The sequence below is a fragment of the Podarcis raffonei genome, chromosome 15 (genome assembly GCF_027172205.1).
Source record: "Podarcis raffonei isolate rPodRaf1 chromosome 15, rPodRaf1.pri, whole genome shotgun sequence".
NCBI lineage: Eukaryota > Metazoa > Chordata > Lepidosauria > Squamata > Lacertidae > Podarcis > Podarcis raffonei.
Genome location: NC_070616.1, coordinates 24522939 through 24751932, shown reverse-complemented (window position 1 = coordinate 24751932; position 228994 = coordinate 24522939). Strand labels below are relative to the sequence as shown.

The window sequence follows — 228994 nt, the reverse complement described above, 5'->3', positions numbered from 1 at the left end:
ATTGTTATTTCCTCTCTTTTCCGTTCCCTCTCTGTCCCTGCTGCCTGTTTACCTTTCTAGCAATCTTACATTTGCAGAAGTTGTTTGTCTGTAGCAGGCACTACCAAAAAAATTGGCAGACTCCAGGATGCTTTTGCCTTTCTCTGAGCCTTTGGTGGCGATGGGCCACTGGGATGACAAAGAACCATTTTGGGCTCCGATTCTTCCTTCACTAGCTCTTGCACTTGGGAAGAGGGTAGTCCCTTGTCTAGCCCCAACCTGTAGCTCTCCCACCTTGTCTGCGTTCCTCGTGGGAGAGGAAGGGGCAGGGGTGCAGAGCTCATTGCCATCTGTAGTAGCAATAACATCCATTACTATGCTTTTTTTATGGGTAGCTTGGTTCATCTTTTCCATGAAGTGTATCCCCTGTGAGAAAGGCCACCAAAGTCTTTGGCTTTGAGTATAGTTACCAGGGGCTGCTGCCCTCGCTCACTCAACTCGCCAAACCCTGCTAACTTGCTTAATCAGTGTGTGAAGCTCCTCTCTCCCCTCTGTTAAACAGGTGGTCACCTTCTAACAGTGCTCGCCTGCCTGCCATTCATCACGCTGGAGTTGGTGCGGCCACCTATTAGCAGCCATGCAAACTGCAGCATGACGACAGCCTTACATTTTTATTTATATAGGAAGATAAGGTAGTGATACGTGAGCCAAAGAGTGAGGATGTCTATGTCAAGGCATCTCAATGCTGTGTTTTATTCCAGATCAGGGTGGTTAGTTGTGAGGCCTTTTAAGAGAGCCCAGTTCTTGGAAAGGGGAGAAAGAGATGGCTCAATTTTGTTTTCTCCCCATTTCTCTTTTTTCCAAGTTCAGTCCACCACATTTCTGCAGCAGTTTATGAATTTCTTTGTTTTCAAAAGTGTTCATGAAAATTTATCAGCATTTTAGTACACATTTCTCCTAATGCACACATTTTGCAAGACAATTTCTGAACTGTAATGCATTTGTTATTTTCACAAATACTGTACATGCATATCAATGCACACTTCCCTCCAATGTATGCTGGGTGGGTTATTATTATTATTATTATTATTATTATTATTATTATTATTATTATTATTTTGCATACATTATTTGGTTAGAGAACTACTTTGCAAAATTCAGAGAAGTGTAAATTTCAAAGGGCAGCTGTGTTTCGATTCACAAATTGTTTCCAGAAGTATGAATTAGGTAGGTTTCCCTTAAAATGTGGACCAAGTCGGATTTCTTCTCTGTCCCTAGTGATGAAAGAGCAGGTAGAAATCACAGTGGTTTTCATCCTGATCTTGTGCAGCCCTATCTCTTTGCACTTCCAGCTGCTAGAAATGAATAAATTCTATCTGTAAAGCAGATTTTGGAGGGGATTCTTTCTTTTTAAACAAAAAACAACAAAAAAGCAGGCAGCTAGGGTGGATGTTTTGCAATCTGCTGCAGCACTTTAATGCAATCATGTGGTGTCCTAAACACTGCCTTTCAGGAACTAAGCTGCCCACTGCATCGGCAGAGATACAGCTTTCCATTTTTAACAGAGACTTATAGCCCACCCTCTCACCCAAACGCTGAGATGGTGAGCATCATTTCCTCATCTCATTTATTATTTTAATAGCATGCCACTATTATTCCTATTTTACAGATCTTGAAAGTGAGGGCTGTATCCAGCATTCTCTGTCTACTGGTGCAAAGGCTCTTTGCACTACCCAACCAGGGAGTTTTAATGTTGCACAATGGAGGAATCCAGCGCAACAGTTGCCCTAGCAGAAACCCGTTGCGCAACAGATGGCAAAATCTGTTGTGCGAGAAAGTTGCTAGCGTCCTGCTTAAGCATTCTGCTGTGCAACAATGTTCTGCCGGCACTTAGCCAGCGAAGCAAGGAGATCGCTAGGTGACTTTAACTTTGCGCTATGTGCAATGTTGCGCTCTCCATGAGCAAATCCAGAAAAATTACCCCTTCCAGTTTCAAGCCTGCATTCCCAGCCAGTGCTAGAGACCTGGTCTAATCCAGCAAGACAAACCTTATGAATGCATGGATAGGGGGAAAGCCTGCCCTTTAACTTCCTCCTTCATTAAGTGTATGTCCTTTTATAAATATTGCTGCTGGGACAGGAGCCAAAGACAGTACACAGACAATGAGTGGAAATGTATTGTACCTAGAGCCAGCCCTGCCATTAGGCAAAGTAGGACAGTCGCCTCCAGCAGCAAATGCTGGAGGGTGGCAGTGACAGAACCCTGTTGTGCCTCTTCAGCCACCCCCTTGTCCATCGCCCTGTTGGAGATCAGAGCTGTGTATGTGCCACTTGACCAACCATGACCCCTGTAAGCTAGCCTGCTGCCCTCAGGTGCAACGGAGGATACAATCCCATTGCCAGTGTTGTAGTGAGATTTAACTGCCAGTCTAATCAGTTTATGTTCGTGGAACAGGAGGGACACCATCTTGTCCTTGGCCTTTGGCCAGCTCTGAAGTTGTGGTTCAAAGGTGCTATGGGATAGCAGTAGGGATGCGGGTGGCGCTGTGGTCTAAACCACTCTTGGGCTTGCCGATCAGAAGGTTAGCAGTTCGAATCCCCACGACGGGGTGAGTTCCTGTTGCTCAGTCCCAGCTCCTGCCAACCTAGCAGTTCTAAAGCACACCAGTGCAAGTAGATAAAATAGGTACCGCTGCGGCGGGAAGGTAAATGGCTCTGGTTTCCATCATGGTGATCCGTTGCGCCAGAAGCAGTTTAGCCATGCTGGCCACAGGACCCGGAAAGCTGTCTGTGGACAAACGCCAGCTCCCTCGGCTTGAAAGTGGGATGAGCGCCACAACCCCATAGTCGCCTTTGACTGGACTTAACCGTCTAGGGGTCCTTTACCTTTACCTTGATGTGGTAGCAGTACTCTGTTAAGGGTGTCTTGTGCCCTTATTCTGAGAGAATTGTTTGGGGGATCTATGGTTTATTGGAGACCTGCCCTCAGGCTGCCTGCAGTAGGGCTGGTCCTACCATTAGGCAGAGCAAGACAGCCATTTTGGGCAGCAGGTGCTGTGTATACCATGAGATGTGCCCCCTAAACCGGCCTGTGGCTTTCGGTTTCAGTGAAGGCCACTGTCTCATTCCCAGTGTGGAAGAAAAACCCAGCTGTCTTTCTGGTCGGCTTTCATACATGGAATTGTGAAGAGTAGGGGTGGGTGTGTCATCTTGTCCTTTGCCTCAGGTGGCAAAATATATTGGGCTTCTGAAGGCCTGTGGCTACTGGAAGAAGTTCTGGAATGGGGACAGCCTTTACAAGAAGCTTCCCTTGCACTGCGACCCTCCCCTACCCAAAGAGCAGGCAAATAAATGCAAAAGGCAGTCCCTGCATGGTGATGCAGTTTAAAGCGCACACACTTTCAGAAGAAAGCAGATTTGCAATCGAACCCGTTGGTGCTATGAGACTGAGGATGGAAGATGAGATGCAAGAGGGGAAGGAAGCCAAGTGGCCCACTCATTCCTCCCTCCTCCGAAGTCAGGCAATAATTTTTTAAAGGGGTTTTGTTCTGCATCCTGCATAGACTTGGAACAATTCTGCTACAAGCCTTGGAAGCGGTGTGCGTGTCTTCCTAGATATTTTGATCGCTGTGAGCTTCACAGTATCCTTTTCTTAACCATGGAAATCTGTGGCAGGGGAATGTGTGGTTCCCTTCCTTACTTTCCCTTCTTGTCTGTCCTTTCAGTGTGATGGTGTTTTTTGCGGGTGGAATCCTGTATGGGACTTTGTACATACAGCTTTGATGGCACTAAAGCAAAGCAACAGTGCTGTTTTTCTTGAAAAAGAGGTGCCAGAAGCCACCATAAACACCTCCCTTGTTCTCTTATAATGGCAATGACTCCCGTTTGAGAGGTGCCAGGACCGAATTCTGGCAAGTTCCGGCTGGGAAAAAAAGCCCTGCAACTGAAGGATCCACTGGACCTTGATTGCAAGAGATTTCTGCCATTAAAAAATAATAATTAAGGGAACTGAAGGAGCTCACGCCAAAACTGGAAACACCCACCATTGATGATTAAAAGATTCAAAGACAGAACAATACCTTAGGCATGTTGACTCAGAATTGAGTCCTGCTGCGTTCAATGGGTCTTATTCCTGAGTAAGGGAACATTGGGACTGTTGCTATTTTCCAGTGGGATTTGTCACCTGCTGGCAAAGACTGGGAGGTCTTACGCAACAAACCGGCTTCCCCCTTTCTGCGATAAGGAAAGGTTTTGGGGCAAAGCAATGGGAAGTGTGGGTAACGTTGGCTTTGACACAACAGCCCTCTTAGTATTGCTCAGCCACTTCCAAAAAGTGCCGGGTTTTTTTGCTGGTTTCCATTTTGAGCCTAGTTCAAGGAAGGTTGCTGAGTTCAGTCGAAGGACTCTTAAGCATCCCTCCCTTGCTACTGTGTCTGTCTTGAGGAAACTACCACACTGGGAGGAAAAGCCAGTCTCTCACAGCACCGAGAGCTCTCCATGTTCACGCAAGGTGGAGAGCCAGCTCAAAGGCCACTAAAGCAAACAGATAGGGAACTCCAGATCTCCAAAGCTGAGTCTTAAATATAGGGCCAGGGAGGCCTGCAAGAGTTGCTGACATGACTTGTTTGTTTCAAGTGTACATGTGGAGACCTCCAGTTGGATTTCACACATTAATAAAACCTATATTTATACGGTCATGTTCTCTCTCGTTTCTGGAGGATCTGTGAAAATAGCATGAGGGTAGAAGGAGGTCTGCTTCCGTGTTCCTAGAATGATGCACGGTTTTGGCATACCAATTTCTGCGCATTTCATGGGGAACAGAGAGGAACTTGTTGTTTACTGGCCCTTCACCCTAATGTTCAACAAATAAAATACAACATTAAAAACAACTTCCAATACAGAAACAAGGTGGGTTCTAAAGATATGCATTTCAAGCAGCCTCTTATAGCAATCGCGGTACCATTCTGTGTTATGTGCAGAGGCAAGATACTATTGAGGTTCCAAGGGCTACTGTGCCTTTGAGTAGAAGCTTCCTTTTTTGTAGCTTCTGCCCACCCTATTACTGCTTCCTGTTTAAGACCATCCTCTTAAATATGTAATTTGTAACCTTCCAGATAGAAGTTCTAATGGCAGTTCATCATGACAAGAGACAAACAATGTAAAAAGCTGATCGATAAGAATCAGAAATAATAAAATAGCAGGTGAAAACACAATAAGGGAGAAAGCTTAAAGCATACTGTGGCTTTAAAGGACTAAGAGAAACTGGGGACTGGGGGGTCACAATTTAGTGAATAATTGTCACTTAATTTCCTTTAATTAGTCTGATGCTGTTCCCATTATGGGATGGACAGGCTTTAATTACTGCTTTCCTTACATTCTTATGATTTTTATTTTAAAGCAGAAGAGAACCATGGGTGTTTGTGTGGTAGTGGAGATATGCATAAGAACCTTATTTATGAAAGGAGGGAGGAATGATGTATTTCTGCCCTGTTCAGTCATTCATGCAAGACCAGGAAACTGGAAAAGCTGGAAAACTCTTCTTAGTCACTTCTCAATAAGATTCCCTCCCCTCGGTCCAAGACCCAACACTGCTTAAGGGTGTTGGGCGACTGGCAGAGAGAATGTAGATGAGGAGAGCTGCTGCCAGTCAGTGTCAAGAATACTGAACTTGATGGGCCAGTGGTCTGATTCAGTATAAGTCAGCTTCCTACACTCCTGCGGGTAAAAATATATACAGTGGTACCTTGGTTCTCAAATTTAATCCATTCCTGAAGTCCATTCCTGAAGTCCCTTCCAAAACCAAAGCATTCCAAAACCCAGGCATGTTTTCTTATGGGATCTGAGGATTATGAGAGCCAGTTTAGTGTAGTGGTTAAGAGCGGTAGATTCGTAATCTGGGGAACCAGGTTCGCGTCTCTGCTCCTCCACATGCAGCTGCTGGGTGACCTTGGGCTAGTCACACTTCTCTGAGGTCTCTCAGCCCCACTCACCTCACAGAGTGTTTGTTGTGGGGGAGGAAGGGAAAGGAGAATGTTAGCCGCTTTGAGACTCCTTCGGGTAGTGATAAAGCGGGATATCAAATCCAAGTAATGCAAAATGGATCAATTCATTCCAGACTTTTAAAAAAACCCATAAAACAGCAGTTTAACATGAATTTTACTATCCAACGAGAACATTGATCCATAAAACAATGTACTGCAGTCACACAATCAATCAATCAGTAGCTGAACTGGGTTCCCCACAGACACAAAAACAAAACAAAAAGAGCTGCAAAAACAAAAACACAAAATAAATAGCAAAAACAGACAGACCTCAGCATAACACTCAAAACGGAAGTGTGGCACTCAAATTGGAAGCGTAACTCTCAAAACGGAGCACATTCAACTTCCAAAAAAAGTTCGCAAACTGGAACACTTATTTCCGGGCTTAAAGTGTTTGGGTTCCAAGTTGTTTGAGTACCAAGGCATATGCGAACCAAGGTACACTGTAAATATATTTGAAAACCTCAGGTTGTTATGGCCCTTCAGTTAGAATGTTTATTATCTGAAAATACATATCATACCTATCCCTGGATGATAATTTGGGTGTTGTTTTTTAAAAAAGTTTTTGTTGAACATTTTCCACAAAAACACAGACAACAAAGTACTACAAAATCACCATAGTGACACAAAGCATGAGGAAAGTGAGGTGGGCAGTGAGAGACATACCGGTAATACAGAGGGATTTTTATTATTCTGAAATTGCAGGACTGAGTCAAACCAAAAAGCACAGATGAGATGCTGGATTACAATTAGTCACATCCCAGGAAAAACGTTGAACCTGGATGCAATGAGTCATCAAAGGGCACACCTTGCCGATATTTACATTATCAGGTCAACACACATACAAACACACCTTTTGATGTTGGTCGTAGTAAGTGGGCTGTTTTTCTCATTTCTAAACAATATTAAAATACACAAAAAAGGTACAAACTGTATACAAACATTCTATTTCACAAAGACTGTACCTTAAATTTTAAAAAAATTAAATAAAATTTAATCCTCCAGTTCACATTGCAGGAAAAAAATGGTTATACCTGTTAATATCTAGAATGCATTGATTTTTCATGAAATAAAGTGAAGAGAGACTGATTTATTTGTTTGGTTTATATCCCACCTTTCCTCCACAGAGCTTAAGGTGGCAAATATTGTTTTCCTCCCTCCCCATTTTATCCTCACAACAACCCTGTGAGGGAGGCAACTTGCCCAAGGTCACCCAGGAGGCTTCATGGCAGAGTGGGGATTAACACTCTGGTCTCCTGGGTCACGGGTGGCGCTGTGGTTTAAACCACAGAGCCTAGGACTTGCCAATCAGAAGGTCGGTGGTTTGAATCCCCGCGACGGGATGAGCTCCCGTTGCTCCGTCCCTGCTCCTGCCAACCTAGCAGTTTGAAAGCACGTCAAAGTGAAAGTAGATAAAGGTAAACGGCGTTTCTGTGCGCTGCTCTGGTTTGCCAGAAGCAGCTTAGTCATGCTGGCCACATGACCCGGAAGCTGTACGCCGGCTCCCTCGGCCAATAAAGCAAGATGAGCGCCACAACCCCAGAGTCGGCCATGACTGGACCTAATGGTCAGGGGTCCCCTTTACCTTTACCTTTACTCCCGGGTCTTAGTCCAATACTCCACCACTACACCAGACTTGGCTTTGAGAGTTCTCAATCTTGTTTAAACTTGCTCAAAAAGTTGCATACGTTCCAAGACACCTGCCTATCAAATATTGTATTAATGGAGGAAGCAAATTACGCACCAGTCAGGTGCAATTCTCCCATCCAAGTCTATCCAACAGTTCTAAAGGAATGCGGTACTGAAACTTGAGGCTGACTAAATATATAATTCTCCCATAGACCATTCAATCTCACTGAATTTAGGTAAGGACATGAGAAGAGCCTGCTGGATCATGCCAGTGGCCCGTCTCACCCAGAATCCTGTTCTTACAGTGACCAACCAGATGCATGTGGAAAACCCACAAGCAGGACCTGAGGGCACCTGCAGTTTCCATCAACTGGCATTCAGAAACCTCCATGTGTAAGAAATGGGTCCAAGCTCAACTTATTGAAGCAGCTACAGAGGTTAGTTCAGGTTGCATACTCCCATCGAATTGCATCCATTTTATATTAGGCAAAGAAAGGATGAACTCATTTGATGCCCTGCATTTCCTTGGGGGATGAGAGACGAGACGCTTTTCACTGCCACGGATTCGGGAGGCAGCCTGAGCACCTGGAATGACTCCCTTCCTGCCAGCAGCCAACACCACCCTGCTGATGAAGGCGGCTTGACTAAGAGGCCAAACCAGAAGGGCTGGAACGCCATCATTTCTGGTTTCACAGGGAGTGGTGCTGCAGCTTAAACCAGTGTTGCAAATTCCGGCCAGGCACATGGGTGGGTGGTGAGGGATGCTGAGCTGAAACCAATGTGCTGAGCCACATCAAGGGGTAAACGCTGCCGATTAGACTGGTGGCATTTGCACATCGCAGTAGGCAAGGGTTCCTGATCGAGCAGAGCAATGCCACATTCTCCCTGCACTTCCTTTTTGTGCGGGTGGTTAAAACATGCCAGGAAGCCACCGTTCTGCTCAGCTTCCCGTGACACGTGGACCTGACATTCTGATTTCTTAGGAAGAGATGTAGCTCAGTGGATTGAATATCTGCCTTGTATGCAGAAGGGCCCAGGCTTGATCTCCGACATCTCCAGATAGGGCTGGGAGAGATTTCCCTGGTTGCAGCCCTGGAGAGCTGCTGCCAGTCAGCGTGGACAATACTGAGCTGGATGGACCCAAGTCATTCTGGACTCATAGCTGTCCATGGAGGCGCAGGTCAATTCTGTGTCCAGAGCAGCTGTTTATCAGCTCCATCTCGTCCACAGGCTGAGACCCTACCTGCCCGCAGACTGTCTCGCCAGAGTGGTGCATGCTCTAGTTATCTCTTGCTAGGACTACTGCAATGCGCTCTACGTGGGGCTACCTTTGAAGGTGACCCGGAAACTACAACTAATCCAGAATGCGGCTGCTAGACTGGTGACTGGGGGCGGCCGCCAAGACCACATAACACTGGTCTTGAAAGACCTACATTGGCTCCCAGTACGTTTCCGAGCACAATTCAAAGTGTTGGTGCTGACCTCGGTCCAGTATACCTGAAGGAGCGTCTCCACCACCATCATTCTGCCCGGACACTGAGGTCCAGCGCCGAGGGCCTTCTGGCGGTTCCATCGCTGCGAGAAGCCAAGTTACAGGGAACCAGGCAGAGGGCCTTCTCGGTAGTGGCACCCACCCTGTGGAACGCCCTCCCACCAGATGTCAAAGAGAAAAATAACTACCAAACTTTTAGAAGACATCTGAAGGCAGCCCTGTTTAGGGAAGCTTTTAATGTTTAATAGGTTATTGTATTTTAGTGTTTTGTTGGAAGCTGCCCAGAGTGGCTGGGGAAACCCAGCCAGATAAGCAGGCTATAAATAATAATAAATAATTAATAATAATAATAATAATAATAATAAGGATCTGGCTGGGGAGAAGGTAGTTTTCTATGTTCCTGTTTCAATCACCATTCCCCCCCCCAAATGCAAGTGAAATTAAAATCTGCCTTGTTGTTCTTTCCATTTTCCCAAGGCCTCTACTCTTCTCTCTAGCTGTACTAGACAGAGGTGGCTACTCAGACTGAGCAACAGCCATTTAGTATTAGCGTGCAGAGAACAGAACCTCCATATTCAGGGCAAAAACACTCTGCCCATGCTCAGAGGGCCACTCTTGTTTAGCATTCCTTCTCACATTCCAGGGTTCTTTGCAAACAGGTTTTGCAGCTGAACCTTCATGTAACACCCAGGAAATAAGAAGAGGGTTGCCACTGGCTTCCGAGACCCCAGCAGCATGTCTTGCACATCTCGAGAAGGTTTAGGACAGGCAGAAATCCCACAGGTGCTTGTTTCCAGCAAAGGAGATGCAGAGTCACAGGAGTGGATATCTCCACGTTTACGCAATTCTGCATAGAGGCGGCTGCATCTGAAGCAAATCCAGTGGGGCAGGAAGCAAGCCGTTCTGCCTGTGCCAGAAAACGCACACAAATGCACTCTGTGGTAATCCAGCTCCTCTCTTGCTCGCCTTCTCTGCTCAATCTTCCCCGCCCTGGTTTTGTGTTTTTCCCCCCTTTTGGAAGCTCTGCCAGCTGCGAGAGAGGCAGTTTGTAAGGCCAAGTGGGAAGGGCTTTCTTTGCAGGAAGTTACGGCTGCAAATAAACTGACAGAGGGCAGGAGCCTTCACAGAGACAAAAATAAACCGCCGGGGAGGCGAAGAGAAGCTTGTTCTGAATGCAACGCGAACCTCCCAGAGGCCTGTTGAAAAAGCAGATCAACACAGACAGACGACAGAAAGACCCTGATGGAACAAAGGGCACGCCTGCATCGGCCATCCGCTCGGAAGATCCTTCGCCGGAGGTAAAATTTCGCGGGTGGTCAGAGGGGTCACGTCAGCGCAGGGCCAACTCTGAGCCGTTTTCCCGCTCTTCTCTCTCGGAGGGCTCTGGTGACAAGGGAGGGTTGGTAAGGGAAGCAGTAAAGTCATCCCAGCTGCCCCGATCCCCTTCGATTTTTCCTTGGTAGGGGCTCAGGGGGGGATCATGCGTTCTGATTTGCTTCACAAAGTTTTTTTTGGGGGGTTTTCCAAAAAAATTTATTGGTTTTCCAAATTTAAAACAAATATATCAACAAACATAAAAAGAAAACATCAAAAAACAAGCAAGCAAACAAACATATCTTGTTGTTGTTTAGTCGTTTAGTCGTGTCCGACTCTTCGTGACCCCATGGACCAGAGCACGCCAGGCACTCCTGTTGTCCACTGCCTCCCGCAGTTTGGTCAAACTCATGTTTGTAGCTTCGAGAACACTGTCCAACCATCTCGTCCTCTGTGGTCCCCTTCTCCTTGTGCCCTCCATCTTTCCCAACATCAGGGTCTTTTCCAGGGTCTTCTCTTCTCATGAGGTGGCCAAAGTATTGGAGCCTCAGCTTCACGATCTGTCTTTCCAGTGAGCAAAACAAACATATATCCTAACTCTAAAAATTCCACTTTTGTTAACATTAAGTGACTTCCTCGAATCCCCCTAGCTGAGTTTCCATAGAAATCATTGTAGCAGTTTTCCAAAACTAGTTTCACGTAAAATTTACTTAGTCCAGTTAACACCTTTCTTTCTTTTCATTTTAACTTTTAATCCATGGTATTCTACAATATCACATATTTAAATCCTAGGCCAATTTGGTACTTGCAAGTAATTCTATTTAAGTTATCTTAACATATTTAACTGAATAATCTTTGAATTTCTTCCATTCCTCTTGATACTCTTCCTCCTTCTGGTCGCAGACTCTTCCGCTCAGGTTGGCTAGCTCCGAGAAATCCATCATCTGTTTCACAAAGTTTTAGGTGTCAGCTGTTCGTTCACTATTCATTCTGATTTGTTTCCTGGCAGAGGTGCCAACTTAAATAAAATATTGGGGGTAAGCCCTGCCCCACCTAACTGATCATAAGACATGGGACACACACACAATTTTAATGGCAATGCCTATCAACTATTGGGGGCAGGCCCCCTCAAATATTTTAGGGGGAAGCAAAGGGCCCTTGGCTCCTATGTTTCCTGGGATGTTGCTTTGAGCAAATGTTGTCCCACATTTTCCTTTGCATTTCTCTGTCACTTTTCTTATTGCAAAAAGTCTGGAGCAGGTTGGGGGGGGGAGCAGGTTTGTTGCACAAAAGCACCAAATTATCTTGAATTGCTCAAGCTGAATTTGCCGGTATGTAATTGAATTTCGTCAAAAGATAGCAAGAGCCTGGAAACGCCCACAGACAACAAAACAAAAATATATATGGTATAATCCTGTCAGGGTTTTTTCTCCCAAGAGTAGAGGAAAGTGCAAGGTAGCTAAAATGTTAGCTCCCTATATCCCTGCTCTATATTCCTGGAGATTTAACAAATCCCTCCCTATTGTGATATTTAATATCAGCTCAAACACCTTGGCTATAGTCTCTGAGCACCCAAGTTCTTCAGGCCATTATCATTATGGGGGAAATGTAGGGGTGGGTGACAGCCCCATGGAGACAGGGGAACCCCCAGAGTCTTGCCAAAGTGTTGCTATAACTTCTTGTTTGTGCTAGCTTTGAATGGCCAGAGTTCATTCATTTCCAAGGCTAGAGAGCAATCCCAAGTTATTAAGGATCACCGGCCCCATTTTGTGATACAAATTAAACTGTTTCCACTGTTAACGGATTACGAATTGCACAGAAAAGTTCCAAACTTTAAAATTTCAAAAGAACACAAATATGTTCTGCCTAACTGAAATTTCGAGGAAAGTGAGTTACAAATGTGTTGCATCAGTGTTTTGCTTTTAATTGCCATTCAGATGTATCACTCTTTGGTCAATCTCTCTGCTAACTTTGAGGTGGGTGGGGACTGCTGGAAGCTGGGCTGAATCTGAGCTGGGACTCAATCCAGCATGACAGAGTTCAGTGTTTGATCAGAGTTCCAGATTTTTTTATTAAAGTTCTCACAATACTATAAAATACCTAAATCTATATATCTACAACAAATGTTTGATCAGAGTTCAGGATACCCGAAGGCTCCTGAGCATGTACAGAGTTAATTTTTCTCTTCATGCATCAGAAACAAAACCTAAGCCAAGAATGTAGCTCCCAGAAGTCTGAACCCCAGTATCTCTCCTTTAGAAATGAACCAATAGCTTTAGATTAATTTCATGTTAAAGCTTTGTATATCCCGCTTTTCAAGCACTTGTAGTAAAGCAAATCTACAATAAAACAATTTTTTTGGAACAAAAAAAGGAACGTCAAAGATGAAATGAAGCAGTAGCAATATACCCCAGCATTAAAAATGAGAGGCTCCTCCAGATAACCCATTTATTCAGCATTCAGCATTTGTTTGAACAAAGTATGTGCAGTGGTCTTTATTGCACATCCATCCTGATTTGTTTGCAGAGGGGTTGTGCAACAATGAACATTCATCCCAATTTGCTTGTGTGTTGTTCAGCTGGGCTGATGAACAACAACTTATTTTCCCCTCTCCCCTTGCTGTTTGCCTTGCCTTGCTCAGCACCACTTGTTCAATTTGAAAACACACACATCTCAAGGTAACCAAAGAACAGCAGCAGATACAATTCCTTAGAGACAGGCCTGGATTTACAGGTAATGACGGGTGTGAACAGGCACACTCTCTGATGCTTTAAAGCCTCTCATCTTAACTCTTTGATGCCTGCCATGATGGATTCAGCTGCACAACTTTAGCCAAGATTCCAGACTCTGTAGCTCGACTTAAGATGCAGTGGCAGAGCCCTGCAGTCTCTAGGATTCTGTTACCAGCTAAGCCAGGGGTAGGCAAACATAAGGCCCTGGGGCTGGATGCGGCCCAATCGCCTTCTCAATCCAGCCTGCAGACAGTCCGGGAATCAGCGTGTTTTTACATAAGTAGAATGTGTCCTTTTATTTAAAATGCATCTCTGGGTTATTTGTGGGGCATAGGAATTCGTTCATTCCCCCCCCCCAAAAAAAAATATAGTCCAGCCCACCACATGGTCTGAGGGACAGTGGACTGAAAAAGGTTGCTGATCCCTGAGCTAAGCTATAGCCACAGGGCTGCCAGCATGTGCTTTTGTTTTAGCTTCTCAGGTGTCCACTGGAGTTTTCCCTTTAGCAGGAGGTGGTTGTACAGCAATGGTATTTTTTCTGCCTATCGATTTCTGCACATAAAAGCTACCGTTAAAAGCGCAAGAGAAGGCAAGGCTGATTTATTCCTGATCAGTTGCAAACCCCTGGATGCACATGGGGATGTGGCAGGTTCTGCAAAATTGAGCCCATTTTTGCATGCATTTGCTCGGAGAAAATCCATGCCTTCTCTCTCCCTCTTTTGCTTATTTGCGACTGATTTGTACCATGAATTCTGAGAGCAACGTTTAAGCTGCCTGGCCTTGGAGCTCAAATTTCATTTTGTCTATTTTCCTGCTTTCTAACGGCACAATGTTCTGAGCTGGCATCTGCACCAGGAATTGCTAAGAGCCCTTCCGTGGCCAGCCTGGCAAGTTCCAAGCCAGGCCTCTGCGGCAAAGCCGGCTGTAAATGTGTCCATCTTTGCCAGCTTGGTGAAGTCCTTTAGTGATGCCTGCTGCTTTAAGGGGAGAGGGAGGAGGAAGAGGAGGACAGCTGATTATTATTTCAGCTGGCTGTCAGTGACAGCAGAAAGGCACACAGCAGAGCCACAAACAGGCTGGCATTGTGATGATGTGCAGCCACTGGAGATGGCAGGGAATGAAGCGAGAAAGACCTGCTAATTCGCCCCCAAGGTGCATGTGTGAATTTTACAAAAAGGACCCCCTCTTCTATTCACCTTATTTCCAGGTCCTCTTCTCTCCTCTGTTTTCCCCTTCCTTCCAAAGGCCTTTCTCTCTTTCTTCTCCCCTACTTATTTACACAGCTAGTGTTGCCCCTTGTGTACTACAGCTGCATGCAACTTTTACGTACATGTAGGCAGCAGGCAGAAGTCAACAGGTGAAACTCATCAAATTGGGGGTCTCCCAGAATGACAATATGTAGCTTGGTCTGATGCATGTTTCCTGAAAAGTTCATTTTAGTGGGACTTGCGGTCAAGAAAGCGCACGTAAGGTTACTGGGACTAAATGTGTTGGCTGTTTTTCTTTAAAGTTATATTTTTCCTTACTTCGTAGTGGGAAAGTATAATGAACCATGTTTGGGGCTTGTGTTCAGAGGGCTGCGGAGAAGAGACAGTTGCATGGATTATTGTAAGGTTAAAGAAAGTGGAAGAGAGGGGTTGAAGAAAGCATGGAATGGGAGGTGGGAATTTGCTAAAATGAAATTTGGGAATAATCCAGACTGGGGTGATGTTGTTCCGTGCACAGCCATTTGCACCTCGGGCAGTGCAACCGAATTAGCCATCCTCACAAGGTGCACTTCTAAGCCCACCCAGTCTAAAATCCAATCATACTAGCCAAGGTGTGACTATGCCAAGGAAAGATAACCAAAGATAATCCTATTAAGGCGGGGACCCACCCCACCTTGCCATGGACCAAAAGGACTGGCCAGGAGCAACACGTCACTGATCCAATCAACTTTGGAATTCGCTTTGAAGCTTTTGTCCCCCAGAGTATAAAAACCAGGCTCCTGATCCCACTCTTGGCTCCTTTGCTGCTGGGCTCCGCTGGCTGCCTGAAGTCCTTCTTGCTGAATCGCTTTTCCCTGGATGAAACCCCGGTGTCTAGTGCTGCATTCTCACCCTTGCTTTGCCTCCACTGCCTCCAGTCTCCTGCTTCCCTGGGTCTCCACTTGGTGAAGCAGAAGTCCTTGCTGCAGCCCTTGCTGTTTCCAGCCTGACTTAGGACTTTCGACAAGCTCCAGGACTCCTTCTTTGCGATTGTCCACAGGGACTGAAAAGGTACCTTTGGCTTCCTCCCCTGTTTTCTGTTTCCACAACAAATGGTAGTCTCCAAACTTGCTCCTCCTTCCTGTCTCTGAGAATGTGTGACTGTGTGTTTAGATCTGTTTTTGGCTTCCTACCAGTAGTGTGCATGTGTGTTTTGGAAGCCACCCTCTTGCATCACCTCTTGGCCTCTGTGGACTTGCTCCTTCTTGGGGATGTGTAGTCAGGGAAGGGCTATGGGGTAGGTCATCTGCCTTGCATGCAGAAGGCCCCACATTCATTCCCTGGCAACATCACCAGGTAGGGCTGGAGGAAAGACTTACCTGCCTAAAATCTTAAAGAGTCCCTATCAGTCATTGTAGACCAACTTTGCCCTCACCCTCCCGACCACTGAGAGCCAGTGTGGTGTAGTGGTTAAGAGCGGTAGTCTCGTAATCTGGGGAACCGGGTTCGCGTCTCCGCTCCTCCACATGCAGCTGCTGGGTGACCTTGGGCTAGTCACACTTCTGTGAAGTCTCTCAGCCCCACTCACCTCACAGAGTGTTTGTTGTGGGGGAGGAAGGGAAAGGAGAATGTTAGCCGCTTTGAGACACCTTAAAGGGAGTGAAAGGCGGGATATCAAATCCAAACTCTTCTTCTTCTTCTTCTTCTAATCATCCTGGCAGACCACTTAATGATCTTTTCTACCTGTTGTAGCAATTGTAATGTGCTGTGCTGGATGCTGTGCAATTTCTAATTAGAATTCTATTTGTAATACAATGAATTACGGCTGGGTGATATATCGCTATAGCACCCAAAACCAGTTTGCAGTCCATATCATGATATCGGTTTCATAATATTTGACCCGGCAATATATCACAAATTGTGTGTGTGCTATGCAAAAAAAAAATCACAATGTGGGGAAAACCGTGAAGCCAGCCAATGCTTCTCTCGATTCCTGCAGCCCCTGATAACTCTGCTGGCTCAGCTCTCCCCTGCCTCATTCAGGGGGCAGAGAACCACAAGAGCAGGCGCCAGCAAAAATCACAATGCAGGAAAAACCGGAGCCAGCCAATGCTTCTATATAGCTCCATCCTTATTTCAGACATTGTGCTATATCAGTATATTGCGATGTTTAGCAGGTGATTATATCATGATGCTGAAAACCAGATATTGCCCAGCCCTGCAATGAACAGCAATATTAAAGAAGCAATAAAATTACAGTTAGAAACGAACACAAGTATTTAATGCAGGCATGCTGTGGACCACAGTTTGGGGACCTCTGGCATATAGTAGCTCGGTTGTTTGATACGGTACAAGGCAACTTCCTATGTCCCTGTGGTTTAGAATTAGCTAATTCTCCCAAACCATTCTCTTGAGTCGTTCGCCATAATAGAAATGTACTGTTTGCTGAGCTATTCCACACTGAAGGGTTAAATGTGTATATTTGATTCTTTCTGTGTGCGCCGTGAACATTCTCCCCATTCTAAGATCTGTGTGAGTGCAAGTTTCTAGATAAAACCTGCTATTGCCACTGTCTGGAGTTCTTAATTTGTGAGACTCCTAGAATGTATGCATGTAAAACCCAGGGCTACCAAGGAGGATGGGGAGGAATCTGTAATCCTTAGATGAAGGGTGGTATATAAATTTAATAAATAAACTAAATAATAAAATCAGAACTGTCTGTGAGACTTCTGGTTCCACCTGCCATTAGTTCCCCTGCCAGTCACCCCACCATTCCCAATCTGCAGGTGGGCTCTGAATCGGCAAATTCAGGTTGCTCAGTTAACGTTGATTTTGCACTATTGTGCAGCAAGCATGCTCCCCTCCCCATCCCCCAAAGGTGAGATTGTTTGCTGTAAAGAAAGTGACAGGTAATTTGCTCTAGGAGATAATGCTTGTTTGATGCAACACTGTCTAATCTCCCCATAATCAAATCAAGATGAAAGCTCATTAAAGAATAGCTCTCACTGCAATCAAATAATGCTAAATGGTCATTAAACAGCTTGTCCTGAAGTGACCCTACAGTATTGATGTGAGCTGTTTTGAGGAAGGGAATTACCTGAAAGAAGTGAGAGAAAAATATATAGTATAAATAGATATAGTGACAGAGGCAGGCTTGCTCAGGAGGCCCCTGGCCTCCAAGCTATGTCTGCCTCAGTGACGAGATTTTCGCAGATATTGATTATCAGATTCTGGGGGACAGGGTGGTGGTGGTGGTGGAAATTCCAGCTCTGCTTTCTGACCTTTTTACGTGTGTCTTCCAGTTGAAAGGCAGGTTCCTTCCACCCCCATGCCGTTCAGGAGATGGCCGTGCCAGGCGGGGAGCAGCTGGAGCAGGCTGAAGCAAATAGAGGCCAAGCAGAAGGCCGGCAGAGGCGTTGTAGCTTCCGCGATGCACCTGGACTCGGCGCTAGGTAAGGCAGAGTTCAATCTCCAGGGCTCTGCTTTCAGAGTCTGGAACTGGTTGAAGTAGTAAGAGTGCCTCTGAGCACGTTTATTCTTTGGGCAGGGTGTCTTTCCTTCCTGCTCCTTATCCTTAAAACCCCCCTCTCTCAGTGCCCAGGGGGTGCAGAGGTGATGGCTCCCCTTCTGCGGAACGCTTTCCCCAGAGAAACGCACCTGGCGCCATTGTTGTCTGGTTTTAGTTGCCAGACATTTTTTTAAAAATAATTTGCTCTCTTCTTCGAACCTTAATTTAGAGGGTAGCTGGTTATGTTTGTGATCTTTATATTCCACTCATCCTTTTAAATGGGTTGGGCAGGATTTGTTTTTGTGATAGATAGATTAGATAGATAGATAGATCTGCACTTTGGAGTCTTCTTTTATTGCTGTTTTTATATTTGGTTTTAACATTTTTTGTTGTTTCTATTTTTATTCTGTAAGACACTTTGAGACACTTAGGTTTAAAAAGCGAGGCATAACTGTAAAAAATAATTAATGTATTAGGTAATATTGCATTGAAATATGTATATTAGGAGAAAAATTTACACTAAGATGCTGATGAATTTTCATGTCACCTTTTTTTTAAAAAAAAATACAAACTGATATGGAAATATAGAGAACTGAATTTAAGACTGGAAAAATTAGAAACAGTGAAACTAAACTTGAACCTTCCCTCTCCCTACTTTTCCTTTAAGGCTTTCCTTAAAACCCACCTGTGAAACCCTTGATATGTCCCCTTCAACCTCATCTGCCACTGAAATTAAGCCCAAGTGCATGCTCCTTGGGGCAGAGACCTTCCTCCTTCCATATTCCTAAGGACTAGAAACGTGCTTTTGATTTTACACATAAGATGGGACTGAACTTGGGTCCCATTGAAATCAACAACCCACTCATTTCAGCTAAGAGAACTAAGTTCAGCTGATTTAGTCTGGATCCAGCTACCTTACGCGTGGTTCTGTGGCTTTGTTTCTCAAGTTACGTTTATAATAGGTAAATAATAAGTAGTAATGTGTAAATAATATAACATAAACCAATGCTGTAATAACTTTGTCCTGCAATCTCTCCTTGAAGGCGCTGGGAACCGCCTGGTCCTCAAGAGGATCCTGCATGTGGACCGGACCTTGTTCTTCTTAAGATCAGTATCTCCTGTCAGGTAAGGATGCCCTGCTGCGGTACTGAACTCTTAGCAACCTAGAACACAAGGGGGGAACCACAGGCCCAGGGTCCAAATGCAGCCCTCCAGCCTTCTCTACCTGGCCATTGGAACTTTAATCAGTCCACGCCCCTTATATGCCCTGCCATGTATATAAGTGTTTTTGACTGGCTGGAAGGTGTCCTTGATCTCTGAGAATGCCTCTCGCTTTTCTGGACGGAGGTTAGAGAGAGCTAGCCTGCTGTACAAAGGGGCCGTCTTTGGTTGGACTACAATGCCCAGGGTCCTTGACCATTGGCCAATCTGGCTGCTGGGGCTGATTAGAGTTAGAGTCCAACAACATCTGGTTAGCCACCCCTTCCTGGTTAGCCACCCCTAGATAAAGAAGTGGTTCCCAATTAGCAAAGTACTGTGGACGCCCTGTTTTTCAAAAGCCAACCCACGAACCCCCTACTTTTGGTAGTTTTTGTTATGTGAATGGTGTCACCATACCCTCCAACATGTCCCAGTGATGTGACCTTTCTGAGAGCACGGTGCCCAAGAAATGTGCAGTTTAGGGTGCTAGAATCTCGTTCAAGACACAGCCAACCCCCTGGATGGGTTATGTGGACCCCCTGGAGTCCACGGACCACCAATTGGGAACCACCGAGACAATGCAAGGGAAGCCTTTTTGAACATTCAAAAGTGTTCTATTACTTTTATACAGTCATACCTCGGCTCCCGAATGCCTTGGGAGTCGAACGTTCCGGCTCCTGAACGATCAAAAACCAGAACTGTGTGTTCCAGTTTTCGAACGTTCTTTCAGAAGCTGAACGTCCAGTGGGGCTTCTGATTGGCTGCAGGTGCTTCCTGCAGCCAATTAGAAGCTGCACTTTTGTTTCCGAATATTTTGGAAGTCACACGGACTTCCGGAACAGATTCTGTTTGACTTCCAAGGTATGACTGTATCTGCCTTCCTCCATATTTACTTTTATCATCTCTTGCTACTTTGCTAGCCATAAATTGATGTTGAAATTTAGACAGAGAGTCTGCCTGCCTGCCTGCCTGTCTGTCTCTCTATCCAGACATAGGAAGCTGTCCACAATCTGTTCTTTCTGGAAGCAACTGAATACATTTTTGTTTGTTTGTTTTCAAGCTCTGGAATGCATTTGTATTTGCAAAAAACAGAGCTGCCAGCCTTATAGGGGTTCTCTTTTCCTTAGCCACCTGGGGCCCAAATACCTCACATTTTCTTTTCTTTTTTTGAATAAACATTCACAAACTTTTTATTGATAATAATCAGTTAAATAATTTAAGGATTTATTTATTTATTTGTATTAAATAAATTTTATTAGTATTTTCCACACAACAACAACACGAAAAATATCGAAAAATAACAATACACAACACGCAAAAACCAACATTCGAAAAACTAAAAAAGCAACAATAACAAAAAACAAATCCATATCTTACAAGTTAATAATATAAACACTAAAAAAAAATAATACCTCACATTTTCTTTCCTCTCTCTCTTACAGGGACTTTGTCTGTCATGTGGGAGGACCCCAAGGGTTCCCATCTCAGCCAACCTCCCCCAGACCAAGCCAACCAGCACTGAAGAATGTGCCCACCTCTGGTAAATCCACTACTTTATGTTTCCAAGGAGTGATGCTGTTGCTGATCACTAATCTGGACCAGGGAACACAACTAGATTGCCTGGCGGGGGTGGAGTGGGACATGCCTACCACTGCCATTGGGGTCTGGGCGAAAACCCTTCGCGTTTTTCTCTTTTTAGCAAGAGATTTATGCAATTCTGCAATTACATTCAGACGTGCAATTTGATATCGAGGTGTAGAAATGAGCAGCTTGGGGACCTTCGCTTTGGTTATTTTTAATTTTTAAAAGCAGGTTTCTGTTTCTGATGAATAAGAAGGAATGCTTGAAAGCTGGGATGGAGAGCCTTTTCTGGCTGGGGGCGGGGGCAGATCTTAATCTCTCCAACACCTGACGGCATGGTTCCAACAAATGACTAGGGATGCCATAGTGACGTCAGGTGATGCTGTGCTTTGAAGCCCCGCTTGTCAGGACTTCAAAGCACAGCGCAGGGCTTTCAAACAGCCTTTTGTAAACATCTCATGGTGATCCTTTGGTTTGCAGATTCTTTGAAGTTAAGGGGCAACAAAGGACTTTCAGACATCCACGTGCTGCTCTTTGAACCTCCAAAAATCAGAAAAGAGCAGTGGAGGAATGTTAGCAAAGGGCTGATTGAAAGTCTTTCCCCTAACATCATTGTGCTGCTTCTTAATCCCCTGAAATTTGGAGGTTTAAAAAACAGTGCAGGGCTGTTTGGGAAATGGCTTTCAAACAGCCCTTTGAACAGTGGAAACTGCTTTTTCCTGCATGAGCAAATAGGAATGTGGTTTGCTCCAGCAAAGGAACAAACTGTGCGCTTACCCATACATTGTGTGTGGCTAACAGGGAGGATGTGTAAACATCCCGCAAGCAAGTCAGGATGAATGCAGGAGGAATGTACATTGACTTGCAACCTCTCTGCAAACAAATCAAAACAAATGCTCAATAAACCCTGGATCTAATCTAACCTCTCTATAAGTGTTGTGCTAGCAAATCGGAACCAATGTGTAATAAATAGGTCGCCCAGGAGCCCTAACTCTCACTTTTCTCCTCCGCAGAAGCCATCCAGAAACACCGCAAAAACCTCTCTGACTGGTTCCGCCAGCAGCCAAATGAGGAGCGTCAGTTTGGCCCATCGTTCTCACTAGACACCACCCACGTGGACCCCGTGATCCGGGAGAGCTCCCTGGAGGAGATCCTGAAGCCTTCTCCTGAGATGACCATCCAGAACCAGCTGCAGGCCTCCCGTAGCCACACCATTGGCCTCCAGAACCTCTTTGACGTGGACGCCTGCGGGAATCAGGTGAAGAACGTGGTCCTCTATGGCACGGTGGGCACCGGGAAGAGCACCCTTATCAAGAAGATGGTGATGGACTGGTGTCATGGCCGCCTCCCGCGCTTTGAGCTGCTTATCCCATTCTCCTGTGAGGACCTTTCCCAAGGCAGCGCACCCATCTCCTTGCGGCGCATGATCACCAAGAAATACCTTCATCTCCGGGAGCTGGTGCCCACGTTGGGCTCCAGCCACCTCAAAGTGCTCTTCATCCTCAATGGCCTGGACCGCCTCAATCTAGACTTCCGCCTGGCGCACACAGAACTCTGTTGCGACCCCAACGAGCCGATTCCTCCATCTGCCGTTGTGGTCAACCTGCTGAGGAAATACATGATGCCAGAGGTTTGTGTTCAGGGGAGATTGTTCTTTATGTATTTAGAGCCTTTGAACCCGCTGTTCCACCCAAAAGCTTCCCAGAGTGTCAATTAAACAAGACAGACCCTGCCCACGAGCTTACAATCTAAAACATACACAACACACACGGGAAAAGGGATAGGGAGGGAAGAGGGGGGAAATCGGAACTCAGGCACCAATTCTTACGTAAACAATTGTTCCTATAATGACTGGCTGGCACAGTTCAGAGGCAGGAGGCATCCGATGGGGTTTGATGCCTTCGGCAAAGCTGATGCATTGAGCTCAGCTTCCCATCTTTCAAGCTGGTGGAATGGGTGGCTCCCTGAGTGAGACGGCTCACCTCTTTCCCTTGAGATCCACAAATGGTAGATGCTTAGAGAGAGAATCAGCAGCAGAATGCAGTCACCTTCAGCAAACAAAAACCCATTTAATGGTCCATTAAATTAAAATACAGCTGAGGAGCCTATGGCCCTCCATATGTTGTCCAACTCCCTTCATCCCTGACCATTGACCATGCTGGTGGCCAAGGCAGCTGGAAGTTGAAGTCCTACACATCTGGAGTGCCAGAGGTTCCCCATTCTCTGGCATAGACAATTCTGAGCTGGATAGACCAATGGTCTGACTCAGAACCCAGGGCTAGAAAACTACCATTATGTTCTCAACTGACAGTGTCAACAATACTGAGCTAGATGGAAGAGTGTTCTGCCTTGGTATAAGGTAGCTCCTTAGGTTCTATGTCTTGTGTTCTGACCTTGGATTTCATTGACCAAGCCATGTCTCCTGTCTCTCCAGGCGAGCATCATCGTCACCACACGGCCCTCGGCGGTGCGCCGCATCCCCAGCAAGTTCGTGGGCCGCTACGTCGAGGTCTGTGGCTTCTCCGACATCAACCTCCAGAAGCTCTACTTCCACTTGCGCCTGCGTAGGCCTGAGTGCCTCGGGGCCTCTGGCCCTCCAACGGCGGAGGAAGCAAACGAGCAGGACAACTTGGTGGAGATGCTGTCCAGGAACTTGGAGCGGCACAACCAGATTGCGGCCGCCTGCTTCCTGCCATCCTACTGCTGGTTAGTGTGCACCACATTGCACTTCCTTTACTTCACCAAGTCGGTGCCCCCCACTCAAACCCTCACCGGGATCTACACCAGCTTCCTGCGGCTCAACTTCAGCGGGGAGGTGCTGGACAGCACGGACCCGTCTGACATCTCCATGATGAAATACGTGTCCAAAACTGTGGGCAAGCTGGCCTACAAGGGGGTGATGTCCCGGCAGACCTCCTTCTCGGAAGAGGACCTGCGCCGCTGCTTTGAGGTGGAGATGAAGACGGAAAGTGAGCTCAACCTCCTGAATGTTTTCCGCAGAGACGTCTTCAGCTTCTTCCTGACGCCCAGCGTGCAGTCGGGCAAGGAGCACACCTTTGTCTTCACCATCCCTGCCATGCAGGAGTACCTGGCGGCCCTCTACGTGGTCCTGGGCGAGAAGAAGACCCTGGGGCAACGGGTGGGCAAGGAGGTCTCCGAGATCATTGGCAAGGTGAGTGAAGATGTGACTGTGGTCCTCAGCATCGTCTCCAAAGTCTTGCCTCTGCGCGTTCTGCCGGTGCTCTTCAGCCTAATCAAGGTCTTACCCCGCTACTTCGGCCGGTTCACCAGCAAAGACCGCGACACCATCGCCCACACCATGGCGGTGGAGATGTTCAAGGAGGAGGACTACTTCAATGACGACGTGTTGGACCAGATCAACTTCAGCATCCTTGGGGTGGAAGGTCCCATGCGCCATCCGGACGAGGCTTCGGACGACGAGGTCTTCGAGCTCTTCCCCATCTTCATGGGAGGGCTGCTGTCACGGCGCAACCGGGCCATCCTGGACCAGCTGGGCTGCTCCATCAAGAACCTGGCAGCCTTTGAGATCGCCAAGGCCATGAAGAAGACGGTCATCCGCAACAGCCGCAAGGGCTTGCCGCCGTCCGAGCTCATGGACTACCTCTTCTTCCTGCACGAGTTCCAGAATGAACGCTTCACGGCCGAGGCTGTCCAGTCCTTGAGGACCATCAACCTCTCCTCTGTCAAGATGACCCCTCTCAAGTGCTCCGTTGTGGCATCTGTCGTGGGCACCACCAGTCATGAAGTGGAGGAGCTGAACTTGGCCTCTTGCCACCTCGACATCAACAGCCTGAAGATTCTCTTCCCCGTCTTGCTGCGGTGCAAAAAACTCCAGTGAGTGTTGGTTGGTTTATTGAATTTACATCCTGCCTTTCCTACCCAAGCAACCCAAACAGACAATTTAGAAACAAAAGCACAGCAAAAACATTCTAAAATAGTTTAAAACTTTCTAAACTAAACTTTGCTGACCTTTAAAGCCCTAAATGGCCTCAGCTCAGTATACCTGAAGGAGGGTCTTCGCCCCCATCATTCAGCCCTGACATTGAGGTCCAGCTCCAAGGGCCTTCTGGCAGTTCCCTCACTGCTAGATGTGAGGTTACAGGGAACCAGGCAGAGGGCCTTCTCGGTGGTGAAACCCATCCTGTGAAACGCCCCCCCCCAACAGATGTCAAGGAAATAAACAACTATCTTTTAGAAGACATCTGAAGGCAGCCCTGTTTAGGGAAGTTTTTAATGTTTGATGTTTTATCGTATTTTTAATATTTTGTTAGAAGCTGCCCAGGATGGCTGGGGAAACCCAGCCAGATGGGCAGGGTATAAATAATAAATAATAATTATTATTACTAAAGCAATTACAGTTAGAAACTTACTTCTCATCCAATATTATTGAGGTCCCAGGAACAGTATTCTTCAGCCAACCAAATGCCTGGGTAAGCAGGAATGTTTTCAAATTCCTCCTGATAGTTAATAACAATGGAGGCAGGTGTGTCCCAGTAGGGAGGGCATTCCACAACTGGGGAACCACTACTAAAAAGGCCCTGCCGTGAGTCAATACCAACTGGACACATGCCAGTGTTGGCACCACCAAAGAAGACCCCCTCTGCTGATCATAGGGTCCGAGATGGTTGGATTATGTATTCTCTCCAACGTTGCCCTAAGGAGAATTGTTATGTCAGGGTGAAGATTTAAGTTTGCGCAATGGAACTTGCCCTTCTCTCCCCACACATGTCCTGTATCCTCCCCTATATATGCTCTGAAGGGTTGGAGGGACCCCTAGAACTGATTTTGCAGGGCATGAGTGGGGGGGGGTGGAGGGGAAAAAACCAATGTTGCTCAAGCATAAATCCTTGCATGGATGGAGTGAGTGAGTTAGATACTGCCCAGAATGTTCCAGAGCGACTTAGCACTTTGTTCACAAGCTCACATGACCAAGCTGTTGCTCAAAGACAAGCTCAGGTTGTAGAAACCTAGGAAGCTCCTTTGTACTGTCCAGCCCAGTATCTTCTACTCTGACTTGCAGAAGCTCCCCAGGGTTTCAGGCAGAGAACAGTCTTTCCCAACCCTCACTTCTTGCCATCTTAGAAATTGGCGATGGCAGATTTTCTGCCTCTGGGCTATGGAGGACCCCTTTTGCACCCCAGATTCCACCAGGAAGAACACCCACTGGGTAGACCTAAAGAAATAAATAGCCATGGCTCCTTGCTTTCAGCGGGTCTACTCTGAGGAAGACTTAGCTGGATACAGTCCCATGTCCTAACAATTTGTCAGGTTCGTTGTAATGTGTCTTCCCGCCGCAAGGTCACCACAGGCGACCAAGAATTTCATGCAGGCGAATGCATGGAATTTCATGCAGGCTGCCAGAGGAGGAATGGACTGCTCCATTACTCCTCCATCAGCCCGCCTGGGAGAAGCCCACAAGAAAGACGTTTCTCCAAGCTTTGAATCACAGACCCTCCAAATGTCCCTATTTTCCAGGGATGTCCCTGATTTAGAGAAGCCGTCCCGGTTTCTGATTTGATCCCAAAATGTCCCACTTTTCCTTTGGATGTCTCTATTTTCATTGTAGAAATGTTGGATGGTATAGAGTTATCCAACCCCCAAGCCATCTGGTGGCAATCCTGTATACAGAATATTTTTTTAAAAATTTAATGTTTTATTATGCTTTTATATATGTTGGAAGCTGCCCAGAGTGGCTGGGGTAACCCGGAAAGATGGGTAAGGTATAAATAGTAAAATTATCATTGTGGAATGAGACGTCCCTATTTTCATTGGAGAAATGTCAGAGGGTATGCATTCTTGCCTTTCACCAGAGGGTGGCAAACTGTGATTAGGAAGGGAAAAGAGGAAGGAAAAAAGCAAACTGATTTTTCTGTGTTTGTGTCTTCCCTCAGCTTGCAGCTCAACAGCCTGGGGCCAGAAGCATGCAAGGAGATCAGGGACCTGCTGTTGCACGAGAAATGTGGTGTGAGTACCCTAAGGTGAGTGTGAACAGGGAGACTGCAAGTCCCACAGAGAGGAGAGGGTGCACTCTGTCCCTAAATCTCTCCCAGTCCCCCCCCCCCAACAGTTTGGTAGAGCAAAACGAAAGGAATTCTCATCCAAATAAAAGCTGGAGAATCAGATTATTATTATTATTATTATTATTATTATTATTATTATTATTATTATTTCCAAGCTTTAGTAAGGAAGCCCAGAGCAGCAGGAAACACACCTATAAAACAATACACTTTTTTAAAAAAGCGTTTTGTTGTCTCCAGTGCTTGTCCTGGGCCTGACTGAGGTGCATTCATTTCAGTGAGTCTACTCTTGAGTAGAACTGAATTAGATACAGTCCAACTCTGGATGTCAGCATACTACCACACCTTTCAATTTGAGGTTTTGGAGGTCTGGAGGTTTTTTTAATAACACCCCGCCCCCGCAATCAAGCCGCAAATAAAATTTATTAAATAAAATTTATTAAATAAAATAAGTAAATAAATTTCCCACAGTGCCCAGGTGGACATGGGGTCAAAGTGCATTGTGGGGCATCAGTAGAGCAGCCAGATTCTGCTGCCCCCTCACCACAGCTCTGAACCGGCTGCTCTTGCTAACTTTTAAAGAAAAGGCAGTAGGTTCTCCGTATGGTTCTCCTACAGTCAAGTGTCTAGTCAACTTTGTCTCTTTGAATCCAGGATGAAACCCCTACACCCATTTACGCAGAGTAAATGCCACTGAGTTTTCGCTGGGATTGCCTTCCCACTCAGTGTGCAGAGGAACGCAGACTTCTTTAACAGAGCTAGCTTGGTCTGACGTTCTCATCTCAAACTGCTGTTTTCTGACAGTTTCATCAGCACAGTATTGTTTTGTCAAACTGTCTACTGCCTTGCATCCATCCTTTGATTTCCCTTCCCATGAATTCCTGCGTGTCTCCCACGCAGCGAGTCCTGGGCCTTATTCCAAGGCAAGCCCACCCATTACATGCAAGAGGGATGGCAAACCTGTCAGACTTCATTGCAAACCTGCATGAACAGGGTCCCGGCCCTATCGTTGAGTAGGGGGAGGCAGTGGCTTCAGCAAGCTCTTCCTCTGTGGGCAGCTCTTCCCGCTGTCTTTTCACTGGAGCATGTTTTGCTGTTGGTTTAGGAAACTTAAGAAGAAACTATTTCCAGTCAAAGGTGCTTGAGATGAGATACCCAGAGTGCTCCTTTCAAAGTCACAAAGGTGCCCAGAGAGCCTGCACGATAAATATATGATGAATAAATTAGGGCAAAAAATAAAACTTCTGGAAAACCCACTTTGAAAAGGACTGTTTTAGACCGCGGTTAGGAAATGTGACAATTATTCATCCTCAAACAGCTGAACACTGTTGATGGACCTTATCTGTAGGGTCACAACCTTGGCTAACCCAACTTTCTTCATTTTTGCCACTTGCAGGCTGGCGGACAACCCCCTGACAGAGCAGGGTGCCCAGTACCTCGCTGAAGGCCTTGCTGGCAACACCTCTTTGACCCACCTGTCGCTGCTGCACACCTCGTTGGGGAACCGGGGCGTGGAGGTGATCACCCAGCACTTGGCGCAAAACCAGCACCTGCAGGAACTCGACGTGGCCTACAATTCGGTGTCCGACGCAACTGCCCTCGCCCTGGTGGAGGAGGCCAAGAGGCACGCCACTCTGGAAACTGTCCAGTAAGTCTCAGCATCCCTTCCTGCCACCTCCTGGCTTAATATACTTATGTACGCAGGCACAGAGGCAAGGGAATAAGCTCCTGGGTAGCTGATGACTTTCCGCAGGGGCCATACTTTGAACAGTCTGCTCAGCCAATGCCTTGGCCAAAAGATCTTAGGTTCCATTGTCCATTACTAGGGATGGGGGAGGCATCCAATTCAGTTCTCATTTAATGGTGAACTTAACTGAATTTGCACCTTCTGATGCAGTACATGAGCTGAAAGGCAGACATCCTTTATAGAATTGTAGAGTTGGAAGGGTCATGTTGTCCAACTTCCTTTGAAATCCAAAGTTCTCTGAATTTTGCAGTGTGGCTGTCTAGCAGAGCAGTATGTAGAGAAATTAATATTGTAGGGTAAAGTTTGCCTGAAAATAACATTTCTACTGATGAACATAGCATGGTGATACACTTTATATTAGGGGGAAATGCTTTGCAAAGATGTGCTTATTAGACAAAGGTGCATGCGAACATTTATATTAGGAGAAATTTGCAATAAAATGTGCCATGAATTTTCAATTTTAAAAATCCCAAACTTTTTTGGGGGGGGGACAGGATAAGTGGGTGTGGCTTTTTAAATGGTGGTGAGGATTTCCTCTCCCAAATTTGTCAGAAATTGATGCACATCTGCGTTCCAGCTAACTGCCTAAGTCTGGGTCCATGCATGTGGGTGGGAGAAGAGACTGCACCACTTTGGACTGCAGGTGAGGGGGCACACCTTTTGGATACTTCTCTGGTTTTTTGTTGTTTTTTGTATCTTTTTACCATTTTCCTGCATATAGAAAGCTAATATCTCAAAGTGAGAGGTCATAGCCCTTTGCCTGCTGAGCTGGCTTTCTATTTGCAGGGACGTTTCGACATAAATAGTTGTTCGGAAGCGTGACTCTCTCCCTCCCACCCATCTACCTCTTGTGGGCCGAAATGGTCAGCCCATTCTAAAACTCCACCCTGTTAGCACCACATTCTGCTGCCGGCGTTGGTTACTGCCTCAACATGGCGGCTCCTCCAATTGGCTGTTTCTTCTTGGGCACAGAAGCCTTTCCCGCCTGCTTCAGCTTTTCCCCTTTCCTTCTCTCCAGCTTGTACTTCAACGACATCAGCGAGGAAGGCAAGCAAGCCCTCCATGCTCTGCGCAAGGAACGCGACGGCATCAAGGTGCTCATCTTCCTGACGATGGGGGCCGACATCTCCGACTACTGGGCCGTCATCCTGAACGTAGTACAGAAGAACTTGCCCGTCTGGGACCGCGACCGGGTGCGGCAGCACCTCAGCCTGCTCCTGGAGGACTTGCGGTGCAGCCGCCGGGAGACTGCCAATCCTTGGAAGAAGGCCAAGTTCATCCGCGTGGAGAACGAAGTCAAGCGGATGCTGGGAGACCTTCAGCAGGGCACTTCCTAGTGCTCCACTCCTGCTGGAGGCTCCTGCTGGAAAAAACATGTGCTTGTGCCAGTTTGGAAAACCCCAGGGGAAAGTGTTGAGCTGCAGAGTGGGTACAAACAAGCCATTACACAGCAGATTCATCCGGGTTGAGCGACTGCCTTCATGCCTTGCCTTGTGAGCTTCCTGGAGCCGCCTGATTGGCCACTGTAGGATACAGGATGCGGGACTACATAGACCTTTGGTCTGTTGCGACAGGGATCTTCGGATGTTCTTATGAGCAACAACCAAGCAGGGCTGCTGCCTTCATGCCCTGCCTGGGAGCTTCCTGGAGCCATCTGACTGGCCACTGTGAGAAGAAGTTTCTGGGCTACATGGACCTTTGGCCTGTTCCGACAGGGATCTTCTGATATTCTTAGGAGCCTGGCTTCCTTCCACCTTCACAATGCATGTGGCAGATATAATACCACCATTCGAACTCTGATTCCATGGTCCGTCTCCCACATCTCTCTCTTTTTCGGATAAGCTGCGTGCCTTAATATGTACCGTATTTTTCTGTGTATAAGATGACGCTTTTTGCTAGAAAAAAGAGAGGCAAAAATTGGGTGTCATCTTATACATGGATAGTGAATACAGAGGGGGGACGTGCAGCAAGCAGGAGATTGACAGCGGCAATTCGGCAGGTGATTGGTGGCTGCAGCAAGGCCTGCTGGTGATTGGCTGTGGCAATTGGGCAGGCGCTTAGTGACTGTGGCGAGGCGGGCAGGTGATTGGCGGCTATGGCAAGTGGACGGGTGGGCTGCTGGTAGCGGCGAAAAGCAGACAATTGGGGGCTGCAGTGACAACATGTGAGATCAGCAATGGCTATTGTAAGCGATGAGCAGTGGTGGGCAGGCAGGTGAGCGATTGGCGGAAGTGACCTCACCCCCCCCCCAAAAAAAGCTAAACAATTTAATTTCTTAATTTTGGGTTAAAAAAATTAGGGGCCGTTTTATACATGAAGATGTCTTATATACAGAAAAATACGGTATATATGTATTTCATCTATGCATATTCATTTAAATGTTTTATTTGCCACCTTATTGGTGTTTCGTTTTTAATTCAATAATGCAAAAGAGAATTTAGAAGTCAAAACATTGCTCCCTGGTGGGTGGGGAGCTGTGTTGTTGACGTCACAGGCATACGCCAATCTGTTCTGTGCAGTGTTGCTAAAAAGCTGCAGAACTGATTTTTACCCAGAGCTTTTTACCCAGCAAAGGGAGGTGATGCTGAATGAAACCGTTCTCAGCATCCCCACCCGCTATGCATATGAGGTGCTGATTTTCAGGGAAAGGCTGGGTTGAGGACCACAGTGAGCTGTGCACTGGCAAAGCTGGCTTTTGTGTGATCAAAGTGAGGGGATGCTTCTGTGTTGCCTTAAGGAACACAGCCTTCCTAGTGACACTGCTTCTCTCCAACCTCTACCATCAATTCTAAACACAAATACCTCATGAGCCATGCTTCCTTCCCCACAGTGGAGCAGCTACTCAGCTTTTCAAAGATTCACAACTTCACACATGGAACCCGCCAGTCGTTTTTGGGGCCAAGGACTAAAATGGTTCGCTTTTATCACTGAGGGCTAGCAGCATGCAGAATCTGGTAGTTCATAGCCCTGCTGGGGCTTCTTCCCTTTGCTTGCTGCGGCTGTCCTATAGCTATGCAGCGTGTGAGTCATTCCCACCCACTGTCTCCCTAGCGATTGGATCGATTCTTTTGAAGAATCAGAAAAGGAGCAATTGCCTTGGCTCTGTTGTTCATCTCAGGCCAAGCTTCTAGGCTGGGGTTCGGATTGTGTCCTTGGGGGTGGAAGCAGCAAACATGACAAAAGGCTGAGATGGGTTTTTGTGGCGTGGGGAGCTCTTATTATGTTTGTTTCTGTAAATTGCTTTGAGTTCGCTTTCCTGTGGAGGAAGCAACTAGTATATTATTATTATTATTATTATTATTATTATTATTATTCACAGTTGTTTCGCCATTGTGCCTCCTTAAAAATAAAAGCACTTTGTTTCAACAGAACACATCTGGTTCCTGTGCCTCCTTTTGATACTGTCATCAAAAAATTCTAAAAAGGTTTTGGGGGGTTGGGGGGGTTTGCTTTATCTGCCGGTATGGAGTCCAGCTGCTATGGGGTGAGAGCTGGTTAGACGGACAAAAGGAAGTTCTATTTCTCACAACACATAATGAGCTGGCGGAACTCAATACCGCAAGACGCAGGAATGGCTAGTGGCCAGAACAGCTTTCAAGGGGGGTGAGGTTATGGCAGACAGGAACCAGCAGCTCTTCGCTATGAAAGCGACAGAGAGCCTCCAAAGCCAGAGGCAATATACCTTGGAATTGGCTGGGGATTAAAAAAAATATGTCTGTATTATGAGTTTTCAGGAAACATCTGGTTGAGCATTGAAGGAAATGGGATGCTGGATTAGGTAGTTCAGGTGTGGGGGACCAGATGTTGCTGAACTAGAACTCCCATCAGCCCGAGAAAGCATGGCCAGTGACTAGGGGTGTTGGGAGTTGTAGTTCAGCAACATCTGGAGGGCCAAAGGTTCCCCTGAGCTGGACTTCTGCAAGACTGCTCTTGTGCATACGTTCACTCAAGAAGTGCCACTTTGTTCAGTGGGGTTTACTCCCATGTAAGTATCTGTAGGAAAGTAGCCTCATTTGTTTAAACTTAAGTTCCCCACCCCAATCCTATTGGGCTCCAGGCAGTAAAAAGATCTAAAAGCTTTCTTCATTAAAATAAAATAAAATTCAAGCAATTCTTGCAATTCTTTTAATCCCCTCTTGTTAAAAGATTTGTAAAAAGTAAACAACACAATGTGAAATTATAATATTAATTTATGCTATAAAGCAACTGTAAGCTAAAGATGATGATGATAATGATGATGATTATTATTATTTTGTTATTATTATTTATACCCCGCCCAACTGGCTGGGTTTCCCCAGCCACTCTGGGTGGCTTCCAACAGAATATTAAAATACAAAACCTATTAAACATTAAAAGCTTCCCTAAACAGGGCTGCCTTCAGATGTCTTCTAAAAGTCTGGTAGTTGTTTGTCTCTTTTACATCTGATGGGAGGGCATTCCACAGGGTGGGTGCCACTACTGAGAAGGCCCTCTGCCTGGTTCCCTGTAACTTGGCTTCTCGCACTGAGGGAACCGCCAGAAGGCCCTCGGTGCTGGACCTCAGTGTCCAGGTAGAATGATGGGGGTAGAGACGTTCCTTCAGGTATACTGGACCGAGGCCGTTTAGGGCTTTAAAGGTCAGCACCAACAATTTGAATTGTGCTGGGAAACGTACTGGGAGCCAGTGTAGGTCTTTCAAGACCAGTGTTATATGGTCTTGGCGGCCACTCCCAGTCACCAGTCTAGCTGCCTCATTCTGGCTTAGTTGTAGTTTCCGGGTCACCTTCAAAGGTAGCCCCACATAGAGCGCATTGCAGTAGTCCAAGTGAGAGATAACTAGAGTATGCACCACTCTGGCTAGACAGTCCACGGGCAGGTAGGGTCTCAGCCTGCGTACCAGATGCAGCTGATAAACAGCTGCCCTGGACACAGAATTGACCTGCGCCTCCATGGACAGCTGTGAGTCCAGAATGACTCCCAGGCTGCGCACAGATCTGGAAATCTGTAAGGGAAATGAAACCCGCCTTGGAACTTGTTGATTGTTGCTTATATATTTTACTAATCACGCTTATTCACAGCCCTATCAAAAGGACAGGGTGGCACACGATCAATGTGTAATGGTAAAAACAAAGAAACAAAACCAGGTCCTCTGAGCATGTGCTGTGTGCTCATCCTTTGCTACACATATGGCTTGCAGAACCAGAGGTATTTGCTTTATTGACATCCCCCAGATAATTAAGCATCGTTGGTGGCCTATCTATCTATCATCTATCTATCTATCTATCTATCTATCTATCTATCTATCTATCTATCTATCATCTATCTATCTATCTATCATCTATCTATCATCTATCTATCATCTATCTATCTGTCTATCTGTCCGTCTATCATCTATCATCTATCTATATTGCTAGCACTTTCAAAGCATGTTCCTTCCTTCAAAGAATTCTGGGCATTATGGTTTGTTACAGGTTGCTGGGAATTGTAACTCTGTGAAGGGCGAACTATGGTGCCCAGAATTCCTTGAGGGAAAAGGATGTACTCTGGATGTGCCTTAAAGCTATAGTACACATTGCCCCAAGCAATTGTTATTCCACACTTTCCAGGCCATTCCACCATCCTTATAGCAAAAAGGCTGATTTTGGAGGGAAGTGGGTATGTTGCGTTGAAGAGCGTGAGGTCAACTTCAATTGTGCAACCTGGATTTGCCGGTGTGGCACTGAAGAACACCTGAAAATAGCAACAGCCTGGAAATGTTTGGGTGTCGTCCCCCCCGACAACTCCCCAGGAATGAAAGAATAGCTTTCCTCTCCTTGGTCAGCTCCTGAGAAGAGGTGGAAGTAAGTAAGCAACAGTTGCAGTGAAGACTCCTGCCCCGTTTAAACATTAAACTCCGGTGATCTCTTTAAAAAGGCGGGGTCCCCAGTTTCACTTGCCACTTCAGGCTGGACCTTGGACCTTCACACACTCAAGCAGTCCTAAAGCAGAAGGAAGGTGAGCTGAGAGAGGTGGCTGGCTGGGGGCACCCTTCAAGTGGTAGCTTTGGGTTCCCCAAGGAAGGGGTGTGTAGAGTTTTCATGGGCACTGGGGTGGGGGTGGTTGTCCCAACAGGGAGGTAAGCAGGCAGCATCTTAACCAATGGGACTGTTGGCCACCATGATAAACTAATGCTTTCTCCCTTGAGTGAGGCTTCCGTGTGTGAACAGCTGCTTCCACTGTACAAGAGATCAATGTCCTACTTTACACCCACATTGTGCAAATTGGGACACTCCTTTAAGACGGAGCATTTCGATGGCATTGGTGGCTACGAAGAAGCATCGGCGACGACTCAGCTCAAAAGGTAGATGGGGTTGTGACTGTGTGTGGTCCCCTGGCTTCTATTTGCAGGTTAGAGAGACCCAAAAACAAACACCGTGGTGCTGCCCTTTTGCTCTAGCAGGCTCCTATGCCTTGAGCAACTGCAGTTCCACAGGTGGAGCTTTCTCCATTGGTCATGATGCTCCTCACTTTCTTTAAGGCAAAGCACGGGTGCCTTTGCAAGGTGTTGGGGGAGAAGATGCATATATTTAAAGCACACACGCAGCCCAGAAGGAATCCTTGTAGCTGTAGCTTACCCCTCACAGAGCTACAATTCCCAGCAACCTTAACAACAAACTGCGGTTCCTGGGATTCTTGGGATGTGTGTGCTTTAAATGTGCTTTAAAAGTATGGTGTGTACACAGCCAGAGAGTGAGAGAGAAGGCAAGTCCGCTGTACAAGAGGTCAATGTCCTCCTTTATACCCACTTTCTCTTTACAGTGGTACCTCGGGTTACATACACTTTAGGTTACAGACTCTGCTAACCCAGAAATATTACCTCAGGTTAAGAACTTTGCTTCAGGATGAGAACAGAAATTGTGCGGCGGCGCGGCAGCATCAGGAGGCCCCATTAGCTAAAGTGGTGCTTCAGGTTAAGTACAGTTTCAGGTTAAGAACAGACCTCCAGAACAAATTAAGTTCTTAACCCGAGGTACCACTGTATTTGAAAAGCAGGGGACGAATGTCTTACTATATTAACTCTGAAGTGTCAAAAGTTAACTGTGGCAAATGCTCTTAAGACAACTCACTGCTTGGATTTGCCATTTGAGTTTGGAGATACGTACGTATCTCACATCTCACCTTTGGACTTTTGCTTGGAATCTTGTCTCTCTGTTTAAGGTTGCTTTAGGACAACCTATTGGTTGAGGATTCATACTTATTTGTTTGCAGTTAGATGACAGGTTAGATGACGTTGCATCGAAACAATTGCTACCCCCCACCTTCCGGTGCATTTTCCTATCACTTTCATTATCTTACTAAGTCTTACCTTTTGGAGAAGCAGAAGATTGCTTGTGCAAGAGCTTCCAATCCGCTGCAACTGTGTGGCCGGAATTGCTCCCCATGCCCTGTTAATTGAAAATTCAAATAGTTTGCCTTTGACTGTGCTTAACCACAGCTGAAGAACAGCACTCTACAAATGCTCAAAACACACACCCCCTTCCTCTTTCTTCCTCATTCTTCCACATCTTCTGAGGGATGACTCTTCCAGGACTGGGAATCAGGACTGCAAAATCAGTACTGTAGACCAGGGGTGGCCAACTCCCAAGTCTGCACTATAAAGGAAGGCACAGAATTGGTCACTGTCAAGCTGCCAGTTCTCAGCTTTACTTCTTTCCCTTCCGTCCCTCCACAAACTGGCTGAGTTTTCCCCAACCTGTTGCCCACCAGACCTCTGGGGCTGCAACCCCCATCAGTCCCCACCATCACAGCCCTATGTTTCTGCCTGGGGTTAGTGGGAGTTGCAGCCCCAATTGCCTGGTGGACTGCCAGTTGGTGAAAGGCTGAGCCAGCAGGAGAAATTTCATTTTGCTCTCATGGCAAGTCGGGGGGCAGGGTAGCAAAGAGGAACTTGCAGAAGAGAAACCAGTAAGGAGAAACTGCAACCATATCCTTTTTCACTTGTAATATGGCTTCTGGGCTCGTAGGCTTCTTCATGTGACTGCTCAGGCCAGGGGAAAAGCCACACCATCTCCCCTCCCAGGGATGTTGGAATCAAATGACATTTGGAGGCTCCAACTTCACCATCTCTAGCATGGGCCCCATCTGCACTACACATTTAAAGCAGTATCGTGTCACTTTAAACCAGTGGTCCATACCCCTCGACTGTCCTGATTTAAGCAGGACATCCCTTTTTTGGGAGGGGGGACATGCTCCTGTACGAGTCACCTGGCTCCTGCAAGATTGCATCCCCAAAAGATGTGCATTTGGGGTGGGGGGCTATGATCTCTCATGAACACATGTGCAATGGCTGTTTCAACGGTACACACGGCAGCTACAAATGTGGCTTGCAGGTTTGAGGGAAAGCACATTGAACATGGAGGACGCGGGTGGCGCTGTGGGTTAAACCACAGAGCCTAGGACTTGCCGATCAGAAGGTCGGCGGTTCGAATCCCCACGATGGGGTGAGTTCCCTTTGCTCAGTCCCAGCTCCTGCCAACCTAGCAGTTCGAAAGCACGTCAAAGTGCAAGTAGATAAATAGGTACCGCTCTGGCGGGAAGGTAAACGGCGTTTCCGTGCGCTGCTCTGGTTCGCCAGAAGCGGCTTAGTCATGCTGGCCACATGACCCAGAAGCTGTACACCGGCTCCCTCGGCCGATAAAGTCAGATGAGTGCCACAACCCCAGAGTCGGTCACGACTGGACCTAATGGTCAGGGGTCCCTTTACCTTCACCTTTACATTGAACATTAGCATTTTCCAAGATCCTACAAGGTACCTATGGGTTGTGTCCTTGGCTTCACCAATAGTTGGAACGCACTGGAGCTGGAGTAAATGGGAAGATGTAGCTACCCTGAGTTACTCCTAAAAGTAAAACATATGTATCTTCATCAAAGGGGAAGAGGATATGCAAGCCTTTGGGATGAAGGAGGGTATCTGCCTTTCAGGAGTGAGTATGATGCATTTCATTAACCCCCAAATCTTTCTTTTTTGCAGGGCCCAGGGACACTGCAGAGCCAACTATGTAAGTGCCAAGTTGAGCTACTCCACTGAAAATGAGTGGGCATCCCTGGCATCCCTTGGACAGCAGGTCGAGGGCACACACACACACACACACACACACACACGGGTACTTTACACAATCAGATTAGCCTGGTGGGTTGAAACTGGAAGCACAAAGCCAAACGCTCCTGTACTGAGGTTTGGGGCAAGCACAAACATATTTAAATTTAACCCACTCATGAAACGTATTAAAAATGCAGGCTGCGAATGGGTTGCCAAGGCTGATTGGATTGCCTTTGCCTGACATAGGTTCTCAGGAGCCTGAGAACCCTTGATTGCCTCCAAGCTGTGGCTGACACTTCCTTCTCCTTCTTGGTGTTACAGGAAATTTGAATTTAACCCCAGAGATGGGATCGATAACCCAGCCCTGTCACTGGCAGAGGATTCTGGTAACAATGGGGAGCGACATCTGGGGCTGCTGCGTGGGTGGCAGAGGAAGGACCAGCTGTTTCCCTCTTGGTGCTTGCAAAGAGGGAGGCTTGCTTCCCCTTCCACGTCAGGGACCTGATGGCTGTTTACCACCTCGCCCTGCAAATAGCACATTCAGTGGGGCACGCATTTTGATGTGAATCTACTTTATTTGCACTTAGCCAAAGTGTGTTTATTTATTTACAAAACAAAATACAAAAAACATTTAACTATCTCTGTTCAGGGGTGGGAGGAAAATGAGCATGATTTACAATAATTCTACATCATTGGCATCTTTGAGTGTGGCAACACCTGCTCTTTGGTACGTTCGACAACCAAGGGACTGTCACACACACACCACAAAATGCCTGTTCTACAGCCAAAAAACTTTTCAGAAACAGTATCACCACCCAGGGCTTGTCCACACTGAAAAAAATGTGGCTTCGCACTGCTCTGTCTCCTCATTAATGTATCCACATAATATTTTCCCTATCCATAGGAGCCACTCACAGGGGACGAAGTCTCTTCACCCTCCCCCATAAAATATTAGAGGGGACAGCCCCCTCCCCAGTTGATGGGCATTGCCATTCAAATGGTGTGTGTGTGCCGTGTCATGTGATTGATTATGTGAGGTGGGGCTTAGCTGCCCCCCCATATTTTCTTCAAATTGGCACCTCTGTCCCAGTCTTGTCCCAGGCCTTCCCTGTTTATATGTGGGTTTTATCCAAACATCCAGGATCAGTGGGTGGGGTTAGGGTGCAGGAAGGCTGCATTTAAGTGATGTAAAGGTCTGGGTCAAGGGACGCGGGTGGCGCTGTGGGTTAAACCACAGAGCCTAGGACTTGCCGATCAGAAGGTCAGTGGTTCAAATCTCCGCGACGGAGTGAGCTCCCGTTGCTCAGTCCCTGCTCCTGCCAACCTAGCAGTTTGAAAGCACGGTAAAGTGCAAGTAGATAAATAGGTACCACTCCGGTGGGAAGATAAACGGCGTTTCCATGCGCTGCTCTGGTTTGCCAGAAGTAGCTCAGTCATGCTGGCCACATGAGCTGTACGCCGGCTCCCTCGGCCAATAAAGCGAGATGAGCGCCGCAACCCCAGAGTCGGTCAGGGGTCCCTTTACCTTTTTAAAGGCCTGAGTCAACCTGGATGGGAAGGATGTCATTAGCTGGTGCACACAAGTCAAAACATCTACTTGCACCCTAAAACAGAGAGAGAGAGAGAGAGAGAGAGAGAGAGAGAGAGAGAGAGAGAGCGAGCAGCAGCAGCAGCAGCAGCAGCAGCAGCAGCAGGTGACTTTCCAGATCAACAAGCCAAAAAATCCAATTAAAATTAAAAATCGGGCAATGTCAGAAGGCTGTGTCTGAGGATATTTCAGTGCCCACAAGTGCTGCGTTGGGGACCCCGGGTCTGCAGGGTCGGCCTCTGATCTTGTTTTCCACAGAGCCAGAGGGAGGTGCTCAGGTGCGCTTCTGCTTTCTGAAGAAAGAGGACGGGGAGAGCTTTGGGTTCTGGCTACGGCAGGAGGCGGGCAGCAACGGGCACATTGTGCGACAGGTGACGCCGGGGGGCCTGGCTCACCGCAGAGGCCTGCAAGATGGAGACCGGATCTTAGAGGTGAACGGGGCTTATGTCGAAGGCCTGGAGCACTTCAGGGTGAGGTTTGGCTGGGAGTGGTGGCTCCCTGATTCCCATTTGAGGTAGGCTCCCCCCCCCATAGAATTCACATAGCAATACAACAGAATGTGATGCAAGAAATCAAAGGAGCGATAAAAATGCAAATTAAAACCATCCAGCACCTAGCACAGTGCATCGCAATTGCTGCAACAGGAAGAAAAATCATTATGCGAGCCATCAAGGCCCTTAACAATTTTCAAGTGGTCCAGGGGTAGGAGGAAATTTGGGGGTCGCTACTCATTAAGAACTTATGACCATAAGAACAGCCAATCTAGTCTAGCATCCTGTTCTCTCAGCCTATGGGAAAACCTCAAGAAGGATGAGAGCACATGAGTGCTTGTCCCATCCTGTGGTTTCCAGCAACTGGCATTCAGAAGCCTCTGACTGCATGTTCAGAGCATAGGTATTCTGGTAGTCCTCTCCTCCATGCATAGCTGTCAAGCGTCCCTTATTTGGCGGGACAGTCTCTTATCCCAGCGCCATGTCCCGCTGCTGTCCCTTATTGATGATGTCCCTTAAATAAGCTACTGAAGGTAACGAGGCCCTTTCTATGTCCAGCTGTCCTTTGTCAACAACAAATTGTTGCTGTTTTTTGTGTGTTGAATATATGCTATATGGTAATTTATGGACCTAATAGGTATCTAAAGCCATTTGCACGCAACAAAATATGTATTTTATCAAAGTAATTGTTGATCCCTTATTTTGGCTGCTGATCCCTTATTTCCGAGGCTGCTGGTCCCTTATTTTCAAATCTGTAAGTTGACAGCTATGCCTCCATGAATCTGTCCGATCCTCTTTTAAACCTTTCAAATCCCTGCCTCCTGCAGAAGTGAGTTCCATAGTTTAACTATGCGCTGTGTGGAGGACTTCCTTTTATCTGTCTTTGCAATACTCAGCTTTGTTGGATGCCCAGGAGTTCTGCTGTTGTGAGTCTCTGTTTTGAGGCTCTTGCCCTCTTTTTCGGCAGGTGGTTTGGAAGATCAAGAGCAGTGGGAAGCAAGTCTCTCTCACTGTCCTGGATGGGACAGCCTACGAGTTGGCAAAAGCCCTTGACCGGGACCTTGGCCAGCTCTTGCCCCATCACAACAGGCCACGGCTGTGCTGCATCAACAAGGACCAAAGTGGCTTCGGCTTCAGCGTCTCAGCTCCAGAAGGTAGTGAAAACCCACACTGCGGTTTGTTGCGTTTTGAACCACGAGTAACCAAATTCTGCCATGAGGAAAACCAGAATTTTACCATCAGATTACACTGTGCAAATCCAAGACAGTTTGCACACGCTGCCCCCCCCGTTGTTTATTCTGCTGCCCAGATTGAAATTTGACATTTATTGCAAGGGATATTATTTGTTATTACTTTTTATTGCAAGGGATAATAGAAGGGAGCGGAAGAACAAAGAGATTGCTGTTACTGGGTGGGGATAATAAATACCCACTGCAGGAAACTGTTCCCAAACTTGATTCTAAGGGTATGTTTACAGAACAAACTTATCATCAGAGTTTAAATCAATTTAATTAATTTAATTGGGGGGGGTTGCGGTCCCCCCCCCCAAAAAAAGATTCCTGAGAATTGTAGTTTTTGTAAAGTTCCTTTGAAATCTCTGTTTGAGATTCTTGGTCCCCCAGAACACCCTGGCTTCAAAACCAGTTTTGAGTCTCTAGGGTTGACACTTCACCAAACAGACTAATATTTAAAGACCATCAGTTGTACAAAATACAGTGGTACCTCGGGTTACATACGCTTCAGGTTACATACGCTTCAGGTTACAGACTCCGCTAACCCAGAAATAGTGCTTCAGGTTAAGAACTTTGCTTCAGGATGAGAACAGAAATCGTGCTCTGGCGGCGTGGCAGCAGTGGGAGGCCCCATTAGCTAAAGTGGTGCTTCAGGTTAAGAACAGTTTCAGGTTAAGAACAGACCTCCGGAACGAATTAAGTACTTATCCCGAGGTACCACTGTAGTAAAAAGGGGAACATCACTGAAAATACGTTTAAAACAACACACTGTTGCAATATGTATTGTTTTTCCACCACAACGGTAACTATTACTATTTTTTTATTTAAAAACCCTATAAGAATCACAAAAAGGTGGAATAATACAATTTATAATTGAACTCAGCATTTTTGACACATAATTATGCCCCCCCCAAATTTGGAATACTTCATCCCCTTTCATTGTTCTAAATCCAAGGTGGCAAACTTCTTCTTTTTGAAATAATTTTTATTTGATTTTATCAAGACAAAGTTATAAAAAAACCAAATATGTACCCATATACAGAGATTTCTCCAAATCTCAGGACTTCCACCTACCCCTTCCATGGATTCCCATTTTAAACATTTAAAACTGCATCTTCTTCCAACCTCTGAGTTTTATATCAAAACCATAAGGTCCCTGCCAGAGAGGAATGGCAAACCAAACTGATGGGGAAAATTTGTAAGTTATAATAATAATAATAATAATAATTTATTATTTATACCCCGCCCATCTGGCTGAGTTTCCCCAGCCACTCTGGGCGGCTCCCAATCAGTGTTAAAAACGGTACAGCATTACATATTAAAAACTTCCCTGAACAGGGCTGCCTTAAGATGTCTTCTGAATGTCAGGTAATTATTTATCTCTTTGACATCTGATGGGAGGGCGTTCCACAGGGCGGGCGCCACTACCGAGAAGGCCCTCTGTCTGGTTCCCTGTAACCTCACTTCTCGCAATGAGGGAACCGCCAGAAGGCCCTCGGCGCTGGATCTCAGTGTCCGGGCTGAACGATGGGGGTGGAGACGCTCCTTCAGGTATACAGGACCGAGGCCGTTTAGGGCTTTAAAGGTCAACACCAACACTTTGAATCGTGCTCGGAAACGTACTGGGAGCCAATGCAGATCTCTCAGAACCGGTGTTATGTGGTCCCGGCGGCCACTCCCAGTCACCAGTCTAGCTGCCGCATTCTGGATTAATTGCAGTTTCCGGGTCACCTTCAAAGGTAGCCCCACGTAGAGCGCGTTGCAGTAGTCCAAGCGTGAGATAACTAGAGCATGCACCACTCTGGCGAGACAGTTTGCGGGCAGGTAGGGTCTTAGCCTGCGTACCAGGTGGAGCTGGTAGACAGCTGCCCTGGACACAGAGTTAACCTGCGCCTCCATGGACAGCTGTGAGTCCAAAATGACTCCCAGGCTGCGCACCTGGTCCTTCAGGGGCAGAGTTACCCCATTCAAGACCAGGGAATCCCCCACACCAACCCGCTCCCTGTCCCCCAAAAACAGTACTTCTGTCTTGTCAGGATTCAACCTCAATCTGTTAGCCGCCATCCATCCTCCAACCGCCTCCAGGCACTCACACAGGACCTTCACTGCCTTCACTGGTTCTGATTTAAAGGAGAGGTAGAGCTGGGTGTCATCTGCATACTGATGAACACCCAGTCCAAACCCCCTGATGATCTCTCCCAGAGGCTTCATATAGATATTAAAAAGCATGGGGGAGAGGACAGAACCCTGAGGCACCCCACAAGTGAGAGCCCAGGGGTCTGAACACTCATCCCCCACCACCACTTTCTGGACACGGCCCAGGAGGAAGGAGCGGAACCACTGTATGACAGTGCCCCCAGCTCCCAGCCCCTCTAGACGGTCCAGAAGGATGTTATGGTCGATGGTGTCAAAGGCCGCTGAGAGATCCAGCAGAACTAGGATATAAGAGACCACTGTAAGCAGATGGAAACATTGGCAGGATTTTGATTTCACTAGTGAAAATCAACATGGACAACAGGGTGGCAAATGTCTTCAACTTGAGAGCTACATTCTGTCTTGGCCAACCTTCACCCCTGACCACTGGTCTTGCCAGCTAGGGATGATGGGAGTTGTAGTTCAAAAATAGCTGGGGACCCAAGTTTGGGAAACACTGGAGTAGGTGAAGGCAAAAACAGGGGTTCTGGCCGATAAATGCTAGTTTTTCCCCTCTCATGCTCCTGTTTTCGTATCCTTTGTTTTGCAGGTGTGAAGGGCACATTCCGACTATCTGTGCCAGAGGATGGGCCAGCTCACAAGGCAGGGGTGCCAGATGGTTCATGGCTCCTAGAGCTCAACGGTGCTTGTGTGGAGAGTTGGACTCTTGCACACCTTCACAAAAAGGTACCAGGGCTGTCACTCGATGACAGAAATATTGACTTTAGCCAACTGACTGAACAACTTGGGGACCAGGTCACATCTAGGAACACCTTTCTATAGAAGGTCCCTCCCTACCTGATAATTTCAATCCTTCGTTGTTGTTGTTGTTGTCGTGTCCAACTCTTCGTGACCCCATGGACCAGAGCACGCCAGGCACTCCTGTCTTCCACTGCCTCCCGCAGTTTGGTCAAACTCATGCTGGTAGCTTCGAGAACACTGTCCAACCATCTCGTCCTCTGTCGTCCCCTTCTCCTTGTGCCCTCCATCTTTCCCAACATCAGGGTCTTTTCCAGGGAGTCTTCTCTTCTCATGAGGTGGCCAAAGTTCTGGAGCCTCAGCTTCACGGTCTGTCCTTCCAGTGAGCACTCAGGGCTGATTTCCTTAAGAATGGAGAGGTTTGATCTTCTTGCAGTCCATGGGACTCTCAAGAGTCTCCTCCAGCACCATAATTCAAATCCTATTTCAATCCTAGCTAGAGGGAAAGCTCTCCAGCAGCGCACTGTATCCTCCCTGGGTTTGGCTTATGTACCCAAATTTTCGATTCCAGATCAAGCACAGCAACAACCCGATGGGGCTGCTGGTGATCGACGCCAAATCAGAGGAGTTTTACCGGCAACGCGGCGTTAAGGTCACTGCCGCCATGGCTGACGCTTCCTGGGTTCCTTTTGAGGTGAGGAAGCTGCAGATGGTGAGAGGCCAAGACGGATATGGATTCTTGCTGAAAGAAGAAAAACGTTGCTCAGGAGAAAGAGGTGAGGCCCCTTGCCTGGAAAAGAGCCAGAGTCGCTCCACGGTATTTAAATTTGAGAGCAAAGTAGGTGACTTTGAGGTAAGACAGAGGACTGCTCGAGCTTTTCCCCTTTCATCCAGACAAAACGTTTCCTCCCACCCAGCTGTGTTTCTCCCCGAGAAAAAAAAAAGAGGACCCAACATCTTCCCCCCTGTACTTTGAAGGGATGATTTGAGAGGAAACAGGCAATGTTCATTCTGCATTTGCAAGGAATCGATATTTCACCATGGCTGCACTGAGACATTGGAACTCCCTGCCCCTTGATATTTGGCAGGGCCCTTCACTGCACTGTTTTCAGTGTCCACCAATGGACTCTTTTTTCGTTTTGTTTAAGCAAGCCCACCCAGATGTGTACATCAGATGTGCATTTTAATATGCGATTTTAGTTTTAAACGGCTGGTTTTCTTGGACATATGTTAGGCTGGCTTGTCTTTAACTTCTGATTTTATTAGTAATTTTAAGGTATGTTTTATATAAACTGCTGGAAGATTTTGATGCTTCAGCAGTATATAAGCCTTGATAAATAAATATGTTTTGAATATTCAAATGTGCGGGTGGGCAGGGTTGAGCAACTCCTCTCACTGCCAGTCATCTATTTAACTTCACAGATATCATTTGGATGTTTTGCATCTTTGGGTTGTTGTTGGTTTTGGGTTTTGTTTTGTTTTGTTTTTTTTAAAAAACACCCATTCAGGACAAACTTAATGGAATTTTGCGTAAAGTTTTTTTATGCACCATCTTAATAGAGGCCAAACCAGGTCTGTGTGGCTTAGGAAAAATGTCCTCACGTGCCAAATTAGGACCAGTGCTGGAACTAAATAGGTCCCTGGCCTGGTCAGTCCCAATGCTGGTCTACACTGATAGATGGCAGCTCTCCAGGGTTTAAGACTGAGGTTTTCCCAGACCTACATGGAGATGGCAGGGATGAACCTGCGAACTTCTGCATTTTGCTCTTTCATTGAGCTGCAGCTCCTTGTTCCCTAGCAAATAGGACAGAAGAGAGCTTTGCTTATTCACCTATGGCGACTTCACTAGAGGAGCACATGTAAGACATGCACACACGTAAAATGCTCATAAACATAAAGGAAGCAAGGTGCAACCACTGGGATAATCAATGCCGCTGCTTTCGTCTTGCCCATCTATGACTTGCAGGTCAGTTTCTGAGGGAGGTCGAATCCGGGTTGCCAGCTGAGAAGGCAGGGATGAGAGATGGTGACCGCCTCCTGGCTGTGAATGGCGAGGGCACTGAGGACCTGGACCACCAGGAGGTGGTGCTGAGGATACGTGCGGACAGCAGCCGGGTGTCCATGTTGGTTATTGACGCAGAAGGAAGCAAGTTCTACGACTCGGTATGCAGCAGTTTGAGAATGAGCACCACGGAGATTAATAATAAATAATAATAATAATATTTATTTATACCCCGCCCTCCCCAGCCAAGGCCGGGCTCAGAGTGGCTTACAAGCAATAATAAAAACAAGTTGAATGATTACAACTTAAAAACAAAATTAAAATACAACATTAAAATATTGAAACATTAAAATATTAAAATGTAGCCTTATCGCAGGAGGAGAAGGAAAGGAAAAAAGAAAGAGAGGGAGGGAATTAAATTGGCTCCAAGCCAAAGGCCAGGCGGAACAACTCTGTCTTACAGGCCCTGTGGAAAGAAATCAGATCCTGCAGGGCCCTGGTCTCATGAGGCAGAGTGTTCCACCAGGCCGGAGCCAGAGTTGAAAAGGCCCTGGCTCTGGTTGAAGCCAATCTAACTTCCTTAGGGCCCGGGACCACTAGGGTGTTGCTATTTATGGACCTTGAGGCTCTCCGTGGGGCATACCGGGAGAGGCGGTCCCGTAGGTACGAGGGTCCTAGGCCGTGAAGGGCTTTAAAGGTCAAAAGCAGCACCTTAAATCTGACCCTGTACTCTACCGGGAGCCAGTGCAGTTTGAAAAGCACTGGGTGAATATGCTCCCATGGCAGAGACCCCGTGAGGAGCCTCGCTGCAGCATTCTGCACCCGCTGGAGTTTCTGGGATTGCGGTGGGATCCTATAGAAAGGTTTCCCCTCAAACTTCTTGGAGCAAAGATAACCATTTATAATGAACTTACACAATGGGCCAAAGATATCATACAATAATAAAGTTACTGAATTGGGTGAAGATGCTCTGAGGTGGGATTCCTTTCCGTATCTCTGAGCACCTGCACGCTGCAGAGAAACTAGCTGAATAGATCTCCCTTGGGGATCTACAGATTTGGAGGCCGGAAGACGGATCTCAGATAATTCTCTGCACTTGGGCTAAAAACTACATCTCCCAGGATTCTTTGGTGGAAGCCATGGCAACTGGCATAAAACTAAGACAATGGAGTAGTGTACCTACATACTTTATATCGCAGAGCACCTAGCACAGCCACTGCCAACCTGGTGCTTACTTCATAGGTAAAGGTAAAGGGACCCCTGACCATTAGGTCCAGTCGCGGACGACTCTGGGCTCTTCTCGCTTTATTGGCGAGGGAGCCGGCGTACAGCTTCCGGGTCATGTGGCCAGCATGACGTAAGCCGCTTCTGGCAAACCAGAGCAGCGCACGGAAATGCCGTTTAGCTTCCCGCCGCAGCGGTACCTATTTATCTACTTGCACTTTGACGTGCTTTCGAACTGCTAGGTTGGCAGGAGCAGGGACCGAGCAATGGGAGCTCACCCCGTCGCGGGGAATCAAACCGCCAACCTTCTGATCGGCAAGTCCTAGGCTCTGTGGTTTAACCCACAGCGCCACCCGCGTCCTCCATGTTCAATGTGCTTTCCCTCAAACCTGCAAACCACATTTGTAGCTGCCGTGTGTACCGTTGAAACAGCCATTGCACATGTGGCTGGTTTGCCAGAAGCAGCTTAGTCATGCTGGCCACATGACCTGGAAGCTGTACGCCGGCTCCCTCGGCCAATAAAGCAATAAACCCCAGGGTTGGCCATGACTGGACCTAATGGTCAGGGGTCCCTTTACCTTTACCTATGGAGTAAAAACCTTCTCCTGAGCAGCCACTCCCTGCACTTCTGTCAATAATCGAATTGGCAAGAGAGCACCCCACCCTTCTGGAGGTCTTGAGGGGGTCTGTAGGAATGGAGACAAGTGTTTCATATCATTCTTGGGTCCTAAGTCATTTTCGGGTGTCAGACGGTAATGTGAGCATCTTCCATGCATCGGAAGGGTTCTGTTGGGTTTGCTGACAAAACCCTAATTGTGATGTTTGCGTTCTCTTTTCGCTTTCCCAGGTTGGGTTATCACCTCTCCTTTTCTATGATGACCATGAGCCCCCATTGGGCTTGCACATCGTCCATGCTTCCCCCTCTCCCAGCATGCCCCAGGCAAATAGCAACGCTGGCTTCACACCCTGCCTCTGTCACCTCAGAACGGACCCCCATGAGAACAGACTGCATCTGGAGCAGTCTGGCAGCAGCTCACCAGCCTTCGCAAAAGAGGTAACGATGCCTAACTACAGGGACACTGTATGGTTGCTTACAGCCATTTTGAACACCTCGGTTAAACCTTTTCCACCTTTTGCGCTGCAGAGAGTATGGATCATGTGGTAATATTGTTTCTGGACTCTATCGCTTCAAGTGGGGGACCACATAATTAAAGATATCGTTTTGATCCTCCTCATCATCATCACAAGTGTCATGGAAAGCTCGAAGGACACACCAGTCAGGAAGCTAGAATATTGTTCTTCCTCCCTCCCAGCAGCAACTGGAAACTCCTGACTGCCCCAGATAGGACAATGTCTGGTGCTTTTTAGTGAATAAATCAGCCTTCGCCAATTGAGAGCCCTTCAGACTGGGCAGGGGCTGTGGTCAAAATCATCTAGAGGGCACCAAGTCGGCAAAAGCTAGCTAAACCATGGAATGACACTGTTCACACAACAAGCTTATCCATAGCTCAGTCAAGTAGAGCATGAGGCACTTAATCTCAGGGTCATGGGTATACGCCTCATATTGGGCAAAAAGATTCCTGCATCACAACGGTTTGGACCTCGTGATCCCTTCCAACTCTATGATTCTAAGAAAGACAGAGTGGAATTCCTCTTTTTAATATCTAGCTTTCAAAAAAAATGATCTTTGTGTTGGGAAAAGCATTTAATAATTTCCCCCAAACTTTGGTCTAACTAAAGTAATATACAGTCGTATCTTGGAAATTGAAGGGAATCTGTTCCGAAAGTCCGTTCAACTTCCAAGACGTTTGGAAACCAAGGTGCAGCTTCCGATTGGCTGCAGGAAGCTCCTGCAGCCAATCGGAAGCTGCTTGAGACATTCGGGTTCCAAAGAATGTTCGCAAACCAGAACACTCACTTCCAGGTCTGCGGCGTTTGGGAGCCGAAAGGTTCGACTTGCAAGGCGTTCAGGATCTAAGGTATGACTGTATATGCAAGCTGGTTCTGGAGTTCAGGGTTACCGGTTTTAAATATGGAACACTCCTGTGATGAAAAAAGGCCTTACGTGTCTGAGAAGCATGGCAGAGATGGGAGGTGCTGCTCGATTAATGATTAGGAATGGGGACAGAAATTCAATTCAGTTTGCATTTGATTCAATCTAATTTGCGCTTTCTGAAACAATACAGAAACTGAAAACACAGCCATCTTTTGAAACCCACGCTTCTCCAAATTTTGCAATGTCACTCTCCAGCCGAGTAATGTGTTCAAAAATGCATATACTAGGGCAAAGTGCACATGGCTGGAAATGCCTATATTAGTAAACATAATGTACAAAAACGTGTCACATTAAGGAAATTTGCTTTCAGAAATGTGTACTTTGCACACAGAATTGAGTATATTGGGATAAATTTGCACTGAAATGCTGGTGAGGACTCTTAAAAAGAGAATTTGCAAAATGATGCATACTAAACTTAAGTTTGGAGAAATGATAAATGGAAAGAAAAGGAAAACGACAGATTAGACACTCCCTAGGACTCGAGGTCTAAACCACTGAGCCTAGGGCTTGCCGATCAGAAGGTCAGCGGTTCGAATCCCTGCGACGGGGTGAGCTCCCGTTGCTCGGTCCCTGCTCCTGCCAACCTAGCAGTTCAAAAGCACGTCAAAGTGCAAGTAGATAAAGAGGCATCACTCTGGCGGGAAGGTAAACAGTGTTTCCATGTGCTGCTGTGGTTCGCCTGAAGTGGCTTAGTCATGCTGGCCGGAAGCTGTCTGCGGACAAACGCCGGCTCCCTCGGCCTATACAGCGAGATGAGCGCCCACAACCACAGAGTCATCCGCGACTGGACCTAACGGTCAGGGGTACCTTTACCTTTTAGGACTCATGATCCACCTAGGTTACAAGAATTAAGGTACATATCCATGTGCTGCTCTGGTTTGCCAGACGCGGCTTAGTCATGCCAGCCACATAACCCGGAAGCTGTACGCCGGCTCCCTCGGCCAATAAAGCGAGTTGAGCGCCACAACCCCAGAGTCGGTCACGACTGGACCTAATGGTCAGGGGTCCCTTTACCTTTACCATTCTACAGTGCTTCCTGCACAGCTCCTGCCTGTTTTGAGCTTGCAGAAGACATCTTCCTCCGTGGTACTCCATGCCTCACTCTGAGCTGCCCATCTCTCAGTGAAAAGCTGTTGCCAAAGGGGTAGCCCTCCCTGTCCCTTCTCATGGCAGACCAGTCTCTGTGCTGGCTCTCACAAATGTACATTGGCATCCTATGTCACCCCTGCAATAACCATACAAACATTTCTGGCTAGCTTGTCTTCTCACAACACAATTATGCAGGCTGTTTGGAGTGTATACTGTCAGACTGAAAATGGAATTAACTTTGTGTCTCCCCCAAGCTTTTTGTGCCTCATCACCTGGGACCAGCTATTTCTCACCACTCTTTTTAAGCACATCCCAGCCTTCAAATCATAGGTTTGGTTTGATCAGCATTCTCTTTCTTTTGTACACAGGGCCAAGATGCATTGAGCCATGCATTCTAGAAGCTGCCAGGCCATTATCACCGAGCACAACTTCAGCCCAGCTCGGCAGGGAGCTGAACTCCTGTTTGTGGCAGAAGTGAGCACAGTTGCACAAATGCTAGCACTGCAGTTTGAGCCTCTCTCCCTCATAGGCCTGGCTTTTCCCTGTCGCACCACTGCCTTGTTGAGCAATCAGTCTCTCCAACCCCTGAAAATGCTTCCTGTGGATTTGGACAAGCGGGCTGCGGTCTCGAAGCAAGGCATGCTGATTAGAGGAAGAACCCTGCAAGAATCAAACAAGAGACTGTGTTTTTTGCCTGCTTTGGGGTGTGACTTTGTGAACAGAAGATTCGTGTTAAAATTAACCTCTGTTCAGAATGACTGCTGCTAAAGGTAGACCTTCCCCTACTACATCAGAAAAGGTTAGTGACAGAAAGGCACGCTGCATGCGCTCAGACACACTCTTTATTATTCCTCCACATTTGGGGGATGATAGCAGCTTAAGTCACAATATCAAAACGAGTTGAGGATTAGGTAGGTGGTAGGTGGCCCATGCTCTGATGACCCCTCCCTTCAGATGTACAATGGATTAAGACCAAAGTCCTTCAGCTGGTGCTTATAGTCCATGTGGATGACAGTAGCCTCCTTCTCCCAGGTGAGCTTGGCACTTTGCAGTTTGGAGAGGACGCAGTCCAGGCTACCCTGCGGAAAGGGGAAGTCAGAGGCAGGGTGAGGGGTGCGTGTGGCACCAAGGGATGGCGACCAAAAGTGTGGCATCCTTCCAGTTCTGTAGCTGCACATGACTGAACAGCTGCTGCTGCTGCAGAACAGCAAGAATATGTACCCAAGAATTTCATGTTTGGACACAACGACACTCAGAATGCTGGAAGCAAGCTTCTGAGTTGCACAGAACACTTCATCGGGCATGTTTCACAGCAAACCATTATTATTTTTTACCATTTTATTTCTAAAAGGTGGCTCTGTTTCAATAGCTGGTAACAGATCAAAGAGGCACTACCCTACAGTCTCTGTGTTTGAAAGCAGGCCATGAGCCACAGAAGGGATGCATGGCACCTAGAGACTCACACCTGTGGGAATAAGACACTCCCTCTCTCTCCCTGAGCTTTAGATAATGGCCCACAAGCTGAACCCATTATCTCTTCTTTGCAATCTGTGACCCGCCACCCACCCAAACTCACATGCAGGATTTTTTCATATTCTGTCTCCATCTCGTCAACCTTGCGCTGCATCTCAGCCACGGCCTTGTCCTTCTCTTCCAGCATCCTTGCCTGGTCCAGCTGGCTTTGTAGCAGATCACCTTGGCAGGCAGCTGCAGGGCAGAAAGTGTTGGGCAAGGAGAAAGAGGAGACAAATATGTATGGGAACGAAAAGCACAGAGAGAACCTTCCAAGGCTAAGTGGTGGAGCTCCAACTTCGCACACAAAAGCCCCCATAGTCAATCCCCGGCATCTCCAGGTTTTGCTAGGAGAGAGCCCTGCCTGAAGCTCTGGAGAGCTGCTGCCAGTAAGTGTAGCAATGCTGAGCTCGATGGATCAGGGGTCTGACTTGTTATAAGGCCGTTCCTTACGTTCCTAAGGTGGAAGGCGACAAATATCTCAGAACAGAAGTTTGGGGGATGGCATGTGATGGGGCTTGAGAACATCTATTTTCTACTGCTTTTCAGTGGCCTTATACTCCAACTTCACCTGTAGCAAAATGTGCCAGAATGTATTCCCTTAACACAAGCTTATAAGGGCTTATAACGGAATTAGGCAAACTGATTTCCATCTCAAGGTTTGGAGGGTTAAGATTCATCCTCCCTCCACCCCCCTACCCCAGGTTCCAGGTGCAAAAAGAGAGAGCGTGTGTTTGCAAAAGAAGAGTATCACTTTTTAACTTGTTTCCCCTCAAAGTCCTTAACTGAAAGATGAACATGGGCAAAGAACAGTTGCTACAACCATACCATGTGTGATCATCTCCAAGACCAAGGGGGTGGGTGTGTGGGTGTGGGCGTGCGCGAAATACCAAGTTGTGCTTGCAAGTTCTGCGTCTCTGCTTCTAAGCAATGGATCCGGGTATCAGTCTGGTGCTGAAGCTGCTGGTACTTGCGGATCATCTCTGGAACGCAAGATGGGAGAAGGAAATGATCGCTCCACCCAACACCCTTGCCCTTCATTAACAGGCCTAAGATTTACAGCCAGGATGGAGGAACCTCCAGACATTGTTGGATTCCCACTTGCATCAGCCCCAGTCAATATGGCTAATGGCTAAGGATGATGGGCGGTGATGGGAAACCTCTGGGGGGGGGGGAGGCAGGTTCTCCACCCCTGATTTGTAGCATCAAGTCTATCTGGTGTAACAGAAGGTAAACAGGAAAAAAAATATCTTGCCTCTAAGTGCTTACAAGAGAAGTTTTGCCGGGCAGGGAGGAGGGGGGGGGGGGAAAGCAGATAAGAGTCGCAAAGGGTCTGTGTGCAGAATTATATACCACAGTGTTAGCTGCGGAGGGAAACGCTACCTTCATCTGAACTTTTCAAAGCCAACATCCTGTGATTGCATTTTCCTGAGGAAGTGTCTTGCGAAGACCAACTGGCTTACTGCGTCATGAACTTCTGCCCACATCCGATTAATGAAGTGGACAGAGAAAGTGATGTATACAGGCATGTACTACCTTGGTTCTCGAACGTAATCTGTTCCGGGAGTCCGTTTGACTTCCGAAACCGTTTGAAAACCAAGGTGTGGCTTCCAATTGGCTGCAGGAGCTTCCTGCACTCCAGCGGAAGCCGCAGAAGCCATGTTGGATGTTTGGCTTCCAAGAAACGTTCGCAAACTGGAACGCTCAGTTCTCCGTTTGCGGCGTTCAGGAGCTGATTTGTTCAGAAGCCAAGCTGTTTGAGTACCAAGGTACCACTGTACATCGTGAAGGTGCAACAGAGAACAAAACGAGTCATGGAGCAAGGAGTTAAGCGGGGCAGGAATATGTGCTGATAATTGGGGTACGAAAAATGAACAATCCTCTCCCTACTAATAGGAAGCATCCCTCACACCCCAAGGCCATGTGAATGTAGCATTTAGAGACTGAGTAAAGTGGCAGGTAGATGCCAGAGACCCCCTTGGAAAGGCAATACTGCTGATTTGCAGAAAATCTCAAAACTGCACCAATCAAGTGGAAAGGGAACCGCTGAGTAAAGGGTTTGATGCCCAAAGAGGAAAATCAAAATAAGGCAAAACTACTGAGCCCCTTAAGGGTCAAAATTGACCCTTGAATGCTGCTTCAAATCTTCTGTTGAAGCTCTTCTCTTCATTGCAGGGTCTGGGCACGGCACTCAACTACAGACACATTGCACTTTCAGAAAGTTACTATTTGGGGATAGAATTCAGTCACATAGCAGCATATTGCAAGTTGCACAATTCAGGTTGATTGGAAAGTCTTGCACAAGAAACCCACTTCCCCCCAAAGACCAGAGTTTTGTGATAAGGAAAGTGATAGGAGATGCACTGGGTAGTGTGGGGTAATGTTTGTTTTGACACAACGTCACCTAATCTCCCTGCAAATAAATCAGGGTGAGTACTGTTATAGGTTTAGGGGCTCAGTCTAGATGGTGCCTGTGGGTCCCTTCCAGACCTGTGACCCTGTATCTGTGAGAATACAGAGGATACAAAGGATACAGAGAATACAAAGGAACCAACTGGTTCCTTTGTTAAGGTAATGGCCTTGGCTGGCCAGTTAAGTACTGCCATTTACATGTCCAAAGAGGTTGCCCGCTGTCATAGAGATGAGTGGGTGGACCTTTTCCCACCTCACCTGGCTGGATGCCACATCATCCTAGGAGGGAGAACAAGAGCCCAAGGGGTGCTGTGTATGCATATATTTTGGCTGATGCTGGAAGCTAGAGACATAAGAGACTGGTCTTGCTGTGTGCCAGACCCAAAGTTACGGCTTGGAGAATCTCCCAGAGAACCTGAAGGGGAGGAAAGATCAAGTTGCACATATGTGTAAATAAAACAATAAGTCCTAAAGATACCAATGTTTCCATCGGCCTTCATTCCAAGGCAGCCAAACTCTGGAAAGGTGAAAGCATCCCTGGAGTGTCTTGTTGCTCAGAGATTGGGGCATGTACAACAATACTCAATGAAGAGGTCATCTGGAAGAGCCCCCCACCTTCATAAATATCTTTTTTGTCCCCTCGAGCCTCCTCCAGTTCTTTCTCCAGATCTAGCAGCATCTGCTTGAGTCCTTCACTGTCAGCCATCGCCTGCCTGGCCATATCCCTCCGGAGAACTGCAGGTCAGAAGGATAAACACAGCAGACATGCAAATGTATCCAATCGAGGCTCAATGCCTATTTTCTCATTTGGCTCCCCAGATCCTTTGTACAAATAATTATCTCCTTTTCGGAGAGGGCAAAACAGCTAAAAGGGGTACCTTTCCTGGACTGGCTTGCTTTAGAGTGGTACCTTGGGTTACATGCACTTCAGATTACATACGCTTCAGGTTACAGACTCCGCTAACCCAGAAAAAGTACCTCGGGTTAAGAACTTTGCTTCAGGATGAGAACAGAAATTGTGCGGCGGCGGCGCAGCGGGAGGCCCCATTAGCTAAAGTGGTGCTTCAGGTTGAGAACAGTTTCAGATTAAGAATGGACCTCCGGAACAAATTAAGTACATAACCAGAGGTACCACTGTATTTGTCTGTATGAATATTTATATACTGCTATTTCATAGTAACTATAGAGCGGTTTAAAATAGTACATAAAACTAAGCAATAAAAACCATTTTTTGAAAAATAAAAAAATCAGAATGAAAATCACACCTCAATTAACTATTGTGGAAAGGTGCATCCTTAGTTGCCTACATAGGCATGGCACGATAGAAAGGTTTTTAAAAGGAGGGTGCCTGTTGAAAGTACCTGTTGGCTGATTATTCCAAAATACTTGACTGGTGACACTAAAGGCTCCATTTCTTCTTGTGGACAAGTGAGCCTCTTGGACTGCTAATGATCTCAGTGTTTGAGCATGCAAGCTTTTGCATTACACAGAGCTCTTCATGCGATAGAATGGGGAAAAGGGAACTCTCACAAATAGGGAACCCCCGGGTCTATGTAAAATATAGAAAGCTGACTCCTTGGTCAGGAGTGGGCAGATGCTGAGATCCACTGACAGATATCTGGGTAATTTTCAGGATGTAGGCAAGAGTTTCTGACTCCCAGTGGTTTAGTATGTGTAGTGGTTAGAGTGCTAGACTAGGATGTGGAAGGCCTGAGTTCAAGTCCCTTACTCAGCCATGACACTCACTAGGTGACCTTGGACCAGGCACTCTCTCTCAGCCTAACCTACCTCACAGGGGTGTTGTGAGGATAAAATGAAGAGCGGAAGAACCTTGAGCTCTTTGGAGGAAAAAGTGGGATATAAATGTAATAATAAAATAATATAAATAGAGCAACAGTATCACCCCCCCCTAAAAAAACACATTTTACTAAATTAGGCTGATCAAACAAAGAGAGCCTAGGGTGGCATTCATATTTTTGTGTTACTGGATGGTGAGCTCAGTTCTGCTAATGAAAACTATTCCAAGTGCTCAGAGGGATACTGGTCCTTAACTGTAAATGTACAGAAGCCCCCAGCCCCTCCAGAAAAAGTGCCATGATTTTGCATCTGGCTCCGGTTGCTGGATCTTGAGTTTCTAGGAAAAAAACCAAAGTAGTTCTGTCAAACGTGATGTCAGACCACCCTGGCCTACCCAAACCACTGCCATCCTGCAAGCAGATTCCCCACTCCCCCAGTCTCGTATTATTATTTTTGGTGGGTATATTTGGCAACACTGACAGTGCACTGGGATGAATTTGTACTGGACTCTCCAAACATCACTCTGCTTCATTAGCTTGTCCTGCAATACTTCCCAAATGTTGCTGCATCCTTGTAATGTACTCTTGCATTATAGTGCAATGAAAAGTGGGACAAACCTCCTTCCCGTTTTGGAATATTTTGCAGTGTAACAAGCAAGAAGCTCTGGGACATGTGCCCCTTAGAAACGATGTGGTACGCCTACCCCGAAACTTTCGCAGGCGTAAACACTATTGAAAGTGTGATTGTGTACAATCGGCCTGTTAGCACCATGAACTCACAAATCATCACTGAATCTACAATAATAATAAAAAAGGATGTCTGGAGAGGCCCCCAAATCTTTTCCCAGCTTGTCACTTTCCAAGATCCTTTGACTGGATATGCTGAGGCAGTGCATTTTTTTTCTTTAAAAAATGTTCAGGGGTACTCTCATTTTCCTACTCATATTGAAATACTGCCCCTCAATAAGGCCAAACTTAGATTCACGAAATGTTTAGGGGTATGCATACCCCTGCGTACCCCCCCCCCCCAGAAAAGCACTGTGCTGAGGATTGAACCTGGGGGCTTGCCCATGTTTTGCATGTTCTCTACTTAGCTGCATCTGCTGCAATTATAATGCAAAGTATTTAAAAATTACTCCCAGCAGAGTACTCATTTTGGAGTCCATTATTAAAAGGACTGCGTGGCAATCACTTTGCTTCACAATGCACACGGAAACTATTTCCCATTTTCACTTCTCCATGAAAATGCTTGGATTGGTCAACTGAGAAGGGGGGGGGATCAGAAAGGGACAGCAGTCCTGCTACTAGTCTGGTCCAGACAGCCGTGCTGGCAAACCCTTTGTGCCTTTGTTCACGGAAGGGTCATAGCTCAGTGGAAGAGCACCTGCTTGGCATGTGGAAGGTCCCGGGTTCAATCCCTGGAATTTCCAGTTAGGGCTTGGAGAGACTCCTTGCCTGAAACCCTGGAGAGCTACTGCCAGCCAGTATACAGTGGTACCTCGGGTTAAGTACTTAATTTGTTCTTAACCTGAAACTGTTCTTAACCTGAAGCACCACTCCTGCTGCTGCCGGAGCACGATTTCTGTTCTCATCCTGAAGCAAAGTTCTTAACCCGAGGTACTATTTCTGGGTTAGCGGAGTCTGTAACCTGAAGCGTATGTAACCTGAAGCGTATGTAACCCGAGGTACCACTGTATTGTATTTGTATCCCACCATTTTTCTCCACAGAACTTGAGGTGGTGTACAGGGTTCTCCCCATCCCTGTTTTATCCTCACAGCAACCCTTTGAGGTAGGCTAGGCTGAGAGGCAGTGACTGGCTCCCAAGGTGAGCTTCAAGGCTGAGTGAGAATTTGAACCCTGGTCTCCAAGTCCTAGCATGTAGACAGTAAGATGGATCAACCTTCTGAAGTGGTATAAGGCAGCTTCCTATAAGATTAGCATAGAAAGCTTGGCAGTCCTTCTACCTGACCCTTCCAAAAATGCCGCCTCTACTGTAACCTTTTAAGGCCCTTGCGCAATATCAACAAAATCTCCTCACCAAGGTACTGCTTTAAGGTATCAACCTCCAGCACTGCTTTTCTGTACTTTTCCTCATCTGCGGAGAGAAGGAAAGAGAGAGAGAAAGAGAAATTGAAAGACTTTGGCTGGGTACTAATTGCCACTGATACCGAGACCTCCTGATCGATGCGCCATTATTATTATTCATTTAATTTATGAATTGTTTCCTATGAAGCAACCTGAAGCGCTTTCACAAAACAATAACAGATAAAAGTATTGCACATATAAAACGTCAAACAATTGCGCAGGTAAACACAAAAAGCAGTTGCATAGGTACAAAAACAGTTGAAACAATGGCGTACGTAAAGGCAGTCTCAAATCCCAAGAGATGCAAGGCACATGGAAATGGGAATTTGCAAGGCGTGGGGCTGCTGGAATCTCCTGCATGCTGCACAAAGCCTTACCTGGCCCAGTGTTTTTCTTCTGCTTTGCTGATTTTTTCCCCTTCCCTTTTTTGGTGGGGGCCATCCTTGCGCGTTCTCCACAGCCTGCAAAAGGGAGAAGATGAACAAACATTATATTTTTGGTGCATTCCAACTCCTGACGTTCAAAAAAGATCTTAAAACTGGTACTGATGGGGAGATTCCGGAGGGCCATCCTTATACATGAGGCATACATTGCTTGGCAGCAGAGTGAGGGTGGTCTCTGCTGTTTGGGTGGGCAAGTGAAGAACTGTTTGTATGGTGGAAGAGAAAGGTGGAGGCAAACATACCTGGGAGTGAAATGTTTCTTCTGCCTTTCTCCCAGGTTCTCACAAGTTAATCTGTGGGCAGTTAACTAAACACTCTTTGCAAGAGTGTCATTCCAAGCAGCCAATGCACGAGGAGGGGGAAGAGGCACTGGCTTTTCGGCCAGCCTATCCCAGCTGGCACAGGTTGGGGCTCCTTGTGTCGCTAGGCAACCGTCCTTCTTCGCTGCCATGGTGACCAAAGGAAGCTTGGCAGACACACCGGTGCTCCAGCAAAGGAGGTCTGCAAAATTGCATCCAATTGGCCTGAAAGAGAGGTTGGAGGATTTTCAGGCCCATGTTCAAAACTTCTTTTGCAGAAACAGAAAGGGGTGGGAAGGGGGTAAGAATCAAATAGGCCCCAAATTCTCTTATGCACAGAGCTTCTTAGAGCAAACCCATTTTCTGCCATAAAACATTTGGCTCAGCTTTGACACCCAGGTCCTCATCTACAACTGAAGGCTGAGTACATAGAACAAGATTTCCACATGTGCATTGCTGACTTCCCCTCTTCCGCTGCTGAAGTTTAAATTGGAGGATCTTTGGGGCAGGGATCATTTGGGGAGGGTTGTGGGTTTCTTATGATTTTGCTTCTTATGTTACTTTGAGAAATGTTGTATCCCCTCATGTTGCAATTCTACATTTTATTATTATATGTCACCCAAGTGGCCCCTGCAACTAAATGTTATTATTATTTATTATACTTAATAGCCTCCCCTTCCTCCCAAAGGAGCCCATGAAAGCAAACACATCTGTGATAAAACAGTACAATTAATGTTGCAATGTAGTTTGCTCCTGTTCAAGCAGATGCAGCCAGCCACATCTTCTTCTATGGTCATCTATTCTGTTCCCAGTTCCCTACTCTAACAGCAAGCATCCCATGCCCACTGATCATATTCAGTCTTCATTGGACTAGTTTTTTTGTGGGGAGGATCTTTCCCCTTTTACTTGCCCCATTTTTTCTGCAAACCTGCAGGTTCCTCCGAGACTTCCTTTTGTGTGTGGTTGTTGTTGATTTGGCTACATAAATATAATGAATAAATGCATGTACAAAGCTTACCACTCAGCAAATGAATTTGCTATTAGTATCTATGATACTTCTCTGCTATCTGCTTTCAGAATAGCCAACATGGTGTCCTCTGGATATTGGACTACAATTCACACTAGCAGCAGCAGCTCTCATGGCTAACGGTCTGGTAAATGAGGAGAGCCCTGCATTGCCTATCCCTGCTTTAGAAAGTTCAGGGAGGCTCAAGTAGGGTTTGCAGGCAATCCCACACTGCACACAGTTGCCAATGTCATGGCTGTATCCATCCTGTGATGCTTGAGAGCAGCTGCCAGTCAGAGCAGACAATACTGGGTTAGATGAACCGCTTGTTTGGCTCAGGAAGGACTCTGCACTCTGCAGCTATCTTCTACTCACCAAAATTCCTGATCAGACCAGGCTAGGTCCACACACTTAGCAGCTGAGATCACAGCTAGAAAGCATGACATAGCCAATGTGGACTGATGGTTATGCGAAAACAGCACATCCTACAGGAGAAAAGGAAAGTGCCTGTCTGTCTGCTCCCTTTTGAACTTGCTACATGGGAGCTGTTTTGTTGTTGTTTGCTTCCAGTGGGGTCTCAAGTTCAGATGTGGGGTGAGGACCACAAAGGCTCAGTGAGAAAGGGCATGATCCCTGCCAAAGTTGCAGGATCTAAAGTGGAGAGATGCAACACCAGCAAGGCTGCTTCACTTGGTGCTACAGCTCCAATTCATGAGGCGATTTCCAGAGTTTGTGATGTTCCAACAGCTGGGTGCTGCATTTTAGGGCTGATCTTTGACCCCTGAGGTTATGCTGGGGTTCTGCAATTTAAGTCTATGAGTCGTGGGAGTTTCCCCCCTTTGCCACAGAACAGCCTTCTTCCTCACCCTCTTCCTGTGGGGTAGTCTCTAAACAGGATCTTCTGTTGGATTGATTCCTCTTAGTTGTTGGTAACGTTAATGACTCACTTATTTCAAAAGAAAAAAGCTTCTCTCCATTTCTGCTTTCCTATTTAAAGGAGTGTATTTAGTTGCCTTATCTGCTGTGGAACAGAGCCATTTACTACTCCCCAATTCCCTCCCTTTCCTTGGCACAAATACTCTTGGTTAGGTTTTCACAACTTTGCAAAGAAATCGATTTCACATGCATGGTGTTGTAACTGCATTCATCTTTAAGGAGTTAAAAACAAAGGGGTCCCAGCAAACCACCCATTGCATCTTTTATTTGCATGCCTGTCCAAATCTCTCCTTTCCAATGCTGGGCATTCACTGCCTCACGAGGTAGTCTGCCAGCTGGCTCAGGTTCGCCCGCTAGGCTTCCTTCAAGAACCGAGGCATCAATCCTTACTTTTATGAAATTTGCATAACTTTGCATATGCCTGTATAGCATCCATGAAGTGCTTCTCCCGAGTCTCGGAACTTTTTTATGGTGCTCGCCGCGTTCCCAGGAGCCTGCTGCAGTATTCCGGCCAACGTTGCCCAAATCCATCATGACCACCCTGTTGGCCTTTTCGCACTATTGCGCATGCTCGGCCCCGCTCCATCTTTGACCATGCGCAGCAGCCGGCACACTGAACTAAACGCCTTAGTGAGAGAAAGGCCAATCAAGACGTGACTATGCTAATAAGGCGCTAGCTGGGCGGGGCCTCTTTTTCCTAAGTGGGCCGGTTTTCCTCTTCCCTTCAGCGTTGACAGTCGGGAGCGCGGGAGCGCGTCTCACTCAGCGTGTGCGCTCACGATACTAAAGAAGAAGAAGAGAACTCGCTAAGAATGAGCCAACCACTTTTAAAGCCGCCTGCTCGGTCGCGCGCCTAACTCACCGCGCGCTCACGAAACATACCGAGACCTCCGCCGCCCCGCCCCTCCCCCTTTGTTGTTTGGGAGGGGGCGCTCTGGCCAATCAAAAACGCGACTCAACCCTGCGGGCGGGCTGTTGAAAACGTGCGGCCCAATCAAAACGCGCCTCCCCTCAGGGAGCGTTTCTCCCCTCCTCCACACACACACTCTCGGCTTTCCTCCCACCCTCTCCACTGCCACAACCAATCAGAGCGCCCCGCCGGGGGAGGCTCGCGATCCTGTCACGGGGGGGCGGGAGTTTAACGCGCGCGCCTCCCCCTCCGTCGCGCGCAACCTCCTCCTGCCTTCCTGCCCGCCCGCTTCCCTTTTTCTTCGTCAGTCGGGCGCGTCCCCGGCGCTCCTGGAGCCGCCTCCCCTTCTCCTCCGCCGCCTCGACAGTCGGTGGCCAAGCCGGGGAAGGAGCGGCCTGGCGGAAGGGACACGCCTTAGCCGCCCTCCGTCCCTCCCTCAGCCGGAGCCTCCGCCGCCGCCGTTGCCCCTCTTCGCCGCCCCCGCCGCCCCCATGTCGGCCCCGCTGAAGAAGGGCCCCGGCGGGCTGATCGGGCTCATGAAGGACGCCTTCCAGCCGCACCACCACCACCTCGGCCCCCACCAGCCCGGCACCGTGGACAAGAAGATGGTCGAGAAGTGCTGGAAGCTCATGGACAAGGTGCGAGGTCGGGGGGGCTGGGGCGTGGCCGCGGAGGGGGCAGAAAGTGGGGCGAGGCTGGAAGGGGGTGCGCAGAGAGGGGTCGTGGGGGTAGGGCGGGGACATGGGGAGGGGTCGTTGCCGCTGACGACGGTAGCATTGCCATCCTCCTCCTCTCCATGTACCGTTGGATTCCAGGTTTTCTTGCGACGCGATCCTGTGCTACGCAAGAGTAGGTGTGTTTCTTCACTCTGTCCCGAGGAATTGCGAGGGCAGTCAATCGATTGCTAACAGCTCGGTCGGGGGGGGGGGGGAAAGCCGCTTTATTAGCATAATAATAATAATAATAATATTAAATAAATTCGAGTTCAGCTGCAAAAACTGGGATGGCTCAGTCAAAGTTCAGGAACAGTTAAAGGGTTAGCGTCACTGTCAGCGTCATTTATGAAGGGCCTAATATGTGCTGATCCCTATACAAAAATAATAAAGTGCAAGCCCCTTCCTGTAGGCACAATCTCTCCATTTCACCTCATCAAGGCCTTGTGGGAGGTTCATTGGCCATTTGTAATGTGGGACTGCTTTCCGGTGTGGGTTATTGCCTTGTTAAAAATTTTTTTAACAGCACTTAGTCATATTAGGCTTTTTATAAGTAATAGATGAGATGGGACAATAATTGTAAATCACTCCAGAGCAAAGAGATTTTATAGTCTATTTTGCAGCTGTCCATTGAAGAAGAAGGGTGAGGCTGGATAGATCCAGGCTGGCTGACCTGGGAAAATTAGGAGCTGAGGGGCAGAAGTGGAAGTGATGGGCCAGAATGAGAGCAGTGAGGCGGGTAGGGCTGGAGAGAGGTGCTTAGTGTTGGCTTAGTGTTGGCATCAGAAGTAAAATTAGCAGTTGCCATTTGATAAAATGTTTGAGGTGACATACAGCATACTTATTGCATATGTACAGTGGTACCTCGGGTTAAGAACTTAATTCATTCTGGAGGTTCATTCTTAACCTGAAACTGTACCACTTAACCTGAGGTACCACTTTGGCTAATGGGGCCTCCCTCTGCCACCGCTGTGCTGCCGCCGTGCGATTTCTGTTCTCATCCTGAAGCTAAGTTCTTAACCCAAGGTACTATTTCTGGGTTAGCGGAGTCTGTACCTGAAGTGTCTGTAACCTGAGGTACCACTGTATTGCTATCAGCATACTTCAGCTCATTAGAAAGTGATGCAAGCCGTGGTCCTTGAGGAGTTGAGTCTTTATTTAGTGTAAAGCAGGGGGAGAAATTGGAAAGGGGTGAGGGAGAGGCAAAACTAACATGGAATGAATGCAAGCAAGTGGGCAAATCCAGTTGGAGCAGGTGTTTTCTGCTAGCTGATGAAAAGGACTGGAGCTGGGTAGACTAAGGTAGTGCATGGCTTGACCTGTGGAGAGGGAGATGTGATGTGGAAGGGGTTGTAAGGGCCCCAGTGGTTGAATTGAGCGACAGGGAGTTGGAGGGTAGTTTTGAGATTGCATGCTGAGTTGGAGGAAGAAGTTGAAGAAGGGCCTGCTGTAGAGGGCTTAGATTGATGCTCAAGGCAAAGGATTGATGGAATAGGAAGTGGCTGAGCTTGAGCTGGGAAATGGATTTGGAAGGCTGAAGGACCATGGGGAATAGGTAGGATGGATCATTTAGGAGCATAAAATGATTGGCTCCGTTAAAGCAGCTCAAGTTCTAGCTCTCTATAGCTTTTTTCCATGTTATTTCCCCTATTTTAATGAAACCATCACAGAAGTTTTCTCAGACTTCCTGATTAAAGGTTTCAAAATAACAGTTCACATTCACAGGATAGCAACTATGTTTGCTGACCTTAGTGTCCTTTTTTAGGAGAAATGTGCCTAAAGGGTGAAGGACGGGAGCAGTAGAGGAACAGGACCTTCCTGCGTAGTTCTTGGGCAATGTGCTGTGAAAGGGTAGACTTGCCCATTTGCTTCTAGGCCTGCTCTGAACCCTCATGAAGGCATGTTTAGAGTGCTACAAAGCTCAAACCGTTTGCTAGACAGGAAGTTGTTTATTGTGATATCATGGCTCAGAGCAGTAGAGTAGCACAAAAGAAAGCTTTGCAGTCTTGAAAGCCTTCATAATCCTACTTTGGAAGCATGCACTTGTGCTAAACTATGGGAAACTAGAGCTTTAAGAGATGCTCCAGCTTTTGTAGGATTTAGACCAGTCTCTGTGTTCTTGATCTTTCCAGTATAATACATCAATTCATTTGACTGTGTTCTATTGATTTGTCAGGTAGTCATTACTGCTGGACTCTGGATTCTGGTGTAGTTTGACAAGTGTGCCATTAAGTTGTGGTAGATCGAAAATACAGATAAAAATAACGTTAAATATTTAATAATCTTTTTATCAAGTGGATGTGGTATTCCAGCTCGTGTGATCAAGATGGCTGATAAAACGGAAGTTGCATTAATAGGTTGCATTGGTTTTAACACAAAGGACATGCTCACAAGTTAGCATATTGCATGGTCCTGAGTACTCAAATAGTCAAGTTTTATGAAACCACTAGTGTCTTTTGGGGAGGATGTAAATTTATAAAATTATGCCTGGCATGGAGAAAGTGATGTTTGCTCCCTCTTTCTTAATATTAGAACCTGGGGTTATCCAGTGAAGATGAATGGCGGGAGGTCCAAGTACAAATGCAAGTATTTTTTCATAGACAAATTCCTGGAGGATATGACTGTCAATGGCTGCTGGTCATGGTGGCTTTATGCCATCAACAGAATCGGAGGCTGTTGAACACCCGCAGGAGAGGGCTTTTGACCTGCATTTTGATTATCATAAAGACATCTGGTTGGCCACTTTAGGAAATAGGATGCTAGACTTGATTAGTCTGATCTAGAAGGGCTCTTCTTATGTTCTTGCAATATGGTACTGTCTCACAGATATGCCTGAGCAAAATAAGGCTTATTTTGCTGCCAGAGTGGAAATGTTAAGTTTATATAAATTTGAGCTATAAATGAATTCAAAACTAGATACTTTTCAATACATTGTATTGGTGAGCTAAGAATAAATATATTTGGAAGCCTGTTTTAAATTACTTCAGAATATGTTGTCATTTACTCTTTCCTCCAGGAAAATGATATTCATTGCTGTGTAGATCCCATCACAACTGCTTTTGAAGCATATAGGTACCACCTCTTCTTTTCCACACAACAGTTATATGTAGCCTTGTTAATGGCTTTCTTTGGGTCTAGAAAAGGAAGTGGGCAGTGCATAGAATTCTAGAGGTGGAGGAGCTCAGGAGGACAACTAAAAAATTCTCAAACAGGAATGGGCATGTGTCAGAAGCTATCTGAATACAACCACTCAAGCATTTTTATGGTGTTATATAGGATGTATCTCAAGATGCAATCTATGCCTGCTGTACCAGTAGCAGTCCTACTGCGCTCAGTATGCCTAGAACTGCTGTCTTGATTTATTTCAGCGGCTTATGGGAAAAGAAGAGTTGCACACCCCAGTTCCTGTCCCTGTCCCCCTGCCCAAGATCTTGGCACCCAATGCAGAGAGGCAAAACTGATTTGCAAAGTCTACAATTGAGTTTTAAGGAAATTTCTTCCTTTACAGAATGTGTGACACTATCAGCTGCTTATGATTTGCCTAAGTGTTGAAATCTGGGAGTTACCGGTAACTGACCTGCACTGGTAACAGATTTTGAGCAATGAATCTCTGATGCAGGAATTCTGCCTTCTAATGAAGGTAAAGGTGAAATGAACTGGGCCAGTAACATATTGATGAAAACTTCAAATGATGCCTTTTGGTGAATGTAAACTGACTACCTAAATGTACCAGTACTTTGAACCAGTTGTATTTTAATATATATACAGTATATTGTTTTATTCATTTCTAACCATTTATATATTGCATATTATTAGTAGGAGTATTTTGGTATATATTAATGTTAATACATATTTTGGTCAACATTGTTCCTCAATACTGTGTTAGTGTGTATATTATTATTATTATTATTTGGTTGATATGATTGTCAAAACAGTAATAAATGATGACCTAGCTGCTTATAGAGAATCCTGATCACCTTGTGACAGATGCTTAAAATTAATTCCTAACAAACACTGTAATCGGGATACATGCTATCTTCATTTCTGCATAAGTAAATACAGTTTTCTGATGAAAATCTTAATGCTTACCTAGACTAAAGAAGAGGAATTTGTTCAGCAGTGCAAATGATAGTCACCACAGCTGCTTTGCATTGCTTAATAAAAAATGGGAAGTGTGACTGGCAGATTGACAATTCCCTTTTTGCTAGTTGAGTTTTTCCATCAAGCTGGGGGTGACCAAGAGATATTGTTGGTTAACCCTAAGTATGGCACAGAGCTGACATGTTTCAGAATGTTATTCATAAGCACATGCGTTGGAGAAATGTAGCTTGCAGACTCTAGGATTCCCCTAGGAAAAAAACTTCAAAAGGGGGAACAGTGAGATGAAGGCTATGTTTATGCCATAAATTAGCCGTAATCTGATTTTGATCCAGTTCAGCTGTTGCGGCTTCCTCATGGAAACTTGGGAAATGTAGTTCTGGAAGGCAGAAAGGATAATTCTGTTAGAAGTTCCTAGTCTTTTCCCATAACATCTGTTCTGAAGATTCCTTATGAGAAGTCCTGACATGTGCTGGGCTCTGACCAGCCCACATATTAAACATCAAGAGGCTAGGAGAATGCTTGAGCTTCCTACTTGTATTTCCTAGCAGTGGGTTTGTCTTCCAACCCATCACTCATTCAAGTCATTTTCAGTATGCTTGTGTTTCTCTTGTTTGAGTTTAGAGTACTGAGGACTGTTGATGTTATACTCTTTCTTTTCTCTATTGGTTTCATTGGAAGTTTAGCTCGAAGGATGTTGCAGCCCTACTTCCTGTCCTTTACTTTGATCTGCTTACCTCCAAACCTGCTGTAGATGTTGCTGGTGACAGCTGAGCTTTCAGTCTCTGTTTTGCCCTAGTTAAGCTTGAGATTAATTTGGTGGAGGGTGGGTTCTTTCCTGTAATTCGTATACAAACCCTTTTATAATTAATTTTACAATCCATTTCACAGGCTCAGTGGAATGGCAAGCTTGTTAAATTGTCTTTTTAAAAAAACCCTAAGGCTACAATGTCAATCATATGTGCTAGGGACAAAGTATCCATTGGACTTCAAGTACTGTAAATATGTTTAAGATGAGGTACAAGTATTTTAACACCATTGTATATTGTGTGATATTCTTTCTAGTACTTCAGGTTTTTTACCTTCTGAAAATGTAGATGCAGCTAGGCCAGTGGATTTCTACATTCTTAAATGAAAACATATTCATGTTACATTCCTTAAATAACATCAGAGATCTGACCAAATTATGCTGATAATTGAGACAATACTTTATAGTGCACTTTAGTTACATTGCTTCTTTATGTATTAGTCATTTTTACATGGTATTCCTTAATGTGGTCTAGCAGTTACTGATGGCAATCAACTAAAATTGTTTGCTACAGCCAGTAGTCAGTTTAAATATTAGAACATCCATGTGGAAGCAGACAAAATTTTTACCTGTATTTGTGCATCGCATGGTGGCTATAACATGTTTTAGACTGCAAAGTGAGACATTTTTCTAAAGAAACTCTGTAAAGTGTGAGATACACTGATATTAATGTGTATTAATGGGGAAAGCTCCTTAATCTCTCACTTCAGCCACTGTGCATATAGTGCCTTGCACATCTGTCCTGCATACTTCTATGTTGGTGAGCTTTCACTATGTTTGGGGGCTAGTACAAGAGGTGAAAGGTTTTTTAGATGTTTCCACTGTGTGTCATGCTGACATGGGTCAGGCCTCCATGTGAGGTGCAGATTTTCTCATAACTCTGAACCTCTTGATTAAATGCTTTGTTGTACTTTTCCTGCCTGAATAGTAAACAAGTCATTATCTTTATTCTGCCTGTAGCTATCCTATATATTTTCCTAAGATAATGTCAGGGGAACTGTTTTCCTTGGCTTGATCATGCTTGTAGTTTGCCTGCATTATGTGTGGCGATTAAAGCACATTTTTTAGAGTATAAAATGTGAACAGGAAATACATAGTTCCATATTTTGGCTGCAGGTGATATATTTTAACTTAATGATGTTTATAATTAGGAGTTGAAACATAAATTACAGAAGAATAAAGCAGAAGTGTAGCACATGTTGGTATTTGGGGGGAAAACCTGTAGAAAGTCTGGGAGGTTTTGAACTGGAAAGGAGGAAAGACTACATAATAAGCTGTTGCAGAAGAATGATCTGAGCTTAGACAATGAATACTTACGTGGGTGTGCAGCAAGCATTTCCATTGGCATGTTAAATACCTTGAAGGGGGCATAATCAGGTAGTTTATTTGCTAAGAATTCAATGAAGAATAGTTACCAACAGGGAAGCAGCAAAGTGGTGTGCCTATTGTGATAAAACCTAATGGCAGGTGCCTTTTTCCTGAGCAGGAAACATTCCAAAACTGCCTGTTTTTGGTTCTGTGGAGAGTGTTTTTTAAAAAATAATAGCCAATAACTGGGAGAAAGTGTTCTAGTTACAGGTAGGTAGCCATGTTGGTCTGCTGTAGTCGAAACAAAATAAAAACATTCCTTCCAGTAGCACCTTAGAGACCAACTAAGTTTGTTATTGGTATGACCAACTTAGTTGGTCTCTAAGGTGCTACTGGAAGGAATATTTTTATTTTGTTTGGGGGAAAGTGGTCTATTTTATTGCCCCTTAGACACTAACTAGTTCAATGTGGCATGGTCATTTATAGCAAAGAGGCTGATTCATTAGATGCATGTGATGCATTAGATGCATACGATTAGACCAAGAAGGCCATAGGTGAGAAAGGTATGTGAACTGAGGAACAAGAAGGTCCCTCTACCAGTGCATTTGATAGCATGAACCTATGAAAGCTCCTTCCAGATAAACAAAGTAGCTGTAAAATTTCTGTTACAATTTGCTGATATAAGATATAATGGTTTATTCTTTTCAAAATAGACCCCCAACTTTAAATTATGGTTTGTAAACAAGTTCTTGTAATTCATCTGTTTGTTGTGCCTTATTAAACATTAAATTAGCAACTTGAGGTTGTTTAGTCATGTAAAAATAAACTGGGGTGAGGTGGGGAACCCAGAGTGCCTTTCCGTTTTATGTATTTTTGCTCTGCACACTAGGCATAAAATTAGTTTCGCTGTTTCCCCTTTTTTGTTTGGTTTCCTTAAACCATTGGGTAAGAACTTGTGGGTATTTGTCTCTCTCCTTCTCTCTATCTTTGTTCATCAGACAAAAAGAGCTATGTTGTCAGCCTAGGAAAGGTTTTCAAAATCTGATATTGCCTAATTTTTTAAACTTATTATTTTCAGCTGGAATCTAGCCCACTATATTTGTTACTTTTCCTTCCTGCTGAACAATTAAAAGCCTTCCTTGGACATTTGGGGGAAGGTAGGATAAATTCTCACAAATAATCATGGGAAAACCCCTTGAAATGGTCACAAAGTACTTGCCTACACCATAATTGCTTCTTTTAAATATGTTCACACTTGATGTGAAGAGTTAGCAGACTATGGCCAAGGAACAAATGGCTTCAAAAGACAGCTAAGGAGCCAAAGAGGGAGAATGAATGCAGTGTGTGCTAATTTGCTGGTACGCTGCTGATTTCTCAGAGATGTGAACATTGCATCTGGCAGTAGTTGTGTTCTGCAAGGGCACACGAAGGGAGCTAAGTTGAAGACAGGTTTTTGTTTTGTTTTGTTCAAAGGAGGATCAAGTCATACATTCTGGTCTGGTTCAGACATAATGCTGAGGCTTAGTTTAGGATTGATTGATTGATTGATTGATTGAACAAGCTGCAGGGAACTTTGGGCTCCCCTTTGCTTTTGTCTATCTCTTCCAGCATGGTGATGAGCAGTTTGGATGTTTTCGCTTCCATTTTAGCAGTGCTTTAAAGCAAAAAGAAAAAGAAAAAAGGTGTTGGTTTTCAACATGAAGTTATTGTATTGCCACACTCAACATTTGGGGATGTGGGGAAGGTTCCTCACTTTAAATAACAGACTTCTATGCTGCACCATAAAGTGGTTTGAAACTCCTCAGGATTTCAGAAGCTCCTTCAGAAGAACAACTCATGAATTATAGGAGCACGGGAGTTGGGCCATGCTAAGTAGCCTCACCCCAGGATTGCACACTGTGTAGCCATGACATTCATACACATATTGAAAACATCTGCAGAGTTGAGCTTTCACACCTGCAGCTGTGTACGTAGAGCCTTACCCATAGTCTGGAAGCCCTAATTTTTTGGGCTTGCCAATCCCATGAACCCCATGAAGGACATCACTTGTACACAGCTGTACACTCAAAGGTTCTCTCCTTGCACGCATTTGTGCTGTTTACAGAAATTCTTGGGCAGGGAGCTACTTGGAGTGTGCAACATCAAGCGGGGAGCTAGTTGGTGTGGCTCTGCTCACAAGTTGATAAAATACTTGAGTTGGTTCTTCTTTGAATGCCATTTTGCGAAAGCGTGCGGCAGGATGCTGTGCAAGAAGTCCAGAGTTCCAGTGAATGCACAGAATTTGTGCAGTTGTTGAATCCTGGTTGTAATGGTTAATGAGAAAAAAGTACTGCTAGGGATTACACACATCTCATGAAGGTGAATGGTGGTTGATATGATGCACTGGTTGTGAAATAAACTGGTAGAAGATGATGTGTGCCAACATTGGGCCAAGCCCATAGTTAGAGCCTGGATAGGACCCATCCATAGTAACAGGTGAAACTCTTGTCCAGAATGGTAACTGCTGTTCTTGTAAAACATCTACAATCTGCAGAGAGGAAAAGATTTACTCTTTGGGGGTATTTGTTGCTGTTGGTTGCTTGGATTACTGATCCAGTATTTTCCAAATAAAGTCTTCTGTTTGGTTGTTCCAATATATAGTAAATTCTTTAGACTTGGGGAGCTGGGCAAGTTGCTCATTTTAATACTGTACCCACTATAAAGCTATTTGCGGTATCTCAACAAAGTACTGCATTTGGGATGTGGATCAGCATAGTGTTTGTCAGTCTTCTAGAGCTGCATTTAATATGAATAATTGATCATATATTCAGGTCCATTTCCTTTCTGATAGTTTGGGTGCCAAGTGCCATCAGTGCTTATAGGCGAATCTCACATACCTTGCAGAATTTGACATAGATGGCTACTCTATGGTTGATCATCTCAACTTTTAAAATGCTCAATCAGTATAAAAGTTTGGGTGTGTACCATATCAGCCACAAACCTTTTGCACAATAACATACATTGATTTAGATGCTCACTAGATTGAGCAAGTCTGCAGTAAGCAGGAGTATCATGTAGTTCTTTCATCACTATTTAAGAAGCAAACAAAAATGAGATGCCCATGATGGAGAGATAAAACAAAGTCTGATAGACTGCTTCAGTTTGCTCAGTAACTATTTTTATTAGGTGAGAATGAAAATGTTTATGATCAGATTGATTATTCATTTACACAGCAAAGCCTCCCTTAAGTTCCTGTGTCTGGTAGAGGATATTGATTCAATTGAGAGATTGGTCTAGGTTGCACATATTGCTGAACCATAGTTGGCCTGTGTTCCCCACTCCAGCACTGCTGCTAGGAGATCTGAATCATTTGCTTCCATTTTCAACCAACTCCTGTCTTTGGCAGAGGATGATAGTGGAGGGGAAATCCATAAATCCCAGCCTCACATTTTTCATGTGAAGTAGTTTATTAACTGTAGTTACCGTGCTTTTATTGAGATTAATAGTAACCAAGTTGTTCTTTAATGTAAAATTAGTATTTATAATGAAACAGAGAAATCTTAAATTTTAATCTGATATTTTAAGTTAACAAAGTCCATTTTTATTCACACTGAATTTCATTGTTTTGATTGTAGCTTAAACAATCTTTTTAGATTAGCAGAAAATAACATTAAAGCTAGACCTCTTAAACCTACTTCTTGCCTCATGTTTCAGGCTCAATATTTTGCATGGTTTGAATATAACCCTCTGTAGTGTTGCAACTTGCAAATAAAAATGAATCACATTGTAGGTTGCGGCTTTCATAATGAATATTGAGTTTCTGGGAATTCAGTTAAGCATGTTGACATCTTGGTTGTAAATCCATTTCTTGCATTTGCAAACATGGTGGCACTAGTTAAGCTAGAATCTTACATTTCATTATGCTTCTTCATTCTTTATTTCTAGGTTGTGCGTTTGTGTCAGAATCCCAAGTTGGCACTAAAAAACAGTCCACCCTACATTCTAGACCTGCTTCCTGACACTTATCAGCATCTGCGAACCATCCTGTCACGCTATGAGGGGAAGATGGATACTCTAGGAGAGAATGAATACTTCAGGGTGTTCATGGAAAACCTGATGAAAAAGACAAAACAGACCATCAGCCTCTTTAAAGAAGGAAAAGAGAGAATGTATGAGGAGAATTCCCAACCTAGGTAACGTTTTGTGTTCTTAATCGCTTGTAGTATTAAAATCCAAGTGGGTCGTTGGAGAGCACTCTTGAAACTCTTTTTATTTCAGTGGTTCTTGGGCTCTTGTGAATTCTTATGGTTTCTTTCAGAACATAATGTTTCTCTGGAAGTTCTTGACTGTAAGTTGGGCTTGCTATTTTGTGTGATGTCTTGTTGGTGAAATCGATGGTATAATTTCAAATAATTATTAAGAACTGTAGGTGGAAGTAGAGAAGGTCTGGAGATGCAGTTAATATTCATGACAGATGCATGTAGCTCACAAGCCTGTTAACGCGCTGGAGAATTTATGTTATATACATGGCTAATGTTTTGCTTTAGCATTCATAGTATTTTACACATAATATCAGCAAGTTTTGCAAAAACCAAGTAAAGTATGTTGGTATTATCATACGGATAATATTGAGTGAAAAAACAATTATATATACTCCAAAGATACAGGGCTGCTGTTGCCCATTAGTCAATGGATCCTGATGATGAGCCTGCAAGGAGGGACTCAGGCAGATGTTAAGACCTGGGCAGATTTGTATGGGTGTAGATGATCCTTCAAATAGCCAGGTCCCAAACCAGAATAAGAATTGTATTGCTAAGCTTAGCTATCCAACAGATTCCTCAGTGATATTTCACTGCTAATTTTGACAAGCTGGGGGAAAAGGGGATGGGGGAGAAAAGAGAAGTATTTAGCTTTGCAGTTTGAGATAAGGGTCTATTACAACTTGTTCAACATGGTGGATGAGTGCTCTGGTCTGAGTGACATGGTGGCAAACTATCTCTGTGTGACCAACCCTAAGCTGCTTCCCAACCTTGACATTGCAGCAGCAGGAGGAGACAATCTTCATGGCGTGGAGAAACCCTGGGCTTTGTTTTGGGCACCGAGTGCTCCAAGTTGCAGGCATGGAGCAAGGGCTTGTTTCCACATTGTTTGAAATCTGTTATTCCCCCAGCTCCAATCATGTAGCTAAAGAAGCAGAGAGGTGATTGTCCCTTACTTTATGCTTACTTTATGGTTTTAGCTTTAACATTTGCGTCAAGGCCAGGACAAATCATGCTCCTTTACCAATCTCTGAAAGACATAAGCAGTGTCAAAACTATAGGAGCATCTGGAATTATGTGTGGTTCTGTTCAGGTCAGCATTTTGTTTTGTTTGTCAAACTGATAGGGTTGCATTTCCCCTTGTGTATTTGCTGAGTAGTTTTGCATGTTACGGGTTGTGTAATGAACACTGACTTCAGGAGGCTGGGGGAGTGTTGGTGTGGGTGGTGTGAGCATTTACTGGACAACGTAAACCTGATTCTGTTCAAACATTATTGGCAAACGAGAGCAAACCATAGTAAAGCAAGTTTGCATAGCAAAAGTAAAATGCAGAAAATATGCACTTGAGCTCTGTGCCTATGAGGCCCATCATCTAATGTAGGTGTCTCAGGGAGGGTGTATGTGTCTTGTGTGTCATAATTGGAAGCTTTCATTTTATTCTCTCTCCCCCCCCCCCCGTATTTATATGCTGCCTTTCAGGGCAAGTTCCCCATGACATAAGTAAAAAGGATTCCCTCCTCTCCCCTCTCCTCCCCTTTTGAGGAAGAAGGGCAGTCTTAGATCTGTCTTTAAGAGTTATGGGAGGTGCAAGCTTCAAAAGGAGAAGAGGAGTTTGAGGTGTAGGAGCTGCCTGTCGAGGCAGATTGTGGCTAGAAAGTGTGTGGGAGGAGGAGAGTCTGTATATGTACAAAGCAATTTGGTAGGCCAAGCTGTGTTCTAAAAATTACCTCCTGACATTAGTGCATCATTAAAAACACCTTCCAGTTCCAAAGAGAAAGCTGGTAATTTTCTAGTGGATAACAGTGTGTCAAAACTTTGTGAATTATTTTTAAGATCTCTATTGAAGTTTTGTGTGTGAGAGGGAGGGAGAGATGATAGGTTAAACTCTGGATTCTAGACAGTAAAGTCAGCACTTAACTATTGCCACGGTGAAAGTTACACTTCTCATTTGTCTACTGCCCCAGAATTCACTGTTCAAAAAGCATCCGCTACTGTGGTTAAAACGGAAAACAGACTTGGGTGCTCTGCATGCTCCTATGCATGCAAGTTAATCATGTGTGTTTTTCTAGACTCGTAGCTCTTTCTGTTAACTTGCTGTGATAATACTGATGTCAAGACATTCAGTGGTAATGGCAGTTGACTTGTGCTGAAATTTGATATCTTACACATGTGCAACAGTGTGTTGCTTAGAGGCCTTTAGAGATGTCATACAAAACAACTCCAATTTACACATCTATTTAAAGCTCACATCATTATGAGCCAATGGCTTTTATCTGTTATGTAGGCATGTCACACTGGGCTAGGTGCTGTGGTCTTGGTTTCATTGAGTTTTTTACCACCTTGAACAGCACTGAGCAGATACAGTGGGAGGGCACTGGGGGGAATCCTTTGTTGTTGCTGTATTTGTGTGATCAAATTAATACTGTGCGACATTCACCATGTCTGCTTTCTTAAGTGGTATCCTGCAACCTCAAAGCTCCCACTTCCTTACTAAGCCAAAGACTGAAAAGTGAATGGAGGGGGGCATCTACTGTGTGTGGCTCAAGATTGACCTGGGTGTGTATGGAGCTGCCAGTTTCAGCCACAGATTATCTTCTGGAATACATTTGGATTTGTTATCTTTCATGGAAGCCGTCATATTTGAGTATTGCTTGCCTCAAAAGATGTGCTGTACATTTTAGTCCACCGTCAGCTCCAGAGGAATTGAGGTGCAAAAATTCATATATAATTATCTGACTGACTGACAAAGATGAAGTCAAGGACAACATGTTATGTGGTTTAAGTGCTGTAGCATGTTATAATATCCCTGAATTCTTAAATCAACCCTTCCCCCTTTATGGGAATTGTATGTCCTGTCCTATATAGAGAGGTTGCAGTAAAATTCTAATGGCAGCCAAGGTGTTGAGCTTGGAACATTTGTTGTCTCTGCAGCCAGACTTGTGGGGTTGCTGTCTCAGCAAGATTTTGTGTTCGTCATCAGCTCTAGGGCATAAAGGAACAAATCCATACAGGAAAAAGCTGCAGATACTTAATATCTCTTCTGTGTATAAATTGTGCACAGCCTTACCCAGGAAGGAAACTGATACTACTAAGAGGTTTGTTTTTTGAAATGTTGATTTTGAAATCAAACTGGCTATAGTTATAAACTGCTTATACAGCACCAAAGCCCCCAAAGTACTAAAACAAATTCTGTACTGATAATTTTGTCTCTTAAAGTGAGAAGCTGTGTTAGGAAAACACTAGAACACATTGTTGAGGCAGCCTATCAAAGCCTGTTGTGAAAGAGTCCCCTGTCACTTCCTTCGAATGAAACTTGCACTTCAGAATGTGGAAAACTTGTGAAGCCTACTTCTGCATTTCAATTAGAGTATCTTAGAGAAAATTCAAAAGCTGCCTATAAAAAAAAAAGAGTCTTGACTGCCAGGTTGCTACATAAGAACGTGAACTGCTTGCTGCCTAAAGAGACCCCATTGCCATGAAGAAAATGTGCTTAGATGTTGATCTTTAATTAGGTCCACTGGGATGGGCAAACACACCCAGGTTCCTGTAACAAATCCTGGGACCCCAAGCTTTCATTTCTAAACTTCTGAGTCCTAATGGTTTCATGGAAAGTTTGAAAATGTGGTAAAATAGCAATGCATGCAAGTAAAAAGGATCTCAAATTCAGCTTACCACAATTTCCAATAGTCATTAAAGGGATTATTTAAAGTATGCATTTCTGAGGGTACCACTTCTAGTCCATGGTACAGTCCTTGGTGCTGAATATGTCTCCCTTCATCTACATTAGTGCTAGTGGTGGAAGCCACTTTCCCCTTTCCATTTTTTCCCATAGGAATCCCATATCAAGGTAATTCTAATGTTGATATAACAAGTGTGAATATACTGATCCCAATCCAGAAGCTGCTTTTCCTTGCTTAACTAGGTTTGGATATGTGAGAATTTGAATAAGAGAGTCTCAAATTCTGGTTTGCATCTGTTATCAGAACTTCATCTCAATGAATTAACAATTTCAGGTTTTGCAGTGCTGTTTATTCATTAAAATATTCTCCTCATAAATCTCATTTTAGCACTTAATGCTTCATGCATTTCCAAACAGTTTCAAAAGATTAGAAAACCCATAATCTTGTTTTGCTTTGCGGGAAGTATAATTTAATATAGATTGTAGCCTTTTGTATTAAATCTTGGTGTCTGATAGAAAGGCACTAAGGAGATGTGGCGTTGAAAGATTGCACAATTGCTTTATGTCAGACCAGTGAACTTGAAACAGGATCCAAATGTAACTAGGCAAATTCCAGCATGCTTTGTGTGTTAAATAGCTGCAGCTGCCATCCAATTACAGAACTCATAATCAGTTTTACAACTAATATGATTATGATGATTAATCATTAATTGGCATTAGTGACCAGGAAACTGAGCGATAGATCAGGAAAGGTCCTGGTTTGAATTTAGTTTCTGCCATGAACTGATGTGATGGCCTTAGGGCAAGCCACTTTCTCTCAGCCTTGCTCCTCCCCACTTGTAACATAGGGGATAATAATATTGACTAACTTTACTAAGTTGTTGTACGGACTCAGTTACTGCAATATGTTGTATGTGGGCCTGCCTTTAAAAATGGTCTGGAAACTACAGTAGGTCCAAAACAGGGCCACAAGATTAATAACTGGGGCTGGGTGTTTCAACCAAATTATGCCAGTGCTTTGTCTTCTGTGCTGGCTCCCATTCTGGCACTTAGTTTTAAAACTCTAGTCTTAATCTTTCAAGTGCTTAACACACAGGTGAGGAAACTTTGACCCTCCAGGTGTTGTTGGACTACAACTCCCATCATCCCCGGCCATGGGACTTGTGGGAGTTGGAGTCAAGCAACATCAGGAGGGTTAATGGTTCCCTACCTCTGTCTTAATGGCTTGAGACCAGGTTACACAAAAAAGATACTCTTCTTCCTTTCTAACTGAACTTTAAGGTCCCGTTTAGAGGACCTGCTCCTGGTGCCCCACCCAGGGAAATGAAGTGAATGTCTACTAGGGATAGTTTTTGGTAGTGGGATCTTAGCTTTGGAATAGCTGCTCCAAAGAGGCTTACCTAGTACCTTTCTATGTTTTTTCTAGTGCCAGCTTCTTATTTCTTAAAAATTAGAAAAATAAAATAAAATATTTGCAGTTGAATCACTGAAGGGATCCACAAAGACTTTTAAGGTAAAAATGTTAGAGGCTGTGTCCAGCTCAACTGTTGATTTTTTCTGATAGTGGGTTTACAGCATCTAATTATGTCGACTTCCTGTTTCATGCTGGTTCCTTGGCGAATCAGTCCACAGAATCAATGCAATGCTAGCTGACTGGCTGCAGACTGGCATGATGGACATGTAATTTGATGGCTCTAAAATCTGTCTGGATGAGTCTCCTACTAAGCAAAAGACAGTGGGCACTTCATTTTGTGTATCAGTTTGCCCTGCAGTTCTCTGGAAGGTGACTTATGCTGCTATCAGTGAGAGTGAAGTGGAATTTCAATCACTTCCTGTGTTGAAAGTTTACTTGAAAGTAGTTCCGTTGTATATCTATTTTTAAAAACTGATTACTCTGTGAAAGGCTCTGAAGCTGCACAAATCTTATAAATGTTGACATAGGATGTTTAAGCATGACTATTCAGCACTTCTTTGCAAGGGTCAGAGTAAAAACTGATAGCAGCAGGGCAGTTGTTGCTTACATGGAATATCGTCCTGTTACAGGGACTCGGTGCAATCATTCATCGGCCTCAATGGGGTCTGACATGTTAGATCAGAGGTGGAAAACACATGGCCTACATGCAGCATTTGGGCTCTTTCGTGAGGCCAGAGATATTCTTTTAGTGCTTCCCCCCGCCCCAAAGCTCCGTACATTTGTTTGAACATGAGCTTTAATGACTTTAGAGAGAACAAAATGGCAAAGACACAGTTGCAGCAGTGGCTCAGGATAACAAGAAAATAAGAAGCTCCAACTAATTGCTTTTCATTTACATTTTTGTAAGTTAGGTCTGTAACTTAACCCATCCCACTTAGGGTTGGTATCCGAAGCACTGCCATGCCACCTCTTCCCTCAAGGGAGAATAAAATGTATGAGCTTGTAACAAGAGGACGTGGTTGCTACAGAATGTTTGGCCTAAGCCCTTCAGGGCTTTATGGGTTAGTACAAGAATCTTAAAATGCTGTTTTTAATATTCGGTTGGGAGCTGCCCAGAGTGGCTGGGGAAACCCAGCCAGATGGGCGGGGGATAAATAATACATCATCATCATCATCATCATCATCATCATTATTATTATTATTATATGTGCCCAGAGAAAAGAGAGTGAATAGAGACATCAGAGCAGTGTGCTTTGGTGGTGGTCCATTTCTTTGGGGAGATGGGTTGCTGCCTTCTGTACCAGAAGAAGCATGTGAAGTTTTTTCCAGAGCAGCCCCATATAGAGTGCATTTCCTGCACAACCCCCCATGTGCATGTGCATGCAGTCACTTTTGGCTCTGAGTTTTGATACTCATCTGCTCCTGTGTTAGAGTAGAATCAGTACAGTGATACTTCGGTTTTCGAACGTCTCCATTGATGAACATTTTGGTTTTCAAACGCCGTAAACCCAGAAGTAAATGCTTCGGTTGTCAAATACGCCTTGGAAGTTGAACATGCCATGCATCTTCCACTGAGTGCAAGATCCTGAGACCTAGCTCTAGCTGTCAGCCATTGAGTTTTCGGTTTTCGAACGTTTCAGAACTCAAACTGTCTTCCGGAACGGATTACGTTCGAAAACCGAGGTATCACTGTACTCAGAAATTACTGCAACCTTCTAGTGCAAAAACAAGCAAACACAACACCCACTAAAGGTCTGGGGACTAAGGGCGTCTCTGAAGTGAAATACTAGCCTTGTTTTACAGAACAGCTGAAACTAAGCCTATTCTGTTTCTTGATGAGTGTGTGGCATTTGTTAGGGAAGTCTCCAGTGAAGGGAGCAAAGCTCGCTGAATTGACTCTTGAAATGCTTCTTTGTCATGAGACCTAATATCCATATAATCTAATTTTTCTGCATAGACGAGTTTTCTTTCCAAAGGCAGACCTAAACCTTTGGACCATGTTTACTGTACCAGTCTGTCTTTAAGCTACTGATGCAGTGAGAGTAAGCACATGACATTGTGAGGAAACATCACATGTTAGCACTATTTACAGCACCCAGAGAAGTATAAGGGTGCTTTCTGAGTGTAACTGTTCTTACCTTGAGGTGCATGCTTCTCTTTATCCAAAGTTATAAATATGTAGCATTATTTGTGCATTGTGTTTTTTGAGTGCTTGAGAATGCAATATTTGGCTTCCATTTCTTCTCCCTGCAACTAAAGGTGTGTTTTTTGTTGTTGTTGTTAGATTCAGCCAGAAATTGTTATGATGGGAAAAACACAGAGGTGGGAATTGGGAGGACTATGATAGTTAACTTGACTGATTCTGGACAACCAATCTGCAGTTCTGGACTCCTCATTTCTATACAGCTATGGCTACACTGCCTTGTCTTAGTATAATTATCAACCTCTTTGCTTTCATTGATTCTAGTAGGCCTGAGATGTGCACTTTGAGAGACTCCAAGCCTTCCTAGTAAGATGTAAAATATGTTATTGTCCTCTTTTGGGAAAAGTTGGTTTTAGCAAAGTGGGCTGCCAGAAAGGGGGGAGGAGAGTCCAACCACCAACATTGAGAGTCCAACCAAACCAGCTCCCCCAGCCCCCCACCATCGCAGCCAGTCAGGCCTTCCCCATGAAGTTTTATAGCAGCCCTCCAGTTCCTCGTGCCTCAGAGAAGGTGTCTGGGTTGCTGCTTGCTTCTTGCCCCATCCTTGATGAAAGCCTGGCTGGCCACAGCAGAAGAGCCGGCTGTGCTCAGCTTGAGATGGTGTCCATTGCTAGATTTTCATCCCGTCTTGCTGCTGACCTCCTTCCCTAAAACCTACATTTTCCAAATGGGGAGAGAACAAATTTTACATCTTGCTAGTAAGGCTCAGGGTGTCTCAGAGTGCACATGACTTTGAGAGACCCAGAATCTTTCTAGTAAGATGTAAAATACGTTTTCTTCCTCAGTTGGACAAAGTTGGTTTTAACTTGCAAACATCTTGTATCTTCCCTTCATCAACCTGTGAAGAAAGCTTCCCTGATACAGAACATCTGAGTTACTTAAGAAAAGCAATATGCTTGTTGAAAGTTAATACAGTAATAGAGCAGGTCTCTAATGAGAATATGTATCTTCTAAGGGAGAAACATTCTGATTTTTCCACCATCAATTTTAATGTTAGACATTTTGAATAAACAGTGCTTGAAGAGAACAACTTGCTTGCACAAGGTGTCCCTAGGTACATTTTTAGTCTTCCTCACAAAATGTAAATAAGGAAGCAGGGTTGTTATTTTTATAGGGGATATTTGTATTTCCAGGTGTCTTGTGCCTTTAAATCTACTCATAAAATTAGTGTTTGTAGAAAATTAGGCATTCCCAGTATTTCTTCTTACTATGTGTGCATAGAGGAAATGGATGGTGTACTTTTTGTAACCTTTCTGCAGACTTGTCAATTGTAGGATCAATATGTCTCCAAACTGTTTTTCTGCTTAATTACATTACCATTCACATTTTTGGCTAGAATTTTCTAATTATAAGAAATTGTAAGTACATTATTTTAGGGCCAAGACTAGAACAGTAATTACATGCTTAATTCTAATGTTAGTTTGAAAATTGCTACGTGTAAAATGAGCTCCCTGCTGGAGCTTCTGCTAAATGTGCAAAGTGTATTAACTCTTCTCTGCATGCTTAAAGCAACACTGTAGGATTCTGACCATCATAAATCTAATTAATTATAGAAACCTGTATCAGGAAGTGATGCGTAGACAATAAAGAACCTTATTTTGGACTCTCTAATTATCTGTGTGGTATGTAGCTTATTTTTACATTGGAATTTATATACTTCCTGCTTAAAATAGCTATATGCCCAGAAGGGGTGGATTTTGTAGGTTGAATAAATTATGCAAATTATGCAAATTTTCACTTTTCATTTGCATACTTTTACTTCTGCCATAGAAATGAAGTGTGATATGCAGGTCATTAAAGCACAAGTTACTGATCACAAGGGATGGATGAATCTGTCAGTTTTGGTTTCTCTCAGTTCCTCATTTTTCCAACCTTCAGTTTGCTCCATTTCCTCATCAATTTGCAACTTTTAAAAGTTGCACAAAATTCATATGTGCATATCTCCTAATATATGAATTTTTGGATACAGTTTTGCCAAGCATACACATTTCTGTTAGCATCTCCTCTGATGTAGTGCAGTTTTTCCCATTGTTTTCACTGATAGGGAATTAAATGCATTCTTCTTGGCTGGAGAATTGAATCACAAAATTCTAAGAAGTGCAAATTTTGAAGAATCCTCTGTGTTTTGGTTTGGGAAGGGTGAATTGATGATACTGTGTTGGTATGAAAATGAAAACGGAATCAAGTTCTCTCCCATTTCCCAGTACTCCTGTGCTTCTAAGCCTCTTCGGATCCTTCCCCCCTAAAAATGAAACCCAAGATTCAAAGAATGCTGAATCCTGTTCCCAATGCTAAATTCCACATTTACCCTCTGCTTGCTTTTATTGTAGTTGTTGGGTTGGTGCTTAATTTTGTTTAAGGTATCAAAAGTCAGTCTTGTGCTAATGGGTAGCAGCATAAGTCAGACTTTCTAGTGAATATGAATTATACTAGTTTTGTTAGTTTGCTCTTGAAATTATTCTAGCAACCCCAGTAGGGGTTTTTCCAAGTACAGCAGGTACTGGTTGGGCATGTGGAATTGTCTGATTATCTTACTGGTGCAAAGAAAGTCATAAGGGGTTAAAATGTGGTTTGCTGTCTTCTGCAAGACAAACGCTTACTGTGGAAGAATGCTTTTATCCAGCAAACAGGAAACAGGAAAGGAACAGCCTACTGCAGGTCAGAGGGGAGCAGGTTCAGAAAGCTGAACTGGGGGAAGTGGGGGCCCATTGAGAGGCTGCTGTGAAGGTTTCGGCAGGACTGGAAGTACTTGGTTGACCTGTTGACTTCCTGCAAGACATATGGAGCCAAAACAGTAATGAAGGGGGGAAGGAAGTAGTACAACCACAGCACCAGGGGAGGGAGAGAGCCGAGGACAATATCCGTTCAGTGTCTTCAAAACTGGATCTTGCATGGCTTGTCTAATTTTTAAATCTGTTATCTGATGGAACTACTTTGGCTACAAGAGGTTGTGGACGCTTATGTTTAGTGAAACTGGAAACTGTGTAAAGCTGGAGTGGAAAGGTGATCCCATCTCCAGTTTCTAAAGTTCTGAGAAACTCACTTAATAGTAGGATTGAATTAAAAGGACTTGTCCCATCGCTAAGCAATTAATTTTTCAACAGCTATATCAGCGTTCAAAGTGATTGCCTGTTCAGGAAACATTGGTCTTGCTCTCAATTCTTTATTTGCTTTTAGCAAGGTTATCACTTAGCCAAATCTGATTGGCTGCATAGTGACATGACACGATCTCTGATTTGCTGGGGTTGCCCGTGTGACTGATCCCAGAAGAGGATGTAGTAATAACAAAATGGAGAATTGTACAGAAGCAAAAGCAGATGGGAGAAATGATATTGGTGCACAGGTTTGTAAAAAGGGAAACTAACTTACAATTAACACTTCTTTCAGGAAGGACTTCTGTTCCCTGAAAGCACTGCTTTTAACCTGACAATGGAAATGAAACAGAAAAACATTTGACACAGCCCTGTGTTACAGTAGATTTAAATACAGAGACTCTTGTTAAATGCTGGTAAACGCCAATATATGCTAAAGAACGGCTGTTTCTGGGCTACAGCTGTGGCCACAACATCCAACACACCATTAATTCTAGACAAATGTTTCTTAGTAGAATATGCATGATGATGCCTGGCATGTGCTGAGCGCTTCTTCCATATGCTGTTGCATCTGATGCCTTTGCAAGCAGGATTTTCCTTTAAAACATCTTTACAAATTAAATGCTGCCACAAACTTGTTGCTGCTGCTGCTCTCATTATGGTGGCTGATGCCAGATCAGTTGTTCTTTCTTTTCTTTTCCAGAAACTAAAGTAACAATTTTAAGTCAGACCCTCTGATTAATCAGGCCAAATTTGGTATTGTTTCAAAGTGAGGATATTCCATTAGAGTGTTGTTGTTGTTGTTGTTGGTAGTAGTAGTAGTAACAACTTTCAGGATAGAAATGTAGCATATGAACCTAAACAGTAAAATGCATTATTAAACATACAGTAAGAGCAAGTTTAGTAAATAATAACTAGTAACTAGTAAGCAGGCACATTTGTAAAGCTTCATTCATGGGATGGTGTCTAACTAAAGTGGCATGTGTGAGTCACTTGGGAGAGCTGGGAACTTCTGCTTTCAGTGGTCTTCCACACATTGTGCCAGATCTACCCAAAATTGCAAGATAAGACTTGAGGAACCAGATGCTCCTAGTGTTTACTAGCAAGTCTGTGTTCCCACCACCATGCTACCATTTTGGATGACTGTTGCTTGATCTCCTCTAAGTGAAACAGAAGTGGTTTTAGTGGGTGCTTTTCAGGAGCAGGTGCTGGCCTGAAGTTTCTGTGTCCTTCCTGTGTATCACCTGATGGCTTGAAGGAGAGCAAATGGTGTTTACCTTGTTAACCGACTTTGATGTGTAAAATTAAACGATGTGGGTTTTTGTTTTCTTTCAAGCGTACTATATTCCCAGTTAAGCCACAGCTCTTGTTCATTGCCAGCTGGATTCTGGATCTCAAGCCCTGAATGGTTCCCTTTGCAAATGTGTTCAGACCCTGCCTGCCAACCACAGGCACATAAAATAGTCATTCAGGGTTTTAGCTTTCCCTCAGGCTTGTGAACGTTGTAATTTTATGTCTTCGTTTATACTTGCAAATAGTCTTTAAATTTATGCTGCTTAAGCACCTGAGAGCAGCTGTTAAAAAGTTAGCTTGGCTAATTGTGTTGCTCAGTTATAACTTCAGTTTCCTGGAAAAACATTTTCCATCGGCAAAGTCCAGTGAGGCAAGAGATCACGTTTCCTATTCAGACTTTAAAGAAGCTGCCAGTTGGATATGTATGACTTTGCAAAGCTGTTGTGTTTGAGTATTTAAAATAAAGTTGTGGTGCTCCTGCAGCGTCTTGTTAGTTTATTACCCTGAGCCCACCTATGCAGTGCTCTTTCCTAATCCTAATGCAAGGCGGTATTTGCCTGAGATGCTGAATAATCTTTGTGTCTGTGGGTTCTTTGAGACATGTGATCCTTTGAGTAGTTTAAACATCCGTCCTCAAAAGTATCTACTCAGGAGAGTTCAAGTTAAAATCATGCTTACCTCCTTTTCATTTTAAAATGAGAGCTGTTCTAGCTATTCTAATGAAAAACTAATGGGGAGCATGTTCAACGCAGCCACAATAGTTGACTTGTCCTTGAGTGCACATTCTCACTTGAGCAAGATATGGAGGGGAGGGGGACCTGTCATTTTCCCTGTAATGACTCAAATGAGTGTCATTCTAAAGGAAGCTAAAAAGATGCTAAAAATAGGAGGGTGGCTATCCCATTCACTCCAGTATTGTATTCTTGGCCCAAGAAATGGATGGGCAGACATAGTGCACACAGCTGCCATGTTAGAGCAGATTTTGACATGGTGAGGGTTAGTGCATTGATCCAGTCAAGATGTGCACAAATGAGGCTGGTGAAGAGAGGCCTGAGTTCCAGTGGTTCATGAGCCCTTAGAAAAGGTTTCCTCCTCACTTAATTCCACACTTGAACCATGGGTCTTGACTCTGTTGTCACAAGCTTCAGTTCATCTGGAAAATCTGCCAGTGTACCTGTCTCAAGAATTCCAGTACAGCCCAATCTTTAAAATCTGGATTTGACTAGATTTTGTAAGGAAAGAAATCAGTGGGGAGCTGCCTGATGCTGCAAATGGTTGGCTTTTGTACTATTTTTAAGTGATTGCTCTTGTCTCCTTGTTTTGTTAGCCACCTGGGGTGTCTCTTTATTTAAGGTGTAATGCCAACATAGAAATGTTCAGGGCAGCATAAATTAAAGGTGAATAGTTGAGAATGAAGTACTCTTTTGTACTTTTGTTAAGAAATTGGGCTTGGCTTCGTTAACTTCTTCTAGCATGCTCAATAGATTAACTGGTCACTGCTAACATAATCAACGCATACTACCAGGATCTGCCAAGATGAACAAGTTTGGAATAGGCAGACCTCAGGCTGGGCTTAGCTGGTGCTACACTGGTGTAACTCCCTTAATCTGGCACTGCAGTGCATATTCCAGCAAAATTCCCTCAGCCGGACTGAGACAGGGCTAAGCTAGCAGAGTTTACACTGGTGTAAGTCCCTCAAAAGGGGCTTTCCTGTGGTGTGGCAGGGATGGAGCAAGGAGAGACTTGCACCTATTCCAAACTTTTTTCAGCTCAGTTACGTAATGTGGCAACCTGGCAGAACCTATGCGGGCAAAAAGAGTGTTGTAAGTGAAACTTTATTTTAAGGGCCTGTTTCCTCTTTTCTTGGTTTGGGCCATCTCAGCCGGCAGCTAGGAGCCTCCTGAACAGAATTTGGAATAGGCTTAATTTATGCCAGCTTCCTATATTTAGGATTGCTTTGTAAGGTCGCTTATGGTTGCTCTTGTTTTGTAACATTCACAAACACCTTCTTGTTTGGAGGAAGTGAGTAGTGATCGGCATTTTTAAAAATTGCAGATTTAGAGAGTGAGAACTCTCTCTTGCAAAGCTGCACATCTGGAAAATAGTCGTAAACAGCATCAGTTTTTGTGTGTGTAATCCTTGAAAGTACGTAGTAGGTGTTTTAAAAACAACCACCACCAAAAAAGTATTAGGTGAATAATGACAACGGGTGCAACTTTAGGAGTTACACAGTACAAGTTTGAGCCCTGCCCCCCCCCCTTATAAAAGAAGAATATACATTCCTAGCAGCCCATGTAGCACTAATCGGTTAAAAACACAGTGCAACTTAGTTGACCTTGTCTCACTTTTTGATACAGAAAAAGATAATGAAAGAGTTAACGGCTTTAAGAAAAAAAACTGTCTCATATGATTAGAAGTGAGCTGAAGTCTGGTGTAACAGATTAGGCATGTTGGGGAGGGAAAGACCCCTTCTGCTGCACTGAAGATCAGTGATAGACACGGGGCAGCGGCAATGTCCCTTCAGCTGCTGCTGACTCCAGTTGTCTTCCTATCGTTGTTCCATTTTAAAAAGTGGGACCTCTCCTTAAATTTGCAAGAACCAGTCTTTGCATATTGCAGTTTTCTGTGTGTTTTAAACATTGCAAAGGGAAGCAAGCCTCATGTTTCTCTGGGGCATTTTAGTTTTATTTTTCTTTAGAAAAACGGCCTGGTGTAAAAAAAAATAAAAACCTTGGCCATGAACCAAGACCTTCCCTCTTTGAGCCCTTAATTTTATTGTAAAGATTTATTTTATATATGCAGTTTCAAACTATGAAAGCCATTTTTAAAAGTGTATATGCAGAAGGGAACAGTTGCATTGTGCTCTTTGAGGGACAGATTTTTGTGTTCAGGTATCAAGGCAGGAATTTAGAACTTGGTGAGAATTTACTTGTAAAGGAGTCAGCTGGCAAAATTCTGGTCCTGGCTGCAACATGAAGGGAATACATTGTGGACCCTACGTGCCAATCCATTCATTCCCCTTGCTTCTGATTCTGCCAGCCTCTTTCTCTCACCTCAGATGCCCTTGTTTTTTCCCCCCTTTCACCACCTTCAGATTTGGGGATCACAAGGTGCTTTCTCTATTAAAACCTCCTCTTGTGAAATCTTGAACTGATCCAGGTTAACGGAAAATGGAACAGAAAGGTAACCAAAAACAACAACAATGAAGCATTGAGCAAGGGCTTGTGAATTCTAGCTTGGTAATAAACCTCCTGTGTAGCTTAAATCATTCTCACCTTTCCATTGCATATCTAAAAGTAGATAACATACTTTTCTGCAAGGGACTTGAGAGGTAAATCTAAGATTCACAACTGCTGTGCAGTGTATTGCAACAAATGTATCATTGTTGGAAGAAGCATTCCAAAATGTGACTCAGTAATCCGGCTTTCTGCTCCTTTTTCTACCCCCCATCTGGCTGTTTGTTTCACGTTTCAAGACAGATCTGTGTTTGTGATCCTGCAGGCGCAACCTTACAAAACTGTCCCTGATCTTCAGCCATATGCTAGCAGAACTGAAAGGCATTTTCCCAAGTGGACTCTTCCAGGGAGACACATTCCGGATCACAAAGGCAGATGCAGCAGAGTTCTGGAGAAAAGCTTTTGGGGAAAAGTAAGTACTCTTTCCAGTATAAGTTTCTGCTTTGGCTCCAGCAAATCTGTTGGCGATGGGGGCGTGTAAACGTGGAGCAGCTGCAGAAAACACCTTTCTGCTGGTGTTGGCATCTGTAAACAGCATAGGATGGAACTGCGAGGGGGAGCCCACACAGGAGGTTTCACGGGAGTGGCTATCAATCCTCGCCTTCAGGGATCTTTCTGCCAGAAACAGATGGAACGACCTGAACTTCTCCTAGCTCCCACTGTGGCCACCATCCACTCACAGGGTCACTACCCGAGAGTTTGTTTCAGCCTTCAGCCTTACTGTGTCATTGGTATGTTGGTCCTGGCTCTTATGCAGTGTTGCATTGATGTTAGGGTGACACTTAACGGAACAGAAGAAAAGGATGAATAGTCGCAAAATAGGCCCATCACTCAAATGAACCAGGCATTGCATGACTTCCCACTAGTTCTGTAAGACACAGTACCACTGGATTAGTCTTTTTGTATCTGCTTTAGGCAGAATGGGAATTAACATGTCCCTTGGATGCAGGGATGGAGGCTGTCATAACTCTAGATGGTTGTCTGCAGAGATTAATTTAAGTGTGGTTGGACGGGGCGGGGGGGAGGCAGGGCCATACATTCATTTCTAATAGAGTGTCTGTTTATGAAATATGCATTACCAGTCTCCTGAAAGGTACTTGGAAAGTGCTGGTTAGCAAGATGCTCGCTCATAGATTGGCTTCCCTCTTTCCTCCCCGCAGTTAACTTGCCACTAGCTTAACATCTGAAAGCCGCTAATTAAACTGGTTTACATGAGAGACCTTGTTTACACAGAGATTGTGTCGCATCTTTTTCTCTTGCAACTACACAAATATAAGTGCTTCAGACGCCACTTCCATCAGTTAACTGAACAGATTCAAAATTAGAAATGATGCTGTCCATTTGTCCTTTAGCGTGAATCATTTCTCTTACGCAAAATGTCTTGTTCTTGGCATCCTGTTGTGTGCGTTTCACATTCCTCCCTTCCGCTGTGGCTGTGAATCTATATGCATATGGAGTTAGGGAGTTTCTGAGGTCTTCTTTTTCTCCCACTTCCAGGACCATTGTTCCATGGAAGACCTTCCGTCAGGCCTTACATGAAGTGCATCCTATAAGTTCAGGGCTAGAGGCAATGGCACTGAAATCTACTATTGATTTGACCTGCAATGATTACATTTCAGTGTTTGAATTTGATATCTTTACCCGCCTCTTTCAGGTAAGTAAAACAAAAGGGAATGGCTTTCTTAAAACCAGGTGAAGCTTCACAATTCACAAGCTTCCCCTGGTCTATAGTACGCTTATGGTGTTGTTATCTCTTGTGTTAGTGGTGAGCTAGATCTGTTGACCTGCCGTCGCCATTTCTGACTTCTGGAAATAGGAGGATCATTTTTGGCACAAGGGGACTGTTCATTGCAGCAACTTTGACAGGAAAGCTCCCTTGCATCAGCCGACTTTGTTCTGTGTCAGTACAGAAGGTTGGGATTCATTGAGAATTCAAATCATAGTTTAATCACACACTTCATATTAAGCTTCATTAGCTTCCAGCCTCTGTTCTCTGATTGGAATATTAAGCAGCCCATTCTACAGGATGGTTGATCAGATAACTGAGAGCAGGATTGTAACATTCATCTTGCGGAATCCTACAAGATTGTGTGCCACAGTTTTAAATCCACTGGATGCTTACTTGGGAGTAAGTCCCATTGAACACAAGTTATACCCAGCCAGATGAGTGGTTAACAATAACAATAATAATAGTTATTATTTAATAAACCTGGGTAATCTGGCTGCCTGAGAAATAGCAGAAGAGGCCCAGTCTGATTAAGCAAAGTGTTTACATTTATCTTGGGCTGGAAGTGGGAGAGGTGGGTGGAATTGGACGGTGATTTTCCTATTGAAATGGCAAAGCTATTTTGTTGGCATTCTTCTCCTTCAGCCATGGTCATCTTTGCTCAGGAACTGGAATAGCCTTGCAGTGACTCACCCTGGTTACATGGCATTCCTGACGTATGATGAGGTCAAAGCACGGCTTCAGAAGTTCATCCACAAACCCGGCAGGTGAGTTCTTGAAGGCAGCATCCCTTTCTGAAGCCTCTTGTTATCCTACTGTCTACTGCACACTGCACTCTTGTCAAAGGAAGTTTGACATGACTCAAGGCCGCTGGAAGGCACTGTGGCATTGCTGCCGGAGATCTAAGCTTAAGGCAAGACATAAAGGGTTTTAGCATTAACCCATTGGTCTCCCTAAACTTCAGCAGTAAAAATAACAGGGCTGCAGAGCAGGTTGTTTTAAGAGGTGTGGGGAAAGCTCTTCATTTTTGAGAAATAAGGACAGGGTTTAAGGTCTGTCACTGATGGTGTGGGTAGTTTTACAAATAACAGGTTGTGTGTGTGTGTGTGTGTGTGTGTGTGTGTGTGTGTTGTGTGGAGTGCTCTCCACCTTGAGTAACAAATCCCAAAGCTCATTTAGGGCAGTGATGTACCGCCAAGTCATCACTTCTGTGTTGTGTAGTCCAAAGCAAAATCCAGCACTTGCAAGTCTCTTCAAGTCTCTACTCCACCTCTCTTGTCGGCAAGCCAGGGGTGGGTGAAGGAGTTGTGCCGGAAGTGTCTAACCTCCTGGAAGTCCGGAAAAATATTCCGAGCCCACGTGGTAGCTTTGGACCTGGCCAAGGGACTAGAAAACACTGGCTGCAAGTTTTGACGTGCTCTTCAGGCCTAAAATCCTGCAAATATATCTCTTTCTGGGAAAGAGATTATTGCTTTACATTGCCGAAGAGCTGCCTTCTAGGTATTTCCTTCAGAAATGGAAAGCTGCTATATAATGTAAAACTAATTTACTGCCTCTAGGAAGTCAGGAGCATCCTTGCAAGTAAGAAGGCTCAATTTCATGTTGAAAGAGGTCTTCAGATAATTTGAATCCTTTCTGTCTGGCTGTAGGGTTCTGCCTTTGATCTGCAGGTGAAACTGTTTCAGCCGTTCCATCTGAAAGAAAGAGCTCTGTCCAGCTAGCAAGGTTATCCTGCCCTCAAGTCTGTGTGTTCCTTTTATTTTCAGTTACATTTTCCGTCTGAGCTGCACGCGGCTTGGCCAGTGGGCCATTGGTTATGTCACTGCAGATGGAAATATTCTCCAGACAATCCCCCACAACAAACCCCTTTTTCAAGCACTGATCGATGGTTTCAGGGAAGGCTTGTAAGTAACTCATCAATGTAGTTTGTCATGACTCCTGCCCGTTTCTGTTAGTGTGTCTGTAGGATGATGCCCTTCAGATGCAGGTTTTACCTCCTTGGCTCCTGCCCCTGGAAGGCAGATGGAAACAGCTGCATTCATTATGCTGGGACCTGGCAAAGGTGTAGTACTTTTGAAACATCAAGCAGTGATAACTCCATTCTCTATGATTTTTTAAGGCATTTTTCCATTCTGTTGACCACATAACTGCACAACCTTTAGGCTTATACATTCACAGTTTTCACAAACACATGCTTAATTGTCAGATTTTGGAATGGGCTCTGAATTTGAGATTATTCTTGCAGTCCTAAAATGTGTGTCAGTTTCGCCTTTCAGTTTTAGGCTCTTCAGTTGGACATTGTGCTCAGAGCACAAAGAGCACAACTGTGATGCAGTTGTGGCCTTGCCCAGTTGTTCAGCCAAGGAGTTGTGGCAAGAGTGACTAGGCGAGGAAGTTGAAGTTAAGAGCACTTGTCATTTATCAGCACCTTTGTTTTAGCACATACGGCAACCAGAAAACAAGCTTTTAAAAAAAGCATTCTTCATTTTATAGGTGCTTGCCTTTAAAACAATTATTCATCAAAATCACCCCCCGCTGTTCAAAGCATTATATTTCCCAACTGAAGGAGTTTCCTGAATAGTGCCACATTCATCTGGTTGTACTGTAGACTTTTTATTTCTATTGAACCAAACAATGTTCTGCTCTGTAGTTACTTATATCCTGACGGACGGAATCAGAATCCTGACCTGACCGGTTTGTGTGAGCCCACACCCCAGGATCACATTAAAGTTACGCAGGTGAGCAGAGACTGCCACAACTTCATTCCTTTCTTTCGTTACATGTTGGCCAGCAGCTTTACAGTGGTCCTGTTGCAAGCAAGCTTGGAAGACTTATTTTTGGCCTTGTAAACAAAGCATAACTCAGAGCTCAGCTTTGGGAAGAAAGACCATTAAATCTCAATTGGATCCCAGGGCAGTCAGGAACATGGTTCAGCGTGCAGAGCTTGTAATGTTAATTTTTTTCTTCTTATTCAAGGGCATGACTCTGGAAACCTTTGTACTTAAGGGGTGGGGTGGTATAATCAGGCCAATTCCATTTTGGTGACCTTTGACTGCCACCTCTTTGGAGGAGAAAATAGGTGGCCATAGGTTAGGCCTTTTTTTTTTTAAGTGCATGCCTTAAATTTTTCATTGACACTGGGATTTTGAAAGCCATCTAGGTGATGCTCTTGATTATGGTAAAGAACACAAATGTTACCACCTCGTACATTTGGGTTATCTGGCAGTTATTACAAGGAGTGGCATTATTAAACCCTCTCACATGTTCTTTTCCCTCTTGCTCTTAGGAACAGTATGAATTGTACTGTGAGATGGGCTCCACCTTTCAACTCTGTAAAATTTGTGCAGAAAATGACAAGGATGTGAAGATAGAACCCTGTGGCCACCTCATGTGCACTTCCTGCCTCACTTCCTGGCAGGTAAGGAATTTGCTTCCTTTCAAAGCAGCTCTTGGCCCTCCGCAGCTTTCATGCCAGGATGACCTGCCTATGCTTATGTTATGAATTGATGAAGCAGATACTGGCAAGTCTACAAAAGATGTCTCTGTGGGGGTTGGGAGTTGTCTTTAGGCCATGTTGCACAGGAAGAGCCTGGTGGCTGGATCAGGCCAATGGCCTATCTAGTTCACGTTCCTGTTCTCACTGTGGCCAACTAAGGTACGTAGAAGAAACCTGAAAGCCAGACCTGAGCACAACCACATCACTCTCCCAGTTTGCGATTCCCAGCAACTGGTATTCAGAGCTGTACTAGGTTGTAGCCAACCCTAGTTCTACTCATTTAAGTTAATGGATTAAGTTAGGACCATTAATTTTAACACATCTACTCTGAGGAGGACTAGCACTCCCAACAGTGGAAGTAGAACATGGCCATTGTGTTTAGTAGCCACTGATAGTTTAGTAGCCATGAAGTTGTCTAATCCTCTTTGAAAACTATCCACATTGATGGCCGCCACTGCCTCTCACAAGGAATGAATTTTATCGTTTAACTTTGCACTGTGCAAAGAGGTACTTTCTTTTGTCTCTCCCGATGTTCAGTTTCCTTCAATGTCTACAAGTTCTATTCTAAAGAGAGAGAGAGAGAGAGAAACACTTTCCTTGACTCACTTTTTTATGACATTGACAAAGAATAGTTCTAGCAGAAATGCTGCAGTTGTGGGGCACCTCGATTTTCCTTTTCTTTCCTCTAGCTGGCATTAGTATGTTCTTACTGACAAGGTTTCTTCTCACCATGGGTACACCATTATCTGTAGGCTGCCTTGAGGCCTGTCAGAGAAAAAGGCAGGGTATAAATAAATATAACAACAACAACAAACTTATAGCCAATCATCTCTCCTTCTCTTTTTCCGCAGGAATCAGAAGGCCAGGGTTGTCCGTTCTGCCGATGTGAAATTAAAGGCACAGAGCCCATTGTAGTGGACCCGTTTGATCCCAGAGGAGGGGGAGGTCTCCTGCGGCAAGGGGCTGAGGGGGCTCCCTCCCCAAACTATGATGACGACGATGATGACAGGGCTGATGAATCACTCTTCCTGATGAAGGAACTGGCTGGCGCAAAGGTAATTTATTTTATTTAGATCTTTCTTGTCTTCAGCTCAAGGTGGTATCGCATGTAGCTCCCATGAGGTCTCCTATCTAGGCATTGACTCACCCCAGACCTGCTTGCTTTCAGCAAGGTCGCAGCTGCCTCTGCCTTCAGATCATGCCCTGGGACCTGACTCCCTCCCAGTATGAGCTGTGTGTGCTGATCTTGCCTAACATCTCACTTGTCCTTTTGGGTGGCTTAAGACTTCCTGGATTCAAATGCAAGTCGTAGATCCAGTGGTGGTGCTCTGGTGATGGTATGATTGCCTTAATCCTCTGGAGCAGATTTTGGAGGGGGCAGGGGGTTGCAAGGGGGAGAAGGAATCACCAAATTTGCTTCCTTCCTCATTTTGTAGAAAGAAACGACTGAGTGAGAAACCTTGGCTACAAACCGCTGCCAGGAGATCTCTCTATCACACATATATATGTGGATCTGCAACAAAATGTTACGGTGTGGAGCTTTCCTGTTCAAGATGCCTGCGTGCCAGCCATGCCCATTCTACTCCACACCATTCTGTTCTGATTGTCCCCTTTCGGCAGTCGCTTAGAGCATGCATTGCACCCAGCGTGTTTTGGTCCTCATGAGGCTGTTTTTTCATACCATCATAGAATTGTGGAGTTGGAAGAGGCCTCACGGGTCGTCTAGTCCAACTGCCTCCAATGGAGGAATCGTACCTAAAGAATCCCTGCCAAATGGCCATCCAACCTCTGCTTAAAAACTTCCAATGAAACGAGAGCCCATTGCCTTCCGAGGGAGACCATCCCACAGTTGAACAGCTCTTACTGTTGGAAAGTTCTCCCAGATGTTTAATTGGAATCTTCTTTCTTGTTATTTGCATCCATTGGTTTGGTCCTGGCCTCTGGAGCAGCAGAAAACAAGCTTGCTCCATCTCTCATGTGACAGCCCTTCAGATATTTGAAGATAGCTTATCATATCACCTCTCCAGTTTAAATATACCCAGCTCCTTCAAGTGTTCCTTATAAGGCTTGGTTTGCAGACCCTTGATCATCTTGGTCACCCTCCTCTGCATACCTTTCAGTTTGTCAGTATCCTCCTTCAACTGTGGTGCCCAGAACTAGCAGTATACTCCTGGTGGTATCTGACTCAGGCAGAATAGAGTGATACCAGTACTTCCCTTGATCTGGACACTATACTTCTGTTGCAGTACAGAACATTAGGGTTTTTTGGCTGCTGCATCACATAGTTGACTCACATTAAGTTTGGGGTTACTGAGACCCCTAGATCCTTTTCACAGGTACTGCTGCCGTCTGTTGTCCCTATCCTGCATCTGGCTTTTCTGGCCTAAGTGTAGAACCTTACATTTGTCGCTGTTGAAATTTGTTTTGTTAGTTTTGGCCCAGTTCTTCAATCTGTTAAGGTAATATTGAATCAATCTTCTGATTGATTCACCAAAGTCATTTATAAATATGTTGAACAACCCCACGCCCCCCAGTTTTCCAGGATGGCAAGGAACCATTAGTGAGCACTCTTTGGGTTTAGTCAGTCAACCTGCTACAAATCCACCTAACAGTAACATCATCTAGCCCGCATTTTACTAGCTTCTCTGCAAGAATATCATGGGGGACTTTGAAAGCCTTAGTGAATTCAAGCTATGTACATCCACAGCATTTCCCTGATCCACCAAGCTTCTAACTCTCTCTGTCAGAAAAAAAGAAAAAAAGAAGATTAATAAGATACAGTGGTACCTCAGAACTCGAACATAATCCATTCCAGAACACCGTTCAACTTCCGAAACATTCAAGTTCTAAGGCACTGCTTCCGATTGGCCGACAGCTAGGTTTTTGCACAGTGGAAGCCGCGTTGGACGTTCGTGTTCCGAGAAACATTCGAAAACCAGAGCACTTCTGGGTTTTCGGCATTCAGGAGCCGAAATGTTTGAGAACGGAGCCATTCGAGTTCTGAGGTACCACTGTAATAGGAATAGTTTGTCTTCTTCCTTTTAGCAGCCTTTTGCATTGTTCTGTTTTGTAATTCCATGGTTCTCCCAAGCCCAGTGATTCTCTCACATGTGGGTCAAGCTGCTTTTGGCTGTAAATGGATCCGTACCTGGAGAAGGTTCTTAACCTTGGCCTACCTTAAAGCAATTTTATAATTGCATATAGACTTCTGGTATTTGGTTTGACTTGTATGTGAACCATGTTGTTCTTTGTTTTGTGCACATAATCATGGCAAGAGACCATTTACACAAGTATTTCCTATTTCTGTGTCAGCTGGGCCTGTGCTCATGATGACAGAGCACGCCATCTAGTGGCTAAATAAAAAAAAATAGCCAGGTTGAAAATCCAGTGCCTGTGGGCTGGGTTGTTTGGATATTTAATTTCTATACGACTTAATATATTGAAAGCCTCTCTAAGCAGTGTACAGGAAACTGAAGCAACCACAGATGAATAAAATATTATAAAAAATGCACGGTTACAAATAAAAATGTTACGCTGATGCAACATTACCAATATATAAGAATCTGTACAAATTCATTTTCTTTCTGACACACCTCCCACTCAGCTTCCAGGTTCTCACCCAGGGTCCAAGCAAACTCTCAGCTCACCCCCCCAAAAAAAAATTCCCATAATGAGAAGAGTTCCTGGAAACAGTGGACATCACCCTTGCCTCTCACTGTACAGTAGATGTGCTTTTCATGGGCAGCCCATGGTGGGCATTCAGTGTGGTGTGCAGACTTGTTGGTGACAAGTCTATATTCAGAGCATGTTCCTTTAGAAATGAAGTATCAGGGCTGTGGGGAAAATTCGGCATATCTCTATATGCCCAGCACTGTGTTCAAGGTAAATTGCTAGCTCACAGCCTCAGGCAGTGGGAACTTTGTTATTAACACACACACCCCAACACCTTTAACCAGGGCTTCTTTTGAAATATTTGCAGGTAGAACGTCCTCCTTCTCCATTTTCAATGGCTCCTCAGGCATCGCTCCCCCCAGTACCTCCCCGATTAGACCTTCTGCAGCAACGAGTGTCCAATCCACCAGGAGCTTCTAGTCCAGGGACCACCTGTAAGGTACAAACTCCACCTGTCTTCTTTTGTAGTGGTGAAAGTAGGAATGACACCTTCCTCTTTCCGAATGGGGTAATCTTCCTATTATCCGAGGAGATCTGTGTGGAAGCTGTCTCATGTGTTTCATTATTTTGCTATCTGGACCATCTCTTCCTTGGGTGCAAACGCATTGGCTTGCCATCTTGACTGGCGTTTGACACTCCTGGCCACCGTACTGATGGATATTGTGTTACTCAGCACAGTCATTTAGTGGTGCTTGCCCTCAGGACATGCCTCAGTTTCTTATTACCCTGCAGTTGCTACCTGGATCAAGTTTTTGTGGGACACCGGGATTCTGATTGCAAGCTTGGACTTCACTTGCCAGCTTTTCCCATCTTACTTACTGGTCTTTGTTTCTCCTAGGCTGCACCCGGCTCCCTCCACAAGGACAAACCTTTGCCGATCCCTCCGACGCATCGAGATCTCCCCCCTCCGCCACCTCCGGACAGGCCACATTCCCTTGGGCCCGAGAGTCGGCCTCAGAGGCGGCCTCTGCCCTGCACTCCAGGAGATTGTCCTACCAGGGACAAGTTACCCCCTGTGCCTTGTAACCGCCAGGGGGACCTCTGGTCGTTGCGGCCGATTCCGAAAGCTCCAGCTGCAGCCCTAAGCCCCAACGAGCCTTGGGCAAGTCGGGAGTTGACGAACCGGCACTCGCTTCCATTCTCGCTGCCTTCTCAGATGGATTCCAGAGCTGACACTCACAGGCTCGGGAGCACTCTCAGCCTGGACACCCCGGCAGTAAGTGCATCTCAGGCCAGCGGCTGTGTTAGTTTTGCACACTCATACGCCCTGCGTGGAAAATTGCTGCTCTGTATTATTCAGATGCGGGTGGCGCTGTGGTTTAAACCACAGAGCCTAGGGCTTGCCAATTGGAAGGTCGGGGGTTCGAATCCCTGTGACGGGGTGAGCTCCCGTTTTTCGGTCCCTGCTCCTGCCCACCTAGCAGTTCAAAAGCACGTCAAAGTGCAAGTAGATAAATAGGTACTGCTGCAGCGGGAAGGTAAACGGTGTTTCCGTGCACTGCTCTGGTTCACCAGAAGCGGCTTTGTCATGCTGGCCTGGAAGCTGTCTGTCTGCGGACAAACGCCGGCTCCCTCGGCCTATAGAGTGAGATGAATGCACAACCCCAGAGTCGTTTGCGACTGGACCTAATGGTCAGGGGTACCTTTACCTTTATTATTCATTAAGTGTTAGATCAAAGATTTTGGAGGAGGGATTCCAGCTCCTTCCCGCCAACTCTGACTTAGTGAGATCTCACAGAACAATGTTTGCCTGTGAGTTGGTTCATACATTTAGCTGGAACTCCTCTGGAGGGTGTGTGGGGGGGTGAATCAGTATCAGTGTTATGCCTTCCCCACCATGTGTGCAGCATAACCAGCAGAGATGTAGGCTGCAGACACTGACATCTCTGGGATCTTATCTCACCTTTCTCATTCTGTGCATGAATCGAAAGGGGCAGGGTTGCACAAATGGTGCGTGCATTTGGCTTGGTATTCTCAGATCTCCTGTGTTAGGTGAATGTGTGCAAGTGTCTATGGTCTCTCACCCCACCTAGACACAGAGAAGGCCTAGAATGAACTGGACTGTAGCATTACATATTAAACAGAACAGCTTAACATGGAAAAACTCCTGTAATGCCAGTTGCAGTTGAGTTCTTGGAGTGGGCTAGGAAGCAGTGTGAAGAGTACTTGTCCACTAAAACCACAGGTACACACACCCAACAATGACTACTTGGGTCATTGGAGGCACTACACAAGAGCAATATTTTAGCCACTAAGTCAACAGCTTCTGGATTGTCACGAACATTCCTACTCGACTCAGGGAACTGTTTTTTATAATCTCACTGAACCAGCTTCCTAACACTGTATGCTTTACCCATAATAGCAAGCAGCCCATAATAGCAGGCAAGGAAAAAAAGCTTGTTTTTTCCCCCTTGCCCTGCTTGCTTGGTCATATTTTTTTCAAGCAAGTTTCCAGACAGTAGCTGTTTCGAAATTGCAAAGCAAGTCTTTCTGACATACGGCCCTTTAGATTGGGTAACAAGCAACCCCTAGGAATTCCTTCTTACCATGAAAAGGTAAACGTGGGCTTCGTGGGGATGTCTCCCTTTTCTTTCAGACCATCTGCCAGTGCTGGTATTTGATTTGTCTTGCAGAATCAACCTGGCGGGGTCCCAACTGGCTCAGACAGTGAACATTCTAAAATAAAACCTTCTTCTTCTGCCAACGCTATCTACTCTCTTGCTGTAAGGTATGCTCTGGAGCGGGGGCTTTGCCGACAGAAATTTCCTTGAATTGCAGCCAGTGTACAATTGATGTATACCAAGGGTCATCAGTGGGTGCATTTCTGAGATGGATTACTGTACAGTCATACCTTGTGTTGCGTCCGCTTCATGTTGTGTCTTTTCGCATTACGTCCCACGGCAACCCAGAAGTACCGGAATGGGTTACTTCCGGGTTTCGCTGCTCGTGCATGTGCAGAAATGCCAAATCAGACACAGCGCTTCAAGTTGCGGGCATTTCACGTTACAGACGGGCCTCCGGAACGGATCCCGTCCGTAACACGAGGTACCACTGTATTGTATATGAATGCAGACCTCCAGCCCCAAAATCAGTCAAAATGTCCTGAGGACTCCCAGAGTTGTAAATTTATAGACCTGCCTGGAGAGTAGTTAGAGCAGCGCAACCCTAAAAGGGTATAAGAAATCAGCTTATTGAAACTGACCCTCCTTCCCCATTTACCCACGAGGCTCTGAGGCCTCTGCTACCTGACAGATGCCACCATGGCACACCTTGAACCGACCCGTGTGACACACAACACAGCACAGTGTTGCATTCCTAGAATCTGATTTTTGAGCTGGAAGCCCCTTGTTTGACCCTTTGTTCTCAGAGAGCCAGTTGCTGCTATTTTGTCCTCGTTAGATGTCACCGTTGACTGTGAACCTTCTCGCTCTCTCCTCTAGACCGTTGCTTGTGCCAAAGCTACCGCCTGGAGAGCACTCGGAGAATGATGAAGACACAGAGTACATGTCACCCTCGTCCTTGCCTCTTGTGCCCCCTGGCTCTGCTGTACAAAAACCAGAGGCCAAATTGCCCTTGGAAATGAGTCAGAGCTCACGGTGAGGCGGCCCATTCAGGGCAGTACAATGGCTGGATTATTTACTTGCTTATGATTGTGTTTATTTATTTTCCCATTTCTAGATTCCAAAGGCTCTGAGTAAGTTGTGATACTTAAAAGCAACTACTGATAACTTACGGATTTATATTAACACTCCATCTGAGTCCCACTTTGAAAGTTTTGGCATAGCCTTTGAAAGACAGCCCATCATCCAAAAGTTTCTTCGTTATGTCCCTTGATTTATGTAGTATTGCCATCTGCAGTTGAGCTGCTTTGCGTCTGGGTGTGGGTTCCTTTTGAATGTGCCCAAACAGCTGCTGCAGAGTCAGATTCATAAAATATTTTGAGGCAGCTGTCAGTCAGCCCCAACTCATAAGGATGCGTCCTTTGTTTGCCTTGCTCAGAAATCTTGAGATGCACTTGGGAAGTTATAAATACAAAATGATATTAAAGATGTATTACACTCAAAAAAAAAAGAAGAAGAAAAAGCTGTGACTTAGTTTTGTATGGCAAATGTTTGAAATTCAGTTTTGAATACGACCAAAACAGAGACTTGCCCTGCTAGGGTGATCCAGATCCTTTGGGATGGGGGAAACCTCTGGTCCTCCAGAAGAACGGGACTCCCAACTATCAGGGATGGTGGGAATTGTTGTTCAGCAACAACGGCAGTCCACAGGTTCTAAAGCTTATTCTGGTGTGGCAAATGCTTGCTCTCCTCACCTCATTTTGTCACTTACTATTTTAAAGGGTGTATTGCATTTGTATCTAATGTACAGTCATACCTTGGATCCCGAACGCCTTGCGAGTTGAATGTTTCGGCTCCCAAACGCTGCAGACCTGGAAGTGAATTTTCTGGTTTGCAAACATTCTTCGGAACCCAAACGTCCGATGCAGCTTCCGATTGGCCGCAAGAAGCCACACCTTGGCTTCCAAATGTTTTGGAAGTTGAACGGACTTCTGGAATGGATTCCGTTGACTTCCGAGATACCACTGTATTGATGTTCCATTTCCCAAAAACAACTCAACACGATACACAAAGTTTCTGTGTAGTAGTAGAAAAATACAGAATGGGGCCTTGGTGTAGAAATGTATTTGAAAATATGGTGGTGAGTGATGCTTCAAGGTTTGTGCAATGTGGGGGACAAATGGAGCACAGTTTTGCAAGGTGGCTGGCAGTATGTAGCCCAGATCTGTTCTGGGTGCTGATGGCCCTGTCCTTCTGCAGGATCTAGCCGAGTTCCTGAAGCCAGTGCCCTTTCTTTTTCTTCTTCTCTGCTTAGAATGTTGGACTGTGACCAGGAAATGGACGGGTGCACCTATGAAGCAATGTTCAACATCCACTCCCAGGCAGCTCCTTCTGTCTCTGAGGCTACCAATATTCCTGGTAAGTTCCCAGAGGAGAAACATCATGATTTAACCAGGAGAAATACCACAGACGAGTCCTCTCACTTTCACTGATGGGATTTTTGCTTTACATAAGGAAATCAGGGTGTCAGTAAAAGAGAGCCTAATACAAAATAAAAAGGTGGATGGTGTTTTGCAGCCTGTGACATTGGGACAAGTTTTGCTTCCCTTCTGTTCGTTGCACTTTCTGATGTTTGTACAACATCCTCTGCTTTGGGTTTTGGCTGTGGAGTGTCTCCCTTTGAAACGTTTCCACTCGGACAAGGTCTGCCGGAACAGAGGCTGGAGCCAAAGGTGTCTTCCCTGTTTTATAGTTTCTTGCTTCTTCTTTTAAGATGGAGGGGATGTAGCCACTGCCAATGCCAGCAACGGCCCCGAGGAGTCAGAGAACGAGGAAGATGGTTATGACGTGCCCAGGCCAGCCCTCCCATTGACTCTGGCTCGCCGCACCCTCTCAGATATCTCCAATGCAACCTCTGCCTTCAGCCGGACCTCTCTGGATGGGGAAATCTTATCAGGTTCGTTGGTTTCATATAGTGTTTCTGTGCTGCCCAACAAAAAAAGTTCTTTGGGTGTTTTAAAGCATCAATCAAATAATAAAGTACAGATTTGAGACCACAATACAAAAAGAAAGCATAAAGGTTTAGAAGCAGAACATATAATCAATACAGGCAACTCCCCATTTACGCATGTTCAAGGCACATGCAACCACACACACACATCACTATGAACCCAGAAGTGGCACAAAAAGGAGCAGAAATGATGTCTAGCAATCCCACAAACTTTTGCACCAACCTCTGAGGCCTGTGAGGTATTGGAGTTTGAGCACGGAGGTTTGGAGGAAGCGTGTGTGGTGGAATTTGGTGGATGTTTGGTGGTGGTTGTTTATTATTATTATTTATTTTATTTTGTTTTGTTTTTTATTAAATATTTATTGGTATTTTCAACAAACATATAGCAATCAAAGACAAAAAATAAACAAAATAAAAACAACACAAAAATACATAAAATTCAAGACTTAACAAAAAAAGAAAAGAATAAAACACATAAAGTTTCAGATACTTATTTTCCTTAACCTTATTTCTCAGACCTCCTCACACCTCCCCTTCTTGTATTCCAATTTAAATTGTCAATTCAGCAAGTCCTTAACTTATTTCTTCACTTTAACTTGAACATTTGATCTAACATACTGTTATTTTACTTTACTTCTTTTTTCCATTCCCTCAATTTATTTTTACCAGCCTTATTTCTATTTAATTTCAAAAACCAATTTTACCTTATCAAATTTACACATCAATACTTATACCTCATTAATTATTCTTAAACCTTTTTCCTAAAGTCGACCAAAATTTCCCTTCCACGATTTTCCCAATTTCCAAACAACTAACAAAATATAAAAAACAAGGCAGATTATACTTATGTGACCCTTTGGATTCCCAACCTCCACCCACCCTTTTCCCGGTTCCAGTCCCCAACCAATATCCATCAGTCTTTATGTTATTTAGCCTGGAGATCTCACGTCCGAGGCCCTTATATCTCTCTCAGTTCCTTTCTGCCGGTCTCTTTGATAGTCCTTGATGTTAAACCCCAAGTCTCGGAGAGGCTCCGGCCCAACAGGATCCATATTGCTTCCAGCCAGACCTCCGTACTTAAAAGCAAAGCCTATGGGGTACTCCAACTCTTGTTTCATATTTCTTTCAAATCCACATGTCCCCAAAGCTCCAACTTTCATCTTCAGCAAATTTGTAATCCTCAGGTCTTCAGATCTCCTCCAAAGGAGATCTCTCCATTTTTCAGGCTCCCATTCAGGCCAGGCTTTCCGCATCAAATTTTTATTATCCTTTTTTGTCATCATGTCAGGCCTCATATTGCACCTCTCCCTTGACTCCTGCAGAATTCCAGCTCCTCCTTCATTTTCTTCAAAAGCAACATATTGCTCCATCATGTCTAAACTTTCAGTTTCATTTATTTGTTCAGTTGAATGGGCTTCCTGTTTCAAGTCCTTATCCGGCTCAAAACTGTTATCTACTGTCAAGCGTAGTACTGAAACCTCTGTAGACAAAGCATTGTACTCATTTTGTAACTTTCCCAGGAGAACAAATGCTCTGTCCAATTCTGCCTGAATTTTCCATGCTCCAGCCATTTTTGTCATGTAATGTCACTAATACCCCTCTAGGGGGATTTTAGTTCCTTAATATTCCTTTCAGCTCAAAACCAAAAGTCCAGTTATTTTGTATCAGCCCTCCTTATTTTCAGCAAGTTATAACAAATAAACCAGCAGAAACAGCAGAAACAATGTTCTCTTTTTCCAGTTGACAACTAGCTGACTAACAGCTAACTTGACAGCTGTCAAACTCTTCCATACAGCAGGCTTTCTCACAGGACGTTCCCGGGTCTAGGGGGGGGTGAAATTTCAGCTCCCAAAATTCTTTTTATCCTCCAGTAAATCTTCTTATAATGTCAGAACCGTGAAATCAAAATCTTTTATTAAACAACAAAAAACAGATTCTCTCGACCTTAGCTGCCCGATCCTTTGCTTTAGATTGTTTACAAAGAGGGGGGGTGGACTTCCTTTTTAACCCCTTCCCGCTCGTTCCAGATCCAAAATAGAATTTTTTAAAGTTCCAATCTCCGTATTACTCACGGGTTAATGTTTTAGAGTCCGATCGATCCAAAGAAGAAATTGGCGCTCTCTGTCAATGGCTTGCGGCTTCACTCCGTAGACGAGGAAGAGCTCTCAGCACCACGCCTCACCCTGTCCCCGTTCCGAAGCCTTTAAAAAGGCTCCGTCACGGATTGGGGGGGCGCAAATGGTGCCCGCCGAGCCTCTGTGTTCACAGGCATCCGCGCCTGTGATTCTAAGGGTCTCCGCTTCGCCGCAGCGGCCAGACCCAGACGCTACGAAGCCGATTCCCTCCGGAGCTCGGAGGGAATCCGCCATTAAACAATGGTGCCAACCCGGAAGTCACCTATTTATTTTATTTTGATTGATTGAATTTATATACCACCCTCTACCCTGAGGTCTCAGGGCAGGTTTTTTTTAAGGGTTTTTCAAGGGCTTACAGAGGTTTGGAGGGCATTTGCAGGCTTTTTCAAAAGTGTTCCTAGTACATGTGACTTCACTTAAATGTGTGGGTGCCTTGGAACATAACCCCTGCGTAAATGGGGAGCTTTCTATATAAGCAGTGGAAGATTTTTAACTACATTTTTTAAAATGCAAAAAGTCTCCCTCCACTCAAGATTTAAAGAGATGAATAAAATGCCTGGAGGAATAACAATAACAATAATGATGATGATTTATATTCATTTATACCCTGCCCACCTGGCTGGGTTTCCCCAGCCACAGATAGGCGCCAGGTAAGCCTTTGTGCGGAAAGCATTCCACCAGCAGGCCGGCATCAGGGCACCCTTTCCATTTTGCTGCATGGTAGGTCTTGCAGGCCAGCCCTGCACTCCCCTCTTGCGCAATTCCATGGCTCGTGCACAGTGTTGGGCAGGAGCATCCACTGTGGTTGACAAGCTGCGCTCCGCCTGTTGCCAAGGGGATCTTTTGCACTAGATTTTGATGCTGCAAACCCACCGGTCCCACATCCCAACTTGTGAGAGAGCCGATCCGTAGCCCTTTGTGCTCTGGAGTGAGCTCCGAGAGGGACTTGCGCATGCTTTTCCTCTCTTTGTTTGTAAGAGAGGCTGGGAACTTGGCAGGCAATGCGGTTCTGAGGCGTTCCTTTTTCTTGCGCTTTGTCAAGCATTTCTCAGAATGCCTGCAGCACGAAGGCTACTTCTGCTTAACATCAGCACGCCAGATATGATGCAACCTAAACCACAAAGTTTGCCATTTCTCAACCTCCCCGGGGTGATAAGAGAGGATTAATAGTCAATTTCAGCTGTTGAGGATAACTATTGCATTGATGCAAGTAGCACCAAATTTAATTGAGTTTTGATTCCAGGTAAAATATGTGGCTGCTCCTCTAAGCAATTGACTAAAGTGGTGTATCTCGCCTTGGCTGATGAAGTTAGCGTTTTGCATGTTTTTACTCTTTAGGTTGTGTGTAAATAAAATAGTGCTTTATTGTGTATTAATGCTCCTGAACAAGGGAGACCAGGTTATAAATAAATGAATTGGCTATCTGGGTGTTCAAGCTGCTGAATATCTGAAATCTGTGAATCTTTCTGCATACAAGGTTGCAATTATATTCAGGTTAACCATAGGATTTAATGGTGAAGAGTTAGGTCTTGTGAAAGAGAAGAATTTCATCCTCAGATTCCCATATGTTCAAAGAGCATGAAGCTGAGGCTGTGTGACCGTTAAAAAGTTCCTGTCCTCCTGCCCCTGTCCCCCGCTCCCCAAATCATATGCTTCTTTCTCTTCCAGGTTTGTCTGATGGCTCCCAGGTCCCAGAGCGGCCTCCGAAGCCCTTGCCCCGGAGGATAAACTCTGAACGCAAAGCAGGCAGCTGCCTGCAAGCTGGTGGAGCAGGGCCGGCCCCTGCTCCCTCCCCGCAGCTCTCCAGCGAGATCGAGAACCTCATGAGCCAAGGCTACTCATATCAGGACATCCAGAAAGCCCTCGTCATTGCCCATAACAATATCGACATGGCCAAAAATATTCTGCGGGAGTTTGTCTCCGTCTCCTCCCCCGCTCACCTAGCCACATAGCACACATCCCCTTGGCCCTGCCTGGGACACCCCTGCGCATCCAACCTGCCTGGGCAGTCTCCTGTCCAGCTTCTACCTAGAGGAGACAACGGGCTCCGCGAGAGACTTCCTGCGAAGGCAGGCTTGCCTCGACAGAGAGTAATCGGTCATCAGGGTTTCATGCGATTCCAGGTTTCCAAGCAAACGGAACGAAACGGAGCAGATAGGTGCGTCCTCTCCAGTCTGTGTGTCTTTTGGAGTCCCTCCCCTCTTGGCCCCTCCCTCCCGCACGTCCTCGTTGGAGGGGGCGTTTGTGTCGCTTTGGAAAGACCTCTTGGTTCCTGTGCTGGTGGACAAGGGGACGGGAGCGGAAGGGCATTTGCCGGGGTGTCTTGTGTCGTGCTGTGAATTAAAAGGGGATGCCAGTCTGTCGAATGGCGTCTCCACCTTTCTTGTGGCGTGCCCTTCTGTGGTTCAGGGTACTGAATCGGGGCCTCTTTGCTGCTGTATGTTTTGGCTCAGGCTTTTTAGACCACCTGCTACCGGGTACAGATTCTCGACTAAGGAAGTGGTTTTGGTAGCTTCCTTCTGCTACAACACCCTCCCTCTCTCACCCTACAACCTCCCCCAAATGTTCTCCTTGTTCCCTTTCTACATCTCCAGTCATTTCTGGCTCCTCCTTGGTCTGAGTCAGGCTTCTCCTGTTGCCAGCATTAACCTGACGCACACTGGATTTTAAGGCATTGGAGATGCAAGACTTCTTGCCTGCGCTCGGGCTGGTGCGATGATTGGATGTAGCTGTGCGCCCCCCAGCTCCAAGCATTCTGTGCTGTCCTGCTTTTACGTAATCGAGGCTGATGAGGACTGGAGCAGCTGCCCTTTAACACACCCAGAGCTGCAGCTTGGTCAACGTGGCATGCCATCTTCGTAGCATCTGCAAGTCCCGTGGCCATGGATCCATTATTTCCTTTCACTTCCTGTGGATGAGAGTTAACTGTGCTGGATTACTTATGCATTGATGTGGGCAGCTGCATCCAGCATCTGTGGAAATAATTTTTGACCAGCTCAGCAGTCAAAATGCAACAACTCCCTGCAGGGCTTTTGTGAAAGGGGGTGATTCCCCACTCCCCGCCTCCTTTGCTCTGCTTGTTGCATTTTTCTTTTTAAAGTTCAGGTTCTTTTGACAAGCAAGTCAAAAGAAACCGTAACGGGAGGGGAGGAAAAGAAGAGTGTGGCTTCTGAATGTTGCCCTTGTTTGGGCAGGCTAATGGAGGTTTAGAAAGATGAATTTGGACCTTGATGGCCACCGTCTGGCTGATGGACAGCAGGCAACCTGAATTTAGAGGACGCCTTCCCTCTTCCATCCTCTTCCTCAAGCCTTCACTACAGTCTCCCCAATCACAGCATTAGTCATGTGAAAATTTATATCTCAAAACAAGTTGCATGTTTGGTTTTCCCTGCAGTTGCCCTGTTTAAATAGGCCTGGTTCCTCTGCCCCAGATAAGGATACTAAGACTTTCTCCCCAGAAGGGGGGGCATAGAAAGAGGCTGCTTATCTTGTGTTTCTCTCTAAATGGGCAGCCTTGCTTGTCCATGAGCACTTGGATCCCTGGGGAATAACTGCAAAGGATGTCAGAGATGGCACCTGGTTGTGCAGGTGCCGTGAATGCACCTAGCTGGCACTTTGTTAATTGTCAGCAGTGCTGTTTGAATGACACACTATGAAGATTTGAAGACTGGCAGGAGTTCGCTGTTGCCTGCAGTGGTCCAAAAGCAGAATTGTTGACCTGGCAGCTGTGGCCCTTCTCTTGCTGCCCAGAGAAAGAGTTTTCAGTTGCCAACACCTCACAGAGGCTTCAGAAGCCCCCTGCATACATGGGACGGGCAGTGGCAATGTCGGTCTGATCTTGCTGCTTTCATGTGAAACACTGTGAAGATTATTACCTAGGAGGTCTCGGCTAGAGTGCATTTTGAATAACTTGATAGCATTTAGGAGCAGGTGAGCAGAGGGCCTTTGCAACAACTGCAGAGTAGAGAGTTGTGGCCAGGCAGTTTAGGAACCAAGGGGGCTGTGCAATTTCAGAGTGTGAAATGTTGGAGCAACCACTGGACGCTCCTCTTGGATATTTCTTCCCACATCCGGGCCACGAACTCCACATCAGTTTTGGAGGCTAGTTTGGTGAGGACTAGCTCTTTGCAAAGCTGATTTCCTAGTCCGCTGGAGAAGCTGTTGGCGTAGCACTGGAAACTCGGTTGCGGTCAGCCTTAATCTCCACCTTTGTGCAAAGCGGCAGCACCAACTTGCCTTTGCAGATGGGCCTCTGCAGATGCTCTCCTCGCCCTGAGCAGGGCCATCCTTGTTTCGGGAAGCCTTATGCCTGACAGGAACACTCCACGTACTATAGCTGACCGGACTTTACTGCATGTCTCCTTTTTGTCCACTTCTTGTGTCTTACATTTACATGAGAACTTTTAAAGTGGCTCTTTCTCCTTGAACCACATGAATGTCTTTGTTTGCAAGCACAAGGGAGGCAGAGCGAAAAACGCTTCCCGGGGTGTGTTCCCTGCTGCTTTTAAAATTTTTACCTTATTATGTCCCCCCCCCCCCCGTGTCTCTTAATCTTTAAAAAAAAAAGAAAAAAAGGTTGACTTATTTTACTTAAAGCCAAATGTATAGTGCCTTTTGATGGGGGAAATGCTCTATCTCCAATTTTGCATCTGAAGAAGAGACAGATTTAAAACTTGACCAGGGAAATCCATGGAGCTGCTCCTTGGAAGGAGAAAGCTGTCGCCCCAAAGCTAACATAGTGGTGTGTTTGTTTTTGTCTCTGTGTGTGTGTTGTTCAGCCTGAGCAGGTTTTCTGTACCTTAGTCCTTAGTGTTGGGGAGTTGTTCGTATTGCTGGCTGCCCTAAGCTTGGATTGAAGGCAGTAATAGCGCAACTCCGACGCAGGATTTTGACACAACCAGTGTGGGTCACCCAAAATATCCCAGTTTGTCACCCCCCGTCCCCATCCTTTTTCTTTTTAAAAACAAATGAGGCTTAAGACTGGAAGCAAAATACAGCTGCACCTCCAGGCACATGTGCCAAGTTTCCTGTCAACTCTCTGTGTGGGGGGATGGAGTGCAATCTTCTGGGATCGTCTGTTGAGGCTCCAGTCGATTCCCCCACATAGTTTTGCAAGGAGTTTCCTGTGGATTTTGCCCTGAAGTATTAAATGTCCAGTGCCTGTTCAATTTGCAGCGTCCGTTTTGCAAATGCTGCCTCCCCCATCTTAGAGCTGCATATGCATTTGGGGTATGGGTGTGCGGCTTTACGAATGTCACTTCAAGTAGCCAATTTCGGAGCAGTGCGACTTGCCATCGGCAGCCCTGTTAGCTCACTGGTGTAGAACCGCTGCTCTCGTGACTAAAACTGCAAGGCGGGGGGGCTAGGAAAGCTGAAATGCTTAATGGATAAATTACCTTTGAGTGGGGGAGAGAGGTTATTAGTAGCTTTATTTCTCCTGAAGGTTGAGAACCAATTTTAATATCAGTGTTAAAAAATAAATGAATTCAGATTTTCACTGACTATTTTAAAAGTTATAATAATGTCATTAATATAAAAAATATATTAGCAGTATTTAATCCTTTCAGACCTGTAAAGAATAAGAACAGAAGGTAAATATTCTTACAGAGTAGCTGAGCTTTAAGGTTCAAGTCCTCATTTTGTTCTGCAAAATGCATTGTTAATGTTTTTAGAGGTTATACTAATGTTATTTATTTTTTATTTTTCATTCTTGTAAGCTGCCCACGAAAGAGCTTGTGGAGGATTTAGGGTATTTCATGTGTGTCAGTAAAATAAAAAAACAAAGTTTTATTTTTAAATAAATTTCTTTGTTGTAGCATATTGCTTCTGTTGTGTCATTTGCAACTCCAGTGAAATTGGGCCTCTTATCCCAGTAAGTTTTACGTGTACTCAAACTTCACAAAAGTGTACTGTGGCTGTCTCCCTGGAACTGATCCTCTTCACTTAGGATCTCTGCTCACATTCCATCCAAGTCAGAGCTCTGCTTCTAGATGTGGGTTGTATGATTTGGTGTATTTTAAGTGCTCAAAAAAATATTATCATGTGGTTTGGAAACCTGTGATCTCCCCAGATGATGTTGGACGATGACTCCCATCCTGTTGGGAATCATAGAATTGTAGAGTTGGAAGGGACCCTGAGAGTAATCTAGTCTACCCCCTTGCAAGTTTAACAGCATATGAAGTACTGCAGAAATGAGGACTAAACTCCAGCATTCTAGTACCTTTGCCTTTTCCGTAAGCTGGCATCCTTAAGTCAATGAAAGATAAGGCTTTCATTGGGACAGTGTTTGTGGGCAGGGCCTAATGCCTTCTGCAATTTTTCCTATCTGAATTCTTGCCCCCACCAGCCTGAGAGAAGGATTACAATTCCTTCCCTTGCCCACAGAACCTGGTTTCACTTACGATTGTGACAGAACTCCCACCCACCTATACAGAAACGCCAGGCAAACATTGCTTACATTGATAGAAGTGGAGAGGGGAAGATGTATGTTTAAAATGAACTAATGTTCAGCAAGAATTTTTAGACACAATACGTCATGTTACCTGCTAATCCATGCTGTGTGAAACAGGTTTTTTAAACTTTCAAGTGCTTTACAGTGACTGATATTTTCTCCTTGCCATGCATTCCATTCATTAGGAAAGAGCCAATGCTTGAAGACTTTAGCTTTTTATTTTTCATATATATATATATATAAACCCTGCAACTCAGACACTCTTAAATTTACACACATCAACAAAAATATATAACAAAAGCATTTTTTGTTTGTTTGCTAATTTTATAGCTTACACGGAAAGCGCAACACCCCCTTCCTCCCCCCGTTTTTGGTTGATGAGTTTGCACTTTTTAACCACTCGGAGAACAAAGAGTGTCTAAAGCAAAACCTTAACTGTTTTACCCAGTTTGTGTTGAAAGCTGTTCACTTTGCTTTGAAGGGAATGGAAAACCGAACTCTGCAGGAAGTAATTTTGTATGGAAGCCGCAAGCTACAGTATTTCTGTCTGGTGTCCATTTAGAATTCTGGGGTGTGGACAGAGAAGCAGGAAGCTTTTCTTATGCACTGGACCAGCATGGTGAAGTATGGCATCCTGTAATACTTCCTGGCATGTTTAAGGACGAAGAGAGTTGTCATCAGCACCTGCTTTGAAGGCTGCATGACAATCTCATTTTGGTACAGGCACCAGCTTCCTTCACATTCTCTGTGTGTCACCTGCTGCTGCTGCTATCAGAGCAGAGCAATTCAAGATGAATTTCAATGCACTCGATCTGTTAGCACAAGAATTTATACTTCTCTCTTCCTCACCCCCTCATCTGCCCTGCTCTGGAGGGTTGAGAAAACAGATTTTTTTGGGGGGGAACCACCAGGAAGGAAGCATAAATCCTTGTGCTAACAGAGCAGGTTCCTTGGTGCTACACTGAAATAAAACCCAAAATAATTGTAGAAAACTACCTCATGTGCTTAACATCCTATTTTAGTGCCTTGTTTCTGCTCCTGTGGCCTAAGGAGAGGCAGGACTTCCAAAGACTGGCAAGTGTGTCACCTGCAGCAAGGTAACCCAGAAGCTCTGCAGAAGGGGGTTTGGGGGGGGGGACAGAAGGGACAATAACCTACGTTCTTGGGTAAAAACAAGTGTGACTATACAGTGTTTGTACAAAAAAGAGACTTTATTCCTGTCATAACATCTGAAGTGCAGAGAGAGCCTCCTCTCTGTACAGTTATCCTTTATATTAAATTGGAAGTAAGCAGCACTGACTTCAATGAAGCTGAGTCCCTAGTGAGTGTCCTTAAGACTTCTTGCCTCCATTCCCACCCCACCCTCTGCCCTTTTGAGGGCTAGGGCTTCTGAAGCGCAGCTGATTCCTTCAGCACCTTGCTGCGAAGAACAGCAACAGTTCAAAGAACAGCTGAGGCAACTCTGGCTTTCCACAAGTATTCTACATGCCAGACGGAGCCAAATCCATCACACACTCGCCATTCTCCAATCCTGTCTATAAGGTAAGATTTTAAAGTTTTCTTCTCCAATTTACAAAGTCTCAAAAAAAAAAAAATCTCCAACCAATTCAGCTCAGCAAGCGCTTCGCTGTTATATTTTTTTCTTTTACAAACTGACTGAAGCCCCATACAATTATGGTAGACTATATGTTCCTCTACCTGCCCCGCTCAAAAACCCCTCCTTAACGTGGATTCTCTAAAGGGAGTAATTTTTAAACTAAGACTCCCTTTTTTTTTGGTCTGAAAACTGCTGATTTGCTTCAGCTGCTTTGTCCTTCAAAAACCTGAGGGTGAGGTTGCAAAGTATTATTTGCTGTGGAGCCATATTGTGCCTTAATTTGCTGCTGCTGTGCCTCTGAAAGACTATGACCGGGGGAGCAAGAGGGGTGGAGGCATCGAGAAGGAACAGGAGAAATCTTCGAAGGGGCGCAGCTGTCTCTCCTTTCTCAGTTCCTCAAATCGATGTATTTCTCTCCCTTTTTAAAGCAGCAAAAGAAAAAACAGAGTTACATTGCGATTATGGCCCAGTAAAACACAAGCACACCCACTTCTGTTGTCCCGCAGTGTGAGATAGCCGAGGTAAGATGATGGCAGCCGTTTTGAATGAGATTGCGTGACTGGCTTGGAGGCACAGTAAAAAGAAAAAAAAAGCACATGCAGGACCATTTTTCTGTATTGGAATAGAGAAGCTCCTCTGGCTAGACTGCAGGAGAGAGGCAGGAAAAGCCCTCCCATAGGTGGTTGCTAGAGAAAAGCTGAGGGGAAGAGAGAATGGGGCTGCATGCACACTGTCCACATGGAGCACGAAAAGCTGCTTGATGGGAAGCTGGCAGGAGGGGCACCTGCCAAACGCAGGGAGCAGCAGGGGCTGAAGTTGCTGGATCAGGGAGACCTAAGGGGAGGGGCAGAGGGGCATCTGTTGACACTAAGAAACCCACTTTTGGCCCATGCTAAAAGGCATGGGGGGAAAGCGAGAGCTGTACCCCTTACGCAGAGAGACAGGCTCTTCCTGCTTGGATGTCTCAGCAGTGGAAAATGCTAAGCTTCCCCCGTTCAGTTCACTATTACAGTTTATGAAGCAGTGGTGGGCTTCCTAACGTAACCGCAGCACATTCAAGTGTGGGAGTGGGGGGCAGAAGGGCATAGCAGCTGGGCCAATCTACACCAGGGGTTACAAACCTCCCCCCCCCAACATCATTTTTTTCTTTAAAAGGAATGGATAGCACACGGGCCGACAGCCAAAAGTGCAACCCAAGAAGGTGGATTTGGGGAAGGATGACACATTGTATCAAAAACGTTTTTATATACACCATGTTTTTATACACCACATCTGGGTCCTCTGAACCATCGCCTCTGCTAGCCATGGCAAACTGGCGTACCTGGTCACCTGCCGATCTCTTCTCACCGTTGGCGCCCTGCAGGAGCCCCGCCTCTTCAGGAAGTTTATCTGACTTAACTTCAACTACAATCTCGTCTTTATGCGCTTCGGGCTTTGTGCTAGGGAGGAGGGAGGGTAACAGTGTTGAGACGCATCCCTGCAGAGTGGGTGGGCTGCAGGCTGGGACAGAACAGCAGTTCCCGGGGGGCTTATCATTCAGCTCCTCTGGGTCCAGCAGAGGTTTGAGCTAGGCAAATGCTTCAAGGGAGTGGAAGGGAACCCCACCTTGTTCCCGCTGGAGTCTCTGCCCAGCTTTGGAGGCGCTTAGAAAGCTTGCAAGGGACGTGGGTGGCGCTGTGGGTTAAACCACAGAGCCTAGGACTTGCCGATCAGAAGGTCGGCGGTTCGAATCCCCATGACAGGGTGAGCTCCCGTTGCTCGGTCCCTGCTCCTGCCAACCTAGCAGTTCAAAAGCATGTCAAAGTGCAAGTAGATAAATAGGTACCGCTCCTGCGGGAAGGTAAACGGCATTTCCGTGCGCTGCTCTGGTTCACCAGAAGCGGCTTAGTCATGCTGGCCACATGACTCTGAAGCTGTATGCCGGCTCCCTCGGCCAATAAAGCAAGATGAGCACCGCAACCCGAGTCGGCCATGACTGGACCTAATAGTCAGGGGTCCCTTTACCTTTCTAAAGCTTGCAAAGCACTATTTGACCAGTGGTTTGGGTGGGACAGAAGTCAGAAAGGCGTAATCTCATGGCCAAGGGCAAATGTCTTCTGCCTGCAGCCATCACCGATCAAGCTTTGTGTGTCAGAGGAGCTGCTCCCCCCTAAGGCTGCTGAGTGGGAAATGACGTTGAAAAGGGCCTAGTGGGCAACAGCAGTTCAAGGTCCACCCCACATCCTCCCTCCCATGCGATCAGAAGAAGCGCGCTGCTTGGTGCAAGGAGACTGGGAGGGGGCAGGAAGGGAAGAAGCGTGGTCTCTGGTAGATGGATGAGAGGGAAGGAGGGAGGCACCCAAAAGGCTGCAAGGAAAGGTGTGTGTGCTTACATCTCTTGTTTGCCTGAGCGGCCACAGGTGAGCTTCCCTTTCTTGTGCAGGAAGTAAAGGACGGCGCCCAGGACAGCAATCGCCAGGATGCAGATGACGACGGCCACAATGATCACACCTTTGCTCTCCTGTGCTGTCTGCTCTGCTCGGGGAGGGGGGTGGAGGAGGAAAGAAAATCCAAACAGAATCACCCTTCTTGCAGCCACAAAGCAGCTCTCAGTATTTCCCTGGCTTCCTCCCAAAGTGTAGCTTGAACCAGGACTGAGCCCTTGCAGGGTGAAATAGAGAGGGGCCTCTCTAAGCATGCGCAGAGGGCCACGAAGGCACAATTCCTGCAGGCATCACTTCACTGTTCTGTGAAGAAGATTACAGCACTGCTGCTATTTCCGCTCGCCGCTTTGGAAGAACTGCCATTGGGAGGAAGAGAGGGAAAAGGCATGTCTGGGCAGATCTAAAGCAAAGACCTGCTCAAATGCAAAGGCCACCCAAGCAGTTGCTGGAGGGTTCTGGCAGCAGATGTTTTGGGACTACAATTCCCATCGTCCCTGATCGCTGGTCAGGCTGGCTGCTGGGAATCTGCTGGGCGTCCAAAACAGTTGAAGGGCACCAAATTGGGGAAGTCTCCAATACATCTCAGAAGGAGACGGAAGGAGTGGAAAGCTCCTGGATCTTATGGCAAGACTGCCCCTCCTTCCTTGCAAAGCTATGCCCCATAATGCTTCATGGCAAGGCTCCATATGTTGCTGTTTCTGGAAACACAGAGGAACAGCACAACACGGAACTCAAATTCAGCTCGTTTCTTTTTTTAAAGGAAAAAAAAAAGCAGGTTCCTAGTCTTCTTGGCAATGGAGTTTAGCCAACACCTGCTCCAACCTCAGGAACTGACTTAGATTCCCAGAGGGGCAGGAGGGCAGCTGCCTTATAGCTCCTGAAGACTAGTAAAGAAAGAAACAAATAAGACAATCATGCACGTTGACGCAGCTTCTCTTCCCCCGCCCCCGCCGGTAGCACAAAACTTTTAATTTTTGGTTGTGTTTTTCAAAGCGCGCACAGCCCTGGCTACTGTCTCTGAGTCTGGAGTCAAGAAGACCAGCCAGCAAAATGCTAACAGGCGGCAAGAGCAAGCGTTGGTCCGATTGGCTGAGGAAGCCCCTCAGGATGAGGCCCCCCTAACCAATGGGAGAGGCGGCTAGAGCGGAAGTAGAAAGGATACCTTCCTCAGCCCTTCCAGGAGTTTGGGAAGTTGATGTCTGGTTGTACCCAAACTCGGAAGTTTCGTTCCCTGGCAAGGTGGTGTTGGAAAAGTCATCTGGGCAGCGGCGGGTGGAGAATGCAGGCAAATGTTAACATTTAGTGCTAAGGATGCTGGGAAGCTCTTGGCTTCCAAAGGAGAGGATGGCTCACATGCCCCCAACCCATCTCCCCCTGCCTGGAGCGGCAGGTGTTAAAATGAGTCCATACAAATGTTCTGTGCCAAGACCCATTTTCAGTGGGAAAAAAAAAAGAGGTATTCAGTTCCCCAGTAAGCCGATTCCTTCCCCGCCCCGCCCCCCCAAAAGTTAACAGTACGACAAGCTGATCAATGAAGTTTTAAATCTAGGAATCACCAAACTGATCTATTGACTAAAGTTATTGTATTGACTTACTCAAACACACACCCCACCTTAGATTACAGGGTAGATTACAACATCAGAAAACATAACAATGGGCAATCAGTAGAAACAAAAACCGCTAAAACATCTAAAATCTGTATCAACACTCTCCACCACAATAGGCAATGAATTCGCACATTGAGCAACATCTAGATTTCAAAAGAAAATTTATATACATATTTACATATTAAATTACACACATTTTATTTCACTATATAGAGCAAGAGTATAGTCTAAAAGAAATAAAAATGAGATATAGTACCTGGATCCATGGGAGGTCCATTTGATAAAGGACACAAACATCAGTTTTGCAAGTTTATGCCAAACATTTCCCCTCTACAGCATCCCACTTCTGTAGTGACCAGTCAGCTACAACCCACCCCAACCCCTGCCAAAGCAGGACAGGGCTGGATTCCCCAAGAAGAGAACATCAGCCAGAAACCATCACTGCCACCACGCCCTGCCCCACAGCACACCCCCTTCTTGAATCCCCAAAGCATCCCCTGACATGCTCTCCAAGTTCAGTTTCAGTAGAGGTCGAGCCCTGCAAATCGGAAGGAAAAGTTTGGCTCTGAGCACGTGCAGAGGGCTATGCAAGCAACTTCCACACCAGCCTGAGTTCTGGCTTATCTCATTTTGGAGGAGAGAGATAGAGAGAGAGAGAGAAATTTAAGCACAGCTGCCCAGCTAAACTGCTCCCAGTGTCCTCCCCTAATATTTCCTTTGCTGTCCACAGGCTGCTGTGGAAGAACTGCCACTGTTTTTGAGAGAAAGAGAGACACGGAGAGGGGGCTTTTCTCAGGGGCCCAACATAGGCCTGCTTAAATGCAAAAGCAACCTGAACGGGTGGTAGTGGAAACAACTTTCAGATGCAGACTAAGAAATAGCACAATATCACGGAAGGTGCTGGAGGGTGAGGGGCGGCTCCTAGTTGCTGTAGCAAAGCTGATTTTTCCAACCAGCCCCATCTCCCAACAGAGCTACCCCATAATGTATGACATTGGGGGGGGGGGCAGGATTGGAATGATGTGCTACACGCAGGGCTGGGCATCATCTGAGATTTCCTGGAAGCGCAGAAAAGCTGCAGGGCACAGAAATCCAATTCGGCTCCTGTTGCTTTAGAAAAGCAGCTCCCTAGCCCTTCAAGACTGTAGGCATTTTGTGAGAGAGCATCTGGTTGCTGAAACCTCAGGAGCTGAATGAGATTGCTGGGGGTGGGGGTGGAGGAGCAGAATCAAGCACATTCACAGACCAACGTTCCTCTTCCTGCAAAAAAACCACATTCCACTTTTTGTTGCTGCTTTTCAAAGTGTTCACGTAGCTCTGACGTTTCCCTGTGAGTTTGACCAGTCTGCATAAATGCTAACAGGCAGCGAGAGCATGCGTCTGTCCAATTGATGGATGGGGACCGCCCTTGGGGGTTGCCCCACACCAATGGGAGAAGCTGCCTCAGCAGAAGGAAAAAAAGATACCTTTCAGCAGGTGACTTCCCAACATACCTTCTGCAGTCTGGTTGTACCCAAACCATGAGGTTTCATTTCCTGGCATGGTGGGGATGAGAAAATCCTCTGGAGAGCAGCGTAAGGGGAAGGGAGGCAGTGTTAATGTCCAGCGCAGAGGACTGTGGGACTCCTGTCATTTGCCGGATCATGTTGGGCTTCTCACCCAGAGGACAATTTATTGTCCTACCCCCTACGGCAGGCGTGAAAGAGTCTATAGGCAATAGCACACAAACGTTCCTAGCCAAGGCTCTGCTTTTAGTATGAACCTCTTGCAGGATGTTGGAATGGAGGGTTAATAAACCCAAGAGGCTGGTGGCAGCATCTCAATTACGCCAGCGACGTTTTACCAATACAGCAATTAAAAGCCATTCTCATTGAAAAACAATTCCTCAGCTCAGTTGAAAAATCAATTAAATAGCACTGAAGCTAATGAAGCTTTCAGTCTAGGAATTGTGAGTTTTTAGCAAATCAGCAATTCATAAGCACTAGAGACCAGTGGCGTAGCGTGGGGGGTGCAGGGGGGGCCGGCCGCACCAGGCGCAACATCTGGGGGTTAGGGTTAGGGGGCGCAAATTACTTGCCTTGCCCCGGGTGCTAACAACCCACGCTACGCCACTGCTAGAGACAAATACTAAAGGCCAAAAATGCATTTAAACTGTTTTGAAGTATGGCAGTCTGACAGACATAAACGACAACAGTTTTGCGGGTAATCCCAAACATACCTCATCTATGGCAATCCATTCCCAGAGTGGTAAGCCAGACACACCTTGCCTCCTGCTTTTAAATGAAATGTGTGGAGCGCATGGGAACTGGCTGGGCTCTCCAAGCCCCAAAGACAAAAACAGCAAGCAGAAAGCATATGTACATATACCACCCCCTAGTCTCACTATATACAGTAGTACCTCAGGTTAAGTACTTAATTCATTCTGGAGGTCCGTTCTTAACCTGAAACTGTTCTTAACCTGAAGCGCCACTTTAGCTAATGGGGCCTCCTGCTGCAGCCGCACCTCTGGAGCACGATTTCTGTTCTCATCCTGAAGCAAAGTTCTTAACCTGAAGCACTATTTCTGGGTTAGCAGAGTCTGTAACCTGAAGCGTATGTAACCTGAAGCATATGTAACCTGAGGTACCACTGTAATCACCTTTCTCATATCCAGAAAACAGCTCTCAATATTTATCTGGCTTCCTCCCAAAGCTTAGCTTGAACCAGGGCTGAGCCCTGCAGGTTGAAATAAAGATAGGCCTCTGAGCGTGGGCAGAGCATCATGAATTGCCACACAGACCTTAATTCTGGTATTCTGTGTATTTTGTAAAGAAAATTACCCTACCATCATTGCATTGCTGCCTGTTTCTGCTTGCCCACAGAGACCAATTCAGAAGAAGAACTGCTGCTGCCATTGGGAGGAAGAGAGAGAGAGAAGACCTTTCTGAACAGAACTAGCAAGGATCTTCTCAAAGGGAATCCAAGCAGCAAGAGCTTTCGGGGACATCAGGGAAACAGTGCAGTATCAGAGAAGATGCTGGAGAGAGGATGGGGAGAGGCGCCTGGACTTTGTCAAAACGTGTTCTCTCTCTCCCTGGCCTACAGAAAGGCTACCCCACAAAACAATTCACTGGATATGCTCCTATCAGGATGAGGTGTTGCCTTCAATATCCTAGAAGCACAGAAAAGCAACAGAACATGGAAATCCAATCCAGCTCCTGTTTCTACTGAAAAGCAGGTTCTTAGCCCTCAAGACTGTGGGCATTCTGTGTCAGCAACTGACCAAGACCTGCTGGAACCTCAGGAGCTGAATGGGATGGCCAGGAATGCAGCCTCAAAAGGAATTATCATGCACATTCACAGGGCATTTTCTTCTCCCTGCAAAAAACCACATCCCACTTTTTGTTGCTCACATTTCAAAGAGCTCACATAGCTCTGACCGTTTGCCTTTGGGTTTGGCCGGTCTGCATAAATGCTAACAGGCAGCAAGAGCATGCGTCTGTCCAATTGGTGGATGGGGACCGCCCCTAGGGGTTGCCCCACACCAATGGGAGAAGCTGCTTCAGCAGCAGAAGAAAAATATACCTTTCAGCAGGTGACTTCCCGACATACCTTCTGCTGTCTGGTTGTACCCAAACCCTGAGGTTTCATTCCCTGGCATGGTGGGGGAGAGAAAGTCCTCTGGAGAGCAGCGTAAGGGGAAGGGAGGCAGTGTTAATGTCCAGCGCAAAGGACTGTGGGGCTCCTGTCACTTGGCGATCATTGATGGGCTTCTCACCAGGAGGATAATGGATTGCCTGCCTGCTATGGCAGGCATGAAAAAGTCTATGTGCAGAGGTATACAAATCTTCCTAGCCAAGGCTCTGCTTTCAGTATGAACCTAAACGCAGGCATTGGAATGGAAGGTTAATAAACCCAAGAGGCTGGTGGCAGCATCTCAATTAAGATGTTTTAATATGGCAATTAAAAGCCATTCCTCAGCATATTTGGAAAAATAAATTAAACAGCGCCGAAACTTGGTTAATGAAGTTTTCAGTCTAGGAATTGTGAGATTTTAGCAGATCAACAACTCGTAAGCACTTGAGACAAACACTTAAGACTAAAATGCATTTAAAATGATACAAAATACAGGAATCCAACAGACAAGAACAGCAAGTCTTTCAGGGCCATGCCAAACATACCTCATCTACTGCAGTGGTAAGCCAGATTCAACAGCCACACACCTTGCCTCCTGCTTTTAAACAAAAGAGCAGGCTGGGCTCTCCAAGTCTGAAGACGAGAACAGCAAACAGGACGCACACAAACACCCACACCCACCCCTCCCACTTACAATATATAATAGCCTTTCTAGTATCCAGAAAACAGCTCTCAATATTTCGCAGGCTTCCTCCCAAAGCTTGAACCAGGGCTCAGCCCTGCAGGCTGAAATAAAGATGGGCCTCTGAGCATGGGCAGAGCGCCATGAAGGCAATTTCCACACAGGCCTTAATTCTGGTATGTTTGAGGTATGGGTCTTGTAAAGAAAATTACGCCACCATGATAGAATTGCTGACCGGTTTCTGCTTGCCCACCGAGACCACTTCAGAAGAACTACTGCCGCCATTGGGAGGAAGACAGAGAAAGAGAAGGCCTTTCTGAACAGGACTAGCAAGGACCACCTCAAAGCGAAAAGGCACCCAAGCAGCTGCTGGAGGGATTGGGTAGCAAGAGCTTTCAGAGACATCGCAGAAAAGGTGTCATAGAAGATGCTGGAAGGAGGATGGGGAGAGGCTCCCGGACTTTGTCACAAAGTGCTCTCTCCCTTCCTGCCTTCAGAAATAGTTAACCCAAAAAACACAATTCACTGGATATGGGGGGCACTAAACATGCTGGTATCTGGACTGAGTGTCACCTGCTATTTCCTGGAAGCACAGAAAAGCCAGAGAACATGGAAATCAAATTCAAGTCCTGTTCCTTTTTTATAAAAAAAAGCAGGTGCCTAGGCCTGTTGCCCGTGATGCAAGAGAATGTGGCAAACACCTACTGAAATTTCAGGAAATGAATCAGATTGCTAGAGGGGCAGGGGAGGGAGGTAGAACTATGCACATTTCTAGCTTTTCTTTATCCTGGCACAAAATTGTGCTTGCTTTTTAAAGCACATACCTGTACATGATCTGAACTCAGAAGACCAGCCTAACAGGCAACAGCATGCATTGATCCGATTGGTTGGGGAGGATTCTCAGAGTGCCACTCTGCAACCAATGGGAGAGGCTGCCCTAGCTGAATTATAAAGAGATACCTTTTTGTGTGTCATTCCCAGCGGTACCTTGCTGCATTGCTGCAGGAGTTTGGGGAGTGGGTGTCTGGTTGTACCCAAACTCTGAAGTTTCATTTTCTGGCAAGGTGGGGGTAGAAAAACCATCTGGAGAGCAGCAGGCGGAGAATGTAGGTAATGTTAACAATTTAGCACAAAGGGATTGTGAGAAGCTCTTGGCTTCCAAAGGAGACAATGGCTTAAATGACCCATTGGAGGCTCAATCATTAAATTAGGTCTGCAGAATTTCGACGATTCATCAATTTAGAACAAATTTCACGTAACTAAAAAGGTGCCGCCCTCAATAACGCAGTCAGAAGCTTCCCCCGGTTAATCTTATTGATTGAAACTGTGCATGAAGAAGTTCTGGATTTAAAAAAGGGGGGGGGGAATGGAAACTATATATATAAATTAGGCATATTTTCTTGCTCTTCAACTATAGACAACGACGGTATGTACTAAAATGACAAAAAGTAAGTTATAGTACCTGTTTACATGGTGGTTCTATTTAATAAAAAGACGAACATTCACAATCTACAGCATCCCTTTCCCAAAGTGGTTAACCAGATTCACCTCCCGCTGCCACACACCTCTCAAAGCCCCAAGAAACAGAACGGCAGGCAGGAAGACCAAACCCCCTCCCCAAATTCTCTTCTCTCCAAGATTAGGAGAGGATACAAGACTTACTTGCTTAAGAAAAGAAAAAGTAGACCTCTTTAAAATTTTTTGCTAGAGATAAAGACAATGGATGAGTGTTATGACAGACTGCTACTATTTGCAATTTCCAGAAATGATGGAATATTTTTTCGTTTCGATACGTTTTTCCAACTGGATGGGTGGTTATTTTCATTATTCTAAAACTGATCTTTACTGGGATTTTGTGTTTTTTAAAAAACCTATTTTAGTTGTTTTTATGACTGCAAGTCATTTCGGGCTTATGTGAAAGGCAGTTCATAAATTAATAAAACAATAATAATCTTTTTAAGGAGTTCAGGGCCCTAAGGTGCAAAGGTTGGCATCCGGTACAGCATCCCTCAGGCCTTCAGGGGGTGGTGACCAAATATTATCACCCCTCTCCTGACATCCAGCATAACCTTCTGCAAGGGCAGAGGGAGCCGAGCAGATAGGCACCCCTCTTCTTCTCCTCTCACATTTGATGTATTTTACTTACTCAAAACGGATCCCACCTTTCTTCTAGGATAGAACAAATGAGATGGTGGCGGCGCTACATGGGGTTCTCAAGCAAATTGCCCAACCAGGCTCATCTTTGGTGGGTTTCAGAAAGTCACCTCTCTTGGTGCAGAAGCTTGGGGCCCCGACTGTAGAATTCAAATGGCAGTGCCCTTCCTGATAGGCGGTGAGAGCATAACCCCCTGCCGCCTACCAGGAGCCGGATCCTAGCCTGCACCCTGTATTGGCCAATGGGAATGCAGGCTGGGACGTGGGCTGTGCCAGGGGGCGGAGCCACTGCAGCCGGCGGTGGGCTTCCCTCAGATCCGCCCCCTGCCCATTTAAGCAGCCCACACTTGGGACACAGCCTGTTTGTTCCTGCGCCGGGTTTCCCCATCCCACTCACCCACGGTTTACGCTGATAGGCAATGACTTTGCTGTGACTATGGTGATCGCCATTCTTTATGGGGCCGGGTAGGAATTTGCCCACTGGGATAATTGGCTCTTACCCGGTGGTTTTGCCTACCTCATAGCAATTCGTCACAACTGGTTGGGCATTGGGACAATCCCTTGTTTTGGATGGAGGGGGGGTTGTAGTCCCTGTCTGCCCCTCCAAACCCTGGGGTATGCTGTTAAAGGGATTCGGGGGGAGTGGCCATGTCCACATGCCCAGAGGGGCCAGGGCCGAAGGCGCTGCTCCAGATGACAGTCCCTGTGGGGGTCATCCTATTGGATGTAAGTCTTAGGAACCCCCAGCCTGGACTGACCGCACGTCTCTTCCAGCAGGCGGGCCAGAAGTATTTAGATTGCCCCATGCCCAAACCAAACCTCTTTCATCTGTATTCAATAAAGTTGTGGCCTGTTTTTAGCCAAAACCCCAGTCTCATTGGTCTCTTATTTAGATGGGTTGGGGTATGGGAAGTCAGGTGCCTGGTCCTGCAAGTAGCCCTCCTTGTTCACCTTCAGGACACTCCCACCCTCCCCAGCTTCCTCCTTCCTGCAAAGCCCACGTCATCTTCTGTGGGTTCGCTCCCAGAACATTTGACAGCACATTCATGTCCCTTTGACAGTCATAAATGCTCGGTAAGGAGGGGCTTACCAGTCTTGGCATTGGGAGTTCCTCCTTCTTGCCCTGAAGAAAGAAAAGAAAGAGGAATAAATACAAGCTGGAAGTGGACTGGTTCATCACAGGCTGCCTGCTTTGCTGTGAAAGGAAGGGGCTGTCACAGCCACTGGCTTAATCTGAAACAGACGAAGAGAGAACTCAGCATGGTTTACAGTGGTACCTTGGGTTAAGTACTTAATTTGTTCCGGAGGTCCGTTCTTAACCTGAAACTGTTCTTAACCTGAAGCACCACTTTAGCTAATGGGGCTTCCTGCTGCCACCGCGCCACCAGAGCACGATTTCTGTTCTCATCCTGAAGCAAAGCTCTTAACCCAAGGTACTATTTCTGGGTTAGCAGAGTCTGTAACCCGAAGCGTATGTAACCTGAAGTGTATGTAACCCGAGGTACCACTGTATAGGAGTTTCAGGGTGTTGGTGTCGTAAGATGCAAGTCCACACCCCCTCTCAGGATTCCCCTTTACACCAGGTCATGGGAAATAACCATAGCCTCTCACTGAACAGCAATAGTCACATAAAATGACACTCAGTGTAGAGCCGTGGTTCCCAACGTGGGGCACATGCCCCACAGGGGGGCAATTTGATTTTTAAGGGGGGCAATTCGAGAATGACTTATTAACAGTTAATGGCCTTTTAGACTTTCTCCAAGTGAATAGTTCACTTTTTGAATAATAAGGGTTATATATCACCAGGGGGTGGCACCCGGATTTTAGAGATGTTTAGGTGGGGCATGGTCAAAAAAAGGTTGGGAACTGCTGGTACAGAGGAAATACTAAGCTAGATGGACCAGCAGTCTGGCTCAGCATAAGAAAGCTCCCAATGCTCATGAAAGTGGAGTGACATTTTCAGCACAGCTTTACTTCAAACCACTTTCTGGGCCTGACAGACTGATGCGCCTTGGCATACTTGCTTCTGGTGTTGGGGACAGCTGTGATGGAAGAAAAAACGTTGGAGGGTACCATTATTTTCCCAGCCCCAGCCCTTCCCAGAAGGGCAAATGTACCCGTCACCACCAACACATTCTGTGCTCATTCAGGCTTTTGCTTGGCTCGCTGCTTTCCCCTGCAGATATCTGATCTTTACTGCGGAATCAGAGCAAATGTCCATTGGGTTTCTCGTGGATTGAAGTTTGCTCCGATTCAGTCCTAAAGAGTGGGACAAGCGGGAAGTGTGGCTGAGCCCTCTTCTCAAGACAAAAGGGATGGACTTACTCTGTGCCAGCATGAAGTGGTGCTGAGTGGTGCCCATCCTATTTTTGGCGGTGCAATTGACTCCCGATTCTAGAAGGGCTTCAGTGACTTGGAACAGGACTGTGCTGTTGCGCTGATGACCCTGCATGACTGAGGTAAAGACCTGTGGAAAGAAAAGGGGGGGATTAACGCTCCTAAGGAGAATTTAAAACAAAACAACCCAAAACCGGGCAGCAAGCACTGTGTCCCTCCAGATATTGCTGCTCTGCAACTCTCATCATCTCTGACCATTGCCCATGCTGGCTGGGGCTGAAGGGAGTTGAATGGCAAAGTCAGGGATGAGAGGAGTCGCAAATCAACAATATCTGGAAGGACACAAGTTTCCCATCCCTGCAGACTAAAGCATATCAAATGGGGGAAAGACACATTATACTTTGTTGAAACACTCTTTGGACATGAAAAATATGGAACATTTGTTAAATATTATTGCCTTCTGCAGCATGTTTCATAAAGCATTCACATCCCATAAAGTCTTACAAATAACCCTGCGAGGTTGACCACTATTATCATATCATTTTATATTATTGGGGGGAGTGAGGTAGACAGCAGTGGCTTAAGCAAGTGCACCAAGTGAATTGTTGATGAGGTGAGATTTGAATCGGGGGCTCCTCGCTTCACAGTTCTCCATTTTTTTCTTTGAAATAAACCCCATGAAGAGCACATCTTACCGATCCATTGACACTCCATGAGATTAGCAAGGGGGGTGTCGAGTACCCGGTGCACGTTAAGTTCACCATCTCGCCTGATTGCACATGCACCACTTCCTTCCGTGCGACCAGAACTGGTTTTGCTGCAAGGAGAAGAGGTGGCTAATTGTTGTTGCTGCCCCAGCACCCAGGACTGGGATGGGGGAAAAGACACTTAGAGAGAGCTGTCACTGTGCGATGCCTACCATGGACGGTCACTTGAACCTGTTTGGAGCGGGAAACAGCAGGGGTGCCTGGCATCGGCATCTCTACAACACAGGTGTATTTGCCTGAGGTGTCGAAGCTGACGTTGGTCAAGTTCAGAAGATTCCCCTTCTCAATCACCCTCCCTTTCTGGAAAAGTACAATATACATCGGGCGGTTTAGTTTGGTCAGAATCAAGTAGATACTCTCAGAGTTAATGCTAAATACATTACAGTGGTACCTCGGGTTACAGATGCTTCAGGTTACAGACTCTGCTAACCCAGAAATAGTACCTCGGGTTAAGAACTTTGCTTCAGGATGAAAACAGCAATTGCTCAGCGGCAGCAGCAGGAGGCCCCATTAGCCAAAGTGGTCTTCAGGTTAAGAACAGTTTCAGGTTAAGAATGGACCTCTGGAACAAATTAAGTTCTTAACCTGAGGTACCACTGTACTTCTGGTAAATGAGCCATATAGCTGCTAGAAAATTTGTGTCCTGGGCTTTTTAGACTTGTATACCCAGGTACTATCTGCCCCTCAAGGGGTGTATTGGTTGCCAGATGTGAAATATACAGTGGAACCTTGGTTCTTGAAATGGCTTATTTGGCGAACAAATTGGCTCCCAAACACCAAAAACCCAGAAGTGTTCTGGTTTTCGAACACTTTTCAGAAGCCGAACATCCGATGTGGCTGTCAGCTATTGTTTCCAGGGCACCTGCGCCAATCGGAAGCCACTCCTTCATTTTTTAACATTTCGGGAGTCGAACAGACTTCTGGAACAGATTAAGTTCGAGAACCAAGAATCCATTGTATTGGTTTACCAACTGGTCAACAGCCAGACAGATAACCAGCTAACAGAGCAACTGTGTGCATGTTTACATTGTGTGCAGTGGGACTTCAATGTGGCTTATCACAAAGTAAGTGTTTTTGGATTGCAGTCTAATACACCATTAACTCAAGTCAACAGCCTTAAAATGAGAATACCTTTTCCCAGTGGAATGCCAAGGGCTTGGAGCCTGTTGCATTACAGGTAAGGAGCGCATCCTCTCCTTCCTGCAGCTGTCTGAGCGAGGTCACTGGAGGCACAGAGGTTATCATAGGCTCATCAAGATCTAAGGGAGAGAAATCATATACCTGAGGCAACACAGATGAGATTCCTTCACTTCACCCCATCTTTATGCACTGTGGAGCAGCACCTATTTCTCTCAGGCAGTTACATCTGCCTGGGAATCAAAACCTGAAGAGCCACGTCATTCTGATAAACAGAACAGCTCAGAACATCCATGAAGGCTTTGCTGAAGCTTTGCTGGGCAAATAGGAGTATATCCACTGCCTGTCTCTCACTGCCTCCAGTGTGTCTGCTTGGCCCTCACACATCCCTCATACTGATGAAATTCTGGGTTCTCTGACAACTATGGGTGCAAAGTTTAGTCCATGGATTGGCTGGCATGTTGTGAAAAACATCTTAATTATTTTAGCACTGTGCCTGTATTGTAAGGCAGATGTCAAAACAAAAACCACCTCTCCCAAGAAGATTCCTGTGAATGCCATATTCAAAAGCAAGGAAGCCAGCTTCCCATCCCCACATTTATGCAGTTTTAAATCAATCAATTGATGCTCCCGAGAACAGCCGGCTAAGATTTCTCAAAACCAGATGACGGCTCTAATGAAAACCCAACAGGCCACTTTGTACTGAATAAAACCCGCAGGTCCTACTCACAGTTCACCAGCAGAGTCACGTTGGCCGTCAGCTCCACAAGCATAACATCCTGCAAGTCAAGCACTTTGCACATGTAGACCCCACTGCGCTCCTTGTTGATGTTGTAAAGGTGCAGGAACCCCTGTTCAGAACCCTGTTCGGAGACTTCCTCCTTCTAGCAGAGTGCAAGACAAAGAAGGACAAAGGCTGAACCTGTACACTGATGACAAGGAGGAAATACTGCCCGGCCAAGAGACCCAGTCACCAACATCCTACCTATCTTTTCAGGGCAGGGTTACATTTTCCTGCTGCCCCTCCCAGATATTTGATGGCCTGTCTGTTCTAAGTTTCTGATTTGTTTTCACTTATTATTTTTTTACCAGTGTTGATTTTTTAACTCAGACATGCATTTGGGGTGCCATCTCTTCATCTTGTACTTTTTTACATGGTGGTAGTGCTTCTGTTGCAACCCGCCTTGAATCAGGGGATGACCCCTCAGCTGAAGACCAGCGTGGTAGACAGCACTAAGCTAGATGGACCTAGGGTCTGTGGCTTGGTATACGGCACCTTCCTCGGTGCTGCAAGCTCACCTCCATTTTATTATTATTATTATGAAATATTTTCTTGTTTTACAGAAGTATGTGTAATGTCTCTCGTATTTTATCCATGTAACATTTTTACAAATCCGTTTCATTTGTTAAGACATTGGGGGGGGGAAGGGGGGGAAGATGGGGGGTGGGTTGGGTGGCGATGTTTCTATTATGCTTAATGTATGTAGGGTTTGGTGTCAGCGTTGCTTGTGCTGTTCACTTGTGTTCCTTTGGTGGTGAGAGAGGTTGGGGGTTGGCCTAGGGTGTGGTTGTTTGTTTGTGATTGACTGTGGTGGTCTTTGGTTTCGTGTGTGAGTGGGGTGGGTGGGTGTTTTGGATCAGGTTAGCCATACTGATTTGTATGCTGTTGGTGGATTATTGTCATTGTCTTGTTGGGCTGTGTATGTGATAAAGGGGAGCCATAGCAGGGTAAAGGCTTCTTTTTCTGTTTGTCCCCGTGTCAGTTTCAGTTTATTGGTTAATTTTTCTAGTAAGGCTGTTTCCCAGACTATTTGGTACCATTGGTCCATGCTTACTCCTGACAGGTCTCTCCACAGTGTCTGGTTATGATGTTTCTGGCTGCTGAAAGTAGGTGGGTTATGAGTTCTTTGTGGTGTAAATGGGCATTGTTGTCTTGGAAGATGTTTAGTAGGGCCACAACCCCCCTAGACGCAATCAAAGCTCACCTCCATTCTGTACAAAGTATACAGAGGTGGGGGATTCCCATCTGCTTCGCAGCGCAGGGTCACATTATCTCCCTCCTTCACATCCGGGCCTGGAGCATCAACCACAAAGCGGAGACTCTCAGAGGGATCTACAGAGAAAAAAAGAACCTTCATTCACCTTCTGGTGCTTCTCCTAATAAGCGCAGGGAGAGAAACCTGGGAGACACAGCAGATCAAAGAATCCTAAGAGCTGGAAGTGGAGCTTCTCATCCAATCCCCTGCAATGCAGGAATCTCAACTAAAGAGTCTGTGGCCGATGGCCACCTAACCTCTGCTTTAGAGCTTCCCAAGGACGGAGAGTCCACCACTTTTCATGGAGATCTGTTCCACTGTCTAAAGAAGCTCATACTCCTAGAAAGTTCTTCCTGATGTTTAGTTGGGACTCTCCTTTCTTGTAACTTGAAGCTACTGGTTCAGGTCCTAGCCTCTGGAGCAGGAGAAAGCAAGCTTGCTTCCTCCTCCTTGTGACAGCCCTCTTTTCCAGGCTAAACAAGCCCAATTCCCTCAACTGTTCCTCATAAGACACTCTGTTTCCAGACCCTTGATCATCTTGGTTGCCCACCTCTGCATATGTTCTAGCTTGGCAATATCCTTCTTAATATTGTGGCACCCAGAACTGGACACAGTATTCTAGATGTGGTCTGACCAAGGCAAAAGAGAGCAGCACTATTACTTCCCTTGATTGGGATACTTTCCTTCTGTTGATGAAGCCTAGAATAACATTAGCTTTTTTTTGCTGCTGCATCACACTGCTGACTCATGTTAAGCTTGTGGTCGACCCCTAGATCCTTTTCACATGCGCTGCGCGTAAGCCAGGTGTCCCCCATCCTATATTTCTGCATCTGTTTCTTCCTGCCTAAGTTAGAATCTTACACTTGCCCCTATTGAAATTCATTTTGTTGTTCTGGCCCAGATCTCCAATCCATCAAGTTCATATTGAATCCCAATTCTGTCTTCTGTGGCATTAGCTACCCCTCCTAGTTTGGTGACATCTGCAAATTAGATGAGCATTCTCTAAATTCCTTAATCCAAATAATTTATAAAGAGATAACGAACTGCTGGGAGGGGCAAGGGGGAGGGGACTGCCACACCAAATTTTTATGATTATGATTATTAAAATTTATATACCGCCCAATACATGTCATGCGTTTCCCCCCAATAACAGCACCCATGTAGCTCCCCTTAATGTACTGGTTGGTCCTCAAGGTCCCTTGGGCTGTGGGGTCCTGGGTTTTGGCCCCAAAGTCCAGCCCTAATTGCACTTCTGCATGAGGCTCAGTCTTCTCTCAGCAGGCGAGGCAGAATCTCCTTTCTTAGACCTCCCAACAAATGTGCTCAGTGCTGCTAAAAGGAGCTCAGCCCAGCCTTACAATGAACGTCGACTTTGAAGCTGTCCGACTTGGATGTCTTGTTATTCCCCATCAGGGTGTAACTGACTTGGCAGTAGAACTCAGCACTGCGGTCTTCTTTGGTGACTTTTGCCGAAAGGGTGCTGCGGACAGTCCACAGGCCACTTGATTCCTTGATGAGCCCGGGACGGATCTCAATTTCTGATTGAAAGAGGAAGAGAGGAGAGGTTTAGGAAGAGCATTTAATTCGTGAAAAGTGTGCATGGGTGAAAACCCGCTGGAGGAAGGGTCAAGTAGAAGACTATTCTGAAGAGCAGCTACAAACCTTACATGTTACTCTGCTAAGGAGCAGTTTATGCTGCAAAGGTCACCTGGCCTTGTTTCTCCAGCTAAGATAACCCTTACTGCAAACTCAACATAGTGGCATGTGCTAATGCAGGGGTAGGCAACCTAAGGCCCGGGGACCGGATGCGGCCTAATTGCCTTCTAAATCCGGCCCATGGACAGTCCAGGAATCAGTGTGTTTTCACATGAGTAGAATGTGTCCTTTTATTTAAAATGCATCTCTGGGTTATTTGTGGGCCATAGGAATTCGTTCATTATTATTTTTTTCAAAATTTAGTCTGGTCCACCACATGGTCTGAGGGACAGTGGACCGGCCCACGGGTGAAAAATGTTGCTGACCCCTGTGCTAACAATTCACAGATATGTAGCCCTGATGTCTTGCTTTTTCCATGAGCTGTGATGCCCCATATTGTATCATTTAACATATTATAACCCACTTTACAGGCAAGATCAACTCCCATGGCAGCTTACGATTACAGTCCGCCCAATATAATTAAGGATAATTAAGCCACTTCCTCCAGAGGCCGAGGATGGAGGGAGCTGCCAATGACACCAGAGGATGGGTGATGGAGATGCCGATCCATGAAAGCAGCCCTTCCTTCCCCTGCTGAGCTGCCCCAACTTGTACTATTCACCCATCATTACTCATACTGTTCTGCAGCCAAGACTCTGCCTTTTGGGGCACCATGGCCTATTGTCACAGTTCCCTTGAAGGACTCTGATTCAGACCAGGAACTGCAGGCACTGGAGCAAGAAGATGACAATGGCAACTCCAGAAAAAAAGAGGAGGCACGTCCCTCCAAAGGCAGCAGCTTGGAGCCCCCATAGGAACAGGGCTTCTCATGAGGAGTAGCTGGCCATCTTTGCCTCTGCTTAAAAGCATGCTGGGTAGGCAGGGAAACTTGATAGAATAACATCACAGCTCCTGCGCCACATTGGAATTCTTAATATGCATCTTGGACTTGTGAACCCTGGGCCCTTGTGCCTAGACTGGGCTTAATTCCTGCTAACCCTTTGCCTTGTAATAAGCTTCTGGACTGTACCCGGCTTTTCTATGCCTCCGAGTCTGCTTTTACAGATTTAACCTGTTAATAACTCACCATTCCCATCCAACTTCAGAGGGACTCCATCCTTGTACCAAGTGAGGGTTGGTGTTGGATAGCCATTGCGGCTGGTGCAGGTTGCAATCTGAAAGACAGACAGACTCAAACACTCCATACTCTTCAGGGCTTATAGTCCACGGGTTCAAATCCCAGACTGATTTATCTTGTTTCATTCGAGATCCAGACCAGATTACATAAAAAGGCTTCAGGCTAGTGCAACAAAACATCACTTCCATAAATCAAGGCTGGGCAGTCGGCTCATAGTCTCCTTTACGATATCTTGATAGCTGTGGGCTGTGCAAAGTCTCTAACATCCCACTGTGTACCATTTCATGTTGTAAGCCTAGTGATTTTTCAGTGCTAAAATTACCTTCTTGCTGCTTCAGCAAAAAAGTAGTCTTTACTGCAACATTCCCCTTACTGCTAGCAATAGTCAAATTTGGCTCTCTTGAGAATGTTAGGCTTTTGGCCCTCCTGGCTGGAGAGAAAAACTTGGACATACAAACTGTCAGGTAAAGGGAACTCTGGCCTGGGCTTTAGGTGGTCAGTGTGTGGAGTCTCAGTGCACTGCCACTCCCTCTCCCTTTCCATTCCACTGCTAGATGAGACAAAGGATTTGCCTCTAGGTTAAGGTTACCAGATGTCCCCGTTTCCCAGGGACAGTCCCCAGATTTACAAATCAGTCCCCATACAAAATCCGTTGAAGTTGAAAAGTGTCCCTGGATTCATTGAAAAAATCTGGTAACCTTACTCTAGGTTTAGCCTGGTTTGAGTGTAATTCAAGGAGTACTTCTACTGTCTGCAGACCCCCACATAGCCAAGGCTGTCTACTTTGTGCCCAAACAAGAGCAAGGAAGCCCAAACCCTTTACTGACCACTGGTAATCCTACTCAGAACCCATATAGTATTGGAGACATCTCAACATTTACAAACTTGCCCACTGGACCAAAATAACTACAAACCTACAAAGTGTATATTTTTTAAAAAATATTAATAAGCAGAGAAGGCCAGGGATGGAGAATTCTGTGGCAGATACCAAATCCAACTTTGTGAAGTGCAATTGCCACATATAAAGCTTTAAACAACATAGGACCCAAATAGGTGAAAGACCATCTCCTTCCCTACTTGCAAGTTTTAAACTGTTTTTAAAGTTGTATATTAATTTGGGACCTTATGGTAAAGGGCAGGTAATTAATAATAATAATTGCAGGTGCACTAAACACGGCACAGTTCTTACCTCACTCAAATGAGGGTCTCCTGTGCTGATACCACGATTAGTCTTCTGAATCTCAGGTTTTTCTGGAGCTTCTAAAAGAAGAAAGTAACCAGGCAGGGCTAAGTGGTGAGGCAGAAGGGAATAAAACAACCACAGCCTAGACTCTGCTGGGCATGTCCTCTCACTGTGCAATAAGCCCCATGGGCAAAATGGACACACAATAAGCCCCCTTACCTTCAGTGCCCCATCAACTCTCTGCTCTCATATCCTAACTCACCCCCATCAATGACCTTCGTTCCTCTGGCTACACCACCATTCAAAGGTATTTTCCCTCTTCAAAAGGCTTCACTCTTCCCCCGCTTCTTGACCATAAGCCTGGAACAGACTCCAATACAACCTGCACAAGTCCACCTCTCTTACTTCAAATCTCTCCTCAAAACCAACCGGCGGACCCCATATTCTACCGTAACCAAGCTTAAGTGTGTTAACTGAAATACCCATATATTCATCCTCTGGTCACTTCTCCCTCCCCTGCCCCAGTGTTGGACTTAAGAGGTGTAAACTCCTTGAGTCCTGTTCTCCTCTTCTTGGCAGAGTGCCATGCACATGGAAGGCCCAATCTCGAGCCTTCCATTTAGTAACTCAAGAGGTAGAGGAGAGATGGGTTGTTTGTCCCCCTTCTGCTAGCCCACCCAGTTTCCATACTGGTCTGGGGGAAGAAGGGATGGCTCACTGTGTTCCTGCTAGGCGGCTTGGCAGAAGGCAATTATTTTACTAGCCTGGCTTAAGGTCTGCATTTCCATGCTAGGTGCAAAGGAAGGGTCTTTCCCCTCTTCCATGGTCACCATGAAATAAACAATAATTATGGACCAGCAACTGTTGTGGGCTTATTTACAAGGCTGACCTCTATAAATATTAGCACAAGTGGGTTAAAACCCAGCCTCCCCAGTGCAAAAGGCTGCCACCAAACTGCAGAAGAACAAAGTTTGGGTCCCAGGGTGTGTTCTGAAGCAGCCACCTTTCTAAATGTAAGGAGACCCGAGTCTGATCAGTATGTGGGAACCAAATGTGCACCACACCTTGGGTTCCCTTACGGGAGGAAGGTGGGATACAAATGTCAAACCAACCCACGACTGTGGCACGAACAAGGGCCAAGAGCGCAGAAAAAGTGTCATGGTAACAGGGGCAGAGGGGGTATTAAAAAGAAGAAGAAAAGCTTGGCACAACGACGCATCAGGCGCACAGCCATTCTGTGAGGTTCAGGGGACCACAGTGGTGAAGGATGTGCCTCCCAGTGATTAACAACAAATCTAGTTGGGATGAAGGGGGCGCTGTGTGGTTGCCTGTGGACAGTTAAGCACATACCCCACTTGCAATCCAGCAAGGTATGCAATCCGAGGAAGGTCTGGATTGCAAAAACACTGTGTATTGCACCTGTTGTAGGATAAGGGCCCCCAGTACCACTCACTGGAGACGTGCAGTTCACTCCGGTTCTCAGCGACGCCGTGCATGCCGAGCCCCACCTGGCACACGTAATTCTTGGCATCCTGCAGGACCACCTTGTTAATCTTGAGGAAGAAATCAGGTGTGATGCTTAACCGGTCATTGGGAGGCTCATCTTGGTGTTCTTTGCCCTGGACCATGTAAATGAGCTTCTTCCTTTCCATTTTGCCCTTCTCCATCTAGAACATCAGGGAGAGAGAGATAGCATGCACTACAATGCCACAGTGCAAAACCCGACCCTCCCATCCAAGGTCATGCATGCCCTACTGCCAGTGGCCAAGGCCAAGTAAGGAGAGGATGAGTGTTTGAAGAGAGAGAAAGCACCTGTGGCAACAGGACTTGACAGCTGTCCATGGGTGGAGAAGGCCAGGAAGGGTTAAGAGTCCTGACTTCCGAAAGAAGTCTAGGTGCTGTTCAGGAGCACACGGACATACAAGCTGGCAAATGGCTGGGAGAAGCATGGAAGGTTGGTAACACGCAGGAGGAGTTTGAAGCATTCCCCCCCCCCCCCCAGTTTTGGCCCTCATCTATGAATGAAGCTCAACTTCTACCGTTGCTGCTGTTTAAACAGCTGCCTGTGCTTTTACACATCTAAAAGATCATTCAGTCCATTTATGAATGGACCAGGAAGCGTGGGTTTGTTTCTGATGTCACAAGATTCCAACCAATAAGCCTAGTGCATAGATTGCTCCTGCCACAAACAGCCTCCCCTTGATCTCGATTTCCTGAATGTCTGCATGCTCTCTCTTTTGCACTGATGTTCAGAAGAGATATTCTGAATATTTTAAAGTGCCTTTAACTGTGCTTTACTGAGAATTTTAATGTTTTTATATTTTTGTAAACCACTTTGGTTTTCTTACAATCAAGTGATACATAAATTTTGTGAAATAATAAATAAGAAAGAAAGAACAAACAAAAGAGATATACTGAAGAGCAAAAAGTGCCATCTATTTAAAAAGAAAAGAATCTCACAATAAATCACTTTTGATTTTAGCTGCCAACACTCCATTGCACAAATTCATTAGGATGTGCTTTACAGCTGCCCCTATTTTTAAAAAAACCCTGGAATTTTTTAGGCCACAATCTTATGGGACTAAGTCCCATTGAGCAAGACTTACTTCCATACAGGCATTCATAGGCTTTTACTATTATTGTGTCTTCAACACGGTGGCTTTGTGCTTTGCCTTCAATTAAAGAATTTTGATAAATGCAACACACAAGTGGTGCAAATCTAGCCAATTATGAAAGTTTACTTAAAAATTCACCAGTATTTAAAATGTCTAAGTGTTAGAATGAAATGTTTCCTGGTGCCTACAGTTATAGAATGCCTTCATTCAAATAAACCCCAAATTTGGTTTACTGAATTTTCTTTGAAACAGGGTTAGGTCACGGTGGAGGAGCTTTTTCCTCCTAGAGGGACTGCCCAGTGGGTGATTTGCCACACGATGGCAGTGTGGGAAAGCCTATAAGAACTCAGTCCTCCTGGATCAGAGCAAAGGCCCACCTAGTCCAGCATTCTGTTCCCACTGTGGCCAACCAAATGTTTATGGGAAGCCCACAAGAAAGATATGAATGCAACAGTTCATTCCCACATGTATTCACCAGCAAGTGGTAGTCAAAGGGCAATCTGCCTCTGATATAGGAGTCATGATATTCTTGTCTTCTGTGAATATTCTAATCCCCTTTAAAACTGCCCAAAGTTGGCAGTAATCACTACATCCTGTCACAGCAAATTCCATAGTTTAACTATGTACAGTGTCAAGTACTTCCTTTTGTCTATCCTGAGTCTTTCCACATTCAGCTTAACACAGTAAAGACCTCAGCCCAAAGGAATTACGCTGTAAGGCTAGAGACATAGGGTTGGCAGGAGAGGTAAGAACTAATAAAAAGGCAGTGAGGGTGGGGGCAGAGGGGAACCTGGTGGAAGCAGAGAATGAGAGATTTCAGTGAGACACAACAAAAGGTTGCTGAAAAACGGGATTTAAAAGGGAGACCAGGGGAGAAGGGAATATGATTAATGCACAAGATCAAGCTTTGGACAAAGTGGACAAGCACAATGGAATGTGAAGGGGCTAACTGCAGATTGTGGGTTCAAGCACCATGTTTAGCAAAAGATTCCTGCACTGCAGGGGGTTGGGACAAGATGACCCTCGTGGTCCCTTCCAATTCTATAATCCTATGATTCCATGATTCAGAGTGTTCCTCCAGAGCGACAAATAGCTCTGCATCACTCAAAAGCTTCCATTCACTTTCATCTCTAGTTGAGCCCAATGAAAGCACAAGGACACAAGTCCTCTTTAGGTGTTCAGTTTAAAATACTCAAGAAAAAGGTGTGTAAGGAACTAGGTGCCCATGCACTGGCACCACAATGTCCCCAATACATGATGGGTCCGACAGCTGCCCTATCCCCAACCTTAACACATTGCATCAAAAGGGGCTTTCTACGCATGTTCAACTGAACGCACTTCGAAGCCTCCTCATAATTCTAAACCCTGATAGTGAAGAGTTCCAGACTGCAGGGATGGTTCTAAGCAGGTTCTCTAAGCAGAATGCACTTAGAAGCCCTCTTCAACCTTCCACACTCAACAGGAGAAGGTCAGAAGAGGAGCCCATAGGGAAGTTGGGAACAAGGGTAGAGAACATGTTCCTGGCCCACTATGCACTTCTTGCCTTCACAAGTTAAGGAGGGGACTATGGTGTTTCTCCATTCCCAACCCTCTCCCCAAAGCAACCTTTCCCAAACCCTCTTTTGACTTACCGAGTACCAGTTGACGTAAACGTAGCTGCCATTCTCTGGGAGGGCGAATTCGCATTTGATAATGGCTGTATCCCCAAGCTTTGCCTCCACCAAATCCGGCATATAGACTGCCACATTGCTATCCGCTCCTCCTGAGAGAAAGAGGGGGGGAAAACATTTGAGGTAAGAACTCCAGGCAACACCTCAGCTGCTTTCTAGGGAGAGCAATTTTTGTCCTCCCTTTCCAATCCTCTCTGGGAAAATATACAGTCGTACCTCTACTTACGTATCCCTCTGGATACGGAATCTCTGGGTTACGGTCACGGCAAACCTGGAAATGTATACTTCTGGGTTTTGCCGCACATGCATGCGCAGAAGTGCTCAGTCGCGCTGTGCGCGTGCGTAGAAGCATGCCTCTATTTACATTATTTTTGGGTTGTGAAAGAATTAAGTGAAAGAAGTGAAAGAAGGAATGCAATGCCCATGCTGTGAATTTCCTAGCAGGCAAAAGCCCATAATATTTGCAAGACTAACTTCTTCCACGGATTATTTTAGTCTCCCTTCCTTGCAAGCTCTTCACCCAATGTTAAGCATCAGCGGCTGCAACATCTAGTTGGTTAAATGGTTACATTTCTGGGAAACATTTTTTAAAAAATAAAATAAAATAAAATACAAGTATTTATAAGAATATAATAATCCGGCTGCTAGAAGCAGGACATGAGTGTAACAACATTCTCCCCTCCTGGGGTTCCCAGCAACTGCTATTCAGAAGCACCCATCCTCTTAATCATTTTGATTGCCCATTTTTGAGCCCTTTTCTTTTTAAAAAAGGGGGGAGACCCCACAGGTTCATTTTAGAAGCCTTGCCTCCTGGGACATAAAAGGGACTAACCCTTCTGAGACACCAGGTGTGACACTTCCACACATGATCTAAAAAAGAAAGTACGGCTTTTCTCTTTAGAACGGTTGACTGCTTTTCTCACACATCAATTCTAACCACTTAATGAACTGAATATCTGTACAATTAAAACCCCTACCATTAATTGTCTGAATACTAACCATATAATAAATTGGCAATAGCATTCTACCCTCCCCCCAAAAAGAGAGTACAACTCACATACCCTGCAATATTTCACATCTGTACCACACCCACTTAAAAGCAAAGGAGAAGTTGTTCTTTTCCCCATAATATGTTATCATACTTTTAACCACAGTTCACACCCATTAATCCAGGGGTGGAGATGCTGTCGTCCTGCAGTTGTGGTTGAACTCCAAATCCCATCAGTCCTAGGTACTGGCTACAATATATATTTAAAGCAACATCGTACCACTTTAAACGGTCATGTCTTCCCTCAAAGAATCCCGTTAAGGCTGCTGAGAGTTGTTAGGCAAAATCCCTTTTCCCCCTCACAAAGCTATAGTTTCTAGAGTGATTTAACAATCAATCCATCTTCCCAATGAATTCTGGGAATTGTAGCTCTCTGAGAGGAACAGCGGTTCCCTAACAACACTCAGCACTACGAACTATAGTTCCCCAATATCCTTGTGTGAAAGGTGCGACCATTTGAAGTGGTACGATACCGTTTTAAATGTATAATGCAGATACAAATGTACTTTTTTCTGACTGACGGTCGAATAAAAGGTTGATGATGATGATGATAATGCAGATAGGGCCCTAAGGAGTATGGCCAATGGTCAGAGATAATTGAACTCCACCAATATTTGGGGGTCCACAGCACCCACAGTTCTGGATTATAGCAAAAAAAACCTTTAAAAAAAAATTTAACCGCAAACAGACAGGATTAATTTTTTTTAAAAAAGAATACAAGTGCTTTTAAAAACTACAGGTAGCAAGCATCATCTTTAAAGAGGCATTTTCACATCACTAAAACAAATTAGAAAAGAACCCCCCACAGTCCCCTCCAAGTATCAATAAGTTTATGTGAATTTCCCATTGACTGTACTGGTTGCTTGGCAACAGGGAGGATGGCTGGTCCCTGGAGACTCCTGGAGAGGTCATTCCATATTTACCCCCGAAAGTCTTTAAACTGGTTCAATAGTCATTTCTGCCTCTCCAGGAAACTATTCTGGATCCTTTGCCAAATATTCAGCACCTTGACTACACAGAAAGCCTCAGGATTCTTTGAGGGAAGCCATGACAGTTGAAATTGGTATAAAACCAGCTTACAAATGTACCTATTGAGCATCAAAGAGCTGCCAGTGTGGAAAGGGAAAAAAGTGAGAGTGTATAATCATCACCATCCTAACCCTACGAGCAAAGTACCTCAGAGCATGTGCAGAGTACACTTCCTTTATGAATGTTTCCCAGTTCATGATAGTGTGTCTCTTCAGTTGGAAGAGGCTTCCATCTTATGCAAGAAACCAGTAAGACTTTCTAACTCAGCCACACACCCTGTATCCCATCCCACCCTCAAACCATCCCCATGTGAGGAATTCTATATTACACTAAAAAAACACAACTGCTTCCACTATTTTATACTGAAGACTAGTTTCCCCAGTAAAAAAAAAAAAAGTATCTTCTCCCTTGTTCTATTTCCCAGAGGCTAGGGCATTTCTTTATTTTCCCATCAAGATGCATATACCCCTTAATCAGCAAAAAAACAACAACCTTTAAGCAGTTTACATAGAACAATATAAAATATTCATAATAAAATGCCGATAAGATCAAACTCGAAAAAGAAGTAGACATAAAATTTATCAAAAATGCACAGGTGAATGGTAGGAATCCTTTCTGTGAGTCACATAATTGGCTTTTTCCCAGGCCTATCTTGGCCCGGGGCTTTTATTCTTATTTTTAAAGTCTGGAAGGACAGGGGAAAACAGCAGCTGTGTTTCCTCCAAGATGCACACACAGAGGCTGCTGTTTCTATCAAGCCCAAGAAAGGGAAATTGGCTGCACCCACTAAAGTGACTTTCCAGATGCTGTTTGCAAGGGAACAGGTGGAGGATCCGGAGATTAGGCCCCTACACAAGTAGGTTTCTATTCAACCCCAGCTGCGGGCAGACCTGCCAGGCTGCTCCAATTACCCTCTTCTCTTCTTCCTCCTCACCACCAGCCATATCCTGCCCGCCCATTCCCCACCTCCCATTTGTTCCGCGATGACATCACAGACCCCCCCAAGCAGGATGCTGGACCCGTCTGGGGGGATATGGCCCTTTTGTTGAACATCTGCTGGGGTTTGATTCATCCAGACAACAGACAAACAGAATAGGCTTGGACGTGTATATATGGCATTACATGTGCATTTAGCTGGTGGGATTAGAGTACCACCCCCACCCCACCTCCATCCTACAAGGAAATCCCAAATTACTTCTGCTGGTGTTCTTTGCTTTATCTGGACAAAGCAGATTTGGGGAGGGAGGGAGAGACGCCGGTGTTGTTTCCATGTGCTACTGAGACACTGCTTCCACAAACAGCGAGAGACCTACCCACCACCAGGTCCCAGGGCAGCTTACAGCAAAATCAGCATTAAGAACTTACAGTCACAATAGCAGGGTTGGTCCTAAAACACGTCCATTAGATGTCAAGGCCAAGGGTAAAGAGGTGCATCTGCAACACTGAATTTAAACTATATGTTGAAGATGTCAGATGGACCTCTTTAGAGAGGGAATTCCACAGCCTAGGGCCTCTCAAAGGCTTCCACCACGACCTCCAAACCTCTGAGGGTGGTTGAACTACCAATAGGGCCCCATAGCTGATCCTAATGCCCAGGATGGTCTGCAGGGAAGGAGGTGTGTTTTTTTTCAGATGCCTCTGGAAAGGCCAGAAGCAGGATATGACAGCAAGAACCCTCTGAGAAGATCTGAACCCCTAAAGGGGAAGGCTGGAGAAGACCACCATTGCCTTCAGTGACCATCTCAGCTTTCTCAACTTGCTTATCTTCCCAAGTTCCTATAGCCTCATCTTAACAAGAGTTAATCACATGCATCGTTTTTTGACAACATTATAATTCTGAATCAAGGACCCACAAGTATGGCGGTCGGAAATTTAATTCTGACAACCAGCAGGGAAAGGCTCCACCACAGAAGTAACACACACAGCCACCAACCACACAAGAGAAGCAGAAGCGGTTCTTCCAAAATGGCGCCTTGATATGTCTGAGACTGGTGTTCAGTGCCCGTATCGTGGGCTGCAAGGGACAGACTGCCACAAAAGCCCACATTCTGCCCATAGCTTTTTTCTCTTGGAATACCCCCCTCACAAGGCAGCAGAAAGAAAAAGGGACACCTATTCTCCACTTGTGAGCAAGAAATAAATAATAAGAAAAGGAAACCCATGATGGGCATCTGATTGGTCACTCAAGATTGGTGGCCATTAAGAGACTACAGTTCTATGAAGCTCAGCCATAGCTAATGTAAGAACATTGGGGAGCCTGGTTCCCAAGTCCTCTTCCCACAAGTCACTTCCAGACAACCTGTTTATTTAGCATTCACTACAACTTGCCTGCTAGGAGGCAAGACAACACTGTGTCAAGCAAATGTTATCCAGCACATCTTCCTGTCACCTCCTTACCTCTAAAAGTCCTTTTTAAAAAAGGGAAGACGTTTTGTTGTGGTGTGTAATTTAATCCCACCTGAAAATAGGTGGAAATACCCAGAGGCCAACCAAATCTCCATGGAAATCCTACAAGTACAATAGGAACAGGATAGCACCGTCTCCTTGAGTTGGAGGGTGCTTATTCTGAATACAGAGCTCCTCCTGCCTCTTAAAGTAACACTGGACACTTTTATTGCTTTTTCTAAATGTAGAGGAAGGGTCACAGATGAAAACCCTCTTGTGCAGCTTTCAAGACTGCTGGGCCCTCTTGTTTGTTCAACTCCCCTGTTTGACAGCTTGAGCAATTTTTACATTAACACCAGCCAAGATTCAAACTTCTCCTTTCACTGGTGCGTGCCGTTCACCATTTCTTAAACTTCCTCTTCCACAGACTGAGAAAGCAGCACCTATAATTTGGTTCTTCCATTTCTTTAGTTTACTGTAACAGCCACTGGGAGCCTGGTAACTTTGGGATCTGTAACTCAAAACGTCTGAGAGGTGCCAACCAGCACAGTTGTGCTGGCCAAGGCTGGTGAGAGCTGTAGTCTCAAACATCTGGAGGGCACCAGGTTGGCAAAGGTTCTACATGAAATTTCTCCACGTCCTTTAGGTCACACACAACTGCGGACATGGGTCGCCTGGTCCCATCTATCATATTTGCTTTTTACTGCTGAACCAGCAAAATGTCCATCCAAAAGGCAGGGACATTTATGAAAATCCAGTTAAAGATGGGTCATAAGCCCAGTGGATGAGCATTTGCCCTGTCATGTAATGCGTCACCAAGCTGGCCACAGAGTCACGTTCTACAGCCAGCCTTTTACTAACTAGCTGGTGATTGAGAACCATTGACACCTGGGTCCATGCCCAGCTGGAGATGAAAATTCAACCAGCTAATGGGCAGGCAGCATGGCAGAGAGAACATCAGCTCCTTAGTGTATTTGGTCCTCAGGATTTTCTCCAGGTGATACTTCCTCCTCAGCCATTCCTTGCCTGGCCAGAATGTGTCACTGAGCTGTGATAATGCCTCTCCCTTGCCAGGTTGGAGGTTAAAGATGGGTGGTTTGAGTGTGTAAAAACTAGTATCGTTCTTCTTCTAAGGTAGCGTTTACATCTTTTAATGAGGGTGGAAGAGGAGAGCGCAAAATATGGTCTGAAGCTCAACATCAAAAAAACTAAGATCATGGCCACTGGTCCTACCACCTCCTGGCAAATAGATGGGGAAGAAATGGAGGCAGTGAGAGATTTTACTTTCTTGGGCTCCATGATCACTGCAGATGGTGACTGCAGTCACAAAATTAAAAGACGCCTGCTTCTTGGGAGAAAAGCAATGACAAACCTAGACAGCATCTTAAAAAGCAGAGACATCACCTTGCCAACAAAGGTCCATATACCGTATTTTTTGCACCATAACACTCACTTTTTTCCTCCTAGAAAGTAAAGGGAAATGTCTGTGCATGTTATGGAGCGAATGCCTGCGGGTGGCAGGGGGGATCTGCTGCAGTCATGAGCAGAGGATCCATGGTTCCCCTTCCTTCCCTCCTCCATGGTTACAAAGCATGGATCCACATGGATCCTCAGGATTTTTGCATTTGGCTACTCCAAACTCACTGTCAGATCACATGTCTGTGGCCACAGCATGAACCACAAAAATCATATATCCATATTTCGTTTAGAATATTTTTTTTCTTGTTTTCCTCCTCTAAAAACTATGTGCGTGTTATGGCCTGTGCGTCTTATAGAATGAAAAATACGGTAGTTAGAGCTATGTTTTTTCCAGTAGTGATGGATGGAAGTGAGAGCTGGACCGTAAAGAAGGCTGATCGCCGAAGAATTGATGCTTTTGAATTATGGTGCTGGAGGAGACTCTTGAGAGTCCCACGGACTGCAAGAAGATCAAACCTATCCATTCTTAAGGAAATCAGCCCTGAGTGCTCACTGGAAGGATAGATCCTGAAGCTGAGGCTCCAATACTTTGGCCACCTCATAAGAAGAGAAGCCTCCCTGGAAAAGACCATGTTGGGAAAGATGGAGGGCACAAGGAGAAGGGGACGACAGAGGATGAGATGGTTGGACAGTGTTCTCAAAGCTACCAGCATGAGTTTGACCAAACTGCGGGAGGCAGTGGAAGACAGGAGTGCCTGGCGTGCTCTGGTCCATGGGGTCACGAAGAGTCGGACACGACTAAGCGACTAAACTACAACAAAGTGTTCACATTCATTGAGCCACCCCACTTTTGCCCGTGGATGTGCCCGCCACTGGAATGCGCCCCCCAGAAAGCTGCCCCAGAACAGAATGTGGCCCTCGGGCTGGAAAAGATTCCCCACTGCTGGGAAAGAGAAACCCTGAGCACATCCCTCTATCCCTTCCGACTGCCTTCCTTCCTAGCTGCATACTTCTTGTCCCCAGCCCTGGATGCAGGAACTAAGTCACTCCAAGGACAACGGGAGATGGTTTTAAGCGCTGCAGTCTTTGATGGAAGGAGATGCAGGGAGGGGTGGAGAGGGGTTGGAGCTTCAACGTGGAAGGGATGCATTGTTAGAAAGCACCCAGCCTTCAGAACAAGGCCTGACATGCTTTATGACAAGACTTTGGAGTTCTCTGACAAAAGGCAGAGAGAAATATAGAGGGAAAGGGGTGGCTCACTTAAATGGCTTGAAAGAAACTAGATATCATTACTGAACCGCACAAGAGAGAAAGCAAACATGCTGAGTTGACTCTCTCCTCAACCTGCCCCCTCTTCCTCCAGCCTCTTCTATGCACCCTCAAAGCATCTCCAAGGAGTCAGGGAGGAACAGACGGAAGCTTGCAGGTGGGCCGGTGGTTGGGCTGATTCCCGGCTCAGCACAGATAATGGAGCCTCTGGCTGGACTCCAGGGGAGAAGTAAGGAGTTCAAATCGATCTGATGCTATGGTTGGGGCTCCGGGGAGCGAAGGCAAAACAGAAGAGAGGGTAAAACAATTTGCAGTATATAAAACAGAGTGGTAACCAGACCTGTGGGAGAAGCTCCCCTCGCCCCCTCGCTGTATCCATTTCAAATGACCAAGAAAAGATCCACAGAGACTGTATCCCTCAAGGACACATGTCCCTTTCCCCCAAGATTGGATCCGGCCCATCTAGAACTCAGCCAAAAGTATGAATGGAAGACAATGCCCAGCTAGAGAACAAGATCCCTGGAAAGACAGCCTGCCTTCTGAACCAGGGTAATTAAAACCAGGGATTTGGGGGGGGGAGAGACAAGGGAAGGAAGCCCCCCCCCCCAAGAAGATAGCAAGGAACTTTTGGATCAATACAAAAGACTTTGGCGCCAGAGGCGAAAGACCCAGACTATTAAGCAAAGGAGTTGCAGGGGAGACTGGCCTCAAGTTTGTGGTGTGCAAACACAGACGTTTGCTTAGCAAACAGACAAGACTGATGGAGACAAAAATTGGGTGGAGCAATGGATATAATTTTTACCCCTTTACAGTAGGCTAGCTCTTACACACTCCCTTTCCTAGTCTGCACCCAATTAATAATAATAATAATAATAATAATAATAATAATAATAATAATAATAATATATTTATTATTTATACCCCACACACTCTGGGCAGCTTACAGCATATCTAAAAACATAACAAAACCATCAGGCATTAAAAACCTCCCAATATAGGGCTGCCTTTAGATTAAAGAATTATCAGAATTCAAGGCAGGCACAAACACCCCTAAGGAGGGCTGGTGAAAGGCTGGCCTAGGGAGGAGGCCATAAAGAGAGGCCTAAAGGGCCACATTTGGCCCCTCAGGCATCTAGTTCCCCACCCCAGTGTGATCCCATTGAGTCAGGGTGATGTAAACCACCCCCCAACTCAATTAAGCAAAAGGTTAATAAAGGCAGGAAACCATTAGTGAGCTGCAAAGGAAACTGGAGCATAAGCTTGCAGTGAGGAAGCCTTAATGGCGTAGAAACCGTGGGCAAGGAAGGATGGAGCCATCTCTCTCTGGCAGGAAAGCCCCGCTCTCCATCACGGAGGGAAATATGAAAATCTCTCTCCCTCTCTCTCTTGCAGCCCAGTTACTGTAAATTGCAATCAATATTCACTACATTTAGCCTTAAAGACTATTATAACCTCCATCACAGCAAATATATCTCTATACAACAAGGTCAAGCCCCCCTCATAAGCTTGCAGGAAGCCGGCATAAGACTGGGCAGACTTCCCCAAGACTTCTAAGAACTGATCTTTGTGGGATCTAGAAGTCTACAGCAAAAAAAAAGAGGAACCAAAATTTCAGACATGTGAGGTGGAAGACTGGACTCTGGAGGGAGAGGAAAAACAAAATAGATGGTGTAATGGAAAGAAGAGCAGATTGCAAGGTAAGCAATCAGTTCACGCCACTGGCAAGGTATCTGTACCCCTTGGCAGCTGTTGGGTGGAGAGGAAGAGAAAGAAGGGGGAGAAGGAAAGAAAGAGATGGGGGAAAGGGGTGCCGTACTTTGGGGTCTGGTTCCTCCCGCTGCTGGCTACATCGCTCCCCACCATCAACTCTGGCCCCCAAAATACCCCCCTCAAAGGGATGCACATCCTTTGACAGGGGGAATGTATCCGTGGTCCACAGGCTGCTTCTGGGTGAACTCTTGGGAGCTGGGTGCTGGTGCTTCACCCATCACCCCTTTATCCCAATATTCCAAATTTGGACTGCCCCCTCTCCAACACAGAAAGAGAATCAAGGAAAGGAAAGGAAGAATTATATTTTAAAAAATCAGCCTAAAATAGCCTGCACTGCAGAGGTCGATAAATAGATGGAAAATGTGACACAGCTGAAACATTTTGACTATACAGACTGTCAGAAGGATGGAATTTATGAAGAGAGCCAAAGTAGATAAAAGAAAAAAGAAAAGAGGTTCTTCATTATTGGGGCAATTGAGATAAAAGTGCAGGTAGGAATGGGCAAGTTTTCAAGCTTCGCAGAAATCTTCATCGCAAAACCGCCTCCATTTCTAGACTTTGCTTCCCCCTTGCCTGGAGGGCAGGAAGCTGCAAAGCCAAGTCAAGCCACGCGAGGGTTGATGTCAGAATACCAGTCCACCCATGTGCCCTCCTCATCCATCTACAACCCCCCCCCCCTTGGCACCAACCATTTCCTGCCGGTGCCATGAGCTCATGGCCCAAGAATTGCCTAGCGTGCGCCACTCAGCACAAGTCAGAAAACGTGCCTTTTGTTAGCCCGCTGTCCGAAAGCTGGCACCCGGCTCGTGGCTGGCATGTCGGATCAGCTGCTGCCAACGCTCTCAGGGAAAGGAGGGGGTCGTGCATGTGAGGGAGGGGGCGCAGGCCAGTTGGCGAAAGTGAGAGCTTGGTCCCACCAGCAGTTGAGACAGATGGAAACGGCAAGGGGGAATGAACTTGTGAAAGGTTTCTTCACTCCTGCATGCATTTCTGTTTAGGAATCACAGTCCCAACCAACTTCGCTCTTCTTCTGGACTGGGAACTCACTCACTAGGCAACCCTCCCCCCTGTCAGGCAGGCCTCAGGCCTGAGGAAAGAGTTCAGAGGGATCCACCCCTCCTCTCTCCTCCCTCTTTTTGGGAAGGCGAGTGGGAGCCCGCCAACACAATGGCTTTATTCAGGGCGCAGAAGGCCGCAAGGAGCCCTGGGGAACTTTCCAAGCCGGGGCAAAGGACACAGCAGAGACCGGCTGGAAACAGAGACCCGATTCTCCACGAAAAACGTCTCCAGTTTCCAAACGCCCACCGAGTTCTGCCTGAACGAAGGGAGGGGGTGGGGGAAGCAGAGGAGGGGGCTGCTGAGGTTTCCGAGCCAAGATCCATCTGCAGCAAAGGTCCTATGCAGGTCCCAAATGGGTAGGGGGGCAGCCCTGTCCAACTGTGTTGTCAGATAAAAGCTACTCAAATGAACCCCCCCCCAAAAAGGTCATTTGGGGGCATCTAAAGCAAGAGATACACCCACTACAGGTTCCGTGGATGTGAAAATGAAGTATAGACACTATATGCTGAAGACTCCAATTCTGGGGGGAGAAGAGGATTAATCCTTAACAGACATATAGGAACCATGACACTGTTAACAAGCGGCTTTAAGAATACACAAGATTAGAAAATTAGCATTACTCTGTCTATTTAGCCTTGTCCTTTCTTCTCCTGAAATATCCTTCCCTCTCTCCCTCTGAGAAGACAGTTGGGGCATTTCTGGCAAGGCTCGTCTGAAGTTAGGTTTCCAACCAGGCTGCCACTGGAAAACAATTCACTACACCTTTTGCCATTTACCCAGCCTTTTGAGCACTCTCAACTACCTCCATTTCATTTATTATTCCCACCCTGTCCACCAAGGAGCCCGGAGTGGGGTGCATGGTCCCTCCCCTTTCCTCCTCACAACGACCCTGTGAGGTAGGCCGAGAGCGTGGTTAGCCCAACATCACCCAGTGAACTGTAGAGCTGAGCAGGCGTCTCGCAGCCCACGGCTCCCCCTGTTACCAATTCAACACTCTACCTCAGGAACGGGGTGACCTTTCAGGTGTTGCTGGACTACAACTCCCATCACCCCCCCCCCCGATCGCTGGCTTCACTAGCTGGGAGCTGTAGTCCATTAACATCTTGAGAGCCACAGGTTCCTCAACCCTGATCAAAGTGATCATAGATTATAGTATCTAAGAGTTGGAAGGGACACCAAGGATCATCTAGCCCAACCCCCTGCGATACAGGAATCCTGCCCACAGCTATCCTTGTGCAGGTTCAAACCACCAACCTTCTGGTTAACAACCAGATATTGAGGTGCTGCCTGCTTAGGTAGACCACAAGAGGGGTTCTAGGTCATTGCTTTGCATGCAGAAGGGCCCTATATTCAATCCCTAACATCTCCAAATAGCCAGTACCAACCACCCATTGCTCAATCTGATCAGAGCCAACTGAACAGCATCTTCAGATCTGGTTTGGGTACAATTGGTACAGGCTCTGATTTAGCACCGAAGTGGAACTGAGTATAGAAAAAATGTTGGTGTAATAGTCAAGCCAAGCCTTTATGGAATTCATTTCCAGTATTAACCACACAGCCCACTATTAGAGAGATCTCTGCTTCCACGAAGTCCAGGCATCCAGACTTTTAAATTCCCAAGAAATACTCATTAACTGGCAGGTAATTGCATGAAGCCACAGCGGGGCTGAGCAGGGTAGGGAAACAGCACAGAATTACGATTAGAAGGGGAAGATGAGAAACCGGCAGATCATATTTTACTTGCTTTTAGCTAATTTTGCCAAAAAGAGCTAAGCCAATCAGGCACAGAGCAACATTATGATGGAGTGGCAACTGGCAGACCTCTGAAGGAGTGGGGGGAATCTGAGAGACAAACTTACAACTCCTACATCTATGGCAATGGAGGGGAGCCAACGTAGTGCTTTCCAGATGCAGCTGAACTATCATCCTGGGGCTGATGGGAGTTGTAGTCCGACAGCATCTGGAGAGCAGATTGGCTACTCTTAACCAAGGGGGATTTGCTTTATTCTGAAGCCAGCATTCTTCAAATTCTGGCAACTTAAAAACAAAAAATCCAAATGCTGTACGAGGTTATTCATTGAGTCCACATTTCTATCCCAAAGTGCAGGTTATAATCTAAAAGAAAACAAGAGATTAAAATGCCGCTTAATAAAACCTCAAACCCTCTAGAAGGTGCTTACATTGACATACAGAGCCCGAAGTGACTTGGGGCCCCACATTTCTGAAGTATTGACTCCTCCCATGTTCAGGTGTTGAGATCTGCAGGGAAGGCACCGACAGGGACTTCCCTGTAGTAGCCTCCCGGTTGTGAAATGCCCTCCCTTTTGAGCTGCTTCTGGTCTCATCACTGTACAGTGGTACCTCAGGTTACAGACGCTTCAGGTTACAGACGCTTCAGGTTACAGACTCTGCTAACCCAGAAATAGTACCTCGGGTTAAGAACTTTGCTTCAGGATGAGAACAGAAATTGCGCTCCAGCAGCACAGCAGCAGCAGCAGGAGGCACCATAAGCTAAAGTGGTGCTTCAGCTTAAGAACAGTTTCAGGTTAAGAACGGACCTCCGAAACGAATTAATTACTTAACCCGAGGTACCACTGTATACGTTTCAACACTGGGGTCAAGAGGACCCACCATTCTGCACAGGCTTTGGGTGAAGGAGGAGATCAGAAAACCCCTTCCATTGCAGCGCTGTTGCTCTTTCTCACTGCCACTGATTTGGTTCGATTTATGGTCTAGTAAGGTTTATGCATTGCTTGCTGCATTGAGATGTATGCAAAAATAAAAAAGGTAAAGGACCCTGGATGGTTAAGTTCAGTCAAAGGCAACTATGGGGTTGCAGCGCTCATCTCACTTTCAGGCCGAGAGAGCCAGCGCTGGTCCACAGACAGTTTTCCGGGTCATGTGGCCAGCATGACTAAACAGCTTCTGGTGCAACGGGACACCGTGAAGGAAACCAGAGTGCACGGAAATGCCGTTTACCTTCCCACCACAGCAGTACCTATTTATCTACTTGCACTGGTGTGCTTTCAAACTGCTAGATTGGCAGGAGCTGGAACAGAGCAACGGGAGCTCACTCTGTCACGGGGATTCAAACGGCCAACCTTCTGATCGGCAAGCCCAAGAGGCTCAGTGGTTTAGACCACAGCCCGTCCTGGGACAGCGTAGTGAAGGGTGAACTAAAAATGTGTATATTAAATCTCCCCTCTTGAAGAGCTTGGGCAGGAAGCTTTCACAAAAACCTACAGGAAAGTGTAGCTTGCTCCTTTTGCCTTCAACACCTCCTACAGTGAAAGCAGCACATGAAATGGCTTTGTTAGTGTGCATTTAGGTGTTTGTAAGTACACACCCCAGGCTTTAAGCTGAGAAAAAATGGCATTCTCTACGCTGGAGGAGTTCCCCCATCATCGCTGAGTGAGGTGACAGTTACTAGCATGTCCCAACCACCTTAAGTCCAGGACCCTGCCTTGGACAAATCACTATCCCTGGCTCAGTTTTCCCAGTCCATACAATGGGAACATCAGTGACCCTACTCATAGCGGAAATGAAATCAAAGTCTAAGAAGCTATTAGCAAATGAAAGAACTGGCAGAAGCGTGGGAAACAGTGGCAGAGGGCAAGCGGTCAGTTTTCTACCTGGAAAGCAACTGCAGGAAAAGAGAGAGAGAAAAGAAATGAATGTGTCAAAATAAGTCCGGGTGGAAATATAACTAGCAGAATAAAGCCCTTGTTAGAGCGAGAGCTGGGGGGGGGGTCTTTGGGGGGGGCTGTGTGCCAGATTTGGAATGGGAACAATCTGGACGTTTCAGCTTTCCAGCTTCGCTCACTTCCCCAGCCCAGGCCCCATCTGTCTGGCGTTTGCAGCTCAGCCTCCCAGGTGACAAGTCTTGCAGCCCTGACAGTACAGTCGTCAGAAGCAGGCCTTTTGTTGTTGAAATTTCTTTGGCAGGTGAACGTGGGCAAAGGATGCTTCTGGCTTGGAGCGTGTGCTTGTGTGCACACAATTACACACATATATCGTGGAAGGAAAACTCTGTCTGTGAAGGAGAGGGACCTGTCCTTGCCCACAAACACATTTTCTTTGTTTTGGGATGGATGTTTCTAAACCTTCCCCCAAAGGCAAAATAAATTAAAATATCCCAAACATCAACCTCGGCTTTAAGAATATTTATTTTTCCTTTTTTGAAGCGCAACACTCAACTGCTATCTTTCATTTTCTGCTGACCAGGCCGATCTAGTAGGAACCGAACAAGCACAGAGACAAAGCACTTGCACGCTCAAGAACCCTGTGATGTAGGTGACCTGTTTTCCTGCATTTTCTATATGACATGGAGCAGAGGTGTGTGGAGAGAGTGGTTTGACCAGAGAAAGCCAGTGTCAAGGAGAAACCAGTTTTCACTCAGAACTCCAAAGCTAAAGCATTTGAGCAAGGCTGGGGGCTTTTTTAAAAGAAAAATTGAATACTAAGGAGTGGCACAATACATTTATTCGCAGTATGGAGAAAAATTAAGTTTTTCCTCCCAGTTTCCCATACTTCTAGAACTTGGGTCCACGGCATAACTTCTTCATACCCTGTCTAGCTAATCAGCAGCATTCACTGCCCTAAGATGTGCTGATGGACACACGACCTCAAATGGCTTTTAAAGGGGGCAATTAGACAAATTTATGGAGGCGAAGAGGTCTACCGATGGCCACTAGTCATCATGAAGGCCAAGTAAAACCCAGGTTCAGGGGACAACAGGGGGAAAGCTCTTGCCTCCAAGCCCTGCGTGGTGCTGATAATGCCAAGGTTGCAGGTTTGATCCCCGTGTGGGACAGCTGCATATTCCTGCATTGCAGGGGGTTGGACTAGATGATCCACTGGGTCCCTTCCAACTCTACAATTCTATGATTCTCTCTCAGCCTAGATAGCTCCATTGGTTAGAGCTCCCTGGAGGCATGTGCTTGGCCACTACAGAAAGCAAGATGGAGGACTAGGTGGGCTTTTGCTCCAATCCAGCAGGGCTCAGCCGCACAATTCTTCAGAGGCACCAGCCTTTGGGCTGGAACTAGCTGCGAGCTACAGGTGCCTTTTTAATTTCTACTGGCATTTCAAACGCCAGAGTCACCTGTGCTACAAAATCTGTTTCCAAAGACCTGTCAGCTGCTGGAGAGAGAGGGGTGAGGGTTCTGTCAGTCTTCAGGGCGATGTGGAGGCCTGCAGAACCTGATTTTCCTGTACGGTGATGGCCAAAGGGAAATATATGGGTGAGACAGCAAAATAAAAAGGCATTTGTCACCATGCTGCTAGGAAAAGGAAGATCAACCTGGCTACTACCCCCAGGTTGACCCAACAGCCCAAATTCTTCCCCTGTGATGTCATTTATGGAGAGTTAAAAGGAAGGGGGTAGTTAACACACATGCTCACTCCTCAGAAACCCTTCTCTCTACAACAACCAAAATGAATTTGCATTCTTAGCACGCATATCAAACACACAAACATGCAGCGGGATAACTTTAGTCCCGTTAATATTATTATTTATTCAATCTATGACCTACCCTTCACTGTTAAGGTTCAAGGGTGAGTCACATCAATTTAAAATAAAATATTAAAAAAATAGTTTGAAGGAAGGATGCTGAGAAGCTTCAGCAAAGCCCTGCTGACACTCTGGCTCACGAGGAGACCCTCCCTGGAGCCTGAAGAGGTCTTCTTTGGGCTCTGGGGTAGGTCTCCTCAGGAGCCAGGAGGACTCTGCTCCCCATTTTGCGCAATTTTTTGTATGTGCAGGGGGGTTCGGAATGTAACACCCACGTAAATGTGGAATCACATGTAAAACAAAACGCACACTGCTGCACTCAGGTGCTGCTTGCGGGGTTTTCCTCTGGCCGGCCACCATGCAAAGAGGATTCCCAACTAGATGAGCCACAGGCCTGATCCAGGAGGCTCTCCTTTTCTTCTTATCTCCATGTCTTCTTACTTACAACCAGCCAGGGGTATCTCTATCCATCAATGGCTTTGACTCTACCTACTGTTGGTCTTGGGACGCGGGTGGCGCTGTGGGTTAAACCACTGAGCCTAGGGCTTGCCGATCACTAGGTTGGCGGTTCGAATCCCCGTGACAGGGTGAGCTCCCGTTGCTTGGTCCCTGCTCTTGCCAACCTAGCAGTTTGAAAGCACATCAAGTGCAAGTAGATAAATAGGTACCGCTCCTGCGGGAAGGTAAACGGCGTTTCCGTGCGCTGCTCTGGTTTGCCAGAAGCAGCTCAGTCATGCTGGCCACATGACCCAGAAGCTGTACGCCGGCTCCCTCGGCCAATAAAGCGAGATGAGTGCCGCAACCCCAGAGTCGGCCACAACTGGACCTAATGGTCTGGGGTCCCTTTACCTTTACTGTTGGTCTTCCTGCCTCCCTACAATTCCCAAATGCCCGGGCCCCAGCCAAAGCAGAACTGCACTGCTCTCCCCCACTACAGGCAACAAATGATGCTGGTGCAACAGCTTTGCCACCAGAAAGAAGCGCTTTCATTCAGCAGAAGCCAGCAAGAGAAGAAGAAACGTTGCAAGAGGATCCACTATCCCACCCAGATGATTTCCAGATTGGGCGCAGCACACAGCTTTTTCTCTCCAACATGCCCACAGAGACGGCTGGGCCAGGATGAGGATGGAGGGTCATGGGAGAAGCGTGCAGCAGCCTGACTCACAGGGAGGCAGGTTTCGGAGGGCCCTGCTTCAGTTAACCATATTTAGCTTGCCTGGGAACTATCAGGACGCAAGACTTGCAACCCGGCCAAGAATGACGGGACACCAGCCGGCCGCTTCCAAAAGACGAGGCAGATAAATAATTTTAAAAAGGGTTTGGATGGGAGTCAGCCAGGCAGAGAGAGCTCCTGTCTTGTGCGTGTCAGCCTGGAGAAGGGACAAAGGGAAAGAAACGGGATGCTCTGGCCCAGTGGGAATTTAACTCGCTTTGAGAACGGAAGAGGGGCTGGATGGGCAGGGAGAGAAGGAAGCTCCAAGCGGACAAAGCACAGAATAATAGGCATGCCAGAAGGGTGAAAATAGCATCTGGAGGGGATAAAAAAAGGAAGAGCAGGGAAGGGCACTTGGGAGGGCGGAAAACTCCATAGAAGGGAAAGCGAAGGCTGCCTCCCATTACGAAGGAGTAGCCCAGGAGGGACCTTATTTATATTCCACTATCGCTCAACACTAGGCTGCATTTTCTTTTCCTATTTACTCACTGTATTTCTACCCCACCTTTCCTTCAAGGAGCCTGAAGTACAAACCCAGTACAACCCTGGAAGGTGTGTTAGGCTGAGAGGTAGCAAGTGGCCCAATAAGCTTCAAGGTGAACTGGGGATTTGAACCCTGGTCTCCTAGGTCTCAGTCCAACATCCTAACCACTGCACTACACAGATGTTAAAAAGGTAAAGGGACCCCTGACCATTAGGTCCAGTCGCGGATGACTCTGGTGTTGCAGCGCTCATGTCGCTTTATTGGCCAAGGGAGCCGGCGTACAGCTTCGGGGTCATGTGGCCAGCATGACTAAGCCGCTTCTGGCGAACCAGAGCAGCACACGGAAACGCCGTTTACCTTCCCACCGGAGCGGTACCTATTTATCTACTTGCACTTTGTGCTTTCAAACTGCTAGGCTGGCAGGAGCAGGGACTGAGCAACGGGAGCTCACTCTGTCATGGAGATTTGAACCGCCGACCTTCTGATCGGCAAGTCCTAGGCTCTGTGGATGTTACGTGTTCTATTAAAAAAATCCATCCATGCGCACAATGCTTTACAAAGACCCCATCTGCACCCTACATTTAAAGCAGCAGCACAGCACTTTAGAATCCCCAAACTCGGCCCTCCAGCTGTTTTGGGACTACAATTCCCATCATCCCCGACCACTGGTCCTGTTAGCTAGGGATGATGGGAGTTGTAGTCCCAAAACAGCTGGAGGTTTGGGGATGCCTGCTAGACAGTTGTGAGGCTGAACTCGCTGAGGCACTGGCCTGATCCCAGCAAGCTTGTCCTTATGTTCTTAGGTCCCTGAAAGAATCCCAGGAACTGCGGTTTGTTAAGGGTGTCGAGAGTTGTCACGAGACCCCCTACTCCACCCTCAGAGCTACAATTCCTAGAGTTCCCTGGACAGAGGGGTTGATTGCTAAATTTCCCCAAACTTGGGCCTCCAGCTGTTTTTGGACTACAATGCCCATCATCCCTGACTACTGGTCCTGCTAGCTAGGGATGATAGGAATTGTAGTCAAGAAACAGAGACCCAAGTCTGGGAAACCCTGCTTTAGAGCCTACCTCAAATCCACCGTTTCCCATGAAAGTTAAGGGAGTGTTGGGAGGAGAGACCTCACTGAGAGCGAAGTACCTCTTTGTTACAAAAGCACCTGTCAAGCTTTGCATGTGATTTAGCAAGCTTTTAAAGCACAGTGTGTACCTTCGCACAGGAACCAGAAATGTCAGCCTTTGCAGGGAAGAAAACAGATCAGCTTGGAATCACTGGAGGAGAAGGATGTTCGGGGCACGACTTTGGGTCAAATGCTCCCTGGCTCCAGCCTTTTCTTGGGGGCGACAGCTCAGAGGCAAAGAGGCTGCCGTATATGCCGGGGTAGGCAACCTAAGGCCCGGGGGCCGGATGCGGCCCAATCGCCTTCTAAATCCGGCCCACGGGTGGTCCAGGAATCAGCGTGTTTTCACATGAGTAGAATGTGTCCTTTTATTTAAAATGCACCTCTGGGTTATTTGTGAGGCCTGCTTGGTGTTTTTACATGAGTGGAATGTGTGTTTTTAGTTAAAATGCATCCCTGGGTTATTTGTGGGGCATAGGAATTCATTCATCCCCCCCCCAAAAAAATATAGTCCGGCCCACCACAAGGTCTGAGGGACGGTGGACCGGCCCACAGCTGGAAAAGGTTGCTGACCCCTGGTATACGCAGTGGGCCTCAGGTCCAATCTCAGGCCCCTCCAGCTAAACGACAACAAGGTTACCTCAAATATCCCAGAAAGCTGCTAGCAGTCCAGGTGGACAGTACTGAGCTCAATGGAACAATGGCCTGTCTCACTCAGTGCAGAAGGCAGTGTTTGTGTGTTCTCAGCCCATGGAATCGGTCCCTCACTGGGAAAAGGAGTGAGAGTTTTCGGGAGGGGCTGTGAGGAGTTACTATCATACCAGAGTCACGCCTCTCCCACCCCCAAGCCTAAGCTGTTTAACATTCCTGGCCCTTGTTGTACATAGCAATCCTCCTCCAAGTTTTCGCCTTTTCTCTTCCTCACACCCTTTTTAAGCTTGACTTTGCCCATCCCCTCTGGAAGGCTGCATTTAAGGCAAGGAGGGCTCAGAATGTACCCTGCAGTGCAGATCATCATATCTCCCCCCAAAAAGTATTGGATTTCTCACTTTGTCACCAAAAACAAAGCTGTAGCCTACTCAGAGTAGACCCACTGAAGTTAACAGGTGTGATTACCTTGGTTCATTAATTTTAGTGGGTCTACTCTGAGTACAGCTTAGTTGAATACAACCCAAAGGGTGGAAATTCAGCATAGCTTAACCTGCAGAAAGGCTCTCCCTTCTCCTCCCATCCCACAGGTGTTTTGAGGGTTCATCTGATCCTCCAGAGCAGATTTCGGGAAGGTGGGGTGGGGTAGGAAGCAGGGAAATCTCACTGGACTAATGGGAATCTTTGCACTGGCTTCTGCTACCAGAACAGGGTAGCTGAATTGGGCCTTAAGTTTCTGGTCCTCATGGTTTGCTTGCCAAGCTGAAGGAGGTCACGCCAACACCGCAAATGTAGGAGTGCCTTAAAAATCACGACTAGCACCCTTGCTCCCAGAACTTCTGGACTCTCGTTATCCGCACCAAAGGACCATTTCCAGCATACCTTCAAGTTGCAGTGGTTACACCGGTTTTAAGACGCTACTTGTTCCAATAGTGTGCAGACACCCACAGACAATTCTGCTGGGTCCTTTTTAGTGGCCGCAAGGGGGCAAGTGCTAGCCAAGGTCCAGTCCGTACCTACACAATTCCGAGGCAAGGAAGTACACTCACTTAGGCTGTTGTTCATGTTACTTTTGCTCCCATGACAATCCTGTGAAGGAGGACAGTATTTTAAGTTCCCCTTCTCCAGAACCAAAGCACACCGTAGTCACTTTCTGTGCAAAGAAGCCAGAGCAGATGTGAAATGTGGAGAAAAGTTCATAGCTCCGTGGTAGATCACCTACTTTGCACAAGAAGCTCCCAGGTTCATTCTCTTGGAATGTCTGGAACTGTGGACAGCTGCTGCCAGCCAGTGTAAGCAATACTGTGCTACATGGGCCGAGGGTCTGACTCAGTTACAAGGCAGCTTCCTGTGTCCCTGTGAGATCAGGCCCTCACATCCTAAGTGAGCTCTTTGTTCATTGATCCCCACTGGCTCTGACTCAAGGAAACCAATTAAACAAGCCGTGTTAAGAGGATGATGAGCAACTATGACCTCATCCATCAGAAGAATTACAAGTTCAGTCATTAAGGTGTGAGGAAATTACACATAACTATAAACGGGAGAGGGGAAGAGTGAGCAAGAACCTGATTGACTGTGAGCATCAAGCATAAGGGGGTTCATCATTCAGATCCTCTCTCTCTCTTTTAAAAAATATATTTTTAAGTTTTCAATTTTACACCTTAAAATAAACATTTTACATACTGTTAAATATCCAGCGACTTCCCTCCTCCTCTTTCCTTGGTTTATTAGTCTTTCATTCCTGCATATTTTGCTATAACCATATTAATCTGTTCTCTGCTTTTACATCACTCAAACATTAATTACACTGTTGATGTTCTCTTCATGCTGCCAGAGCATTCAGATCCTGTCTCCTTGGGATAGACATTCTCTCTGCCCCAGCAATGTGCCCCATTTTACAAGGTCAGAGGAGCGTAGAGATGAGAGCGTTGGGACTGGAAGCTGGCAGACCAGGGTCCCAATCCCCATGCTCTCAGGCTGTTATGAGGATAGAAATTGAGAGGTTGGGGAGGAGAATAAACAAACGGTGTAGACCACCCTGAGCTCCTTGGAGTAAATGTGATACACAGACATTAAGAACCAATAATTAATAAAATAAGTATTAAAGCAAGATTAATGGGTGGTGCCACAAACACTCTGAACCAGTGGAAGCTGGTCCATTTGAGCAGATGGGGCATTGCCCCATCAACCATAGTCAATACCCCCACCTCAGTGTTCGAAATTCGCCAGGTGCATTTTGCGCCTGGCTATCGACCACTTGCGACCAAGTGAAGATGCCCAGGTGCCAGGATGGCGACTGGCAGCTCCACCATCTGGAGACGCAAGCTTGGGGATCTTTGGATCCCCACTGTTTTCACACATGAGCAGCACATCCTGTAGAATACTATCCACGATATTTTATCTGCACCATCAGAATGAATTTCAGGAACCAAAAGCTTGTGTTGAAAAATGCAACTTTCAAGCCATCTTGGCCCCCCAAAATGGCAACTGGGCATTCTGTTTTGGCGACTGTAAGCCTGGTTTAAGGAGCCATTTGGCGCCTAGCTTGTATATCTGAGTTTCTAACATTGCCCCACCTGCCTGCCTCCTTGCTTACTACCAGAGCAGGGACTGGCACTGCCTGTGAGTTTCTTCCTCTTTGGCAGGGGTCAGCAAATGTTTTCAGCAGGGGGCTGGTTCACTGTCCCTCAGACCTTGTGAGGGGGCGGACTATATTTTTTGGGGGGGTGGGGGGTTGAACGAATTCCTATACCCCACAAATAACCCAGAGGTGCATTTTAAATAAAAGCACACATTCTACTCATGTAAAAACATGCTGATTCCCAGACCGTCCGTGGGCCGGATTTAGAAGGCAATTAGGCCGGATCCAGCCCCCCCGGCCTTAGTTTGCCTACCCATGCTCTTTGGCCTCAGCGCTGTCCTTGCTGAACTCAGCAGGGAGGAGGATAGGAATAAAAGTGGAATTACTTCTGCCAATCTCTGACTGTGGCTCCGCCTTCTCTTGGTCCCTCTCTGCCCTCCCAGTCCCAAAGGACACCAGCCACCAGTTATTTAAAGCGATATCTAAAAGCTATGTTATAATGAATTAATACACCAGTTAGCCTCTCATGGGGACCAGCAAACCAGAGGCCGTTTGGTTAGCAGCGAGACTGCTCTCCTTAGTCCATAGGGACCAGGAAATTATTACCCCCCCCCACATCCCAAGGATGTATCAAATACATAGGAGAGCCCCAGGTGAGCAGCTTGTTCTGGGCTCCTAAAAATAAACCAATATGATGTTAAGAATGTGCCCAGCCCTGCAGCTACACACTGAAAGGCCGTCCTTCCCACAGCCATCACTGCAGCAGCAGACTTCACAAAGAAAGACGGCAGCCGAGCTGCGGTGGGAAGTGCTGAGCAGGCCGTTCCCATTAGCCAGGGGGCGGGGAGTGGAATTCAGGCAGGAGTCCAAACGACAGAGCCTCTTTTTGCAGATATTTTATGGCTCAGCTTCTGGGATGAGGGCTCGAGGAGATCTCACGAGCCGCATGGGACACCAACTGCAAATTCTTCCCGTTTGCTAATGTTACCCTTCCGCTTACTCTGAAGGTGCAGCGCATACCCGCTTGTTTTATGCAAGGCGGGGCAGGGAAATAAATTTAAAATGCATAGCTGGAGCTGTGCATGACCCCACACAGCAAGGTCAGAATGCTGTAAGAAGCTGCCTTATAATGAACCACACCTGCGGTTTATCTAGTTCAGTATTGTCTAAACTGACCAGCAGCGGCTCTGATGGGCACCATTATGTCTGGGAGGTCTTCCCTGCTGCCCACAAAGCCCCTAAGCCAGCAGTTCTCAACCTGTGGGTCCCCATATATTGTCGGACTACAACTCCCATCATCCCTGAACTCTGGCCTTGCTAGCTAGGGGTGATGGGAGTTGTAGTTCAACAACATCTGGGGACCCACAGGTTGAGAAAGGCTGCCCTAAGCCTTCCCCACCCCAACACATGCAAACACTCACTGCCCCCTTGAAAGGGATGGGAGTGGCTACTTTTCTTCCCTTATAAAGTACACAGAGGTGAAGGATAGGGGGCTGGGCGATATATCGCCCAAAAGCGGTTTGAAGTCCATATTGTGATATTGGTTTCATAATTTTTTGTCCTGGCAATAGATCACGAATGATGATAAGTTTGTACTCATGCTACGCAAAAATCATCAGGTGGGAAAAACTGTTAAGCCAGCCAATGCCTTTACATAGCTCCACCTTTATTTCAGACATTGTGATATATCAGTATATCATGATGTTTAACTGGTGCTATATCATGATGTTGAAAATCAGATATCGCCCAGCCCTACTCAGGTACCTCACTATTTTAAATGCAGCTGGGGTGTGTGGCTTATCCAGAGCAATGCCTTTTTTGTGTTGGCACCTTTCTCTGCCCTGCATTCCATTTTTGCTACTAGCTTTGCTGTAACAGAGTTCCTGTAGCTTTGCTGTGTTATTTCAAAGGACTCCACAAGCCCTCTGAGTCGCCAGATAAGCCTCCCGCCTCCCAATTGCCGCTGACTATATTTGTAAGCTTAAATTGCTACTTTACATAAATGTTAATGTGTTGACTATGCATCTCATTTCATTGCTGAGCACTGCCCTGGAGCGTTTGGGCAGAAAAGGCAGGTTATAAATATTTTAATGAGCAAGTAAACCAATACAAAAACAGGAGAAAACTGTATTCCCTTATCTGAAGAAGTTTGCTCGTCCTTTTACTGAAAACACACGCAGCAAGAAGAAAGCTTTGCAAACACACAACTGGAGACTTGTTTGTACAAACGAAAGGAAATTGTTGTACAAACGTTACAACCATTCGTCACATGCAGAGTCCAAATTTTGAGATCCCCATTTTTGGAAGGCAGGGGAGACTCATACTGAACAGCATCTTAGGAATGCTGGAGTTTGGGGGTGCATGCCTACAGGTTTGCTGTGACACACCAACAGGAAAACTGGTGCCACAGCAGCAGCCTTAGAACTTACACCCTGGATGATGCCGCCCTTAAAATCTCAGACAAACAGGCTCCGATGATGCAGTCTGTTCCAGACAGAAGCTGAGCTCAGAGCATGTGCCCAGAATCGCTGTGCCCTCGTTTTTGGTGGGTGGGGGTGGGGAGAAGGCAATGCCGATCCTCCTGTCATCTCAACAGGGCTTTGGCTTCACTCACTTCTCAAAATCTATAAATGCTCCCTCTGTCCGAATCCCAGTGAACACACTTAGCATTTGCCTAAACTTGTGGGTGAGACATGGGAATCTTCTCTTCAATAGATGGCCAACAGGAACTTTTGAGGAAGGGACTCAGCTCATGGGCTTTGGATGCAGGTTCAATCCCCAACAGCATCTATCTCCAAGCAGGTCCTTGCCTGAAACCCTGGAGAGCTGCTGCCAGCCTGTGTAGGCAGCACTGAATTAGATGTCCCATTGACCTGACCTGGTATAAGAGATAGCTTCCTACCACCCTACCTCTGGCTTCAACCTTCCTCTCTAGGCATCTTAGAACAAGTCTTGCAGAATCAAGGGATGGGATGTTCCGACCCACCCCAAGTCTCTGCTTCACCCAGATCCTTTCCCTGTAGAGCGGGGAGCCTGAGGCAGCCAAATTCACAATAAACAATCCCAGTGAAAACAAAGCATGATCTGGGGTGCTTAACCTGATTAAGACAGCTCAACCCCATGGGAGGGGGGCAAGGAGCGTGCTTTATTTCACAACAATAGCGTCTGCCAGATAATAAACTGTGGCCATATAGTAAGACTCAGCACCCCGCTTACAGTATGTTCAAAGCGATACACGTACAATTATCAGTCTTCATAATCTACAACTCTTGATTATCAACGCTTCCCGCTGTGCACAGCATAGGAGGTGTACAGATCCTGCCCGGAGGGGCTCAAAACGTATACGAATATGTACTATAATAGGAACGGGGGCTGATGCACACCCCCTTCCACCAACCAGCTTCTCACGTCTGTAATTAAACTCCCCCCCCCCCATTCTCAGTCCTTGGTGGTGGGCAGATTGATCATTTGGGAAATCCCCGTCCTAAACCCTTAACAGTACAAAGGACAGGCTGTTTCCCTTCTGGGACTTCTCTTCACCCCACGAGGCTCAGAGGCACTCGCAGAACGTAGAAGGTTCTGACACCCAAATATTCCGCAGTAAATCAAAGATGGGAGAAGAAATGGGTTTGCAAAAGGGGAGAACATGGAGGGGTTTCTAGACAGCGCTTTTGATTTTCAAACGGGGGTCTCAGATATCGCTGACAACAGGTTTTCCTCTCTTATTTTTTTTAGCTTATTTTCCACATAGATCTGTGATTTGGGGGGGAGCTGGTATTTTTTATGCCAACGATGTCGTGTGGACTCTGGTGGGGATTGCATGCATCAGGACCCCCCAATCCCATAGCAAAATATTTTTTAGCAAAAATATGGGGGGGAGGGGGAATCCAACCAAAATCCACCCCCCACCTGGTGGGCCGGTTTGCACACAAGCGCAACGCAACACGCCCCCTTTTCTGCCACCAGTTGCAAATCACTTACAGTAGCGGTTACACCGCGGAGGAGAGGCAGTGAGAGAAGGTGGGTGTGTTTTTGCAAAACCCATTCTGCAAACTGTGTGTGTCTCCTTCCCCACCTGTGTGTGTTTATTTATATTCATATAGATTCAGCTCTCGAAATATGCATCTCCTCGTGGCTTGGACAGAAATACATTGGAGGGGGTGGAAGCAACCCCCCCGGGGGAAAACATTCACACCTTCGGTTCTAACACCATAAGAAACTAATCGTAGCAACCCGGGGAATCCTTGCAGAATTGGAATCGGGGGTTGGGGGTTCGGCAAGAGTTAACAAGACAAAGCACGTTTCCCCGCGCCGCCTTGCTTTGCAGACGGAGGGGAGCAGCGCCGCGGTGCCCAAGGCTTACCTGGGACAGCGCTGCCCTGCAAATCTGCAGTGCAAGTTGCCCGCTCAGCCCCTCTCTCCCTCTCCCTTTGTTGCCCGCCACTCACCTCTGCTGCAGCAGCAGCCGGCCAGGAGCAGGAGGCAGGCGCGGGCGAAGCTTGCAAGCCGGCAGCGACTCATTGTTCCCGGTGCCAGAGCCGAGAGTCCAAATGCATCGGAGGGGCTTGGAGGAGAAGCCCAGAAAGCTGACGTCAGGTGCGAGGGGGAGGGAGCTGCATGCACGGGGGGAGGGGGCTGCACTGCTCCGAGGGGGGGGATACACACCCACCCACCGGGAGCCCAGCCCTCCTCGCACGCTCTCTACAGAAGACTCGCCTGCAACAGCAGAGAGGAGTCGCGCTTAACCGGAGCGCCAGGGGGCGAGGCGAACGTCTACCTTAGACCCCCTTCCTTGCTAGAGCCCTGCTCTTAATTCGCCGCGCCTTTTGCAAGACTTCGGTGCAAAAAAATCCCTGGAGGGGAGTCGAACCTTTTCAGCCCGTGGCAAAGCAAGGAAGCCTCAGTCCGTTGCAGCAAAAACAGACCAAGGGGCTTTTTCCTTCCGGACCCGGGTTTAATCCTGTACACACGTTGCTCACAAACTGGTCGTGGGCAACAGGTTCTTCTTGTAATTTCTCTGGTTCTCCCCCTCCGCCGGCTCAGAAAGGGTCGATCAGGATCAAGGCGGGGTGAGGAGAAACAGGGGTTGGCATTTGACGAAGCTGCAAAAAAACCCTGCATCTATTTCCACCTGCCGGGAAAAGATGTCTTACGTGCTATTTTTATTATATTCATTCATTTTCCTCCCTGTTGGCTGGGTCTATTGTCTTTTGCCATGCTGTTTTGCTTATGGCAAAATAAATTATGCTGTTTATTCTAAGCTGCCTTGAGGCTCCGTTTGCAACATGGTGGGATTAAAAAAACAAACAAACAATAACTCAGTAAATAAAGATGGATGGTTGTGTTACTGACCGGTGCACTGGGACAGGAACTTTGCTAGGCTCTTTCCCCAGGGAGCTGGAAAGCAGCAAATTGCTTCCAAGTGACAGGACAACCCAGAGGACTGTTAGCTGAGCATTCATCCTGGTTTATTTGCAAGGACATTAGACAACGCTGGCTGTTTGATGAACACCCTGATTTGTGTGGAGATGAGGCAATGTTACGTGAAGGCAAGTGTTATCCTACACTTTCCAGTGAGTTTTTTGGTCATTTTCCTTAGTGCATAAAGTCATATTTTGGGAAAGCAGGCTGGTTGCACAACACCACCCAAACCAATTAGTACAGGCAATTCCCAATTTACATGGGGGTTACGTTCCAAGGTACCAGGTGTTTAAGTGAAATGGGGGTGTATTTGAAACATCATTGAAAAAGCTTGCAAACACCCCGTTCCAACCCTTTTTGTCGCGTTTTCGGGTCACTTCCAGGTTCAACGTGATGCACCCTTGTAGCGTCGCATGTGCCTTGAATGCACATAAATGGGGAGTTGCCTGTAACTTGAATTTGCTGGGATGTGACTGAATCCCACTCAGAAATAACAACAGGATGGAATTGCCCAAGGTATACCAGGAAGTAAGGTCCTGGCTACAGCTCATGGTTAATGAGGAGATAGAGAGAGAGCTTAACTGTTCAAACAATTCATTAAACCAAACCTTAACTCAGCACAATAACAAAAAGGACAAAGGAAAGGGAAGGCTCCTCCCCCGGGGTCTCAGTAAACCAAGGTTTGGTGCAAACCAAGCTGATATGAACCGGTTATTGCAGCTGAAGATCAAAGCTTTGGTAAGCTCCAGTATCCTGAGCCACCTAATGCATTTCTAATATTTGTTTGTTGCTTTCAAATTGTAATTACACAATTGCAATTCCACCCCCTCCAAATATAGTCAGCAAGAACTAAAAGGGGCAGAAAACACAACCTCTAAGAGGTACGTAAAGGACAGCCAAACACAATCTCACCGTGGCTGAGTTAAGAAGTGAAGCTTCTTTTACTGTATTTACAGAAAGAAGGGATCAATCACAGCACATCTGGTATGACCAGCCAATCAGAGCACATTCTCTTCCCCGGGTTCAAATCCTTGCTGCTCCGCTTCCTCCAGTTAGTCCAGGTGTGGGACCTTTCCCATGATGTGGGCAACCTTCTGGGGGCTGCATTCGAGTGCTGGACGGGGCCAGAGGATCAATGGATGGGAGTGACTCCCAGCCTCTGTGCACTTGGCTGCATTTCAGCCAGGCGAGAGCCAGAGGTTTCTGTGCCTGCAGCTGCTGCCCACCCCCACCCCAACATCTCTCCATCATCCAAGTCAGCGAGAGGCATTCTCGTAACTGAAGGCCAACGCATTCAGAAGGGTGTGCAGAGCAGGGTGTGTAACTCTTAAGCATGTGGTCGCTGGTTCTGAGGTTCCCCACCCTGCAGCCAGTCCATTAACCACTTTGGAAAAAGGTGTGTGTGGCTGTTGCCTTGGTAAGCGCTTCGTTCTGCAACAAAGCTTTCAGATTTACATTCCAGAGGAGCTGTGCAAGTGCAGAAATCCAAAGATGTTTTAAATTATTATTTTAAATAATTTTTATTAAAGATTTTCGTTTACCAAAGCACATGCATTGTCTCTTGAAGGGCTGGCCGGTGTGACCTATCACCCGGCAAACTGCCAAATTGCTGCAGGGAACTCTGGATCGCACGAGAGACCTGGCTGACCCTTTGCCCTAGTTTACTGTCCAGCCTGCCTTGCAGATATTGCAATTCCCTTCCCCCACCGTTTGTATCTGTCATTTAGAATCCAGGTGTTGCACTCAGACGGCGTGTGCATGACATTCAAGGCACACCGGCATCTTGTTTTTTCCTACCGAGTCCACACACAATCTGGACCTGCTTCCATTTTATTTTTAATGCCCCCAAAAGCACTTTTTCACAAGCTAGTTTCATTGCCAAAATATAAAGCTCAAGTCAAATTGATTTTGCATTAGCCATTTGTGTGTGTCCATTTGCAAAAGGATGGTGGCGGTTCCAGCAATGGTGGGGGGGTGGGCTGTAGCCTCACCTGCCTAATGATTTTCTGGAGAGGGGAGCCATATATCAAGAAAGCAATTACCACTTCCTTCCTTATTCACTGGCGCATGTGCAGGGAGGAAAAGGCATGGGTAACCCAATCAAAGGGAAGGTTTTCGAGACAAATGTCTTCCAACAAAAAACGGTGGTGGGGGTGGGAGTTCCAAGTGCGGATCAAGCCACCCTTGAGGGCTGCAGAATCTAGACTCACTCTGAATTGAAAGCAGCATGTTGAAGACAAGCACACACAATTCTGTACAGAGGAAAAACTACTTTCCAGTACACCTAACACACACACACACCCCGCCTGTTTTCCAGAAAAGGTCTTTTGCAGTTTGGAAAGCGAAGAGGAAATGCATTGAAAAGTGTGAGATAAAATAAATGGTGAACAACAATGCTTCCCCCCCCCCCTAGAAAAATAGATGCCGGTACTCACCACAAGTTGTTACAGTTAGTGTCCCACTTTTTAACAACAACAGAAAGAGATGCCGGTGCTGCGTACCCCTGAGTATCCCCTAAAATCTCTGATTAACAGGAAGATGTGTAAATACCCTGCAGGTAAATGGAGATGGTTGCAGGAATGAAAGTTCATTGTCATCCAAATGCAGCGTAAACAGATCTGAGCAAATGCTCAGTAAAAAAACGGACATAGTCTAACCTCACTGTAAGCTTTCTGCAAGCAAATCAGGATGAACAAACAGATTGCCCAGAAAAGCCCAGTATTAGCCTCAGCCCCCACGCTTTGTCTGCAAAAGAAGATAAAGGCATAGCGACTTGCCAAAAGGCTCCTAAAACCCTTTCAGACACCTTTATATAAATGTGTGGAGTGGAGACTTAGCTGGATCATGCAACCCTAACCTCCACATGTTCGTAAGAAGCTTTAGAAAGAGCCCCTGTGCATGTGATTGCTTCTGTACACCTTTAAGAACGCAGGACTTGAGGTTGGCAGGAAAAGAGGGAAGTGGACACCAATGTTTGGGTTTCTGTTTTTTTTTAAAGGCCACAAATTGATTGATTGATTGATTGCAGTTATATGCCACTTTTATCCTCTCCAGGGAGCTCAAAGTGGCCTACATGGTTCTCTCCCCTCCTCACAACACCTCTGTGAGGTAGGTTAGGCAGAGAGGTGGTGACTGGCCCAAGCTCTTTTAATGACCAATGGGATCAGTGCCCATGGAGTGTGATGGAGAGGCCAGGCCTTGTCCCTCTGGTGGTGCCATGCTCAAGATGGAGACGACAGGTTTCCCACAGACCTTCCCCAAGTCTCACCTGACCATGGTTAATAGTAGAAGAGAAATTCAAGGCAAAGGCCAGGCTACCTGGTTGACAGTTTTTAGGCACGGTGCAACTTTAGCTCTCTCAAAAGCTTTGCCTGATTTGGAACTCCTGCAGCAACCGGCCCTCTTGCCACAGCCACCCTGCTGGTGCACCAGGCAATGCCTATGAGATGCCCTCAAGTTTCTTCGCTAGCATCATAAAAAAGCCCTTGTAACTCTAACCCCAGAGGAACTGCGGGGCAGGGTTTCGGAACATTCAATTTGTTTCATTGCTTAAGCTCTGCCATTGCTTTCTAATGCCCATTTAGCTGAGACAGCTTGGCGTTACAAATGCACACAGAGTATTTTTGTGTGCGTGCTGAGTGTCCCTGATGTCTTCCTTCTCCATTTCAGTCTCAAAATCAGAGTGGGTTTTTTTTTTAAAGGACCTTCCTTGCACCAAGGCAAGGGGACCTTCTCCTTCAGCGAGAAAACACTTTAACCCATAAATATTACTAAGCTGTTATCTCACGCTGGCCTGTTTACACAGTCGCCTAAGCTGACATAAACACCCATTTAACCGGCTTCAGCTCCCAATTTGTTTACACAAATGAAGAGGCAAAGCAGCGGAGGGGAAAGCAGGCAAGAACAGACATGTAGGGCAGCAAAGCATTATGCAATTGGGGGCTGCCACACTTTTCACCCCAACTCATTGCAGAGGATTAATAAATTACAGGAGCCTGTCTGGATCAGACCCAAGGTGTCTCTTGCCAGTACAGAATCCTGCTCCTTACTGAAGCCAACTGGATATCATTGCTATTTATTTATTTCACTTTATATCCCCACCATTTTCTCCAAGGAGCTCCAGGTGTTATCCTCACAACCCTGTGAGGTAGGTTAGACAGAGAGACTGCGACTGGTCCAAGGTCACTCGTTGGGCTTTATGGATGAGCAAGGATTTTAACCCTGGTTTCCTAGGTCCTAGTCCAACACTCTAAATGGTGTTCAGGCCTATACCGTCCTCTGGAAAAGGGGTTGCGACACTCATCTCACTTTCAGGCTGAGGAAGCTGGTCTTTGTCCACAGACAGCTTTCTGGGTCATGTGACCAGCACGACTAAACTGCTTCTGGCACAGCAGAGCACCATGACAGAAACCAGAGCACACGGAAATACTGTTTACCTTCCTGCCACAGTGGTACCTATTTATCTACTTGCACTAGTGTGCTTTTGAACTGCTAGGTTGGCAGGAGCTGGGACAGAGCAACGGGAGCTCACCCCATCGCGGGGATTCAAACCACCCACCCACCTTCCGATCAGCAAGCCCAAGAGGCTCAGTGGTTTAGACCACAGCGCCACCCGTATTCCCGTGGGTTCTATTATTATTATGAGAGAGGGAGAAAGGTGTGTGTGTGTATTTTCCAGCCCAGTGGTTATTTTGCTTGCCCTTTTCTGCATCTTCTCTCAGCAGTATAACATCTCTCTTGAGATGCGGCCTTGATGACCAGAACTAGGCTCAGTATCTCAAGGGTGGCCTCACCATTGATTTCTATAATTGCATTACAATACTGGCCATTCCATTTTCGACCCCTCTCCTAATAATCCCTAGTGTGGAATTCACATTATTTGCAGCAGCTGCTACATGCAGGGTCAACATCTTTATTGGACTATTCACCACAATCCCAAAATGTACAAACAAACCCCTTCGTTATTTCTGTTCAGGGGATGAATACAAGAAACAGGGGCCCTGAATAATTAGGGACTCTTAGCATACCTCCCCCCTCCCTCTGACACACAGTAAGTGATCCTTGGAAACAGTGACATTACTCAAAACACTCAGGTGAGTAGACTTTGTGAATTCAGTGCAAATATCAAGGCCTGGGAGAGTTAAGGTCAGATAGTAATCTAAAAGGCTACAGCTAAATTATCCAGAGATTCCTTCCTTGGGTAAACAAAGACCATTGGTTCAGTCTGACACCTTCAGGTATTACTGTTTGTGAGGGCAACCTTTATGTGGCACACTGATCTTCAGGTGTTGGGTCAGCAAGGTTGCAGTCTGATGATCTGAGGTGGGTTGAAACAGCAATACCCACCACCACACAAATATATGGTGAAAATGGTTGCCCAAATGCATGTTTGCAATAAAGGTGGGTCCCAGGTTTGGAAAAGCCAAAGATTGCTTATGTAGCACAATACCACTCAAGGGATCAAATCAATCCAGAATCACTTGAGTTTCAGCTTCGGGGCTTAGCTTGTAACCTCACATTGCCCAGAACAACGTGAAAAGCTACACAACGTGAAAAAAACACAAAAAAGCCAACAAACATAAATCCTAACTGTACATAATCTAATCTTAGTAACATTGTTAAGTGACTTCCTCAAATCCCCCTGACTGAGTTTCAATATGTATCATTGTAACAGTTTTCCAAAACAAATTTCTCATAAAATTAACTTAATCACTTAACAACTTTATTTCTTTTCATTTTAACTTTAAACATAATATTCTGTAACATCACATATTTAAATCCTAAGCCTATCTGGTATTTGCAAGTATTTCTATTTAAATTATCTTAGCATAGTTTGTTAGTTTGTTTATAAATTTTGGAAAATCAATAAATTTTTTGGGAAAAACACACACAAAAAAACCTTTATCCTACTTAAACAGCAATACCCACTCAATTAAATTCTGCACCGAAAAGACCTGCTAGCTGGATATGCAATGCAAAACTCATTATATTGCTATACACCTGTTTGTATGTGATTATTTTTCTTTTATGCTGCTTTTCCAGCTGTGCAGTATACCTCTGTTGGACCTCTGTGACACTTGTTCAGGCTTATTGTGGCTCCTGGGATCTGTAAGCTCAGAAAGGAACTTGCTATAAAGAAGGAGAAGAAGCTGAATGGGGCACCAGATATTTAACTCTACATTCACTTGCTTCAGTTGCAAAATGTACAGAAAACATGGGCATGGTTATGACTGCCCAGAGGACTCAGCTACACGGGCAATGGATAAAGGCAACAAATAAATGAACAAGCAAATAAATAGCTCTGCGAACGTCAAGGCTTTGCCCTTCGTTGCGGCTTCTGATCCTGGGGCAGAGAAGCTGGAGAGCAAAAATGCCACCTTGACAAGGGTCCTCTTGTCTTTCTCTCTCTCTTCCCCTGACACACAGATTCCAGATTGGAAACGGGTGGGCACAATAGCTCTGCGGGGTGGAAGGGGAGAGAAAGTTTGCCTTGCGCCTTCCTGTCCTTCCAGTGTGAAATGAGGCATAGCACAAAAGTGGCAGCCTCGGCCCTCCCCAAACTCCTTAGCCAGCCTGTGCAGCTGTCGGGTCATGCCTAGTGTGGCGGCTGTGGGAAAGCCGTTATCTGTCCCGTAAGGCAGAGGGGGAGGCCAGAAACCAGGCAGCGGCGGCGGCGGGAGCCTCTTGCGTGCGCTGAGAGGCTTAGACAAGGCTCCCACTGTCCAGGAGGAGCCCCCTCAGAGCCTGCCTCTTTAGCGAGCCCTTCAAAGCAGGCGTGGGCAGGACTGGCCTGTTTGCACTGGGCCCAGAGTAGTCCATTCAAACCTCTCAGGGGTATCACACGCTGACTATCACAACATCGGCCGGGAAAGGAGGCAGCCCTTGAGCTCAAGAAAAGAACCATAGAGAGGCTCTCCTACTAGCCTGCTGAATCTCTGCCCCTTCCATCAACACTCGCCACTTCTCTCCCCGTCACAGCCAGTGGCTGCTAAATGTGCCCAGCGTGATCTCTTGCGGCCCGTCTTTCCTTGTCGTTGCCCATCTCCCTTAGGGATGGCTACCATCCTAAAGGTAAAGGGGACCCCTGACCATTAGGTCCAGTCGTGACCGACTCTGGGGTTGCGGCGCTCATCTCGCTTTATTGGCCGAGGGAGCTGGCGTACAGCTTCCGGGTCATGTGGCCAGCATGACTAAGCCGCTTCTGGCGAACCAGAGCAGCGCACAGAAATGCCATTTACCTTCCCGCCAGAGCAGTACCTATTTATCTACTTGCACTTTGACGTGCTTTCGAACTGCTAGGTTGGCAGGAGCTGGGACCGAGCAGCGGGAGCTCACCTCGTTGCAGGGATTCGAACCGCCAACCTTCTGATTGGCAAGTCCTAGGCTCTGTGGTTTAACCCACAGCCCTGGTAGCTACCATCCTAGATGGCTTTAAAAGAGGACTGGACAAATTCACAGAGAACTGTTGATGGCTGTGCTCTGCCTCCACAGCTGGAGGCAGCAATGCTTCTGAACAACACTTGCTGCAATTCACAGGAAGGGAAGAGGACTCTTGTGCTCAAGTCCTGCTTGTGGTTTTCTCACAGGCATCTGGTTGGTCAGTGTGAGTAGAGGACGCTGGCCTAGATAGGCTTTTCCAGGCATAGGCAAACTCCGGCCCTCCAGCTGTTTGGGACTACAATTCCCATCATCCCTAGCTAACAGTGATCAGGGATGATGGGAATTGTAGTCCCAAACATCTGGGGGGCCCGGAGTTTGCCTATGCCTGGGCTATTGGTCTGACCCATCAGGGTCTTTTTAAGTTATTATGGAAAGCTTTTCCAGCTAGATGAATATGGCTGCAAACACATTACTATTTGTTCCAACTCCAGTGTGTTCCCACTGCTGGTGTTTGAAGCCAAGTAATCTTGATGTTAGCCTATCTGGTCCAGCACCCTGTTCTCACAGTGGCCAGACAGATACCTCTATGAAGCTTGCAAGATAGACATGGAAGCAGCACTTAGGATCCCCAGTAACTGGAACTCAGAGGCACAATGCCTCTGGCAGTGGAATTAGCACACAGCCATTATCGCTAGTAGGGACGCGGGTGGCGCTGTGGGTTAAACCACAGAGCCTAGGACTTGCCGATCAGAAGGTCGGCGGTTCGAATCCCCGCGACGGAGTGAGCTCCTGTTGCTCGGTCCCTGCTCCTGCCAACGTAGCAGTTTGAAAGCACGTCAAAGTGCAAGTAGATAAATAGGTAACGCTCCGGCGGGAAGGTAAACGGCGTTTCCGTGCACTGCTCTGGTTCACCAGAAGCGGCTTAGTCATGCTGGCCACATGACGCGGAAGCTGTATGCCGGCTCCCTCGGCCAATAAAGCGAGATGAGCGCTGCAACCCTAGAGTCGGTCACGACTGGACCTAATGGTCAGGGGTCCCTTTACCTTTTAGAGTTGGTGGCTGTGATTGCCTCATTTGGGAGTAAGTTCTATAGTTTTAACAATGCACTGCACGAATACTTTCTTTCATCTGTTCTGAATTTCCCAACATTCAGCTTCACTGGCGTTCTAGTGTTCTAGTTCTCCCTCTAGAGAGAGGGTAGAAAGCTTTTCTCTGTCCATGTCTTCTCCATGCTATGGATAATTGAATACACTTCTGTCATGTCCCTCTTACTTGCCTTTTCTGTAAATCAAAAAGTCCCAAATGCTGCAATCTTTCCTCAAAGTGAAATTGCTCAAAAAGTTCCCCCAACTGCCAGGTCCCTTAATCCCTGGGAGGACTGTGCTATACTTCCATATTTCATTGTGTCTTCTGTTCACCTCCCCCAACAATTAAGCCACAGTCTGATTCCTTCATCTTTTGTTTCTGTAGTGATGTACAGCTCTTTTGTCTTGGGCACAGAGGGGGGAAAGGAAAAAAAGAAACTGGAGTGGGGGGGGGAGAGATAAAGGGCTTGGCCATGGAAATGGAGTGATAGCCCAGAAGTTGCCAGAATCAGTTTCTTGATTCATCTCTTTCCCAGGGTTCATGTATGAAATAAAAACCTTGTAGCATCATACGAGTCCCCTGTTGTAAAGAGATGGCCCTCTACATATGCTTAGGACCAGTCTTGTCTTGATTGTGAGATTTAAATTGGCTGATAAATCATTCAAACCCTTGGCGAATTCATTGATGGAAACCATTTTCAGCTAGGAAAGCAAATCATAAAAAGAGCTGTAGTAGACAACTAAGTTTAAAAAGGGCGGGGGAGATTGTTTTTATTTCAAACTGGTCCTTCAATTGGGAATGAGAACAGAAAACAATAAACCTTAGAGGCCTCTCTGAAAAACGAGTGGTAGCTTTTGTTTATTAACTTGTAAGTTAATTTTGACATTGTACCCTTTTATCTACATTTTGATAGTCTGTTAAAGTGCAGACAATGAATCAAGTAAAGATTATTTCTTTGGTTGACAGTCCTTGTCTTTTATTACAATGTTGTCTGTTCCGGAGATGCAGAAGGAGATGGTTTTGCCAGTCCAAAAGGTCCACTGAGTTGGGCCTCATTAAACAAAAGGTTTGCTTTGTCCCACCCCTACCAAGCCAGCACCCAAATACTTGAGCTATAAGAGCAGATAAGCACCTCCTTGGAAGGTCGTCTGCCTGGTGCTCCTGGAGAAATGCAAAGTGTACGTGCACCTTACAATGAAACTGCGGCTTCACGTTAAACATGCAAAGGTCAGTTTAGTCACCCACACCCCTTCCCTTCCCTTGCCCTGCCCTGGGACACAGTTTCAGTGGAGCCGGCCTTTCTCTGGAAGCCCTCTCCCTTGCCCTTCTAGAGATAACATATTCTGACCCACCACCATCATTTCAGCCTTCCTTCCTGCTCCTTTCAGATTGGAATGGGTTTGGATGAATCATCAGAAATGATTAATTCCCCTTCCGAATGAGATTAGTTGCTTAAAATGGCATCATTGGGCTGAGATAAGATTGCGGGCACCAAAATGTTCCTTTCGCAGCCAGGGAGACTGACTGGTGCAGCAGCTGAAAAGCAGAATACAGGCCAGCAGCAAGTGGATTCTGCCCCCAAACAAGGAGGAAATAGGATCTTTACCACCTGAAACTTAAGAGAGAATTGGCTTCCAGCTGGCCAGCTTATTGAGCATTTATTTGTGTGATTTGGGCTGTGCAAAACACATTTGAATGCCCACTAAGCATTCCGGGCACTGCAGTTTACGCCTTACAGAACTACAATTCCCAACAACCAACTACAGTTCCCAGAGCTCTTTGAAGGAAAGAATGTGCTTTGAGTGAGTGTGCAGCGAGTTATTTGACGGCCGCTATTTATAGAGCATTCTGATTTGTCTAGCGGGATTCTACAACGTTGTGTTGAAAAAACTGCAGTTCTATGCTTTCTCATCACTTTACTTGCCACAAAAAATTATGGCTTGTTTTTGAAGTAGGCTGGTTGTGCGAGAACACATGCAATTTTTACCGCTCGCAGAATAACAACAATATGGAATAGCTGCTGAAAAGCAATAAAAGGATAGCAGCTGCAATCTTTTATTTTTTTTTTTTTAATGTAAAGTGCTCTTCTGGCCATGCAGCAGTTTTAGATCCCTTTGCCAAAGACTGGAAAATGAACGTATGAATGAATGGGCGCAGGAAAGTATTGACACTTACTACACAAATGCCTCCCTGTAGAACAGCTACACAGGTCTATCAGGCCAGGATTCAAAGTGATTTCCAACCTTTAAAATTATCTTTCCTAGAGCAAGAGTTCTGTGTTGCTCAAATGTTGGTTTGTTTACATCTTTTGGCTGCAATGCGGTTCTTGTGGTCTCTGTGCAAGGCAAGTGCTGTATGGACTCTTGCATCAGGAAAGTGTGTGTGAGTTGTGATGTTACACCAGCACAGCCAAGCACGAATCCAGGTGGTGCACCAACAGGATTGCACAACTGCACAGTGTGATGTTTTGCATCAGTCAGATGTGGCTGGAGAGGTGGGGATCTGGTGACTGGGGACCGTATATGACACAGTCAATTCTATGCATAAACTTTTCCATAACAGTATTGCATAAACTTTTCCATATCTTCAGGACCCTTTAAAAACACAAACACCTTCTTGGAAACACTTGTCAAGGCAAAAGAGGGAGCGGCCTCCATTTGGACTCTCTCTGTTGCTTTTATCACTTGTCATTTTTATTTTATTTTCTTGGTGTCGTTGGTTTAAGCTCTGCAATTTGCTGTCAAAACAAACAGCAGATTAGGGACCGAAGAAGGTCAGCCAGTTTCATTCCCATTCAAACAGCTGGAGATCAAAAGTTCAGACCAGACCCGGTGTCTGTGGATAAGGGCCAGCCCAGCCAAGGATGCAAATCAGAAAGGTGTGTGATTTTAAGGAACTGGCTGTGGGTGGTTTCTGCAGGACTGGAGGGTCTGGGACAGGGGTCAGCAACCTTTTCCAGCCATGGGCCAGTCCACCGTCCCTCAGACCATGTGGTTGGCCGGACCATTTTTTTGGGGGGGGGGAATATGAACAAATTCCTATGCCCCACAAATAACCCAGAGCTGCATTTTAAAGAAAAGGACACATTCTACTCATGTAAATGAGACGCGGATGGCGCTGTGGGTTAAACCACAGAGCCTAGGACTTGCCAGTCAGAAGGTCGGCGGTTCGAATCCCACAACAGGTTGAGCTCCCGTTGCTCGGTCCCTGCTCCTGCCAACCTAGCAGTTCGAAAGCACATCAAGTGCAAGTAGATAAATAGGTACCGTTCCGGCAGGAAGGTAAACGGCGTTTCCGTGCACTGCTCTGGTTCTCCAGAAGCGGCTTAGTCATGCTGGCCACATTACCCGGAAGCTGTACGCCGGCTCCCTCGGCCAATAAAGCGAGATGAGCGCCGCAACCCCAGAGTCAGCCACGACTGGACCTAATGGTCAGGGGTCCCTTTACCTTTACTCACGTAAAAACATGTCAATTCCCAGACCGTCGGTGGGCCAGATTGAGAAGGCCCACAGGCCACATCTGGCCCACGGGCCTTAGGTTGCCTACCCCTGGTCTGGGAGATAAGGTGCAGGTTCAATATGCGACACGTGTCATAAAAGACTTGCTATACCAAGTCAAACTAAAGTCCCATCAGTCCTTGCATTCTGATTCTCAGAGGGGCCAGTCAAATGTCCCTGGGGAAGCTCCTAAATAGGACAAGATGGCCATCACCATCCTCTGGTGCTGGGAGGGTTTTTTTGTGGGGTTTTTTGCACCTGTATCTGGTTGTTCTATCTGAACATGCATATTCCAGACCTAATTGGAAGTGAAGTAGGAAACTAACATTTGGAGCAATCGCTCTCAGGGCTCCCTGGAGAGGCACAGAGCTCTGCCAGACAGGAGTCAGCTTCCTTTGGACCCCTCCAAGTACAGGCCCCAAGTGAAGTCGAAATCAGATCGCGTGGCCAGCCAACACACTGTGAAATGTTATCGTGGTGGCCAAGTGTGACCTCTATCATTTACATATATCTTGCATGCGTCATGTTCAGAATTTCCTGAGAACACAGATTTGAACCTCCTGGCTAAAATGTTGAGATGTCAAGGCTCATAACTTATGTAGAGATATTAAATAAATATTGTCATGGTCACTACGTACTTATTCTGTTACAAAATGCACACATTGTGCAGCTGTGTGTGAAAGAAAATGAAGCTTGTGAAATCAGCCCTCGACAACCATCTGTTGGAATGCTAGAAACTCAGCCCTGGTATCTCAGTCTTTCCAAGTTATGGAAAACTTATGAATTTTCAAATTCCTCTTCAACCGTGAGTGCTAAAAGCATGCTATGTCCTGTGCCAAATTAGAAGTTATAAATTTCCTGGGGTGGTGCTATGGGTTGACAGAATACTCACACCAGTCTGATGTGATATGTATATATAAATGCAACCAATGTGAACTCAAATTATCTGAGGGTGAACACTTTGGGGAGAAAAATGCATATTTATTAGCAGGGCTTAGCAAATTCAAATCAAAGAGACAGGCCTTGATCCTTGCAGGTCTTAACTCTGGGAAAGTTTGGGTCAGAATTTTTATTACCCTGGCTCGTTTCCCATAAACACATAAGAAAATAAGCTGCAGCAAAATTCCACAAGCAGAGAGACTGGGGAGAAGCAGCTCTGGGGTGAGGCAGATTCAGTGGGCGCCCCACCCACAAATTCCTCCCACCCCCACCCACAAATAGCATTTTGACCAATATGGGGTAGCAGCAGCAGAACCGAAATGGTAGCTGGTGCAGCCCTCAGTGTTGGGTTGCTGTAATGAAAAATTATGTGGAAGCAAAACTGCTGTGTTTATAAACATTTAGGCAACGCTCCGCTCCAGACCCTTAACAGGCAGCAAAGAGTGCTCCCCCTCTGTTTCAAAGCATATTGAGTGGGGAGAAGAGGTTACAGGGCTGTTTATGATTTCAATTAAGGGGCAGATACACATTTTGTTTTGTTTCCTCTCCCTGCCCCAGCAGCTCTCCACAAAGGCTATTAAGAAAGCATCATGTGGGGATAATGGGATGGTAGATACAGGAGACATCTCACTGGGCTTCAATAGCATCTGGTTAACAGGTCTCTGAGAGATGTGGATGAAAACCTGATATTAAAATCACACTTTTCATTCCGTCCAGGTCCATCTGCACTGTGAAACCAACACCTGCTAAGCTTGGTCATTTACTGTAATTGGAGGAGGATAAAGGTGAACAGGACGTGTCTACCTTTAGTCTCACATGGACCGTTTTGAAGAAAGCTTTATTGTTATACGCTTTCTGCTCTTCCATTACATCCCCCTTTATTCAAAAAACCACTGATCTGACAGCAAGCGTAGTTCCCTGTCTGTGATAACTCTGCTGAAATCTGCACTGGTTCAATTAGAGACCGGATTATCATGCTCCCTTGCCAGTCTTTCCTCTTTCATGTTTGCTCTTTATGCAGAAAGACCGAACTATTCCAGTGTTGCACGAGTGTGAAAGTAATAACACAAAAGATCAAAACTCTGGATGTGCAGATAACATCATTAAATAGTTTAGGCGGCATGGACTGAGGCTGTGTTCACATTTCTGTTCACTGTGCACTCACTGCATTTCTAGTCCTGAGTTTTTAATCCATGTACACACAACGCAATACAAAATGCATGAGTATCCTTTACCTTGTTATAAAGTCCTACAGTTTGATGCATTGTTTCTCAAACCAGCTTCACAGTGACTGGAGTCCTTAAGTCTTGGAGTCCTTAAGTTGCTCCTTATTCATCTCTAGCCAAGGTGCAAACACTTTGGCATAGGGTAAAGACATTCCTGACATGTCAACAGCCCCAGCAGGGTGTCCAAATCTGACACTAAGGAAGCTGTGTGAGAGCTGTGAAATGCATTGGGGTGTGTGTGTGGGGGGGGACAACTTCACTGCACTCTAAGGCGGTCATGTGAACACACCCATAACTGTATCTGGGTGGAGAGGAGCGACCTATTACTGCTTTATTTATTTTTCCTTTTTTTAAAAAAAATATTTTTTATTGGTTACTATTTTACAGACCCTCCAAAGTGTCCCTATTTTCCAGGGACAGTCCCAGATTTACAGAAGCCATCCTGGTTTCTGGTTTGATCCCAGAATGCCCCGCTTCTCCTTAGGACGTCCCTATTTTCATCAGAGAAATGTTGGAGGGTATGGAGTTATCCCACCCCCTGAGCCAAGGAGACAAGAAACTATGCAACCTTTAGAAGACATCTGAAGGCAGCCCTATATGGGGAAGTTTTAAAAGGTTTTACAGTGGTACTTTGGGTTACATACGCTTCAGGTTACATACACTTCAGGTTACAGACTCCGTTAACCCAAAAATAGTACCTCGGGTTAAGAACTTTGCTTCAGGATGAGAACAGAAATCGTGCTCTGGCGGCGCAGCAGCAGCAGGAAGCCCCATTAGCTAAAGTGATGCTTCAGGTTAAGAACAGTTTCAGGTTAAGAACGGACCTCCGGAACGAATTAAGTACTTAACCTGAGGTACCACTGTATTTTTTTTTTTTACACATTGGAAGTTGTCCAGAGTAACTGTGGCAATCCAGTCAGATGGGCGGAGTAGAATTATTATTATTATTATTATTATTATTATTATTATTATTATTATTATTGACGTCCCTATTTTCATCAGAGCAATGTTGGAGGGTGTGGTTTTATTCACCTTTGTGAGATACTATAACATTCTTGCCTATCTTCGTGATGGGTGTGCCCTCTAAACCAGGGAACGGGAGCCTTTCCCTCTCTGCCCTGACTACAATTCCCATCCATCTCTGACCATTGACCATGCTGATGAGAACTTGCCTACCTCCATCCAAACCCTTCCCTGATAGTGGGTGCATGCACACTGGTAGTGAACTGCTGAATATGGTTCTGCAAGAGCTACACTCTTTGTTAAGGAATGTTGAATGATGCTGGATTGAAATTGAGTGGTTACTAGCTGTAATGGTATAAAGGAATATGAAAAAATGGTTCTTTATAAGTAAAAATTTAAGGTTATAATAACTTAAGATGTTGGATAGAAAATAAGGTGTTTTTATAAGCTGTAATGCTTTGAGTTAAGGATTTGCTGAACAAATAATTTGAATTGGAATACAAGAAGGGGAGGTATGAGGAGGTCAGAGAAATATGTTATTGAAAATTAAGTTTTATGAACTATATGTTTTTTTAAAAAAATTTATGTTTGTTTTTTGTTTGCATAAAAAATTGAAAATTTTAATAAATTTCTTTAAAAAAAAACAAAAACAAGAGCTACACTCTTTGGCACCATCATTTCAGCAGAAAGAATATCGAGATTTCAGCAGCAAGAAGATAAAGAAATCAAAATACTGCATCAGGTTGAAGGGTCGGAAAAAGCTTGATTCCATAGTCCACATATATTACGCAAATCTGCATAGATATGGCTAATTATGCATAACTTCTATTGGTTAAGGTGAAATAACATAACCCCCTCTCCCAAAACATTGGGCGTCCTGTTTAGCCTCTCCCCCTACTGACTGACCTCAGGGATTTCCCCTGGCTTTACCCACCAACATAAAGCCTGTATTCTCATGCTTAGGGACTAGAACAGGCTTCCGCAAACTCGGCCCACCAGATGTTTTTGGCCTACAACTCCCATGATCCCTAGCTGACAGGACCAGTAGTCAGGGATGATGGGAACTGTAGTCTCAAAACATCTGGCGGGCCGAGTTTGAGGAAGCCTTGACTAGAAACTTTAAAAACAACATCAATAATTATTATCAGTGTTCTAAACTGCTGGTCCAAAACTCCACACTTGAGTGTTGTGCATGTGCTTGAATAACAATAGACTAACTACTGTTCTGGTAGCAGCAAGAATATAGAAGTAGCTTATTGGATTGGATCAAGAATCCATTTGGTGCAACATTCTGGTTTATTATACTGAATAACTTCAAGCAAGTTCAGAAGCGAGGTATTCAGGGGCAAGTATGAGACACATCTATTTTTCATTATTATTAGACAAACTCGTGTAGTTCATAAACCACTGTGTGAGAGAGGTTATACTCTGCCCCCTCCTCTTCCTCTGTCTTGCTTTATTTGTGGATTATTAACCATAGCTACAAGGATCATTGTTTATACAGCATGGAAGGCTGGTGGGGAAACTGAGATGGCTGAGACTAATGAGAGAAGAGGAAGGAAAACGTAAGCTGTGGAGGAAAGGGCTGAGTTTAAAATAAAACACATCTGGATTTTCAGGTTGGGTTAGCACAAGACCACGGTCACCCCCTTCAGAGGCAAGTCACATGCAACACACAAAAGGAGCTTGAGTCACACCATCAGGACACACCCCACCTTCTCTGCTTGATGCAAGCAAGGGGAGAACAATCAACTTGTTGTCTAAACTCCTGAGACCCATCTCCAGCCCTTTCTGACAAATTAAGGGGTGGGAGCAGAGAGGGGAGGCTGTCTGAAACAAAGGACAATATGGTGCCTCTACCCCACATTCAAAGTACAAAAGTATACTAGGCTGGTCATTGAATCTCACTTTGGCAACAGGACAATTTCCTCCATTTCACCTAAGGGCAGCAGAATAGTGCCCTGTGTGTGTGTGTGTGTGTGTGTGTGTGTGTGTGGGCACAGGGTGCAGGGCAGGCCACACACAGCTCTCTCTACCCCTTGCCCCTCAATATTTGTTGCCTGAAGCAGCTGCCTCACTCTGTCTCAGAGTAGGGCCAACGTAGTGACAGGTGAGCATAGAGTGAAGTAAAATTGATGGAAGGCAAAAGAGCAACTCAAAGGTACCACGCAGGAGGAAAGCCTAATGAGGATTTCCAGATTATAAAGGGAATAAAGATCCCATGATGTCATGCACCTTTTCCAATTATTTCCTATCTTACTGCTATACTTGCGTTGAGGGTATCTCTCTAATCTCATACCCTCCAAAATTTGCCTGATGAAAATAGGGACGTCCTATTCAATAGTAGTAGTGGTGGTGGTAATAATAATAATAATAATAATAATAATAATAATAATAATAGTAGTAGTAGTAGTAGTAGTAGTAGTACAGTTTATACTCCACCCATCGGACTGAGTTGCCTCAGCCACTCTGGGCGGCTTCCAACATATATAAAAACATAACAAAACATTAAACATTAAAAACTTCCCTATACAGAGCTGCTTTCAGATGGCTCGGCGGTCCGATAACGCCATACCCGCCAACATTCTTCCGATGAAATTAGGGGCGTCCTAAGGAAAAGTGAGTCATTCTGGGATCAAATCAGAAACCAGAGCGGCCTCTGTAGATGCTGAACTGTCCCTGGAAAATAGGGACACTGGGAGGTCCGTCAAGGGTGCAACAAGGTATGTGGCAGAGGATATTTGCAATGATGAGAATCTCAAAGCCTTCCTCTGGCTGGTGACAGCAACCAGCAAAATAAGGCAAAGTAAGGCTGGGTCCCATATTTGAAGAGGCCACTGAGCGAAGATGAAACAGCAGTGCAATCCCTAATATCCCCTTCCAACGCTCTTTTAAGCACTGAGGAGACTGTTAGGGAGTGTGCATTAGGAAAGATGGAAGGGAATTTGGAAAGGTCTCTTCTCCAAAGTCGCCCACTCCTCACCCTACCCGCGAGCACCCACAAACCATGCAAACCTTGTGCTCAATAAGGACAAAATGCTTTTTAAAAATTTATTTCTGTGACTCCAGCCACCCAGGGCTTAAGGCATTTTCACCAGACAAAGTGATGAGCCAAGACAGAGACACAGCCACATTTATGATGCCTGCATGGACTCTGGCAGAGGCCAAGGAATTTGCAGAGCAGGGGGTGAGCGAAATAGGCACAGAAGTATTTTAAAATGTGTGGGGGTGAGGATGGAGGGAAAAGTGGCAGGAATGTTTGCCCAAATGACTATAGCCGGTGAAAAGGCGTACTGCAATATATTGGTGCCTCGTGGTGAGGTGTGTGGAGTTTAGCCCTACCACCACCCAAATTCTACTACCAAGTATTAATACAGTTCTTTGCCCAGGTGCTCCAAATGCCAGTCGGTCTTATTGCCCCCATATTGCAGATGTGGAGACTGAGGTTCATAAAATAGTGTCTTGTCTAAAGCCATCCGGAATGTTAATGGCTGAGGTGAGTCTTCAAAACATTGCCTTTCTGGTTCACAGCAATTCACACACTTTTTCATGTTTATTATAAACATGAATATGGAAACATGAATGGATGGAAACATGAACATAAACCATGAATGGCTCCCTCCCTTCCCCTCAGGGGTGCCAACTTGAATGAAATATTGCAGGGGCCCAGGTAAGCCCCGCCCCACATAATCACGTGGCATGGGGCACATGCACCACTTGAATGGCAATGCCCATCAACTTTGTGGGGGGCCGGCCCCCCTCAAATATTTTATTGCAGGGATCAAAGCCCCCACAACCCCTAGGAATTGGCTCCTATGCCTCCCCTTCAAGCCACTGAGGTGTGTTAAGTTCCATGTCTTACATAGTAAACAACTTACGCATAAACTGGTTTGGAAATTCTGGGGATACAGACTACAAAAAGAAAGAAAAAAGGAAAGGGGAATTCAAACAAAAGGTTTTTTTTTAAAAAAATGTGCTGATTGTGCAGAGGGCTGATTAGTGCAAGGAGAAAAATCTGCCTTCTATTCCTCAGTCTGCAAAAATGGTTCTCTCACTCTCCATTTGTCTTCACAATGTTTCTGTGCTAAACCACTAGCACCCCACTATCGACAGCCCATGAAAACCAGGTGATGTAGACATACTGTACTTAACCTGCAATCTTCAGCTTGACCCTGGTTATAAAATCGTATTGTGTTGCTTAGGTTCTGTTTCATCCCAAAATGAGTTCTAAGCAATGTGCAGGGCCTCTGGGTAAGCAATGTCCTGTTGTCGATGCCTCTTGACTACAGCACGCACCCATGCTCGTTTCCAGAGCAGCCGGCAGCATCTGTTCACACAAATGTCCCTGCCCTTCATTCATTTGCTCCTGATTAAACAGCATCCCACAAAGCCCTGGTCTCCTCTGTGTATTAGAGGAAGGATGGAAACAGAGGGAGTAAAAAAAGAGACAGAGAGAGAAAAGAATTATCACCCTTGCAAGTGATCTTGCTCAGCTAAAACTTTGTTCAGTGCTGGTATTTCTAAAAAACACACACCCCAAACCACCCAAGGGGATAGGGGAGCTATATTCTCCAGCATCTCTGAATCCTCCTTCTAGTCCCAGATAGTTTGGGGCAGGCTGTCATTACACAGCAGAGAGGGAAATGAACTGTGCACATGATGAGGCACCTACATTTTTTATTTTATGTTCACCTGTGTGGAGGCACAGAGCCCTGGCATTCAAAACTGCCCTGGTACAATTAAGCCCCAAGAATCATCTCTCTTAGGCGATGGAAAGAGCACAAGAGAGGGGCTTTGAAAGGGATGCTACAGCAGTGCCAAAACCATGCGGCTAGAAAAGCTGCGTGTGTATTGTTGCTTTCTCTGGCTCCAGCATGCTATCATCGCTTGACGTTCGAAGCCAAGTGCACATGACATTAGCCACAATCCACCTGTATCCTGTAGCTTTTTGATAAATACTCCCATTTGATGTGTTTTCCCACAAACCAGCTTCAGTCCAGTTAGACTATGGAAGCCGCGGTTAAACTGAAGTGTGTACATTTTAGGCATTGTATATGCACAGACGAATAATAATAATAATAATTTATTATTTATACCCCGCCCATCTGGCTGGGCTTCCCCAGCCACTCTGGGCGGCTTCCAAAAAAAATATTAAAATATTGTAATACATCAAACATTAAAAGCTTCCCTAAACAGGGCTGCCTTCAGATGTCTTCTAAAAGAATGCTTTAGAGGAACAGAAATTCAGCGCAAGGAAACAAATCAGGTAACGGGTGTTGTGCGAAGACATCCCCACACTCCTTCTGGTGTGAACAGCAACATAAAAAAGCAAATCAAAACACAGTGGGCGGAAATGACCTCGCTGTGTTTCAAGCTGCTAATATACACATAGCCCAAACATATAAATCCCTTTGACCATACTAGGTGTTTTGTGTATGGGCACAGGAGTGAAGCTGGTGTTATCATATAATTGGCATTTGGACTGTCAGCAATAACGTCACACTTCTCTAGCGTTTTCAGTTTTATTTTTTCTTTCTAGGCCAATGCAGACTGGAGGGGAACATTCAAAATTTGGAGGGCAGAGCAATGATTCTGCCTCCAGGAAATGGGCTGTGCATTTTTGAACAGAAGAAGCAAGAGGGAGTCCCCGGGCTTCTATTTTTAAGCTCCTTTTTTGGTTTGCATGAAGAATAAAAAACTCTTGCGTCCATGTTGCCCTTTAGCACACGCACGGGCAAAAAGCCTCCGTTGTCCTGGAGCCAAAGGGATGACGAGCAAAGCACTCGGCAGCACAAAGGCTGGGGTTATTTGGCCAGCCAAGCGAATGCTGTGGACGGCAGGAGGAAAGTGAGACCGCAGGAAAGAGAGCAGCTGCTAATCCTCCTTCCTGTTCTAATGAACTAATTAATCACGGTCAATAGGACTGGCAATCAATTCCATCCTCAAGGAGCATGCCAGGTGGGCTCCAGGCAGGAGGGAGGCTCAGGTGGCAGGCAGGCTTGCAGCGGCAATTTATCCCTGTATCTGGGAAACCCCCAAGCCGTGGATGGAGATGGGATGTCACTGTCAGTCAGCACTGTGCATGATGCGGGACTCCCGCTGGCAATTCCTGGCACACAGACATGGATCAAGTCCTGATCAAACAGTGCCTCTGAGATTTCCCTCCTCAGGAGACTGCTCAGACACTCAGATTCCTAGTAGCCATGTCAGCCCCTCAGGACACTCCTGGGTGAAGGCCTTTTGTGGGTTTCAAGCACAGCTAATAGGCCCTATTAGGTGCACTGAGGCAGTCATATAAGGCAGCTGATTTTGTTTGTTATGAAAGGGCTGCAAATTGTCCCAACATTTAATTTATTATAGTTGTATTTTTGCTGCCAGGGAGGGGGAGAGGTGTTTGTGAGGGTTTGTGCTTCAGGTGTCAAAATAACCTGGCAGGCCTTGGGTACTGTGCACCTTGATTTGGGACGGTGGGGACCTTTGTTGCTCTGCTTCAGGCAGAAAAAATGTCTAGGGGAACCCTAGTTTTGAGAACGCAGACTTAGGAGAAGCAGAAGACAAGCATCACTGGGAGAAAAAATGCACCAAGTAACAACAACAATAACAAATTTAGCCGTGGTAGAAACTGCCATATCTGGATACAGCTTCTGTAAAAAGGATGTTGGAGCAAGTGAGACAATGCTTTGTCTGGATCTTTTTCAAAAGTGCACAGGCTGCATGCCATCAGGAGATGGTGTTTTCAAAGCAAAGACTAGCCCAAGAATAATGTTCGCAGGGGAAACACCAGGACATACTTCCCCTGGAATCATTCCCAGTCTTTAATTTCTACAAGGAGAGGTTGGTCAAACCAGGCAAATTTATCTCATCTCGAATCCCTTCAAGCTTAGGGCCAAATGTTGCAGGGCTGGTTGTAGTTAAACAGTAGCAATAAAAACAGCACTCTTTGCATGGTTGGAGGCACTCTTATTATTTTGGATGATTCTGGGGCCGAGCTCTGGCACTCAGAAACACGCTTATGCAGCTGTGCTGTGGCTCACATTCAGACATACATTCTTCTTTTAAAAGCAGCTTCTGCTTTGTCATCTCTAAATTCAGGCACTGAGCAGGCCTGCATCTCCTGACCATCTCTTGCATCTGCTACTGTTGCAGCAGTGTAGGTCTTCCTGGATGCAACAGCAGCCCAGACAGACATCTTTGTGGTTCTCAGCAGCAGCAGCATCTTTCTTACACTCTGCCAGGCACTACCCAGACACTGATGGATGCTGTAATCACTGGTAGGCGGGCAAGGGCAGAATGTAGCAGTCCCTTCCTGTTTTGGGCTTTGCGCCAGTACCTATTCATAAACCACCTCACAGCAATAGAAGGGAAACAGGGAGATAGAAGCAGCCAGGGCCATGGCTCTGTGATCCGTCATCCTTCTGGACAAGGTTTTAAATTATCCTGCCTGGCACTGCCTCTCTCTCCTGCACAGCACGTCTCAGCCCAAGCAGCTTCATTGCTGTGATGCCAGTGGTTCGGACTTTTCACATCTTTCTGCAAGTGCTCAAATTATTCAGTGCTTGTTGTGCAAGAGAAAAATGGAACTGAGAGTAGCCAAGAGTGGCTTGCAACTTCTCATCTTGACACTGACCCCCCCCAGCACCCATTTCTTGTTTCTTTTTTATTTTGGCAGCATTTATATAAAGATAATTGCGCAATATTTTCGTTAGCAGGATTGAATCCTGGGATAGTTTGCAACAATATAAATTTGCTACATGTACAACCAGGGTCTATTTGATTGGTCATGCAAGAAGCAAAGAACAGTAAGCTTGAGTTCTTGTGAAGCTGAACTGAATGCACTGTCTTATTCACTTGTGGATTGTGAATGGTTGTTACAATTGTATAAAGACATGAAAATTCCTGTAAAGTGTCCAGTCCAGGTTTATCAGGACAACAAAGCATGTTTGGCTTTGTTGACTTCTGAAAGTTGTAAGCAAAGCACGAAGCACTGGCAATTGAAGCTGCAACATGCTAGGGAATGTGTTCAGAAAGGACTTGTAACAGTGTCCTACATGCCAGGTAATGAAATTCCTGCTGATTTATTGTCCAAGGTTGTTCCGAAGGATCAAAACTGTACCTATATACAGAAACTGGGTTTGTACTGAGATTGTACTGACACACTGCCCAGTGGTGTTCACAGAAAGGGGGAGGATGCTAGGTTTATGTTTGTGCCACTAGTGCAGTGCTTGGAGTCACAAGACTGTTTACATTCCAGGGATTCCAGACTGTTGGAAGTCTCACGGGAGACGGATGTTCTTGTTATTGGTTTCCTGTTCCTTTGTTCCAGTTGCTCTATGCTTTCACAGAGAGAGCATGTATATTTCTTTTCTGTCTGCGTAGTTAGAAATAAAACCTAGCAATATAGCTCAAATTTCTCGTCTCTTCTGCTGTGTTTGATACTCTGCTGAATGGACAATGTGCCTGGAGCCTTATCAAAGGCTCAGGTCGTTAATCATCATCGGAGGAGATTCCAAAGGCTCGACCGGAGGAGTAGCTCAGTCGTAGTGGAGATTCCGACAGTGAGTTCCTTCATAGATGTGGAACTTAAACTTGAGGACTTTGGCATGTTCTGACTGGCAGCTCTCTCTAGGTCCTATGGTTAGAGGCAGAGGTTTTTCACGTTGCCTGCTCCCTGATCCTATTCAACTAGAGATGCCAAGGACTGAAACTAGGGCCTTCTGCATTCAAAGCAGGTGCTGTACCATTGAGTCATGGTGCTTCTCCTGCAGGAATGTTAATAAGGAATTGGCTTGTTTGGGCTCCCAAATATTTTGAGTCTTTTGGCGCAGTGTTTTTAGTGGCACCTGCGTTTGTTCACAGAATGCTTACATTCTGTTGCTCTTTATGGGGGAAAAACAATTCTCAAAATGCTCAGCCAGTACAATCTTGAGGGCCAGCTGGCTGAGTCTTCCCCGCTTTCCAATAGCCTGATAGAAAACAAGCAACTGCTCCACTCTTGAACATTGTGAGAGTCGATTATCAGTTTTTGCAATATAAGTAGTGCATTTATCTGTGATGGTGCTCACCTGCACATGCGACCATCACCTCTTTATTTTTGCTGTCTGTGGCTGCCAGTGTGTTGTCACCCATGACCCTTCTATCAAGATACGAGTACCGGCTGCTCATTCCTGTTCCTGGAGGAAGAATTGAGAGGGGAGAGACTCAGGCAAGGCCTCCTTCCACCTACCTTGCCCCACCCTCCGGCCCTAGGAGTCCTCATAAGGGAGCTGTTCCTGGAGGAAGAACTGTGAGGGGAGAGACTCCATCAGACAAGGCCTCCTTCCACCTGCCTTGCCCCACCCTCTGCTTCTCAATGTGTATTGTATTGTTTTATGTACTATGGCTTGCCATTGTTTTATTGATTATAGTTTAGATATTATTGTAACTGTTGAGTGGATTTCTGTTTAACTTTTATATGTTGCTAATATTATTTTATACTATTCTAATGATTGTTGAATGTTACTTTTTTGATGGAGGTTGCCTATTTTAAAGTTATGTTTTATTATCACATTTTTGTATTGCATTAGATTGTTATAAGATGTACATTTTTTGTTTCTTCAGCTTGTAAACCGCCTTGAGTATTGTAAGATAGAAAGGCCGTATACAAATTAAAAATGATGATGATGATGATGATTCCCAGTCCCCAAAGCACTGAAGGTAAGTATCTGCTCTATAACCCCACCCAAGGATATATACTTACATTGAAAACCATGCTTCGTGGTCCATCTAAAGCAGCTTCAATTGGGTTTTGTACACCTAATCATTTCCTCTGGCTCATGGGTGCTCCTGTTGCTGGTGTCTGAAGCCAAGTGTACACAATGTTAGCTATAATTCATATGTATCGTGTCATTTCTTGAGAAATACTGCTGATTGATTTGTTTTCTGTCAAACCAGCTTCTATTCAGTTTGAACATGTAAGCCGGGGCTATGCTGAAGTGTGTACATTTGAAACAGTCATTGCACATTTGCAGATGATGGCTTCATAGGAGTTCTGGTGTGTGTGCGTGTTGAGGCATGGGGGAACAAACAATGTAATGTATACCCTCCAAAATTTATCCGATGAAAATAGGAATGCCCTATTCAATAATAATAATAATAATAATAATAATAATAATAATAATAATAATAATACCCCATCCATCTGACTTGGGTTGCCCCAACCACTCTGGGTGGCTTCCAACATATATAAATACATAAAACATTGAACATTAAAAAACCTCCCAATAGATGTCTTCTAAAGCTTGTATAGTTACTTATCTCCTTGGCTCACGGGGTCACTTAACTCCGTACCCTCCAACATTCCTCCGATGAAAACAGGGCCGTCCTACAGAAAAGCGAGACATTCTGGGATCAAATCGGAAGCTGGGGACAGATTCGGTAAATCTGGGACTGTCTCTGGAAGACAAGGACATTTGGAGGGTCTGTTTAATGTGTGGAGAAACAAATCAAGCAATTTAGTAATGGTGTGTATAGTAGTTTAAAACGCAACATGAGGTGCAGCAAGGAGGAACACCTCTGCTGCATTTTAAGCCGCTCATGTGTACATACTCCCTACTCTCTTGACTGGCAGCTAGATCTTGGTCCATGAACAAGAGATGCCAGAAATTAAACATAAGGCCTTATGCATGGAGCTCATGTGTTCCACCACACATGATGCCTCTAGAGGAAGTGGATGTTCAATGATACTGGAAAGCTGCTTAGCACCAGGGAATGGGACTGGGCTTCAGTTATAATAATCCTGCTGATGTACTTTGATAATAAGAGTACTGAGTGTATCCATGTGTTTTCTTGTTTGAAACCACAAATGAATCCACCAATGAATAGAGCCTGCCTCATTCTTACACTGTAGCTTCTTGCTACAGATTCCTGAGTACTTAAAAGCATCTGAGCACAAGGAACAAAAATGAAATATATTGAAGGGTGAAATATATTGAAGGGGGTGTGTGCGTTTTCTTATGTCAATATTCTACAATCTTAATCTGGTTTAATGTCATACAGATCAGAAGTCCTAATCAGTTTGGCAGGTATGGAATGAACAGAGTGAGGAACACAGCTTTTCCCATCATGGTGCTGCATCTACTAAAAAGTGCTTAATAACCTTAACCTTAATAACACAAGACATTCTGTGTATTCTATCTATCCACTTACAGTAATGGAAAATGAACTGTTTCCCCCCACAGCAGACTCAGAAAACTCAGACATCATTTGAAACGAGGCAAAAAGAATCAGCTCTGTCAATTATGATCTAAAAGGTGATGAATATCAAGAACGGAAACTTCACACTGGAAGGGAATTCCTGATAAGGATTCAGAGCTAAAAAGCAGTCCAGCACAAAGCTGATCAGTAGGGCAGAGAACAAAATTCACCTTTAGACCCTGAATAATTAGGGGAAATCCTCCAGGAAGCGACAAAGGAATGTGTCTGTGTATATACACACATATCTTTGTTCCAACAGTGTGCGTTTTTGAGCCCAAACCCATGAAAGACGGTATCTGGCTGCAATTCAGGAAGCTGCAACTGAACTTCTGTAATCATAGTTCTTCAAATGCAGAAAAACAATAATAAACTTACTTTATGAACTACCATGAGGTAGGTTTCCAAGAGCAAGACACTTAATTCATTGCAAAAAATGGGGTGGGGGAGAGAGGGGCTGGCCCACTGAGCTCTTTTTTCAATCTTGGCTACCCTGAAGTGATTTAATTCAGGGTTGCTGGCCTAAAGAAAAAGCTCATCTGCCATTCACTACTAGAGAGGAAACAGCAAGACTGAAGAGGAGAAAGGTGACTTGGCTTGGGAGTTGTCATGGCTGCCTGGGTAAAAATATGGAACATATGATGACAACATATATATGCAGAATAGGAGGGCTGGGTGGGTAGAGGGCATTGGAGAGAGTAGTGATGTGTAAAAGGAGGAGCTCAATGGGACCATGTGTGCGCCCTAAGGAGAATCAGAGCAAAAAAATGCAGGTTCTATATGGTTAACTCATTCTGTACACCTAGTTAATGGTTTGGGGAAACAATATTTGCTAGCCGCTTTTCTCAGAACATCTATACTGTATAGAACACGGGTGTCAAACACAAGGCCCGCGGGCCGAATCCGGCCCGCCAGACCTCGTCATGTGGCCCGTGTAGCGCCGGCCGTTCTACACAGGAAACCTCCACTTTACATGCATTCAGGAAACCTCCACTTGTTTTTATATTGAGCGCATGCCATCCTGTGATGTGACAGATACAACCGGCCCTTTGAGGGTGACCAAACTGCTGATGCGGCCCCCCGATGAATTTGAGTTTGACACCCCTGGTATAGAAGATGGCATTTACAGTGGGATGGGGTTCCAAGGATGGGGTTCTCACCCTGCCAAACAGGAAAAACCTCTAGTAACTTAATGGAATTACTCTCATCCTGTGGGAAAGCCTTTGCAGGAAATGCTTTCTTGTACACTACTAAGCAATGCTTTGGTGTCCTCCAAGAAACCCATTTGTCATCCACTGGGGCTCACTGAAAGTTGAAATCTCTGGCTCTTTGTTCTAGCTAATTTTCCCCATTCCTCTAACACCCACACAGCCCATTCTTAAGAGATTCTTCTGGGATCAATCCAGTCTGCTCAGAGTGAAACAGAACCTTCTTTTCTGGCTGAGGTTTGGCTTACAGTTTAACCCTTACAATGCATATTCTCCTTGTATGCTAGATAGTGGCACTGGGAGTCTGTCTTCTTTTATCCTAAGATTTGCCTCTGGGTTCAGTTTTGTCTCCCAGACTGTTTAGCAATGTACAATAGTTTGGATATTTTGGGCAACGTGCTATCAGTATGCTGACTACACCCAGCACTGCTTCTCTTCTTCATTTGATGCAAGCGAAGCAGTGATATTGCTTAACAAGTGGTTGAAAAATAGTGTTTGATTGTATGAAAGCAAGTAAACTAAAGCTTGGTTCAGATAAAACACATTTGCTCATGGTGGGTAATCCAATAAACCAGAATGCTGGTGGTTTTACCTGCTGTGCATTACATCACTCCCCTTCTTAAGGAATAGGCTTTATATATATTTTTTCTAAATACTCAGAGACTAGCTGTCACCTGAAATGAATTTTTCAACTTCATCTACCACGGCAGCTGTATACTCTCCTGGAAAAAGAGGGACTCTTCAAACTTGACACATGCTTTTTGTAACTAGATTCTAAATGAGACTACTGCACCGTATTCTACGTGTGGCTGGCCTTGAAGACAATCAATTTCAACGGACTCCAAAAGCACTTGCACTCTATGCCTGAGGTGCTGAAAAACTCAGTTCTTTTTGAAAAGGAAATTTCTACGCTAGGATTCTGGAGCACAGGACCATTCTAGATTTTTAAAAGAGTTTTATTTCTTCTTTATGCAACCACCATCTCTATGTATCCTTCACCAATCATTGCATGAAGCAGAAACACAAGCAAACTTGTTTTCTCATGCCTACTTATCAGAGTAGCTTGGAAGCCAGGTGATGCTTGCTCACAGTGTCAAAACAAAGAGACAGATCGTGAAGGGGTGATTCCTGTTGAGTTTTGTAGCCACATCCCTTTTCTGTTGCTGGGGCTGCAATCTTCCCCTTCCCCTTTCATAGCTCCATATTTTATAACAACCTCAGAGAAACCGACAGCTGAGGAAAAGCCAGCTCAGATGACAAAGCAATGAAAGAAGCGGGTGAACTGGAAATGCAGCAGGACAAATATCAGCCACCTGCCCATCAGTGACAGATTTGCAGGGTTTAGCCACCAGCTGGGCGTCCCCCCCCCCATCAACTTTCACCAGCTTTGCCTGCCTTTTTGCTCTTTCCACAGCTGGGGCCCCTCCATCCTCTCTCTGGATAACAAGGCACCTGCTCTTTTCCTTCAGCTATCCAGAGTTTCCACCACCGTTTCAAACACGTCGTAGCGGTTAGGCAAAAACAGTTAGACTTGCACGTTTCTGCTGCTCCTAAGACAAAACACAGATTAGCGCATGGCACCAAAATAATTTTCTTAGAAGCGCTATATTTTTAAAATCTTTTGCTGAATGGTTGGGCATGCTAGGGGCATGGATCCATGCTGGTACTTATCTCTTAAAAGTGTGGCTGAATGTTCAAATTGCAGTCAATATTTTGTAGGGCTCATGATCAACCACATCCTACACAGCAGTCATAACAGCAGTGGGCACACAATACTGGCTTAAAATGCAGCAAGGTCATTTTTTCTGCTGGGTTTTGAATCACATGTATACGTGATTGTGTTTGCAAGTCTCCTAGGCCAGTGGGCAGGGGGTGGGCCCAGATGCCTTCATATGGTTTACGTTTCAAATTGGATCAAAGCTGGTTGGAGGCATAACTGTCAAGTTTTCCCTTTTCTTGCGAGGAATCCTATTCGAAATAAGGGAATTTCCCTTAAAAAATGGGAAACGTTGACAGCTAAGCCAAGTTGGGGGGAAGTGCATCAAAACACAGTACGTTCTCAAAAAACTTCAGGATAGATGTGGATCGTGGCTAATGTCATGTGTTCACCGCTTCAAAAACCAGTGGTGGGAGCGAACTGGATGCAGAGGAAATGTGACTGTGTACACACCCACTGGGATGAATTGTGTAGACCCCTGTGCAAATTTTGGTGGGTTTTGTGTTATAAAAATGTAATATTCATGCAATAAAAGCATAACATTGAGCATTTAATACCCATGCAGGTCTTATGCAAAGACTACCAAATAATAGTCATTGAACAGCTGCCACTAAACCACTTTTAAATTGCCATTTTAGTGATAGTGCTGGGAGACTTCTGGCCACGCAGATATTGCCAACCATGACAAGTTTTTAAAGCACTTGGAGAGAAACTGTTTTGTCTTTGCTAGAAGACCAAGTCACACTTTCCTACAATAGATGCTGTTGCCTGGAATTCTGGTAATTCTCAGTGCCAACTGCCAGAGGCTGTTCTCTTCCAGGGCTCTGCCCGCATAAATATAAGCATAAATGACTCCTAATGAAATTAGATAATGGAGGCTGGTAATTTGAGAATGAAGCATGAGGCAGATCTGGGAAGTTCATTCAATTCTCAAAATCAAAAACAACAGTAAATCAGAGTCATCTGAGTCAAACAAGCATGTAGGAAACAGTGCACTATATTCTTGAAGCAAGGATGACACAGCTGTAAAGGGACAGCTGTTGATTTGTTTTCCAGGCAAATGAGTGTGTGCCCACCTTCAGCAACTGTCTGAAACAAGAACCAGCTTTGCAGAGGAACTTGGAGTGAGGCAATGCTTGACGGTACTTTCCAAGCAGTAGGAAGTTGAGTGTCCTTCTGTTCTGCTGTAGGCCTTCAGCAGCTGCATGTTAACTGAGTCGCCTCGTTATTTCCAGCTTATTGGCAAGAGCTGCACTCATGCTTTTGTAAGAGAGATTCCCAGATCCTGTGATGTAAGCAGTTATGACAGAGTGAAATAACAACCTCTTATCATGACTCAGGTATTGTACTGCAGCTTTGGGGATACAGCTGACACATGAGGACTCTCCTGTGTGGGTGTCTGAGGGCCCTGCTCCTTCCTGCCACTTACCGTATTTTTCGCCCTATAGGACGCACCGTCCCATAAGGCGCACCTAGTTTTTTGGGGGGAAATAAAGGGGAAAAATTATTTCCCCCCCCCCAGGCCCCCAAACAGGCAGCTCTCTGCAAGCCGTGGGAGCCCAGCGCTGGCTCCCGCTGCTTGCGGAGAGGTCCGCGAAGCCTGGGCGTGCTGATCTCAGCGCGCGCAGGCTTCGGCATGTTGGCAACTCTCCGCAAGCAGCGGGAGCGCTCCCGCTGCTTGCGGAGAGGTCCGCGAAGCCTGGAGAGCGAGAGGGGTCGGTGCCCACCGACCCCTCTCGCTCTCCAGGCTTCAGCAAAAGCCTGCATTCGCCCCATAGGACGCACACACATTTCCCCTTCATTTTTGGAGGGGAAAAAGTGCATCCTATAGGGCGAAAAATATGGTACCACCTGGCCCAGGGCGGGGCCTGAAGCCTCACAAGGACTGCTGTGCTCTGCTGCCCAGGAGGACTCTCCTGTGTGAGTGTCTGAGGGCCCTGCTCTTGCCGCTTACCATTTGGCCCAGGGCGTGGCCTGAAGCCTCACAGGGACTGCTGTGCTCTGCTGCCCAGGAGGACTCTCCTGTGTGAGTGTCTGAGGGCCCTGCTCTTGCCGCTTACCACCTACCTGGCCCAGGGCGGGACCTGAAGCCTCACAGGGACTGCTGCGCTCTGCTGCCCAGGAGGACTCTCCTGTGTGAGTGTCTGAGGGCCCTGCTCTTGCCGCTTACCACCTGGCCCAGGGCGGGACCTGAAGCCTCACAGGGACTGCTGTGCTCTGCTGCCCAGGAGGACTCTCCTGTGTGAGTGCCTGAGGGCCCTGCTCTTGCCGCTTACCACCTACCTGGCCCAGGGCGGGACCTGAAGCCTCTCAGGGACGGTTGCTGTCACTGCTGCTGTGGCCCAGGGGGATCCGGAGGGGCGCAGAGTTCTTTTAAAAATGTTTTAAAATTTTCCTTTTCCTTTTTTTTTTGTATATGCGGGGATGGGGATGGGGTGGGATGGATGTTTAGTTGGGAATTTGTTTGATTTTGATGGATTTGTAATTTTTACAGTTTTTATTTGTATTGTTTTTTGTTTTCTGGGGTTTCTTTTTTTATTGTTTTAAGGTCTTATTTTGTTCTTAAGGGGAGGGGTCAGGGCTGCCGGGGAGTGGGTCCCAGCCAACAAAATTGCTTGGGCATGTTCCACAGAGGGGGATGCGCTGGGACAACCAATCTCAGTGATCATGGGTAGGAGGAGGAGTTACGCTAAGACCAGACCATGTCATTACAGAGGAGGCAGGTTTAGTCGTTGTCTGAGGAATATCCCTGCCTCCGGGTCTGGTCCTGACCGGACGGATACTAGAATCAGCAAGGGATACCCACATGACCTGAAGGTGCTGCTGTGCAATGCCAGGTCAATGATTCATAAGACCACTGCCATCCATGACTTGATCATGGATGGAGGACTTGACCTGGCATGTGTAACAGAGACTTGGTTGTATGAAGCAGATGGGCCTGTTCTTGCCGCTGCTTGTCCACCAGGTTTCTCTTACGCACAGCAACCCAGGCCTTGTGGACGGGGAGGGGGGGGTTGCAGTGATTTTTAGGAAGTCATTAGTTTGCACCAGGCGTCCTATTGGGAAGACCCAGTTCTCTGAGTGCATGTTCTGGAAGTTGGGCAATAGGGGCAGTACAGGATTCCTTTTGGTGCACCTCCAAGACCAGGGAGAAGAGTCAGTGGAGGAAGATTGGAAGAAATTTAAAGACTATTTACAGAAACATTGTAAAATTAATGAATTTTAGAGGGATGTTGGAATGATGTTATGTGGCTTTAGCAGAAATGATACAAAGGATTTGGGAAAAATTGACTGTTAATTGGTGAAAGGAGGGAAAGTAAAGTTACATTATATTAAGATAAATTACAGGATTAAAACTTGAAAAGATGGAAAGGATTTGCTGAAATGATAATTGAACTAGAATACAAAAAAGGGAGGTGTGAGGAGGTCAAGGAAATAAGCTAATGAAAGATAAGTAATGGGAAGATTTGTTGTATTTTTCTCTGGTTTTTTTTTGTTTGTTTAATGGATTTTATTTTTCCGTTTTTTATTTTTTTTATTTCACCTTTCTTTTCTTTACTTATAGTGATGTGTTGTATTGTTTTCTGTTTAAAATGGTGTTTTTTACTCTTTCTTTTTGTAACCCTGAAAACCTTAATAAATACTATTTTTTTTAAAAAAGGATTCCTTTTGGTGTACTGACCTCCCCGCTGCACCAAGGATTCCCTGCCCGAGCTGCTTCAGGTCGTGGCGGATGTTCTCCTGGAGACACCTAGTTTGGTTGTCCTAGGGGATTTTAATATCCATGCCGACACGACCTTACAAGGAGCCGCTCGGGACTTCGTGGAAAGCATGGCCTCCATGGGGCTGTCCCTGAATAAGTTTGGCCCAACCCATAGCCGCGGACATGCCTTGGACCTGGTGTTTACCTCTATGGATGTTGGTGATCTGACACTAAGTAAAAGCGAAACGAAAGAAGTGCCATGGTCAGACCACTTTCTGGTGCAACTTGACTTCTCCGCGACCCTTCCCCTCTGCAGTGAGGTGGGACCGATTCGGATGGTCCGCCCCCGACACTTAATGGATCCAAATGGTTTCCAGAGAGTGGTAGGGGATGCTTTATCCCATGTTGATGGCCTTTCAGCTGATTCCCTGGTGGCCCGCTGGAATGTGGAGTTAACCACGGCTATTGATTGTTTGGCTCCGAAGCGCCCTCTCCAATTGCATGGAGCCCGGACAGCCCCGTGGTTTTCCACGGATCTGAGGGCAATGAAACAATCGTTGAGACGGCTAGAGCACCGGTGGTGGATGACCCATTCTGAAGCTGACCGGACACAGGTTAGAGCTCAATGTCGAGCCTACCAAGTGGCGGTAGCGACGGCGAAGAAGACTTTCTTCACCGCCTCTATTGCATCTGCAGAAAACAGCAGCAGGAGACTTTTTCAGGTGGTCCGCAATTTAGCGGAACCACCTGCTACATCGGGGCCCAGTACAGGCCACATGATCTCCTGCAATGATTTTGCAAAGTTTTTTGCAGATAAAGTCGCTCAGATTAGGGAAGAGGTAGACGCCACCGTGGAAGCAGGGCCGGGGCAGAAGAGTGCTAGAGTCCTGTCTAGTCAAATTGCGTGGGATCAATTCCAATCTGTTACCTCCGAGGATGTGGACAGGCTGCTTGGACAAGTGAAACCAACCACCTGTCTCCTTGATCCTTGCCCATTCTGGCTTATAAAAGCTAGCCGGGAAGGGCTGGGCGATGGGCTTCGTGGGGTGGTGAATGCTTCCCTCCGTGAGGGAGCCTTCCCAGACCCGCTGAAAGAGGCAGTTATTAAACCGCTTCTTAAAAAACCATCTTTAGATGCGGCCACGATGGCCAACTATCACCCAGTCTCAAATCTTCCATTCTTGGGCAAGGTGATTGAGAGAGTGGTTGCTGAACAACTCCAGGCACGCCTGGAAGAAGCGGACCATTTGGATCCCTTCCAGTCGGAATTCAGACCTCATCACGGGACTGAAACTGCCTTGGTCGCACTGGTTGATGATCTCCGGCGGGTTAGGGACAAAGGTGAGAGCTGTTTCCTAGTTCTGCTGGATCTCTCAGCGGCGTTTGATACCATCGACCATAACATCCTTCTGGACCGTCTTGAGGGGCTGGGAGCTGGGGGCACTGTCATACAGTGGTTCCGCTCCTTCCTCCTTGGCCGTGTTCAGAAAGTGGAGGTGGGGGATGAGTGTTCAGACCCCTGGGCTCTCACTTGTGGGGTGCCTCAGGGTTCTGTCCTCTCCCCTATGCTTTTCAACATCTACATGCAGCCGCTGGGAGAGATCATCAGGGGGTTTGGGCTGGGTGTTCATCAGTATGCGGATGATACCCAGCTCTACCTCTCTTTCAAATCAGAACCAGTGAAGGCGGTGACGGTCCTGTGTGAGTGTCTGGAGGCGGTTGGAGGATGGATGGCGGCTAACAGATTGAGGTTGAATCCTGACAAGACAGAAGTACTGTTTTTGGGGGATAGGAGGCGGGCAGGTGTGGAGGATTCCCTGGCCCTGAATGGGGTAACTGTGCCCCTGAAGGACCAGGTGTGCAGCCTGGGAGTCATTTTTGACTCACAGCTGTCCATGGAGGCACAGGTTAAATCCGTGTCCAGGGCAGCTGTGTACCAGCTCCATCTGGTACGCAGTCTGAGACCCTATCTGCCTGCGGACTGCCTCGCCAAAGTGGTGCATGCTCTGGTTATCTCCCGGTTGGACTACTGCAATGCGCTCTACGTGGGGCTACCTTTGAAGGTGACCCGGAAACTACAACTAATCCAGAATGCAGCAGCCAGACTGGTGACTGGGAGCGGCCACCGAGACCATATAACACCGGTCTTGAAAGACCTACATTGGCTCCCAGTACGTTTCCGAGCACAATTCAAAGTGTTGGTGCTGGCCTTTAAAGCCCTAAACGGCCTCGGTCCAGTATACCTGAAGGAGCGTCTCCACCCCCATCGTTCTACCCGGACACTGAGGTCCAGCACCAAGGGCCTTCTGGCGGTTCCATCACTGCAAGAAGCCCAGTTACAGGGAACCAGGCAGAGGGCCTTCTCGGTAGTGGCGCCCTCCCTGTGGAACGCCCTCCCATCAGATGTCAAAGACAACAACAACTACCATACTTTTAGAAGACATCTGAAGGCTGTTGGCTGTTTGCAGTTTAGTAGCGCAGAGAGCTTGCTGGGGAGACCATGCATTAAAAAATAAAGGACTCAAAAATAACTTAAACTAGGTTTTAATAAGAAAAACAAAAACTCCTTTTACACTAAGTACATTAACAACCAAACCAGACCCAACCACCAACCCATCCCCCAGGGTAATGGGAGAGCTAGGTGCTGCTCCTTATATACTACACCCAAATGCTGACACACTTTAATCAAATACAACTCAGCAGCACCTGCTATGCTTCACAGCTGTAAAGCTCTGGCCCTTGCTCTGGCCCCTTAAAGACATACACATCGGGTGGAACAATGATGAACCTTTACATTTAAAGAAACCATTCAACAAAGGCAGCCCTGTTTAGGGAAGCTTTTAATGTTTGATGTATCACGGTATTTTAATATTCTTTTGGAAGCCGCCCAGAGTGGCTGGGGAAGCCCAGCCAGATGGGCGGGGTATAAATAATAAATAATAAATTATTATTATTATTATTATTATTATTATTATTATTATTATTATTATTATTATACCTATCTCATGGTGTGCAGGGTCACCTTATAAACTGGAGTCTCCAGACTTTAAATGTCTAGGAAAAGGGGGAAGGCAGGTGAGGAGAGGAAAGCAGCAGTAATATGGGAAGGAACTTTAACCTGGGGCCGCTGAGAATGGCCCAGAGCCGTGCAAAGACTCTATTGTTGTTGTTGTTGTTGTGGCTCTTTAGGATTGGTCATCCATATTTTTAGTGGTCCAATACCTGGTGTTATCTGTTCTGTCCATTTTCAGCTGTATCGATGGCCAGGAGGGTTATGCTGATTTAATTATGTGGTTTTATTTTGTTGTAAACTGCCTTGAGCTGTGTTCCCTGCACTGGAAAGACAGGGTATAAATTCTCTCAAATTTATGACTGGAATACAGATGTACTATAGCTACAAGAAATTTCAGAGCATGATGTCTCTGTCTGTACTCAGTCCTCCAAGCTGAGTCCTGAATTCTAAAATGTCCTTTGCTCTCTTGGCTGGGAAAAGTGCCACCAATAATATTTTCTGTTTGAGACCTGCCTATCAAATACAATGTCCAGTTTGGAAGTGAAATGTTAGGTTCAGGGAGAATCCACTGCATGCAGGAGGAAGTTATGAATGGGACTGGAATGAAGAGCCAAAAAGCCCCTCCATTTAAGCAGATAGAGGTGCCATGGTACACAGAATGGCCACTTCCAGGCTGTGACTATTTTCAGGTGGACTTCAATCACATAAACACAATCCAGGTTGTACAGGCTGATTTAGCACTCCGGGTTGATTTAGTACTCTTGTTCAACAAGCCTACTTCTCCCTGCCCCCGCTCCCCGGTCTTTTTGCCATAAGGAAACTGATGGGGAAAGTATGGGATGATAGTTACTTGACATAATGTCATATAACCTCCACAAGACCAAACCAGAATGAATGCTGAATAAATAGATAGCATTGTCTATCCTCCCTGCAAACATTGTACAAACAAAATCAGCATGACTGCTCAATCAACTGGTCAACTTGAAGCGACCAGTGACAGAAAACAGTGTTAAGGAGCAGGAAAAAAACCATAAAGATTTAGAGGAGCATTTCAGAAACAAATCCTAGCTTGTCCTGGGATGCCTCTTATATGCTTCATTTCCCCCAGCTCAACAGCCTGCCACAAATAAAACTGAATGAAATGGACAGAGGCCATCTTTCTTTCTTTTTTTAGGGATCACAAATCCAAACATTACCATAAATGCCGAAAGCATCTCCAGCTCTGTTACGTTGTAAAGGGGTGTGTGAGATGAGGAGCAGGGGAGGATGGCACAAGCAGAAAGAAATGTATGAAATTAGAGGAGAAAAGACAATCAGACCAAAGAAATCCACAAAATGAAAACTGAGGGGAGTAAGTTCATATCAACATGAAAACAGAGACTGTTATGGTGAGAACTGAAGAGATTGGCTCATTGATAATTTAACAGGATTATAAATAAATGCAATCTGGTGCCTTTTTTGGTAGCTTCATTGACTGCACGACTCAGATTATTAGAATAATGATAGCGTGAGTGTTGTGTATACAGACAGTAATGATGGTATCTTTGAATGGAGAAATACAGCTATGGTTTTGTTTAAACAGCCTACAGGCTACATTTTCTCCCCCTCTCCTTGAGTACACTGTTAAGTACTAAGAGCATGTGTTGTGGATGTTGGGTAGTGTTTTCCCTTTGGCCTTTTAGTCAATAATAAACAGTATAAGAGCCAATTGCAAGCTCATGTGTAGCAATGAAGCTGTTGTGTGTAGTGTAATAATTTTAGACCAGGGGATTTCAGTATATAGCTGGCCTCTCTAAGTATAGAGGGAACAGATGTTCAACCCCTCAAGAAAACAATAAAGATCAAAATGAAGGCAACAGTTTGGCTAGTACAACTAATTCTTGTTTTATGGCCAGGAAAAGGCAGATCAAAGAAGAAAGCAGAGAGCATGGATAAAACTGTAATGACACATGAAGTGTGTATTATCAGTCTTGCCACCCACATTGAGTCAAAATACTTTCCCCTGCTCTCCCACTTCAGATCACTTGTGCATCCCAAACTTCACTAGCAAGCTTATTGGCTCTCCATGTTGGATGGTTACTGTTACAAAGTCATAGTGTACTACAGAGCTTTCCAAACCTTTCATGTTGGTGACATACTTTTTAGACATGCATCATTTCGTGACACAGTTATTCAGTTTTACTAGCAAAACAGTGGTTAAACTAACCCCTTTCCAGCCACGAGAGGAGCACAGGGAGCGTTCACGCTACACACTGCAGCCGACATACTAACGTGTCACGACACACAGTTTGGAAAGCTCTGCTGTATTACATGTCCTTGTCCAGGCACGAGCCCCCTTACTCTTTTTCTATGTTGCTGTTTGTCTTGCTACACTGCTGTAATTATTGAGAGGTATAAAAGATTAACAACAAATCTCCTTAAAATACATAAATTGAAACTGTGTGTGAACACAGTTAACATATCCATGACAAGGAGTGGTATCTGGGACCATATTTTGTCCCCTTCCCCCAAGAGAAATGGCATCCTGGAACCACCAGGAGACTATTGCTTACACTAGCAGGGCAGTGGGTCAAATCTTGCCTAGGAAGACTCTTGCTCTGTCTACAATTTCAAGAACCATGCTTTTATACTGTAATATTTAAGAAGAATTTTCCATACAACTAGCTTAAGAGGTATTCAAGAGTTGCAAAACTGCAACACACATTGTCCACAGCCACACTAAGGATATGATCAACAACCGTCCACAGTGAACTGTGGAGGATGCTCTCCTAACTGAGCAAGTGAGAGGATCTTCTGCTCTCTTTCCCATAGAACATTTTTCTCCTTCCCTTCCCTTAAAAAGCCCTCTGCTTGAGGGTCTTGCTCAAAGAGCTCTGAGCTTTTCATCACTGACTTCAGAGCTCAATGGGTGTGGAATGCTGCTCTCCAGAGACCCTAAGTGCGAACCCTGCAGTTTGCCTTACAGTTTACATACAGATTCTTAACCTGTTGCTTTCAGTATTGTGGGGAAAGGAATGCCAAGCCCTGAGCACTTGTGTTTTGGAATCAGGGAAAGGAATGTAAGCTTGATTCCTTGAAGTGAGCCTCTTGGGGTGGCACTGGAATAGTTATGGATGCTTGGAAAGCAACACAAAAATGTTAATTTCCAAGCAAGAATGGGCCCCTAATGAGGGGGTGTCTCTGTGTGTTTGTGTTGAGGAGGGTCATGCCAAAAGAGAAGAAATTTAAAGCACGACACATAATGTAATGGTTGGGATGAGAGCATAAATCTTGCTGCAGCATGGCTGTACTGAGCTATGGGCAGGTGCTGAGCTTACTGCCACCACCATGATGAAGCACTGCAACCCACAGCCCCCTACCCAATCCGCTTTTATTGCAGGCCTTCATATAATCTTATCCATATGTATTATGTTCAGATATGTCTTACGTTATGGAGCTCAGCTCTTGAAATGCTGCCAATACACCTTTGTTCTCTTTATCTGCTGTGTCCCACTCCCATCCCACTTCAGTCCTGGTACTCACTATATGTCTCAAGATATACCTTATGGAGAGGATGTCAATCTATAGTATGTGCACAAATGTTTTCCAGTAGCTAGGACAAGACCTTGCTGTGCTAAATTTCATCTGTGGCTCTGAGCAGTGTTAGAAACTGAGATATGAAAGCTAGGAGCTAAATGGCACCTTAAACCTAGCTTATGGGCCCAACAACAGAATGTCCAGGCACGATTTTTATATAACAAGAATACAAAGCTGAAAATGAATGAATATTCTGAAGAGGGTCTCTTTCCCAGTCTTCAGAGAGTAGCTGGAAGTGGAGAGGCAGGAAAAGGTCCTCCTTTCCTTCCACTCTGCAGTTTTAATCTGAAATCTTAGGTGCACTACTGTGCCCAGAGCTGAAAAACTGCTTGCACTAATGAAATTCCCTGTCACAAAATGCACCTAGAACAATGGGAGTTTCAAACACTGGCTCTGAGGTTTAAGCTGTTTTCATAAACAATGCACCAGTTTTTTTGCCTCCCCTTCCTGCATCTGCAGTTCAGATGTAAAAAACTGGATGGATGGATAACAATATATAGGCTAAATGTCCATCTGAATTTAAAGTGTCTTTCATTCACTTTCTATCCATCAGGCCTTCTGTTCCAGCACACAGTATAGAAAGGAATCAGCCTAGTCATATCTGCATGGGCCATTTCTTTAAATAATGTTCCCCGTTTTGTTTATGATTTAAACTAATAGCAAAGGAAATTGTGCTAAGAAGAACTGCTCTTATATCTTGGCTTATTCTTTCAATCTAATTGGTGTAAATACTCAGTTCAAGTTTGTTTTCTACAGCTAATGAAGAAAACAGGACAAATGTGATAATATGCAGCCCTGCCTTTAAGACCAGGGCATCTGGCTTTAAACAAGACTCAGATTCTGTTAAATCAATTAAGCTTTGACTCTCCTAGACTTTGGAGAAAGGGCACCTGCACAAATAGAGTACAAACAGCTCTTCATAATGGAAAAATACAAACACCAAAGAACACCAGGAAAGCAGAGCTTGGGGGAAGCAGCAGACAAGACGGCTTTGGGAGCAATAGGAGAATGTTGCTAGGGACGCCACTGTAGAGAACACTGCGCTGCAGGACTGAAATGAAGCCAAGATATTTTTCCATTACCTTGGCCCAAAGTCATGATTAACCCTATGACTTCCCTGTCTAAAACAATCTCTTTCAGTACAGTTGAGAGATTTTGATGCTTCAGGATAGGCACTTTTGCATCCCAGCTAAACCACAAATGTGGAAAATTATACTCATAAGAAGGCATACTGTTTCATGTGTTTTTCAATAACCACAATTTTCTGCAGAAAGGTTGTGGGGTTTTTTTGTACCAGAAGCACAACCTAGAGGGAATAAATCCACACTCTGCCCCACACTAGAGTACCGGTACATATTGGGGGGGGGGAATTGCCTGAACAAGTGATTGTCTGTACATGATACAAGGACAAAATGAATTAAGACAAGTCTGGCTGTTGAATCATCACATATCATAACGCCTAGCAACAAACAAACAGAAGGAGGGACATTTCGTATCAGGTCTTCTACTGGAGGCTTCTTGTATGCTTCTTACTGCAAATACTTTTCTGAAGAAGCTAAAACAACTCATGAATTCTGGAAGGAATGGTAAAATGTTCCATTCTGTTCCAGTCATAACACTTTCTGAAGTAATGTCAACTGCTGTCAAAATAATGTATATAAACAGTTTGAAACAAAAAAAAGATAGAAAACAAGAACTATTCTAAAATAATGTTTTGGTTGACTGCAAATAAACTGTCACATAACTTCCTTGCTTTCTTTCCACTGCCAGAGGGAAAAAGTTTATATATTCCTTGGAGCTTGTCTTGCCTATTAAATAATAAATGTGGCTACTGCATTTATTATTATTATTGTTTACATCATTTCTATACAGTGGTACCTCTGGTTGTGAACGGGATCCGTTCCGGAGGCCCGTTCACAACATGAGCAGAAGGCAACCTGCAGCAGCGTGTCTGCGCACATGTGGGTTGTGATTCGCCGCTTCTGCGGATGCGCACGATGTCATTTTGCGCGCCTGCGTGAGCGGCAAAACCTGGAAGTAACCCTTTCTGGTACTTCTGGGTCGTCGCGGGACGCAACCTGAAAAAACATATCATGAAGCAAACGTAACATGAGGTATGACTGTACTGCACAATGTATTACAAATATCTAAGTGGTGTACAGAAAACTGAAGTGACAACTTAAACAAGTTGTGGTCAGTGTGGGAAAGCAAAAGGTAGATGGACCTTTCATACGATTGAGCAGGGCTCCTCCTTACGTTCTAAAATCTCTTTTGCTAAAGCAAATGGAAGGAAATCTGTGGTGATAACCTTTTGCCAGGACAAATAGAAAGGCATCGGTTTTGATAACCTTGCTACAACTTTTGGAAGGTACAAATCTCAGCAAACAGGAAAAGAGGCTGCTTTTGTTTTGCTTTTTGCAATTTAGCCTTGAATGAATTTAATAGCAATTTAGCCTTGACTTCTTGCTCAGACAATCAGCATTTGTAGCTTTTTCTAATTTTCCCCAAGCATGCACAAGACGGATCAAATTTCCTACTAGGTTTAATTTAAAACTTGCCAGAACAGGTTTTATGACCCTAAGTACTGAACAAGCATATTTTAAAAAAGAAAGAAAAGGTGATCAGTGCAACCCCTCATGGTGGGCTAACAACCAAGCATATATGCTTGCCCTTGTAGCTAAAGCACCTCTGTCACAGGTAAACAGCACCCAGACATTGCAGGTGTGTGTGTGTGTGTAGGGCTGTTGATGTGAGAAAGGAAGCATAATATGTGGTGAACAAAGAATAGCCTTCAAACTGAATTAGGTTATCAGGTCTCCTGAGGTTCAGAGTACAGAACTTGAGTCCTCAAGGGTAGTCCTTGTGGAAAATGGAGCACTACTTGGGGAAGAAAGCTCATGCCATTCTTAATGTGGTATAGGCAATTGACAGGGATGCGGGTGGTGCTTTGGTCTAAACCACTGAGCCTCTTGGGCTTGCTGATTGGAAGGTTGGCGGTTTGAATCCCTGGAACGGGGTGAGCTCCTGTTGCTCTGTCCCAGCTCCTGTCAACCTAGCAGTTTGAAAGCATGCCAGTGCAAGTAGATAAATAGGTACCACTGCAGTGGGAAGGTAAACGGTGTTTCCGTGTGCTCTGGCACTTATCATGGTCCTCCGTGCGCCAGTAGCGGTTTAGACATGCTGGCCACATGACCTGGAAAACTGTCTGCGGACAAACACCGGCTCCCTCGGCCTGAAAGCAAGATGAGTGCCGCAACCCCATAGTCGCCTTTGACTGAACTTAACCATCCAGGGGTCCTTTACCTTTAAGGCAATTGAGTTAGCACTATGAAGGCCTGGGTTCAAATGCCCACTCATCCAGGAAGCTCACTGGATGACCTTGGTCCATTCCCTCCCTCTTAGCTTAACCTCTTAGCCACAATCTTGTTGTGGGGATAAAATGTGGGGTGTAAGATAGCAATGTAGCACCACCTTGAGCTCCTTGGAAGAACATTATATAACTAGATTAAATTTCATTTATAAAGGCTGAAAAAAGCAGGATAACTACTTTCATTCCTGCTTCCAGAGATCATTTGCTATGCTATGTGCATGTTCACATCTCAGTCAGTCTATCCCACAATGAGAGGAACAGAGAACGCCAGGGCTGGAACAAACTGGAGATATAAAAAGATGGTTTATATTTATGTGGAATTTCCAGGCTCACAGGTAGTCTACCTCAGGAAACTGGTAGGAGAGACTGGGGAGGGGGGGAGGCAGGGAGACAGCTGTTGATTCCATGTCTTGCTTGGGGGCTACTGAACTAGACAGGCCTTTGTATTAACTTTAAAAGTGCATAAGAGACAATTCTGCAGGGTGGGGATGCCATAATATATGTTTCTGCTTCCTTAACCCAATATTTAACCCTTATCTTCCAAAGTCTCTGAAGCAAGGACTTTTTAACAAAGCAAGCATTTTAAGTCAATATCTTTCCCAGAGTTCCCTTCTGCATTAGAATTGTTTTGAATATATATTTTTATTACTTGTTTGCTACCCTGGACTCCTTTGGAAGGGCAGGATATCAATGTAATAAATAAATGCATCCTGCTTCTGCCTACTCAGAAGTAAACCCCGAGTTTAAAGGGACTTACTCCCACATAAGCATAGCCAAGGGAGGGGGAGGGAGGCAACTGCACCCCAATCAGTAAAAATCAATGCAAATAAATACAAATCTTAGGTTCTACCCCCCCCCCCAACAAAAGCCCCCAGGAAAATCCTAGCTATGCCCATGTACTCCCAGGAAAATGTACAGCCTAAAACCCCAAAACTTTGGGTCAGACCTTGAGACCTCAGTAAGGACCTCCCCCCCCCAACCTTTAAACATCTGCTGAAGACTTCAATTCCATCAGGCTTATGCAGGCAATTAAAAATACGTCCGTTCACAATAGTTAGCTGTTTTTAAACATTTCCTGTGGTTTTTAATTGTATGCTTTTGTGTATCACTGGTGTCTGATGTTTTACATGGGGCAAAGAAAGGAAAACCTTTACACATTGAAAAATTACTGGTTTCCTCTGGATTTTCCGTCTATATAAAAGAAACGTGTTGTTTCTCTCACTCTATCTTGTTAATAACGTTATCAAAATAACACTTTCAATGAAACAGCAGACAGGATTCCTTCTTCACTTTTTTAAATGCTACAAAAAACATCCCTCCCCCCGAAAGTGTGTGGGGCGGGGAAATGAGCTCCTTCCTTCGGTTTGCAAGTTGAGCTCCTTTCACAAAATCGTGAAATTTCACCTCAGATTTAAAATAACAAAAGAGTCTACACTTGCCCCCCCCCCGCCTTTCAAACGAGGGGGATTATCCCCTCAAGAAAAAAGGCGGGAAAATTATACTCCTCGTCACAATAATACTCTCTCTCTTTTTAAACCTGGGACCCCGCCCACCATCGTGCAGCGTCCGTCCTCCCTCCTACGATGATCCTCCCAGTGTATTGGGGCGGGGCTTCCCCCTCTCAACGTCCTCGGCAAAAGCACGCCCCCTCGGCACTCTCCGTCAACCGCCCAGTGGCGTTTTTCAAAACTGCCCAATCGTGGCACGGAGGCGAAAAACAACAACGACGACGAGCAAATCACGCGCTGGACGGTTAAACGTCCGTCGGGTTCCCCTGGGTTGATTGGCTGCGGAGCGTTGGCCCCGCCTACCAAAATGGCGGCGCCCATCAGCGCGAAGGTAAGAGCTTCGGATGCAGCGGCGAGTGGGAGCGATTGATAGACTTAACGGGATCGAGCTCCCCACCTTCCTTTTTCCGCTGCTTGCAAGTAAGAGAGGGGGACGCAAGAAGGTGGCAGCGGTTGTCAAGGCGAGAAGTGGGTGCTGTCTCCTCCCCTTGGGGAAGGGGGGTTACGGATAGGGAGACCCACCTGGTCTGGGCTCCAGTTCCCTAAGCTGACTTCGGAGACCTTCTTCAAGGAGCCCCCTCAGGGGGAGGGGATTTCACTGGAGCCTTTCGTCCCCTCCCCCCCTACCCTGCATGCGTCCCTACTACACTAGCGGGCATGTCCGAACTTGCCTCCCCCGTCTACTGTATCCCCCGCTTTTTCGCCGCAGCGGGCTGATAAGAATCTCACCTTTCGTCTGATGGGGGTCTCCCGTATTTTCCCCATGGAAATAAAAACACACTCGCCTCTACCCCTTTTGCTGTCAGCATAATCCTTAAATAAGAAGCTCAGCAGGAAGAAAGAAGCTCTCACTTATAGCATATGGGGACATTTGCTTAGATCTCAATAAGTCTCAGTGAAGTGAGAGCATTTTTTTTCTTGTCAAGTGACTGATTTAGGAGCCAGACGTGCTCCCTTCGGAAAATGGAACTGTTGCTACCTGGTCTGAAATAAATACTGTATATTCAAATTGGGGAGAGATGTAACTAAAAGCAACTCCTCTTCCAAACTGCGCATTCCTACAAATTTTAAAAGAAGGGATTAAGCCTCAAGGACAAGGGAGCATCGATGTTTGTCTTCAGTGCATTTTCCATCTTGGTGCCGAAACAGTCCCTTATTTCATAAAACTCTGAAATAACGTAAAAATCCATTCCTAGGGACCTCTCCTTTCAGTCTTTTGGGAAGCGGTGCAGCTCCCTTCAGTGGCAATCAAACTCTTGTCAGTCCAATTATTCCTGTTTTTGCCCACTCTCCATGTGGAGCTCCGCTATGGATCTAGTGTTTCTGGTTATCAATGGTGTGGGAATGATTTTGGACCTCTTGGTTCTCTTGCTGGATGTCAACTTCTTCCTCTTTTCCACACTAGTGTCCTTCCTCGTATGGCTCATTGCATTTGTTTGTAGCCTGCCCAATAACTTGGTTGCTTGTGTGATCCACTGCTGGAATGGGATTACGTTATCCTCACTATGCATAGCCGAGGCATTGTATTACTTGACTCTGGGCTCTGTGCACACCATCGTCAACATGCTGCGGGGCTTCTTCTCCAGCATGGAGAGCTTGAAAGTAGTGGGCCACCTGTTCACCCACCTGACGCTTAAAAGCAAAGAAATTATGCACCGTGGTTTCTGGAACCTGGTTGGATCCGGCCAGTCACTTCTCAGGCAAGTATGTGAAGTGTGTGCCATCGTCATGAGCCTTGTGGCTTACTTCGTCAACAGCATCATCAACATCTGCCTCATCGGAACCCAGAACCTTTTCTCTCTGGGACTGGCCCTGTGGGAAACTGTTGTTGGCCCCTTTCTAAGGGTCACCGATATTTTTGCAGCTTTTGTTGCACGGCTGTCCAGCAGTGCCATCGCTATGGCCATCCTCCTGTGGACTCCCTGCCAGTTGGCGTTTGATCTGCTGGCCTCTGTGAGCAAGCTGCTGCTTAATGTTTTCTTCCTCAACCTCTATGGTTTGATGTTGCTGTCTGTGATTCTTGCCACCAGCATCTTAATCCTCAACCCTCAGCTGACGTGGACACTGGCAAGCCAAATGTCTGGCTATTTGAACACCATGCCTTCTTACCAGCGCCTGCTCAGAGACATGCGCCGCCTGTATCAGATTGTACTCTTGTCATTGGAGATGGTCTTGAGCTCGCAAGCTTGGCGCAGGTTAGCTGACTGGAGCCTCCAGATGGCTAGCTGGAACAGAGGTGGCAGGGGAGGAAACCACCATGTGGAACAAGAGCAACAGCTTTTGATTGAGGGCAACCAAGAAAGGTCAGGAGGACCTGCTGTAGTTCAGGGACCAGCTCTTCCTGGAGCAACTCATCCAAGAAGACAAGGACCACCTGTGACCAATCAGCAGGCTGTTCCCCGTGCCCGCCAAACATGGCAGGCAGCAGCTCGAGGCAGCAGGAACCAGCACAGAACAGAAGATGATCTGGAATCAACTACACAACGGAGTCTGCAGTCAGGGCAGCACTTGCAGCCTCATGGTGAAGGACCAAGCACATCACATGCCAAACCTGCAACAAAAGAGCAGCTTAATGCTCTGGAGGACGACGATGATCCATGGCTGCTTCTCAAAGAACAAGAAGAGCGGAAGAAATGTGTCATCTGCCAGGACCAAACAAAGACAGTTTTGCTACTTCCCTGCCGGCATCTTTGCCTCTGCCAGCAATGCACTGAAATCCTGCTTCAGCAGGCCATATACCAGCGCAACTGCCCACTCTGCCGACAGATGATCCTGCAGACTCTCAATGTCTACCTGTGACCTATGTGGAGGGGATAGCTTTTTCCACATTCCTTCAAGCTTTCCATGTGCATTGGCCAAAGCATGTGGGGCTGCTGGCATTTTGTACCTGCTGCTTTCTATGGCAGCTGGTTGACAGCAGCTTTATGCTGATCGTTGATATTGGCAATGGGTACCCTTTTTATTTCCAAAGAACTATTGCTAGTCAGTGCAACTTGGAAAATACTGTGGATGGTTTCTATGCACCTCTGTTTTCATTTTCTTGTTGCTGCCACTAGCCAATCACAGTAATCATCTAGAACTTTGCTGTTGCTAAAGATGTTGAGCCATCATGTTGAATATACAAAAGTGTGGCTTAAAAACAACAACTGGTAACATGTCAGCCAGAAGCTGACAAGTAATTAAGGTAGATTTCTGGTAAGGAGCTACCTGTTGCAAAGAGAGCAGGTGCTGAAATTGCAGATTTTTGGGGTTTCCTATAACTTAGCATGTAAACAACAACAACAACCCTTAGCAGGCTTGTTTGGTAAACACTTGGGAAAAATATGTTAATCCTTCATTCTTTTATTGGGGGTATGAAACAATATTCTCACCCCGGCATTGCTTTCTAGAGCAGGGGAATGTTCCTGGACTACAGCTCCTGTAATCCCTGACCATCAGCCATTCTGACTAGGCTGATGGGAGTTGGAGTCCAATAATGTCTGGAGAGCCACAAGTTTCCCATGTATGTTCTAATAGTGAGACTTCAGCAACCTGAAACTGACCAGTAGGCCAGTTTCATGGTTCTCTTCAGAATATTGTCTAGTTACCTTAACATGTATTTGTGCATTCTGTAGTAGGAAAGTTCATACTTCCAAGCACTGGTGTGTAGATTTCTGACAGGTGCTATACATAGAAAGCCTCACTAATTTAGCTTGCACTTTTAAAAACCATGCACCCCAGAATTCCTACTTTCAAGAAGTACTTCCCAGTACCCAGTGAGCATCTTTTTGATGTGTAATTTTGAAAGAGCTGTGGCAGCACTGTCATTTCCCACCCCCCTCCAGGTTTTCTGTGCTCATTTGTTTTAAGACTTCATATAAAAAGCAAACTGGACACCAAATGTGCAGCTGTGGAGCACAGAGACACCACACACAGTAGTTCACTAGCAAGCTGAAGTCAGGATCCTCTTGTCTCTGCTGGCATGTAACTTCCACAGGTCACCTATGCAAAACTATTACATTCCAGCTTTATTGCACAACTGATTGATTGATATATATTTTCCCTCTTTGGGGTCCAGCTGGGGAAAGCTGATGTAACCAAATATAGTCGTAACAAGTGGCAAGCCTCTTATCAACAGTGCTGGAGACTGCATGGTTTGACTCCAGGCCCTGTTAAGTCTCTGGTGTGGACTGATAATAAGATAAAGTTTTTTATGGCTACTTGTCTGGGTAAGATTTGAACAGGGTGGTGACCTCAGTAAGAAAGTCTGGCTCTGGATCTGATCGCTTAAGTCCAGAAGACGAAACCAGTCTCCCAGGTGCAAGTAACATTCGTTCTAGAAGGAAAATTACGAAAGTAGGAAGGGACATAGGCTAGAGTGGTTTGTTTTGACTGTTGCACTTGGCATAAGAGTAACCTCTGGGCTCCCTTTTCCCCCAGATCTTGTCAGAAAGCATCCATAGCTCTGCTTCTTGGAAATTGGGCACGAGAGCAAATCCAAAAGCATAGAAAACTTAGTGAATAGCTGCTGCTAATCGTCGTCTCTCCTGTGTCTAAAATGTGGAGATGAGAAAGACAGATAGTGGTTTACCCACCTCACCTGCCACCCTGACCAGAGCCACCTGGTTTCTTGAATGTTTAAACTGGGAAAAAGAAAGCTGAGAAGTAGAGTTATGAAACCCTGACAAGTTTTATATTTGTCGTGTTCTTTTGAGCTTTCTAAATTATTGAAAGCTGTTCCTCGTCATAAATGGAGCGCTGCACCTGGGCCAGAGAGATTTTTGCAGCCTTGTTGAAGCTGTGGCATAATGTGGCTTGATCCTGACTGTATAAAAGCACCAGATATCAGCATCCTTCACAGAATCGTTTTAATAGCATTAGAATGTGGCTGGCACCCTGGTCCTAAGTGTTTGCTTTGAAGTATGCCCTGTTGATTTTAATAGCGCTTACTTCCCAGTGAATATCTCTTTGTAACAGATGAGGTCCACAGCTGAAAGGTCAGGGTGTCATGAATTCCACCATCGTGACCTTACGCAGCACCCTTTGCAGCAGACTTGAGCAATGCATCCAGGAGACCTTACCTTTTGTAACACGGCTCAATGCCCTCTGGGAAGGTTGTTCAACCCTCACCCCCAAATGCTTCAGGGGCTAAACTTCACTTTGCAAAATGAGAATGAAGACTGGAATCTCAAAGCAGATTTTCCCGTCCTGAAAACTAGAGTGTCTACCTTGTTGAAACACATTGTCTGCTAAGTCAGATGCTAAGATTTGATTACACTTGGTTTGAATGTTGCAGGGGTGCACAGTGTGGGGGTTGCAAAATCAGAATTTTTCAGTTGCATTGTAAAAATGGGACTGTTTAAAACCCTCCCAAAGTGTGGAGGTTTTTTTTTTAATTGGAAAGTCTTCTGCATTATGTTTTTAATTTTCTTTTAATTCAAACCTTGCAGTTAAATCTGCACAGTGCAGCTGCATCCTAACAGAGCATTTGCCAAGTTCCTTGGTTTTGAGGGAGAGCTGCGGCACCCCTCTGAATGATATGATGTACTCTTGTGTGGAGCCAAAGGTTTGGTAGCTGAAAAATGGATTTGAGCAAATGCTAAACTGAGTGCCTTAATGATGGCAGGTCAGAAAGGAAGACAGTGCTGAAGGCAAGCTAGCTATAAAGCTAACAAACTCAAGTGAGCTTGTGATTTGTGTGTGTGTGTGTATATATACGGGATCAAAGAGAGTTTATATAATCAGTTGGATCTAGACAGTCAACATGTGTTACAAGGTAGTAGGGCAGACTGCAACTTCTGGCTGCAGATGGGTGATTCTATTTTTGTAATCCTTCTCAACATAACAAAACTTTCTACAAGTTAAAAACAAAGTAGCACATCAGAGAGGGGTTCTTGGTCATCCTGCTCCTTATTATTTACAATTAGAAAGCTAACAAATTATTATTATTTATTTATTTGGAGGGGAGCAATCAGTAATGTGAACCTGCCCACTTGCAGTCTGAATCAATATAGGCTCCTCTGCTCTATAGTTCTGCTAGCATAGACCAGAGTTTACATGCACTGATTTGTACTGAGCAACTAAAGAAAATGTGCAAGTTGGAGAACAACCTAATTTAGAATAATATGTGATTCTCTCTAACCATCCCACCCCACCCCCCCAAAAATCTGTATCTGAGGAGTTTTATTCCAGTCTTTCTAAGCAGTTAGATGTGTAGAACTGCACATTTTGCAATTTTTTGGGGGGGTGGGGTGGGGTGCATGGAGAATTGAGCAGGAGCAGAAATGTGTGGTGTTACAGCAAAGGCCTGCCTACTGTCCTGTTTAGCTAGCTGCTCACTCCTGATCTGTGCCTTGTTCAAACTGCTGCCCACTCTCACAAACCTTCTGAGTGTTATTTTATAAGAAGATGAAGATGACGTGCAATTGCCTTTTATCCAGTACCTGCTCCGTTGTCTCCTCTTGCAGTTGCCCTTCTTGCTGCCTCTGGAGGGGCCTTTTGGTTTGCTTATGTGGTAATGGCAAAGTCTATTCTTTGCACTATGTAAAATGATTGTTTGCAAATTAAAAGGAACCCTTTTCACAAAATCAGCTCTTCACACTGTTCTTTATAAATGATTTGATTAAAAAAAGGAAGGCACTCAAGGCCTCTCCTTTTTGTTTATTCCATTTACATTTTCTGGGCTGACGTGTCACCGAAAGAGCCTAGTGGCTCTGGTGGAACTGAAGAAACTGGATACAAATCCCACACAGAGCTACTGAGTGGCCTTAGGTAAGTTATTATCTCAGCTTCAGTTTCCCAGCTACATGATACAGTTGGAATGAAACCTTCGTTGCCTTCCACAGGCAATGCAACCACACTTTTATTTCCCCCAACTTTGAGGACGAATAATTTAAAACATATCACTTGGGTAGCATTTTCTACATAATATATCAGCTTATGTGCGAAAGTCTAAATGAATGAGGTCTCCTGAAAACGTCCAGAACTCATTGAGGGCAAGTCTTATCTTGGGTAACGTTCTGCAGTCGGTATTTTCCACCTCTAGATTTAATCCTTCAGTCCGATGAGGTTGGCTTCTTATCTGCATTCTGACTTGGGGCTGCTGTGAGTTAAATTCTAGCAACCACTTCTGCAAAGGAAAGTCCCTTTTGAGGCACAGCTGGAATCTTGCCAGGCCAGATCATTGTGGTCTCTCTGGCAGCCACTATGATTCCCTTCACGAAGTTCAGCCAAGAAAGCGAAACCTAAATCGAGTGACTCTCTCACCCTGGAATCCTCCACTGTAGGATGAGAGGTAGCTGGATGGGTTTCCAGAGCAAGCTGGGAAAATGCTGATTAAGAATTTAAAGAATGCACCTGGGGAGATGATAGTGGTGTTAACATATATTATGAATGAGCTGTTTTTCTGTTAATAACAGTAAAAGCAATTTGCAATCGATAATAACAATGAATACTTAAAAGAGTGTTCAAAGTGCTTTGCAGATGCGGTGGGGTGATGCAACAACCCTGTAAATCAGGCTGGTATCATTGTTCCAAAATTTCAGAGGATGGGGTGAGGGAATGGGCTGAGGCTGAAAGACAAGTGGCATACTTTTATAGCTCAGGGGCAAGTTAACTCATTTTTATTCTGTTTATTGAATTTCTACCCACTTTTCCTCCCAAAGGAGCCTGGGGTGGTGGACATTACACACAGAGACATGTAAGGAGTTCTCAGCTTTTCATAACTGAAAAGCAGCCACAGCTGGCTGTGATTTTGTCTTTTCATGCAGAGGATGTAAATAATGCTTTTCCAGCTGACTATTTTTCTCTCGTGTTACATGATTCCAGGTGAGTATTTACAAGAGAAAATGTTCACCTAGATCGGATCTAAAGGTTTAGCAGCTTGGGAGGGAAGAAATGGCTGTCGGGGAGACAAGCAAGTGGAATGGATGTACTTCAGTATCAAGAGTAGCAGCTTTGCATGCAGAAGGTCCCAGGTTCAATCTCTGGCATCTCCTGGTGGAGCTGGGAAAGACTCCTGACCCTGGAGAGCTGCTGCCGGTCAGTGTAGACAATACTGAGCCAGGTGGACCAATGCTTAACTCGGTATATGACGCCTTCCTATGTTCCTATGAAGGGACGCGGGTGGCGCTGTGGGTTAAACCACACAGCTTAGGACTAGCTGATCAGAAGTTCGAATCCCCGCCATGGAGTGAGCTCCCGTTGCTTAGTCCCTGCTCCTGCCAACCTAGCATCTCGAAAGCACGTCAAAGTGCAAGTAGATAAATAGGTACCGCTCCAGCGGGAAGGTAAACAGCGTTTCTGTGCGCTGCTCTGCTCTGGTTCGCCAGAAGCGGTTTGTCATACTGGCCACATGACCTGGAAGCTGTACGCTGGCTCTCTCGGCCAATAAAGTGAGATGAGCGCCGCAACCCCAGAGTCAGTCACGACTGGACCTATTGGTCAGGGGTCCCTTTACCTTTATGTTCCTATGATGATGTACTCCCTTCTCAGCCTTCCCCAACGCGGTGCCCTCCAGATGTTGTTGGACTCAAACTCCCATCAGCCCTAGTCAGTGATCAGGGAAGATGGGAACTGTAGTCCAAAGCATCTAGAAGGCTTGGGGGAAGACTGGCTTAAACCAATATAAAAGAGACAATAAAAACAATATACTTATGAGCAGGGCAAAAGATGGGACTAACTGCCTCTTAGGAAATGGTTTCTGAAATAGAGTGAAAACAGCCACCACCTGCTTTTGGATCTCCAGTAATGAGGGATCTAGATAGGCATCTACAAATGAGTAATTTCAAGGGGTGAATGGCACTGTGGCAAAAGCACAAAAGAATGGATTGTTTAAGGAGATTTATATTGCAACTGGTGCATAATTAGGCTTTCTTAGAACACCACCTTTAACAAAAAATATTCAAAGTTGCTATATCTTATGCTTTCAGAATTTTTTTAATGTGCAAGCTGTGGGATTTTTTTTTTTTTAATGTGCAAGCTGAGGTGGGATTTTTCCTTATTCTGGTGTGATGTGAAGAATAAATTGCAATGGCAATGCAGAGTACAGAAACCTGATGCAGACGGGCTTTCTGGTTTTACAAAAGGAATGGAAACGTTTTTACCAGTTGAAAAGTTTCTTACATAAAGACCAGTAACAGGCAAGACAGTCCCTGACCTCAGGCTCGCTTGCTATCTGAAAGACAGAACCCAAAAGGAAAAGGGGATAAGGAGGAAAGAAGAAAGAAAGAGCCCAGACCAGGCATAGGCAAACTTGGCCCTCCAGATGTTTTGGGACTACAACTCCCATCATCCCTAGCTAACAGGACCAGTGGTCAGGGATGATGGGAATTGTAGCCCCAAAACATCTGGAGGGCCGAGTTTGCCTATGCCTGGCCCAGACCTTAAAAATCTCAAAGGTTCTCAGAATAACTAGCTTGACTGGAAAGAGCTCAGGGAGAGGAGGAACTGATGGAGTGGGGTTTGCTGCCTTGTCTCATCAATTCCTCTCTCGCTGTGAGGTGATGGCTGAGGGGGTCTCTTCCCTCCTTCCTTTCCAGTTTCACCCTTCTCTCCATAGCTTCTTTGTTTTCTGTTACTCTAGTCCTTGCTGAAATAAAGACCAAGCTATATGAAAACCCAAATATTGCAACCACAGGAATTTTTTTTTAAAAAAACACAACTTCAGATATGTGCAGAATATTTTTTTAAAAATACTGAGGTCAAAGTTGTTGCTTTAAAAAAATAGAACTGAGCACCATTAAAAAAAACCCTTCATGATATATCTTGTTCACACATCAAGAGATAATTCATTAGCTGTTTGTGATGGGACAAAGGTTTGCCCTTTCAAAACAATTACGCACACATGCATATTCCTTACACAGCCATGTGTATGTGGTGATCTGGTGCTGAGATAGCAGCTATGTGGAAATTTCCTAAGGAAAGACAAGAAGGGCTGAGAGAGACAGCAGGTCTTGTTTATCCACACAGAATCATTAGCCCTGCTCCGTGAGAGGGAACACGATAAGCTAAGAAACCCTTGAGGGGGGAAAAAAACCAAGAAAATCTCGGGACACATCACAGCAGGCTACACCGACCTTGCAATCGCCATATGTTCTTGGACTCCAGCTCCCATCACCCGCAGCTAGCATAGCCCATGGTCAGAGATGATGGGAGTTGGAGTCCTCTAATAGTAGGTGGAATTGTGCACCCCTGTTCCAAAGTGCCATGAAAGAGCATCATCGCTTATGCCAGCAGGAAAGTGAAGCACAGACTGACATTATAATCCCCTATTAGACGGTAGTAAGAATGGTATATCCAGTCTGGTCCTTGAGCCAGTGTGGCTTAGCCCAGCTTCTGCTCGTGTACACAGAAATATGTCTCTGTGATAGAAGAATCAGATAAAGCCAGTCTGGTTGGAGAGCAGCTGCTCCCTTGAAAGCTCCAAAGGAGCAAAAAAACCACAAAACCCCCAGCAAGGAGTTTATCTGTAGATCAGAGCACATTTGTATTTTGTAATGCACATGACCAATGTTGCTCTTCCACCCTGGTATTTTCTCCCTACCCATACAGTTTGCACACGGCAGGGCTGTTGGGAGTGATTTTGTCCTGGAAGTTTCTTCTCTCTCTGTTTCTCCCACTGCCTGAGCTGAACGTGAGGAAACTGCCCCCTGGAGCCATGAAAAGCAAGAGACACCCCCTAGACACTGGCATCTCTGAAAGAATCAAGCAAGCAGGTGATGGAAAGGAGCTCTGGCTGAAATCTTGGACAGCCACTGGCACTGCCAGTTATAGTAGGCCATACTGGGCTACATTTATAAATTGTCTGACCTGTTCAAAAGTATCTTCCTGTGTTGTCCCAGAGGCAAAAGGAACAGGGTAACTGAAGGTCTGCTCTAATGGATTGAGTGGAGTGGCCTTTCTATTGATATTCCACATGTGACATCACGATGCAGAAGCATTTCTGGTGGGACGTTAGTTTAGGAGCTTGCCAATACTTTGATTTGTGCAAACTTTCCCGGCCAGGAATAATTTCCCATTGTAAACGCAACACAAAATGCTGATTCAGGCAGAGTGATTGTATTCTTTCCTGCATGCATGTTCATCACCTAGTGGCTATAAAAAAGCATTTGACAATGTGTGAAGGAGCTCTCTCATATATTGCAACATGAGGGTAGGCGGGGGCAAATCATTCAATATTTGGTTCACACGTGCAGCTGCCCAGTCGCCATGACAGCAAATCAAGAGATCTACACGGCCACCCTTAGATCCTCAGGGAAATGTGGTCTAAGTAAGGGTAATCTGGAAAAATGCTTCCTCTCTCCATTTGTTCTATAAAGCCATTTCCGTCCATGTTCAGAACACATTCCTCTTTCCTGCCCAGCTGGAGAGCACATTGTGGAGATGGTGGGGAATGGAGTTTAGATCTCACGTACAGATAGTTTTGCTTCTCTCCATGCCTCCTAATCACGCTCTATTTATAAACTCGCCTCAAAAAAGCTCCAGTCTCAGTGGAATTTTTCTTCTTCATATCTTCTTAAAACTGGTGGGAACAAGGGACTGTAAGAAGAGCTTCAAAACAATGTGCCGTTATCTGATTTGGCAACCGCTCATGTGCAACTCCTCCAAGTGGCACGGACCAAACAAAATCCATCTCTTCCATGACGATCCCTGCTTGGACTTCCCAGAGCTCTCTGTGTTATTTGCCAAAAGGGCACAATTCCAAGAACCAGCAGGGTAGGAAACATGGATCAAGGGGCAAGTGGACAAGGTGCAAGATGTACCTGCTAAGAATCCCCCTTTAAGAAGAAGTAGTAGTATAAGAAAACCGGGAAGGAGGGAACACAAGAGATTCAGAATAGAACTGTGGTGGTTTAACTTCTTTCCCTACATTATTTTCCCAATGTAAGTTTCTCCTCTCAGTGTTGCACACACCCTGATCATGAAATTTATTACGGTCAGAGACCAGCTTGAACCCTGGTCACATGCATAAGGTGCATGGCTTACCCAAAGAACTCTGGAAACTTATTTATTGAGGGTTCTGGGAATACGGAAAGTGGAAAGTGTGGAGGAGAAACCCAATAACATGTTTTTGTGAACCTGAAGGGTAAAAGATGCACCAACCCAGAAGCTTCTCATTTCTAAACGAAGCAAAAAAGGGAGGAAGGAGAAATGGATTGTGGCTGTTCATATGACTTTGACACAAATGAATCTTTACTGCGATGGGGAACAAATGACTCACTCAATTCTGGGGGTGAGGAGGAGGCTGGATGAACGGATAATGACGCTCACTGTTGACCGAAGTCCCTTCTGTTGCTCAGCCATGACTGTCCCACCAGTCAGACAGAAGCAAGGGCATACAGGATTGCACCCGAGGCAACTTGTGATACTTGTGATTCAAGAATGTGGTTCTCCAAAGTCTGGCCCATGAAGAGAAGGATGCAATTCCCAAAAGCTCATAAAGGTCCCACAGCCACCCCCCTGCTAAAACTCATTGTGATGTTCTGTGCACGAGAGAAAGCAGAATAATGCGGCCTCCTGCATTGTGGGGTAGCCCATAGGCAGTGCAGTTTACACACTGCTTAGCTGTTACGCATAGAGAGAAAGGCAACTTCATCTAGAACAAAAAGGGCTATGTGTCATGTAGCCTTACGGTTTTGGGTTTTTTCCTCAACAGGAAAAGCTGAGAGACCTCCTTAGCTATCACCAGTGCATCATCATCATAATAATAATAATAATAATAATAATAATAATAATAATAATAATAAAAACACTGTCCATCCAGGCCCACAGCCACTCCGGGAGGCTTCCAGTACAATATAAAAAATAAAAAAATGTCAAAAACTTCCTGATACAGTGCTGCCTTCAGATTTCTTCCAAAAGTTGTGTAGTTCTTCATCTCCTTGACATCTTAAAACAGGCATAGCCAAACTTGGCCCTCCAGCTGTTTTGGGACTACAACTCCCATCATCCCTAGCTAACAGGACCAGTGGTCAGGGATGATGGGAACTGTAGTCCTAAAACAGCTGGAGGGCTAAGTTTGGCCATGCCTGTTGAACGCTAAGGTAGCCTTGAGTCCCCAGATGTTGTCGGACTACAACTCCCATCATTCTTAGCTAGCAGGACCATGGTTGGGGATGATGGTAGGTGTAGTCCAAGAACGTCTGGGGACCCAAGTTTGAGGTTACATTTGGGGGAGGCATGGCATTTTCTAAGTTCAGGGTGGGGGCAATCTCATGGCTTCATCACTGGGTGAGATACATTTTACGGTGACACAGGCTAGGGCCATGGTTCCCAAACATCCCCCCCCCCCATAGACCACTTGAAAATTGCTGTGTGTCCTGGTTTCTTTGCCTGTTCTGGCAACATCTGGTGCAGGGGGCTGGACTAGATGACCCTTGTGGGTACCTGCCAACTCTACAATTCTACAGTTCTGTGAACTGTAATGTGCTGTGCTACAAGCGGTACAATTTTTAATTGAATTTTTACAGACATGCTGCAGACCACCTGAACCAAGCTCATAGACCACCTGTGGTTCATGGACCACAGCTTGGGAACCCCTGGGCTAAGGCCTTCTCTGTGGTGGTACCCCAACTGTGGAAAACACTCCCCCTGGAAACATGACTGGCACCAGGTAAAGACACCCCCTGTGTTTGCCTAGGCATTCAAGGGATGCAGTTAACAGATGGTGGATATGAAAATGTTCCATGGCTGACTCCATAGGTGATTTTAGGATGCAAAAGTCTACTTGCTTCTTACCTTGTTTTTTTTTCTTTTTCTTGGAACTGTTTCATAATTCTGCAGTTATTTGTTTCTACATTTAAATTGCCAACCTAGCAGTTCGAAAGCACGTCAAAGTGCAAGTAGATAAATAGGTACTGCTCCAGCGGGAAGGTAAACGGTGTTTCCATGCGCTGCTCTGGTTCGCCAGAAGCGGCTTAGTCATGCTGGCCACATGACCCGGAAGCTGTACGCCAGCTCCCTCAGCCAATAAAGCGAGATGAGCGCCACAACCCTAGAGTCGGCCACGACTGGACCTAATGGTCAGGGGTCCCTTTATCTTACATTTAAAGTGACTTGTAATCTGATTCTGGGATGCAAGAGAGGTTGAAAATACAATTACGATATGAGTATAACATAACCACAAGTATTTCACTTTTTGTTAAAGTGGACTGTTTCCATACTAGCTGCTTTTCAGCATTAAAAATATGAGGACAGCCTTTCTAGAGAGGTTGGGATCCTTCCCTGGTTGTGATGTGTTGGCAGACAGGCAACCTCCTCAGAGACCGAAGACTGTTGGCAGAGTGTAAGACTCTTAATCTCAGAGTCATGGGTTTGAGCAAAAGATTGGGCAAAAGATTTCTGCATCACAGAGGGTTGGACTCTACAAACCTATGATTTTGAGTCCAGAAATAAGGATGCCAGCAGTGGCCTTGGAGGTATCTTTCCCCATCCCTTGATCTCAACCTCCCTCCCCGTGTTATTGGAAAAGCTCCCTTTGATGTGAGCTAAACCAAAGACTGATTTATCCCCCTAAGCCTGTCTCTTTCTCCCCCCTGCCCCCCACATCTGCCTCCTTTGTCTGGCCGAATCTGAGCCCAGTGCTGTGGGGGGTAAGATCAGACGACAACTTTAATGAGGACGGTGATTTCCCCTGTTAATTCCGTGCCCCCCCCCCCGCTAGCCAGTTGGAGATGGACGGCAGAGAAGGATTCCCTATGGACTGGCTGGGGCTTCCCCCCCAGATGTCCCTCTTACGTATAAATTAAGCGGACCCCCAATCCAACCACTAGCTAGGAAATGAGTTAATGAGCCTGTATGCTGCCAGACATCAGCCAGCTGAGCCATTAGGCTTAAGGCAAGGAGTCAAAGTCATTTGCAAAGCAGCACAGGGGTGTAAACATAGGGCTTAGCTTCCTTGTGCTTCTGCTAAGGCTGTAGTGGCCTCCAAGGCTGGGGAAAAGGAGACAAGGGCAGGGGCTTAGGGCAGCCATATGCAGCTCAAAGCCAACGTCTGCACCCATCTAAGTGCAGTCTGCTGATTTTTCTTTTATGTTGTTTGGTCATTAGACTGACGCAGGTGGGGTTGTGGTCTAAACCACTGAGCCTCTTGGGCTTGCCGATCGGAAGGTTGGCGGTTCAAATCCCTGTGATGGAGGTGAGCTCCTGTTGCTCTGTCCCAGCTCCTGCCCACCTAGCAGTTCAAAAGCACGCCAGTGCAAGTAGATAAATAGGTACTGCTGTGGAGGGAAGGTAAACGGCATTTCCGTGCACTCTGGCTTCCATCACGGTGTTCCGTTGCGCCAGAAACAGTTTAGTCATGCTGGCCACATGACCTGGAAAGCTGTCTGTGAACACAGTGGCGTAGCGTGGGTTGTCAGCACCCGGGGCAAGGCAAGTAATTTGCGCCCCCTAACCCGTGGATTTGCGCCCCCTAACCCGTGGATTTGCGCCCCCTAACCCTAACCCCCAGATGTTGCGCCTGGTGCGGCCAGCCCCCCCTGCACTCCCCACGCTACGCCACTGTGTGAACAAACGCTGGCTCCCTCTGCCTGAAAAGAGAGATGAGTGCTGCACCACATAGTTGAATTCAACTGGACTTAACCATCCAGGGGTCCTTTACCTTTTTCCTTTACCAAGGTTGGTGAACTTTTTCAGGAAAAGAAATTTTTTATTTAGGGACCTCCCTGTGTCCTTTTTTTAGAAGAATAGAATAGCTGTTTCTGTGAGAAAGCCTCTTTCCATATGAACCTCTGAACCCTGATATCAGCTTCTGAGGCCTTTCTTTTGCGTGCCTCCTCCATTTGAGGTTCAGAAGGTGGCCTTTTCTGTAGTGGCTCCCCATGCTCTCCCCAGGGAGGTTTGGCTGGTGCCTTCATTATGCACCTTTAGGCACCAGGCAAAAACATTCCTCTTTAACCAGGCCTTTGGCTAATTAACATCCAATGCCCTTTTAAAATGTGTTGAGGTGGGTGGTTTATTGGGTTATTCTTGTTTATATTTTGATTATCTATTTTGTGTTTTTATACTGTGTTTTTGTGTTGTGAACTGCACTGAGACCTGCAGGTATAGGGCAGTATACAAATTTAATTAATGATAATAATAATAATAATAATAATAATAATAATAATAATAATAATAATATAAAGTTCTTCCTGAAGTTTAGTCAGAATCTCCTTTCTTGTAACTTGACTCTGTTGGTTTGAGTCCTACCCTCTAGAGCAGGAGAAAACAAGATTGCTACATCTCCCATGTGACAGCCCTTCAGATATTTGAAGATGGCTATCATATTATCTCTCAGTCTTCCCATCTCCATGCTAAACATACCCAGCTCCTTCAACTGTTCCTCATCAGGCTTGGCTTTCCATACCCGTCACCATCTTGGTTGTCAATTGTGCATTCATGGTGATTTGTGCTCATTACGGTATTGGGGCAGATATATGTAATCCCTCTTGCAATAACTGGGTCAATTAGCTCTTGAAACCCTTTTGTATGCAGAGTGAGCAGCGTTAGGCAAGTGAATCTTAGGTGGAAAGAAGACTATACCAGTCGCAACTGCAAGAGAAATGGTTGTGAAGTGAGAAAAAATAACAATAGAGAAAGTGTCCTTCGCAGAGCAAAGCCAGGCCAAGCATTGATCGGTGGATTCACTTAGTTGCTGGGCGAACATCTCCGCTTAGGAAAAACAGATCAAATCAAAACATTCAGTCAGCAATAATTTAATCTCCTTCCAGGAAAGAAGCTTGGGCACCAGGGTGAGGGATTGGGGGGCGGTGGCGGTTCTGAAACAAACATCCCTGAATGTTCTCCATTTGGCGAGAGGGCTTGAGAAGTCATTTCCAAAATCGTTGCAAGTGACAAAGAGGACAGAACAGAAAGAGATTATTCTCTTTCTCTCACATAAAAGGAGCAGTACAACCCGCCATCATCAAAGGAAATGGATTGTTGGCATGCCTGAGAAAGATGAAAAGGAAGTGCATTTTATTGAGTGCTTCATTATCTTGCGAAATTCAGCTCCACAAGAAGTTAGGATAAATATACATGGAGCGTGGAGGACTATCAATGGCTACGAGCAGAGATAAGGACAGAGGCAGTTTACTTTAGCTTGGGAGACTGAGTTTCTCTCAACCTCATTCTGCATGATCTGTAGACTCAATGCTATCCCTCTCCCCATCAGTTTGAGACAGCGGGGTGGCAAGATCTTACGTGGCACCTCCAGGCAGCAGGTGAGAGGACACGTAAAAAGGTAAAGATAAAGGATCCCTGGATGGTTATGTCCAGTCAAAAGCGACTATGGGGTTGCGGTGCTCATCTCGCTTTCAGGCCAAGGGAGCCGGTGTTTGTCCACAGATAGCTTTCCGGATCCTGTGGGCAGCGTGACTAAACCGCTACTGGCGCAATGGAACACTGTGATGGAGACTGGAGCGCATGGAAACGTCATTTACCTTCCCACTGCAGTGGTACCTATTTATCTGCTTGCACCGGCGTGCTTTCGAACTGCTAGGTTGGCAGGAGCTGGGCCAGAGCAACGGGAGCTCACTCTGTCACGGAGATTCGAACTGCCAACCTTCTGATCAGCAAGCCCAAGAGGCTCAGTGGTTTAGACCACAGCGCCACCTGCACCAGATGGACAGACCATCTGACTAGCTACAATGGCTAGCTTCTACCTCCACTCTTGGAGGCAGGATATCTCTGAATGCCAGTTGCTGGGAATTTCAAGTGGGGACACTGCTACTGTTGCCCTTAGGTCACATTGAGGGTTTCCCATTGGTCGAGAAGAGGATGCTGCACTAGATGGGCCATTGGCCTGACCTAGCAAGCTCTTCTTAAGATTCTTATTACTAAGACCCTGGGCAGCTGCCAAGCAAAGCATAGGATGCTACCAGTATTTTGCAGGAGGCATTCAAGTGCATGTCAGGAAATGTAGGTTTGCACAATTAAAGCGGGCCATTGTCCTCGTCCCCCCAGCAATTGTTCCCATAAAAAATAAACAAAATCCAGGGAAGCTATGAAACTGGACATCCTCCTTTTGCTCCAGATCCCACAGCCCTCTTCACAGCTGAGTGGGGAAAACAGGAAAATATTGGCTCATGATGCTGCTGCAGTTCCATTGCAAGATGCAGGACACAGCGTGTCTTTGTTACATGGTTGACACAGCCTGGGGCTCTGGCTTTACAGCCCAAGCGTCATTTGCAACAGATGTCTGTCGTCAGTGTTGACCCGGGCGATGCTTTCCCTGAGAGGGAGGTCGGGGTCAGCGCTGGTAAAAACTGAGATCGCTCCAGGTCAGCCTGAAGCTCCACATCTCCCATTCCTCTCTAAGATCTGCTTTTGGTAGAATTATTTGTGTTCCCCTATATATCTATCCCTCAGCCCCAAACCAAGTCCTGTGTAAATGGCCTTGTAAAAACCCTGCCCCCGCAAAAAAGTCCAATTAAATCAAACCTCCTGGCTTAGCTTGGCAAAGAGCTTGACAGAAATTGCTTTGGTACCACCCGGACACAGATGCTGGCGGAAACCGACAAGATTCCTTCTTTCCTTGGAGCCTCCAGGTGAGACCAGGACGTTTGCAGCTTGCTTGGACACTGGGAAAGTTCTGCAGCTGGGAGCAGTCCAGAGACATTAGGGAAAATGAGTGCAACAAGGCCTATTTTGGGCAAGAATGCAGAAAGCGTGCTTCCTTCCCCGTGCTAAAAATAAAGGACCTTTCTTCCAAATTGGGTCACTGTTCTCACACTGGAGAATCTGGGACCAGAGAAGGGAAGCTGACCGGCCCCAGTCCCTGTCACAGCCCTGTAGGAAAGGCTGAGCTGTGGCTATCCGCACACATTGCTTTCTGTGGGCAACACTTGGCACAGAACTCGGGCTGCCTTGCTCCCTGCCCCCCAGACACAGAATCATAGAACCTGCAGAGTTGGAGGGGTCCATGAGGGTCATCTAGTACAACCCCCTGCAATGCAGGAATCTTTCACCCAACGTGGGACTTGAACCCACAACCCTGGGATTAAGAGTCTCAAGCTACGCAGCAAGTCCCTCAAGGGCTTCTGCAATAGGCTGCACCTCTTGAAATTAGGCTGAGGGCTGCACATACACCATTGGCTGCAGTTTCCTCAGCCCAGATTCAGAGGAAGCATTACAGGAAGTTGGTCATCAGGATATTGGGTCCTGTTGAGCATTGGCCTATTTGCATTGAGTTAGTATATTCATCAATGACAGTATCACATACCCATTCAACTATCCCAAATTCCAATAAACCATTCATCAGGCAGGTTGAGGGAATAAATGAACTTTTCCCCATCTCTGGTGGGAATGCCCACAGGTTGCGTCATTCTGGAATGAAATTTATTAGGAGATTTCAAAGATTATTAAAACACATATTCAAATAACTACCCAGTTATTCCTACTAAATACATGGACAGGCACTATGAAGATATTTCACCAAAATGAACTTTTGACACGGATGCTGCCAGGATCACTATAGCACAACAGTGGAAATCGTTTAAAATACCTGACTATGTCTTTATGGTACCTTTTAAAATCCCTTATACAGCCTCCAACATCCAAAGAAAGGTCCAAGTTGAAGGAATAACTATATGCAATCTGGCTTAGAGGTTAAATTGATGAATTCATCAGTTCAAAGACAGGGAATGAATCAATAGGTTCTTTAATTTCTAGTATACAAGAATTGAAACAGATGAAGTTTTGCTCTCTTTAACTCTGTTTAATGCGGGATGTCACCCACTTATTTTCTCTTTATTGGGCTGCTGTAAAATGTTGAGGAGCAGGAGTCGGGAAAAACATTGCAACACCTCCCTCCAAAATGCTTTCTACCAGTAAAAAAGATCTCTCCAAACACTGATACTCACCCCGCCATACAGAGATATAAAACAGCACCCAAATATTTTCATTATATTTAAAACACTTTGGAAGACTGAGAACAAAAGAGTGAATATATACATATACACATCCTTTGCATACAGGAATAATAGACTAACAGACTCAAATTTCCATGTCAGAAAAAAGAAATGTCATGCGTGAAACAATCTTACAAACAAAATCCATTCTAGGGTTAATTAACTTGGCCAGCAAACTTTTTAAACTTTGGGCTCAGGGAGCCCCCTAGTGGATAACTCATGCCACACGTCTATAACATCTACGCTAAACTTTTTATTGCTGCTTGGTCTATGAATGAGAATTTGTGCACCCTTTCTGATATATATTCTCTGCAGTTGGGCTGCGAGCAGAGCAGTCAGCTTGCAACCTTTATCTTGCCCTAGGCTACCCAATAGGAAAGAGGCTCTTTTCCTACCAGATGGAAAACAACACAGCCAGAGCCTTGATTTCCAGTCCTTCTTAGGTTAAAAATAAATGAGTGAGCAGTGATGGGCCCCTTTCAT

At 45.7% G+C, this 228994-nt stretch overlaps 6 protein-coding genes across 17 annotated transcripts; 4 read left to right on the top strand and 2 right to left on the bottom strand.

The window, feature by feature from the left end:
• Nucleotides 1–10354: 10354 nt before the first annotated feature.
• Nucleotides 10355–29809, top strand: NLRX1 (NLR family member X1). 2 transcript variants are annotated; one of them, XM_053367074.1, is made up of 9 exons: nt 10355–10438; nt 17676–17825; nt 18925–19006; nt 20524–20621; nt 21676–22292; nt 23097–24517; nt 26575–26661; nt 28097–28348; nt 29466–29809. In XM_053367074.1, exons 2-9 carry the CDS (start codon nt 17702–17704, stop codon nt 29782–29784), a joined length of 3000 nt encoding a protein of 999 aa, XP_053223049.1. In that variant the 5' UTR covers nt 10355–10438; nt 17676–17701; the 3' UTR covers nt 29785–29809. The 2 variants fall into 2 exon arrangements, with proteins under 2 accessions (XP_053223049.1, XP_053223048.1); XM_053367073.1 differs by lacking the exon at nt 10355–10438 and adding an exon at nt 14086–15444.
• Nucleotides 29810–34375: 4566 nt separating this feature from the next.
• NHERF4 (NHERF family PDZ scaffold protein 4) lies at nt 34376–50787 on the top strand. 3 transcript variants are annotated; one of them, XM_053367942.1, is made up of 11 exons: nt 34376–34420; nt 34611–34766; nt 37437–37464; nt 37827–37891; nt 39352–39524; nt 40552–40738; nt 43560–43696; nt 44280–44484; nt 45675–45871; nt 47782–47988; nt 50448–50787. In XM_053367942.1, the coding sequence occupies exons 2-11, from the start codon at nt 34718–34720 to the stop codon at nt 50475–50477; spliced, it is 1278 nt and encodes a 425-aa protein (XP_053223917.1). In that variant the 5' UTR covers nt 34376–34420; nt 34611–34717; the 3' UTR covers nt 50478–50787. The 3 variants fall into 3 exon arrangements, with proteins under 3 accessions (XP_053223917.1, XP_053223916.1, XP_053223918.1); XM_053367941.1 differs by having other exon boundaries at nt 39352–39563; XM_053367943.1 differs by lacking the exon at nt 47782–47988 and having other exon boundaries at nt 39352–39563.
• Nucleotides 50788–50903: 116 nt separating this feature from the next.
• CCDC153 (coiled-coil domain containing 153) lies at nt 50904–61430 on the bottom strand. 3 transcript variants are annotated; one of them, XM_053367945.1, is made up of 8 exons: nt 60960–61430; nt 58571–58852; nt 58263–58346; nt 57839–57895; nt 54619–54738; nt 52482–52574; nt 51656–51786; nt 50904–51158 (listed from the first exon to the last, which is right to left on the bottom strand). In XM_053367945.1, the coding sequence occupies exons 3-8, from the start codon at nt 58324–58326 to the stop codon at nt 51030–51032; spliced, it is 594 nt and encodes a 197-aa protein (XP_053223920.1). In that variant the 5' UTR covers nt 58327–58346; nt 58571–58852; nt 60960–61430; the 3' UTR covers nt 50904–51029. The 3 variants fall into 3 exon arrangements, with proteins under 3 accessions (XP_053223920.1, XP_053223921.1, XP_053223919.1); XM_053367946.1 differs by lacking the exon at nt 60960–61430 and adding an exon at nt 60009–60104; XM_053367944.1 differs by lacking the exons at nt 58571–58852; nt 60960–61430 and having other exon boundaries at nt 58263–58516.
• A 263-nt stretch (nt 61431–61693) lies between these two features.
• Nucleotides 61694–109981, top strand: CBL (Cbl proto-oncogene). Of its 3 annotated transcripts, XM_053367939.1 has the most exons (17): nt 62029–62117; nt 65701–65832; nt 72331–72578; nt 87827–87973; nt 89059–89215; nt 89933–90054; nt 91054–91191; nt 91938–92025; nt 92574–92705; nt 93635–93838; nt 96763–96894; nt 97294–97671; nt 99089–99183; nt 99896–100051; nt 101331–101434; nt 101790–101972; nt 105830–109981. In XM_053367939.1, exons 2-17 carry the CDS (start codon nt 65806–65808, stop codon nt 106111–106113), a joined length of 2595 nt encoding a protein of 864 aa, XP_053223914.1. In that variant the 5' UTR covers nt 62029–62117; nt 65701–65805; the 3' UTR covers nt 106114–109981. The 3 variants fall into 3 exon arrangements, with proteins under 3 accessions (XP_053223915.1, XP_053223913.1, XP_053223914.1); XM_053367938.1 differs by lacking the exon at nt 65701–65832 and having other exon boundaries at nt 61696–62117; XM_053367940.1 differs by lacking the exons at nt 65701–65832; nt 99896–100051 and having other exon boundaries at nt 61694–62117.
• Nucleotides 109982–111736: 1755 nt separating this feature from the next.
• On the bottom strand, nt 111737–163463 carry MCAM (melanoma cell adhesion molecule). 5 transcript variants are annotated; one of them, XM_053366436.1, is made up of 16 exons: nt 163252–163462; nt 137230–137360; nt 134437–134650; nt 132990–133060; nt 131735–131837; nt 130326–130505; nt 128917–129044; nt 127662–127815; nt 126926–127053; nt 125947–126094; nt 125723–125844; nt 125016–125157; nt 123781–123813; nt 114582–114726; nt 113531–113648; nt 111737–112627 (listed from the first exon to the last, which is right to left on the bottom strand). In XM_053366436.1, exons 1-16 carry the CDS (start codon nt 163322–163324, stop codon nt 112598–112600), a joined length of 1920 nt encoding a protein of 639 aa, XP_053222411.1. In that variant the 5' UTR covers nt 163325–163462; the 3' UTR covers nt 111737–112597. The 5 variants fall into 5 exon arrangements, with proteins under 5 accessions (XP_053222411.1, XP_053222412.1, XP_053222413.1 ...); XM_053366437.1 differs by having other exon boundaries at nt 114582–114723; nt 163252–163461; XM_053366438.1 differs by having other exon boundaries at nt 131750–131837; nt 163252–163461.
• A 45455-nt stretch (nt 163464–208918) lies between these two features.
• RNF26 (ring finger protein 26) lies at nt 208919–215206 on the top strand. The gene has a single exon (XM_053366658.1). The coding sequence runs from the start codon at nt 209934–209936 to the stop codon at nt 211437–211439; it is 1506 nt and encodes a 501-aa protein (XP_053222633.1). The 5' UTR covers nt 208919–209933; the 3' UTR covers nt 211440–215206.
• Nucleotides 215207–228994: the final 13788 nt, after the last annotated feature.

What these genes read in the sequence shown, in the direction of transcription:
- NHERF4 (XM_053367941.1), top strand. Translation starts at nt 34,718, where the DNA reads ATGGCATTGGTGGCTACGAAGAAGCATCGGCGACGACTCAGCTCAAAA. An exon ending in GTCACTGGCAGAGGATTCTG is followed by an intron (nt 37,892 to 39,351) that starts GTAACAATGGGG and finishes TGTTTTCCACAG; the next exon opens with AGCCAGAGGGAGGTGCTCAG. An exon ending in AAGGCCTGGAGCACTTCAGG is followed by an intron (nt 39,564 to 40,551) that starts GTGAGGTTTGGC and finishes CTTTTTCGGCAG; the next exon opens with GTGGTTTGGAAGATCAAGAG.
- CCDC153 (XM_053367944.1), bottom strand. Translation starts at nt 58,476, where the DNA reads ATGTATGCCTCATGTATAAGGATGGCCCTCCGGAATCTCCCCATCAGT. An exon ending in TACCTTAAAGCAGTACCTTG is followed by an intron (nt 54,739 to 57,838) that starts GTGAGGAGATTT and finishes TCTGACCTGCAG; the next exon opens with TTCTCCGGAGGGATATGGCC. An exon ending in CAAAAAAGATATTTATGAAG is followed by an intron (nt 52,575 to 54,618) that starts GTGGGGGGCTCT and finishes CTTGCGTTCCAG; the next exon opens with AGATGATCCGCAAGTACCAG.
- CBL (XM_053367938.1), top strand. Translation starts at nt 61,971, where the DNA reads ATGTCGGCCCCGCTGAAGAAGGGCCCCGGCGGGCTGATCGGGCTCATG. An exon ending in GCTGGAAGCTCATGGACAAG is followed by an intron (nt 62,118 to 72,330) that starts GTGCGAGGTCGG and finishes CTTTATTTCTAG; the next exon opens with GTTGTGCGTTTGTGTCAGAA. An exon ending in GAAATGAGTCAGAGCTCACG is followed by an intron (nt 100,052 to 101,330) that starts GTGAGGCGGCCC and finishes TTCTCTGCTTAG; the next exon opens with AATGTTGGACTGTGACCAGG.
- NLRX1 (XM_053367074.1), top strand. Translation starts at nt 17,702, where the DNA reads ATGCCGTTCAGGAGATGGCCGTGCCAGGCGGGGAGCAGCTGGAGCAGG. An exon ending in GAAGAATGTGCCCACCTCTG is followed by an intron (nt 20,622 to 21,675) that starts GTAAATCCACTA and finishes TCTCCTCCGCAG; the next exon opens with AAGCCATCCAGAAACACCGC. An exon ending in GGAAATACATGATGCCAGAG is followed by an intron (nt 22,293 to 23,096) that starts GTTTGTGTTCAG and finishes CTGTCTCTCCAG; the next exon opens with GCGAGCATCATCGTCACCAC.
- RNF26 (XM_053366658.1), top strand. Translation starts at nt 209,934, where the DNA reads ATGTGGAGCTCCGCTATGGATCTAGTGTTTCTGGTTATCAATGGTGTG.
- MCAM (XM_053366436.1), bottom strand. Translation starts at nt 163,324, where the DNA reads ATGAGTCGCTGCCGGCTTGCAAGCTTCGCCCGCGCCTGCCTCCTGCTC. An exon ending in GAGTGAACTGCACGTCTCCA is followed by an intron (nt 133,061 to 134,436) that starts GTGAGTGGTACT and finishes TTCTTCTTTTAG; the next exon opens with AAGCTCCAGAAAAACCTGAG. An exon ending in AGAGATCGGCAGGTGACCAG is followed by an intron (nt 112,628 to 113,530) that starts GTACGCCAGTTT and finishes TGCTTTAAAAAG; the next exon opens with GGAGAGAAATACATCGATTT.